This window comes from Thermobia domestica, chromosome 2 (assembly GCF_964235325.1).
Source record: "Thermobia domestica chromosome 2, izTheDome1.hap1.1, whole genome shotgun sequence".
In the NCBI taxonomy this organism is placed as follows: domain Eukaryota; kingdom Metazoa; phylum Arthropoda; class Insecta; order Zygentoma; family Lepismatidae; genus Thermobia; species Thermobia domestica.
This window is the reverse complement of record NC_137455.1, coordinates 365,019,226-365,307,583: the sequence shown is the minus strand read 5'-3', so window position 1 is coordinate 365,307,583 and position 288,358 is coordinate 365,019,226. Positions and strand designations below refer to the sequence as shown.

Sequence of the window (288,358 nt, the reverse complement as noted above, 5' to 3'; positions counted from 1 at the left end):
ATAATCTACTGTACGTCTTTTATTCTTCTTTGCACTTGTGCACATTTTAAGTTTGTAGTTCTTTTATAGTATCGTCTACCTCTTGTTAGTGAGCTACGAGTGTTTCCCACGAAGCAGAATTGTTTTGGCGAAATCTTAAGGGAATTCATGCCTCAAAACCTCCACTACCTTTCGACAAGCCATCAATTGCCCAACAACTGTGGTGGTTAGTTTTAACTTTGAGAATTAGCCGACATACCTAATGGTTTACAAAAACAGGTAGGGTAAACAAATAGGTATAATCATTTCCAGGATTTCTGTGCGTGATTTTTCTTATTCATACCTTCCTTCACCACCCCTTTATCAGAGTAGTGTTCTGGTCACTGACCTCCAAGAATAATCGTTGGAATCCATGATTTTTTTGTCTCCAGTCACAAATACAGAATATCTGCCTCTCATATGGGAATACGAAAGAGTTAAGAAAAATAATTAACGGTATTTTGGGTGGCCAAAATAAGCAGGTAAATTTATTATTATCATCATAAGATAAACATTGCTTGAATGCAGCCAACTTCCAAGGTAGGCAGGTGGCCAAGTTGACAGGTTTTCCACCAGTAAAGTGTTTGATTATTATAGGTCCTTTGCATTTCGCACTCAGTTGGTCAATATACTCGTTTCTATGGGTACAGGGAACAGGTTATGATTATGACAACGAATAAATAATTCCTTATGTACTAACAAGGCAGGTAACACAATAAGGAAGGCCGGTGCAGCTCTATAAATCGGTTTTTTACATTTTGGTTAGTATACAGATCTGCTTACGTAAATTGCTTATTTTTATAACCCTTTGAAATTCATTAGCCTCAAATTTTATTTCTTTATTTAGTCTCTACCGAAATTACTAACTATATTACCTTCCACTTGTGGACCTACGAGATAGAGAATGATCTTTTGATCGATATACAGAAGGTCATTAACAATAAAATTTTTAGTACTACTCTGTCGGTGCTCACTCAGGCTCCCACGCCTACAAAAGTGAAATATATTCAGAAGAATTCATATACACAAATTATCTACAATTTGTATCTATCAACCTCTGGTCCATCTACTAATATTAGCATACCCTTCTAGGGCTATTTACAATGGGTTCATACAATAAATATGCAGCAGACAATTTTATGAAGAAAAGAACTAACGTTGGAAATACGCTGACCTAAACTAATTTAAAGTTATGTTGATCAGTCAACTTTTTCTGTCATCGTTTAACCAATGGTTTTGGTATCGCGGTTAATTGCTAGGGGTATTTTTTAATTGATTCGGTTGATTTAATTCTTGGTAAAGCGGCTACATCTGCATTGACAACTGGCATTGACATCATCCGTTTGCTAGCCTACCGTTTCCCTTTCTTGCAACTGATAAAGTGACGCAAGAAAGGTAGACGAAAGTTTAGAGTCTCTTTACTAAGTAGGTAAAGTTATACTAATACGTGTTATGAAAAATGAAATGAAATCTTTAGGTTTTACATTCCACGGTTATTCCGGTTAGACTAAAGGAGACGGTGATGATGAGAGATGAGTCAAATGGTGGAATAAATAAAGTTGGAGGAAACGGGAGAACCCCGAGAAAACCCACGAGTACGGTGTTTGTCCACCACAAAGTCTACATGGCACGAGCTGGGATCGAATACGTTCAAAGAATGTGACAAATTGAAAATAGGCAGTATCCAACAATTCCAGAAATCTTGTGAAATCAAAATTAGAGACAAAACACAGTTGTTAGAACAACTTAAAAATAGTTGAAGCTTTGAATTTAATTGAGGCAATTAACGATCGATGTACTAAAGGTGATAAAAAGTGTGAATGTAATCCATTTGAAATTTTGAGTGTATTGTATGAAGAATTATCTGCACTGAAAAGTGAAGTGGATTATCTGAAAGCTGAAAACATTGAGTAACGAACTAAGGTAAAGCAAGTAACTGAACAGGTAAAGTTTGCAGTACAAGGTGCCAATCGACGAGTAAAGACACAGATAGGATATGGTGGTAGTACTGAAAATAAATTGAAAGGTTGAAAATGGTGAAGGAAACAATGAGCATATTATACTCAGCCAGTGAAAAATTGATACGAGCTACTATACGGTGAAGTAACAGAAGATGGAAATGAAGAAATAAAGTGTACAAGACAACAAAATACAATAACATACCTACTAAAACAATGCATTGTTAAAAAAATGTAAAGTCGGAGAGAAAAATATAGAACCGAAAGAAAAAAATGTACTAATTCTAGGAGACAACCACGCCGAAAAGAATACAGCTGCTCTGTTAAAAAACAAATGAAGCAAAATATATGAAGTGTATCACGAAACCGCGTGGTGTAATGAGTGAAATACTGAAAGACAGTGATACATTATGGAAGGACATGAGTTTGAAATATACACTAATCGTCATTAGTTGTGGAAACCAGAGACTAAAATACACTAGTTGTAGCCCGGGACACAAGCCCCGTTTGCTCCCACTTATTTACGTCACTGGTGGGAACAATATAGCAAGAAATGAATGTCATATAGCAATAGTGAATCTGTACAAGGGAATCATAATAAACACCAGTGAGTATGTAGCAGGCATTCAACATACACATGAGTTAGAAGGTAAAACTTGAGTTAACGTACATTTAATAACGAACAACAGCAAAATTACGAAAACGTGCAAAGGTTACTATACTGTAAAGCACGTTGATTTGAAATATATTGAAAAATTGAATTCCTCAAGACAGTGGCAACATCTAATGACTAATAGGAAACGTTTAATGTGTAGAAAAATTGCGAACCTCATTCTATCGCGATCTGTAGTCCTGATAAATCTCATACCATTACCATAGTGAAGTTTTTAGATTATTAGGAATTTCTAACGCTAACCGCAAAGATAGTGAAAAAACAAAAGGTATTAACGGATAGAAATGAACTTACTGAAAAGCAATTAAATATATAATGTAATGGTAATCAAAGCAGAAAATGGATTACATATAATTTTATTAACTCTGCCCATCAATCTAGTAAAACTAGCAGGATATCATTAACATTAAATACTCGTAATGATATATGTTTTCTGTATGCGCAAGGGTTAAATGATAAATAGTAGATTATATACGATTTTGGTTCCCGAAATTATCGAAATGTTTTCTGTATGTGAACTTTGAAGTTCAGAGTAAATATAAATCTGCCACAAATGTAAAGAAAGCAAAATATAGTTCTCGTATAATGAAAATTGTAACGAGACATCAAGAAAATGCAAAACTGCATGGTATATATACAGTAATTAACAAAGTAAGCAAACAATGCAATTACTAACCTCTCAAGAGTGTTGTTATTCTGTATCCCCTGATACTGTAAATACTTTCGTTATTACATCTATAGAGCAGATTTAAAAAATGGAATCACTAATGTTAAGATGTGCCAGTATATTAGTCAATATAGTCATTTTAGTATAATTTTCATTATTAATCTTGTTATTCCAAATGACGTCATAGAAGTAGTTAAAAAATTAAGATTTACAGTAAGGATATACGTGACATAATAAAAGGTATCACCAATCATATTATTAAACCTATTTCAGTATGCTGTAATGAAAGTTTTCATCAAGGATCTTTTCCTACTGAACTAAAAATAGTTAAAGTTTTTTGTGTACAAAAAAGAAGATAATATACAGTTATTATTCCTATTTATTTTCCTAAAATTATAGAAACCATTGGAAAAAATCAAGTATATAAATATCTGACTCAGCAAAATTTACTTTTGGAGGCTAAATATAGATTTAAACTGGAAAATTCTTTATCCATGCACTTGAGTCGCTAATAAATAAAGTACATGGTTTTGAAAAAATGGTTTCAGCTGCAGCAACTCTGTACGATTTAAATAAATCATTTGATTATGTTGATTAAGTTATCTTATACAATAAATTAATGTATGTTTGTAATAGTAACAACTTACGCTCTAGTAATAGTAACATTTTACGCTCTTTTAAATATGATTTTATGAAGATCAAATTATTGTTATAGAAACCAAACATCTTGGTAGTAAAATACGTGGTACCGCAAGGTTCTGTATTAGTTCCTCTACAATTATTAATAATGAAAAACAATTTGTCTCTTAATACCAATACTGTATCAATTCTATATGCAGATGACACTAAACTACTAAATAGAGATACAAGTTTTGAAGAAATGCATACATAAGCTGAAGGTGCAGTAATGGAGCCAGCAACATAGTAAAAAAGAAATGATTTTTATTAAAACAAGCCAAAACATTAAGTAGCTTTTAGTCAATCATTTTAATGATACAGAAATATATAAAAAAAAATATTGAGATTAAATTTGTTGTTATATATTTAGACAGCCAATTGACATGACAACAACATGTCAAATATATATGTACAAAACTCTCCCGAGTACCGGTACTCTGCCAATTAAAAAGTACAAATAACACATTTTCTCATTAATATATGAGAAATTCATATTTTACATTTTTTTCATAGTATAATTAGATATAAGATTTTGCTTTGGGATAATGGTGGTCACGTTCATGATATTCTAGTGCTGCAAAAAACTATTAGGATTATTGATGGAGCACTTGACCAAAAAAAAACAACTCTGTAGTGCATTGTTCACGAATTTTTAGATAAAAACAGTGGTGAATTTATATATTTACCAAGTGTTGCTTTACACAAAGCAAAATCTTCATTCATGTAATATTAGATGAAGATGTAATAAAATTTAAGTACCTATTAGTAGATTAACCAAAGTAAGAAACAGCTATTTGATTTTGAGATCGAAGTTGTCTAATAAGCTAACAACCTCTATACAGAACTTGCAATTAATACCGTTAAAAAAGGTTTCATACTTATTTAATTTCAAACTCATTTTATTCCTTTGAAGAGTTAATTGAATTACAAAAACTGTGTTCTAACTTTAACATGTTATTTTGCTGTAACTATTATTATTATTATTATTATTATTATTATTATTATTATTATTATTATTATTATTATTACTAAGTCTACTATATTTTGTTATTACTTAACCCATCACTCAATTGTGTATGATTGATTATTTATTCAACTAACTGCACATTGTCTACTGCTTGTAAAGTTTGACAACAGCAAAACTATTACCTATGCGGACATTATTTTTGTGTATGACTATTGTAAAAGGAGTGGAAACGCATCTCGTCGGAAATAGAGAAGACGATATCTCCAGAGCTGAACACCAGAGAGGAAAATACTTAAAAACGCGTTCCGTATATTACGTGAAAGAGGTTCATTTTCCAGTGTGATGGTGTCATCAGATGTGGTGTGATGCAATCAGCTGAAGTAGAAGAGAATATTGTCATGGCTGCAGAACGAAGCCCGACTACGAGCTCAAAACGGATTGCGTCACAACTTCATTGGTCCATAAGTTGCGTCTGGCGAACATTACGTCTCGTTAGTCTATATCCACTCCCCTCAAGGAATCCTAGATCTCCAACGGGCGATGAAGTACAAAGATTACAATTATTTCACTGGTTATCCCATAATAGAGAGAGGCTGCCGTACATTTTGTATTGATGAGTCTACTTTTAGTTGAGACGGTATCAATAATACTCATAACATTCGTCATTGGTCAACGAATCACCCGCATCCTACAGTCAAAATTTCCAACGTTTCTCAACGTGTGTGGTAGCTTCATAAATGGTATGTTGATAGACCCTGTCATTTTCACAGAGCGAATAACAGGCGCCCGTTATCAACATTGTTAGAAAATGATCTACATGTACAAATGGAAGATCTACTCTTGGCTACAAGAAGACATATGTACTTACAGTATGTTGACCCAGCAATCCATAACAGTAGGGTTGTCATAAATCATCTTAATCACGTTTGCCCCAACATGTGCATTGGGCGAGGGAGTCTTGTTCACTGGCCTGAACGTTCCCCTGACTTCACTACTTGGATTTTTTATATAGTAAACAAAATCGAAGTCTATAAAAGGAATGAACTTGTCCCCTGTGCCTGCTTGAAGGACAACCGCGGTGCATTGAGACGTTCCAACCAAAGTACCTTAAACAGAGTTGACAAATGCATTGAAGTTGGCGGTGGTATCTTCAAACATTTGCTGTGAGATGTGTGACACACCAAGGGAAAACATACATTTTCGAGATTATTTCTCGTCCTTTTGGAAACAAATTTTGTGAATTTCGTTGTTACTACTTACTGTTTAGGTAAAGCATGCACCTTTTTCATCCTTTTTTGTGTTATTCTTCTTCCACTAACTTCAACGAAATTCTTGACTGCCACTTTTTTCTGTTTTATGATTATTCCATAATTATTCCTTCCATGATTATTCCATAATTATTCCATGATTATTCCTTCCATAAAGCTGACTTTCTGTTTTCGAACTTATTATGATTATTCACTTTCACATTTGTTCCTCTTACTATCAATTGGATACAATAACTTCTAGTAACGATTTTTTATTACAAGTCACCAATGTTAATAATTTTGTTTCTCATCCATTATGAAAGCTAATGACTTGAAACTGTTTGCTTTACAACGGGTTACTTTATTCTATTTTTGTCTGCCATTAGATTCCCACACATTATACGAGAAAGGGAAAATTTTTCGATACAATTTTGAAAAATCTCCTATCATGTGCATTAGAACACCGTACTATACGTCATTTAATGGAGCACTCCCTCATCTTTCCAAGGAGCTATAGCACTTCCCAGAACAGCAATTACATACCAGGCGAAAAATACTTCTCTGTAAGAAGTGTCAGAAATGGCTAACAACCTGTGGCTAGCAACCTATGTTCATAAGAACCTATGTTCATAATAACTTTCTTTTTGCTTAGAAGCACTCATACTACCAGCACTCGAAGTATTTCCACTTCCTCTTGAATCACTCTATATATTATGTTGAATATGTTTTAGCTTAACAGTAATTCAAAACAAATTTCAAATTTCTTTAAAAAAATCTTTTCTTGTTTCACTTGTTACGTTGAGTTTCTTAAGATAAAGTAAATTGAATTTATAGACCTACTTCAATTTTGAACATCATGAATTTTAATAGCAAGAACTTATTACATTCAAATCTAACAATTTTTCTAAGGATACTAGTTTTCAGATTGTTTATCGTGAACTGACTGACTAATAATACTTCAATGTTTGGTCGGAGGACAAGGTACTACCAAAATGCTTGTTAGGAAGTGAATTAACAACAGACTCAACGGAGCTTAGCATAACAAGTCAAATTTCACGTCAGTTTTCACTAGGATCTATGTGTGATAAATAATACCGTCTTAGCCACAGATAGCAGGCACCTCAGAGTTTAGTTTAACTTAAAAAAAGAAGCATTTTTGTTGAAACGTAAATTTAACGCGGTTTGCTATAACGCTCAATATTTAATTTCAAAGTAATATTATCAGAATACCAAACTGTAAAACTAGGCTATTTTAAACACAAATTCTATAGAAAATTGTGCGTATACCAGGAGTTATTTTTGTTGTTTGACAATACTATTCCATAACCATAACAGTATATTTACCCGAATCCATGAATGATTCGTAGTAGCATAAAAATTTCGAATGTTGGGGCGAAACTGGACAAAACAGCGAAAGTAGCGTCCGCTAATAGTGAATACATTAGCGCCCGTTTGGGTCCTTGGAAAGACGCTAAACAACCCCAAAAGTACGATCCAAACATTACACCTATAAAGAAATTACAATTTAGCATAATGACGCTTACTATTCTGCAAGGTTGAAAAAGTAATGGACGTAAACTCTAAAACAAAATCTCTGCCTCGATTCACACAAACATATAAGTGATATAACTCTAATATAACGAAAGTATATAAAACACTATATCACACTTGTTAGAAATCAAATACTAATGACACCAATGCTAATGGATTAGACTTGTTGATAACGAAGATGAAGTAGAAGCAGTATGTAAGTAATTAACATGTAGCCTGTGTAATATAATTAGTAATATAGTAATGTAAGTAACATGCATAATCTTACATTCTAATGTGTATCGATATAGTACAGACTTAAATTGTAATATTGTCTATAGAAATCGAATTAAGATGGATAGAAATGAACTATTTCTGATTCCGAGAAGATGTCAGATCAGAAACATATAGTAGATATGGAACTACGATCAGTAGAAAATATACTAGTCTTAATCACTAAAATAGTTATTCAAGAAAATGAATCGAGTGAAACGGAACTACATGACAATAAACTTAAGTGACAATAAAACAAATGTCATAGTAATTGGTATAGGTAGATTATTTTTAGAACAGCTGTGTGCATTGGCACCAAGAATGTTATAAATAGAAGATCTGCCCATATGTATCTTCATCCTATTAAATCGGTGAAGCCAAAAAGCAACCGAGCATCGGCACGTCTGATTGGCAATTCTAGTTTCTGCCATCGCCTGATTGGTTACTTTCGTTTCCGCCATGATTGTTGGCTCAAAACATTACGATCCTATTGGGCAGAGTGGGCAGAGTAGAGGTGGCGAAACTGTGACTATGGCTTCAAGATTTTGTTGTAAGGGCAGATCCTCTATTTTATAAGATCCTTGATTCGCACGTGCAGCTCTGAATCCAGTTGCACAGTATGACGTTTTTACAACAGCGCGAAAACAATTGGCTAACAGCTCACACATATTGACCACAGCGCTATCACTGTGTGTGCAAATAATCACGTGACAGAATTTCCCCTCCCATGTCCGGCTCGCTGGCTAGCTTCCTGTCAGAAGTCATAGTTCTTCTGAAAGTAATCTACCTATAACCAACCAGCAGATAGTGAATAAAAAATATACCCAGCAATATCCTCGCATGTAACTACAAGAGAGCCAATAAACGAATCAGTATAATCACGCGGAACCATATCATGTCTTTGTACAGATACAAATAAATAAAGCACCACAACCTATTAGGATTAGTAGACAGTTTCTCTTGCAGACATTGAAGGCATGACTCAATTCAAACACTTTGTAAAAAATCTCATGAAAATTTCCTTTCACTCTGGAAAAGATGCAAACAACTTTTTACAACACAAAATTAACAAGCAACAAAATTGAAAATCATTTATCCCGAGTCATGCTTTTTATGACAATGGGAATATTAAGAGAATAAGTGTAGACATACCGACAGAAGAACTTATAAACAACATTGAATATAAACATGAAATAATCTCTGTAAAAAGAATAACAAAAATTTTACTAGAAATCCAAATTTTAAAAAAGTAATATTAACATCTGATTTCCAATTTTTTCCAATAGATATGGACTACATTTTGAAACATTCTGTGAAAATCTTATATACCAAAGTGTAAGACAATGTAAAGGTTGTTGGCGGTATGGGCATTTAAAATATCGATGTAAAGATCCAAATCCCAAATATATGAAATGCGAAGGTAACTATAAAGTAGAATCATATAAGGCGCAATTTAAGTGCTTACATTGTGATCAATGTCAAGTGTACGGAATAAATAAAGTAGAAGAGAGTAATAAATTATGGTTATGCAGCACATATCGTACAGTGAAGCCAGTCAATATAATACCGAAAATTACACTGGTAGAAACATCACATGAAAAGACAGAATTAACGCACATGACATATCCACAATCATTAATATTTCAACTTTGTGAAGACCAACAACAAATACCGTATGTCACTCAGGGGAGGGGGAAAATAAATAACCCCAAAACTCTCACAGACTTCCATCTACAGTTTGGTCCTTCATTAGTGCAGTCAAGGAATGCAACGGAAGTCATTAGATATCACCTTTGACAAAAACTCTGAGGTAACACAAAAATAACACAAAAACATATGAGTATACTCATACAAAGTTACATCAAAACTCGGTAAAATAGCAAAAAAAAAAAAAAAAAAAAAAAAAAAGGAAACTTCCAACATAACGAAGGATTCTCATTCTCACAAACAGTTTAATATAAACAGGATGAAATTGGTAACGTCAATTCAACACAAAAGAATGAAGTTAATTCTCATTTTCATCCTACTGGCAAACTTCAAAACAAAGACAGGAGTTAAACAAATATTACAATTAACATCAGGAACAAACACTCCACAGGAAACACTCAATAAATTAATTCGTCAAATAATCCTAATATTATAAAAAGAATGAATAAAAATGACAATAACTTATAAATCATTCTCTAATGAAATATGGAAGGTTTTGAGGGTAAATATTACGTATTAAAATCTCTATTGTTCTTCTTTATCCCGCATGTAAATTATTACAAGAGACCTGGTCAAAAATAATTTTTTATTCAAATTTATTCCAGAAATTTTACGTTCTTTTAAGGGGAAGGAAATAAAACTCACCAATTAGGAACAGGGTTTTTCAATCACAACCTATTAAGCGAGTTAAATTCCTTAACGATAAACTTTCTGTTACTACTCTCAACAGTCGGTGGTGGGATATTATTGTTTTAAATTCACACGCACCACTAGAAGGTAAAGATAACGATATAAAAGTCAAATTTTACGAAGAAGTGAGCGGCTATTTGACCAACTCCAACGATACTATATGAACAGCAAAGTATGACAACTTGTTACCTGGACAAGAGGATGTTTTGAAACCGATTACAGAGAACGAAAGTCTGCGTAAGGAAAGTAATGACAACGGTGTTAGACTCGTGAGCTTCGCAACATCCAAAAACCTAATCGTGAAGAGTACAAAATTCCCACATCGCGACGTTCATAAATACACTTGGACATCACCAGACGGAAAAACACATAATCAAATTGATCACGTTTTAGTAGATAGAAGAAGGCAATCTAGCATAATTGATGTCCGGTCGTTTAGAGGTTCTGATTGTGACACTAATTACTATCTGGTACCAGCGATCATACGAGAGAGATTATCGTTGAATAAAGGAAATATTCCATGTCTGAAAAAGGAGAGAATCAATTTAAGGAAATTAGAAGAGAGCCAGATAAGAGAGGAATACCAGATTGAGATTACGAATAGATTCTCGGCTTTAGAAGATTCGGAGTGCACTAGTGTTGAGAATACCTGAATTGAAATTATAGATAGCAATAAAATGTCAGCAACAGAAAATTTAGAACACGCGGAATTACGTAGGAACAAACCATGGTTCGACCAGGAATGCATTAAGCTAGCGGAGAAGAGAAAACAGGCAAAATAACGTTGGTTACAAAATCCGAATGAAATAACTACACAAAATTTCGTAGACATCAGGCGGGAAAGTTCCAAAAATTTTAGAAGAAAGAAACGTGATTTTCGGAAAGCTAAAATTAAGGAAATTGAAGACAATAGTAAAAGCAAAAACATTCGGGACACGTATAAGAGGATCAACCTCCTGCTTGTATATTAAAGAAATCTGACGGAACAATTCTTACTGATACAGATAGCATCTTAAAGAGACGGAAAGATTTCTTTGACAATTCGCTTAACATGCAGCCAAAACCTAATGTGCTTGCAGAAAGAGAAATACACACCGTAGAACTGTATATTCCAGAACCCAGCCGAATAGATGTAGAAAGCGCTATAAAGAAATTAAAGAAACACACATCTTCGGGTGTAGACGAAATTCTGGCTCAGTTAATTTTAGTTGCAGGTAAAATATTGTGGAACAAGATACACAAACTCATTCTGACCAGAAAGAATTGCCAGAAGAGTGGGAAGAATCGATCATCGTTCCAATTCACAAGAAATGTGAAGAAACTTATTGTAATAATTATCGAGGCATTTCTCTTCTGTCAACACCCTGAAGAATCATCATTCTAATTATTAATCGTCATTATAATTCTACTTTGTCTTGGAGTACGATATAAGGAAAATCAATGATAGGACCAGGACTTAGAGTTGAATGGTATTCACCAAGTTATGACCTATGTTGATGATGTAAATTTAAAAGGGATGATAGAAGAACAATAGAAAGAACGCAAAGGTCTATTCAACGCTTGCAGGGACATGGGTTTAGGAGTGAATGAAATGAAAACTAAATACGTCGAAGTTCGTTGGAATTGTAGTACGGGAAATTTTGGGAAAATATTAAATAATACTTTTGATAAAGTGAACACTTTCAACTTCCTAGGTTCAATATTAACCGACGAATACCATGTTCACGAAGAAATTAAATGTAGATTTAAAGCAGGGAATTCGTGTTATTATTCAGTTCAAAATCTCTTGTCATCATGAATTCTGTCGAGGAACATGAAACTTAAAATATATAAGACGATAATCATGCCTGTTATTATGTGTGATTGCAATACATGGTCGATTACTCTGAGGGAAGAACGTAGATTGAAAGTATTTGAGAACAAGTTCCTGAGGCGAATATTCGGACCCAAGATAAAAGGAAATGGGATATGGCTGAAACTTCATAACGAGAAACTACATCATTTATACGGTTTATCAAACATTGTTAGGAACATCAAGTCTAGGAGACTCAGGTGAGCAGGTCATGTAGCAAGAATGGAAAAGAGGACGCTTGAAAGTCCAATCGGAAAACGACCATTAGGTATACCTAGGCGCAGATCGGAGGACAATATTAAAATGGATCTCATAGAAATAAGAAATAGGAAATACAAAGTAGAAATTGTATCCAGTTGGCTAAGGATAGAAGTCATTTAGAGCTTTCGTGAACGAAGCATTGAACTTCCTGGTTCCATAGGCCTATAAGTTAGTTAGTTACATATTTGTTGGACATTTCACGGAACACAGTTATGGAGGCATAGATATAGCGATAAAGGAAAAGTTAAATTATAAAAAAAAAGTATTTGCAAAATCAAAATTTGTAAACAAGCTCTCAAAACAATCGCTAACTTAAGGATAGTAAATATGTATAATCCTCCCAATACATTCTGAGACACTACTACATTGATCAATATATTTGGCAAATTAGGAAACCTATCATAACCGGGAATTTTAAAACCTATTGAATGCTATTGGGTACAGAGAATAATAGAGAAAACTCGCAATTAATAAACGCGATAAGTGATTCCAATTATTTAATAGCAAGTATAGCAAAGGTAATTCTTCACCACCGGATAAAAGATTAGTATAAAGGTAACCAAGAAAGTCCTGTCGCTTGTTGTGGAGGACTGTGTTCCATTGGCGCTCACACCGTGAGTTGAACACAAATGGAAATAAGGCGAGGATCAGCTGTTGCTGCGGGTATATTGAACATATTACCTGGTTGTTGCAGTTCAGTTACGCCGTGAATGTGCGTAAGGAAAGAGTGAACATGCGACCCCCACGGAGCGTCATAAGGGCCTGTATGCTGTACGAATTCAAACTGGGGTCAAACGCCACTGCAGCGGGGCGGAAGATATGTCAGGCCTTTGGTGACGGTGTAACTGAAGTTTACACCATCACTAGTGCTACCCCTTTGACCACGCAGCAATTGGAGACATACAGTGGTCAGGCATGTGAGGAACTAGGACTACAATTCGGTGTGAGTGGAGAAACCGTTAGTCAGCACCTCCATCAACTTGCAAAGCACTACAAGTTGGATCAATGAGTCCCACATGATATGTCTTCGGGCCACAAGGCAACGCGAGCTGTATTTCCTTGCTGTCTCGTCTGATTAAGGACCATTTTTGGACATGGTGTTTACATTTGATGAGAAGTGGATCCTTTACGAAGCTCCACGGCGCCATCATCATTGGTTAGCATCCCATGAACAAGTTCCAGAACTGCCAAAACCAGCACTGCACCAGAGAAGGTCCTCTTATGTATTTGATGGACTGCTCGCGGCATCGTGCATCGAGAACTGCTACGAGCTGATCAGAGCATCAATGCAACTATGTACTGTCAGTAGTCGAGCAATGTTCAAGAGAACTTAAAACTCTGGATCCAGCACTTCTGAATCGCAAAGGACTTCTCCTGTTATAAGACAACGCTATGCCTCACAAGGCTAGGATGGCCCGGGACACTATCTACGCCTTGGATGAAACATTGCATCGTCCCCGGACATTGCATCGTCCGATTATCACCTGTTCCATTCCTTACATAATCACCTTAGACCACACCAGTTCAAATCCCTAGTACTGGTGCAAAACGCACTTGATACTTTCTTCGCAATATGCCCGCCAAGTTCTAAAGCGGTGGAATCCATGGACTTCCCGAAACTTGGCAGAAGGTCGTCGATGCTGATGAGGAGTATTTTTGATCTTTCAGGTAGGTCTTAGGTGACATATCGATGTTTGAAAGTGGTGAGTGAAAAACAGACAGACTTAGAAACAAGTAATCCATAACTCCTTTGGCACTAACCACTTTTCCATAATCATTATTTATAAGGAACTAAACAGCATATTGTAAATTCATTCTCAAAATACAACTCTTTCGGTAAAATTAATCTTCCAAAAATATAGGTAACGTGAAATTGGCATAATTAGCAATAAATTATAGCAAACAGCAAAATCAAAATTTAGCAATAAACATAATTTAACTGGAAACAGTTTTACGCAACTAGTACAAGAGTTAGCATATCGAACAGAGAGAAAAATAAATAGCTGTAACAAAACAATGGAAGCATGTTTAAATACCACCATGATGGACAATTATATGCCACCAGTGGGTAAATGAACAAAACAACCATTACTAACCTTAAGAAAACCATACAAAAACGAAAATTTCCTAAATTACGAAGTATGGTAATCCGAAGAAATATTCATTATGGAAACGGTATCTAGTAGTTTCCATTTGAAAAGAACTAAATAAAGAAGCATAGGTGTTCCAGAGAGTTCTATGCCAATAGCTTTAGCATAATGTTTCATAAAGATTTTTGAACAACTTTTACAGCATTCTAGCTTTAATTATGTTTGGTCCCAAGAAAAATTTATCAACCTTAGATTCATTAAGTACTTTAATACTAGCAATCTGGAATGGACTTTAAAAATAACAGTAGTTCTCAAAGTGGGGTCCGCGGACCCCTGAAGGTCCTTGGGTTCTAGTCAGGGGTCCGCGACGCCTAAAAGTTGAAATGTGTTGTAATAAAACGGAATTTACAGCTGTAATGCTAGAAGTATTTTTTTTCCAGTTTCTAAAAAGAAAGCAATTAGAAATAATAACTACGTTTGTAAATTTAAATGTTTTCCTACTTTATTAAATTTCTGTCCTGAAGCCTGTCAACCGTTATGTAGAAAGTGAAAGAAATTCCTTCTTTGTTAAAGCACTTTTTTCAAAAGTAGTTGTACATTAAAGGCACGACGTCTCGAAATTTCATGGATTTCATCTTCAAGTGGCGGAAATTTCCCACCACTACTAATTCCAGATTTTTTTAATAAGAAAGGAAGTAAATGTTCGTCATTCCTACACTTACAAACATCAAGCCTCTCCTAATTTTAAGATTTCCAAATAAAATCTTTGGACACCACTCCCAAAATGTGTTTCTAGATCCATCATTGCGAGCAACTCCTGACTCAAATTGGTCTGAGTGTGCGCTGTGAGTCTGAAGAGTCGTCTAAATAAGCATTTTCCTACTTATCTAAGCAAATCTTTTTTGCTCTTTTTAGTATTAAAACATTAAAGCGAAATCGTCTTAATGTGGAATCGGACCTTAACCTAAGATTCATGGTGACCAAAATTACTCCAGATTTCACCGCAACTATGGAAAAACACGAAGAATTTCATTCCTCACAATAGTCACCTCACATTTAGGAACGTTTAAGTGGATTTCCTTACCAAAAAAAAAAAAGACTGAGTTTCAGTCATGAAGTTACTATATTTTCAATTGAAATTTCGTTCACTAGGAAGCAATCATGTATCTTTAGAATAAATTACTTATTGCATTATATGCCTTGATCTTTTTCTTGTCAGTGATAATTCTAATTGGTATATTTTTTTGATACCATGTGAAATTTCAGATAGCATTGCAAAGAGGTCCGCAGATCACTTCCCAAATGAACAGGGGGGTCGGCGCTTTCGAAAAGTTTGAAAACCCCTAATATAGATTTTAAAAGTGCATACGATACTATATTATCAGATCGCCTCCTAATTCTAATGAACGAAATGTTTATACCTCAAGAAATCCTTACAGACATAATTTCTATAAACAGAATATTATACAAAATAAGAACTAAAATATGTGAAATGAGACAAACTTTTTGAGGCGTATCACGGGGTAGTCACATATATATGGATGATTTAATTAAAATTTTATCTAGTAAAATATCCACCCACATTTTTGGCGGCAATCTGATCCTATTTGCAAAAAATAAAATAAAAATAAACTCAGGTACACCTTACATATGGTAAACAACTGTAATAATCGTACTGGAGAGAAAATAAGTGTTAAAAATGTTTCTAGTAGACGGGCAGGGGTAAAAGTGAGGGGGAACGCTAAGGAACGCCATCCTCCCACCTCGAAAAAATATGTACGGAGTCACCCGAGTTCCTAAAAAATTACAATGGCCAAAGATAGGCAGGGGGAACGGAGTGACGTCATGCCGCTACCTACCGTCCTCCTACCTTTTCAGATCCACTTCTACCCCTGTAGACGGGCAAATCAAGAAATCAATCTTAACACTTTCGATCCTGGGATCATCTGAACTTGTTTATTCCCTTATCCTGGGTTTTTTAGGCCTTTTTAAAAAAGTATAGTAGAATGCTAAATAATAATAGATGTACTAAAATCATTGTAAACAATTTTGTGGATTTTAGATTTTATTACAAATATATAATTTGGTGATGTAAGAAGGGGTAGTTTGCTACACTGCTGTTTGAAATATATGCTTTTTGAACAATCGACCTTTTAGAATAGAAACATAATACTCCCGTCGCGTGTGAAGCGCGAGCAATGACAATGGTGTGCAATAAGGAGTGGGAAATCTGCGAGAACTAAAAATGAAATAGCTTTCAAAACAAAATACTCCACCATTTTATCGAACGTACTGCAGTCAAACTCAGCTAGTTGATCACAACAAACAACCTGCAAAAGTTCGTTTACTCTTCGCTGGATGTCAGGTTATTAGTATTTTTTCAAGGACTGAGTCTCTGTGAGTATTTAACACGGCCGACAACCGACCGCAACCCATAATAATTACGTAAAGATTATTGTGTAAAAAAAATGAGTTGGACTCGGGCTCCGGAGTTTCGGAATAAACAGACAACCCGAGTGTGACTCGGGCTTGGGGTCGAAAATGTTAAAATAAATCATATAAAGAGCCTAACCTAAAATTAGGTACCAGACGGGTTATGTCGGAAATTGATGGGAACAATTAAGGTGTCAATCGATTCAGTAAGACTTACCGAGTGTTTTAAAGTTGGTCTCATCATTTGCTGATGAGTAGTTGCCAAGATATTTAAATGTAAGGGTGGGTTTTATCGGAAATTCTCTGAGAGGGACAATTAAGAGTTCGATCGATTCAGTAGCGCCTAAGGCGTGGTTTGAAGTTGATCTCATCACTTGCAGATCAGTAGTGGCCGAGATATTCAAGGTCAAAATATAAGAGGAGGGAGCCATACACAAATTGTGAAAATCGGTTCTAAAGCGTATCGCATGCAGCAGAAGCCAGTACAACGTTGTGGAACAGTGAGAAACGGTCAGTCAGAGTTTAAATAAAAAGTCTAAATACCACTTTTTCTGTTTTTTAAACTGTAAGGGATTCCGTGATATGAACATCTTGTAATAATAATAATTATCTCCATTCTTCCCCTTCAAAGTAAAATTGCCATCAAATCCTTCCTAAGCTCTATCTTTTGTTACAAATTCTATGTACTGTCTAATTTCAAGTTTTTACTTTAAGCAGTTTGTAGTGTGCGAAATGCATTCCATATATTTCCTATCTGAATGTATTTTACTGTAATTCTTTGCCTTGTTATAAAAAAAAAATACTTCTAAGATCTTTCCTTTTGTCCATGAAGGCTAAGTTCTCCTTTATTGATATTAATTTTCGATCTTATATAGTTTTCATTGCTGAATGAAATTCTTTTGCTAGTAACTACACCTTTCGGTAGATGTGCTATTTTCAATTTAAAACCCTTTTCATAACAAGAGAGAGAATTACTGTAAAACAAGTTCAGAAAGAAAATATATGGGGTGCGTTTTGCACACTATAAACTGCTTAAAGTAAAAACTTGAAAGCAGATAGTAAATAGAATTTGAGACAAGGTAGTGCTTAGAAAGGATTTGATATTAATTTTACTTGGAAGGGAAAGAATAGGGATGACAATGACTATAACAAGATGTTCATATCACTTGCAGTTTAAAAAACAGAAAAATTGGTATTTAGAATTTTCAATTAAACTCTGACTGACCGTTTCTCACTGTTCCACAACGTTGTACTGGCTTCTGCTGCATGCGATACGCTTTAGAACCGATTTTCACAATTTGTGTATGGCTTCCTCCCCTTATATTTTGACCTTGAATATCTCGGCCACTACTGATCTGCAGGTGATGAGACCAACTTTAAAACACTCCTTAGGTCTTACTGAATCGATTGAGACCTTAATTGGATCCCTCAGAGAATTTCCGACATAGCCCGAATGCTAACAAAAATTGCATGAAATATTTAGGATTAAATTTATATTCAGTGCCCAATTGGAAGAATTATATAGTTCCCCTTATAAGATGGAAACAATATCCTTCAAAAAAGTTGAAACTTTATCCCCATCAATTAGAGCCAATTTTTGGCACCAGATTGATAAATTAGCACCAGACTTCACATACAGCGTTAACCATTTATCTTAATATGTTCTTATAACTTTTAAACTAATAGAAACCAAACTCTGAAAGTTCTTACAATGCAAGTATTGACAAAGGAACATTGTTTGGCACACCGTGTTTTACCACAAGGCTAATAGTGTTCCCAAATCAACATAAAGTTGTGATTTTTCAAATAGTATTACATCATGTTATTGAATGTTTCATATCAGTAATATATGAAACTTCATGAACTGGTCACTGACATAAATAACGGGTACTTAGGGTTGATGTGGAAAGTTGAAATTTGGTATGATTGTGGCTTTTCAGGACTAATCCACAGAAAAGTTTCCAAAAGTGAATATTTTTAATTTTTAAGGGGCCTAAAGGGGGGCTGAAAAATTCGCCATGTTATTTAAGTCGACCCTTTTCTCGATTTATAATCTCCTGTTTTAGGTACTTGAAATTGGAATAAAAACTTGAAATTTGATATACTTGTACGTTTTCGTTAGTGTTACATAAGTAGATCACCAAAAATAACAATTTCCAAATTCAGTGAGGTTTTATGAGCAATTGAAAAATCTTTCCCATGTTATTTATATGGGACATCATCTACACCCCAAAATTATTGGCTGGGAGACGAAAAAATTTTCCACGGTATTTAAATGGATCTTTTTTGGACCAATTATCTCATATTTTAGGTACTTTGAATTGAAATGAAAAGTTATACTTCGGTATGCTTGTATCTTTTGCTAGCGTTACCCAAGTAGATCACAAAAAAATAAAAATTTCACTATGGAGTGGTTTTATAGGGAACTAAAATATATTTTCCATGTTATTTATATGGGACATCACAAAATATTTAGGCACTTCCGGCAGGATTATAATGATGAAATTTGGCAAGATTGTAGCCTACAGAAAAATTGCCAAAAGTAAATACTTTGTAATTTTCTAGGATTCTAAAAGGGTATGAAGAAATTTCCATGTTATTTAAATAGGAGTTTTCTTAGGATACACAATATTATCTTTTAGGTAGTCGAAATAGGAAAATAAACTTGAAATACTGTAGAATCGTGGGTTTAAGAGGTGCAAGACCGTAGGCCGAGCAAACGCGGGGTCTGGGGACGAAGCCCCCAGCTAGCCAAAGGCTAGTTTACATATAAAAAAATAGGTACAATATCACACTTGTCATGCAGAGCGGAAACCTAAGGACACTACAGTAGTATTACAAACATCGGAAAATAACCAAATTTTGAAGGGTTTTTCTACGTAATAACGCAAGTAAGATGGACGGGGTAATGCACGTTCAAAGTATTTTAGTGTCGTATACTACGTCATAATGTGATATATTTCGCATAAGTAGAAAGAAAGTTACAAGGAATTGAAAATTTGACTATTTTTCGAAGAACTTTTTTTTTCAAAAGTGTTTAATTAAGTATCACATTGAATAAGATACATGGTTTTCAATAAATATAAAGATCATACAGACGTTTACAGCAATTTGATACCTCAAACCGTTCCAGAGATATGAAAAGAATATTAAATTTTTATATAGCCTTAGAATTGCATCTTAGAGGGATCTTTTAAAATGGTTTTTGATTTACTTTGCTCCTACATTACCACAATACTTTTGGGTATGTTTAATTACAAGATCTCGACATTACGTATTTTTAAGCAGTGTTGCCAACATTATCATTATTTATCATATCTCAGAAAGTTTTAAGGTATGAGATTCTTGTAAAAGGCATTATGATCATTGTCACCTTGTTTGCAGGTAGATGAGGTACTTTTCTAAGTTTATTTCCGAAAAAAAGACTGTTGAAAAATGTTAAATTTTTAATCCCTTGTATCTTTATTGATAATTATTCGAAATCTATGATATCATCACCAGAACCTTAGACGGTAAAGTACTTTGGATGTGCATTTTCCAGTCCGTCGCGCTTGCGTTCTGTTATACAGGAGACTCAAATTTGGATGTTTGTGACACTGTAGCATCCTTAGTTTGCAACAGTGAATATGCAATAGCCTGACATAGTGCCATTTGAAAAAATATAATTTTATATTGGGTTCGCAACACTGTTAACTTCGTGATGTTACAGAGTGTGTCAAGCAATGTCCTCTTGTCAATGCTTGCATAGTACAAAATTATAGCGTTGTTTGTCTATTAGTTTAAAAGCCTATCAAAATAAATGGTCCATCCTGTGGTGGAAGCCGCCACACATATTACTTCAGAAAATATAACATTGAAATATATAAAGTGTATATAAAGTATATTTTAAAGTAGAGTAATGCGGGGAGAAGTGAACATAGTAAGGATGAAAGTGAAAAAGAAAATCTTACACAGAAACGATAACACAGATGATTGACAATTATATATGAATAGGACAGACCTTCTGCATTCTGAAAATAAAAGTATGTTTCTTCTCGTGTCTCAAGTAACGTGTACAAAAAGAAATGAATCATACAAGGTAAATAATTCACTTCACCTCACACGTTGGGCTGAAGTGAATATACATATGGGCTGAAGTGAATATACATATGGGCTGAAGTGAATATACATATGGGCTGAAGTGGGGAGAAGAATCGTTCTTGACAAAATGTAAATAACAATATATAAACTGCTAAATAATGAGTATACAGCTAACGAATAACACTTATATGAGGTAAATGTATAGAAGCTATTGTTGCAGAAATGCTTAAGAACTAAATAGACATACCAACCCGAGATCGTGTCCAAAGTACCGTTTCGGGAGCATTGAGGTGTTTGATGTTACAAGAAAGAGTACAATATTTGAGTTCCCAATAGGTCTTGAACCAAGGTTTCTCCTATACGAAACTGTGATTTGGAGGACAGACAAGAAATAGTTAGATGTAAATATGCTCTTTGTTCCATATTGTATACATTGAATGATTGATGATATATGAAATAATTAACAGGACTAGTCACATCACCCCAAAATATGTTAGTCACTTCACCCCACCTCGTCGTCCTTTTTGAAAACAGGTTTTGTATCTTTATGTTCGCAATATTTTGAGGCATATCTATATACTGTATATGCGTATCTAATAATCGCCTCATGGTGCTGTGGAAGTATTGGGTACAACACGATTGCTTCAGGAAAGAATTGCCCTAGTTTCTTACTGTTCCATATTACAATAGCAAGAAAAAAGGCTGTAAATCTACCCACCTTCCCTGCTGTACATGCGCGCTGCATTCAATAGATCGCTTCTTTCCGCTGCGCACTACCTTCTTCGTCAGTCCCAGACTCAATACTGAAAACACAGGGGCTGTGCAAAGTCAGTGACGATCATGCTTTGTTGCCACATACCATTAACCTTAATTCTATTCACTTCACCCCTTTGATCACTTCCCCCCGAATTACTCTATATAAAAATTCGACAAGCGTTGTTATACATAAAGAACAAAAAAGAAATGAGGTCTTTCAGTTTAACGTCGCAAGATTATGCCCGTTAGCTTAAGAGAGACAAATTATTAAGGCAAGTGAGTGATGATGGAGGAGTTGGTAGAGAGAAATTGTGGAAGGAAACGGGAGTACTACGAGAAAACCCACGGACACGATGTTGACAAAAAAAAAAGTCAAATGAACAAGGTATGCATATGTGCCGATGCAGTTGATGTTTTAATCACCATCAATAATTCAAGTTGGAGTAAAAATTAATCTGGAATGTATTCAATATGAAAACTAGTCTGAACTAAGAAAAAGTTATGTAATAGTACTTTTGTTTTTTTATAATAAAGCCCACAGTCAGCAACATATATTTTAACGAATTAGTTGACATTGCATCATGACAGGCAGCAAATAAAGGCAATACCAACCAACTTTAAACTACCCATTCATAAACGTTTTTAGAATTGTCAACTCCAATGTAGAAAAAAAAATAATTAAACAATGGAAGGAAAGTAGGAGAAGAGGACCAGGAAGATTTTAATGGAACATGTCATAAATGACTGATAACAAAAGTACCTTTGAATAAGTTTCGGGAAGTAAAAGGACATCATATATTACAATAAATAAGACAGACAACATACAGAAATCACTCCAAATATATTATACAAAATACAAGGGAAGAAACACATTGATATGTTGTGTAGGGAGACGGGGGATCAATAAATCATATAATATTTTAATGTAAACTGATACCAAAAGCTAATGAAATGAAATCTTTAAGTTTTACGTCCCACGGTTATGCCGGTTAGGCTAAAGGAGACGGTGATGATGAGAGATGAGTGAAATGGTGGAATGAAGAAAGTGGGAGGAAACGGGAGAACCCCGAGAAAACCCACGAGCACGGTGTTTGTCCACCACAAAGTTCACTTGGCGGAGGCTGGGATCGAACCCGGGACCCCAAGCACCAGAGGTGAACGCTCTACCACTGAGCCACCGCGCCCCCCCACCAAAAGCTAGTGGAGAATTTTTAACAAAATTATTGGAAAACTGGGGACAGGACTCATTAAAAACAAAAAGTTCAAATTAAATTGTACCTTTAAGAAAATAATGTAACAATATAAAAAATCGTACTAAAAAATAAGTATAAAAATGGAAAAATATGAAAACGTGAATAATAGAAAAAGTGCAAGAAAAATTATAACAACAGTAAAAAATATATGTAAATAAAATAATTCAAGAAGAAAGAAAATAACAATAAAATAAATATCTTTTTTAGAAAAACTAATAAATAATTGCAGTGAAAAAGTTGCCACGAAAAACATTTTCGCGTCTATTTGAAAGTGTTTCTTTTCCTTATAGGAAGAGAACAACTGGAACAAACACATAGCTCTTGGGAACACGGTCCTGGTATAAAAACTGACAACATATAAGTACAAATATTATTCCATCTCTATCGTCAACACAGGCTGAGATTTCCCGCCATGGAAAGAGACAGAACTATAAAACTACGAAATTCAATAAGGCACTAAGTGAAAGTAGCCACGCATACGGCGAATTTTGATTATATCCAACGTATGCATAACATCCTTTTGCTGTATCTCAATTGACAGAGCATTACCCTAGTAGCAGAGACACATCGCAAACCGCTTGATGTAAGCTTCAATTGCAAGTCGGCCAAGCTTCCATATAACTTGATTAGAAAACGTGCAAGCATACCGCAAGCTTGCTTCCAGTAACAAAGTTACATAGGGGCAGCCTTGCATTCAGTGTTCCATTCAAGCTTGACGCAAGCGTTTTACAAGTCAAGTCAAGTCAATAGCCAATGAACGGCTAGTGATGCTATGACACTCTGCGAAGGGTCTAAAGCATCGCTTGCAGGTATAATAAAAGGAAGATTTTATGAAAGCATGCGTTTGAAGTGCAAGTGTAAAAAGCCAAGAGCCAAGCACGCACCAACTAGCCGAAAGCTTTCTTGCTACTAGGGTAGTCGAAAGAAAGATTTTTCAACAAAGTATACCGTGTGTATGTGTCTCCTTAAAATCTTTCCAGAATACAGATAAAAACAGGATGGTTCTATAACTTACAAATGATCAACAGATATAACCCCGATTAATTTTCTTTGTCGCAGCGTTATATCAAGGAAACGTTTTCATTGGGAGATGATGAGATTCTGTTTTACTGCCGCTGTAGTTGGGATTTGTGCACTGTTGTTGATACATTGGAATGGAGAACCATGACGATCTTTTCTGTCTGTTTTGTTTCGATTGGGATACAGCGTACTTTTCAGTACCGAAGATATTAAATATGAACATACAGCATTACATGGGATTTGAACCACCTTGAGCTCCCGTCGTTAATTGAATCCGAGTCTTCGGCACCGAAGGAGCGTTCGCCAACCATATAAACCAAATGAGCTCTCCCTGGATATGCTTCACTTAAGAAAGGCATATTACCAGCTTTCCTGGAGTTTTTGTGGAAACCGGATAAACCACGTGGAGGCATATTACATATAGTGACTAGCTGAACGTGCGCTCTCTACACAGAGCATCATTTACATATGACGATGAATCTCCTTGTTATTCCTTACATCTGTACATGTCCCTTTACAGACACAAGTGAAAGACGTCTTGATTTTTTTAAAAAAAAAATCAGCAAGGAGTATCACAAAGGGGAGATTTTTTCGATTATTTTTTCTCAATATATTTCACCGTTTGCAAAATTTAAGCCTATTTCCGGTTGGAGTTTCTAAGTCATGTATGACCAGTGTTTGCTTTCTTCTTGCATGAAGTATGTAATAAGCAAATACATTACATACATAATTAATTATAATGTCAGTTATATATGGTGTTCATTGGGCAAAACACTCCAAAAATAAAGATTCGTCTTAGACTGGAGAAATGGTTATCCTTCCTTTTTCAGTATTATTTGGCCAGGAAACAAACGCCTGAGACATATTCAACCCGCATATACAACAATGTAGTGTTGGAATGTATAATCCGTAGGATATGATGTCTTAGTTTTTTTTTAATTTCAGCACTTCTCGTAAAAATGTAATAAAGGAATAATGGCCATGTTTTTAAATATTCAATTAGAACTGAACAATCTATGCAAAATTTGCAATCGGTCAGTGAAAGCGTCATCTTTCTAGAGCTTGTAGTTTCCGAGATCTCATTATCGAAAGGATTGGCCACAAACATATAAACGTCCACAAACTTATAGTCTAAAAGAACTCCAAAGATGGCAGCAGAATTCATTTGCATGGATTTTGGAGAAGGTTTATTAAAATACAAAGGATTTGAACAATAGCTTTAAAACATAAACTTTATTTAAAAAATGTATTTAAATAATAATATATTTAAGGTACACATACTTTAAAATATTGTCTTTGTTAAACGTGAAATCACAAATAACCGTTAAATCAAACGTTTGAAATCCAAAGTTAGAGGTTGGAGTTCAGGCGGTTTTTTTTTCCTTTTTTTTTCACAGCTTTTGTAGCATTTTAATAGATAGATAAACAAATTTGATACTTTTGCTGCAAATTTCCACAAAGCCCGTAGCAATTTTTCATTCAAAATTTAAATTGAAAAATTGAATATTTTAAAATAAGAGCATGTGTGAAAGTTAACACACAAAGAAAGAAAAAAGATGCTACTACGAGGTGAAAATATTTATTCATTGCAAATACCAATGCAATCATGGAGACACTGTTGATAAATCATCTTACTTGTTATAATGCTACATAAGATCCATGTCTTCAATTTGTCGTAATTTCTGGCGTACAATCTTCAGCATACTTTGGGTTGGCCTGAAATCCAAGTCCCTAGATCTTGATGTAAGGGTACAACGGTATATTGTACTAGGGTTGTATTGTTGTATTATTATTTACCTGTACCGGTCTTAGAAAGGTGATCAGAGGTGCGACAACGGAGCATATTTGGTAAAGAAGAAGAAATATTGTATTGTAAAGATTATTAGTGCTCCTTAGTTACCAAAAAAAGAATTGAATATATAAATAAGTAAGATTGTTGAGTTATAGATTGCAGGGTTATCAGGAGAATTGATGTTTAAGAAGTTAATCGTTTGTAATAGGTATATTAACCGAAGGTATAAATAAATGATATTTACGTTTCAAAGTTCTGTTATAGATATTGTGGCTCAAGAAATATTTATTAAGAACCAGTGGTGTTACATAATTAAATGGTGCCTTCATACCGGGAGTTAGTGTATCGTTCTGAAGTACAGTAACAACGGACACAATTGAGCCCAATATTTATGTTACTATATTAAGAAGCGGTAAACGAATAAATCGAGGTATGTCGGAAACAGAAGGTATACAAGACCGACCTATGCAAAGTGGTAGTCATGCTCCTGATACCGTGACGGACCTTTTAAAACAGATATCATGCCAAATGAACCAACTTCAGCAAAATATGGTTACCCAACAACAATTTGAGAAATTCCAGAATGTAACCCATGAACAATTGGAGGAGTTCCAGCAAAATATGGTGACTCATCAGCAGTTTGAGAAGCAGTTTGAGGAGTTCCAGCAAAATATGGTTACCCAACAACAATTTGAGGAGTTCCAACAAAAAATGGTTACTCAACAACAATTTGAGGAATTCCAAAATGTAACCCATCAACAATTGGAGGACTCCCTAAAGCAATTACAACTTAAAATTGAGGAACGACTGGAAGATAAAAATGGATCAATTACATTGTAAAATAGAAGGTCAATTGGAGGAACAGTTTTCCACGAGATGTAAGCAGTATGACCAAAAGATGGAACGAATATCCCAAAATTACACTGAGATGCAGGATGTGGTCAAAGCCATGGAATCGGTAATTAACGAACACACCTTTCACATCCGAGAACTCCGGGAGGATATGAATTGTTGCCAAGAATGGTACCATACTACCAAGGAAGAGCACGACGGTGGACATAGACATCAGTCTCACAGTGGACATAGAAATCAGGCTATTTATAATGGATTAGAACCAGTAATCTCTCATGATGGTGGTTATAGAAATCAGTCTCCTTTTAAGGAACCAGAACCAGCAACACCTCATCGAGTTTTGGAGGACAGTGAGTCTTCGGGATACAGTGATGGAAGTACCGAAGTTGAAAGAAGAAAGAAATATTCATCCCGTAGGAATTCAAAAGGTTACGGTAAATATTCAAAATTTCATAATAATGACCAACCTTTGCGATTTAGCGAGGTAAAGTCATTGACCAAATTTAGCGGTGGACCTGATGATATTCCTGCACGGGTATTTATCGAGAAGTTCGAGGACGAATGCGACTTGATAGGAATCAAAGAATCAAAATTCTTGAAGATACTTCCACACGTCCTACAACCTCCATGTTTAACGTGGTTCAAAGCCATTCGAGAAAATCTCCATGCTTATTCAGATTTTAAAGCGGCCCTACTATCCAATTATGAAAACGACTTTATGCTTGCTAACAGGGATGCTTTATTACGTACCAAAGTTTTCGATCCCCGAAGCCACAAAAATGTTACGGAATTTGTAGTATCGACATACAACGAATTAAAAGCTCTAAATCCTAATCATCCGGAGTCACGTATAATTGCTTCAATTCGCATACTATTGCCGTTCAGATTGCAACAAATGTTAATGTCTGCACAATGTGTCAATTTCAGTCATATGGTCATGCTAGTGCAGAACTTCGAGAGTCAATATTTGATGCAGAAAAATAATAAAAATCCCAATAGAGGTCAGGGTAATGTTAGCCGCAATCCTATTAATTATGCTCATGTTCGTAATATAAGTGTACAGAATGGAAATAGCACTCGCACACAAGGAAATGGCAATCGTCGTTTTAATGAACGAGCGTGTAATCTAAATAATGGCAATCGTAGTTTTAATGAACGAGCGTGTAATCCAAATAATACCGGTAACTCAACTCAACCTAATGGAAGAAATAATAATAGGAATTTCAGAAATAATCACCGAAATTATAATCGAAGTAACAACAATTATCGTGATTATGCACAAAATCGATTCATAGGTGGTAGCAATTATAATAATAGAAATCCAAATTCTGTGTATGCATACAATCGATCCGATTCTACTCAAGAATGCGGAATACAATGTTCCTTAATTGCGCCCTTTGAACGAATAACTTGAACCAGTAAAAAGGCGTCCGACAGATGTGTTTTAGACCGACTTTGCTTATGTCTATGGTTAATGTGTTCTTTATTCAGTTTATTATTTTGGCAACCTACCGAAAACACTAAAAAGAAATGGATGGACTTAGTTAAAAATGTAGTCCCTCCTGAGATCATAAGTGAAATTAATATAAATAATGTATACTAGAGGGAACTCAATCTCAAAAGGAGATAAACGTCGTATTTCATAATTATATAACTTATTTTATTGTATTTTTCTTCATGTTATTTTATCTTCAACTATTTTTCTAGTGTAACAATTATTTTCTTCAATGTTAAAGAATGCTATATTGTTTTATTGTGTTCACAACACTATAATTACTCAAGCCCTTTATGCGATCTATATGTATATTTACGTAGAATGTTTATTCCGTGTTTACATCTGGATCAATTCTATTAGAGAACATATTTATATTTAATACAGTGCAATTATATTTAACTTCATGAATTAAACTATGCATATTATGGTAAAAATATCCTAGTGAATCTAAAAATAATTGTGGACCGTATTATTATAGTTATTTTCTGTTGATGCACCTTGTTATTTATATTATAATGTAAGGCCAAAGAATATGCTTAATTATGTGATTGATTTTATGATACTGATGTAAAATATAATTTTATGTATATACAAGGGCTGATCAAAATGTGTATACTTGTACGGTCCAGGATTCTTTTCATTTATTGTTAATGAATAAATGAAATCCATGTTCGTGACGCCAGATACAACGGTATATTGTACTAGGGTTGTATTGTTGTATTATTATTTACCTGTACCGGTCTTAGAAAGGTGATCAGAGGTGCGACAACGGAGCATATTTGGTAAAGAAGAAGAAATATTGTATTGTAAAGATTATTAGTGCTCCTTAGTTACCAAAAAAAGAATTGAATATATAAATAAGTAAGATTGTTGAGTTATAGATTGCAGGGTTATCAGGAGAATTGATGTTTAAGAAGTTAATCGTTTGTAATAGGTATAATAACCGAAGGTATAAATAAATGATATTTACGTTTCAAAGTTCTGTTATAGATATTGTGGCTCAAGAAATATTTATTAAGAACCAGTGGTGTTACAAGGGACGAGCTATGGCGGCGTTTTGGTTTCCCACATCCGCAGCCAACAAAGACCAGAAGGGTGCGCCTATAGAACATTTGGTGGATTGGCGTCCCGTGGTATGAATAGTACTAACACTCACCCAGCGAAGATACTAGAAATAACGCTTCCGACGAAGATAGGGTCATTTTTGACCCAACAATATTTTAATTGTTTTCTTTTAAGGAAAACATAGTATTATTACTACATTTCCAATTAATTTAAAGCTTGACATTAGTGATGACCATATTGGTCTTCAGTGGCGGATCTAAAAGGTAAAGCTTGAGGGGGAGCAGCCAAAACACACACTATGACAATTTACTATAAACTTTCAAAAAAATATATAAATAGTATTTTCAATTATTTGTATCACCAAAAAAACCTGGGGACCTAGGCTCCCCAGCCCAAGCTAGACCCGCCATTGTTGGTCTTGGTCTATTTATCGAAATATATAGGGCCTACTAGTCCCCCCAGTTTGATATTTACTCTGACGGGTAGTATTACCAGTTCGTGAAGGGAAATTTCCCGCCCGTGGACATGAAACTTTTCAATATGATTCAATGTTTCCCACAAATAAATAATACACACAACTCAGATGTGCACGCCTATAATATATAACAAAAGTTGAACCATGCATTTAAAATGGTACATATTTTCCAGAAAAATATCTCGTATCCTACATGTTTGGAACGATATGTCCCGCCACTGATATGAATTTCCCGTTTTGTGTGATTTGTTTTGCCACCTGGCAAGACTGCTGACATGTTGGAGCATTCTAAGGGAATGAGTAAAGAGTAGATATGTTCATGCAGAGTGAGAAAACTGACAATAAAGCGGATGATGTGATGTAGACAAGCCAAATAAATTATCCTTCACGTTAAACAGTGAAGACCGGGTCATTTAAGACCCAGACAAAAAATTGTTTATTTGTGGTTGACAAATAAACAATTATAGGGTAATAGAAATGCTAATTCATGGTACGTAGGTTAAAAGAAACTTTCCTAGACCGATGACCGAAAAAAGGAAGAAGAAATAGGAAAATCTTAAAATAGAATATTTATGCGTCAAAAATGGCCGGATCTCCGTTGGGCGAATGCTAACTGTGTCGTCAACCGGACTGTTGTCTTCCTGGCATTATGACTGGTTATGAAGTCTGGTCAAAATATATAGTTATAACCATGATGATATGTGTTAATGAATTGAATCAACTTCGGTAGACATCTCTTGGTATACATGTCTGTTGTAATTGCTACACCATTAACTGTGCTGATCAGGGGTAAAAGTGAGGGAGAACGCGGAGAACGCCTTCATTCCACCTCCAAAACATATGTACAGCGTCCCCCAGTTCCTAAGAAATTACAATGGGCAAAGCTAGGCATTGGGACGGCGTGTAGTCATGCTGCTACCTACCGTCCCCCTACCTTTTCAGTTCCACTTTTACCCCTGCTCCTGATGAATGTTCGTGTGATATTCTATAGTGAAATGAACACCCACAGAAGTACTTTCTTCTGAAATTTTTCTTGCTTTTGTAGCGTACAGTCAGGCACGCAGCCAAGGGGGAGATGCCCGGGGGTCCGGACTCCCCCTTCGAGACCAGAAATGAAAAAATTAAGGAAGGATTAAACAAAATTAAACGAGAAAAAGAAGGATAAACGTTAAAAATAAAAAACTACAGGAAGCCTTTGGTTACTCTTTCTTATGAGGAGATTTGTATTATTTGAAATACATGGTGGCGAGCTAAGCGAGATATCCTGAAAGAGTCAGGGAATTTGAAATTTCTAGAAAAGTTACGGAATTCTCAGAATTTCTGCTACTAGTCAGGAAGATTTTAAGCTTCCGAAAGCATAGTGCCGTTGTATAACAACGTGTACATTTTTTATCATAATTTTTCGTCATCGCATCCTTGCATTACCAAATATGTTATTTCAAGAAAAATTTTCTACTGCTCCTTTAATCTGTCATTTGGAACCGACAGTAGTTGGCAGAATAATAAAAACAAAAAATGTTATGTGGAATGTTCTGTTACCTTTTGATTCAACACAGAAAGGAACGCAGATATTGTAAAATAGATTACAAGACATTATTGTGTATGTAGTTTTTATAATAGTGAATATGTACTTTTTATAATAGTTGGGATCATAATGAAAGGAAAATTGTTATATTTGAATAAACTGAAGAAGAACGTAAATATTGTAAAATCTTCAATACATTTTTTATTATTATTATTTTACTCGACATTTCTTCATAGTTTTTTTTATTAAAATACTTGCCAACATATCCTCATTTTATTGTCCTAACATTCCAATATATGTTGATAGTAAAGTAGTTTAGAATGATCGAGCCCCTGGTGTGATGACCACAGTATTTCATGTCACGGACACCCCCTTCACAAAATCCTGACTACGTGCCTGGTACAGTAACTGGAGTCCTCATAATATTGAAAGTATAATATCTGACCTTTCCTAGCTTTTCATCTCCAGTAAATGAAAAATATTTTTCATCGTTCATGATGAGCATTGTGTCAGGATGCAAAATGTGACAACAAAGTTTTCTACACTTGCCGGCTATTGTAGCAAGTTGCTCCTCTGCTTACTTGAGTGCTTTCTGACTCTTGAAATATGCCCGACCCATTTTCTCCAGATTCCAAGCAATTGTTCTTCTGGAGATACAAAATTTTCCAGGGTTTTCTGCAAGGTTTTTTCAATTTTTTCTTGTCATCGTGTGTCAGCTTACCAAGGACCGCTACACCTTAGGAAGTCTTCAACCGGAAAGATCATTTTGATAGCGTTTTTTGATGATATATTGTGTAACCTGAAAAGTTCTCTTTATGAAGATATCTCACGACTTCCATCACAGGCAGGTGTCCAAAAAAGTGATGCATACGTCATTGTAATAGACTTCTCTCTCCTTTCTTCAGCTGAATACTGTTCACATCTGTTTGCATAATATGAATTTGATGCCCAAGACTGACTAGCACTGTTAAATGTGACTTTGGCACATCGATTACATGTTTGTGAGCTAACTTTCGCCTGTGCTCTTATATCTCGAATATGGAGACAATAACAGATTAAGAAGAGAAAATAAAAAATATATATATTAATATACTTGGGCTTACCAATTAACGGCGATACATCCAACCATCCCTTATATTCAGATGTCATCTGAAAATCACATTCAGCTGAAGGTATGACAAAGGATATTGTAGTCAGGGATATGGCAGCACAAGCATATATCATACCACTTGCAAACAATACAAGAATATTGAATTTTCCAAATCCTGTAAATTGAAATCCATTTGGAATTACATAAATTTAGAGTTACATAGAAAAGCCTTTTGTCCTACTCTTTGTAGAAGTTTTGTTGTTACCACTAATAAAAAACAAAGTTAAAAATAAAACATTATCATAAGTACACTTGCTAGACCCCCTACGTAGCTTAATGGTCAGTAAGATTGGAGAATGACCAATGTACAATTTACTGCAACCATCATCATAGGTATTCGGTCCTTATTGGCAGGTCACTTGACGCAGCTGAGAAAATTCTACGCTCCACGGTCTTCTGCTAACCTCTTTGCTTTCACGTATGATCTTTCTGTTTTTATATCATCCATTAATTGGAGACTCCTTCGCCCCCTCCCTCTTTTTCCTGCCGCCATACTCTCTAGCACGTCCCTCATGATACAGTTTCTTCTCAGGCAATGTCCCAACTAGCTTCTCTTTCTTTTCTCAATAATATCTAAAAGTGTTCTTTTCTCCCCCGCCATTTCTAAAATTCTCTCATTCGTCTTCCGCTAGGTCCAAATAATTCTTTCCATTCGTGCACACCCACATTTCGAAGATGTCCAGTCGTTTTTCGTCACTTTTCCGTAACGTCCATGTTTTCGCTTCATACAGTAAAACACTCATTTTATGAGTCTTTTTCTCAACTCTTTATTCAAGGTCCCACAAAACAAATTTATCTTCCTCCTAAAGGCTTCTTTCGCTATTCCTATTCTTGCTTTTATTTCACATTCACCTTCATGTCATTACTAAGAATACTCTCCAGATATCGAGAACTGTTCTCTTGTTCTATTTTCTCCCCTCCTACTTTTATATTTGACACAGAGTGCTTCGTTCCAATCAGAGTGCTGTTGTCTTTCTGACATTTATTTTCATTCCATATTCTTCACAGCCATTTCTCAAGTTTTCTAACATCCTATTGATTTTCTTTTCTGATTCTGCATCAAGCGCTATATCGTCTGTAAATCTTATAGGCTACATCTAATCATTCTACATCCTACCGAAATGCCATCTTCGTCATGTAGGACCTTCTTCACTATCTTTTCTAATAGATATTAAATAATGTTGGCAAGAGACAGCATCCTTGTCGAACTCCCCTTCCAATTGCACTTTCCTCTGTTAGTTCCTCCCATATCACAACACTTACTTGTTGGTTCATATAGACGTTTCTTATGAGTCTTCGATCTTTCCATTCCAACCCAATCTTCTTCAAAACTCCCAGCAACAATTCCGAATTCACGCGCCCAAAAGGCTTTTCTAGATCCATGAATACAACATACACTTGTTTCCCTCTTTGGATTCGATTTCTTAGTCATCAGTATCATGATAGTCTTCAGAAGGTCTTTCGGCCACTCTCTTGTTTCATATATTTCATTGCAGATTAGGAACAATTGTTTCTTTCCCTTGTCTCCCATATTTTTAATGAATTCGATTGGTTTATGATCTATCCCGGTTGCTTTTCCATTTCTAATCTTGGATATAGTCTTTTCAAACTCATCCCGAAGAATCCTAAACTCTTTATTATCCTCACCTACTTCATTTTCTACTTCAACATTTAGGCTACACAGTCTATACCTACTCTCATATGAGTCTTCAACAAAATCTTTCCACTTCTTATGACCTCACTTCTCTCGCTGACTACCTTCCCATTCTTATTTTCTACTACCATCCTAATAGCGCCTTGTTTCCTCTGAAATTCCATTGATTTCACCTCCTTATACATTTTCGCATATTTCCAACTCTTTCTAATTCTTCTGTGTCTTTACATTTTCTTTTATAAAACTCTTCCTTTACTCTGTCTGTTTCCCTTCCTAACTCACTGTTTAACTTTCTGTACATCTTTCTGCCCTCTTCTGTATCAAAATGTTTCCACGTCTTCCTTTTCCTCATTTTCTGCAACATCTTTTCCGTAACCCCTTAGTTTCTTAGCCGTTTTGTGTTCGCGGTAACCTACTACTTCTTCTGCAACCATTTACTGCAAAACAAACCTATTTTTGCAGAAGTGTGTAATGTATTTTAAATTTTTCTGATTTTTATTTGAACCATTGATAGTTTGTATAATAAAATTTGCTCATAGACTTCTGTCGTAGTCGTATTTTTGTACCATTATTATTATTATTATTATTATTATTATTATTATTATTATTATTATTATTATTATTATTATTATTATTATTATTATTTTGAATTTAGTATCTTAATTCTTACATGGCTTTTTTTACAAATTAAATAATACATTATAATTAACATAATAATCTTTCTGAATTGTGAACTAAGGAGTGTATCGAAAAGTAGTTAGCAACATTGCACATGTCAGGAAAGTCAGAAGAAAAGATAAAAAGTGAAGCAAACCCACATTTTTGTTAATAGAGGACCTGTATGTATCTACATGACAAAGAAAATACAACTTGCATGTTCCGTCGTACATATGAACGTAGTTTCTGTTTAATTCCAGCCATTAACCGTTGCACAGTTTCGACGGTGCATTTCCTCGATGCTGCAGCCCAGTTTCTCTTGAAGTCCGCCATGTTACGCACTGGTTTATCATTCTTTCGGAAGTTGCGTTTGACAATTGCCCAATATCTTTCGATTGGACGGAGTTGTGGACAGTTTGGTAGGTTCATGTGTTTTCCTACAAACTCGATGTTCTGTTCATTGAGCCACCGTACTGTCGTCTTAGCATACTGTGGTGTTGCTAAGTCGGGCCAAAACAAAGGGGGATTGCATGCCTTTTATACAATGGCAGCAGTCTTTTTTGTAGACATTCCTTTCAGTACACTTCTGCGTTTATGGTAGATTCTGCATAAAAATACCGGAGCGCAAACCACAGGAGCAGATTGCCTGCCATACCAGTACTTTTTTCCCAAATTTTTCCACGTCAACGTACCTCTGTGCAGCACATACATCCCCAGCATTGCGTGCAGTATAATATTAAGGAGTGTATCGAAAAGTAGTTAGCAATATTGGGGGTGTCGGTGTGCACTTGCGAGGCTGCATAGACGGCAAAACCTGGAAGCACCTGCTCAGTTGAAGTCTTGTAAACGGATAGCTGCGTGCTTGTTGCTGTGTTCCGAGTTGAATGGGAAATGTCGCCTGTGAAACGGAAAGTGAAGTGGGAAATCCTGCACAATTAGTGCACCGTCAAAGGCATAACATACAATCAGATAGGAAAAAAGTGTAAGGTTCATCATACAACTGTGAAATCGGTCATTGAGAACTTAGGTGAACATTACAGCTTTGAAGATATGCCGAGATCCGGGCGAAAAAAGGGTCCCAGAAACCCTAGACTCAACCGTGAAGTTGTGCGGTTGATACACCAAAATCCATCAATGTCTGTGCGGGATTTGGCTACCAAAGCGAGAACGTCCATAGGAATGATTCAGCGTATCAAGCCCAGACATAATTTGAAGACCTATAAGAAGCAAAAACGTGCGAAACAAACACCAAAGCAGAGACAAACGGCACAAACAAGAGCCCGCAAACTGTATGACAACATCGTAAAGTCACCAGAGCGATGTGTGTTGATGGACGATGAAACGTACGTAAAAGAGAAGTCAAAAACACTTCCGGGACCCCAATATTATACTGCACGCAATGCTGGGGATGTATGTGCTGCACAGAGGTACGTTGAAATGAAAAAAATTGGGGGAAAAAGTACTGGTATGGCAGGCAATCTGCTCCTGTGGTTTGCGCTCCGGTATTTTTAATACAGAATCCACCATAAACGCAGAAGTATACCGAAAGGAATGTCTACAAAAAAGACTGCTGCCATTGTATAAAAGGCATGCAACTCCCCGTTGTTTTGGCCCGACTTAGCAACATCACACTATGCTAAGACGACAGTACGATGGCTCAATGAACAGAACATTGAGTTTGTAGGGAAACACATGAATCCAACAAACTGCCCACAACTCCGTCCAATCGAAAGATATTGGGCAATTGTCAAACGCAACTTCCGAAAGAATGATAAACCAGTGCGCAACATGGCGGACTTCAAGAGAAACTGGGCTGCAGCATCGAGGAAATGCACCGTCGAGACTGTGCAACGGTTAATGGCTGGAATTAAACAGAAACTACGTTCATATGTAAGTTGTATTTTCTTTGTCATGTAGATACATAGAGGTTTTCTTATTAATAAAAATTTGGGTTTGCTTCACTTTATCTTTTCTTCTGACTTTCCTGACATATTCAATGTTGCTAACTACTTTTCGGTACACTCCTTATTGTCCCAGAAGTGTTTTTGAGTCCTCTTTTACGTACGTTTCATCGTCCATCAACACACATCGCTCTGGTGACTTTACGATGTTGTCATACAGCTTGCGGGCTCTTGTTTGTACCGCTTGTCTCTGCTTTGGTGTTTGTTTCGCACGTTTTTGCTTCTTATAGGTCTTCAAACCTCTGACGTATGTAAAAGAGGTTTGCGTATGTAATATATGAAAGACTGTTAGATGTAATACAACCTGCAACGTTATGATGTAATATCTAAGCGGGACAAAGAGCACTACGTACTAGGATATGGATAATGTATTCTTCCTACTGATTTCTCTAGTAAACACGAAATGAAATGAAATCTTTGAGTTTTACGTCCCACGCTTATGCCGGTTAGGCTAAAGGAGACGGTGATGATGAGTAATGAATGAAATGGTGGAATGAAGAAAGTGGGACCCCGAGAAAACCCACGCACACGGTGTTTGTCTACCACAAAGTTCACATGGCGGGAGCTGAGATCGAACCCGGGACCCCTAGCACCGGAGGTGAACGCTCTACCACTGAGCCACCACGGCCCCTCTAGTAAACACGAGTATAACGTATATTTGTACAATATACCGCCGTCCGGATAATGCATTTTTCTCAGTGTAGGAGGACCGTATGATTCGAACAATATCATAAATTCGGAAATTTTGGTCATCGTGCTAGTATAATTAAATTTTTTCTTATCACTAGCTTTCGCTCCCAAGCATTCGTACTGTACCGTAAGTTGAAATCGTTTTTATTTTTTTTTTTTAAATCTTTAATGTTATCTTTTTCTAAAGCTATTCCATGCAACAAACATGCTGTTGCACCAATATTAGTATTTAACTCTAAATGTGATTGATTGATTTTGAGTTTTACGTCCCGTTCAGCAGCGAGGCTATATGAGACGTGGACCTACTGATTAACGTGGAATCCGAACCACATGAGCTCCCGCCGGGAATCGAACCCGGGTCTCCTACGCCAAAGGCGCGTACGCTAACCGCTTAGCCACGGAGGAGCTCTCTAAATGTGATTTCAGTTCTCGGCCTAATGCTAATAAGCAATAACGCACTTCATGTTTAGCATAATCGTTGTCATTTATGAAATAATTCAATTAAAACAATACAGCTTAAGTTGCAATAAATCGTAAGATATTATTGTAGAAATATGCTTAAATCAAATAAATGATTACCGTTATTCTATGTTGAAATAATTAAATTCAGTAGTCAAGGGCGCCCATGTTGTGGTTTCCAAGGGGGGGGGCAAGTATAAGTGACGTTTCAAAAATAGTTTCAAATTTAGCTGTAACTAATGTAAAAATACTATTGGATTTTTGATATTCTGAAGTACAATTTCTTCTAGGGGGCAAGCGCCCCAACTTGCCCCTCCCCCCTGATGGGCGTCCTTGTCAGTAGTTGAATCAGAGAATTTCCTCCACTCTAACGACATCCATTTGTATCAGATGGGTGGCACAGAGTGACAGGTGTGCCAACTTGGAACCGAAACTCGAATCCTTACAATTCGAACGGAATAGAAAGATGTGCATATCAATGTCCCACGCAAGAGGACTTTCAGTCTTCTTTTGATGAGACGAATCACCTTCCAAGTACGTGCACATCTTTCTGTTCCGCTACAATTGTCACAATTCGATTCCACGTTTGCACTCCTATCACTCATACACGACGTGGAAATCGACAACATTCAAGAGGACTTTTTGTCTTCTTTTGATGTCAGGAATCACCTCTTGAAGTTTGTGCACATCTTTTAGGTTCACCCTGTATATTTCAAATAAATTCTTAATAATTGCAGTAAATTTTAATTATATTTTATAATGAAAGAGAGAACCGATTCTGACTACAACTTTATTAGTTGATTGTTTTCTTTGCAGAAGATGATTTCAGCTTAAATAATGAAGGTCTGCTTCATGGTAGTTTAATATACGATTAAATTTATATAATGGAAATTCTTAAGGCTGTGATAAGAGGGAATAGTGAATGAGAAGGTCATACACAAATCCTTCCTTCAACACAAGACTTGTCTTACGAATTACGATTGTACTTTGATATTATTTTGTGTATATGTAATGTCTGTCAGTGTAAATGTATACATTGGAATCTAGAACTTAACAAAGGTAAGAGAGGTTCAAGGTAGTTCTAAGATGTTTAAATCTTTACCACTCTAAGCTTCTTTGGGCGTTTATCTATTAGAGACATAACACTAGGCATTTGAGCTTCTCATTTAAAATAATTAGATACATGTTTCAGCGTTTTCTGATGTTGACTTAGAAGGGAAAAAAAAACGGATGTGGGAAGAAGAAAGAGGTTGGGGATTACAACTATTATAATACGGTTTCTGTATCTTGGAATGGCTTAAAATTCCAGACATGTTCTTAGTAAATGAAAGATTTAGCTCAGTGCTAACGAATGACACAGTTCTCAATATTACCTTAATAGTTTGCCTTCACCATAAAAGCTGGAGTGCTATTAAGAACACAGGATATAGAAAAGGACAAAGTGGCGTTATTCCTTTCAGGATTTCCACTTTTCGAGGTAAATTTTAGACGTTAAATAACTACTACTTCCTTACTATCTATCGTAGAATCATGGTTCATACCTAGTTTTTTGTTTCAGAATATAGCATCCTTCTCAACTGTTCCACTTGCTTGTCCATATTATACACTAGAAACGGGAAAATCGTAGAAAATGGAAGTTTTTTCGAAAAAAAAATTCAAAACTTTTACGCTCCTATGGCCTGGCCCAGGGTTCACGTAGGGATATGGATTTAAAAAAAAAATATGTATGTATATACACAATGCGCGCGCAAAATTTTAATATTGTATCATGAAAACAAAGGGCGGAAAAGGTTTTGAAAGTCTGCAGGTGATTCATTTCTATATATCCATATAGGGTATATATGAAAATAATCTAAAAATTTATTACGTCATTACTATTTGGCCTAGAGTAATGGTTCAAAAATCATTTTCTTCAGTATAATGCGCCATTTCCAACTGTACCACTCACATGTCCGTATCATGCACCTGAAGTCGGGAAAAAACCGGAAATGTTTCTGAAAAATCACCCACGAACATTTCGCCCCTCTGGCCCAAGCCTGGGTTTACGTAGGGATCTCAAAAACTTCGGAAATAGTCAAAGGTGCACACAATCGGTATGGAAAATTCCAATCTTATATCTTAAAAATTAAGGACGTGAAAAATTTTTGAAATTTGCCTTAAGAAAAAAGAAAATGTCAGGCACTTTCGCCCCCACTTGGCGCTGCCAAGTTATCATCCGGTTCCAAATTGCATCTGGGGTGTTCTTTGGTCAGTGCTTGACTTGACCAATTAAAAAAGCGGATTAAATGCCTGTTATAGGACCTAAATAAGGGTCAAAGATAACCCTACACCTAGTTCTTTAACATTACCGCGACGTTATTTTCACAGTGCTGAACCAGTTTTGCGTCAAGTCAAAAAATTCAGTTATCTTTTCACATGCAAGAGATGATACGAGTTCCAACCAACCATCCAAAACCTTTTCCAGCGGCTAAAGGGATAAGCCTGAACACATCCTGCATGCAAGTCTGACACTTGCAGATTGTTTATGATCTTAAACCAATTTATTGAATCTTCCTCCATACAGCCTGGCAGAAATAAAAGTTACAACCGGACGACCGTAACCCTGGAAATACTGTCCTCAACGTATTCTCAAAGTTGATCTTGAAGAACTTTGGATTACATGCTGAGTAAAAATTTTTAGCAAAGAAAATAGTCCTTTGTAGATTAGGCAGCAAAGTGAATGTCACAAGGTATACGTTTGTACCAGTCCAGAACTACCAATATCAACATGAACACTTACAAGTAAACCTTACGTTTGGGTGAATCGAGTTGCTGACTGAGACACATATGAGAAAGTAGTACTAAATGTGGTCAGTATTTCAGTGAAGTTTTAGGTGCGAAGCTCCAGGGGTTTAGGAGATACAGCTACCAGAACATCACATCGAAGTACAGAATAGTCTTCATACAGTTGGAGGTAAAAGCCCTGTAAGACATCTTGTAACGACAAAAGGTGAATAACAAATATATGGGTACATATTAGGACTAGGGGGAAGTCATATAGTACGGGTATACCTGACGGCGGCCATCTTGAAATCCGCCATTTTGAATTAAGATTAAGTTTTTAAAATAGGAATAGGGTCATGTGATACATGATTTAAGGCGCAAATTTTATCAGAAGAACAATGGTGACGTTTATTTTGATTTACGCGCAATGGGTAAAAAGCTACAGGGAAATTAAATATTGTTGCAGCATATGTATTAGTCCTTTACCCAACCTTGTAAATTTTGTGTTAATTGTAATAATTAAATAAAAAAGCAGGTGGATAAATATTAGGTCTATGGTAAGAGTTGTCTTTATGGCGGCCATGTTCAAATCCGCCATTTTGAATCAGACAAGTTTTAAACAGAACGCATAACATTGACACCTTATTAATAGCAAATTTTACCATAAATCCAACGGTATAACCATTTTTGCTTTATCATTGACCAGCATTTATTATCGCATAAACAAGCTACTAATTTAAGGAAAAATGGCCAAAGTGGAATTGAGTTATAATTGAACTTGGGTCTTTCTTCCAGAAAAGTCCTCAATTAGTACAATCAATATGTAGTTCAGAAAAGAGTACATGACTTGCACAAATGCTCTGCTCACAGTGAGCACATCTGACAAAGGCAATCGAGTTACACTTGACACATTTGTCGTTAACAATTCCGTCAAAGCAGTAGTCGTAAGGAGCGATCCAACGTCCAGGTTCTTCATTCAAATATCCAGCCTGATTGAAAGGTGGGGTAAAGTACTAATACATATGCTGCAACAATATTTAATTTCCCTGTAACTTTTTACCAATTGCGCGTAAGTCAAAATTAACGTCACCATTGTTCTTCTGATAAAATTTGCGCCTTAAATCATGTATCACATGACCCTATTCCTATTTTAAAAACTTAATCTTAATTCAAAATGGCGGATTTCAAGATGGCCGCCGTCAGGTATACCCTTACTATATGACTTCCCACTAGTCCTAATATGTACCCATATATTTGTTATTCACCTTTTGTCGTTACAAGAGGTCTTACAGAGCTTTTACCTCCAACTGTATGAAGACTATTCTGTACTTCGATGTGATGTTCTGGTAGCTGTATCTCCTAAACCCCTGGAGCTTCGCACCAACAACTTCACTGAAATACTGACCACATTTAGTACTACTTTCTCATATGTGTCTCAGTCAGCAACTCGATTCACCCAAACGTAAGGTTTACTTGTTAGTATTTGCTGAAACTGTCTCCAACATGTGTAAGATGTCCCGTCTACAAAGAATTCCTTGTAGCCTTCAAGAACAAGTCCAAGTTATCGACTCTGAACACAATTATCCATTCATTAAATATAGAAATATTGTCTGCCTTCAAAAAATTACCGCCTCTCAGTAACGTACAAAGCTCTTTCGAAAGGACAATATTATCATACACTACTTTGTTTTACTGGGTACCTAGCAATATTCGTCGTGTGTTACAGACCACTGTTTTTCGGAAAATTAGTTACAAACTCTATCCGCTTTCCTTCAGATTTTGTAATTTGACTGATAAACTTTTATGTTTAGATAACGATAAATCATTTCTTAAATGCTTCACATGTTTCCAACCTTTTCTTTATTGCAATCCCTGCTGTATGCTCTCTTTCCTTCTTCCGACGTTCTTACCTTCCCACGACACCTTTCTCCTTTTTCCTTCACACAGACCCAAAACTTGTGGGTTACATTCTTCCGTTCAATGTGGTAACTATAGCCTTCCTGCGTTAGAATTAGGTTAGGCTTTCCTCTTTTAGTGTTTACTTTCCTGATGCCCAGAGGAAATCGTCTGCATGAAGCAGGAGGAATCTTAACTACTGTTCAATTGCACAACATAATGCGCTTTTCTGCTATTGTTTGTCTGCCGAAGCGAAATCTGAAGTGTAGAAATCACCCTTCAAAAGGTTTCAACTCAGCAAAGCTCGAGATATCTGCAGGAACGAACGGGCTAATGACGTCATTTTTTGTAGAGCCGGTTCTACTTGGGGTGTCAGAAAGTTACAATATCATACTTCTTACTTATTAGCGCGAAGAAGACTGTACTCTCGGTACTAAAAAGTAGATAAGAACCTATCAATACTTGTCTTTGTTTTCATTTTAATTATTCATTTAAGGATTGAAAGTATACTGAAACTTTGGAAACGCCCAACTCCCCTATTAACCTTGCTAGCAATAATATTTATTTATTTGACATCAACACAACAGGCATAAGCCCAATTATAATGTTGGTACATTACATAGTACATTTAAAATAGTTTTCTTAAACATAGAGTTCATATTACATATGTCTACTTCTTTGTGTTCGATACATATTTTGTTATAAGTAGAGCACATTCTCCAGATTGGTGATTTCAATAATACGTTGGTCCTTCCCTTTTTGCAATAGAACAAGCCAGAGTTATCCGGACGAGTTTTAAGTGTCAGGACATGAAAATTTAGTGTTGATATGAGATCCGTACAATTAAACTCGTTTTGTACTATTTTACGGAGAAAAATCATATATATCACATTTCGTCTTTGTTGAAGTGTAAGAGTACAGAAGTTGTTTATTAATGTTAGATAATTTTCATAATATGGATAGATTCCAGTTCTCTCGTACGTCAAGTATTTGATAAATTTAGATTGGACCTTTTCCAGTTGATGTCAGTATTGCTGTTGTGATGGCCTCCAGATCACAGCAGCGTATTCCAGTTTTGATCGGACATATGAATAATACATTTTTCTTAATGTAGAAATATTGTTAAATTACTTTTCAGTTCTAATTATGAATCCTAACATCTTGAGAGATTCATTAACTATGTTCTCTATATGGTTATTAAATGTGTTTCATATCAAATGTAATTCTAAGATCTTTGACTGAATTTAATCTATTTAGTAACATTTGATTCATTAAGTAATTAAAATTCATTTGATTTTTGTTTCTGATAAAATAAAATGTTACATTTTTATGTTTACATTAAGTTTATTAATAGAACGTCAATTAGCAATATTTTCCAGGTTACGTTGTAAATTGAGACAGTCATGGATGGTCTTTATCCTACCGTATATTTTGAGGTCATCAGCAAAAAGCAATTTGTTACTTAATAATATATAATTAGGGAGATTGTTAATGAATAAAAGGAACAACAACGGACCTAGATTAGAGCCCTGGGGAATTCCTAATGTGCAATATAATCAGTTGATTTATACTCTTTGTAAAGAGCAGTCTGTTTTCGATTATTTACGTATGATGAAAAGAACTTGATCAAGGGAGAAAAGAAATTATATTCATCTAGCTTATGCAATAGTACTTTGTGATTGACTCTGTCAAACGCCTTTTCAAAATCTTTATATTATCAATCTGACATTCTACATCGAACAAATTTGCTATAAAGTTTGTGATAAGTGCAAAGCTTGTTGTTGTTGATTTGTGTGGAATAAAGCCATGTTGATATGATGAGATTACGGGTAGGATGTGCTCAATTATCCGTCGGTATAGGATTTGTTCAAATGTCTTTGTAAAAGTAGGTAAAATTGATATAGGCCGGTGGTTATTTATTTCATGTTTATGGTTTTTGGTATTAGGCAAACTATAGAATATTTCCACATATCTGGAAAAACGCATGTTTTTAAAGTGAGGTTGATTGCAATCCTTAGTGGATATGTAAATGCATCTATACACCCCTTTATAATATATGGAGGTATTCCATCAGGGACAACAGCAGTTCTGGCCTTTAATTTTTTGATTGCCATTTCTACTTCAGATTGAGTGATTTCCCCAGGGCTAAGTGACTTTAGTTTTTTTATTTACATAAATTAATAAATTGTTTGCAGGAATGTTAGTGACACCTATATCTGGCACATATACTGACGAGAAATACTATGCAAAAGCATTGGCTATTTTATCATTATGACAAAGTTCGCGTCCCTCATAATTTAATTTTCCCCCCAAGAAGATGCTTAGTCTTATTTTTTTAAAATAAAGTTTCCCAATTCATTAGTATTGTTATTAATGTTATTTTCAGAATCTTCTATGAACGCTCTGTATGCCAGCTTAATTTCTTTCTTTATTTCCCTACGCAATTCATTGAATTTATTGAGATAATTTACTTGTTTATTACATTTGTATTTTTTATGATACCTTGCTTTAGTTTTGATTTTTTTTATAATTTCATTTGTAAACCAGCACGGATAAGCTGTTCTTGAGTTGTTTTTAAGTGACACGCACTTGTCAAATACACTATAAATAACATAATAGAGATTATCAACTAGGTCATTGGTGTTTTCATAGTTCTTTAGACAGTTCCAGTCAATAGATGAGAACTCAAGATACATCCCTAAGAAATCAGCTTTCCTAAAACTATATCCTGATATATTAGTTTCGTTTTTAATCTTCGCGGTCCCCTGCTGTATCACGTTTACAGGGCCGTACCCGAAAGTAGTAGGACTGACTTTTTTTTTTTAATATTGAACATTTTGGTGCTCTTCAAAATAGGCCCCTTGGGCATTCACACACTTCTGGTAGCGAGCCTTCCAGGTTGCGAAGGCCTTCTGGAACTCGTCCCCCGGGATGCCGTTCAGCGCCCTCGTCGTCGCTGCTTGGACCGCTTCCACCGAGTCGAAACGATGCCCCTTGAGCTGCCACTTGATACGGGGCACCAGGAAGAAGTCCAGCGGTGCCACATCAGGGCTGTAGGGGAATGAGACAACGTGGAAACGCCAAATTTGGTCAGGAGATCCCTCACAATTCATGCGCCGTGGCACGGCACGTTGTCATGGTGAAGCTTTCATTTCCCCACCAGATCTGGTCGCACGCATGTGATCCGATTTCGCAGCCGTGTGAGCACTTCCACGTAAAATCTTACATTTACACTCTGTCCAGGAGGTACAAACTCCTTATGGACAATGCCACGACGGTCAAAACCTGCAATCAACATCGATTTTACTTTCGATATCGGCATTCTGGCCTTCTTTTTACGGGGTGATTGTGCGGCTCATGGTATCCTCCTTGTAGGCCTGCGTAAGCATGTCCTTGGTTTCGGTCGCTGATTTTCCCAGTTTCACGCAAAACTTGATAACGTACCACTGCTCCAAATTTCCTCCATCGCAACTGACGACGAGGCGTCACAACAGGAGGTCACTAACACAGTGGTTCACACTCAACTAACACATGCAGGTACTGCCGCCGATCGACACCTGTTCCCAAGGCTCCCCTCCATAACATATTCGGCCTTGCAGCCCCCCCCCCCCTACATTGCTCCGCGCGAGAGAGAAAAAATCAGTCCTACTACTTCTGGATACGACCCTGTATTGCTAAGGATGGATGGCGTACATCTTCCGGAATTAGTAGACAATATTCTCTACTGACTTCTATATTCATTGCATTAGTGAGAACCAAATCTAATATGAATATGTAACTCCACTAACTTCTCCAATTTCTATTTTACCCAAAACTTATTCGCAATACTATATAATAACTCTAATAATGTATCAAGAAAATTCTCAAATTCTCCAGAACGAAATGCAGATATTTAATTATAAATAATACCTTATAATCTTATAATTAAGTAAATGGAAACGGGACAAAATTAGTTTATTAATATTAGCATTTTAAAAACACAAGTGGAAAGAAAGAGCTTGGCTCTCCAGTAAATTTAAATATTATGTTATACACTCTAACTTTGCAAATAGCAAATTGTGCACCATAATTCCTCAGGTGTTTCTCATAGCACTTCAGATCAGTAAATGAGATGTAAACACAAATATCAGGAAAATTTATAGAAAAGTGAATGTTACTAGGAAATATGGTAGACATACCTATCTCTGATTGGTCTAACGCCTGTCCCGGAATTTAAAAGAAACTTCAGTGTCCTAGTTCCTTCTACGCGACATTTTTTTATTTGTTTTCTTAACAGTTTTCCACTAATTAATTACCAATGATTACATAAAATTAAAATGTAATGATTTTCTTTATTAGTCACACATTGAGATTTTTGTAATTACGGATTATTGAATTAATCAAAGAGCAACTTGATAGCAGAGCGATTTGACAAAAAAAACTCACTAATATCAATCACTCATTTTGTTTTCGATTCAGATAGATCCACTTAGTTCAAGTTTAGACTCGGGCTTGTGACTTTCGGGGAATAACCACGAGTAAAAGTAATTTCTAGCAAAACCCACGACTGGAAAACTCCACTTTGGGCGAAACCCACCAAACCCTGGTGATTTATCAGTCTTGTGATTTATAAAAGTTTGATTTCCAAAATCGAAAACGATAAAGGTTTGTTGAAATGAATCGTCATAAACGATGAAGCAACATTTCATTTATATGCTAAAGTCAACAGGCACAATTTCCAGATATGGAAATCGAAGAATCACCTCGATTTCATTGAAGTAGAATTGACAGCGTTAAAGGAAACATATTTTATGCCATTTTTAAAAGACGTGTGTTTGTATAATTACTTGTTTTTCAATGACATTATCACGGGAAAAGTGACACTTTGGAAAGTTGGCTAATGCGGAACTTTACAGAAAAGAAGGAACAGAGTTTTATTTTTAAACAAGACGGGCACCCTCCACATGAACATACGAATGTCCGGGAACACCTAAAACGACACCCGTCAGGAAGATGGGTTGGTCTGCGAAGGCTACCAAGTTCAGAGGCCCTTACAGAGTGTGACTTCTTCTTTGGGTTTTCGCCAAGGACAATGTTTGCATCCCTGCACTGCCATGTACACTGTTAGAATTGAAACTATATTGAAACTTTGTAAACGCCCAACCTCCCTTTCAACCTTACTAGCAACAATATGTGACTCCTCTAACTTCTCTAGTTCCTGTTTTATCCAAATTCTATATTTTTCGATTCCCGGTGGGACACTTGGTAGAAAAAGTGTAAAATGCATTTTCAGGCTAGCCATCCTGAATGAGGTTTCCCTCATTCACACCAGGGTGGTACCTAACTTATAGGTCCCAGGCCGCTTCCTTTCTTCCTCAATCCTTTATTCCTTCCCTTTCCCCGGATAGTGTGCTTGCCGAAGAACGTCACGCCTCGTATGTGACGGGATAAATGGCCATTGATGTCGTAAGCCCAGAAATCTAAATCCTAAATCCCAAATTATGTTTTCGAATTGAGAAGATGCCTTATCAAAATCATCGAGAACATTACAACAGACATGTTTGATAAGATTTAGCAGGAATGTGTTTGTCATTTGAAAGTTTGCCGTCTTACTCGTGGAGTCCGCATTGAGTGAATTTCAAGTCAGAATAAAACTCTAAACTTCCCTCTTTCCAATGAAAATTAAGATCATGTATTTCGGTTTAGTATTAATAGAAATCTTGTCTTTCGAAATCGTCCAGTAATTCGTAACCACTTGCTTTTTTATCCCTCTTTCTTTGTAATATCACATATTACTTAGCGTTTGTTACTAACTCACCTTGCATGGTGCTATCTCTTAAAGGACTTTCTACACTTCTTTCTCAACCCACAATGAAGAGAGAACCTACGATACTACTTGAATAATATTTGAGAAAGCCGCCAGCCTTCCAAGTCAAGTCCAACTAAGAATAATTGTCTTAGATTGTAGGAGTTGACATTGAACCCTCAGCGTTATAAACAGTGTTATTGATAAAGTTAATCTTACTTAAAATTATGTAATTATATTATTTTATAATATGGACTTTTGTTGTGTTTTCCAAGAGTTGTGACAATTAGATAACGACACTTAATCTTCCCTATATTTTGAAAGCAATTCAATGTTTGCTTCGGATTCACGATTAAAAACCTTGGATTTCGAAATTTCAAGTTAAAATTGCACTATTTTGTAATCACAGACGCAAGTTCTTTTTCCGTAGACAAAAGACGTTTAGCAGGAGTTATCAGGTACTGAGCATTAGGCTATTTCCAGTAACAGACAAAGCTCAGTAAATACGTTTGAAAACTATTTAGAACTTTCGTACTACGAACACTTTGAGAAGGTTGAATAATGTATGGAGAAAATATGTGAGAATACTAGTTAAAAAGTTATTAAAAGCGAATTGCATCATAATTAAGTTGTTTTGAAAACATAACCGTCAATACTCTTTTTAAATTGGTAAGAAAATAATATTTCCTTTATAGTTTTGTTAGTTTTAAAAAAAAAATCACAAAATCTGTTACGTTCTCACGTTCATGAAAGTAAAGGCATATCTACTACTACTATTGTAAGATTGCCCATCCTTCTCACGGTCAAATGGCACACTCCCTAAAAATTGTATCTACTTCCAGTGATTCTCAACTGGTATACCGTGGCATGCTAACATGCAGCAAGATTCAATGTGTGTGTGTCTGCTTCAGAACAACGTGACAATGAAGGTAGGAAAATAACTTTTAAAAAGTAATGTAATTAAATGTAATTTAAAGAAAAGGAACTACAAAGATATTCCAAAAGGCTAAAAATATTTAATTTCAAGAGATATTCAAAAAAAGATTCTAGGAACTAATGTGTATCTGTTTTAGTGTATCTAACACCTACGTTAGTGTTCCGGGGGTACACTCAACAAAGGAGACTATGCTGTGACCAATAAAAGTTCAAAAGCCACTAGTTTATTTAAATATGCACTAAGCTTCCCTGCGAGTTGAGATTGTCTCATCTTGAAAAGTGTACCTGCTTCTACTGGAAGAGCTCTGTCCACACTCAAGTGTATTATGGTTCCCTTCAAGACAAGGGAATTGAAGCTGTCTTGTCTCGAATAGGTAATGTAAAAGTGAACTCTTGTCTTGAAAAGTGTCCAGTTAGTCACCAACTTACGAGACTTCGGTTACAACTGCTCCGTTTTAAGTCAGCAGTTGGTAGCCTACTATATCAGACCCCTCTCTTCGCGAACAAATCAGTTTACAAATAAGTTTTTTTAAATATCTATCTATCTATCTATCTATCTATCTATCTATCTATCTATCTATCTATCTATCTATATCTATATCTATATCTATATATCTATATATATATATATATATATATATATATATATATATATATATATATAAGAGAGAGAGATGGAGGGGGGTTAAAAACAACACCGACAATGTTTCGGAGGTGATTCTTGACACCAAGATAAGACAAAAAGCATATAAAAACCCGGGTGCCCAAGTGCTTCTTTCGGAGTTATACTCTGCCTTAGATACGAAAAAAATGAACTTTAAAGGTCCATAGTTTCAAAACTATGGGACGTACCGTAGTCGGGTCGAGAATTCACTTGGGAACTTTTATGTGCACTATCCAAAAGTACATGTTTCAGAATTCTAAGGCGCTCACAAAACAATTTTTATAGACGGAGTTTGGTTACGGGTATGTAATTTGAAGTACTCACCTCCATAAAAATTGTTGCGGAAGTACCGCAAGATTTTGAAAAACTTGGATATTTGGATAGGGTACATTCTAGTTCCTACGTAAAATTTTGACCCGATTACGTTACGTCCCACAGTTTAGGAGCTATGGACCTTTAAAGTTTATTTTTCATGCTTTCGGCAGCTTAGAACTCCGAAAGGAAGCATTTGTGAACCCAGGTTAGTCTATAGCTTTTGTCTTATCTTGGTGTCAGGAACCACCTCGCAAACGTTGTCGGTGTTGTTTTGAAACACCCTATATCTATATCTATATCTATATCTATCTATCTATATATATATATATATATCTATCTATCTATCTATATATATATATATATATATATATATATATATATATATATATATATAAAGACTGTTCCATAATTCGTCTAATTTTCTACAGCACTGGAAGATGAAGTTTCCACAATATTAATGTAAAATTTGGCACTCTTATTGAAAAATATCTGAATTTTTCGTATTTCTAAAGGAAATAAGAGAAAAATCCTGTTAGGCCCCCTTTTGGGGGTGTAAACACAAAAGTTCATTTGCTTATGGGAGGTTCAATTTTAAATTTTAGAAGCAGTTTTCTCCAATAATTATTCGTAAAGATTTTGGGGCAAATGAGTTACATTTCTTACAAAATACATAACACTCATTCACAAAGCTAGTAAAGCCGTCTCAAACATTATTTTGGGAAGGCATCCCTTTTGGGGGGCAAAGGACGTAAAAACGTTGTGGGTGATGTGATACCAAAATCCCAAAATTTATTTTCGGAATGTCAATAAGCGTCAGATTAATCACGAATGTCACAGAATTAATGCTCCAATGCTTTTTAATGTAAGAGTGACTGATAATGGGGCTACAGCTCCCTTTCAAAATAAAAAAAAAATCCCCATAAATATCCTTGGTAGGAACATACGAGAAGAAGGTATCTTTTGCTAATTAATGTGAAATTTAGAGTCATTGTAGCAAAATAGTATGCATTTTTCAAATCTGGAATGTTATTTCGGTAACGCGCCGCCTTAGGGAGGTACAGTGGGTGAAGTATTAAATGATGGATCTTTATAAAAATTCAAAATTTTGTTCCGGAAATGTCAGTGAGCGTCAGATTTTTCACAAATGTCACAGAATTAATATTCTAATGCTCCTTGTATGTGCCACTGACTTATATGGGGCTATAGCCCCCTTTCAAACATAAAAAATATTACAATAAATGTCCTTGGTAGGGACATAGAGAAGAAGGTATTTTTTGACAATTAATGTGAAATTTGGCGTCGTCGTAGCAAAATGGTATGCATTTTTTACATCTGGAATATTATTTGGTAACCATCGCCTTAGGGGGGCACAGGGGGCGAAGCATCAGTTGATGGATCTTATAAAAATGCCTAATTCTGTTTCGGAAATGCCAGTGAGCATCAGATTATTCATAAATGTCACAAAATTAATACTCCAATGCTCTTTGCTTGGTCAGTGACTTATATGAGGCTACACTCCCTTCTAGAAAAGAAAGAAGAGCAAATCACTATAAATATCCTTATTAGGGACATACAAGAAAAAGGTATTTTATGTTAATTAATGTGAAATTTGGCGTAGTCATATCAAAAAGGTATGCGTTTATAAAATCTGGAATGTTATTTTGATAACGCACCACCTTAGGGGGCACAGGAAGCGAAACATAATTTGGTAGATCTTTATTAAAATTTCAAATTTTATTTTGGAAATTCCAGGGAGCGTTAGATTAATCACAAATAATACAAAATTAATATTCCGATGATTAATACAGACCCTGTCCATAAGACCCGTAGGAATTTTGAGGTGGACTACGTTTCTCTTCAGATCCAAGTAAGACACGTCTCAGTGATGGAAAAAATCTTGGGTGATCATCTGGCAACCCGGGCATAAGTTGGCAAATTGGAAATTCAATATGGCGGCCATGCGAAAATGCCATATTTACATAAAACACGAATATCTCATCATTAAATGAAGGTAGAAACTTCATTCTTGTACCGAATTCAAGATAATGAACACTGCAATCAAGAACATTCGTAACGTCGAAACATAGTGCCGCCATTTTTAAATATGGCGGCAGGTTTTTCGAAATTTCGATTTTTTCGTACACTATTATCATTTATTCGAAGATAACTACGAAACTATAAGAGATACCATAAACATACCTGAAAAAGCGGGATAGAGCATAATGAGAGCTTTCCAACGGTACCAATATCTTTTCTCTATCTTTAAATTTGACGGAGTTATTGATATTTTAGTAGCTCAAGGTGTTTGGCTTCAGATTAAATTTAGTAAGGTGAAGACAATCTCCTCATGATTTTCATCCTAAGTAATAATTAAAAATAGGCATCGCCTTATTTTTATGTAGACTGTGCCAGAAAAGTACGACTAAGATCTACTGTAACCTCCATATACATTGCGAGACACCATTTTGTGGTTCAGATTCAAAAATGTGAGAGAGCTCCCTCGTGGCTAAGAAGTTAGCGTACGCGCCTTTGGCGTGGGAGACCCGGGTTCGATTCCCGGCGGGAGCTCATGTGGTTCGGATTCCACGTTAATCAGTAGGTCCACGTCTCATATAGCCTCGCTGCTGAAAAGAGATGCTAAACTAAAATCACCTCACATCACCTCAAAAAGGTAAAAACATTCTTCGTTATTTTTTGACACGCCCTTTTAAAATTTATGGTTTCGTTAGAAGTAACACTGGTTTGGTAGTAATGAATGGGATTTACGTTAGTATATAACATTTTAAGGAGGTGTGTGTGTGCGCGCAGGGTACGAAATGTGCGGAGAAATGAGGGGGAAAAGTTACCTTTCAAATGGAAATAAAGGGAATTTAAGTAAATTTCACTTTTTCGTGACCTCAAGTGGGGGGAAATCCATTTCAAGCCTCCTGTGGTTTCGAATCTGTGTGTGGGGGGTAATATTATGAACTCTCACAAAATGATGCTGATAACATTATTCAATAAAGCTGGGTTATCAGTCAGCTATAATGAAGTTATGGAATCTCGTCATAATCTTGCACAATACACTATGATGGTATGCTTACAGAACCTTGCACTTCCAGGTCATTTTGTCAGTAGTAACTTTACTGTAGGTGCTATGGATAACTTTGACCACGAAGAGGCAAGCCTTTCCGGTCTACAAGGTACACATGATACTATTATGGTATTATTCCAGAAAACTCCAAGTGTAAATCCTAGTAAGCCATCACTATCTGAAGTAGCTCTTAACAAACTCAGAAAACGAACTGGTGTCCTTTTACCATGTCAACAAATTAGAGATTACCAGAAACCACCAACACCGCTGAACATTCCACTAACTAACTAACTAACTAACTCTATAGCCTATGGAACCCGGAGGTTCAATGCCGCGTTCACAAAAGCTCTCCACTGACTTCTATCCTTAGCTAACTGCATCCAGTTTCTACTCTGTATTCCAATCTCTGCGATATCCATCTTAATATTGTCCTCCCATCTGCGCCTAGGTCTTCCTAATGGTCGTTTTCCGATTGGTCTTCCAGTCAAGACTTTGAAAGCGTCTCTACTTTCTTCCATTCCAGCTACATGACCCGCCCACCTAAGCCTCCTAGACTTGACGACCTTAACAATGTTGGGTAAACCATATAAATTATGTAGTTCCTCGTTATGCTGAACATTCCACAGGATCTTAAAATCATTGAAGATGCTTACACTTTGCCGTGTGATGAGATCAAGAAAGAAGAGGTAGTGATAAGTATGTTGCAAGCTGTTGGAGAATTGACAAACAAAAAAACATTGACATAGTCTGGAATTCATGCTGTTATTTCAGAAGCTGATGTTCCACTACAACAAGTTGGTTTTCTCCCTATTTTGCCTTATCCAGTAACATCTTATGATACTGTATATTCATGTATGAAAAACTTTCAAAGCTTGCTTTCAGTTCTCGATCAACCAGCTCTGCCAATTTCATGTGATGAAGGCGTTTTTCATATTGCAGCAGAAATTCAGTTAGTTTCAAATGAATTTCCAAACCTAGTGCTGCTCTTGGGATCTTTCCATATGACCAAAATTTTACTTTCTTGTATTGGTAAGTACATAAGTGGGAGTGGATTAGAAAATGTTCTCATCAAAAATCACGTGTTTGGTCTTAAAGTTGCTGAAAGTGTCCTTCAAGGGAGTAATTATGTAAGGTCACTCAAAGGAATGTTAATGTTAGCAGAAGTTGTGGAGAGATTAAAGTGGAAAGCATTTTTGCATACTTCTGACGATGATTATCAGTTATCTACAAGAGTTGCAGAAGTTCTTACTGCTATGAATCACTCAACAACAGAAGATGCGCGAGCAAAGTTTAAAGAGCTTATTGCAGCATCACAGGAAGTTTTGGAAGCCTCAAATGTTTTCACTGAAGAGCAGATGAGGATGTCTGAGCAGTGTCAATTCCTTGAGGGGTTCTTACATCTAATAAGTCTTTTAAAGAACCTCATAAGAGGTGACAGAGAAGGTAATTGGAGTCTCTATCTTCAAACACTAAAAGATATCCTTCCAGTTTTTCAGGTATTTGACAGAATAAACTATTTGAGATGGGGTTCACTATTCTTTGAGCAAATGCTGAATCTTGAAACACGCTATCCTGAAATATATAACAAGTTCAAACAAGGACATTTTGTTGTACGAAGGACAAGTGGAAAATTTAACGCTGTGGGTATTGACATGGCTCTCGAACAGACAATAAATCGTTCTCAAAAATCATCTGGAGGGATTATTGGCCAAACAAAAAGGAAGGAATATATTGCAGAATGGGAGCTTGCTTACCATGAAGTACTGCTCATACGAAAAACATTTCAGTCTGTTTTTAATGTTATACCGTGTGATTAAGAGTTAAAAATGCATCATGAATTAACGGGAAGGCTCAGAAATAAAATGGAAGAAAGCATCCAAAACACGTTCCAGTACACTGAGAGCAGAAAAAATCCATATATTGTGAATGGCGAAGTGAAGCTTCACAACCTTCTAACCAATGAGTGTGTCCCGGAATCGAGTGCTAAGAAACTTTTACAATTTTTGATGACTGCCGAAGAAGCTTTTGCCACATTCCGACAGGAAAGGTTTATATCTCGCTCGAAATCACTGATGGCACCCATTCACAGACAAAATCTTCCCACATTTCGAAGTATAACACAACTAGCATGCAGATGAAAAAAAAACTGTGAGAATCGTTATTAAGGATCAATTACTGGTTCAAAGAAAAGTAGAAATTGCCAAGGAGAGAGGATTGTCGATGGCAGAAATTCCTAGTTATGATATTTCACCTTCCCCCTTACTAGATGAGAACGGCGCCACTACGAAACCCTCAAAGTCTCAGCTTATGAATATTTTGATAAAAAGATTAGATACCACGGCTATAAATTTCCAGAAAAATGATCCTCTCGAAACCTGTGTTGTAGTTGATGTAATGAACCAGTTTCGAAGACTGAAAGAAAAGGAAATGTCACATTTAAAGACTTGTTCACATCACTTGACACCATTGTAAATAATGCCTGCAAATTCAGCCGTGTCGACTATGTGTTTGATAGCTATCTTCCAACATCAATCAAAAGTGCTGAGAGGGAAAGATCTTCTATACAGCCACTACCATTGACATCAATAAGCACTACCACAACACTTCCTGTACAGATGGACAGATTTTGGGCATCATCTGAGAACAAAGTTTTGATTCAGGCTGCTCTGGCTGAATTTTTGAAGACAGTTACAATACATCGAGATTGGGAAACTATTTTCAGTGCCGTCTTGCTGGACGGTGGTCTTACTCCAGCTGTATCAATCAAAGATAAGAGATTCACGGAAATATCAGGAACTCTCAAAGTAGCTGTTGAGGAGGCTGACCTACGCATTATCCCTCACGTTTTCCATGCGGTTAAGCATGGGTGCAACGCGTTGTAGTGCTCTCAAATGACACAGATGTATTTGTTTTACTGATTCATTTTTACAAGATCCTACATGAAAATGGACTTTCAGAATTATGGATGCGAAAATCGAGATCCGATATTATACCAATTCACACACTTGTCAACGAAATAGGTGCAGCAACAGATGCCCTTCTTGCAGCACAATTTCTTACAGGTTCTGATGTTACCAGTTAGATAGGTAACAAAATATCCGCTCTTAAGGCAGAACCGGAAAAGTATCTGTGCAAATTTGGACGAAGTCTTCCTTCAAGTGCTGAGTGCTTGGAACTTGCTGAAAAATATTTGGTCAGGGTTGTAAAATCAGGCTCAAGATCTAAGACATTTGACACTCTCCAATTTGAAATTATGAATCAAAGTAGTCTTCATAGCTTACAGGAATAACTTTGCACCAGTTCGTCATTACAGAGTCACCTGAAAAGATCCTTTTACATGCTATATTCTTATTCTACGGTGTTAGGCGCAGAAGAACCATTAGATCCAACGGATTTTGGATGGACATACAATGCAGACGATTCATCGCTCACACCGGATACTAGCATTAATGAGCTACCAGAAGATGTTATTCGAACATGTACTTGCAAGAGCTGTTCTACAAGACGATGCAAATGCCTTAAAATTTGTTAGTTGTACGACCTTCTGAAAGTGCACAATGATTTGTAATAATCGGTAACGTTACGAACTGTAACTCAATCCATTTAGACAAAATATGCAACGAACTTATTAATAACATTTAATTAGTTGCCCTCAAGAAGACCGATCAAAATATTTCATCACAGGATTGTAAGAAAACCAAAACCAAATAATTTCATAAAGCTTTGTTATATTATAAATATGGTGCTTTTATTATTATTTATATTAGTGTACTAACTTTATATCACTTTTAATTATATTGTTTTTTTCTACTGAAATTGTTGAATTATTATTTTAGCAACCACGATTATTATTATTATTATTATTATTATTATTATTATTATTATTATTATTATTATTATTATTATTATTATTATTATTATTATTATTATTATTATTAACCATTTGCACTTTTACCTAGAAATCTCACTGTAAGATCTTAGAGTAATTTAACAGCATTAAAACTTGTGCAGAAAAATCATGGATAGTTTTGCTTTAGCGCTTAACCTTTCTTAACTTAATCTGAAGCCAAACTTCTTGTGCTACTAAAATTTCAATAACTCCGTCAAATTTAAAGATAGAGAAAAAATATACCGTTGAAAAGCTCTCATTATGCTCTATCCCGTTTATTTCAGGTATGTTTATGGTATCTCTTACAGTTTCGTAGTTATCTTCGAATAAATGATAATAGTGTACAAAAAATCGAAATTTCGAAAAACCTGCCACCATATTTAAAAATGGCGGCACTATGTTTCGACGTTACGAATGTTTCTTGATTACAGTGTTTATTATCTTGAATTCGGTACAAGAATGAAGTTTCTACCTTCATTTAATGATGAGATATCCGTGTTTTATGTAAATATGGCATTTTCGCATGGCCGCCATATTGAATTTCCAATTTGCCAACTTATGCCCGGGTTGCCAGATGATCACCCAAGATTTTTTTCCATCACTGAGACGTGTCTTACTTGGATCTGAAGAGAAACTTAGTCCACCTCAAAATTCCTACGGGTCTTATGGACAGGGACTGGACTAGATCTTTGCATGTGCCAGTGACTTATATTGGGCTACAGCCTCCCCTCGAAAATCACATAATTTACGATAAATATCCTTACCAGGGACGTGCGGGAAGAAGGTAAACATGCTTTACAATTAATTTGTAATTTGTCATTATTGTAGAAGAATGTTTTGATTTTTTAAAATCTCGAATTTGGTGTGAGTGAATATCGTCTGTCAGTGTACCAGATTGAGGATATAGCTTCGTTGTTTTGGCATCACTGGAATATAAGCAAAGAATTTTGCTTTTTAAAAACCAAATTGGACTCTTCTTATAACATAAAATCACACATACAAGTCACCAGCATATTTTCTGCACACTTAAGCAAACCAGCTCGAAATAGAGCACAAAATGATAATGTAAAATGCCCCAGGTACCACGAACGAAAAACTCTCAATTAAAAGTAATATTTTAAAAATTAAAAGTCTAATAGGTGACCTTTAAGTGTCAATATTGTTTTCTTTATTCATAAAAAGGCGTATCTTTTCCCTACTTCTTACACAATAACTGTATGATACCACCTTCCACGCAGTAGCTTACTCGTATACTGCACATGTAAGCACGTCAGGAAATCGTATATTATGGACACATGGTTGTAGTAAAAACAAATGTCTCGCGAGGAATAAGGATCAGGCTTAGTAAAACTATACCATAAATCCAAGGAAACATGTTATTGCTTTTTAAAAACAACACTTTTTTTCTCAGTTGTCATTAACTAAATTATTTAAAGGTTTCATTAATCTAAGTATAGGACAGAAAAAATGAACTTACTTTTATTCAGCATGCCCTCGTGAACGAGCAAGACTTGAATTTATGCGATTTACTAAAGCCCAACTGTGAACATCTTCTCCAACATATCTGGAGTGATCATGGCGAACAAAACCAGAAAAAAGACGCATGAAGAAGTTCTGGACTACTTGGAGGCCATTCGGCACTTCATCCCATAGAAATAAGTCATTCCCCAAAATTCTCTTTTAAAAGATTTATAGTCGTATTTGAGCAATGTAGTGGTGCTCCCTCTTGTATGAACCATAATTCTTCATTTTGACTTAAATTTAAGCGATCTTGCTCGACAAATATCTTCTCCATAAGTAGTTTTTGGTATGTCTTTGTTACATTGTCATGAAATAAGAAAGTCCTATCACCTCAGTAGCAGTTATGCCACACCAAAGAATGATTCCTCGTTTGTGCATTGACATTTCTGACATCACTGGTGACTAATATCTTGCATGTGATGAGGTTACTGAAGCATTTAAAAAGAATTTGGCTTCGTCAGAAAACATCACTTAAAACAAGAGCATAAGGTTTTCATTTAATTTCCCGATGAACTAGTTACAGAAATAAACTAGGTTACCATAATCACTTACGCAGAACTCAGGAACCATTCGGTCTTTCTATGTTTTTTATCTTCAAGTTTCTTAAAGTTCTTTGTAGCGTAGTGTCTAAATATTTAAGCCTAAACTTCGACGAACAAAGGATTTCCACGGTGAACTTGTAACAGATTACTACACCTATCTTTTTGTTTCCTCTGTAAATACGCTTGGGGATCTTTCTGCCCTTTTTGTAGATGCAAGATAGACACTGTGAAAACAATTACGCGAAACTATTTGTACAAACGGTGAATTTGCACATCGCGCACTATTAGTCCAAGTTCTTACACTATACGAGATCTTGTAACTTTTGCTGATTCTTCTGGTAAAATTTAATGCTAATAATATTAGCACGCTGATCCCCAGTTAAAGACTGCGTGATCAAAGAACACTACAGTATGAACGTACTCTAAGAAACGACAAGCGTTCCACAAACGATTAAGCCAGTTTACTGACCAGATTCACGTGCTTGTAATGTGCATTTCCGAAGAAGTCGATCGCGTGTTGTAACATGTCACTCTGTTAGTTACCAAAACAAAAGGTTGTAAGATATTATATAAATTCATTCTATTTCGAGTCTTCGATAAACTAGTTTCGTTTGTCAAATTTTGAATATAGCGCCTCTAGTGGCGATTGTTGTTACTTCACCCAGCACTTGAGTTATTCTCATCAGATGTTTGCTGGAAATGTACTCGGTCAAACCTTGTAATAGTAAGCTCTATTTGTCGAAAATTGGTAAATTATTCTATTAGAGTTGTGTGTATATTACAAGAGAATTCAATTTGACATTCTAAAGTGTGGACTGTTATTTACTTAATATTCTGGTGAGTTGTTTAATAATCTTAAATTTAAATCGAATTCCTATATGTTCTAATGGAGACTTAACTATTTGATTAAATGGGATATAGACAGTTTGTGTTAACCATACTTATAACTTCCTATATTCGATATATGTATATATATTTGAAAATTCGGTACAATTATCCAAATCATTTTAGGTTGTCGTGGAACACGATAGTTGAGATTTATTGGGACTAATATTAATTTCACTTGCATTTGATTTAATGTGTCCAATTAGTAGTAGCGAGTTTAATGACTTGTAAGGAAATTTGTAATGTCGATTGATTTTGTTATAAAGAAGAGCTTCCTAAATCATTGACTTCTTACTTAACGAAACAAATATTAAAATCCTTGACCTATTTATGTTTTTGCGATTGACCTAAGTTTTAGGAATTTTATATGGTATTTATATTTAAGCTGAACAAATGATGGTCCTTAGGATTTCTGGCAACTATTCTTAATTTGAAAATATATATATTGTTTCTCAAATGTGGCGGGTTTTCACAGGTGGGAGGCCCGTACCGAGTAACGACCTCCTATCTAAATAGGAACGTTACAGTGTTGAGTACAGACACAAACACCTATTGAACTGTCATCGTAGGTCGTACATCATTGGTGTATTGCGATAAGAAAAAGTCTGAAACAGTTGTCAGTGCAGATAGACAAGAAGTTGAGTCAACAATTATAAGGTGGTTTACGAAACAAAGGATTGTTGACATTGCTTGAAATCAATTTACACTGGAGCGCCAACGTATGGTTCGGACAATAAAGTTAAGTGTTCCAATCCTCCTTAAAAACACGTCTCTTAGCCTGCATTCCGAATGGGCCAAAAGGAGCATGAAAGAAAATATAAGAAGGTGGTGTGGATATTTATTGTGATTTTCAAACTGATTTTGAGATCGGACCGGGAAGGGGAAGTTGTAGCCCCACAATGACCACTGGCACATGGAAGTAGCTTCTGAGCGTTCGTTCTGTGATAATAGTGATTATTTTTACGCTCACGCCAATAACACAAATAACGAAAAGTTTGATCTTTTCTGGACGCTATTGTTGCCCAATAAAGATGAATGGCGTACCGTAATAAAATTCCAGATGCATGCACCATCATAGGTACAAGCGAAAGAGTGTTATTGTATTTCCGGCCCTTGAACCAAATTGGGTCGCTATTGACCCAAAAGGTTACCCTTGACCTAAAACTACCTCAAATAAATTTTGACCCCCCACCCCCTCCCCTTACCGAATTATCGTATCATAAATGCTCAAAATTGATTTTTTTTTTTAATTTTGGTGGGGGTGATCGAAAAATTGTGAAAGTTTCACAGATTGTAGATACTATTTAGATGTAAATGTGGATTTTTTTCAAAATCATCTATGCGTTTTTTTTTTTTTTTTTTTTTTTTTTTTTTTTTTTTTTTTTTTTTTTGCGTGCTGAAAATTTCAAAAAATTGTAGGAAAAAATTTTTGGAGGGGACACGTCGCTGATTTGTTGGTTAAAAATGTGTTATGCCCTTAGGTACAACATATATATTTTTTCGGGGCCTGAAAGTGAAGGCAACATTGTCAAAAATCAATAAAACTGAAAACAAAAGTGTTTTTACGGGCTCAAAAAACCTCGCGTCGGCTGAACGTATCTATCAGTGCTTGCTTCGCTGGCCGCACACAGTGGCGCTCTCTACCGGTAGCGCTCTCTACCTCGAGCTGAGTGTAACTTGGTTGTGCAAGAGTCGTTGAAGTGGAAGCACTGTTACGGAGATATATTTGGTGTTTCTATTCCGAAATGGACCCAATCGAAGCAGCCGAAGAACAACAGAAGCGGAAGGGACGCAAAAGAAAGGAAAATTGTCAACTTTGTCAAAGGATTGTTTGAAGGGGCCCTCACCTTCAGGGAATAAAATGGTGGGAAAATGTGCAAAAAACACGTTTGTTTTCAGTTTTATTTATTTTTGACAATGTTGTCATCACTTTCAGGCCCCGAAAAAAATATATGTTGTACCTAAGGGTATAACAAATTTTTAACCAAACAATCAGCGACGTGTCCCCCCCCCATTTTTCCTACAATTTTTTGAAATTTTCAGCACGCAAAAAAATAAAGAAAATTTCGATAATTTTGAAAAAAATACATATTTACATCTAAATAATATCTACAATCTGTGAAACTTTCAAAATTTTTCGATCACCCCCACCAAAATTTTAAAATATATTCAATTTTGAGCATATATGATACGATAATTCGGTAAGGGGAGGGGGTGGGTGGTCAAAATTTATTTGAGGTAGTTTTAGATCAAGGGTAACCTTTTGGGTCAATAGCGAACCAATTTGGATCAAGGGCCGATTTCACTATCTTATTAGGAAAGACACTTTACCGCGAAATTCTTACAAATAATTAGAGAAAACTGCTTTCAACATTTCACATTGACACTCCCATTAGGCAAAAGAAATTCTGAGTCCACGCCCCTAAAAGAAATCCATACATGGGTATTATCTTATTGCCACCAGAATGTTTTCTAAACAAACATTTTTCTCCTAAAATAATGCCAAATTTCACATTAATTATTAAAAAAATTGCTTCGGCCAGTAGATTTTTGCGTAAGAACAATCATATTGAATTTATAATACTTTTCATAGAGCTGTAGTCCTATATTAGTCACTGATACATAAAAGTAGTATGGACCGTTAATTCTGTGCATCTTGCAAATAATTTGACACTCATGAGCACTCCCAAACTAAAATTTGGAATTTCTATCAGTCCTCCCCCTATGACCCCCAAAGGTACCAAATTACTCTCCGTGGCCTGTGCCTCCTGTTACCAAAATAATATTCCAGATTTTTACTATCATACGCGAAATTTCACATTAATTGATACAATATAGCTTCTTCCGTATGTCCTGCTAACGATATTTATCGTGAATTTTTAATATGATTTCCGGAAGGAATAAGTCAATACCAGTGTAATATGTGATAAGTCAATACCAGTCATTGGCACACGCAAGGAGCATCGGAATATTAATTTTGTATTATTTGTGATCGATCTGACACACACTGAATTTTCCAAAATATAATTTGATTTTTTTATAAACATCTACCAACTTATGCTTCACCCTTGTGCCCCGTTAAGGCGGTACATTCCTAAAGTAATATTTCAGATTTGATAAACGCATAACTTTCTGCTAACCCGACGCCAAGATTCACATTAATTGAGAAAAAATTCATTCTTCTTGTATGTCAATACTAAGGATATTTATGGTGATTTTTTACTTTTAAAAGGAGGCTATAGCCCCATACAAGTCACTGGCACATGCAAAGATCATTAGAATATTAATTCTTGACATTTGTGAAAAATCTGACGCTCACTGACATTTCCGGAACAAAATTTTGAATTTTTATAAAGATCCATCATCTAATACTTCACTCTCTGTGCCCCCCAAAGTCCGTGCGTTACCAAAATAACATTCCAAACTTGAGAAACGCATATTATTTTGCTACAATGACGCCAAATTTCACATTAATTAGCAAAAAATACTTTCTTCTCCTATGTCTCTACCAATGATATTTATGGTGATTTTTTTTATTTTTAAAAGGGGGATGTAGCCCCATTATCAGTCACTCTTATATGTAAGAAACATTGTAGCATTAATTCTGTGACATTCGTGAATAATCTGGCGTTTACTGGAATTCCGAAAATAAATTTTGGGATTTTGGTACCACATCACCCACAACGTTTTAACGCCCTTTGCCCTCTCCCCCCAAAAGGGGGGCGTTAATAATGTTTGAGACGGCTTTACTAGCTTTGTGAATGAGTGTTTTAGCATTTTGTAACAAGCGCAACTCACTTATCCCAAAATCTTTACGAATAATTATTGCAGAAAACTGCTTCTAAAATTTAACATTGCATCTCCCATAAGGAAAATGAACTTTTGTGCTTACACCCCCAAAAGGGGGGCTAAACAGCAATTTTCTCTTATTTCCTTTAGAAATTCGAAAAATTCATATATTTCTCAATAAGAGTGCCAAATTTTCACATTAATAGTGTGGAAACTTCATCTTCTTCCAGTGCTGTAGAAAATTACACGAATTATGGAACAGTCTATATCTATCTATCTATCTATCTATATCTATCTATCTATATATATATTGATTGATAGATAGATAGATAGATAGATAGATAGATAGATAGATAGATAGATAGATAGATAGATAGATAGATAGATAGATAGAGAGAGAGAGAGATAGATAGATAGATAGATATGCCTATTATCTTTGTGATCGTAATGATAAGTTATTCCTAGCGGTAAACGGAATTGTCTTAATAAGGGATTTCAACTGACATATATTTGATGTTTTTGTTTCCATCTTTTTCGTATCCAGAATAACACTGTTTGATCTGGTATGGTCTTCAAAATGAATAAGCAACAACTAGTAACCATTCATGTCGTTTCTCTCTTTGTTGTTGGTAACTCATGTGACCTTTATGACTTTCCCGAAGTTGATAGTTTATAAGAAAGAATAAATAATATTAAATACAGTATAATAATAATAAACAATAAATAATAAATAACACAATAAATAACAATTTTAATCTTTCTTTGTTCTTGTGTAAGCGACAAACATCGCAGCATCGTAAGAGGGAAACGAAAGCTATTGAAACAATACTTTAAAAAATATTGCGCCGAAAATTCTTTAAAATATTATTAAGTTTACTTCAAATACTGCAAAAGACAGTGTTATGCATTCATTTTGGCATTTTAATACAAATACTATAGGGGATAAGAAATACGTAATAATACTATAGGGGATAAAGAGACAGAATAGGTATGAGGGGAAAGCGTATATAGGTATACAAACTTTTCCCTCATATCTATTCCGTCTATCGATACAAAACTTGGTACACACATTCCTTATCCCTATAGTATTATTAGAGACACATTTAGATTGTGTGCTTTTACCCGGGACCACTCCAGAAGGGCCAAAGTTGATGGGAGGGATTCCTTGAAGGAATTTTCCCGATATTCTCCTAACTTTCCCTGTTCAAGTACCTTATGGACACCTCTGAAAATCTTGTTTCATGCTGAAGAGAATGAACTATAAACCATGACTTTCCAATGAACAATGTTGATGAAATAGCTATTTCACTGCGAGTCTACGATTTTCTTTATACTGACAGGGTTAATGGGCCCCAGGGACTCACTTCATTGTCCATGGCACCTAATTTTTTGTGCATATCTTTGTTATGTTTAACGAATGGACTAGGTTTGATCCGGATGTCCGGATGGCACGTTCATGCCTGTTCCTTGTCAGAAGCTTCCCTGCAGCAACGTCGTCAGCTAACCTTTTTGTCAGCAATTAGTTTTTTTTTTTTTTTTTTTTTTTTTTTTGTCGTAATGTCACTCGCCAATTCTAGCTTCCTTCATCGCTTCCTCTTTTACCTGTCACCATACCTGTTAATCACGTTTCTCTTAGCCATTGTCCTAACCAGTTTCTCTTCCACTTTTTAAGTGAATCCAAAATTTTTCTTTTCTTCCCTACTATTCCGAACATGTCTTCATTCGTTTGCCGTTCAGCCAAGCAACTACACATTTCGAACGCCCCCAGTCCTTGTAAATCACATTTACGTAATGGCTATGTTTCTGTGTCATAGACTACAGTACTCCATACGAGACGTTTTATGACTTCTTTTTCTTTACTCTTGATTGTGGCCAGAGCCGTAGTTAGGGAAGAGAGCGGGGCGGTCACCCCAGGCGCTAATAGCAAAAGGGCGCCGAACGAGCAAGAAAAACGAAAACGTGTTGTAAATAAGTAAACGACGCGTCGCCACGAAATCGTATTGCCGTGATATTAAATCAATATCAATATGAATTAAATCAATATTAAATTAATTGACGGTTTGTAAAGAAATAGATTTGTTAAGATTTTTCTTGCTCACTCCATTCGCAACCCGAGTGTTCCAATAACAGTCACAACAAGTTTTTACTTATTACTTTAGAAAGGTATTGTACATTATTTCTTAATGATGATGAAATGAAATGAAATCCGTTCCACGGTTATGCCGGTTAGGCTAAAGGAGACGGTGATTATGAGTAATGAATGAAATGGTGGAATGAAGAAAGTGGGAGGAAACGGGAGAACCCCGAGGAAACCATTGGCGGGGGCTGGGATCGAACCCTGGACCCCAAGCACATCTTAATGATGATGTGATATACAATGTGCTGAGTAATGTCTTATAGACTACGCATGAGCGTTTTCAAAATCAAAGTCGGCGTTTTGATGCTGATGAGTTTGCTTAAATAATCACGCTCTTCTACCCAATCGAATTACTTTTGATGGTGAGAATGGAGTCTTTGAGAAATTTGCAAAGGAGGCTCTTTTTGAATTTTTGTTACATTTCGCAAAATATTTTTACCGTAAAAACAATCGAAATTAAAATGTTTCTTGTGTGGTCACATACAAAATATAATTTCTAAAGTGTACAATTATTACTGGAAATTAATACTGTCATTCAGCTTGAATATTTTAAGGGACATAATTCTACTGTATTAAAATTTCATTTGATATCGATAGTATGAAATACTGTAAATTGCTGTACTGTCTGTTCTCCAAGTGGACCTGTATACCAACCAAAGGTAGCTTTTTTCAAATTCAACAAAAAGTCCAAAATAAGCCTCTTGAAAACAGCTTTTATTTGTTCAAAAAGGATCGCTTTCGGCTGTTGCAATGATCTGTCCAAGTAGCTACATAAACATTCAGCGTAGAATAAAAACAAAGGCTAGTTCTCTTATTATATATATATATACTAGCTGAACCTGCCCTCTCTACACAGCGCATCATTCGCATATGAGCAAAAATATCCTTCTCATTCCTCACAACATGTGTACATGTCCCTTTACAGACACAAGTGAAAGATGTCTTGAAAAAAATTGCCAAGGCGTATCATAAAGGGGAGATTTTATCGATTATTTTTTTCTCAATATCTCGCACCGTTTGCAAGATTTGAGCCTAGTTCCGGTTGGAGTTTCTAATTCATGTATGACCAGTGTTTTCTTTCTTCTTCCATGCAGTATGTAATAAGCAAATGCATTACATACACAATTAATTATAATGTCAGTTATGCATGGTGTTCACTAACAAAAAAGATTCATCTTAGACTGGAGAAATGGTATCCTTCCTTTTCCATTATTATTTGGCCATGAAACAAACGCCTGAGACATATACAACCCCTATATACAACAGTAAGGTGTTGGAATGTATAATGCTTAGGATGTGATGCTTTAGTTTTTTTTTTTTTTAATTTCAACATTTCCAATGTACCCGTAAAAATGTAATAAAGAAATAGTGCCCATGTTTTTAAATATTCAATTAGAACTGGACAATCTACGTGAAATTTGCAATCGATCAGTGAAAACGTCATCTTTCTGGAGCCTGTTGTTTCCGAGATCTCATTGTCAAAAGGATTGGACACAAACATATAAACATAGTTTAAAAGAGCTCCAAAGATGGCAGTACAATTCATTTGCATTTATTTCGGAGAAGGCTTTTTAAAGGCAAAGGCCTTTGAACAATAATTTAAAAGGATAAACTTTGTGAAAATATTTAAGTAATTTATTTAAAGTACACTCTTTGAAAAATATTTGTCTTTGTTATAAACGTGAAATCACAAATAACTGTAAATCAAAGGTTTGAAAGCTAAAGTTGTAGGTTAGAGCTCGGTCGCTCTTAATTGGTACTGTAGCATTTTACGCATAAAAGCAGTGCAAACATGGTCAAGGTGATGTAAATAACAAGTTATGGTAAACTTAGGATAAGAGAGCTATATATATCTGACATTGAAAGTTTACTTAATTGCCAACACGTGCCACCAACATTTCTTAGATACTCCAGTTTGCTTACTAAACAAGAACCAAACAAAAGTGTTTGTATTGTGGAAATTTCTTCCAGCTATGAGTACCACACATATTCACTGCATTTGATATTGAGACATTTGCCTTACATACACATTTTCTTATGTGTTCCCGTTAAAATATTTCATAAAGGACAACATTATGAGTAAGGAGAGGGATGGGAATTTTTAAACGCACTACTTTCGCACGGGTATTAAGTATACAAAGAATCTCTCTGTTATATGCTCTTTCCTTACACATAACCCAAAGTAAGTTAGCAGAATGAATGAAAGTGAAAGTAGAGGGAAAGTTTTAGTATTGTTTTATTTTCATCGAATATGATATGCTAAATGATTAACGAAATCTGTGAAGAAGAAATGAAATATTAAATATTTAGTCTACGACTAGCTCTGTATGTTAAACAAGAAATGATTAAGAAATATAAGTGACTATGGAAGAATTGGTGGAATGATAGGGGAAAAAATAGAAGGAGAAGAAGCCGAAGAACCTGAAATGACCCCACGAACGCAGTATTATCCACCATAAAATCACAAGATCCGGGATCGAAGCAAGTATCCACACAACAGCTTTTTAAAAGGAGGTTTCACATTCTATGTGGTTAGAGTATGCTTCCTGGACAGGGTATATTCGGCTTCGATTCCCGACGGGAGATCATGTGGTTCGGATCCAACGGTAAGCTGTAGTTCCACGTCTCATATAGCCTTGGTGCTCAAAGGGACTATAAAGCCTGATCCAATCATCTACTTTTTTTTAAGGAGTTAGGTTTTCCAAAATTTCCTTATATCCAATTATTTACCACGCCTGTCCTCTCATTCGTCAAAGTCAAAAGCACTCAAGAAATACTCAGTGGTTGAACATGAATTTTGGACACGATGAGAAGGTTCGAATGTTCAAAATTGAGTTAATGGATGAGGTTGGTCCATCCACCGAAAGGGTAGAAATGGACGTTTTCCGGTTTAAAATTTGATCACTATAAAGCAAAAACGGTAACGGATAGCAATACGTGGTTTCCTGCAACCGATTAAGCATGTAAGAATACATTTCATCTCCATCCCGAACCTTCTACTGAAACCCGAAATGATAGACTACAACTTCCAGTTTCGACGTTACAACGACTCACCAAGGGTAGTCGTCAACCTGGTCCGTCTAAGTAAGATATACAAATATTGAGTGGTAGTATTAATCTGCATGTAAAAATTATCTTTAATAATTATATAGCATTATTCTCACCTTTTCTGTTAAAATGATAACGTCGATGAACGTTGCTAAAATGCTTTATTAGCTGATATACTTTATAATATATTTTCCTTCAAACTGTCAAGCACACAAACTTGCTGACTAGGTATCCATAATAATATATATATATATTTTTTTACATAGTAACCACTATCCCATAATAATCATTTACATATCTCAAAAACATTCTTCTTTTGTTATTATCAAATTAACATTCTATTAAGTATAGTGCACATGTATTAGCACTTTCTGCTCAAGGTACAGGTAATTATTAATCTATCCAAAGTATTTTGTTATATAAAATGTCGCCCGACAATTGGACTGAATATAAAAGTCATGAGTGAGCTTGGCTTTTATCTTCAAGAACCACTGGTCCGTTTACAATAGTGCTCTTACTTTATATATGTTCTTCATATTTTGATCACACCTCGTATATATCTTTATTACATTTCATATATATATAGATATATTTATAACAAATCGTACACTTCAATAATACTTATCTTTTAATTACATTCATTATATTATTATTATCAAAAACATCGTCCCCTAATAATATAATTAACGAGGGTGAAACACAAATTACTATGATTAATAGTTTTGATTATTATTAAAACAGTGAAGTTATAAATAAATGTTTAATCTTTCAGGGCACATTAAATAACAAATAAGTTAGATGTTGCATTCTAATGTATACATCGTGATACTAAAAGGTCATAATAAAGAAGAATCTTGTTTGGATAATATATAGGATAGCTCATAAAAACAGTCGTCGAATAATTAATTTTATAGAATAGATCTTCTTCTTAACATAATCTTTGACAGTTAAATTTTCAACACAAACTCAATCTAATATAAATAACCTTCGCTTTTAATCATTTATGAATCGAATTATAATTCTTTACATTAACAAGAGAGAATTAAAATCATTGGAAAATTAACTTTCAAGTCTATCTAAAACTATATCTAAGCACTTCAAGTATTCATAAGAGTCGTTTTCATTATCAACATTAACTCATAAGATTGAAAATAAAAGTTCACAAGAGTCTATAACTGATATATGTTTAACCTAATTTCATTAACAGTAATCAGGTTACGTTCGTACTTGCATATGAATTTAATAAAGTACATTGTACTGCACAATCATTATTATGTCCCGTATTATTATTCGGTACAGGAAGTACTGTGATACCTGGATCCGGATGCGAAGTGCCATCTCTTGTCCTACCGTTACGTCTATCCACGTAGTTCGCTGAATTCCTAGAATTTCGCCATACATTTCGTCTACTGTTAAACCTATTTTGATTATAGGGTCTAAGATATGGATTACTACGATTAATTGGGTTAGGCGGATTCCCTACATAACTTTGTCTATTTTGCTCATTTTGGTTGCTAGAGTGTACTCGGCTTAGGTTATGTTCCGTATTATTCACACTTCGGATATTTAAATTCCGAACAGGCACCAAATGATCTGAATTATTCCTATTTTTACCCATTCCTGCTTGTTGATTCATGGCATGGTATTGCGTTTCATAGCATTGGACAAGCATTAACAAATGGTTGAAACTCATACACTGTGTGGAAAATAAGATCTGTTGCAATTTAAATGGAAGCAAATTTCGAATCGATGCGATTATTCTCGATTCCGATTGCAATGGATTAACGACCTTTAATTCGTTGTATGTATTTACAACAAATTCTACGATAGATTTATGCACTCGAGGATTGAAGTGTTGATTTCTAATGGTGGCATCTCTATTCGCAAGCAAAAAGTCATTTTCATAATTTGCGATTAGTGCCGCTTTGAATTCATCATATGTATTGATGTGATCACGTACAGCTTTAAACCATAATGAACAAGGTGGGAGTAATACAGTGAAACCTGTCTATGTTGGCCACCATCGGTTCCATCGAAAAGTGGCCAACTTAGACAGGTGGCCAACTTACAGAAAATAAGTGTGATTTGTGTATTTTTAGAATAGGATTTCTAGTATTACTCGATTGTAAAATTTTAATAAGCAGTGGCACGATAGCTACTTATAAATAATGTATATAGAATAATCATAAAAATATACAGTACTAGAAAATATTACTACAGTATGCAGAGCGCAATTTCTCTGTAAATTTGGGGGGGGGGCATTCAGACGCAAAAGGTATATATATTGAAGATTTTAAGACGAATTGCACTCAAATTATACCAAAAATTGTATACTCATAAATAAAATAGGGGCCACATTAGCTTTGGGGGCCCGGGCCCCTCGGTCCTCCCAGGATCGGCGCTCTTGATAGTATGTTTAATACATATGCATACCTTTCTCTTCCTGAAAACTAGTCTGGTACATTGGATTATTCGGATTGAAAACACAATAACACAAACAACCATGAAATAGAAGCGTATGTACGCAGTTTATTGAAATTGATATTATAGCACACTGAGTTATTCAGATTGAAAACAAGAAAAGCTAAGTTATAAATTGAGAAATTCATATCCAATTTATATGACTTCTTTTCAGTTGTTAGTGAATGGTGGTTCATTCTAGACATATTTGCTTTATTCCCTTTGGCAGTCATGCACATTCTAATATTGTAGTTAACTACCTCTTGTTAATGAGCTAGAAGTGTTTCCCTCGGAGCAGATGTTTTGAGAAAATCTTGAGGGAATTCATATCTCAAAACCTCCGCTACCTTTTGACATGCAGTCAGGTGCCAATAAATGACAATTGAGATTTAACCTTGAGAATTTTCCGGAATTACTATAGCTTCCCACTGATTAAAGGAGCCGATATAGCTAATGTTTTTACCAAAACAGACAGGATAAACAAATACGTACATCCATTTCCTGAATTCCTGTACGTGCTTTTTCTTATTCACACCTTCCTTCACCACCCTTTTATGAGGGTAGTGTTCTGGCCATTGACGTACAAGAACAAATCGTGCGAATCTATGCTTCTTTATGTCCAGTCACAAATACAGAACATTTGCCTCTCATATGGGAATTGGAAAGCAGGGTTGCCAACAGGCAGTCACCGTTTAGTACTAGATCGAAGGTTTGAAAATCACTAAAAATCACTAAACGATAAACGATAACTACAACTGCAATTAGTACTCATTGTTTTCTTCTATATACCCTTTGAATGTATTGTCCCCCACCCGAGCTAAGATAAATAAAAACTGGAATTACATGTTATTCTTGTATACTAAAGCAAATCACGGGGGGATGAGGGGGACATATCCTTCCAATCTTGGAACTGAGGGGACTCTTTCCCCAATAATCCGATTTGAAATGCGTTTTTGGGGAGAAATGTGATTGTGTCCGATTGCCACAAAGGAAAGTGAGATGAAATTGATGCCCCCCAGAATAAACCTGAAATCTGCCCGCCTCCCAATGTTGAAGACAACTCTGCCCTCCTGATCGTCTACAGCATTGTTTTCCAACTTCATAAATATTTTGAACATCTCTTTAAAAAAATGGGAACGGTCTTACCTGCCCCCCTCCCCAATGTTGAAGACAAATTTGCTCTACTGCTCTTGTACAAAGAAGGCAAATAGAATCCCAATGGAGCCCACTCTCATTTGCTTTTGCCTCCGGACAAAATTTTCTGGAGGAACCCTTGTTAGTATTGTTCGTATTGTCTTGGTCTCTCAGCTAGGAACCTAATAGTTAGGTTAATAATACAGAAACAAAGTATAAATATGCAAAATCATATAACAGTTTATGGAAATTATCTCCTGTTTATTTCTGTATAATACCTTGGACAGTGGAGTTCAATCCTCGAACCCCTTTGCTTACGCCACTGCGCCACTGATTACACATATAAAACGAAATGGGGGGACAAGTTTAGTGTGATTGAATGTGTCATGTAACTGTGGTCACCTTAACAAGTGTGTCACAGGTGAAATTGTCTGTCTGCTGCTATTTATTTTCTGGTGTATACGTTATATTCATACTACTTATATTGTTAAAATTTATTGGGAAACAAGTAAAGACTGTGAATGTGTGCGTGACAAAACGTAAGTGTACCGGATAATTATTACTCCATTTGCTTCAGGAAACTGCTTACTCACTCTAGCAACTCCCAATCACACCCCATCCCTTTTCGGTTAACAAAAGAGACAGCGGGTCAAAGATAGTGTCTATTTTCCTACGGTCATTTACAATAGGAGTTTCATTTAGTCAAAGGGGAATAAAGGACTGAAAGTTTTTGTATTTGATTCGAACTGAAATATACTTCTTCCTATTATTTGAAGAACCCTTTCTTTGTCGTATCTCTGCATCAGAAATGAAATACCAAAAATCACTAGAATGTGCAGATTTTCTCAAAGTACGTACTAGATCACTAGTTCAACAGTAAAATCACTAAATCTAGTACGAAATCACTAAAAGTGGCATCCCTGTTGGAAAGAGTTAAGAAAAATAACAAAACTGTATTTTTCGTGGCCAAGATACGCAGGTAAATTTACCATTATCATCATAGGGTAAACACTGCTTCACTGTGGCCAACTTCCAAGATAGACAGGTGGCCAACTTACAGAGTAGTAAGTAACGAATGTCTTATGGGAAAATGCAGGTACAAGACTAACCAGGCCAAGATAAGCAGGTGGCCAACTTAGAGAGGTGGCCAAGTTCACAGGTTTCACTGTACATGAGGAATTAATTTCATATATTGTGATTTATCTATACACATAATATTGCATTCGTCCTGGAATTTCTCTAAGAAAGAAGTAGCATTCTCGTTACACTTACCACTGAATTTGCTCATAGCTCGAATTTCACTCATCTTAACACTTAATTTTACCTTCCTTTTATCATTCCGTGTACTTATTGGGTGATAGTTCTTATCCATAACATGATGTGTCGTTACACCATCTATGTTTCGCCCATCTGTACTCTTTGGATGTATTTCTTCCAATATAATATCATCATCAGACACCGGCGAAGGCGAGTTCATCTCTGGTGAGTGGGGAAACTCCAAGCGATCACTACACATGTTATTATGGTATGTGTTGTCCTTAACCTGTAGCATTCTAATTTCTTCCTGTAACGTAGCTATCGACTGCGTATTTGCTCGTATGTTGTTAGCATTATTGATGACCTGGATCTTTTGTTGTTGAACGGAAGATTCGGTTACTTCTAAATCCTTTTTTATATCACTGATTTCTTGGCTCAGTTGGTTGTGATTACCTTGGCATTCCTCCGATATCCCTTTTAACTTTTCCTCGAATTGCGAGGTAATATCGCTCATCGTCCGAATAATTAATTGTTTCGTTTCATCCGACTTCTGTTCCATCTTCTGTTCTATCGTCTGCTTTAATTCTTCGTATTGCTTGTTAGATTCAGCAGACTTCTGTTCTATTCGTCTACTTAATTCTTCGTATTGCTTGTTAGATTCATCAGACTTCTGTTCTATTCGTCTACTTAATTCTTCAGAGTTATGCTTCATCGTCTGCTTTAATTCGGTAGACATCTGACTCAATTGCTGCTGTAAAACTAGCAAGATTCGGTCTTCCGATGTCATTCTTGATGTTACACTAGGTTCACCGTTGTCACTATTAGTGGATTCATTCTCCATTATTTCAGTGTCCATTTTCCTTATGATTATTCTACCACTTCTCAATATGGTCAAATTTGTATTCATTAAATTAATTGTAAAAGTAAATTCACCCTTACTTTACTTCGGGGTATAGAATTTATGAAAAGTCCCGGGTGAGGTAAACCAAAATTTTTACAACGACTCACCAAGGGTAGTCGTCAACCTGGTCCGTCTAAGTAAGATATACAAATATTGAGTGGTAGTATTAATCTGCATGTAAAAATTATCTTTAATAATTATATAGCATTATTCTCACCTTTTCTGTTAAAATGATAACGTCGATGAACGTTGCTAAAATGCTTTATTAGCTGATATACTTTATAATATATTTTCCTTCAAACTGTCAAGCACACAAACTTGCTGACTAGGTATCCATAATAATATATATATATTTTTTTACATAGTAACCACTATCCCATAATAATCATTTACATATCTCAAAAACATTCTTCTTTTGTTATTATCAAATTAACATTCTATTAAGTATAGTGCACATGTATTAGCACTTTCTGCTCAAGGTACAGGTAATTATTAATCTATCCAAAGTATTTTGTTATAACGTTGGTATACATGGAGCAAAAACGAGGAAAGATAGCGAAAAGATTTTAAAAAAAATAGTTTTAGCTTTCTTTTAGAAAAAAGAAAGTACAATCTACACCCTTAACCATCTATTCAATCGGATAGACAAGAATCAACCACTTCCGGTTTCAATGTTAATCACTATAAAGTATAAACGTGCTTCATGTAATCAATTAAACGTCCTAAGAGTGCATTCTATATCAACTCTAATCTCTACTAAAACCTGATGTGGTTGGAATCTATTATACCACTTCCGGTTTCAACATCAAATGGGAAAATATCCGTCCATACCAACCAAACTTCATCAAGTTGTGTACGTGAGACGCTGTTGCATGTATAAAAAGAAGTAACTCACTTACCGAGTGTACCGCAGGTACGTGGTTTATTTATACCTTATTTTTCATGATAATCCTGTATTTTATTTTGTACAAATCAAGTCAACTCGAGAACGAATTCAGATAATTTCATCACAGTTAAAATATCCTCCTAAGTGAGACTGGAATTTGCAGCGGATTGCACATTGAATGTAGTAGGCTTCCTCAAATCACTTGCTTATGACCACTGATTGTGAAACACTGTTGAATGTTTAGATCTCAGCCAACTACCCCTAACAGCTATCGAAATCGAAAGAGGGGCACGAACAAGATGCTGCCAGAGATTCTCATCTTTGGGGATGAGTACTCTAGGACTGATCATTCGTGTTCCCTTAACCTCTTTGAAGATTACTTGGTTTAGGTTTACTAAAAATGGTCCAATGTGGGTTTTAGGTAAATATGGGGAGATGTCCTCTTTTGGGATGTAGGTCTACTGCATCACTTTCAAGTTTATATATATATATATATATATATATATATATATATATATATATATATATATATATATATATATATATATATATATATATATATATATATATATATATATATATATATAAACAAACCGACAAACTGTAAGAGGTGATTCCTTACATCAAAATAAGAGAAAAAAGTCCATATGGACCTGTGGGGAAAAGTGCATAGTTTCAGATCTAGGGCTGTCCACAATCGCGAAAAAGGTAAATTTCAAGAGGCCCTATTTCGAGTTCGACAGACTGTAGATGATGGTGCTTATCGGCGTAAAGGAAGTTACGCATACACAATCCAAAAATTCATATTTCATTAATGTTCAATTAGTGTACAAACTTTTCCCTGTAGGGTGAAATTCTCAGACATGCCATGAACCGAATTTTGAGATATGCTCTGATATTATGATTGGCCCATTGTAGGCAAATGATAACCCTTGATAGCGGTGAACACGAAATTATTTGGCGCAATGTTGGAAGTGTTAAAAATCGTCAGCAGCACGGTCTCTCGTACTTGGGAAAAGAATACTGGGATGTTTTCTTTCACGCTTATAAGTGAAGAAATCGTGAATTATACCATGTGGAAACACATCGTATCACACATTATCCAGAACACACACACACACACACACAAAAAAAAAAAAAAACATGGAGCGGCCGGTTCTTAACACTTCCAACTCCCCTCCGAAGCACTGGGTGTCCTTTGTTGTCAAAGCTTACCTAGTGCCTGCTTTAGACTCTCCTTGAAATCAGGGTATATCTGAAAATTCTATTGAGAGCATATCTGAAAACTACATCCTGTAGGGAATACCCTGTACACTTATTAAAAATTGACGTAATATGCACTTTTGGATTGTGTATACGTGGGTTCCTTTACACTGATAAGACCCACCATCCACAGTTTCTGGAATTTGGAAATAGGGCCTATTCGTTGATTACTATTGTCGTTTATGGTTCTCTGCAGACTAGACGGTGTGCGCCCGACAAAATTCTATAGTTTAATCTTGTATTATCAATACTTTGGAGAATGTGATTTAGATCTTTTTTTTAATTAAATGTGATATTGTATTGTTTGGTATATATATTTTCAAAACCAAGTTATAATTCGACACAAATGTGTAAATATGAACATCAAACATTTTCGAACAATAGAATTTCCAGCTATACTCAGAGGTATGGCAACTCTTTCAGTCTGCGAAATGGCATGTCTTAAGTGGATATTTTACCTTAAAAATTGTCCTTTTATTTTCTCTAACAACTCATCAAAGGTTGCTATGGACGTACGAAAAGAAAAATTAAAAATTTCGCTTCATCACTTATTAAGTCACTAAATAACCGCACAAATGCACCAACTACAGGTCTTTGAATATTCAATAAATGAAGCCATAATCTTCCTATGCGCCTTCGTCTTTTAGATTTTAAGTAGAACCAGTACCTATCTCGATTAACCATACAGTCTGTATCGTAAAAACGACAAATCTGTTTGGCCGTATGTATCACGGCACGACTTTTGTACAGACGGCGCGGCGCTGTTTACGGCACTGCATGTAATGTAAAAGAGGCGTCAGAGGAATGATCTACGACAAAAAATGTTTTTGTGAAAATTTAATAGTGTTACCAGTAGCTGTTTTGAAAATGAAGTAGTAGGACTTAATGCAACAAAATTATCACTTAGAATTTATGCTCAAATTAAACTTCAGTAGGACGCGACTTTGACCTGGGAGACCCGGGTTTGATTCCCGGTGGGAGCTCGGATTCCAAGTTAAGCTATAGGTAAGCTATAAGAGTAAAGACAAGAGTACATCGTATAAATAAAAAAAACTTTGATCACACGACAATTCGGTTAAAAGCTTTTGATCGTACAGGACCACTTGGTGTGTGAATTGAGATTCGTTGATCTGAGTTGTTGTTAATGGAAATTAGCCCCAAACAGTTCAGTGAAGTTGGCGTAACATCTAGACAGTTAAATCTCTAAAGTTACTTACGTATTCTCAGAATGGAAAACTGAAAGTAACGAGAAGTGTATTATTATTATTATTATTATTATTATTATTATTATTATTATTATTATTATTATTATTATTATTATTATTATTATTATTATTATTATTATTATTTACTAAGTGGCATGTCGCCTGTGTTATAAGGGCCGTGCAGTTAGTCCGATTAAGTGGTAGTGTACACATTACCAGAATCGCGAAAACTAATATTAAGTAAGAAATTTCAGACTATTTAACATCCTGCCGTGTGGGTTGACCTTAGCGATGATCTGTGTACAATTTTCTACAGGACAACCGTCGGACATCCACAAAGAAGAAAAGCAATGGATGGCTTATATGGTGTTTTCTTCTACAGCCTACAGAGATATGCATGATTTCTGCTAACCATTGCACCGTGATTCGTCTGTCTGCTATAATCGTATCATGCACAGCAACAATGTTTTCTGGGGTGCATGCTGTTGTTGGAGGACTAGCACCAGGGGCCTGTTGACAGCTTTCCCTGCCGCAACGGAAGTCGCGGCACCAGTTCTTTTCCACCTGGTAGGAAGGAGCCCCATCACCCAACACACTGATCATGTCCTCATGAATCTCCTTTGGGCTTAACCCCTTTTTCTGGAGGTACTTGATGACAGCTCGTTGTTCGGTTTTCTCCATTTTTCAAGCTAAGTGCCACCTCTCACACCTGAAACGACAAAAAAATATTAATATAGAGCTATGGTTCTGAAATTTAGCATATGGACATCTAAGACATTGGGCTACAATATCCCCCATCAGCCATCCCAGCTCAAATATTTTAAATATGCAGGGACAAAATTATTGAACCTCCCTCTTAATTACTGTTATTATAGAATATATAAATATAGAAATATAGATATAGAAAGAATATAATAAAGCTACTCTAATTAATAACTTTGCGGGATAAATTGCAGAGTTGAAGCATTTTCCAAATTTTTGGTTACCACTATATAAATCTGTATTTTCTGATTTTTCATATACGATATATACAAATAATGGAAAATGAAATTATACACTTCTATTACCAGAAAAGTGTTCTCTTTAGAAAAATAATTGTTACATAAATTCATATGAAGCGTATATGAAGAATCCAAGGATTATTTTAACTATATAACTTTTTTCTTTTCTTCCAGTCTTGAGGTCCCAAATCGCCCTCACCAATAGTCTAAAGTCAGAACAACGTCATAAGTCTTCTGAGGATATGCCTTCTCTCATGACAAGTTCTTCAGGTAGTTCATCACTGTACGTTTTGAACCGGAGACTGTGTCTGTAAGCTCGTGTCAAGTTGATATAGGTTTAGTTTCTGAGAATATTTTTCAATCATCTACAAGTGCAGGAATCACGTTTGAAAAGAGATATACTGTGTTCAAGGAACTCTTCATACCAGAAACTGCCTTTAATTTTCTCACATTCCACAAGAAAAACCTAAAATTTCAGCACAGCTGGCTTGGAAGGTGGAATTGTCATTCTTACTCAAAACTAAAGAATGGAGCATATTCCAAGTTTCGTGTTCTTTTTGCATCAGAAGGTGTTGTTAAAAGTGATTTGTCAGTGCGCAATACTTTATTGGTGGGCAAACCATTTAGGAAATGGAAGGATGCAGTCGAAAAGTTTAACGATCTTTCAGTTGCAAAATACGATAAGTCTGCAAAGGGGTGGATCCAGGGGGGGCGATCGAGGCGATCGCCCCCCCCAGGAAGAGTAAACTTTCTTATTTTATATATGTAAATGAAACCCATCCCAAAGTTTGGAGCCCTTAAAAGTAGCAGTATGACAATTCACCGTCCCCCCCCCACCTAGAAGTCGGTCCTGGATCCGCCCCTGAGTCTGCAGTAGCTTTTGCCGAAAACTTTATGAAGGTAGGCTAGCTGATGGTGTTGCTGAGGATGTTGTAACACCCTTTGATACTAAGGCAAAGAAAGAACGAGAAGAGAACAGGGCTGCTATTCTACCTATTATAGAATCGGTTATATTCTGTGGTGAGAATGAGCTGCCTCTCCGGGAAGATGAACTCTGGAGAAACCTGTGAAAAAAGAATGGGAAGTTCTGGCCTCTTTTAAGGTATAGAGCAAAATTTGATGAAAATCTCAAGAAACACCTAACTGAGGCATCCAAAAATGCCACTTACGCAAGTCCAGACATTCAAAATGAAATTATAGAAGTTTGTGGGCAGCTTATTCAGGAAAATATAGTAAAAAAGTCAACAAAGCAGAATTTTTTTTCATTATTGGAGACGAAACCGTTGATGCATCTGGACAGGAGCAATTTTCACTATGTGTCAGATATGTATCAGATGAAAACCGTTCTGTACTGAGAGAGGATTTTCTTACATTTTTTCCAGTAACAGATTTATCAGCACAAAATGTGGATGATAATATTCTGACAGTGAGCACCTGTCATTCTTTAGGTATTAATTTGGACAAATTAGTGGCTCAGAGGTATGATGGGACTTCCACAATGAGCGGATGCAAAAGTGATGTTCAGAAGAGAATATTGGAACTTTATCCAAGGGCAATGTATGTCCATTGTTCGAATCATCGCTTGAATTTAGTCCCCTGTCATAGTTACTCTCCGTCCCTTTAGTCTCAAGTACTCTCTTAATTTTAAACCAGACAATACAATTCTTTAGACATAATGCAGAAGCTGGGAATCTTTTAAAGGTTAATGCGTCGAATTTACTTCCACACTCAGAAAAGTCCAGGCAGATTGATATTTGTGAAACAAGATTTGCTGGACGACAGGACTGTGTCAATGCATTTGTGGAATTCCTTTCTGCTGTAATTCCAAGCTTCCAAAAGCTTTCAGAAATGAACAGGTCATTTTCAACTACTGCCCCAACACTTCTATCAGCAATGGTGAAAGGAAGTTTCATTCTGTCAATATTTTTGTGTGAATGCCTTTTAAGTTTTACTTTGCCTCTTTCGTTATTTCTCCAAAATCCACACAGTGAACTGGTTTCTGCATTGAAATTCAGTGACGACATTTTGGACACGATGAAACGTCTTCGGGCTGCTAATGAAGGTGAAAGTGAGTTCCATAAGATCTTTCAAAAAGCTGCAGACGCTGCTGAGACACTCTTTGAAACGGACATTGATGTTCCAACACAAGCGAAGAAACAGACAAACAGGGACAATCAACTTCAAGTCTCCCTTGAAGAGGTTTGCAGATCAGTATTCTTACCTTGTGCTGATGAACGCATTGTGCATCTGGAACGGAGGTTTAGCCAAAATAAGGAGTTTTTGTCAAGCATTGAGATGGTACTTCCAAAACATTGTAAACCAGAATGTGCAGAAACAATCACAAAACCGTACTATAAAGACAGGGTTTCCCAAATAGTCATTGAAGCAAAATATATGTTATGGTGCCAAAAATGGAATTCTATTGAGAAATCTGCTTTGCCGGATAGAATTATGACGACTTTGGATGCGTGTGAGAAGAACTTCTTAACATCTGCTATTTATTGTGTGTTCTGGGATCGTTACCAGTGTCAACACGTGAAGCAGAGAGATTGTTCTCAACTTCTCTTCACTTGGTTGTTCTCGACTTGACTGATTCTTCTCTCAACTTGAGAAAAGAATAAAGACTTACCTACGAATGGGGAAACAACGTCTAACTGGCTTCGCTCTGATGTGCCTTTCTCATTATTTCCTCTCCATTCCAGCCTTACGGAACGCATTAGCCGAACTACTTGCAATTTATGGCGGCGAATGAGCGGGATATCGTGGAAAAGTCAGAGAATTTGAAATTTCTAGAAAAGTTTCAGAATTTCTGCTATTATTCGGGGAAATTTCAAGCTTTCGAAAACAAATGCCGTTCTTTAATAGTGTGAACATTTTTTTATCATAACTTTTCGTCATCGCTTCTCTATAGAATCAAACATGTTGTTTCAAAAAGTTTTCTATTGCTCCTTTAACTTGGTATTTGGAACAGACAGTAGTTGACGAAATAATAAAAATAAAAAAGTTATATGGAAAGAAAGTTCTGTTAACATTTGACACAGATAAGTTCTGTTAACACAGAAAGGAACACAGACAGATATTGTAAAATACAAAACATTATGTACTTTTTATCATAGTGGATATGTACTTTTTATAATAGCTGAGGTCATAATGAAAGGAAAATTGTCATATTTGAATGAACAGAGGAAGGAATGTAGATATTGCAAAATCTTTTTCAATTCTTTTTATATTCTTTTAACAGTACAAAAAAGTATTAGAAAAGATTTCTTCATATTTTCTTATTAAAAATACTTATCAATATATCCTCATTTTATTGGCCTTACAAACCAATATATGTTGCCAGTAAAACAGTTCAGATTGATCGAGCCCCTGGTGTAATAACCATAGCATTTCATGTCACGACCATCCCCCCTCATTACGAAATCCTGGCAAAACGAACCGATATATGTTGCCAGTAAAATACTTTAAAGTAATCGAGTCCCTAATGTGATTGTTTATGTCACGGACCCCCCCCCCCATTACGAAATAGTGGTTACATGCCTGAATTAATTTTATGAGATTTAAGTTCCAGATTGACTATAGGGCTATGATTGAGTATGTCATATGCACAGTGGCGTATTTAGGGGGGGCTTCCGGGCTTAAGCCCCCCCCCCCCCGAAATCTTACTTACTATAGCAAATTATATGAAATATCTTGCAGAATTTTCACATTTTCAGGCAAAGCCCCCCCCCCCGAAAGTTAGCAAAGCCCCTCCCGAAAAAAAATCGTAAATACGCCACTGCATATGCACATACAAGAAAACTGAAAATGACCAAATCTATTTTAAAAAATAAGCATAGAAGTAACAAAGTAAACTAAATTGAACTGTAATTATATCCAAAAAAAAGAAAAATGAAATGAAATAAAATCTTTAAGTTTTACGTCCCACAATTATGCTGGCTAGGCTAAAGGAGACGGTGATGATGAGAAATGAAAGAAATGGTGGAATGAAGAAAGTGGGGGGAAACAGGAAAACCACCACAAAACCCATGCACACGATGTTTGTCTACCACAAAGTTCACTTGGAGCGAGTTGGGATTGAACGAAAGACCCCATGCACCAGAGGTGAACGTTCTACCACTGAGTCACCCTGGCCGCTAATGTGTCAAAGCGTATAGAAAAGCACTATAATAATAGAATAACTTTACATAAATCGTACATACTCATGTGCAAGGGTGCCGATCCTGGGGGGCCCGGACTCTCCTAAAGCTTATGAGGGCTCCTGCATTGTATTTATGAATATTCTGTATGTGGCATAATTTGAATTCAATTTGCCTTAAAATCCTCATATATGCCTTCTGCAATCAAATACACATCTGAATGTCTCCCCCGAAAGTTCCAGAGAAATCGGCGTCCTTGCTCATGTGAACAACTAATTAATCATCAAAAATATGAAATGCTCACAGTTTTGTCTTTATACATTCTAGAGTTAGGCTTATACACCAAGAACAAAATAGACACACAGCAACAATACACAGCTCAACTACACAGGGGTGCACCAACTATATTACAACTATATTATATAGTGTATATCATTGTATACAGTTATATATAGTAGTTATATATACTGTACTTAGAGATTAGGTGGTCCCTTATGTCTGTAACTCTCAACCTTGAACATATAATTAACAATTGACTGTCTTGTTACGCGTATTTTAGAAAAATATAACATAAGTAGCTGTAGGCAGGGCCGACTCTACCTCATGTGTAACACGTGCATTTGCACGGGGGGAGCAAGTTTCGTGGGGTGGCAAAATCTGTCATAACTACATTATTTAAAATAAATATTTCTTCTAGGAAATAGACTTCATGATTATGATAGTTAAATTTACTAAGCTGACCTTCTATTTGAATACTACAGTCATAAATCACGTTTAGGTAGCATTAGTTTAAGGTCACATGGACAGTGCTAAAGCAAGTTGTCAAACAAATCTCAGCATGAATTACTAGATTGTTGTCAAATAGAATAACTCAATTCTCGACCAGTGGCGAATACCTGTTCCATTAGGCAGTTATCAGAGTTTTTAAGTGAAACTTTTGAGATTTTTTAACATATGTAGAAGGAAAATCAAGAAATAAAGATTTTAAAAGAACTACTTACACTAGAATTGCAAACTGATATATTGAAATTGAAGCTCGATATTGAATTATATATATATATATATATATATATATATATATATATATATATATATATATATATATATATATATATAAACCGTCTTTCCACTTCAAGCGTGTTTGCTTTGTCCATCACATGCATAATAGATTATTATTTAAAGAAAAAAACGAGATTGTATTTGCAGTGTTTAGGTCTTTCTGAGTGCAAGTGCTGTTTCCTTCCCCTTCCTTGTTCATGATAGGGTAACATTCTTAAAATCGTGGCTTTTAAGATTTGCTCTTTCTTGCACGGGGCGACAATTTGCCTAGGACCGGCCCTGGCTGTAGGGGTTGTTAATATGTAGTTTTAGAGTGCCTCCCCGGCACATGTTTTCTGAAACACTGATTCCGATGTTGTACTGGCAGCTTAAAAGTCATTGCATAGGAATAACAACCAACAACCCAAGAGGGAAATTCCCCTTGACTAAAAAAATAAAATAAATAATAAAGAAGTTAGAAGTGCTTAGTGCATCCAAGCGCTACCACTCTGGGATCTGTTTACTTTCTGATGAGTTCGACCGAGGAAGAAATCCATTCTCTGCACGAGTTACCGTCAATTGCTGCAACTTCTACCACAAGAAAAACGCAAAAATTGTAGCAAAATAACAGAAAAGGAAAAAAAACGTTAAATGAATACAGTATTAACACAGGGAGACAGGACCATTTACATGCGCCTCATATGGAGGTTTGGGGGAGGGGAAAATCGAAAAGAAAAGGACGAATCAACGCAAAGAGCTTTGCGGTAACACCAAATGAACTTTCACCGTCTTTTACTCGTTGAAGCGTGACCCATTGGTGTCTGGGCGCCCTCCTCGCCCATTCAGAAGTAGTAACGCGACGATTGTAGTTCAGTGCTTAAAACAGTGGTCGGTTAATTCAATTGGACTCTTTAATTATTGATTCTCGTGTGCGAGAGGACAGTCAAATGCCACAGCCGCGACCGAGTGGCACCACAAAGAACTAATTGTTTTCAAACATATAGGAATGCACAAGGAACTCTATATCCATTAGTTAGCTCAGATACAGCTATTATGGTGAGTGAATCATAACGATAATGCATAATAATGCAATTATTACTGTATTGTGTTTTCTTAATCATTTGAAAGTCAATTTAGCATAGTTAGATAAGCTGGAAATTGAATTCCCTGATAATACTATTATTTCTTTGCCGACCCGTGTTTGCTTCCCTACGTATTAAATGGTTTCAATTGAGAATTTCACATTAATTTATCAATTAATGAATGAATAAGAACTTAATTGTATTTCATTTCCATCTCATTAATCTTAGCACAATCTTAGTTTTTTTTTAAAAAAAAAGAAGAAGAAGAAGAAGAAAGGAGTTTCTTTTCCACGTGGAGGCCAAACTATGCGGATCCAATCTTGAAACTTGAACTCCCTCGTCGATAGATGATTAACATATGCGTCTTCGGCGCGGGTGACAGGGATACAATTCCCGGAGAAACCTCATGATGTTGAAATCCTACGTTTACGCTGCAACAGCGTCATTTCAGATTTTGCTAGAGAGGAAAAAAAGATCCTTCCTTCATTTAAGAATTTCATTTGTAAGGATGCGCACGAGACAAGATTTGTGGCTGTCTCGTCCCGAAAATGTGCTGTAAAAGTGATGTCTCGACTCGAAAAATGTATATTTCTCTATTGGAAGAGTCGTGTCTCGACTCGAATTTTGTCCGAAAAATCCTGTCTCGACTCGTCTCGTGCGCATCCCTATTCATTTGGTGTAATAGTGAGGCCACAGTGCCTCAGTTGTAGTGTGCTTACCTCTGGCGCGTCGGGTCCCTAGTTCGATTCCCGACCAATAAAGTTTGTGGCGGACAACATCCTGTTCGTAGGTTTTCTCGGGGTTTCTCTCGTTTCCACCTACATTACCATTCTACCGATTCTTCCATCAACATTCACTTGCCTTAGTCATCCGTCTTCTTTAGCCTAAAGGCATAACATAGGACGTTAAACTGACAGATTTTACAATTTCATTGGTATATTAGTGTACAATTGATTAAAACATATGTATTTCTCATACTAAGGGAGGCAATTGCCTCCTGCCGTCCCCAAATGACGCCGCTGTTAAGCTATAGATCAACGTCAGGTATAAATCACACTTTGCAAGTAGGTGACCACAACCAACGTATTTAGATTTTTTCTGTTACCTTTTTGCAGTGGCGGATCCAGGGGGCGATCGGGGCGATGGCCCCTCCAGAAGAGGAAAGTTTTTTTTTTTATTTTATATATAAATTAAACCCATCCCAGAGTTTGGAGCTCTTAAATGTAGCTCTAAGTTGCAGTATTACAACCCCCTCCCCCCCGGAGAAGTCCGTCCTGGATCTGCCCCTGCCTTTTTGTAATGCTGAAAGATACGCTAAGTTTCAATCCATCGAAGCTATCTTAAAACTTGAAGCAGTATGCACAATTTCTGATATAAATAATGGGATAAAGAGTGTAGATAACATTGAAACGCGGAATCTATTATCGAAAATCCCATTTCTCGCTATTAGATTTGCCAGCCTCGAGACAAGCTATGACTAGAAGAGAAATAACCCTATGCTGTACGCGTCGATGGGTCACCGATGACCAACTAGCGACATCTCGTCAAATGTTGGCGGTCCCGCAGCGACGATCCGCGGTGGGCCCACTTCCGTTTTGAAAATTATACCGCGAGCGTTAGAAACGCGACGAAACACCAATGAACCATAAAATTACTCCAACCAAATATGTTAAATCGCCTATATACATGAGTTGTTTTGCATTAAGATGAGTCTAAAAAAAACACACAAAAAAAGTACCTACTACCAACCTTATGATTACCAGACGCCGGTTTTTTCAACTTCCCTACGCAGGCGATGAAAAAAAAACTCGCTTGTAGAGGAATAAATCGTTGAGGTCATTTTTTAATTTGGCCAATCAGAATCCTCCTTTAAATGTGTATATTCCACGATAACTGTTTGGAATCAGACAAAATGCATTCGCCCTGTTATTTTATAACATAATGACTCACGTCTATTTACTTTATTTCATAGTTCTCCCATATTCAGTTTCAAATGATCGGCGACTGTTGCCACTAAATTCATACAATTATAGGCACTCATCTCAAGAGTTTTCCCTTCATGCTGTAGAGGCAAGGGTTACTCTTGATCCCCGAATCTCACTTTAGGAACAATTCATAAGGAGAAATATATATGAAGAGTAACCCTTCTCCCTGTGAATCCGTATATGAATCCGCCCCTGTGAATCCATATATACAGGGGCGGATTCAGGATATGATCAAGGGAGGGGCTGAATCATATTTTGCCGTTTTATACAGTGTAAAGCAGAATTGAAGCCCATTTTATCCTGTGTATATTTCAGCGTCAAGGGGGGGAGCTATAGCCACTATAGCCCCCTTGGATCCGCCCTGTATATATATATATATATATATATATATATATATATATATATATATATATATATATATATATATATATATATATAATACCCACATGCACATGACTGGCGATTGTTCATGTTTTCCCTTCGCATTCTCTGCTACGAGTCGAAGGAGCGCGAACCAAAATGAAGCCCCCGCTCGTACGCGGTGGTCACATCAACACCCCGGCTATAGATATCTATTTCGACTCGACGAAATGCTACCGTTACTGTTACACTAGTGCTAATTCTTCGACGCGTCGCTATATCGACGATCGACATTTACTGGCAAGTGGGTCACTAGATGTTGACCAGGTTTACGGTTGGGAGGACGGATCAGTTTGTCCACCAACATAAGAGCTTCATGTTTGTTACTATATTAGTATACAAATAACGCCTCTGTCTAGGTTGTCATAGTGTGTTAATCCAGCTTTGAGTGAAATCATAATTACACAGTCCTTCTATAAAGTAGTGTTATTCTTAATACTAACTCGTAACCTATTGCTTGAACACAGATAGAGGCTGGATACCCTCAGTTCGGGAGGCCTAGGCCCCCCGGTGTTCGAATGACAAAATTAATTTAATTTATTATTTATAAATTTTTAAAAGTTTGTAGTAAACTGATAATATACCTATCATAGTCCTGGATCTGTCTGGTCCCCAAAGTTACCTTCTAGATCTACCACTGAAAGTACCTTCCTAATTTTAAATTTTCGACATATCATCTGCTAAGGAGGAATGAACTTGCCATCCTATCCCTAGTATACTGCTTTAATGGCTAAGCCTCATTGGGGGGGGGGCGTCCAGGGGGTGAAGAGTCGCTCGCCCCCTCCTCTAGTGACACAGGCAACAGCACTGCAAAAGCCCGGTGAGGGAGAAAATTAAAAATCTTTCACCGTTCTCCACCAAGAGTTCGTCTTGGATCTGCCCTTGCATAAGGTCAGTGACGTCACGTAAATGATTTATAACGCGTCTTCAATATAGATTAAATCTATTGTATTAAATAACCTCAAATTCAATAGGATTATAAATCTTGTAATTTTGAAAGCTGTGTGTGACAAATGTACCTTCGTATTTCAATTACTGCCTTTTCTTTGACCATGTTAGTCTCATTGTGTACGATCTTGAAGCAAATTAAGACTATTTACTAATAATTATAATTAATTGATTGTCTTTTGCAATGCAATGAATGTATACAGAGTATCTTAATTATGCAACACAATAAGTTTATGCACTTTTGTTGGTAACAAAAAAAATGTATATTTAAGTGAAAATTTGAAAAAAAAAAAATCTTTGTTTCCACGGTCACGTTCTGCATATAAACCGCATGAATGCACCAGAATTCTACTTTTCACAGACTATTGACAATAGAGTTACCCAGGAAGCACCAAATACACGTGTACTCTATACCAGTTCTCGTTCTTTTTTCTAGAAATAAAATTTATGGTGTTAAATATGCCGGTAATGCATTGTTCGCTAAAGGAGACTCACTGATTAATTCAACTGAGTCATTATGAAAAAATTGCTGGAATGAAAACAGAAACAGCAGAATCTCAAGTAAACCCACTGACACGGTACTGTCCACCACAAACTAACATGACTTTTTGGGCACAAACCACCAAATCTGTAATTCTTCCCAGAAACGTTAACATTTTTCCCTCAAGTAGCTCAAGTGGTAGAGCGTTTGCTTAGTATTCGGGAGGTCATGGGTTCGATTCCCGCTGCCGACCATCCTGACTGGGGTTTTCCAGGATTTTCTTTAGTCCTATCAGGCAAATGCCGGGATGGTATCTACTAAATAGGCCCTTTCCAAAATCTTCCCAAATTCTTTCCATTGTTGTGGCTGTTGTTCTTAGATATCCAGTATAGAATGGCCTCTGAGCTGTACATGGTGATTGTTAAATAAATAAATTTTGGGGGCTGAAATATACCTTCCCCCTCCCAAAAAAATTACCATCTCCAATTTTGCGGATGAAAAATTGTCCTAAATAATCCCACAGACACAATTTGCACCTAAAACCAGCCTGTGGACGCTCCTAGTTAGAGAGTATAACATTATAGAGTTATTAATGGCTGGTATTCAAAACTATATATATTATTCTTATTAAAACTATATCAAACTATATATTAAAACTATTATTATTTAATTATATATATTGTTACCTATAAAAACTATTCTTCTTTCAAGTACTGTACTATTATTTTCTAACTTTAGTGCTCTTCTTTGAAGTCGGTGCATATATTTTTAAGTTTTTATTTTACGCTTTTTAGTGTTTTAAAGCCGGTTATGTTTCCTTTTATTTTTTTTTTTAATCTCGGATTTTACATAGGTTATTATTCTCTTAAGTATGTTTAATTTTTCCTCTTTCAATATCCAAGATACTTCTCGCAGTGGGGGACGAATCACAGAAAACGTGGATGATATTCTGGCGAAAATTTGAGGAAGATCGGCATGTAAGCAGTCATGACATCATCAATGAAATAATCCCCATATAATGTGCTCACCGAGGAATGTCATCTCTCATACGTGAGGAGCTTAAGGCCCTCAATGCCGGTAATGCTCAGAAATATATATAAATAAATCAACAATTACGTAAACACCCATCACCAAATAGTGTTAAACATTTAAAGATAGCTAGCTAAAGATGCTCTTAATCCCTTGGTTATATGCAACCCATTTTACTTGTTTGAGTATCTGGTTGACTCATATTTTAGGATAACTTTTTCATCAATCATTGCAGGATCTATTTAATTTTTTTAAAAAAATAATTTATTTATTTATTCAAATATTTTATAGCTAGAACCCGTCCTCGGGAATAGTTTACATGCCAATCTGCAATGAAAACTGCATCGAAATAGAACGGTTCTCGGTATATGGCTATTTTAAATGATCACATGCTTTGTATGATCCAGATGTTGCTTCCGATTGATGACGAAACATCCAAGAAGACAATACACCATTCGCGCTGTTGAGTAGTTATTTCTAGAACATTGAATTGCAGTTTTACAGCTTAACTTCCCATGTTTATGCCACGTAAAGCACGGTGACGATAAGAATGAATGAGATGGCGGAGTAAAGAACGTGGGAGGAAACTGGACAACCCCGAGAAAACCCACGCACAAGGTGTTTGTCCACTACAAAGACCATTTGCCAGCAGCTGAGATCGAACCACGGATTTCACATGTCAGAGGTGAGGTATGAGACAAACCACAATACCTCTCTTTGCCCTCTCAGATACTCACACCTCAACATTATTGAACACTTGTGATTACTGTTATGCGCGTATTAGACTTCGGATCAGATATCACTCTTATGTTCGTGCACTGTATGAAGAATCATCATCACCATCATAGGTATTCTGCCATTATTGGCGAGCCACTTGTTGCAACTGAGAAGCTTCCATGCTCCAAGGTCTTCCGCTATTCTCTTTATCTTCACGTTGGAATTTTCTGTTTTTATATCGTCCATCAATTGAGGAGTTTGATGCAATAAGGGCGTAATTCTGAAACATGCAGTTGAAGAAAAACGATGTTGAAAATTTAAGCAGTGTTTTTTCCTTACATAAAACAATGTAATATACAGATTTTATTCCGATATTGAATTGAAATGTTACCAGGAGGCTAAACAAGCATGGCAAAAGCCACAAATGCGTTTCATGCAAAAAAGGCGTAAACTCGCTTACACCCTTATTACATCAAACTCCTCAATTGTAGCTTCTTTCACTCACTCTCTCTCTTTGCTGCCACCATACCCTCTAGCACGTCCCTCATGATACAGCTCCTTAGCTAATGTCCCAACCAGCTTTTCTTCTTCTTCTCAATTATATCTAAAATTGTTTTTCTCTTCCCACCATTTCTAACGCTCTCTTATTTATTTTCCGCTCAAGCCAACTAATTTTTTCCATTCTTCTCCACATCCACATTTCGAAAGCTTGCCGTAATTTTTTATAATTTTTGCGTAATGTTCATGTTTCTGACCCATACACACGAACACACTCCACACGAAGAATTTTACGATCCTTTTTCTCATTTCTTTATTTAAGGTCCAAAACATTATACTTTTCTACCTCCTAAAAGCTTCTTTTGCCATTCCTATTCTTGCTTTCACTTCTCGTTCACACTTCATGATTATTAATGCCTCCATTCAACGAACGGAGGCGCGGTGGCTCAGTAGTAGAGCGTTCACCTCCGGTGCTTGAGGTCCCTGGTTCGATCCCAGCTCGCGCCGTGTGGACTTTGTGGTGGACAAACACCGTGTGCGTGGGTTTTCTCGGAGTCCTCCCGTTTCCTCCCACTTTCTTCATTCCACCATTTCACTCATCTCTCATCAACACCGTCTCCTTTAGCATGGCCGTGGGACGTAAAGCTTAAAGATTTCATTTCAACTTCATTTTTCCATTCAACGAAGGACCACAGCTGTTCTACATGCTAACGATGGTCCCATGCCGTAATGAGCAGATAACTAGAATTTGAGTTGATTTAAGTTGGTTTTGAGTTTAACATCACGCTCAGAAGCGAGGCTATATGAGACGTGGACCTATTGGTTAACGTGGCATCCGAACCACAGGAGCTTCCGCTGGGAATCGAACCCAGGTGTTCCACGCCAAAGGGTTGTATGTTAACCGCTTAGCCACGATGGAGCTCACAACTAGAATTTTATTCAGGTGTTTCCATTATTTTGATAACCATCTGTAGGTATTTTAGTACTTTTATCCAGGTACTACCCAACATTAAATGTTACGTTGATTCATAATTAAGAACCATGAAAGTTAATAGTAATTAGATACTTAACAACAAAAAACCTTCTTATTTATATGACGATGCAAATTTTCATTTGATATATTTCTGTAAGCCTTGCAATCTGATAAGTTAAACGATTTTTAAAGAAACAGGATGTTGCTCCCGTCACTTATTACGAAAAACTTCCGCTTTCAGTTTCTGCGTTACTCAGCCGTTCACCTTTTCATTATTCTCATTACGCGCGTTTTTATTATTTCATTCTTTAAGAAAGAAGGCTTATTAAACAACGCATTCACATATAAACGCATTTCGCTTTCACAGACAGCTCCCACCAGAACAGTATTGCCAGAATTTCTAACTCAAAATCTCGTACTAAAATCTTATCTTAGAAAATGTTATTCTCGATTAAATTTTCGAATGAACATAATACAGTTGGACCTCAATAAATCGAGTTCGTTATTAATTCGATTTTTTTTTTTTTTTTAATTTCCTTAAACTCTCTGTAACTCTTAATGTTAAGATAACGTCCATAAGTCAAATGTTTAAAAATTACCATTTCAATAACTCAAACTTTAAGGATTTCATAATAATATTTAAAAACGTCGGTAACTCGAACTTTCGTATCTGCAAACCTCTAACAAGTCGAAGTTTATAGATCGAATTTCTCTTCATGTGACTTCAGTAACTCAAAGCCATAGCTCTATGCTTTTACGTCATTGTCATTGTTGCTAATTTGTACTGTAATTGTGTTTTACTCATGTCTAAACATAAAAATCCCCCTCAAAGACAATATATGTACAGTATTTTATTTTTATTAGTCGTCTTATTTAATATAAGAAACTTTCACAATTTAAAGTTCAACAGGTTGAACATATAAAACTTCGAGCTATAGAGGTTATATAGTCACATTTAATGAGGAACGCAGAGTCTCGGTACCTCGAATTACTGTTGTTTCTACCTCGATAACTCGAACGTTGATTACTCGAAAAACTCGATAACTCGAATTTTTTGTGGGGCCGAGGTAGCTCTGGTGCTTGAGGTCCCGGGTTCAATCCTAACCCCCGCCAAGTGAACTTTGTGATGGACAAACACCGTGTGCGTGGGGTTTTCTCGGGGTTCCCCGTTTCCTCCCACTTTCTTAATTCCACCATTTCATTCATTACTCATCATCACCGTCTCTTTTAGCCTAACCGGCATAACCGTCGGACGTAAAACTCAAAGATTTCATTTCATTTCGAATTTTTGTCTATTGCTTTCAGCTTCGAGTTATCTCACTATAATAATACTCGTTATCTTGTGTTTTTATTTGTTCGTTCTCTCCGAAATGAAAGTAAAAATTAAACCCAACAAGGAACGGACATTAACTTGTCATCCGGACATTCGAATCAAACCTAGTCCATTCGATAAACATAAGAAAGTTATGTTCATGACAAAAAATTAGGTGCCATAGACAACGGGGTAAGTCCGTGGGGCCCATTAACCCTGTTAATATAAAGAAAATCGTAGGCTCGCAGTGAAATAGTTATTGCATCAACATTGTTCATTGGAAAGTCATGGCTTATGGTTTATTCCCTTCAGCATGAAATAAGCTTTACAGAGGTGTTGTGTATTGGGGCTTATAATGTACTTGAACAGAGAAAATTTGGAGAATGTTAGGAAAATTACCTCCAGAAATCTCTCCCATCAACTTTGGACCCCTCTGGAATGGTCCCGAGTAAAAGTATACAATCCAAATTTATCTCGAAAAATATTATAGAGGATAAGAAATGTGTGTACCAAGTTTTGTATTCATAGACGAAATAATATGAGGGAAAAGCTTGCACACCAATACACGCATTCCCCTCATACATATTCTTTCTATCAATATATCTGTCATTTATATGGGACACCTTTTACACCCCAAAATTTGGGCAGTTCTTGTAGCGCTACAACAATTAAATTTAACATGATATCCGGACTAACCGACAGAAAAATTACCAAAAGTGAATATTTTTAACTTTTAGGGGGTCTAAAGGGCAGACGAAGAAATTCCCCATGTTATTTAAATGGGCCTTTTTTTGGACCAATAATCTCATATTTTAGATACTTGGAATTGTAATACAAACATGAAATTCGGTATGCTTGTACGTTTTCGTTATCGTTACCTAAGTAAGTCAGTAAAAAGAAAAATTTCCAACTTTAGAGTGTTTTTTTGTGGGGAACTGAAAAATCTTTCCTATGGTATTTACCTGTATATGGGACGTCTTCCACACCCCAAAATGTTTAGGCACTTCCGGCAGGATTAGAATGTTAAAATTTGGCATGATTGCGCATGAACTGACATAAATTAAAAGGGTACTTTTGGTTGACGTGAAAAGTTGAAATTTGGCATAATTGTAGCTCTCCTGGAACAACCTACAGGAAAATTGCCAAAAGTGAATATTTTTAGTTTTTAAGGGGGTCTAAAAAATAGGGAGATGAAGAAATCCCCATGTTATTTAAATGATTGTTTTCTTGGGGTGCGAAATCTTATCTTTTAGATAGTTGAAATACGAAAAGAAACTTGAAATTCGGTAGAATTGTAACTTTAAGACGTGCGAGGCCGTAAGACGTACGAGCAAAGCCGGGTGTGTGGGGACGAAACCCCCAGCTGGGCAAATTTAGGAAATATGAAGACCAATATCTAGCTAGCTAGCTAGCTATTATATATACACTTCCAGAAGAATAGGTTTAGCTCAAAATTCTGGTATGTTAACGTAAATTATAGTGTTGCTAGTAACACTGCACATAGCAGAACCATTAAATGACATGCGTGGGAACTGGCCATACTGAACTGATTCCCGACAATTCATGTGTAGCAAGTGTAAAAACATTACGCCCAAACTAAGCACATCATCTTTTGGATATAACCTTGTGCTTAAATATTGCATAATTATTTTCATCTATTTTTTTTTTTTAATTTCTTTTCTTTAAAGCAAGGACATGGCCTAATTTTTATTTTTATGCTTTTGTGTATATATGTGTAACGTGAACATACGATACACACGTGCAACATACTGGAGTAATGTTCGTAGCAAAATGGGAACATGAGAACTTCTATAAAAAGTAGAAATATTTTTTCGGACTATAAAAGCTTCTTCAGTTTCTTCATTTGGGTAAGAAAGGGGCACGGTGGCTCAGTGGTAGAGCGCTCAGCTCTGGTGCGTTTACTCCTTGGTTCGATCTCCCATCAAGTAAGTTTGTTGTCCACAACATTCCGTTTGTGGATTTTCACGGGGTTCTCCTTTTTCCTCGCACAATCTCATTCCACTAATTCTTCCGTCATCATTCACTGACCTTACTTATCGTTCTCCTTAGCCTAAAGTACGTAATCGTGGGACGTTAAACTGAAAGATCATACATTCCATTTCATTTTAGGTAATAAGAAGTCTCACAGTGATATATTTAAGCTAGAGATGGACAACGTCTTTTTTGTTGTTGTTGTTTTTTTTTTTTTAATAAAAACCTATATTTTGATTCTCTCCAAAACTGTCCGGTTTCTTATCGAAACCGGTTTTACGTGTGAAACCGAATCCGGTTTCTAACAGCAACTGAACCGGTTTTAATGCAAAACCGAACAAAGTTTTCTAAAACCGATTTGGCTCTTCTAGAAACCGAATACCAGAAAACCGTCTTTTTGGTGCCAATTACTAATATAAACTTAAAAATCGGGATTGGACGAGACTACAATACGAGTTCGTTAACAACCAATGTTAATCCAGCAATTTCTGTTTACAATAAGTACAGTTTGCCTTATGGGTGGCCTTGTCCTGTATCCAGCTCTCTTGTAGGCAAGCTAGTGTGGTGTGGCAGGGCGTATACGTTAATCTTGCATGCTGCGGTCGTGGCTCAGGATCCTTGCTTATAGCAGTCCCCGTCTTTCATAAGCTCAGTGTTATGTAAGGGTATATATATTGAAGAAGAAAGGGTATTACGAGTAAGCCGTACTTAAATTCTCAACTTTAGACCTGATAGAAAGTAAGATCTAACTAAATTTCAAGTTTTCTATTATCTGTACCGTCTACCTTCGAAACGACCATAGACAAAGTTATGTCAAACAAAAGAACATTCTGATTTGCTGATGAGTTATTGACGTCACCTATGTACCTTTCGCAAAAATAGTTCATCATTACAAGTACGATTTACTATAAAACGACTGTTAAAACTACTATTAAGACACTAGGAAACAATAACAAAATAGAGTTAAAAGCAGTAGTAGACGAATGATTTTTATTTCGCATTGTAGAGCTACGGGAAACTTTCAAATAATGGTGGTTTGATGTACATAGGTCTACATATATCTGACCTCGAAGCAGTTGAGGACTTCGGCCCCAGGCTCCCGCGGTTGCTCTGTCTACGGTCTAGCACCTCATATCCTTCTTATCCATTTATTGGAAACGGAACTGATAAATCTTATCACTTCTGGTTATAATATATGGCTCGGACTGTGACCTCATTTATTGAGGTAGATGCCTATTGAGCCTCAGAGCCGAGCTTGCCACTTGGATCATTTTTGTTACATTGTTGTAAATACTACTTCTTTCTCTCTCTCTCTCTCTCATGTTCGGTGTGCCCCAAGGTTTTGCCTTGTCACTATTATTTTTTTAATGTTACTTTAAACGAAATTTCACAATCAACGCAGCCAAAACTCAAGTCATAGTTTGCATACTTCAACGTAACTGTTCCATATTTCTTACTTCTATCCACAATAGTTCACGATACTCCAATGCATCGCAGCAAAAATCATATACAGGATGTTCCGGAAACAAACCGAGGAATTTCGTATAAATACTCAGGACCGCAATACAAGGACAAAGTTTATCTGCAACTTTGGCCTGAAACATCTAATTATCTAGATGAGATCAGTTTAAAGTATCCTCTCTACGACCAATCCCATTAGTTACCTTAAATTGCCTCCATCGCCGTAGTTAGATTTACTCGACCAAAGTCCTAAATATTTTTCTTGTATTTAGGTTGTGAGCATGTATGCGAAGTTGTCTTTTGTTTCATTCAGTGTAGCCACCTACGACCAATTCCATTAATTACTTTACCTTAAATTTGCTCAATCTCTGTGATCAGGCATTTCCAACGAAAGTTGCAGATAAATTTTTTTCTTGTATTGAGGTCCTGAACAAGTATCCGGTTTTTCGTTTTATTCTTGGAACACCCTGCATTTGGGAATATTATTATACCAACATTAACATAGAAATATTATTTACAAAGCTATCGTTTCATGTTTTTAGACGTTTAAGAGTAACAGTTTGAAATTAACATTTCTTTTTGTACTCAATACACACAGAGAATCTACAGTACTTGCTTAGCCTAGTACTAATATACAACTTCCCTGCATCCACTTGAAATCAAACCCACACTACGTAATTATATATCATATAGCATTATTACAGGATGCACTGCAATTAAATATCTTTTTCAACAGATATGAGATAGTGGGTTTCATACTTTATAAATGCGTTAAATAAAACATCCTTAAACACGTTGGCTACCAACGTCCCATATATGGGACACAGCGGTTTTTTCGAGAAACCGATTCATAGACATAAACAGCCACTATAGACCGGTCATAAGAAAATTATCTTACCCACAGACCATCTGCTAGAACGAGCCCGAGCGTCTCACATATGGGACGCTGGTCCTTGCTGAAAACCAATGCGTCCCAAATATATTTTTTTGTGTCGGTAGCGAACGTGTTAAACAACTTCATTAATTTTATTGTTTATTGCTTTCCACCAGATAAATTGATTGGATTCTGTTAACATTACTTTCAAATCTGTTAACATTACCTTTCATGGGTATAATTTCACGGAAGGGTGGTTGAAAGAACTTACTTTCACTTTAACAACTTAACTTCATCAAAAAGCGATGCATTTTTGCAAGAAATTGATTCTTTTCATTTTAGTCGGCACGTGTATTCCTTTATATGCTTCGTGAATGATAGAACTGTACTTCCTTTTCAATGGTACAGAACTTCCCTCTTACGTCATTGCGTGCAGTACAAGTTACATTATGGCATTGTGAACTGAGACGGCAATTAGCAACAAAACTATCTCTTTAAGTGTAGAAGGCATTATACGCCTTCATTTCACTAAGTGCCGATAGCGTGTGCATGTATATATATCCAGTGGCGTATTTAGGATTTTGTTTCGGGGCAGACTATGCACATTCTCCTGAGTGGGTGTATATATACTGGGTCTATGTAGGTATACACTTATTATATATACTATATATAAATTTATCTATTTCGGGGGGATTGAGCCCGATTGTCACCCCCTTAAATACGCCGCTATATATATATATATATATATATATATATATATATATATATATATATATATATATATATGCAGGCCGGTAGCCAGTCCAAAAATGTAGGGGGAGGGACCGGCTGAAGTTAGGGGGGCCTGATCCAACCATATTATACTGAATCACTATATTATGTTCAATTGCCAGACTACTGTGAAAATTTTAGGGGGAACCAGCAAAAATTTAGAGAGGCCCCGGCCCCCCTGAAACCCCTCTGGATACGGGCCTGTATAAGTGTACTTTGAATTTGATTCTGATATATTTTATATATACGTGCAAACAATCACGAATCCAAATTTTTGGGAAGGGCGTCCAATACTTCAACCACTACGTGTATATAGTATTGAACGTGTCTTATTCTGCATCTGTATGTTTAGTTAGGAAGATTGGGAGGGCGGACCGGATAGACCTTCTGTGGGTGCGCCCCTGCGAGCAAAAAATTTGGTTTCTTTATGTAGAATTACGTTATGGAAATTGATTGTAATATTGTTGCAATATAATAAAAAGATGACTAACTTTATTATTATTTTTCTATTTCCATTTCTGTCTTTAAACAAGTGTTGAAATGGACTTCCCCCCAAAAATTCTATTACTACTACTACTACTACTACTACTACTACTACTACTACTACTAATAATAATAATAATAATAATAATAATAATAATAATAATAATAATAATAATAATACAAACGAAAATTCTAGTTTTTGCTTCTAACAAATATACTAGCAAGTTCCTGTGGAACCATTTAACTTCTAAAATTACATATTTGGTGCGAGAGATCCGAGTTCGATCCTAGAGAGCATGCATGTGATTCCAATCCCAAGTTAAACTGTTGATTTACGTGTTCCATATAGCCTCGGTGTCTTCTGTTAAACCCAGAAAAAGGAAATCACAGACGAGGTTTTCATTTATTTTTTTAAAAAAAATAACATTTATTACATATGACTTGAAAATACAATTTTATATTGCATAAAGTTGAGAATTTCACACAAAGATTTCTTACCCGGCTCGGCTCTAAAACCGACCTTGCTCACTCAGTGCTAAAGCGGAAAGTTAAGATTCTTCCTCACACACACGCCCTCACTCTTTTTGAATGTTAGTTAACAACTTAAAGGCAATGTATAATATTACAACTGTAGTAAGTGTATCGCGTAGTATCTAGAAAACGATGTTGCGAGAAATAATCAAAAAGTAAGATTACAAATCCAGCAGCTAAACGTGTATATATTATTACATACAGCCAATACAGCCAACGGATAGTACATACATTAGGTTATTTTTCGGCATAGTCTTCATATCGGTTGCGCCACTTGTAGCATCGTGGGATGAGTTTGAAGATCGCCTTCTAGTGAAAGTCCTGCCCTTGCGTATTCAGCCAGGTTGTCACGAAGTGTTCCACTCTTCGTCTGAAGCGAAGTGACGTTCCTGGGTGCTCATTCAAGTGCGGGAACCGGTGAAAGTCGCTTGGAGCGAGGTGCGAGTTGTAGGGCGGGTGGTCAATGACGACGTTCCAGCCTGTGATCAAAACTGTTGATGCCGTGCTGGGTCCGCCAGCGCTTCTCGTCGGTAACACTTTCTCAACCAGCCGCAAACTTTTGACATCATTCTGCGACATGCTGACGAGACATTAGAGTCTCTCGGTAAAAGTCTACCAGTTGCCGGTGAATTTCAGCCGCGGTTACGTGTTTCGTCCACAGAAATCGAATAACTGAGCGGACTTCTTTGTGAGACCAGGTTTCCAAACGTGTCACTTTTGTGTTTACGTAGAACTAGCGCCATAGGTGGCGGGTGGCTGAAACTCTTCACAGTTGCCAGCTCCATGTATTAACATTACCGCACATTCCTCTATAACAGACGAAACTCCAAAAATATTGGCCTTGTAATCTTTCTTTCTGATCCACCCTTTATATGAATTAACAATTGTTTTCTGCATCCTTCGTATACTGAGAAAAAAATATAGGTGGTGTTCTTAAAAAGATAGGTTACAGGCGTAATTCCTGTAGTTTTTGGACTTAACGTACAACAGACTTATAACTGAAAACGCATGTTTTATAATACTTTCTGTATAAGTGCTTCATCTATACGTACTTTCCGTATGAAACAATATAGGCGGTCAGGATCTCACATACAAATGGACGTATATAACATATAGCTGCCGAAGGTAAAATAAGTATATGCACGTGATATACGGAAAACTGTTAGATGTCAGACATCCTCCAACGGCATGCTGTAACATCTAAGGGCACTGCCTATGTAGCATACGGATAACGTATGTTCCGTACTGATTTCTATAGTAAGAAAGAGGATACCGTATATTAGTACAATATACCGCTGTCCGGAGAGCGGATTTTTCTCTGTGTATACTGTATAGAGTTGCGTGTCCAACAATTATGGTGTCATAAACTGAATACTTACATTTCTGGTCTATAAGATAACGTTTGGAAACGGTTGAGTTTAATGAATATCATTTAGAAGATACTACCTGGCTCACTTTCTACATTCTACCATTTTGTACATACTGCGTGGCTCACTTTCTAGATTTTTAATATTTTTCATTATCTTTGATTTATTTACTAAATTTCAAAGAAGTGGGGCTAACCTTAGGGAAGAGTCTTAAGTTCCAAACTAGTATATGATATATCCAAAAGCATTCATATATATATATATATATATATATATATATATATATATATATATATATATATATATATATATATATATATATATATATATATATATATATTAGGAATGGCCAGAACCGCTTCCTAGTGGAACCGGTTTTCGGGTCTGAACGAATCCGGTTCCGGAACTCATTTGGCTAAACACTCACTGCTGGCCAATTTTTTTACTGGGGGCACAAGCGGGTCTAGGCGGGGAGGGCACAAGCGCATGGTCCTCTTTGCACTGTTTTGAAGGTGAACTTTGTGCCTCCTTTACGGGTCTTTGGGGGCTTTTGGATCCAGGTCTGGAACCGGTTCCTAAGATCCGGTTCCGCCGGAACCGGAACTTTGTGATCATCCATATATATATATATATATATATATATATATATATATATATATATATATATATATATTAATGCTTTTGTATATAATATACTAGTTTGGAATTTAATGATACAGGGTGGTAAGAAACTACTTGAACAAACTTCGGGAGCTGATTCGCGACACCGAAACCAGCAAAAAAGTTATCGGGAACTTTCGTCAGTGACGCATAGTTTCGGCGATATAAAATACGGAAAGCGTGGTTTCAAAAACAAGGAAACGTAGAGAATGCGGTTTAGAACATGACACTCGAAGCCATACTTGCTCGATTGAAAAATATATGTTTCAAACCTCCCCACGACGTGTGCAAGGTATTCCCCAAAGGAACTTAGGGATTCCCTATTACCTGACAAGTAATTAATATATATATACAGTGAAACCTGTCTAGGTTGGCCACCATCGGTTCCATTGAAAAGTGGCCAACTTAGGCTGGTGGCCAACTTACAGAAAATAAGTGTGATTGTAAAATTTTAATAAGCAATGACACAACAGCTACTTTTAAATAATGTATATAGAGTAATCATAACAATATACAATACTAGAAAAAAATTAGTACAATATGTTTAATAATGTACTAGTCTGGTACACTGAATTACCCCGTATTGAAAACACATTAACACAAGCAAACATGAAATAGAAACTGTACGCAGTTTATTGAAATCGATATTGTAGCACGCTGAGTTATTCAGATTGAAAATAAGTTAAGCAAAATTATAAATTAGACAATTTATATGCAGTTTATATGACTTTTTTTCGACAGTGACAAATATTTTCTGTAGATATCTTTCGAAAAAATAGCAAATCATTTATTACTCAAGTTTATTCATGGTGGTTGATTCTAAACGTATTTCTTTTATTCTTTTTGTTACATATGCACATTCTAATTTTGTAGTTAACTACTTCTTGTTAATGAGCTACAAGTGTTTCCGTCGAAGTAAAAGATGTTTTGAGAAGGATGCTAAGGAAATTCATATCTCAAAACCTCCGCTATCTTTCGACAAGCCGTCAGATGCCAATACTTCACAATTGACTTGGTTAGCTTTAACCTTGAGCATTTTCCAGGATTACTAAAGCTCCCACTGATGAAAGGAGCCGATGTAGCTAATGGTTTCAACCACCACCCGCTGGAGTCACACCTCTCTCGCTCGCTAGAGGATGGAGCGGGCGGTGGTTTCAACAAAACATATAGGGTAAAGAAATACGTACCCTTTCCTGAATTCCTGTACGTGCTTTTACTTATTCACATCTTTCTTCACCCCTTTATCAGGGTAGTGTTTTGGTCATTGATCTCTAAGAACAAACCGTGGAAATTCATGCTTCTTGTCTCCAGTAGCAAATACAGAACGCCTACATCTCATATGGAAATACGAAAGAATTAAGAAAAATAACAAAACGGTATTTTGCGTGGCCAAGATACGCAGGTAAACTTATTATCATCATCATAGGGTAAACGTTGCTTCAATGCGGTCAACTTCCAAGATAGATAGGTGGCCAACTTACAGAGTAATAAATAATGAATGTCTTATGGGGAGAATGCAGGTTCAAGACGAACCAGGCCAAGATATGCAGGTGGCCAACTTAGATAGGTGGCCAAGTTCACAAGTTTTGCTGTATATACAGTGAAACCTGTCTATGTTGGCCACCATCGGTTCCATTGGAAAGTGGCCAAATTAGACAGGTGGTCAACTTACAGAAATAAGCGTGATTGGTGTATTTTAGAATAGGATTTCTAGTATTACTTGATTGTAAAATTTTAATAAGCAATACCACGACAGCTACTTTTAAATAATGTGTATAGAGTAATCATAACAATACACAGTACTAGAAAAAAATACTACAGTATATTTAATATATGTACCTTTTTCTTCCTGAAAACTAGGATGGTACACTGAATTATTCGGATGGAAAACACAATCACACAAACAACCATAAAATCGAAACATATGTACGCAAATCGAAACTGGTATTGTAGCACACTGAGTTATTCACATTGAAAACAAGAAAAGCAAAGTTATAAATTCAATAATTAATATGCTGTTTATATGATTTTTTTCGGCAATGACAAATATTTTCTGTAGATATCTTTCGAAAAGTAGCAAATCAGTTATTAATAACAAATTTATTCATGGTGGTTCATGCTAGAAGTATTTCTTTTATTCTTTTTTGCACATATGCACATCCTAATTTTGTAGTAACTACCTCTTGTTAATGAGCAACAAGTGTTTCGCTTTGAGCGAAAGATGTTTTGAGAAAATCGTAAGGGAATTCATATCTGAAAGCCTCCGCTACCTTTCGACAAGCAGTCAGGTGCCAATAAATGATAATTGACATGGTTAGCTTTAACCTTGAAAATTTTCCGGAATTACAAAAACTCTCCACTTATGAAAGAAGCCGATATAGCTAATGGTTTTACCAAAACAGATAGAGTAAACAAATACGTATAACAATTTCCTGAATTCCTGTACGTGCTTTTTCTTATTCGCATCTTCCTTCACCACCCCTTTGTCAGGGTGGTGTTCTGGCGATTGACCTCCAAGAACAAATCGTGGGAATCTATGCTTTTCTGTCTCTAGTAACAAATACAGAACATTTGGCTCTCATATGTGAATACGAAAGAGTTAAGAAAAAATAACAAATCGCATTCGCGTGGCCAAGATACGCAGGTAAATTTATCATTATCAACATAGGATAAACACTGTTTCAATGCGGCCAACTTCCAAGATAGGTGGCCAACTTACAGAGTAATAAGTAACGAATGCCTTATGGGAAAATGCAGATTCAAGACGAACCAGGCCAAAATAAGCAGGTGGCTAACTTAGAGAGGTGGCCAAGTTGACAGGTTTTACTGTAATTAAAATTCTTTTCTCACTGCAGAAGCGGAGTTTCGGGGTGGCCAATGGGGCAATCCTCGCAGGCCCCACGCTTACAGGGTCCCCGCGTTCTGAGCATGTTTAGTTCAAGAAGTAGATACAAAAGATGAATTTTACAGTACTCTGGCCCCGTGGGGTCATTATTCGCTCTAGGCCCAGTGCGCACCTAACGCTGCCTCTGTCTCAGTATCAGCGAAAATTTCGTTTTTGTCTTATCAATTTAGTGGTTAGTGTGTAACCACACCTCAATTAAAATATCAATTACATTTTTTTTAATTATGTCTAACCTTCATAGGTTTATTTCGTACAATAGATTGTGATTAAACACCTTTAAAGTTATTTTTCTCTATCAATGTGGTTGTGTGTGTGTTTGTGAGTATCCTTCCTGGTTATAACCTCCACTCAAACTTTTCTTACGTAAAAATGTATTTTTTTTAATAAAAAATAGAAAGGTTGAAAACGGTAATTTATTTATTTATTTTTTTTAATCATGCAATGAAGGCCTCACAAGACTAAACAACATAATCGTTTTATGGACTCAGCTATCAGTCATTTCCAGTGGAAATAAATAATTAGTAACACTTTTTAATTGACCTCCATCTAAATACTTTTGTAATTACAAGCCTCGTTAAAATTTTCGAAATTTATCCAAATATTTAGTTATATATATATTAGTTATACATATATATAATAAATGTGCTTTTGTTTTCCTATTCGAGGCTGCAAGTGTAGAAGAATTATTTCCTTTGTTTACCCATGCACATTTCCTCTGTTCCTATTAACATTCTTAACTTCTGTGCATGTTCTAATAACGCAAACCATAATGAATAAAATGCATACTAACCAACTAACGTTAATCACATGAAATTGTCTTGTATAAATTAAGAATTGCTTGGCTTATGACTCCAATACCAGTTAATTTCTTAATGGTGTAAATTTACGTGGTATAAATTACATCCTTATTAAATAATATAAATATACTACAACTAAAGATGTGAATTAACTTTTAGTAACTTCTTTTGCTTCGTTAAATGATGTATACGTCCATTATTTTTATGTACAATTTGAGACTTCATTCCACGGCTTTTCTCGGCGTATTCCTGTTTCCTCCCACTTTTTCATTCCACCGATTTTCCCATCGTCATTCATTTGCCTTAATCATCATCTTACTTAGCCTAAAAGGCATAATCGTGGGACGTTAAACTAAAATATTTCACTTTCATTTTTATTTGAGAATTCTTGTAGCGTGCACATGCAGAAATAGCCAGTAGGAAGTCCTATATTAGGTAGAACAATTACGTCAGTCCATCTACCTGTTCCTGTGATCACACAATATACTCCAATAATAAATATGGTTTAAATGTTGGTATATCACAGTTACCATGAACCATTTGTGATGCTGGACTCTGATGACTTTTAGATGATTTTTCTTTAACCCTTAACTGTGCTGGTAAAAAAAAAAAAAAAAAAAAAAAAACGTTTGGCTGCTGGTGAGATATCTGAAAACCCTACATTAAAATTTAAAATGGAATCTTTGAGTTTTACGTCTCACGATTATGCCGGCAGGGCTAGAGGAGACGGTGATGATGAGAAATGAATGAAATGGTGGAATGAAGAAAGTGGGAGGAAACGAGAGAACCCCGAGGAAATCCACGCACACGGTGTTTGTCCACCACAAACACATTAAAATTATACTATAAATCTTGTAGTAATAGTTATCTTGCTCGCAATAGTTGCAAATATGATTTCACATTATCAGGACAAACTTACAAAGGACGTTCCTTATAAATACTTTCCTTGGAATTACATTGAATAACAAATGTATCTCCTTACAACGAGAAAATGTTCGTTACTGAAGAGAGGCCGTGGGGTATTTAAATAACCCACCAGCACAATTAAGGATTAAATCAAGGCATAAATTTTGTACATAAATTTATAAAACGAGACCAGAATTTTTTCCGGGATTCGAGACGTGACAGCACTAACAAACATTATCCGAATAAAAAATTAGCTAAGACGTAGATATTGAATCAGTCTTGGAGCTCCCGCGTGGTTAAAAGCGGTTAGCGTACACATCTTTGGCAGAGGAGACCCGAGTTTGATTCCCGGCGGGAGATCAGTTGTTTCGGAACCTACGTTAAGCTCTAGATCCACGCTTCATATAGCCTCACTGCTGAAAGGGGCGCTAAACTGACGTCAAACTTTAAAATATCTGATCAATCTTGTATATACTCAGTACAAAATTCAGTCATATTTAATAATTAATATCTATAAGAAGACAATAATATTAGCTATTTGTTACTTCTTAATTTCCTTTGTTAATTGGCTTATTAACTTCTACTGATCAATACACATTTAAAGAGGATGTATCACTAAAAGTAAGGTTTACATTTGGTCTATACATTTTTTGAATACTTTTGGTGTGTGTTTCATCAGGAAACCATTTTTGATTCTGGCCCTTTTTATGTGTTGAAAGAATTACACCACACGTTGAAAGTATACATTTCATGAAACGTCGCTGCTAAAAAAAAAAAAAAAAAAAAAAAAAAAAAAAAAAAAAAAGGACTGTTAAACTTTAGACAAGCAAACGCTTATGACTCTTTTAAAGTACAAACACAATATAAAAGCAAATATTTTAGGAATAATCAAAAACAAAATGGATCAAAAGATTCCGATCTTGGCCAAGAATTTCAGGAATGATCCAAAAAAGGTATCAAAAGTTTGTGATCTTGGCGAATAATTAGTTTTTCGATCAGGGGCCACGAAATTTTTGAACGGCCCCTAAATCCAGTATTCGTATTTTCTTCGGAATAAGCACATCATACTGAGTTAAGTATAGTTTGGGTTCGGATACACTTTATATAGTTCTTCAGATATAAGACGTACAAAAAAATTTTTTTGATTGAAATATATTGGATCTTTTGATCCAAAAATAAATAAATCATAAATAAAAGGATGAATGTTCGTCTTTTTGTTCCCAAAACGAATTTACAACACCCTGTGATTTGGCCTTGTCATGAATGAATGCTTTCTTTATTTCTTTTTCTTTTATTTGTTTCTTTCGCCAATGTTACGCCATCCAAGTGTTTTACACATAAACATCCTTAAAATTAACCTTTTCGTAAGTTTTCGGTTGGCAAGTTGTTGGGTGAATGAACTGGGTGTTGTGAAGTACAGAAACAGACATTTTGAGAAACTTCTCATCCTATGGTTCATTACATTCGACGGCAATGGCCTAATACTTTTTTCGAACAGTCTTGTTTCAAAACGTTTGACCATTATCAACGTTTAGAAAGCATTTAGGTGCTAAAGGAACATATACGAAGGTCATCAGATGACGACACTAAAACACTGACGATATTATACAGGGTGGACAAATAAATCTTATTTCTAACGATAGTAAAATAATAACTGTAATAACGTTCTGTTATATCTTTAATTCGTATTTTTTTCTCGTTCACCTCTGATGCATGGGGAACGTTCTGTTATATCTTTAATTCGTATTTTTTTTCTCGTTCACCTCTGATGCATGGGGTCCCTGGTTCGATCCCAGCTCGCGTCAAATGAACTTTGCTGTGGACAAACACCGTGTGCATGGGTTTCCTCGGGGTTCTCCCGTTTCCTTCCACTTTCATCATTCCACCATTTCATTGATTTCTTATCATCAGCGTCTCCTTTAGCCTAGCCGGCATAACCATGGCACGTAAAACTCAAAAATTTCATTTTTTTCAACGTAACGTATTTTTCTCTTTAATGGTTCTGTCAACGCTATAGGTCAGCGCTTGTCAAACTTTCTTTTTCAAGTACAGGTGATCACTAAGTCCCATTACCTCCTATAGCGTGTCCATATATGCATAAATGGTCGCTTTGTATTAATGTTGAATCATGGCAGAGGACAACTTTGAAGGATGACTATTCTGTACTATTTATTGCAGCGTGTTTGTGTGTGCAAAATCGTTTTCATAACAGAGTGTGATCCTTGTCCATGTACAATGTAAAATTCTCCTCAACATTGACGACAGTAAATGCACGTCGCAGCATCCTTAAGTTCGTAACTATATCGTAACGTGTGGCAGAAACCTTTTGTTTTATGAACCTTTATAATGCATTGTCATAGACTTCAGGATGTCCACTCCAAAGGTGCAGACAAATATGTATACAGAACCACGTCCAACCCATTTATCAGGAAATGCTTCATTGAGATATTCGATAACGGCAATAGTTTCATCCTGCTGGAACTATACACGATCGAGCAGTCCCCGATTTTGCAGATGTGGAATAAACCAATCACGTAATGTTGTGAGATTCGCAATGTGATGCCAAGCACCGTCAAAGAAATATGGAGCTACCAAGTAAGTTAGATATTATTTCCCAGATCATGACATGTGAAGGGTTGTGTTCAAGTTCTTCATAAAAATGTGGGTCTTTCTTTAGTGCAGAAATAAACTTTTCTGGCTTTTGCACTGCGAAATATTACACACTTGTCCGACAAAAGCACTTTCTCCCTTGAAGAAAGAGATGAAGGCCTATATCAGCACTGCAACAATAAGAAACAACAATCCATTAACATCTATGTAATACATAAGGAGTAGCGGGACTTTGTGATCACTCTGTAGAAGCCGCTTTCATTAGACAGAACGTTCTATGGACTACTTTTCTTCCCTTCGAAATTCCCTTGATGCCCTTCGAATGGGTCCATATTTAAATTATTTGAGCGTAGAAGAAAATGCATATTGCTTGTTTTTATTAATATAAAGGATATCAAGAATATATCATAGAGTAGATAGGATAATAAATTTCATAAAATGTCAGTCTTAGGAAGGAAAGTGGAAGACACCTTATTATGTAATTTCCAAACCTCGATCTATTTTTTGTTGTTTTTATTATTCTTGTTGTTGTTGTTGCTAATGTTCAATCTGAAAGAACCCCAAATGCAGAGCTCAAGGACCATTTGTGGTCCGTTAACCACAGTTTGAGAAACGATGTCATAGTTTATTTAAAGATGTCACACGCATGAATAAGGCTTTCAAAAGAAGAAACTGACGAAAGAGTAGATACGATGGACTATCCACACATATATATCTCATTTACTTATATGAGAAATCTGTTTGCTGCATTGTTCTCGATAGTTTGATGTCAGGTATGCAACTACCATAAAAACCAAGAATTAATCTTACGTTTACCGACAAGTCATGCAAGAAAATAATAATTTATCTATCTATCTACATATCATACAAATAATCCCGCTGTATTTAGAGATTTCATTCATAATGAGGCACACAACTTTGTAACTCGAACAGAAACCTAACCCAGGATCACCTGAATCAAAGGTATATGTCGTAACAATTTGCTTTACATGAATAAATATGTTTTAGACACCAACATTTAAATTCAGGCGTGTCCTCATTGTATTTCTAGTGGTTAGCTTACGTACCTTTATTACACGAGGTTTTGAGAGGTTCAGTTCCTAATAGAAGAGCATCTTACGCACTTCAGCGGTTTACTCGTCCTTTGTAACCTCGTTGTTGACAAAGAACATAAAAATACAAACCAATCAACCAATCAATCAGATGTATATACAATAGCCATGTAGGCTTATATATAGTTTATGCTGCACGCGGAAATAAATTACATTTTCCTAAAATATTTATTTATACTTTCTCGAAGGCGTAAAGTTTTCTTCTTCAGTTATTATTATATTTGATGAGTATACATTTGTATATTATTATTATTATTATTATTATTATTATTATTATTATTATTATTATTATTATTATTATTATTATTATTATTATTAATAATAATAATAATAATAATAATAATAATAATAATAATAATAATAATAATAATAATAATAATAATAATAATAATAAAAGACTATAAGTGACTTAAGATTCTCTGAATTCCAGAAAAACTTGCTGAAAATTTAATACAGATTATTACAAAAGTATTAAAACATATCGAAGCTACGTACGTCGAATTTCTATAGATTCTAATATGCCAAAACTCTCTTTAGAATATACTGTCCTCATAACCTGCCTGATAACTGAAAGTTTATAAAAGAAACACTATAATACGTAACTGAATTACGGTGTGTCTAAATTTAACCATTTAAATATTTGGATACGATACTATGTTCACAAATCAATGTGACTTTCTGTTCAGGAAATGAATGTGAACGGATTTTTTTTACTGTCAGAGTGAAAACATGTCCGAATAAATACTGAATTATGGTAGTCCCATATACTGTATATGCTTATTAGGTTCATTATTTTGGACTATTTTGTTTTTTTATCTAGAAACTCTGCAAAGGGTGAAATAGTATTGAGAAACTCATGTTTCATTGTTTCTCTCGTCGTCTTATGCACTGCAAAGAAAGTATTTTTAGACACAATAGGACACTGTACACAGTACCGACCCTCTTTGAACACCTCCAGATGACACATATTCACTCCTTGTAGATATTGTGTTGTCCAAGTATGTCCCAAATGTATGTACAAAATGTGAAAAATGTATGTCATCACTTTATTTGCGAACTGTTTGTCGAAAAGAAGTGTTTTAAATATTTCTTACTAGGTACTGTTTTCGGAGAATGAACGCTTTTGGACACACGAAGCATACTTTATCAATACACACTTGATATATTTCTCCCTGAACATCTGTTCTAAAGTGTTTAAATGCTTTTTTTTTTTTTTTTTTTTTTTTTTTAAACGGTGTACTGAAAACAGATATTAAATAAACCTAACTCGTCTTTCCTGATAATAGACAATTGGCAACTGCAATCAATTGCAAACGTCTTACCAGTCACCACAATACAATTAGATGTTCGATAATTTTGTATTCATAGTAAAAATATAAAATTACCAAATAACCAGTTTTTACTGGATGCAACGTTTCTGAGACCTATTTTCCTTCTCCCGTTTAATTATCACTTAAACTGAAAATCATTGATTGGAAGAACTTTTCTTTTTCTTGAGGTCCAAGGAACTTTGCACTGTTTAGCCATTATACAAACTTCATTTTAACCCCTTTACGTTTTTAGAGACTACATACGCACAAGAAGGACTCCTGAATGCATTATGAGAACAAAGAACAATCAGACATGAAGCCACAGAAGACTTGCCATCTAATGAATAAGTACTTCTAAAAAAAGAAAGAATCAAGCACATACAGGTACTATTACACAGGATAGTTATAGGCATATCGTCCGTTCATCGAAACTAGTTGAGGATGATAAACTGACCAGAGTAGGCTCTCCTCACTTCGAGATTCAATGATTATCTCGTTTATTCAACTTGGATAATTCGAACAGAAGTTTATTTCTCGTGAAGATAGCACGGTGGCTCACTGGTAGAATGCTTACCTTTGGTGCATGAGCAGGCCCGTAACCAGCCACAGAGGTTTGCGGGGGGGGGGGGGGGGGGCATGAATATGTTAGAGAGTCATTAGACATTCTCTTACCAATAGCAAAATTGTGTTTTTGTGTGTGTGTCTGTTAATTATAGCATTTTGTGTTAAGGTTTGGAGGGACCACGAAAAGTTTAGGGGGCCAGGCTCTTCCTAGCCCCCCCTCTGGTTGCGGGCCTGTGCATGAGGTCTCTGCATCGATCCCCGGTCAAGTAGGTTTGTGGTGTGTTAGTGGGTTTTCTCGGGGTACTCCCGTTTCCTCCCCCATTCTCATTCCGCCGATTTTTCCATCATCATTCACTTGCCTTAATCATCCGTTTTCTTTTATCTGATCGTGGGACATTAAACTGAAAGAGGTCATATTTTCCTTGAAAACAATGGAAAAAATCGTGGGTAAATAGAACTTTTGAAAGTCCTGTTTGAATAATTCGAAACAATTACAGTACAGAATTTTTAATTGGACATATCGCCAACAGAAGATTCTTGTGCGAACTGTTATCAGTAGGCCAGAGGTAGCCGTAGGGAAAAGTGACACAAAACATGATTCATCTGATAATGATGATGATGATGATGATGATGATGATAAAAAGTCTAGACAAGCGATTAAATAAAAAAAATGTGTGCACCGAATTCATTCAAAATTTCCTGCATGGTTGAAAATTTTTGAAGATTTACTGAATGCCAACCAAATGTTACTTAATTGACATAATTCACACAATAAATTAAATTGAAGATTTTATTGGTCACGTCAAACCAAACAAATCAAAGCAAACGAAGGTCACGAACTTTCATTGAGAACTAATAACTAAGGTTGTTACTCGTGTATGTGGTTTTATGTGTTATTCAGTGCATGTGGTTGCATGTGTTAATTCAGTGTATGGGTTTTATGTGTTAATCCAGTTTATGTGATTTTATGTGTTAATTCAGTGTATGTGATTTTATGTGTTAATTCAGTATATGTAGTTTATGTGTTAATTCAATGTGTTGTGTAGTTTCATGGGTATGTGTTAATTCAGAGTATGTGGTTTTATGTATTAATTCAGTATAATTATGTAGTTTTATGTGTTAACTTATGTGTTAATTTAGTGTACGTGGTTTTATGTGTTAATTTAGCGTATGTGGTTTATGTGCTAATTTAGTGCATGTGGTGTATGTGTTAAATTAGTGTATGTGGTTTTGTGTGTTAATTTAGTGTATACAGTTTTATGTCTTAAATTAGTGTATGTGGTTTTGTGTGTTAATTTAGTGTATGTGGTTTATGTGTTAATTTGGTGTATACAGTTTTGTGTTAATTTGGTGTATACAGTTTCATGTGTTAATTTGGTGTATACAGTTTCATGTGTTAATTTGGTGTATACAGTTTAATGTGTTAATTTGGTGTATACAGTTTCATATGTTAATTTGGTGTATACAGTTTTATGTGTTAATTTGGTGTATACAGTTTCATGTGTTAATTTGGTGTATACAGTTTCATGTGTTAATTTGGTGTATACAGTTTCATGTGTTAATTTGGTGTATACAGTTTCATGTGTTAATTTGGTGTATACAGTTTCATATGTTAATTTGGTGTATACAGTTTTATGTGTTAATTTGGTGTATACAGTATTATGTGTTAATTGAGTACATACAGTTTTATGTGTTAATTCAGTGTGCAACGTTAATTTTTTCTGCTACGATACATTTCCTGATTCTAAATATATATATTGAATATTTATACAGTTCACGAGATTATCATGAATCACATAACACAGTTATTCACTTTTGAATATATATATTAACTTTCAACATATATCGTGTTTGACACATTACAATATTATACATTCAGTCTATACAAGATGGCTCGTCATTCTATCTATCTTTCTACATTACCATAACACGACATCAAACAGATAAACAAGTTGTCATAACAACGAAATTAAGAAATATTTCAATATAATACAAATATTTAAATTATTTTTTTATATTTTTCTTCTTCTTCTTAATTGCTTGTGCCTTTAAAATAGCACTTTTGCCCGTAAATATAAACAATACTTAGTAAATACATACAAATATAGACACTATCGTTGTAAGTGTATGCGGTTTTATGTGTTAGCTATATTTAAATATGCTTTCCATGGTACATGTAGCTTAATTTACATGCGAGTAGATGTTTATTTTCAGTAGTGAATCGCACATGATTTAAAGGTAAAGTGTATTGCATATTAATTAGTTTTTCGGATAAGTAGCTGTGTTCGCTTAATTTTAGGTCTTTAAAAATTATTTTTGAATATTTCGAATTATTTTGAATAATTCAATATTTTCCGTATCCCCTTGCATTCCAAATCAAAAAGAGTCCTCTGTACTGCCAAATCTAATGACAAAGCCAGTGTATAATTAAACAGACGTCTTAACCTGTAATTTTCTGCTTGGTATAAATAGTCATATCTTCAGTTGTCGGATTAGGACTAGGATTAGATTTCTGGGTTTTCGGCATCTATGGCCATTTAGCCCGTCACGTTTTGAGGGATGACGTCCCTCGGCAAGCACGCAATCCGGGGAAAGGGAAGGAAGAAAGGATTCGGGAAGGAAGGAAGCGGCCTGAGGCCTGTAAGTTAGGTACCATCTCGGTATTTGCCTGCCGGTGTGAATGAAGAAAACCCAGAAAACCTCATTCAGAATGACTGGCCATATAAAGCTTTTCAACAGATTGTCCCCACTAGAAATCAACCCAGAACCACTCGTAATGAGCTACTTTAATTACATGTCTACTAGTATATAAGTTTTAGTACGAGTAGAGTGATATTTTGTCTCTGATTAATTGATAAACAGGGCCGTCGCGTGGGCGGGCAATTGCCCCGGGCGCCGCGATCAGAGAGGGAGTCGGGACGATAATTCAATAAAATTCAAGAAATTCAGATTATGTTGGTAAACAATTTTTTAAAAAAGTAATGTTAAATCAGATATTTTAATAATGATCAGACCACAGCTAAGTAACATTTATTTATTTATTTATTTATTTATTTATTTCATAAGGACAACCAAACAGGCTTAATGCCCAGTTATAGTGTCGTGTAGATAATCATCTATCATACACTATTATACAAACACAAATATACGTCGCTTAATTATGCAGAAGTTGTTGCCTGACAATTGTTTTGAACTTGTTTTCGGACATACTAAATACATCTACTACATGAAATCTAATTATTTCGTTATATGAAGCACACATTCTTCACAGAGGAGACTTACGTATTATGTTAGTTCTAGCTTTTTTACAATAGAATGCCCCAGTGTTTGCTGTTCTAGTCTTATTTGTTGGGTCACGTAGTAATATTTCTGAAACTAATTGTGGACAATTAATTTTACTGTTTAATAATTTACGTAAGAACAAAAAATCAAAAAAACATCTCCTTTTTTCTAGTGTTTGAAAACTAAAATTCGTTATTAACTCTTCATAGGGGACATACTTTGGGTAGAAACCAGTTTTGTTGTATGTAAGTATTTTTAAATATTTAAACTGTATATTTTCTATTGCATCAGAGGATTTAGTGACATTTGGTATCCAAACAACAACAGTATTCTAATTTTGACCGCATATACGAAAAATATAACCTTACAAATGTTAATTCTTTGTAGAAATCCTGCCCTAGCCTATAAATTAAACCTTGGTTTCTATATGCATTACTCGTTATTGGCAAACGTATTGAGCAAAGGTTAATTTGCCATCAAATATAACTCCCAGATCTAGGATAGTGTTTGGGGTAGATAAGAAAGTGCCACTTATTGTATAGATAAAATTAATTGGCTTTTCTTTCCTCGTGAAAGATACAGATTTACATCTGGATACATTAAGGACTAATTTGTTCTTACTAAACCATATTTGAACTCTTTGCAGTAGATCTTGCTGAACTTTTCCCCATAGTCATCAATTGAACTCACTTTGGAGTGTAATTTGAGACTCTCGGCAAAAAGAACTTGAGAAGTTTTCATACACAGAGGAATATCATTAATAACAAGAAGAAACAAAAGGGGACCTAGATGAAATCCTTGAGGCACTCCCGATAAAGTATTGAGCTTGAAGATTAGCGGTAATGTAAAATATCATCTAGGAGTATTCAACTGGAACTCTCTCCAGCCCTCTGTGAGAAGAGTTTTTTCTTTTTTTTTTTTTAATCTTGGAATTTAATATTTGTAACGTTATTTGTATATTCTATACCATTACTATGTTGATGTCAGTTCAAAATAAACAAGAATAGCTCTCGATTTCAAAAATTCAAAACGATGTTTTCATTAACTTTTATGTTTTAGCTACAAAAGCCATCCACTTTTTAAAAAAATGGTATAATACTAATTTCTTTTATCTTACATTATGATCTTAAATTCCATATTTAAATCTAGAAGTACAGAATAAGCTCTGGTTGTTTCCCGTAACACACTGGGGGGGGGGGGTGGAGGCACTGAGGAGGACTTACAACCCACGCGACGGCCCTGTTGATAAAATATTCTTTGGTTTATATAGACTGTTGTATCTAAGACAGAATTCCAGAAGGAAGTTCGAGTTGGCAAAACATATGCAAAAACTGCTCATAAAAATAATTTGTTCAAAATTTCCGTCGTTTGTTTAAAATTGAAAATATTGTAACATTAGCTGAAATACCCATTCTTCGTATGGATCTATGTAACAAACTGAACAACGAAAGGAAAAAAATATTGGTCATTTTCTACTACTTTCACACATCCCGGTAAACGCCCCCTGAGACCACCGAATTTAAAAAGAAAAACGTCTCTAGCCCCCAGCCGCTGGGGGTTGTACTTGGAAGTCAATGACTGTGCTAGTATCACCATTCATCACAGGAGCCGCAAAAACTATGGATTTAACACTAATGTCGGTCATTTTGGATTATTTTTACATGTCTTGGTATCTCCTGTCCCCGGTGATCTCCGGCCTGCAGCCGAATAGGGTAAATTTGGAAGTTAATGCGATCGGAGTTTCACCATTAATGTCAGCGATCGCGAAAACTATGAATTTGACACTAATATCGGTCATTTTCTACTACTCTTACATGTCCTGGTAAACGGCCCCCTCCCTGAGATCCCGTGGTTCGAAATTTGAAAAAAAAAAAAAGCTTCGTCTTGGTCTGGGGCATGAATCAAAGTACCCGTGACCAAAATTAGATAACTCTCGGTCCACTCGTCTGGTCCTCAGGCCGTACATAGACACACAGACATATTGAAATACAAAGAAACTCTCTATTTTATTTATATTAGATTAATGTATGTACCATCAGCAGGAAAAAAAGTATACATTTCGTTTATGAATACCTCTAAAACGAATTGACCAATTTTCATGGGTTTTCTTTTGGAGCAAAAGGAACTCAATTTGCTGTACAGAAATTAAAAATCATTGCAGTTAATTAATTCATTAAGTCACAAGCTATTGTAGAAAGAACATATATATCCATTTCTCTTTGTGACAGTACTTTCTTATTACATAACAAGACTAACATTATTTAACCACTAATTTTAAATTAAATCCTTATCATCGTGATTTCTAACTTGTAGAAAAGTAATGTCATCAAACCTACTCATTACTCCCCCCTCCCCCCAAAAAGAACTAACTTGTCAATTCAACTTGTAAACCAATTCACTTTCGCTGTCACGAAAAAAGCACGATTTTAATTTATTTTTTTTCAAATTGCGAGATACTTTGCAGTGAAACAAATTTCTTTTGGAAATGCAAGTGAAAGCCATTTCAGTTACAGTACAAGAAGAAAATGGACTTGGCTTTGTAGTGCACGTATCAAGATTCGAAGTGAGGGTTTTCTAAATGTTACGATAAGTGTGTGCAACGTACTGCATAGATCCATACACTTGAATTCATGTCAAGATTACACGGTTTGAACTGGAACGTAACACACTTTTGGCAGCTCTCCGTACTTGTCCACTGTTGGCCTCCGACGTTTTCTATTGAAAGCAAAATAGTGTTACTGTAGGCCATTTAATTGTGCTTCGTAAGGCAAAAAATTAAAAAAAAAAAGTTTGCTTAAACCAATCAGATAGTCTTTTTCTTGTAACCTTACTGTCTTCACTCACCTGCATTTTATTCCGCTAGAACTTACGTGATTTTCGGCTACTTTCCGTTTTTTCAAATTTCTTTTTTCTTCCTTGTCATTCAAGCCTGAAACAAAACGAATTGAACATCGTGTGTCGCTTTACTGAAGCCATACCTTTGTGTGACCTCAGTCTAATCCAAATTATTCACAAAATGTAAATTAATCTCAAAGTTTGCTTTCTTTTCTTTAAAAAAAAAATTGCCATGTAGGAAAGGGCATATTTCTTTAAAATAAAAAAATAACATAATTTCATTAAGTTGCGGCTAGCTGGATTTTCCAAACTCTACAAAACTTCTTGAAACCTAATCCATATAAATGGCATACCCAAAGCCAAGACCTTGTGAAGTATCCTTGTTGCAGTGAAAACAGGTGCGTTCACCTCATTTAATGGAAATCTTATGCTCGAATATGCAATGGAGTACACAAGGAAGATAAATTTAGTGAATATATATAGTACTATAGTACTATATTAGTACTATATATTATATATTACTACTATATTACTAGTATTCCGCATTTTGGCAGGCCCTTTGACTAATGAGTTTTCTTTTTTTAATTTTAGGTTTGGGCCTGGAAATGCTTCTTTCATGTTTCTCGATCTTCAGCTTTCTCTTTTTAACTTCCAATATTTTCTTCTATTTTTCAAATCATCAATCAGTTGTGTTCTTCTTCCTATTCCTCGTTTTCCTTCCATCTTTCCTTCTATGGAGGTATGAAGAAGACAATTTCTTTGCAAGATGTGTCCAATTCAATTGGCCTTCCTATGAAGGATGCTGGCTAGAAGTGCCCTATTCTCTCCTATCTGTTTTTAAATATCTTCACTTGTTGCTGTCTCTGTCCACTTTATCTTCTCCATCTTCCTCCAATACCACATTTTGAAACTCTCTAAATATTTCCTCTCTAACTTGCGTAATGTCCAAGTCTCAGAACCATACAGTCCAATGCTCCATGTATAGCATTTCATCAACTTCTTCCTGTTAAATATTAAGCCCACTATTTAAGAATGATATTTTCTTGTTGAATGTTTCTTTGGCTATAGGAATTCTTGACTTGATCTCTTTAGTGAAGTAAACGTCTCTCGTCGAAATACATCCAAATACTTGAAGTGTTCGACCCTACTCTAACTCGTAAGACTGCGTTTGCACGGGATATTCTCATGATTTCCGATTTTTCGATGTTGATTTCCATTCCATACATTTTCCCAGTATATATATATATATATATATATATATATATATATATATATATATATATATATATATATATATATATATATATATATATATATATATATATATATACTAAATTAATTTTTATATAATGGATCTACATTGAGTTTCACAGGTGGATCAAAGAAGAATTACATCTCTGTCATGAGTTTCAATTAAACTGAATAAAACTGCAAAACTCTATCGCGACTTTACAACATATGATATACAAAATGACAGAAGGATGTGTATAGTTCCCCTTGAAAAAATTCTGGATCCACAATATACACACATAAACATGTACCTAAGTATATTACTGTTGAAATATGGACTTTTTGTACTATGTAAATTTTCTTCTATTGGGTTGCATGTAAAAAGAAAAAACTTCAGAAGAGGATAACTAAATAGGAAGTAATTTCAGATGAGAAAACGAACTGATTAAGATATGATCCCAGAAGTAGTCGTATTCTGAACTGTGATAAAAAGTGTGGAAGAAGAAGAAAACGGATGGTTGGACTTTTTAAAGAATGAGAAAATGAAACGAAAGGTCAAATAAGAAATGTTAGGAAAAGTCCTAAAGAGAAGGATAATATGTAATGTTACATAAGAAAACAAAGATTAGGGCAGAATTTGAGAAGAAATTGTATTCTGAGCAATGTGATAAGAGATGTGGAAAAACAAAAAGGAGTTTGGACACGTTAAAGAATAAGACAATAAAACGAAAGGTTACCGAAGAAATGTTTAGAAAAGTCCTAAAGAGGATTATTTAATTTGGAGAAAATTTAATTTTAGCTAACTGATTAGAAGAGAATTTGAGAAAAGATTTTTTTTTTCTGAGTGACGATATAAAGATATGCAAGAAGAAAAATGGTTACTGGTCATGTAAAAGAATGATAAAATGAACGAAAGAACAAGTAGAGACGATATGTCCGGAAAAGGATAACACCGTTGGAAATAATTTTAGATATGAAACAAACTGTTTAGGACTGAATTTGACAACAAATTTTATTCTCAGCAATGTGATAAAAATATAGAAGAGAAAAGTGTAATCGCTCATGTAAAAGAATAAGAAAATAAATGAAAACCCAGGGAGAAAATGTTGGAAAGTGTCCAAAAGAAGATGACAACGTTGGAAATAATGCAATTTTAGATAAGGAAACAAAACTATTTAAGGCAGAATTTGAGAAGATATTGTATTCTGAATGATGCAATAAAACATGTAGCAGGAGACAAACAATTGGTTGAGTATTTGCAAGAAAGAAGCAAAAACAAACGAAAAATCAAGGAGAAAATGTTGGAGAAATCAAGTAAGTATATTGGAAGTAAACTTCGGATTTTAATTTGATTTTAATGTCCCTTTCAGCAGCGATGCTATGAGACGCTTGATCCAAACCACATAAGCTCCCACCGAGAATCGAACACGGGTGTCCTAATACAAAGGCGCGTACCGTTTAACTACGAAAGAGTTCAAAATAAAATTTAGAAAAAAAAATAAAAGAAATTGTTTGTGACATGAATTTAGAAGAAATTGTATTTTGAGCTATGCGATATAAGGTGTGAAAGAAGAAAAACGATAAGCAAGTATATACGAGAAGGAAGAAAATTACCGACAAGTCAAGAGGGAAATTTTGGAAAAAGTTCGGGAAAGGATAACAAATTGGAAATAATTTTAGATAAGAAAAGAAACTGAATACGAGACGACTTGAGAAGAAATTCTATTCTGAATGATGTGATAAAAGACATAGCAGAACAAAAAGAGTACTTGGTCGTGGAATTAAAAAAAAAATCCAAGGAATCAAACAGAGAATGTCTAGGAAAGGATATGTAAATTGGAAATACTTAATTTTGGATTTAAAAAAAAAAAACTTTTTAGAACAAGATATGAGAAGAAATTGTATTCTGAGTGACAAGGTGTGATGACAGAAGAGAAAGAATGAATGCTAAAATGATACGCAGTATTAAGGATGCTAACCTTTTGAGAATGTTAGTAATGAGTAGAAAAACTATCAATTTTCAGCAAGTTCTGATAGCAAAATAATCGTTATTGTGACGATTTTTCTTTAAATTGTTGATTCTTCTGAGAGGTTTCTGTTACGAAATTATTCCCATACTATCATCCTACTACTATAATACAGGGTTATCATAAATGATTCATTCATTTTGAAAAGGCTATATTTTCAAAAGTGTTACACGTACACACATTAAAGATATATGTGAAAAGAACCAGAAACTCAAAAAGTTCGTACTGTGTGGCAGCACGAGTCCGTTATCTTTCCGATTTGGTGTGGCAGTCTAGCAGTATGAGGTTAGTACGTGACGAAAACTTTCTTTTTGTGCTTGAATATGCTAGATGTTCGTCTGTTACAGCTGTGCAACGTGGTTTCAGAAGAGAGTATGGAGAAGAACCGCCATATAAACAAAGCATTTTGGGGTGGTATTAGCAATTCAAGGACACTGGTTGCTTGTGTAAAAGGAAAAGCACCTGGCCTCTCAGATCTCCTGATTTAATGCCCTGCCACCTCTTCCTGTTGGGGTACGTTAAGGACTATGTTTACGTACCCCCACTACCGCAATCCTTAGTCGAGCTCAAAGAACGCATCAGTGCTGCAGTGCAGACAATTGACAGGACTATGCTACAAAATGTATGGAATGAGCACGAGTATCATCTGAACGCATGTCGAGTCACCAAACGGGCACATACTGAACATTTGTAGAGGGAGTATAAACTTGGTAACTTTGTGATTCTTTCCATATATCTTTCATGTGTTTACGTGTAATAATTAACTAATTCTATGGCCTATAGAACCCGGAGGTTCATAAAAGCTCTCCATTGACTTCTATCCTTAGCCAACTGGATCCAGTTTCTACTTTGTATCCCTATTTCTGCGATATCCATCTTAATATTGTTCTCCCATCTGCGCCTGGGTCTTCCTAATGGTCGTTTTCCGGTTGGTCTTCCAGCTAAGACTTTGAAAGCGTTCCTACTTTCTTTCATTTCGGCTACATGACCTGCCCACCTGAGCCTCTAAGACTTGATGACCCTAAAAATATTTGGTAAACCGTATAAATTATGTAGTTCATCGTTATGAAATTTCCGCTATTCCTCATTCCCGTTCCTCTTGGGTCCGAATATTTCTCTCAGGAGTTCCTAATACTTTCAGTCTATGTTCTTCCCTCAGAGTAAGCGACCATGTTTCGCAGCCATACAGAACAACAGGTATGATTATCGTTTTATATATTTTAAGGTGCAAATTCCTCGTCAGAATTCGCGACGACAAGAGATTTTGAACTGAATTATAACACAAATTCCATCCTTTTAGTCGACATTTAATTTCTTCGGGAATATGGTTTTCGTCTGTTAATATTGATCCTAGATATTTGAAAGTATCCACTTTATCAAAAATATTATTTGATATTTTAACGCATCCATAATTTGCCGTATTCTGATCCCGACTAACTTCCATACATTTACTGTTTTTCTCCATTTATTCTAAACCCAGTCCCTGCAAGCGTTTAATAAGACTTCTGCATTTCTTTCTGTTGTTCTATCATCCCCTATTAAATTTACATCATCAGTACACGCCATAACCTGGTGAATACCATTCAACTCTAAGCCCTGGTTGCCAAGGACGCCGACACGCCGATTTCTCTGTAAATTGGGGAGGGGGAATTCAGATGCAGAAGGTATATATATATATATATATATATATATATATATATATATATATATATATATATATATATATATATATATATATATATATATATATATATATATATATGAGGATTTTAAGACAAATTGCATTCAAATTATGCCAAATATTGTATATTCATAGATACAATAGGGGTTCACATGAGCTTTGGGTGGCCCGGGCCCCCCTGGCCCCCCAGGATCGGCGCCCTTGCTGGTTGCTATATTTGATTTTTCTTATAGCGTATTCCAGGACAAAGTTGAATAACCCATCTCTTTGTGTCAGGCCATTCTCCACATGAAAGCTCGTGGACAAAGATTTTCCTACCCGGACATTAGTTTGGGATTCATTTAAACATATCTTAATTTTATCTTTGTAGCTTTCTTCGGTATTCAAAATTGTGTAAGAATGGTGTACTTGTAATACTTTTGGAAATATACCCTTTTTCAAAATTAGTGAATAATTTATGCTAAATAACCACAGATGTAAGCGTCAATACCTTTTAATTGATAGTATAACTCTACAGTGATAATACGTGTAAGCAATTATCCATCTTATAACTAATAAACAATAATATGAACTAACAATGATCACGGAATCAAACACTCTCATATTTTCAATGTTACTATCAGCTGATACAGATCTATTGCCAAGTTGACCATATTCTTTATGTTTACTTTCCAAGAGTTTTGTGAGAGTATCTGATGGATAAATCCATTTATTGTTTTAGAGAGATATTTCAGTTTATGTTACACTGAGGAAATAAACGTATGTGGCGTACGTAAAAACGTAGGTTACATGCGTAAATCCAGAAGTTTTTGAACTTAACGTATAACCCAATGTAACATCCTTCAGCAAACGTGTAAAACTGAAAAAGTTTGTGCTCCAGGTAAACGTACTTTAGGTACGAACGAAAGAACTGTAAATAGGCGCTCAGGATCTCACATTCAGATGGACGTATAAAACATATAGCTTACGTATGTAACATATACGTATATAGGTATGTAATATACGGAAATATGTTAGATGTCAGACATCTTGCAGCGGCACGATGTAACATCTAAGAGGGTAAACGGCAGTACCGGTACGTATTTAGCATATGGAAAACATATTTCCATAGTAAACATAAGGATGTCGTGTATTTGTACAGCGCTCTCTGTATAACGGATTTTTCTCAGTGTGCGCAGAGATTTCCATCGACGAGAAGAGAGAAAATGATTAAAACTTCCTAAAACTTTAATATTAAGGAAGGAAAATTGTTCTTATAACAATAAAAATAAAATATAGTTTTCAGGAAATATGAAGTAACTGCTATAACTAAGAATGACTGATTCTCAGAGAAAAAATAAAGAAATTATCATAAAAACAATAACTATTTTGATTAGTAACGATAATAATGACAATACGATAACAATAAAAGTGTAACACACGAGAGAACAAAATGTGAATGTATTATTAATTTCCTTTAATTAAGAAGGTAATAACATGAACGGTTGAATAACATGAAACAAAACACGTTGTATTTCTACCATTTCTATTACTATTTTCTTTTGAGAGAGCTCAAGATTAAAAGCATTATGAAGAAGCCATCATAAATTTCGCATTACGATCCAACAATTCAATGGATAAATCTTCCCATTGAATCCCCACTCCTAATTTATAATAGAGAAAGTAAAAGTTATTATTTGGATGAAAGACTATCTCTTATAACTTGGTGCCACCATTTGGAACTCTCCAGTCTCTGCTGTAAATTTGAAATTGAAGTAATATTTGTACCTCATTTCACGTTGAAACAGTGACTACAGCGAAGTGGATTATATTCGTTCTGTATATTAGTGAAATTTTGGTTTTACATAGTCGTGTTTTGTTTTTGACATCATTACAAACTTCTCAACGTGAGGACAAATGTGATGTGTTTGTAAAAGAAATTTTCTTGAACTTTTTTATCCCCCTGGATACTGTGAGGAAAGAGTGTGGCATTAGGATCACTAAGAAATTATTCTTGTTAAATCAAAATTTACGTAAGTACAATATTATATATGTTTAAAACGCTCTGATTTTGCACGCTCCTAAGCAATTTGCTGACCCTGCAATGAAATCATTCAAGAGCGCCGATTTCCGGTTCTATGTAAATTTGGGGTCCCACTCAGACGCAGAAGGTATATATATGAGGACGTTAAAACAAATTGAATTCAAATTACGCCAAATATTGTATATTCATAAATATACTAGGGAGGCCCACATAAGCTTTGCGGAGGTCCCCCCCCCCCGCCAGGATAGGCGCCCTTGACATCATTTATCGGCAAACCTTTCTCCAGAAAGAAGAAATTTTAAAAGCCACGATTTTAAGTTTGATATCACATCATGTGCAACGAAGGGGAGGAAAAGTGCCACTCACATTCAGAAAGACCTAAACACTACAAATACAATTTCATTGTATCTTTTTAAAATAATAAATTATTATGTTAGCGAAAGATAAAGCAAACACACTTCCTGGTAACGCTTTTGATAGAATTCAATATCGAGTTTCAATCTTAATACGTCAGTTTGCAGTTCCAGTGCAGCTAGCGCTTTTATCTTTATATCTTGATTTTCCTTCTACATCTGTTAAAAATAATAATTAAAAAACTTATTCTGACTGCAATGATAAGGAATTTGTTTGTGACAAAATTAAGACTAGTTTTCATATAAAAACTGTGATAATTAACTAAATGGAGCAAGTGTTCGCTACTGTTCGAAAATTGAGTTCTTGTATTTGACAACAATCAAGCAATTCAAGCTGGCATTTGCTTGGCCATTTGCTTTAGCACTGTCCATGTGACCTTAAACTAATGGTACCTAAACATCATTTATGAATAGAAGGTCAGCTAAGTATTTAATTACCATCACCATGAAGTCTGTTTCTAACAATAAATGTTTATTTTAACTAATATAATTATGACAGGTAGTCCCATCCCGTGCAAATACACGTGCTGTGCATATGGCTTTGATAGTAAGATTTTGATAAATACGTCATAAAGAACAACGAAATCTATTAACTTGACTACCTATCACCTGCCACTTATCTCATGTTAATGGAACCAGTTCTCTTCTGTTTTAAAAATGAAATTGAATGATATTTATAGCTTAACGTCCCTTGATTATGCCTTCTAGGTTAAAGAGGCCGGATGATTAGTGAAAATGTATTTATTTATCTATGAAATAATTGGTGGAATGGGAATGTGGCAAAAAATGCGAGGACTCGTAGAAAACCCCATTGACATGATGGAATCTATCACATACAACCTGCGATCGAATCTAACAGCAGAAATAAGTACCTTATCAATGTGATACAATTCAATATAACTTTTTCTTTTATTACATTTAACTCTCTGTGTTGGTTGTTTGTCTTGTGTTAATTGGTGGATTGGATTTCAGTTGAACATCATTTTCAGCACCTAGGTTGTTTGAGACGTAGCTCCACTGCTTACCGTGGGATCTAAGTTACATGATTTCCATTTAGAATCGATATTAGGTCTTGGCCACGTTGAATCAACTTTATTCATGTTCTGTTATTGTCAAATCTTATTTCCAGAGCTCATTAATGGTTGTGATTTGCTTGCGTGTCTTCGGCGTTTGAGAGTGGGATTCAATTCCCGGTGGGAGTTGCGCAACACGTGCATTTCCTCGGGGCAGCAAAATCTGTCGTAACTATATTATTTAAAATAAATATTTCTTGTTGGAAACAGATTTCATGACGATGATAGTTAAATATACTAAGTTGACCTTCTATTTGAATACTATATTCATAAATCATATTTAGGTCGCATGGGCAGTGCTAAAGAAAATGGTGAAACAAATCCCAGCATCAATTGCTTAGTTGTCAAATACAAGAACTCAATTCTTACACAGTAGCGAACACGTTTTCCACTTAGTTAGTTATCACAATTTTGATACAGTAACTCGTCTTGTCTTTGTCACAAACAAGTTCCTTATCATTGAAGATCGAAACAAGTTTTCTTTTTTCAAAATTTTTAACAGATGTAAGAGAAAAATCAAGATATAAAGATAAGAAAGCTACTTGCACTGGAATTTCAAACTGATATATTGAGTTGGAAGCTCGATATTGTATTCTATAAAAAGGATTAACATATTCCTTTGCAGGTTTATTTGCTTTATTTTTCACTAACATAATAAATTATTATTTAAAGAAAAAACAGGCACAACGAGATTATATTTATAGTGTGTGGATCTTTCTGAGTGCGAGTACCTTTTCCCTCTTAATCGTTGCTCCTCATGGAGTAGCATACTTAAAATCATGACTTTCAAGATTTGTTCTTTGTGAAGAAATGAGGACGGCAAATGATACCATTCCGCGAGGCGGCAAATTGCCTAGGGCCGGCCCTGGGCGGGATCTTATATGGATTGAATCCTAAATTGGGCATTCACCTTTTTATGGAGCCTTAATGATGTAAAGGGTGTTAACTCCTAATAAACCATCTTCATTGTATATATGTTGTTAGAACCTAAAACACTAACTGAACATTCACTTCCATACATAATACTTGCGTTGTTTTTTTTTTTTTTTTTTTTTTTTTTTTACGTTCTAACACACAATTTAAAATTGTTGTATTTTAGACAGCCGACATAGTCTAGTCAGAGAAGATAGTCTATTAAAATTAGGTTCTCCAAAATACAGGAGGCAATGGTATTCTATTTGTTGCTTTTTAAATCTATTGTACGCAAATTTATGAACACATAGCCGCCATTAAACTTTTGTTTCTTTATATTTGATGGTTTTTCAGATATTTGGCAGTCCTGTCCAGAAGTATGTATTGAGTTATGGATACTCTTTTTTTTCTTATCCACGACCTTGGATAAGTAGCTTGCAAACAACTAGCTAGTTTTTGCAAAGTCGGCTAGTTATTTTTCACTATAGATAACTTTGTGCCATTTTTCTGAGGTCTGTCTTATCAAATAAATTACTATACAGTATGTATTCATTAGTTTTCATGTATAGTAAAGACTCTATACCTTCATAAAGTACGTACTTTTTCTTTGTTTAAGGGTAATTGGGCAGTTTATTCTTTATATTCTGAAGCAACCAAAACAGTACAGTATTGTATTTTGTGAGAAAACACTCGTACTTATTCCCTTCTAATCCCATTCCCGATAACCTGACATTTTCACAAACTCTTACACCCTTCCGTTCCACGTGAGGCCAGGTTTTCGACACTCTACTGTATTTGAGTACTTTCAAAGGACTTCATTTCAAAAAAGTGTTTACATTAGTATCCTATACACTAAAATTTTATTTTAAAAAATATATCCTTTCATTGACACTTTTTAACCTATTTTTTTGATATCTTTATTTTTTACCAGTTTCTTTGAAAACAGCAAAATTGACTAATAATTTTCCCATGCCGTCAATTTCATGCATTACATTTTATATAAGCTTTCATAACTTAAGATATTCTTATAGCATAATAGCGAAAATTGTCGTTTTTAATTTTAATTTTAACTAAATATTTTCCTTTATATAATCCGTTAAACTTTTCACTAATTTTACTAACTAAAGTTCCATTGTGCCATTTTTCAATGAAAACTTACGTTGCCCCGAGAAATCTTATGGGAGCAATCCAGGCGCACATCCAGAGATGTTTGCTGGGATGGCCGATTCCGGATCCGGAATCCGAAAAGTAAAATCGAAAACTTTCCGAAATCCGAAAGTAAAATCAGAAAATTTCCGGAATTCTGATAAATTTCCGAATTTAGAAAAATCCTGTTTTCTCAATAATTTCGGAATTTATAATACCGAAAGTTGGCAACCCTGGATAACACCGCCCGTCGAATCCGGTCTTAAAATGGAATCTGGAAATAAGGTTCACCCTCCCCCCCCCGTCGAACCTCAGATTCATATGCGTCTCATTATTGCAAATTAAAATTTTGGTCACCTTGAGGCTATTCATCTTCTAGGAAGTGAACCTCCACCCCACCCCAATCGATCCTTCTGGATCCGCTAGTGGAACCTCGTATTTCCTTTTTTCTTTACGATCTTTGTGACAAACCACATGCAAAATTGTAAAGTTTATGATCATTTCAACAGAATTCATTGTTCAGGTTACCTACAAGAGATGATGGGATGAGACGAGACGGTGCTCTTCCATTATAAAGAGTTACAGTTGCCGAAAAGAGACATAACTTTTTATGACATCATTTCGAGACGAGACAGTCGCAATTCTTGTCTCCTTAGCAAGTCTAATTGCTACGAACAAAATATACTTTATTGCTGCGAACAAAACAAAGAAAAGACAATACGGCCGTGTCTATTCAATCTTACGGCTTTTTTATAGACATTAATTGTTCCAAGTACTGTGTGAAACCATTCAAATAAAATATTTTAGTTTACATGATATAATCGAACCAAATGACTTATTGTTTATACTAGACTCGTAATCTGTCGTGAAGTCGAAACGGAACATTATGTAAACACGCCAACACTTACGTATAATTATTTTCCCATCTGTTACGTTTTTTTTTCTTTCTTTCTTTCTTTCGTAGTCGTGACCTTCTCGCATGAGTTAACAGGTGCTTCCATATCTTTAGTCATTATCAGAATTTTCATACATAATTATTTCCCCATCAAATTCCTGTTCTTGCATGTGTTCTAATTTCAAAAGCGAACAGCACATTTCTTTGACACTAATGGCTGATTTTTGTTATTAAAACGAGAGTTCGATTTCTTAGTACCAAATGTTTTATTTATATTTAGCGACTACTGTAAACAAGTGAAAATTAAATAAATTAATTGACTTGCCTTGTCTGAATGTACAGTATACTCCAATAATAAATATAGTTTGAATTATGTTATATTACAGTCTTCGTGGACTTCTCGTGACGAGAAAGGATTCTGATAAACTACCTTAAATTAAGGGGCGGGAGGAAAATCACGGCATAAAATGTTGTAATTACATAAATTTGCAAAACGAGACGAGACACAAGTAAAACTTCCCAAGAATCAAGAAGTGACTAATATAAAAATAATGAGACGAGTCGAAAAAAAAAAACTTATTTCTTATATCGTGCGCAACACTACCGAGGAGTGAGAATTATTACCTAACGAGGCCAAATCCGAATCACATTAGATTGCTCCGGGAATCGAATCCGGTTCTCCCGCGTCGAAGACACGTTCGCTTACCAGATAGCCACAAATGAGTTCGTTGTATAACGGACTTTTAAAAACTCAAAATAATGTCATTTCTATCTTTTACTTTTCACTGTAATGTCCTAGTTGGCTTTGTTCAGTGGTTTAAAACCTCGTGTACCTGGCACCCCTTCTTTGTGAACAATGTATACTTCACGCTCTCCCCTATCCGCTCAATGCCGCTCGTTGATCAGACCTCTTTTGCGGTTTCAAATGCAGTATTGAATTTTCAAATCTTCAATAATAATAATAATAATAATAATAATAATAATAATAATAATAATAATAATAATAATAATAATAATAATAATAATAATAATAATAAACTCACCAATTTATCTTTACTCAGGAAAACTTATGCATACCATTGTGTTGCAGTATCATTTCTTTACTATCTTTGTACTTAAGAGTCTTCATCCCGGCGAAATTAAAATGCCGCTAATTTTACAGTAATTATGTGATATCTTCAAATAGATAAAATATAATCGAAATGTGGAACAAGAGCGCCCTAGACAATATTATTTTACATGAGAAACCATTATCACGACTCACTTATCTGCTTTCAATTTCGAGCCATTTTGAAAATCGGCATTTATTTTCGCGTTTCTAAACAGCTGAAAACGGAAAGCCACTAGGTGACTTGTGATAGCGGTATCTCACGCAAAATAATATTGTCTAGGGCGCTCTTGTTCTATATTTCAATTATCTTTTATCTATTTGAAGATATCACATAATTACTGTAAAATTAGCGGTATTTTAATTTCGCCGGGATGAAGACTCTTAATGGAACCACAGTTTGTACTGATAGTTATTTTGAAAATTGGAATGGAATAATTCAGTTTAACGTTCCACGCTTATGCCCTTTAAGATAAGGGAGACAATGATTAAAGCAAGTGAATGATGATGAAAGAATTAGTGGAATTAAAAAGTTGGAGGAAACTGGAATATTCCGAGAAAACCCACGGACTCCATGTTGTCCACCACAAACTTACTTGACGGAGGATCCAATCATGGACCCCACTTACCAGAGGTAAGCGCTCTACCACTGGGCCATCGTGTCCCCATTCTTTTATTCGAACAGTATTTAACACAGGGATGCAAATAAGCAACATAATTTTACTAGCCCAAGAAAAAAGCTACTAGCCCACATCTTACAATAGAAATCATTCACCTATCTTCGGTATGATATTAAGGGGCCAGACTACTAAATATTTTTCAAAAGCTATCAATTTTTCTTTCGCTAGTTTTTCGTAAGTGAAAATAAATAATAAAATGTAACTTGAGTCATTAATAAATAATGTTAGTCTACTCCCGACCCGACAATACGAATCGGAAGAATTTTCAGTGTTGCCATCCATAGAAATTACAGTGTGATCAGAATTTGAATTACCTAAAAATCTAGGTTAAGGCAACAACTAGAAAAATGAACACAGCGGTAATTGATGATTTATCATGCTGTCTGTATTAGCTTACATGCGTTATTACAAAATAAATAAGTTAATACAAAATAAATATAAACATTATTTAAAAAGTAGTTAACAAGGAACACAGGCTCCGGGATGCCCATAAAGATTAAGAGAAAGTTGGAAAGAGGGGACCCAAGAATCAGAAGAACAACTTTTTCTAAGGGGCCCAAATAAGCTTATTAATGTTTGCCCCTCCCCTCAGAAAAAATCTAAGTTACGGCGCTGGTCATCGGTTGCAGGGATTGTCCCGATTTACACTACATTTCATATTTTACATAACTTCTAATTGTCAAAGAAGAAAAGACGACAGAATTTTTTTCACATTCTTTAAATTGCATCAACACGTGTAGAAATAGACAGTTCTATGTTTATGTTCCATAACTACTAGTTTATTTTCTTATGTTCATATGAGGAATTTGTGGCAAATTGAGGCCACATGATCATGAGGCTGCTGATCATGAGGCGCAATCTACTAGGGGTTCGAATTCCTGTGAAGAGCAAAGTCGGAATTTTAATTGTCCTCAGTATTTCTGTGTTCGTGTTCCTATAGTGTTTGGAATACGTCGAAAGCACATGAGGTGCCAGTGGCAAATAATATTCCGGTTGGGGCGATTTCTTTAAAAAAAAAAAAAAAAAAAAATGTGAAAACAGGAAACTCTCAGTGCAACTACTTGGGTTCAAATCCCGTCGTGGTAATTATTCACTGCGCATTTGTTCATTGCGCAAAAGTGATATGAAGTAAAGCCGTGCAATTTGGTGTAACTTTAGACGAAGGACATAAGTTTTGTTTCGCCATAGAAGCATGTCACTTGCACTAAAGATTGAAGAGATATAGGGTAACGGTCAAATTTCTATTTTTTCCTTATGGGATTGCAATGGTAAATTCTGAAAGAGCTTGAAAAAACGTAAATCGAAGTGATAACAAAGAAAAAGCTGTATGGTATGATTCTATGTCGCAAGGCGACCAAATATGTGTCAATCAAGTGTCATGGTCAGAGGTCACTGTCAGATCAAGATCACAGGTCACCTTGAGAACCCATTTGACATGATAAGGTACGGACATTGCGTTGTTTTCAGTGTATTCAAATGGGTTCTCAAGGTGACCTGTGACCTTGATCTGACTGTGATCTCTGACTTTGACACTTGATTGACGCATATTTGGTGGCCTTGCGACATAGAATCATACCATACAGCTTTTTCTTTGTTTTCAGATTCTTTCAGAATTTACCATTGCAGTCCCATACGGAAAAATCGAAATTTGACCTTAAACCCTATATCTCTTCAACCTCTAGTACAAGTGACATGCTTCTATGGCGAGACAAAACTTGTCCTTTGTCTAAAGTTACACCAAATTGCACGGCTTTACCTCATACCACTTTTGCACAGTGAACAAATGAAACTGACACACGAATTAATCACCCCTCTCTCTCTCTTTCTATATATATATATATATATATATATATATATATATATATATATATAGGGTGGCCCATTTTAATCTTTTCACGGAAATATCTCAAAAACGGTTGAACATAAATGAGCCAAACAAAAACTCAAATAGGAAATACCAAGGTTCGGGCCTGGGATGTTTTCTTCATTTCACTTTTACAATGCAATGAAGGGGAGGGGGAGGAGGGAGATAAATGTCAAAAAAATAAAAATAAAAGTGACTATCTTGGTGACGTCATCACGCTTAAACCATCCGAGCGATTTTTATCAAATTTTCAACATAGATGAGGTTCAGATATGAGGTGGTTTCTATCATATCACTTTAACTATAGAACTGAAGGGTCTGGGGAGGGGAGGGGATACATCTATAAAAATTAATGAAACTTAATAACTCTTGAGTTACCAGACCTATCTTGATCAAACTTTAATCATATATAAGGTTTGGGCCTTTAAATTTTGTTCTGATAGGCATATTTTTATTTTCACACACACTGTTAAGAACAACAAAAAATAGATCTAAACATTTTCAACAGGTGCGGAGTTGTTTAAAAATCAATTGAAATGAAAGAGTACGATATGAAACTAATGAGAACTGCATATTGAAATACCAGGGAAAAAAAATGCAGCAAAACTTGCTTATTGAAATACAATTAAAATTGAAAACTAATGCGATACCTGAGCATGGTGTGATTTCGCTAGTATGCCAATGTAGTAGTTCAATCTTCCTGACGCAGATTATTATCAAATCATTTTCAACTGATTAGCTATTTCTTATCTTATAGTACTTTTAATCGTTTTTGGTGATACTACCAGAAATTATAAGAGGGTCGCTGGCAAGAAGATGTGATAAAATGGAATCGTGATAAAAATTAGGTTGAGAACCACTGCTCTATACATAACGAAGTTAAGAAATGTTTTCTGCGTGCGAATATGGAAGAAAGTGGCGGTAGATTCGATGGAAATCAGTCAAAATGTGTATCGATTTTTGACGATTTTTTAAAAAATATTTTTTTAGTTTCTTTCCTTTCTTCGTCGTCGCTTCTTTTCCTCTGGATTCACTTTGAGACGTTTTAGAAATCATTCTATAAAACAATATAGTATTAAACAAAAAGAACACAGTGAAGTTATCCAATAACCTGAAGCACACTCATGTAAAAGGCGTGAATCAAGTTTTATAACTTCGACCACTGAACTTTAAAATCGTTATATTTTCTTTTCTGTTAACAGTTTACAGAACAACCGTGTGGTGACTGCCATCTACTGTCCTAGAAAATATTTTTCAAGGGGATCACCTACTCATAAATGAGGGCGCAATTAAAGATTTGCACAAGGCAAATTGGGAACCTGTTTTCGAGCGGATATCTATTCCTTCTTATCTCCTGTTACGGGATGCACAGTATGTCCTTATTTTGCTTTTGTGGCAGAAGATATTACGTAGTTGGTCGTAATTTTCAATAATTTTTCTCTTTTATTCTTCCTGTTCCTCAGCTGAAGGACAATTGTGAAAGTGATTTTGATTAAGTGTAGCCAGGGAGTAGCCTGGAATCCCGGATTAAGGCAAATTAAGCGTAGCGTTGCCAGCTTGAAAATCAGCCAGTTTAAGGTCCCACTATTATGACTCTTTTTAAGGCTAAGGGAGACAGATGATTAAGGCAAGTGAATGATGATGGAAGATTTGGTGGAATGAGACAGTGGGAGAAAACTGGAGTGCCCCGAGAAAACTCACGGACGCGATGTTGTTCATCACAAACTTTCTTGTCCGGATATCAAACCAGGGACCCCACGTACAACCCTGAGAACAATCCATTATCCGGACAGCGATATATCGTACAAGTATACGGAAACCTTATGTTTAATACCGAAATCTGTGCGGGGCATACGTTGTCCATATGCTACATACGCACGTCCTTTTTTTCCGCTTATATGTTACATCATGCCACTGCAGGATGTCTGGCATCTAACAGTCTTCCGTATATTATATGCGCATACGTATGCTAGATACGTCAATTCTATGTTATATACGTGCATATGCAGTGGGGAAGGGTGATAGTTTCAAGAGGGTAGGCCCAATGTTCTACTACTTCTACTACTACTGCTGCTACTACTGCTTCTACTACTACTACTACTACTAATAATAATAATAATAATAATAATAATAATAATAATAATAATAATAATAATAATAATAATAATAATAATAATAATAAAAAAAATGAAATAGATTAGACATAAATATTTTACTACAGAAACACAAGAAGACAAATTCACATAAATTTAACGTAATTGTAGTCCGTCGATAGCACTTATTCGATCCGGATCTCAACTTTCATAATGAAATTCACGTATGTGACTCATAGCTGATCTTAATTCGCAGTAATGCAGTTTAATTGTTTTAATTGGGCGTGATCGGGTGGGAAATGTGGATTATCACATTATTTGCGCTTTGCAAGAAACATATGGGGCCTTATTCAGAGTCGTTCTGACGCGCGCGATTAGTGTCATACTAAAGAGCTCCGCTAACATGTTTCCTGCAGTAGTCAGGCCTTTAGTATGACGCAAATCATACCTCAAAACTACTCTGCATAAGGCCCATGTTATTTAGTCAATGACTGAAACAAACCCTGCTTGTAAAATTTCGTGGTTAATTATATTCTTCAAAACACATGACAAGTATTTTGTGTGTCACTTAATTCCCCTTCAAAATCAGAATCATACTTAAATATTTTTTTCATACGTTACTCTTTATGTCAACAACCCCAAATATTTTTTTGTACCAATGCATGCAGAACTCTCTTGCCCTCTGTTCTATTTTCAACACAGGCGTTAGTCTTCGTTCCTTAACAACACATGAATTTTCATAAGATCATTGATATAGAAGATTCTTTAATATGAATTGTATTATGTTCATATTCTCCACTTACTGACATTTTCTCTCATTTACTTTTGCGAATGTAAGAAAAAAAAAGTCACTCGCATTATCCCGAAAATGCACACTCTCTACTCAATTCTAATGAACTCGAGTCTGATTTCGTACAGGCATGCGCCAACGTAACGGAATAAACAGGCATTAGTTTGCCATAAAGGCGGATTTTCATGCCCGCGTTAGAACGGAAGCATCACATGTAACGTATTCATCGTAAATTATTTTCGTTTTCATACATCCGTGCGTGTATTGCGCCAAATTACTACTCGCTAGCTAATGCACATGCGTAAAATAGAAAGTTTGCGACTTTAGTTTGTGATAATGGATTCCCGAAGGAGAGCTATCGTTTTAGCTGGAATATATTATATTTCAAAACGCCGCCGTCAGAAGTATGTTAGGAAAATGTGGTGGGTTCATCCCATTTTCCAGCTTCGACGAGAATACGGAATATACAGGAACCTTTTCTTTGAATTAAAATCCGATTCGGATAAATTTTATAAAACAAATAAAAATATTTATAAATCATACTAAAGCATGTTTCAAATTACATTGCTTTTATTTTATATAGGGATTGATAATTTGTACATACCAGTTATTGTATGAACTATCTATTGTTCCCGGTAATACAACTAATTAATTACACAAATATAAAAGTACTAACCATCGATACCAATATTTTCAGCAATTTGATGGCATGTTTTTGTCCTTAATACTGAATCCTTGTATTTCGGATACTTAAGGTTGTCCAAATTTTGTTTTCTCTTACTTGTTCTACGAGCAGTTCTTCAAACGTTGTTCTTACCTCCGCCATGTTAGTCAGTGAATACAATAGTGTACGCGCGCTACTTCCGTCAGAATTGAACAAATTTCTACTCTGACGCGAGTGTAGCGCGCCATTTCCGATGCGTGATTTCATTGGCTGTTTAGCACAATCGCTCGCAACTCACGGAGGTAAAGGACACATGAAAATCCGCCTTAACAGGCGTAGCACCTTTAGAATAGCTTGTTCCAGCTTTTGCGTTTCGTTAGAGTCCGCAAAATTAAGCAAAGTTCGTACGGAATGGGGCCCTACATTCTCTTGCTCTTTATTTGTTTGACATATCAAATCGAAATCGAAGGTCTCGAGAGAAACGCTTTATGTAGAAACGAAAGTCGATAAGCGCTGAGGCCGGTCTCTTTCGCAGGTTATTACCAACACGTTCTCTCGCGGGATTTTCTGAGTAGCTTGGCGGTAGTTCTACTGCTGCCTGAGACACTGCTCGGTGAGCCTCCTAGCAGTGGTGCTAACCACGATTTCATTATCAAACAATATTTTTTTCAACTTAAAAAACTATCATACATTCTGTATAAAGGAAATTGATTAATTATAAATTATAATTTCTGAAAGTAAATGGGTAGGCTGGGCCTCAGAGCCTCTTACGACCCTTCGCCACTGTGCATATGAGATCCTGACAGGTTACACACAGTTTTTTCTTTCGTATGGAAAGTAAGTTTTTTTTCGGAACACTTATACGGAGAGTAGACCTACTATAAAACATACGTTTTTAGTTATACATTTATTGTAGGATATTACCTATACGCACACGTTAAGTCCAAAACTACAGGATTTACGATGTAACCCACCTTTTTGCGTACGCCATGCACAGGTAAGCGCTGTACAACTGAGCCTTGTCCCCTCCCCCACCCAATGTTTGAAATGAATGCAAGACCGGAGACAGTGATATTTATGGAAGGGGCTATTCACATAGGCAGTCTCCACCGACATTTTAACGCCAACAAAATTCGCTTCAAGGTTTCTTGAATAAGTTCTTGCACACATACCCGTCTGCAATTCTATCAACTGCCAACAGTGACCAAAAGTCACGTTTACCATTGCTTAGAAGAAAATGCTATGATCGATAGTGAGTGAATACGTGCTAAGAACAAAGGAAATAAATTGTGCCGGATCTGACAATTATCATACATAACAGGATAAAGTTGGATATTTATAGATATTAGATCTTAGTAAATTGATAATGGAGCTATACAGAAAAAATCCTATAATTTAAATGAACTAACTTCTCAGGAAGTAACAACTGTTCCGTAATTTTAATCAAAAGACATATAATATCTGCATATGAAGATAAATGGTTCTACTATACAAAATTTTACGTAGTAAAATAATAAATTATAAGAGACTGATGTATTAAAAATTCCGTTTAAAAAGTGTTTGTCATAATGGTTTATTCATTGATTTTATATACCGTATCTGAAAAAAATAATATATATTACCATAGCTTCCATGTGTGGCCTCGAAGCACGTGGTTCCCATTTCGAATATCAGTGCGGGCTTGTTTATGATTCTTACAATTCAACATTATGAGACAGTTGGAGGGTTGCCTGAATTAAAAGGCTTTTAACTTCAGTATTAAAAGCAGACACAACTATAATACTGATTAATAGTATATACCGGGTGTTTCAAAACAACACAGACAACGTTTGGGAGGTGGTTCCTGACACCAAGATAAGACGAAAAGTATAGACCAACCTGAGTGCACAAATGTTTCCTTTCGGAGTTATAGGCTGCAGAAAACGAAAAAATGAACTTTAAAGGTTCGTGGCTCCAATACTATGGGACCAACCGTGGTCGAGTCAAGACTTTCTTTAGGACCTACTATGTGCCCTATCCAAACATCAATGTTTTAGAATCCTGCGGTACTTACGCAACAATTTTTATGGAGGTAGTTGGTGAGTACTTCAAATTATATATAGCCTTGTGCAGAATATTGGAACTCTGCTATTATAGACCTACCCTGGCAAAAATGACCTGGAAACCCTGACTGGCTCACAGTATGATTTATAACTCTGGAGAAAGTAAAATTACAGATTTGCCACCTAGGTCGTGTTCGCTGCGGAGGGTAGCGCATCGGAAACGCATCCTCGAATAGCCATTGCACATGAGACATGAGAAATTTCTTGTGTCGACTCATGTTTGAAAATCTGAAATTTCATCCTGTTTTTACGTCTGGCTTGCAACAGTAAGCGAAATATCCTAGTTACGCCAATAGTGTGGGGTCAATGGTGTAAGGTCATAATAATCTTCAAAATAACGAAAAGCTATCAAGGTTGGTGAAACTTTAAATCAACAAAAACTAGTTGAGAAATTGTTGCATTCAAGGTGTTGCTAGAGAAAATGTGTAGTCTGTAAAAAATAATTTAATTAAAAACCATAATATAGTTCTATAGTAAACTTATTACGCTTGATTTCGTTTCAGATACACTGAATAAGGGTCAGTGTATGTGTTGTGCATGATTGCGTTTCCGAGAAGCTCCGTTGCAAGAATGTTAATTTGTGCAAATACTAAAATAATGTTCCCTTCCTGTGTAATTAATCGCACGCTATCGGTAGAAAGGAATAATTTTCATTATACTTGAACGAAAAGATGAAAGTAATAAGAATTAGATGTTCCAATAGTATTAATTTTCATTTAAGCTTAGAAATGCAATGTTTGAAATTGATAGGTTACTACTAAATATACCAACTAATTAACTCAATGACCTATAGAACACGTAAGTTCAATACCGCATTAACAAAAGATCTCCACTCGATCCCTCCAACTTTAAAAATGGTAATTAAACGGTATAAATTGTGCAGTTCCTCGTTGTAAATTGTGAAGTTTACACCATTTCCATTCCGCTCCTCTTGCGTCCGAGTGTTCGCCTCAGAATTTTATTTTCAGATACTTTTAGTGTATACGATCTTCCCTCAGAGTTAGTGTCCATGTTTCGCAACAATAAACTTACAGCACAAAGGCATGTTTTATATTATAAGCGTTTAATAAGTTACGCACAGATGGTTATAATATTGTTATTAGTTGTATTATAATAATGAAATTTTAAGTAAACATACTTCGATCTTTTGGATACAAGACCATCACTCAATGTAGCTTCCATCTGCTGTGACGCATCTCGTCCAACGTTATTTCCATATCTTGAATGCACTTTGATAAAATTCGGCTGGCTGTTTTTTTACACTATTTTTTCATACACTATTTTTATCACTGTCGAATACTTTCCTTCGCAGATGAACCTTCAGACAACCAAATAGGAAGGAATCGAAAGGAGAAAAGTTCGAACTATAACAAGGATCAGGGACGACTTCCAATCCATTTCCATGATTTTCTACTGTGTCATCATGGCTGTATGAGGCTTGCCATTGTCATGATGAACTTTCATGACCTGACCTTGCAGCTTCGGTCTATTGGCCTGGAGAACAAGTCATACCTTATTCAGTGATAACAATAACGCTCCTTGTTAATCGTGAAGCCATGTTCCAATAATTCTATGAAAATAACACTGCATTAATCTCAGAAAGAAGAGACCATAATTTTCTGGTTTGATCTGGAAAGTCTAGGTTTTTCTAAGCCGATGCAACCAACGTTTTATACTGGTGCGGTCAAATGGCTTATTCATCATCGGTTTTGAACGGAAATTCTATTACCAACCGTTCTCGGATTCTGATGTCTACTTCAGTGTCGATTGTGCTTTACCTGTGAACAATAGAAAACAACAATTATTACCATATTAAAGGCAAAACATCAAAGTATATTCACCTAAAATTTCATCACCATATTGCTACTAATAAAAATATTATACCCATCTATGCAAAACTTATTGAACACACTTTGTATTTTAAGTTTCATATTCTTCAGTAGAATTCGCGATGAGAAAAAAGTGTGGATAAAGAATAACGAGAATCCTCTACCTTAAGGCGATATTTAATTTCTTAGTGGATATAGTTTTCACCTGTTAACCTTGACCCGAAATACTTTAAAGTATCCAGTTTGTCGAGAATATTTGAACTGTATTCATTAAAATTAAATACCAACATGTTAAAATAAATTTTAAAAGATACAGCTCAAACTTGTTTTTTATCAAGAAGTATTTTATGCATACTACAAAGAAAAATTTACATTGTTACCAGAACGATTTATGCATTGTTTTTAATATTTCTGTATCACCTCCAATAATATATATATGCATAGGGGATATGTGATGAATGTTAGATTTTGTTTTAAGTTTAGAGTCCGTTTCAGCAGTAATGCTATATGAGACGTAGAACTAGAGGTTAACATAGGATCCGAACCACATAAACTCCTACCGGGAATCGAACCTTGGTCTCACACGCCAAAGGCACGTACACTAACCACTTAGCCACGAGGGAGCTTTGTGATGTATGTTTAATGATGCTACTGGCAACTATGAATCCCCGTGATGCAATGTTTCTGCTGCTAGTCATTTTGGTATCTGTTAGAGTGAGTAGTTTGATATCATAGAAAAAGCCAGAGTAAAAGAATATTTTTAAAACATTATTTTTATAGGTCACTAACATAAAATAGTGTACAATTAAAAAAATACAAATTTGTTATTAAAAATTCCAGAATGTATTGTAATTCTATCATAAATTTTAAAAGAACTTCAAATTTCATAATTTAACGTAAGACATCAAGTTACAAATTGAGTGGTAGAATATTTTTATACGAAGAAATTTTGTATTTTGTAATACATTTTTTTTACTGTACTTTATCTCAGATTATCAATCATCAGCTAGAGAAGGCAAACATAGCTAATCTCACCAAAATCAAAGTTAACGTTAACTGAACTAATCGGAGCAAAAATAAGCCCGACTTATTTAAGCTTTGTAAATTAAGTATAAGTATATTCCAAATAAACACAATAAGCAGTTGTGGTAAAGTAAAACAACGAAAAATGGCAGATAAAATGGTAAAACAATTTTTAAAATGACACTTTATATTGCAGAGATGAATACAGTAGAGTTCCGTAAACGGGGCCTAATGTGGAACGGAATGTGGCCGAGTTTATGAAAATGTCTGGTTATCGGGAATGGGGTTCAAAGGAATAAGTATGAGTATTTCCTCAGAAAATACAGTACTGTGCCAGTGCTGTGTCACTAAAAGTAACACTACTCCATTTCTCCCAGCAAAAACTATAAATTACACTGTACTCGTTACTCAAAATGTGTCGTTATTATGTTCAACTCAATGGGATTTATCTTTTAGAAATCTCTAATATGCCTGATTTATCTATCGATTTGAGAGCGTTACAACGGCGTAAGCCTCACATCATCTACCACCATGTACCGGTGGGTACATGTAAAATATTTGGAGATTTGGGATCGCACAGCATCTACCACCATGTGCCCGTTGTGTGCCGTCAGTCGTAGTTCAAAATACTTAATAAATGAAAGCAACAAAATGGGGATGAAACTGATGCACAACACGGTACTTAACTGTAAAATTATGGTTGAATTTAAATGAAATTCAAATGTTTCTATTTTGAAAAATGACTAATTGTGGGAAAGGTAAGGGAAAGAGAAAGGTTTTAACTAAGATAAAGGAATGAGCACTAGCCTGGCGTCGTCCTGGTCATCTGCAACGATGAATGTCTTTCTCTGGAGGAGCCTGGATAAACTGAAGTCAGTCAACATCTGGATCTCTATCCTGTTGATCTGCAAGGGGCGTCGAGTTATCTCTTGACAATGCGTCTTTACGATGATGTTTTCCTACACCTTCATTCCACTAGTTTCAACTTAAGCTCGATGTATCTGCGGTGATAAACCAACAGAATGGTATTCTTGAGTTATGAAGCTGGTTATTTTCCAATGGTCCGATCCGCTACTCTCGTCGATCCTGCACCTATCCTAACCGTATGTCGAATAACCTTTGTCCATGTATCCTCTGTGGTTTTGTCTGACTGTAAAGTGATAACTCTGGCGTTCAATGAACGGGGAAGTATCAGGCTGTGCTTAAGGTATGCGAAAAATGGAGAAGGAAACTACTCCTGTTTAATAACAATTTCAAAAGTGACAATTAACAAATACATGCTTATTCAAACTGTCTGGCAATGTACAACATTAATAAAAGTTTTGTTCCGATAGATTTTAAAGAGTTCATAGATCTGTCGCTGATAAATGTAATTTAATAAAAATAATTGAATTTAGCGAATTAAGAGTTTACACAATTATCACATGGTCACTTCACATCTAATACACAGCTACTTCACAGTACTGCATTTGTATGTATTGGTTACTTAAGAATACAATAGAAAATAAACTGCCCAATTACCCTTAAACAAAGGAAAGGTACGTACTTTATGAAGGCATAGAACCTTTACTATACATGAAAAGGGAAATGAATGAATATACACTGTACAGTAATTTACCTGCGGCAGAATGCGGCAAGGGGGAACACACACACGCTGGCAATGACCTTGAACGGATTAGGGATGGTCAAAACCGGTTTTTATAACCGGACATTTCGGTTTTCTTCAAAACCGGTTCGGTTTCTCACCGAAACCGGTTTCGTTTTTCTTCAAAACCAGTTCAGTTTTCACCTAAAACTGGTTTCGGTGAAAACTTTTGGAAAACACAGAAAACTATTTCTGTGGAATCGGATTCGGTTTCCGGAGAACAACGAAACACTATATTGGTCAGAAATAGAACAAATTTTGAAACAAAAACGGAACCGGTTTTGAAGAAAACCGAAACCGGTGAAAAACCTAACCGGTAAATCGAAACGGGTTTTGGAGTAAACCAGTTTCGGTGGAAAACCGAACCGGTTTTTGGAGAAAACCGAAAATCGAAAAACCGGGTTTTGTGCCCACCACTAGAACGGATCTGTATGCGCTTCTTTTCGCTTGTCAAAGTGTGGCAGAGTTATCCGCACTGCCAGGTTATCGAGTACAGAGTTTTAGGGACTCTAGAGTATATTCATTGTATTTTTATGTCAATAATTTACCAAAACTGACATTAAATGCGTTAAATCATATTCATTTAGGATTGTAAATATCACTAATTAATAAGTGCGACTTTGAAATTATCAATATCAAGGCACACTAAAGCAACGAAAGAGAAAGAAAATTTCAAATAAAGTATCATAAACACTAAATTGCACAGAAGAAATAGTAATGAATACTGTAGCCAAAAGCTATGTTTAAAAAACAACTCAGGTAATAATTAGTAGTCATAAAGCATATGATAAAGCAGTCATACAACATAAAGTTTACTTCTAATTGCAAGATAACAAAGTATTGTCTTTAGGTTTCCACACACAAGTTGTGTCACCAGTCTGTTAAGGTCTGAAAACGAAATTTAAGGTCTTCATCATTTTAAAAAATATTTTAACACTACTCTGAACAACAATCCCTCGTAAACGTTGGGCTTCAAATCGGCGTCATTGTCTTCACCATTTTTAAAAACATTTTTAACACTACTCTGAACAACAATCAATCTTAAACGTTGGACTCCAAATCGGCGTCATTGTCTTCACTATTTTTAAAAACATTTTTAACACTACTCTGAACAACAATCAATCGTAAACGTTGGACTCCAAATCGGCGTCATCGTCTTCACTATTTTTAAAAACATTTTTAACACTACTCTGAACAACAATCAATCGTAAACGTTGGACTCCAAATCGGCGTCATCGTCTTCACTATTTTTAAAAACATTTTTAACACTACTCTGAACAACAATCAATCTTAAACGTTGGACTCCAAATCGGCGTCATTGTCTTCACTATTTTTAAAAACATTTTTAACACTACTCTGAACAACAATCAATCGTAAACGTTGGACTCCAAATCGGCGTCATCGTCTTCACTATTTTTAAAAACATTTTTAACACTACTCTGAACAACAATCAATCTTAAACGTTGGACTCCAAATCGGCGTCATCGTCTTCACTATTTTTAAAAACATTTTTAACACTACTCTGAACAACAATCAATCGTAAACGTTGGACTCCAAATCGGCGTCATCGTCTTCACTATTTTTAAAAACATTTTTAACACTACTCTGAACAACAATCAATCGTAAACGTTGGACTCCAAATCGGCGTCATCGTCTTCACTATTTTTAAAAACATTTTTAACTCTACTCTGAACAACAATCCCTCGTAAACGTCATTTAAATTTACAGAATGGATGCAGAGTTGCCATTTGCCAATTCTCAAATCGTTATTGATTTATTTTAGTGTGAATGACTGGTTAAAACCTCAGTATGTATATTTTCAAGTTATTATTTAATGCACATCTACATTTTATTTGCACGTTCAAAAACTGCAAAAAAAAAAAAAAAAAAAAAAAAGTGTATCGTACCTTTTAAAATTATCATATATTCACCTATTATTTCAAGGGTAATAACATGAAGGCTTAAATTATCTTATATCACAATAAATTATCGTATGGTTGGCAATCCTGTAAGATTTGTAGCAGAATCATGTTTGAACACGTCAGAAACTTGTAACTAATAGCGACATTAACTGTAATTTCCATGTATTTATTTGGTTTAACAATTATATCATATGCCATCTATAGTTAGGAGCATCAAATTCCCATAACTCAAAGATGAGCTGCATTCCACGATAATTTCAAGCAACGTGACTTGTGTTTCCGGTTTATGGTGAACAAAATTTAAGAACCAACCCAAAATGTCCAAAATGGCCAATGATCTCAATAAATGGCATTTATTCACGATTTCTTGTTCTTTAAAAAAAAAAAAACTTGCGAAATATGGCATTTATGTTGTTTTTTTTTCACAACTGTCAGTCAAGAGCGCCGATTTCTCCGTAAATTTGGGGAGACCCATTCAGATGCAAAACGCATATATGAGGATTTTAAGACAAATTGCATTGAAATTATGCCAAATATATATTCTTAAATACAATAAGGGGGGCACACATCAGCTTTGGGGCCTCGGTCCCCCTCAGCCCCCCGGGATCGGCGCCCTTGCTGTCAGTTCTAATTCAAAGGTGTCTGAAAACAAAATCAATAAGATATTCGATGACCTGACGAAAAGGTCCAGAAAATATGGGATGAGAGGTAACGTTAGAAATACCAAAGGAACCGTTATTGGAACGAAGGTGAAATAGGTGGTTACCTTCGTTTGAGTGGCATTGTTACTGAAAAGATGAAATGTGAACGTAAAACGAAAGCAAGAAAAAAGGAGGGACGGAAGAAGTATTTAAAAAAAAAAAATTATAGAAGCCTACTGCAGATATGGCATATTTAATATCAGGAAATAAATTTACTGAAGATTTTCATTTTCCTTTTTTTTCTTTTCTTTTTTCTTTTTTGTCTTTAGAGAACGGGAAATAGAGTTAAATCTGGGGGACTTGCCTCCGGAGGTGCGCCGCCCATCCCCTTGCCCCCTATGACGTCATCACTGAAATTATCTTTGTTACAATAAAATGTTTGTTTTATAATTAACACTAGTAAATGGGTATCGTGTAATATTGTGTATATTAATAGGTGTGTCACGGTAAGAGTAAGGTTGCAAAGCATCAACAAGCAAAAGATCTAGCATCAACATTAACGAATTAAAACCATGTCTACGAAAAAATAAATGTCAACTGAAAGCAGAAAATTTATGCTATTATTATTCAGTTCAAATTCTTTTATTTCCACGAATTCTGTCAAAGAATTTCAGGTCTAAAATATATAAAACGATCATTATGTTTGTTGTACTGTATCGTTGCGAAACATGATCTCTTACTTTGGGAAAGCAAGAACTTAGACTGAAAGTATTTGAAAATAAAATATAAGGGGAATATTCGGACCCAAGAGGGACGGAAATGGAGAATGTTGGAAACTTCTTAACGAGGAACTACATAATTTATGCTGTTTCCAAACATTCTAAGAGAATCAGGTAAGCAGGTCATTTAAGCAGAATGGAGAAAAGTAGGAACACTTTTGAAATTTTGATTGGAAACCAAGTCAGAAAAAGACCATGAGGAAGACCTAACCGCAGATGATAGGAAACCATTGAGATGGAGTGGAACTTCCCAAAGTAGAACTACAAAATAGAAACTGGATACAGTTGAGTAAGGACAGAAGTCAATGGAGAGATTTTAAGAATGCAGCATCGAGTTCCATTGGCCACAAAGTTAGTATATAAATACACTTTTAATGAGTTTGTAGTAGGTAAATACTTTAAATGTCCTTTTTTCCTTTAAAATTTTAATGGCCCTTTCCCCCTTTTGTAGTCATTTTTGTTATAATGATTTTGCATTGGGTACCTACCTAATTAGAGCATGATTCCTATCTTAACAGATTCACTGCACCAGTTGCCACGTGGGGGAGGCGGACCAACGAGTCCGGACCACTTACCAAAAAACTTCGAATATTGTCATGCATTTGGCCACTTTCCTATACTTGTTTATCAGAGGAGTGGTTGACGTAGGTTAAAGATTTCGTTTTACACTTCATTGGTTTTCTTTCTTTTCTTACAAAATCAATCTATGATAGTTCTACCATTTTTTAAAAAGAATTTTAGGTTATCGTCTTTTCGTGTGTTGAATAACACCAATTCAGTACTAGGGCTACGCAATGCAGTGACGTATTTAAGGGGGGTTTAAGCTTCCCCCCGGAAATTTTATTTACTTGATTAAAGTAAATGAAATATCCTGCTGAATTTTCATATTTCCAGGAATAAAGTTAACGAAGCCTTTCCCCCCCCCCCCCCGAAATAAAATCGTAAATACACCACTGACGCAACATCTTCTAGAATTGAACTCTCCTAACAAAAATTGCTAGATGTGTGCCTGCACTTCACAATAGAACTTAAGGAAACAAAAACTGGGGATCAAAGTACATAGCGACTACGAATACAGTTCACTTAGTGAATATAGTTCACAAAACATAATCTATTTCATACATGCAATGACCTTGGTCTATCAAATGAATTTGAAACGTGCGTATTAAAACATGCAAACAAGAGTACGACAGTTATATCAATTTAAACACAAAATAATGTTTATAAATTTAGTCGACTTGGTATGTAAATAGTGGAGTCATCCCCCCAACATATGGACAATTTTGCATTAATGAATGCATTGTCATCTTCTGAATACTTCAATTAACTCTTATGATAAACAATATTTATTTATGACAATGTAAGTTTATACTAAATTTTATCTCTTCAGGCAGTGACGACGAGAGCTGTAGGGGCAAGTGGAGAAGAGAAACATTTTTGGGGGGAAGGCTTCTTTTATACCGAAAGTAATAAATTTATTTCCCCGACCTATATTACAAACCCAATCTATCAATCAATTTCAGGAGCTACAGCATTTCTGGATAGCACATCATCCCACTGCTAGCACCATCATAGTATAATATTGTAGTTATGTATTTCCTATAGTTAAGAAAATTATATATTGTGCATAAATTCCTATATAATATTATTAGTAAAATCTACACTATTATTTACACTTAACAGAAACAATTCCGTGCAAACAGGATACTTAAAATTCCAGTCGATAGTTCTTATAAAGATAGGGATGATATCGAGACGAGACAATACTTTGTAGATGTCGTCTCGATCGAGAAATGCCGATCTCAGTCGTGGTCTTGCCTTGAGTCGAAAATCATCGTATGTCTTGGTCTTATCTTGTCTCGACCTCGTTCTCGAGAGCCAAATCTTGATCTTGACTCAACAGCCTAGAAATAAATTGTGTGAAATAAAAAAAATGTATAGATAATATCGTATTACAATATAACACCTACTCCATTTTTCAGTTATTGACTATAAAATTGTTGTAGGGCAAATAGTTCTTCGTAGCTGAGTTGCCTACAGTAACACTTTCTATGCATGTATTCACGAATTTAATTTCCATTGAGTGTATTAAGCTTTAGATAAAACTCCAATAATGATTCATATACCAACCTTTATGTAAAACAATAGATTTTGTAAAATTTATCCTCAATATCGATAAGAGACATTAAACTCTAATAAATCAACTTCAGTACTGTTCATTACTTTTTGGTTTGTCTATAGGTTAACGCACACGTGTTTGGTGCAGGGCTCCCGGGTTCAATTCCCGAGGGAGATAATTCAATTTAAACATTTGAACGCATTAGAGTTGTTGGTATTTCATCTTAAGCTGTAGGTCTACATCTCAAAATAGCCTAGATGTTGAAGAGGGACGCGCTCTCCCCCCCCCCCTTTCTTTGTATTGATGTTTATGCATTACAGAGTACAATTGATCAGACGAAATATTTTCTGAGTCTTTTCCTTAACTTTTTATTCAAAAACATTTCCCTCTTGGCTAACCCGTTAGCATACGCGCCTTTGGCGTGAGAGACCCGAGTTCGATTCTCGACAGAAGCTCATGTGGTTTGAATCCTACGTTGAGCTGCAGGTCCATGTCTCATATAGCCTCGCTGCTGAATGGCACGCTAATCAAAAAATCAAATCTTTATTCAAAAACGCACAAATTTGCTTGATAGTGCTGTTAGTTTGGGATAAGGGGATAGATATATATCTATGTCCATTCCCATTTTTAACAAAAAGTGAAAGGATAAATTTCTTAAAAGGAAACGAAAGATTCGATTTGGATAATGCATCGTGACCTTTTGTTTTACACTTAAGAATTACTATTGGTTGGGATTGAAATCAATGAAAATTAAGATGCCTCTCTTCTATAATTCATAGCACTACAAACTTAAAATATTTGTATTCAGTTCAATATTGGTAGTTCAACGACTCGTTCTCATATCCTTTCAGAACAAGCGTGATTTTTCTATAAATGATTGGGGATAAATTGCTTTCTTGGGCTTTCGAAGGGGATTCAGTTTCTCGAAATACTCGTACATATTGAACCATTTTAGTTTTCTTTACTCATGCATTATGGTATTTAATAAATTTATATTAAATACTATCAGTGGCGTATTTACGATTTTGTTTCGGGGGGGCTTTGCTAACTTTCGGGGTAGACTTTGCCTGAAAATGTGAAAATTCTGCAAGATATTTTATATACTTTACTGAAGTAAGTAAGATTTCGGGGGGTCTTAAGCCCGGAAGCCCCCCGCCCTAAATACACCACTGAATACTATAGTATCGATGACAACGAAAGCTTTACTTGTCCGGAGAGGGCAAGTGGAGGGAAAAGATATTTTTGGGGTCCAACTATTTTTTTTGTGTGTAAAGAAACGGATACTTTTGTATTACTTGAACTATATAACAAAAGATCATGTCTGGAGGGCAGGTGGAGGGTAGGATTAGCCTCCGGAGGAGCCTCTTGCCGCCTTTGACGTCATCACCAAATAGTCTTTGTTACAATAAAATGTACCGTAAAACGGGGCTACTTTGTCATTTAGGGTTACTTTGACATAGAGCGGGGCTACTTTGACATTTAGGGTTACTTTGACATAGAGTGGGGCTACTTTGACATTTAGGGTTACTTTGACATAAATCGGGGCTACTTTGACATTTAGGGTTACTTTGACATAGAGCAGGGCTACTTTGACATTTAGGGTTACTTTTACATAGAGCGGGGCTACTTTGACAGATGAGCAATTCGTGCTTCCTGTGAGAATTGTTGCATTATACGGTATATTTTATAATTAGTATTAGTAAATGGGTATCGTGTGATATTGTATGTATTAGTAGAGTGTCGCGGTAAGGGAAAGATTGGAAAAGCACTGATCTTGCATCAACATTAACGGATTAAAACCATGTCCATGAAATATTAAATGTCTATTGAAAGCAGGAAATTTATGTTATTGTTCAACCCAAACTCTTTTGTTTCCACGAATTCTGTCAAAGAATTTGAAGCCTAAAATGTATAAAACGATCATTATGATTGTTATACTGTATGGTTGCGAAACATGATCTCTTACTTTGAGACAAGAACGCAGCCTGAAAGTATTTGAAAATAAATTCTAAGGTAAGTATTTGGACCCAAGAGGGACTTGAAATGGGGACTATCGGAAATTTCTTAACGAAGAACTACATAATTTCTATTGTTTCCAAACATTCTAAGAGAATCGGTTGCACAGGTCATTTAACCAGAATGGAGAAAATTTGAAATACTTTTGAAATTTTGATTGGAAACAGAATCACAAAAACAGCATAAAAAAGATCTAAGCGCAGATGGTAGGAAAATATCATGGTGGATCTCGCAGAAATAGAAATACAAAGTAGATGGATCCAGTTGGCTAAGGACAGAAGTCACTGGAGAGCTTTTGTGAATCCAGCATCGAGTTCCATAGATCATACAGTTACTTAGTATATAAATACACTTTATAGTATAAAAAAATAACTCCTTTACATTATTTCCTTCTTTAACTACTGAGCAGTATCACTAATACTACTCTGGCTCAAAAAACCTTTTAATTCCTCTCTATCTCCCAGTCTTCTTCAAACTGAACTGTTAAATCAATATACTACACAAATGAAAAACAGAATAAAGGATTAAGTCTAATTATTCCTTCTTCACTGACTCCTCTCAAAAAAACTTAATTGTCTAGGGTATGATTAATATTATTCTTATTACATCCGGGCACAGGGAAATTTTTGTTTTAAAGAACGAAACATTACTTAGGCTTTTATAATATTTTATTCGTAGACTAGATATGAGTAAAAAAAAAAAAAAAAAAAAAAAAAAAAAAGTAAAAAAAAAAAGTAAAAATTTCTCTATGAGAAGAAGCAAAAGAGTTCTCTTTCAGGACTCTGAAAACTTTACCCGTGAGGGATCGAACTCTGAACCCATCACTCCCTACTTAGATACGAATACATGCTAGTTTATACTCTAATTTATAAGGGTCCTGTGGCATAAGTTTATCTGCCCTCTCCAGCGGAACAGTTCCACTTTGCCTTCTCTTTAAAAGCAATTTCTTGAATCAAAGAAAATGCTTGGCCTATCTACACAGGACTCCAGAAAAAACAGAAAACCTGCGAAAAGGAAACCCTGGCTAAATAACAATACAAGGTAAGAGGTTAAGTTAAGGTAATAAACAAGTCTCTTTCATGAGACTATAAACTGGCCCTTAATATGGACCTTGCCCTAGCCAAGTCTCTCTCTTTGAGACAATAAAATGGCCACCAAAAATTAGGCCTTGCCCTATATAAGGTCTCGCTCTAAAAGAGACCAGAAACTTATCTCTTTTTCAAGAGATAATCACTAACACAGGATTAGGATCAGGGAATCAAAAAAGAAAACAATAAACTTTAACTCGAGAAACAGTTCTCAATCCAGAGGGGCCTCGAACCCAAAACCATTGGAGTTCGAAATTAGCATTTCTTAACGGCCTATCAAAAAGATTAAAACATATCTCACAATACAAAATCTATTAAATACGTATCCCCACGTCCTCGCCGTGATTAAAATTAACCTATCAAACAAAAAAAAAAATCCCCAAAAAACTATTCTTTAGTTATTTACAAAAAATCCTATTCCCTATCCTTGGTCATTCCGAGCGACTATCCTGACCTGCCAGCCTTAAATAGCATAGCTTAAAAAAAATCGGTTGATTCAACAGACATTAGGACCGTCGGTCGAACGTAACCATGTGGTCCAGAGTGTCAGAAGAACGCCTACCAAGCGAAACAGCTCGGTATATATACGATCCGGCTCACACGTGGCAGCATCCAAGAACGGAAAGATCTCCAGCTAAAATAAAGTTCGTTACCAATTTGAAAAAACCGACGCTACCAACCTCCCCCCTTGAAGTTCTAACAGTTAACAAGCACGTATCCGATTCTTAAACTATGGAAACCAATGTAACGGTGTTTCTATCTAAGAAGTAAATCTTTAAAGGCAATCTCTCTAAGGTTAAAAAAAATATATATGATAAATACGATACAAATTATATACAAATAAGTTATACAAATTATATAAACATTATAAACTATATAAATATATAAGCACTTAAATATTATCCAGGCCTGGAATTTAATGAACTTAAAAACTATTAGATTATATATATCTATATTTAAACCAGATATTTTTACACAGTTAATTTATTACAAGTAAGTGGATCGAAAATATCCACTTACAACTTTTAACGAATTTGTAGCTGCTACACCCTTTAAATGTCTTTTTTTATTATTATTTAAAAAAGTCCATGACCATTCTCCCCTCTCTTTTGTGGTCGGTATTTTTTTTTGTTTTTTTAATCACACTGATCTTGGGTTCCCAGTTTATACATGATTGTTATGATCATGATAGACTCACTTCACAATAGAACGCACAATAAACTAACATAAATAAGACTTTTCCTAAAATAAATAGTGTGGAAAGAAATTGTCAGATTAATGACTTTGACAACAGAAGCCATAGTTAATTTAATAATTATTACATGAAAATAACCTTCCTTGATATTCAAATAAACTTGAAACTTACGTATTAAAAGATGTAAAAATACTACATCAATTATAACCGCTTAAATACAAAATAATGTTTGTAAATTTTATTGACTTCCACTTGTTACTAAAAGATGCAGTCATCCCAAAAATAATACACACTTTTTTATTAATGCATTCATTTCCATCTACTGAATACTTTAGTTAATTCTTAGGATAAATAATATTTATTTTATGACAATGTGAGTTTATATTTTCTCGTCAATTCTTTCTCCAGGAAGTACGGACTTTCTTGAGGACAACAGTTTTTGTTATATCGAAAATAGTAAATTTATATTACTTGACATAGTTACATTTCTAGATAGCAGGTGATCCTACTGAGAGGGCCGTCACTGTGCACTACTATAGTTATAGCAGTAGTATAGTGCATATTTCCTATAATTAATAAAATTACGCACTGTGCATAAATTCGTATATAGTATTATTAGTAACATCTATATTATTTATATAATACTTAAGAGGCCTTATCCCAGAGAAATTAGATAATTGAAATGTGGAAAAAGAGCTCCCTAGACAATATCATTTTACATGAGATACCGTTATCACAAGTCACATAGTAGCTTTCCGTTTGCAGCCATTTAAAAACGCGAAAATAAATGCCGATTTTCAAAATGGCTCGAAATCGAAAGCAGATAACTGAGTCATGATAACGGTATCTCATGTGAAATGATATTGTCTAGGGAGCTCTTGTTTCACATTTTGATTATTTTTTTTTATCTATTTGAAGATATCATATAATTACTGTAAAATTAGCGGTATTTTAATTTTGCCGGGATGAGGCCTCTTAACGGCAACAATTCTGTCTAAACATGAGACCTATTCCAGTCGATAGGTCTTATCAAGCTATGGAAGGTATCGAGACGAAACGAGACAATACAGTTTCGATCTCGTCTCGATCAAAAAATACCAAACTCACTCTTTGGCTCGTCCTGAGTCGGAAATCATCGTATCGATCTTGGTTTTATCTCGATCAACATTTGTCACAATCTCGATTTCAAGGGTCAAATCTTGGTCTTTAGTCGATAGTCTAGAGGGGGGGGGGGTACAATGACTCGGTGGTGGAGCGATTGCCTCTGATGGGTGGGGTGTCCCTGGATCGACTCCCGACCAAGTAAGTTTGTGGTGGACAACATCGTGTTCGTGGATTTTCCCTGGGTTCTTTTGTTTCCTTCCACATTCTCATTGTACTAATTCTTTCATCATCATCATTCACTTGCCTTACTTATCGTCTCCTTTAGCCTAAGCAGCGTAATCTGCGGCGTTAAACTACACGGCTTCATTTCATTTTTTTATAGTCTCGAAATAATTTGTGTGAAATTAAAACCGTATAAGTAATAGCCTATCGTATTACAGTATAACAGCTACTCTATTTTTTTAGTGCATTGTTAGTTATAGAATTATTGTAGGTCGAATGCTTTTTCGTAGCTAAATTGGAAATGGTCATGCTTTCTGTGCATGTGTTCACAGGTTCAATCTCCATTCAATGTATCAAGTATTGGATAAAACTCCAATAATGATTCAAATCCCACTTTTAAAGCAAGATATTTTCTTTAATTTACTTTCAATATCGAAAAGAGACATTAAACTCGAATAAATCTATTCCAGTATTGTATATTACAGGGTGCGGCACGTAAAACCGGCCCGTAAAGTGAACACATAAAATGAAATGTAATGTATTGAATATGATTAACTGCAACACATAAATGAAATGTAATGTATTGAATATGACTACTCACCTTCACAGCAGCCTTCACAGCAGGTGCTGAAAGTGTCCTCCGCCCACTTCAACACACATGTGAGCACGATTGAGGAGATTCATATATACCCTTGTCAGTTCTTGTGTTGTAATGCTATTGGTGACATCCTGGATCCTGGTCTTGAGTTCTTCAATTGTGTGTGGATTTGTTTCGTATACTCTTCTCTTTAACAGTCCCCATAAGTAAAAATCACACGTGTACAAGTCTGGTGACCGAGGTGGCCACAAGCCTTTGCTGATTGTCCTCTCTGGTGTAAACATCTCATGCACAAGGGACAATGATGCAGCTGATGTGTGGCATGTTGCACCGTCCTGCTGAAAGTAACATAACTGACGCTCCTCTTCGGTCAAGTGTGTATGAAACTCCTCCAGGATTCCCATATACACGTCACTGTTCACTGTCGTCTCAAAGAATATGGGCCCAATAACGCGTGTGGCGAAAATGGCACACCAAACACCAATCTTCTCATCATGCAAGGGTACCTGGTGGATTGCGTGTGGATTTTCTGTCGACCAATACCGGTTGTTTTCGGAATTTACGTACCCAGACAGGTGGAACCACGCCTCGTCACTCATGATGAGCATTAGTGGATCCAAGAAACCACTGGCAACATTGCTCAACAGCCATGAACAGAAATGCACCCTCTTCTGCAGGTCAGGCTCCTTCAGTTCTTGCACAACACTTATCCGGTACGGTTTTAACTTCAGTCCCCTTAAAACACGTCTGCAACTTCTCTCACTCGCATGAACCTGTTGACTCAATCTCCTGGTTGACTTTGGAGGACTTCTTGTCATTATCTCCTCCACCTGCATCTTTAATTCAGGTGTGCAGACAGATGGTCGTCTGTTCCTGGGAGCATTTTAAATCGATCCTGTACGCCGCCATTTTTCAATCAATTCCTGAATGGTGCTTTTTGCTGACACAGAACGTCCTGGAAATTTCTCCCGAAACAAATTCTTTGTTTTCACAAAAGATCCAGTGAGAATAAGCCCTTCAACAATGGCAACACGCTCGGGTATCGAATACGGCATTATCACACACTAACACTCACCCGGCTTAACACAACGAGGCCTTTTTCTCAACTGGTTTCGACAAGTTTCACTGGCTGCGGCTGCACGTGACTGCTGCAGGTCACGTAAGTCGACCCGACCTCGACACGCCATCTCTTGGTAGGAAGGTAGATTATTTAAGTGTTGCCAAAAACACAATATACCAGAATATTACGACGGGCTGGTTTTACGTGCCGCATCCTGTACTTTCCATAGCTCATGTGGTTCAGATTTCAAGTTAAACAGCAGGTTCGCATCTCATATAGCCTTGCTGCTAAAAGGGACGTTAAAATCAGCTCATTTATAGTCTATTGCTTAGCACACGCGCCTTTGGTACACTGGATCCCGGATTCGATTCCCGGTGAGAGAGGATTGAAAAAATTGAAAGCTTTACGTGGTTAGGATTCCATCTTAAACTTAGTACATATCCTGCAGCCTAGACTTAACACTGCACCATTGGCAACAGCAGTCGTATGCCAACAGCCTGTATATTAGTTGAGCGATATTTCGGTATCAAACCAGAAACGTTTGGAAATGCTAACATTGCACCCTTGGCAGCCAACAGCCTATGCCTATTATACCCTATGAGTGGAAAGATATTTAAGTGTCAGGCCAGAAAATATTTGGAAATACTGTTGTAGCAATGTAGCGATTCTATTCTTATTTGAAGATATTTTTATATGTAACAAACATGAAGTGGTCGTTACAATACTGTATTATAGAATTTATAATACAATTTCGTATTACGTGGAATTTGTATATAGACTACCCTGTATATATCTAATAACGCCAGATTAAAGCAATATACAGCAATTTAATGAATAGATATTACAATAGTGTAAAAATTCTCCGTGTTATTGTTTCGAAATTAAAGTAACTTCAAATTAAAACGGTGAGAATTATTTGAATTAGGCAAATGATTATGACTCTTTTCTTTCTTTGTTTGTTGTTGGGAGGTGAACACGACTACCATCCATTCAAAGGTACACCCTTTATATCAGGAAGCAGTTTAAGTTGTAGAAGTTTCGGGAAACTATGGTTCACAGACTAGTCTGTGCTATGGTTGGTTCTTGGCAGTTTTTTATTTTTTTTTTATATTTTTTTTTTTTTTTTTTGATTGCACCTTGTATTTCTCATCGCACAAGTTTCATTTATAGCGAGGAAATATACATCAGTGCTTTAATATGTCATTTATGACATGTACATTCATTATTGTAATCATTGATATTATTATTATTGTAATGTATCACGAAATTGTGTCCTAAACTGTGTTCCATTTAAAAAATACTTTAAGAGCAGAATTATTTACTACATTTAACGTCGTTCCTATTTTGGTGTTTTTTCCCGGAAACCAGAGTTACAAGAAAAAATATGAGAAATGGTGACTCCCCGCCATCTAAAATTGAATGATGGTATCAAAATCAGAAAAGCTTTTGCCATTAATGTGCTGTTTTATGATTTGAATAGCGGCGTATACGGTTTTGACGGCATAGGGTACCACTAACCTCGTATTATACTAGACTCTCGCTAATTCGACCATTTCTTGCAAAAATGTAAACTTGTATCATTAAAAGAAAGGGAGTATGTTTAGTAGAAGGGGTCCAGAAGCACGTAAAAAACACAACATTTACAGGAGAAATGAATGATGCAAGTACTTAGACGTAACATAACGTAACCAAATCTAACCTAACCTAACATAAACTAACCTAAGCTAACCTGAACTAACCTAAACTAACCTAATATTAGTAGAAATAAGCGAAATTCTATCATTGTTTTGGAAAATTATGCGGGACTTCTACACTAATATAACATAAACTAAACTAGACTAACCTAACCTAACCTAACCTAAACTAAACTAAAATAACCTACCCTAAACTAACCGAATGTGAACAAAAATTACCAAAATTGTAACATTTTTAGAGAAAAGAGCTGGTCCCCTTCTGCTAAACATAGGCAAAATAAAGTAATAAACAGTACGCTTTTCATTTTAAAGTAGTTATACCTATTATATTAACTTTTTTAGTGTTGTAGGGCTATGGGCGGTATCCTTAGTAGCCCACAAAATGCCCCACTGAATATTAGTTCTATTACAGGTAAATACTTACCTTATTGTGACCTGTTACCTGTGACCTGTTACCCTTATTAATCAAATCACACATACTCCAAAATTAGTCTATTTCAGTGTAGAGATTAAAGCCTACACAGAATCGATTTCGCATCATATATAGCCTAGCCAGTAGCTATTTACGATTTTGTTTCAGGGAGGGCTTTGCTAACTTTATTCCTCGAAATATTAAAATTCTGTAAGATATTTCATTTACTTGAAAATAGTAAATAAAATTTCGAGAGGGACTTAAACCCGGAAGCCTCACTTAAATACGCCACTGTATATAGCTTTCATGGCCTCTTAATTCATATGTTATCAATTCTATATGTTATATACTGTGTAAAATTTATTGTGTACCAACCTGAATATTTAAAATTGTTCTCGAGGAACTAAATGTATTTAATGTCGTAAATTTCTTGATATGGTTTTAAGAAATCCTACTTAAAATCGATTTTGCATTCCTAAGATTATATTTGCATTCGGAATAAATATAGAAAGTATTTGGAAATATGTTTTCTCTTCGAAAATATGATCACCATAGTTGTTCTGCCATTATTGGAAGCAATGATGGCGCCAGGTGGAGGAAGTGGAGGGGCAGAAGTAGGCCTATTTCGAGGGAAAGTTATTTGTTATATATATATCCCGAAAGGGATAGTTTTATACTATTTGAATTAGTTTAAAATACAAAATATCTGGAGGAAGTAATAACTACCGAGGGAGAGGGGCGTTTGTCCAACTTGACCCTCTCTGGTATCGTCACTGACTAGCATGTCACTTTCCGCATTCTAAAGTTTCCTTCACTACAGTAGCATTATTTCAGAGTTTCTGAGGAGAAGGGGTCAAGCTTATTCACTGACATTAGAGTTTACTGTTAGTATCTTAGTACACAATTTATTGAAAAGCATGAGTTTCTTAAACTCAGGAGGGGGCACGCTTAAAATATATAAAACTCTCAAACTCAGGAAAAGACAGGTTTAAAATATATATAAAACTATAATTATGTTTGGTGTATTGTATGGTCGCTCTTACTTTGATATAAGAATGGAGATTGAAAATATTTCAAAATAAAATCTAAGGCGAATATTTGAACCCAAGAGGAACGGAAATGTGGAATGGGGAAACTTCTTAACGACGAACTGCATAATTTATACCGTTTTCTAACATTGTCTAAGAGAATCAAATGCACAGGTCATTTACCCAGAGTCAACAAAAGTAAAAACACTTTTTTTTTAATTTTGACTGGAAACCCAACCAGAAAAAGACGACGAGGAAGAGCTAAGAGCAACCATCACCAGAAACTATGGTCTATGGCCAATGAAACGCTTCGAGAGTCACGAATCACACTTGCTCTTGAAGCATTTGTGGAAAAGCAGCAAATGGCACCTGTAGTTACAGAAATGGGGAAAGAAGAGTATTTGAAATTGTATTCGAATCCTGAAATTTTACAAAAGTTGTCAAATTTCAGTCAAAAAACGAGAGACTAGATTTTTTTTCCTACGTGATTTATTCACCAAGGAAGGCGTTTCCAATGCTTTAACAACTTTCATGCACAGTGATGTATTTACGATTTTATTTCGGGAGGGGCTTTGCTAACTTTCGGGTTAGGGCTTTGCCTGAAAATGTGAAAATTCTGCAAGATATTTCATATACTTTACTATAGTAAGTAAGATTTCGGAAGGGGGGGGGCTTAAGCCCGGAAGACCCCCTAAATACGCCACTGTTCATGCATAAAATTTGTGTTGTTTCTCACAGCAATTGCGCAGTAGAAAGGAGCTTCTCTGTTAACAAAGAGTGCTTCACGGAAAAGGGGAAGAGCTTGGTTGCTCAAAGAAATCTGTTAGGTGCTATACATGCTGCTCAAGGGATATCCTATGTTAATATCACAAAGAACATGATTCATTCTGTTAGAAATCCATCAAGCAGGAGAAATGAGTATTTGAAAGACTGTACTGGACAAGAAGACAGAAAATATCGAGAAAAGTAAAGACTTATAAAGAAAAAATAAAAATGTTAGAAATAAAATGGAAAAGGCTGGTGCTGAAACTCAAGCTGAAGCATTAAAAAAAATAAATAAATAGCCTAAATAAAAGCTACGTTGAACTCGTAAAGTGTATGAATCAAGATTATTACGTTGTGTCCTGCAGTTTCTTGTTATTTGGCTTACGCAGTATGTGAGTGTCTTTATTTACAAAGGAAGAACGTTATAAGGTACTTGCAGCAAATAAGGCCCGGAGGGAAATAAGGTCGAGTGCAAAATTTCGTATGTTAGAAGCGCTGTAGAAGAAATCTGGCAATGTTGCAAGTAGCGATTACTCACACAATGCCTCCTTGCGAGAGCTCGTCTTCCTGTCCCTGGTTAGAACGCTGGCAGTATTGAATCATCGAAAAGTCAGTTTCTTGTGTTGATATAATTTACGGAGACAAGCTAAATATTCATCTTTTGTGTGTAGAATAAAGCTAACGCGAAATATCTTGTATATTTGTAATGATCATAGTTCAGGGGCGGGGCGATATTGTATATTTGTGATGATCATAGTGATCGGGGCGATCGCCTGCCCCCCAGAAGAAGAAACTTTCTTATTTTAAATATATATAAATAAAACCCATCCCAAAGTTTGGAGCCCTTAAAAGCAGCAGTATGACAACCCACCGCCCCCCCCCAGAAGTCGGTCCTGGATCCGCCCCTGGTCTGAAATATGTTTGTAAATAATGATATATACTGTAAAATGATGAGTACATGGTCGGTAAATAAGGCCCACCAAAAATCTACTGGCCCTCATTACCTTACAAAACATGTATACGTTGTTAAATACTTAGAAACAGGCAACTTGAATGTGTATGTTAACTTGTTGTTCTTTCTTGGCCAATGCCAGCCTCTGTAGTAGGGCGGACTATCATGTTCGGGCCTTTGTTGACTATGTTGGTTCGCAGGTTCGAGTTCTACATTGATGTCTTTCATAACGTATATCTCTAATTATAATGCATCAGAATAGCTCATACCACTGTTTTTGAGTATATTCGAAGCACATTTTTGAGTGATTCTAAGTGTACATTCATTATGCCCCAAAGAATGGATCGGTGACATGCGAAGCTGTAAACGGTGCGGTGTATGGGTATATGACGAATGCATTGTCTTGGTCGATGCCGATGATGAGGAATTCATTTGCTACAAGTGTTATCAAGTGTAAACGTTGTTGAAAGTTAGTGTGAAATATGTTTTCAAAGGTGACGACTTGTTTATTATCGTCGACAGCGTCACAAAGTGTCGTATTTGAAAAAAATCGAAAATTGAGATATTTTAGCATGTAGTTGCATACACTGACTTCTACAATTTCCCAAAGCGACACATCTGTAATGTGCGTTGTTTTGACGGTGGTGATGACGTCACTGTGTCGTATCTTGAGATGAAGCATATAAACCATTTTCACAAACAGTCGTATCTTGAGTTACGACAGTTTGTGAGCAACAGATCTTTCGCAACTGGACCGATACGCCTATATTCAAAGCAATTTGTTTATATGCACAAAGTGGCCCAAAAGTAGGTATACAGTCCCGTACTGATAAACTCATTGCTTTTTATATCATTTCTTATTGTTATCCATCAGGTAGACTTAGTTTCTTTATCATTTGTTCCTAATGTATTTTTACTTATATCTTAAGCTCGGAACAGCCGAAGCAAATAAACTTATAAGCTAGAATGTTATACTTGATCAATGCGAGGCTGTATACATATATATTTACACGGCATGGGTATCCTCAGGTTGCGGATCGACATAACATGACATTTTTGAGTTTTACGTCCCACAGTTATGCCGGTTAGGCTAAAGGAGACAGTGATTATGAGAAATGAATGAAATGAAGAAAGTGGGAGGAAACGGGAGAACTCCAAGGAAACCCACGCACACGCTATTTGTCCACCAGAAAGTTCACTTGGCGGGAGCAGGGTTGGAACCCGCGACCCCATGAACCATAGATGAACGCTCTCCCACTGAGCCACCGCGGACCCAGGTTTCGGATCGAGGAGAAGGCCTTTAGATATAGAGGTTAGCTGCGAAAATACTGAATAAGCAGTCGCAGCCAGACAAGGAGTGGCCTTCCAGCTTGGGGGTTTGGGTGAGCCTAACAAACTCATCCTGTAATAGAAAAAAGACACTTTTTCAGAAACAATTGCAGAAGCCTCGGACCTAGACTGATAACTTGGCACGACATCAGCAAAAGAAAATGGATATGAGATTTGGAATATGGAATATTAGAATTTTTTATAGGGAGGCGCGTTAAAATCCGTAGTGAATGAGTTGGAGAAATACAGGATGGACCTAGTAGGAGTTCAGGTTGGTTGCTATGATGGGGTATGCGGTGCAAACACGTTATAACATCAGAAAAAATTCTCTCCGATTCTTTGAATCTAGGCAAGGAGAAAATGAGGGAGATTCAGTCCACAGTGCTATAAGTACATCTATTAAGCACTGTGGCAGTAATTTTGTACCCTCGCAACTTGAACCGATTGTTAAACTGGCAAGGAAAAAGAACCCATATACCGTTCATTGTATTGACGGAAGCGATGTATGAGATTAGATCTCTGCCCAATGTCTTTGTATTTTGTCAGTTAGCCGTGACGAAAATGGAGATCCAATCAATCGGACGGAAATGCGCGAAGTGAAAGTGAACAAAGACTATCCAAACTGCATTCAGTTTAAGAGAAGTCATTTTGAGGACACTTACACAACTATTTCCCTGAAAAGAACGCAAATTGAATCCACCAGATAGAAGTTCCTACTTTGCATTCTTGTCAAAAATTATCGCTCCAGAGAAGTACGAGGACTAGTTTTGATTGATTGATTTTTAATGTCCCTTTCAGCAGCGAAGCTATATGAGACGTGGACCTACTGATTAACGTGGAATCCGAACCACATGAGCTTCCGCCGGGAATCGAACCCCGGTCTACCACGCCTACGAGGACTCGTTATTGTGTCCGGGCCCAACCCCAATCATTCGAAACCCTGAACGTATTCAATTTTACAGATACTTAGCACATTAGCCATCCTTCTCAAGTGCAATATCAAAGCATGCAATTTGCAGATTACTTTGCAAGATTTTATATTCTGGCAACGACAACTTAATAGCATTATTTTATGTTATGGTTAGTATGCTCTTAATATTGTGTTTCTTGTGTGTTCTCAGGAATTTCGTTTTACCCTCAAGAATCTCAGGAAGCATTTGTTAAATTATTTTGTGTAATAAACACGAAGTTTTTCAATAAAAGTGCAATATATTCCGATTGTTCATCTATTAATGTAGTTCTCAGTATAAAAAATATGCGTCATATCTTTCATACAAGAGAGGATTACCATCGTATCCTTTTCCCGCCAAATTTTCCACAAGTTTTTACATGCAAATTCCATAAAATTTTTCCACTGATTTCTTATGCTTTAAGTTATAACTTGGTAAATTTTCTCTTCTTTCGGTAAAATAGATTTTGAGTTATGGCTGTTCAAAGTTGTGTGAAATCCTAAAAATCACTCTCCTGAAAAGTTTAGAAAACTGAGATACGACAGTTTGTGATGCTGTCGACTATATGTCCAAGCTTATTCTTTATAAAATTTAGTTAGTTGAGACGACATAACTAACGACTGCATAACACATGGAAGATTCTTATTATTTCATATCCATATTGTTACTAATCGACCTTTTATTATTAGTATATAAAGTGCTGTAAAAATATTAGGTGTTAATTGAGTTCCAGTGGTCTCTCAGGTCGTAAAATTTTACTTTTCAAATAGTGGGCCTTATTTATCTACCGTGCGGATAACAAGGCCATTTTGTATGTTTCTCTTTCAATACGTTTTTCATACAGTTAGCTCAATGTTTAAGTTAAAGTAAGTATACCATAAGATAGATAAAACATTGGCAAATAAAATGCATATAAATTTATATCTATTACATTATAAGTATTTACGTAATGAAGCAATTTTTCTTAGGTGGGCCTTATTTGCCACAAGTACCTTACCAGAAATTGTACTTTTAAAAAAAACACACACACACAAATCTGAACACTTTGTTTTCGTTACTTATACTAACAGCTCAGGCTTATATTTCTAACCAGTAGTAAAAAAGAATTTACTTTAACTTTATGTAACTACTTTTGGTAAATTTTAAAGTAATTACATAAAGAAAAAATGAAATGAATTCTTTGACTTTTACGTCCCACGGTTATGCCGGTTAGGCTAAAGGAGATGGTGATGATGAGTAATGAATGAAATGGTGGAATGAAGAATGTGGGAGGAAACGGGAGAACCCCGAGAAAACCCACGCACACGGTGTTTGTCCACCACAAAGTTCACTTGGCGGGGGCTGGGATCGAACCCGGGACACCATGCATCAGAGGTGAACGCTCTACCACTGAGCCACCGTGGCCCTAATTACATAAAGAAAATTAATGTTAAATCAATACCAAGCATAGAATATGTTATACTTAATTAGCTCCAATCTTAATACATAATTATTATAACAGAATTATTATACAAGTACGAAGTATTAAAGTAACCTGCGTAGCTAGGATTGCTTCTTTCAATTCAAGGACTTCCGAATATTACCTTCGGACCAGGCCTAGATTGGTTGACTGCTTGATCTAAAAAAAAAAAAGTATATATATATATATATATATATATATATACAGTGGCGGATCCAGAATATGATCAAGGGAGAGGCTAAACCATAGTTTGCCGCTTTATCCAGTGTAAAACAGGATTGAAGTCCATTTTATCAAGTGTATACTTGCGGGTCAAGGTGGGGCTATAACCCCCTTGGATATATATTTGGGTTAAATTCCAAAGTTGGGCGTCCGTTTCCACCGAAATTTTTAAAATTTACAGGAAATATATGGATAATTTGATCGTTTGTGTGCTTGATAATATATAAGTCTCTCGAAAAATATGTATATTTGTTATATATAAGCGGTTATAAACATGGTACTATATGGCGAGCGGAGGGAACTACTTGGCGCAAGGTAACCGAACAGTTGCATTGTGGGAAAGAGACGAGCATTTATATTACCAACATGGCGAATGTACAAAGGCAATGAACTAGCAGTTTTAACATTTGTGAAGGAATACATTGATAACGAGCAAAATCTTTTAAAAGTTTGTAAAGAGCACGGATTAATGAACCTAATAACAAATTGCAGAAAGTGTGGAAAGGAGATAACAGTGAAGAAAACTTGACGAAAGTGGACGCCCACCTTCGGAATATATGCCTATATATATATATATATATATATATATATATATATATATATATATATATATATATATATATATATATATATATAGGCTAATATATTCGCCTGCTTATTTCAAGAACGACATAACTCAAAAGTCGCCCTTATTGACTTACGGGCAGAAAATGAAAGCTAATCTTGATGTCTATCTCTGGTAAAAATTTCATAGATCTGATTCCAAATCTGGGCACTAGAGAGCACTTTGTGTCGTTCTTGTGTCCATTTGTTTCCATTGCATTTATATATATATATATATATATATATATATATATATATATATATATAGATAGATATAGATAGATAGATAGATAGATAGATAGATAGATATAGATAGATAGATAGATAGATAGATATAAAAGATACAGTGGGGTACTTAGGATTTTATTTCGGAGAGGGCTATGCATAATACGTGAATAAGCACATATTTTTTTTTCTTTTGGGTTCCGACAATTTTTAATAAATTTATAGATACAACAAATTTATTTCGCGGGACTTGAGCCCGTTACCCCTCCCCCTCTCAAATAGGCCACTAATAAGATATATTCTTCTACTTTCAGTAAACTGATAATAATCCGTTGTATGAGTAAATTTGTAAAAATTAAATAACTAGCCATTCCCATCCAAGAAAAATATGCAGTAAGATATAATGATAAATTAACCCGTGTCTAGAATTTAAGTTAATAACTTTTATAACTTCTTCAAGTAGTGAAAAGAAAATATTCACAAGTTAATGTTATCAAGAGATATGAATGACACGTTAGTTAATGGTGAGAACTCTGCTTGCTTTTGACAGTTGCTGCACATTTTTCTCAACTGGCCTTTTGGCAGACAAATATGTTTCGAACACAATAACTACGATTGCAAAAGACTATAGTTAATTGAATATTTATTACATGCAATAAACATTCTTTGACATCCCAAATAAACGTGAAACGAGGGAAACGCATAAAACAAAAACTGCATCAATTACAATAGTTTAAATACAAAATAATATTTGTAACTTTCGTCAACTTTCATTTGTTATATAAATAGTGCAGTCACCTTAAAAACAATAGTCAATTTTGTATTAATAAGTCCATTGCCATCTACTAAACACTTCAGTTAACACTTACGATAAACAATGTTTATTTTATGAGAGTATAAGTTTATATTTTCCCGTCAGCTCTTTTTCCTCAAGCACTGACGAGGGAAACTGTAATTCCCTGGGGCAAACCGAGGGGTAGATACATCCTCGGGGAAACCTTTTATATACCGAAAATAGTAGATTTATATTACTGTATCTACATTAGGGATGCGCACGAGACAAGATTTGAGGCTGTCTCGTCTCGACAATATGATGTAAAAGTGATGTCTCGACTCGAGAAACGTATATTTTTCTATTGGAAGAGCTGTGTCTCGACTCGAATTTTCTCAAGAAAATTCTGTCTCGACTCGACTCGTGCGCATCCCTAATCTACATTACAATACAAGATTTCTGGGGGAGGGCAGACGATCCCACCGTGAGTCTCGTCACTGTATAGTATATTACCTATAGTTAATAAAATCATGTATTGTGCATAAATTTGTTTAGAACATTACTAGTAACATCTACAATATTTTTTGCAGTTAACGGAAACCATCCTGTTCAAACATACGACCTATTCCAGTTAATAGGTCTTATCAAGCGAGGTATAGAGACAACACGAGATGAGACGAGACAATACAGTTTCAATCTCGTCTCGGTCGACAAATACTGGTCTTAGTCTTGGACTCGTCTTGAGTCGAAAATCATTGTCTCGGTCTTACCTCGATCAACATACATTTGTCTCGATCTCGATTTCGAGGGCTAAATCTTCATCTCTACTTGATAGTCTCGAAATAAATTATGTGAAATTACAAGCATATGAGTAACAACTGTATTACAGTATAACGTTTACTCTATGTTTAGTGCGTTCTTGACTATAGAATTATCGTAGGCCGAGTACTTCTTCGTACCTGAGTTGCTTACGGTCACGCTTTCTGTGCATCTGTTCACAAGTTCAATTTCCATTGGGTGTATCAAGCCCTAGATCAAACTCCAATAGGATGATTGACATCCCACTTTTAAAGCAATAGATTTTGTATAATTTATCCACGATATCGAGTAGATGCATTGAACCCTAAAGCGATCAACTCCAGAACTGTAGAAATATATTACTTTATGGTCTATTGGTTAGCGCACGCGTCTGTGATGCACGGGTCTGAGGTTCGATTCTCGGTGGGGGATCATTAAAATTTGAACGCATTATAGTTGTTGGTATTCCATCTTAAGCTGTAGGTCTCGTTTCATAATAGCCTCGGTGTTGACGAAGGACGCTAAACTTCAACAAACAATGCATTCTTTTCCATAGGAATGCGCAAGAGACGAGTGAGACAGGATTTTCCTGACAAAATTCGAGTCGAGGCATGGCTTTTCCAATAGAGAAATATACATTTTTCGAGTCGAGACATCACTTTTATAGCACATTTTCGAGACGAAACAGCCACAAATCTTGACTCGTGCGCATCCCTACTTTTCCACATCTGCGTTACAACGACTTATCAAAATGATAGTCGTAAACCTGGTTCGTTTGCTAAAATAAAAATTTTAAGTGGTAGTATTTCTTCCTCATGTAAAAATTAGCTTCGATATGTAAATACCATTAATCTCACCTTTTTAATAAATATGACAACGTCTATAAATGGTGTTAAACTGAGTTTATTATTTTGATATAACTTAAATATCCTTTTCTTTAAACTGTTAAATACACAAACTCACTGACTAGGTAACCATAAAACATGTCCATATCAACAACTATCCCATAATAATCACTTACATATATTAAAAACATTCTTCTTTTGTTAATATGAAATTAGCATTCTACTAAGTATAGTGCACATGTATGAGTACTTTCTGCCCAAGGTACAGGTAAATATTACTCAAGCCAAAGTATTTTGTTGTATAAAATGTCGCTCGACAAAGGGACTGAATATAAAAGTCATGAGTAAGCTTGGCTTTTATCTTCAAGAACCACTGGTCCGTTCACATTAGTGTTCTCACATTACATATGTCCATCATATTTTGATCGCACCTTGTATATCTATTCATTACATTTTACATATACATTAAACAAATCTTACATTTCATCAATATTTATCTTTAATTACATTAATTATATTTATTGCATTATTATTCACTATATTATCAATATATCTTCTTATTAAAAATATCGTCGCTCATTTAATTAGTCGTCGACGGGTGCGATTTCAAAAATCGTAAAGGACAAACGAGGGTTACAAATAGTTCGAGCGCATTATATAATAAATAAGTTAGATGTTGCATTTAAAGGTATACATCGTAGCACTAAGTTGTTATAATAAAGAAGAATCTCATTCAAGGTAGTCGTTGAATAATTGATTTTATAGAATGGATCTTATTCTTAACATAATCTTTGACAATTAAATTTTCAACACAAATCAATCTAATATAAATAATCTTTGCTCTTAATCAATTATAAATCGAATTATAATTCTTACATATATTAAAAACATTTGAGAATTATCATTGATTAATGAGAATTAAATTGAATAAAAATAAAATAAATGTTCATGAAAATTTAGAGCTGATATGGGTTTAACCAAATTTCATTAACGGTAATCAGGTTACATTAGTACTTGCATACGATTCTAATAAAGTACATTGTACTGCACAATCATGATTAGGTTCTACATTGTGTTGTACATGTCTTTCATCGTGATTCTGATTTTGATATGAAGTCCCATCTCTTGATCTCCAATTACGTCTATTCATGTAATTTGTCGTATTTCTGGAATTTCGCCAAATGTTTCGTCTATTTTGCAACCTATTTTGACTATATGGTCTAACATACGAATGGCTACTATTAATTAGGTTAGGCGGATTCTCTTCATAACCTTGCCTATTGTGCGCATTTTGATTGCTAGAATATACTCGGCTTAGGTTAGGTCCGGTATTATTCACACTCCGAATATTTAAATTCCGAACAGGCACCAAATGATCTGAATTATTCTTATTTTTACCTATTCCTGATTGTGGGTTCATGGCATGGTATTGAGTTTCGTAACATTGGACAAGCATCAATAAATGGCTGAAACTCATACACTGTGTGGAAAATAAGATCTGTTGCAGTTTAAATGGAAGTAAATTTCGAATCGATGCTATTATTCTCGATTCCGATTGCAAAGGATTAACGACCTTTAATTCGTTGTAGACATTTACAACAAACTCTACAAGAGATTTGTGCAATCGAGGATTGAAGTGTTGATTTCTAAGGGTGGCATCTCTATTTGCCAGCAAAAAGTCATTTTCATAATTTGCGATCAATGCCGCTTTGAATTCCTCATATGTACTAATATGATCACGTATTGCCTTAAACCATAAGGAACAAGGTGGGAGTAATACATGGGGTATTAATTTCATATATTGTGATCGATCGATAGACATTATATTGCATTCGTCTTGGAATTTCTCTAAGAAAGAAGTAGCATTCTCATTACACTTACCACTGAATTTGCTCATAGCTCGAATTTCACTCATCTTAACACTTAATTTTACCTTCCCTTTCTCATTCCTTGTTCTTGTTGAGTGATAGTTCCTATCCTTGACGTGCTGTGTCGTGACACCATCTAAGTTTCGCTCATCAGTACTCTTCGGATAACTTTCTTCTAGGATAATATCCTCATCAGATCCGGGCGAAGGCGAGATCATCTCTGGTGAGTGGGGCAACTCAAAGCGATCACTACCCAAGTTATTACGGAAAATGTTGTCTTTAGCCTGTAACGTTCTAATCTCTTCCTGAATAGTAGCTAATAACTGTGTATTTACACGTATGTTATTAGAATTGTTGCTAACCTGGATCTTTTGCTGTTTAATGGAAGATTCTATTACTTCTAAATCTTTTTTTACAGCACAGATTTCTTGATTTTGGTGATTGTGCTTTTCCTGACAATCATCGGATATTCTTTTTAACTTTTCCTCGAACTGTGAAGATAGGTCGTTCACCACCTGGACAATTGTTTGTTTCGTTTCATCTGATTTCTGTTCTATCCGTTCTATCCGTCTACTTAATTCTTCATATTGCTTGTTAGCTTCGTCAAACTTCAGTTCTATCTTCTGTTCCATGGTCTTGTTAGATTCGTTGAACTTATGTTCCATGATCTGGTTAGCTTCGTCAAACTTCTGTTCCATTCGTCTACTTAATTCTTCATTTTGTTTGTTAGCTTCGTCAAACTTCTGTTCCATTCGTCTACTTAATTCTTCATTTCGCTTGTTAGCTTCGTCAGACTTTTGATCTATGGTCTGCTTTAATTCTTCGTATCGCTTGTTAGCTTCGTCAGACTTCTGCTCTATGGTCTGCTTTATCTCGGTAGACATTTGCATCATTTGTCGCTGTAAAGCTAACAAGATATCTTCCGATGTCAATCCTGGTGTTACACTAGTCTCTTCGCTGTCACTAGTATTTGATTCCTGCAGCATTGTTTCGTTGTCCATTTTTCTTATGATTACTTTACCACTTCGTAATACGGTTAAGTTCGTATTCATTAAATGTAGTATAAAAGTAAATTCAATCTTACTCTTCTTCGGGAACTGAATTTACAAAGTCCCGGGTGAGGTAAACCAAATTTTTACAACGACTTATCAAAATGATAGTCGTAAACCTGGTTCGTTTGCTAAAATAAAAATTTTAAGTGGTAGTATTTCTTCCTCATGTAAAAATTAGCTTCGATATGTAAATACCATTAATCTCACCTTTTTAATAAATATGACAACGTCTATAAATGGTGTTAAACTGAGTTTATTATTTTGATATAACTTAAATATCCTTTTCTTTAAACTGTTAAATACACAAACTCACTGACTAGGTAACCATAAAACATGTCCATATCAACAACTATCCCATAATAATCACTTACATATATTAAAAACATTCTTCTTTTGTTAATATGAAATTAGCATTCTACTAAGTATAGTGCACATGTATGAGTACTTTCTGCCCAAGGTACAGGTAAATATTACTCAAGCCAAAGTATTTTGTTGTAGCGTTTCACAAACTTCCAGCTTTTTTCCATTAAAAAAATGTGGTATTGATGTTTATGCATTACAGAGTACAATATATCAAACAAAATATTTTCTAGTCTTTTACTTAATTCTTTACTCCAAGGGATTTCTTTCCTGACTAACCGGTTAGCATACGTGCCTTTGGCGTGGGAGACCCGAGTTCGATTCCCGACGACAAGCTCATGTGGTTCGGACCCCACGTTAAGCTGCTGGTCCAGGTCTCATATAGCCTCTCTGCTGAAAGGCACGCTAAGCTAAAAATCAAATCTTTATTTATTCAAAAACCTACAAAATTGCTTGATAGTGCTGTTAGTCAGGGGAAGGGGATAGTTATATCTATATCCGTTCGTATCTTGAACAAAAAGTGAAAGGATAACAGGAAACGAAATGTCCGATTTCCAAGAAACATTTTGTCTTTTTGATTTACTCTTAACAACTATTTCTCGGCAGGGGCAGACCCAGGACCGACTTCTGGGGAGGGGGGGCGGTGGGTTGTCATACTGCTACTTAGAGCTACTTTTGAGAGCTTCAAACTCTGGGATGGGTTATATATATATATATATATATATATATATATATATATATATATATATATATATATATATATATATACACGAAACTATATACGTATATACGTATACATATATACGAAAGTATATATGTATATACGAAAGTTTCCTCTTCTGGAGCGGGCGATCGCCCCCCCCCCCTTCCCCGTGGATCCGCCACTGTTGCTCGGGATTGAAATCGGTGAAGACTAAGCTGTCTCTCTTGTACATACAAATCATAGCACTACAAATTTAAAATATTTGTATTCAGTTCAATATTGGTAGTTCAAGGGCTCATTCTCATCTACAGTATTTTCGGGACAAGAATAATTTTTCTATGTAGATGAGGAAAATTCCTTTCTCTAAACTTTCGAAGGGGATTCATTTCCTCAAAATACTCGTACATATCAAATCAATTTGGACTTGCTTACTCATATATTATACATTTAATATATTTGTATATTAAATACTATAGTATCAGTGACAGCGAAAGCTTTACTTTTGGGGAGACAAGCGAAGGTGGAAAGACATTTTGGGAGTGTAAAGAAAATGATAGCTTTCTATTATTCCAATTACAATGCAAAAAGATCATGACGGGGGGGGGGGCAATGTGGGAGGGAAATATTAGCCTCCAGATTGGCATCCACCTTCCCCTTACCCCCTCTGACGTCACTGAGATCATCATTGTTACAATGGAATGTTTGTTTTATAAATTAGTAAATGGGTATAGTGTAATATTGTGTATATTAATAGGATGCCGCGGTAAGGAAAAGGTTGGAAAGCATTCATCTAGCATCAGTATTAACAGATTAAAACCATTGAGAGTATAAAAATTCACTTTTAACGAGTTTGTAGTTTCTGAACCTTTTTAAATGTCCATTGTTTTTTCCTTTTGAAATATCAATGACGTTTTCCCTCTTTTGTGGTCAATTTTATCATAATGATTTTGTATTGGGTACCTAATTTGTCCACGATTCCTATCTTAATAGACACTGCACAGTACAGTATTACTTACAGAGAAACTGAGGTTCTACTATGTTAAGTTACGTGTAGATACACTGTACGTACCAGCATTTTGTTTACTAGATAATTAAGAACTTAAACTTTTCCCGACACTTGCCGATTTAATGGTAGAAAACATAATTAGTCTAATATCTATATTAAATGGCCTTAACTTTCCTTGACATGTCAAATAAACTCAAAACATATATATTTAAAAACTGTAAACAAGAGTACATCCGTTATAAAAGCTTAAGTTGAAAATAATATTTGTAAATTTCGCCTGTCTTCATTTGTTATAAGAATAGTGCATTTTCCAAAGAATAATGAGCAATTTTGTATTAACAAATTTATTGCCATCTACTAAACACTTTAGTTAACTCTTACGATAAACCTTTATTTATGACAATGTACGATTATGTTTTCTCGTAAACTCTTTCTTCTCAACCAATGACGACGCGAGCTGTAATTTCGTTAGGGGTAAGTGGTGAACAGAAACATTTGGGGGGAAAAGACTTTTTTTAATGTTGAAAATATTAATTTACATTACTTGTACAGTCTGCAGCAAACGCGGGCCGGGCTTGGGCTGGCCGACTCTGCTATTTCTTTGGGCCGGGCCGGGCTTGGGCTGGCCGACACTGATTTCTCTTCAGATCGGGCCGGGCTGGGGCCGATTAATTGCAATTCTTTAATAATTATTGACTTTCGTTAAACGATAATTGGAATAAAGCCAAACGTTGAAGAAGTGTGTAAGTGAAAAATGTTACAAAGAATGCAATAGCTATTTACAGTTTGTGTTGCTTAGCGGCTCCACTTTCACTATAGAGGATTGCAGGCATTATGCGGTAAATTGAGCTCTGACCTTGGCCTTCACTGAACTCAAAATATAACAAGAAGGGGTGGGAATGTTTTGCCTGTCGCTAACCAATATTGCCATCTTCACTTTATGCTAAAAATCAATTAAGTTAGATTTTTGTTACAGGGAATGGAGTTTTTGCTCTCTCGATGACAGGCAAAGTTCTAGGAGGCAATGGTACCATTTGGGATGCAAGCATCAGGTTGTGAACCAGAGTTTAGAAAATGATTCTGAGGGTTAGGTCAAATTTAGTACAAAATTTTGAGAAAGATTGGGGCTCGAGTTAATTTTTTTTTAATTTATCGGGCCGGGGTCGGGCCAAAAACTTTTAAAATTTATCGGGCCCTAGCTGGGCTCGGGCCGAAAATCTCCAAAACTTTTCGGGCACAAGCTGGGCCAGGCCTAGGTACGTTTGGGCTGGATTGGGCTCGAGCCGAAAAATTCGGTCCGTGCAGGTCTCTAGCTGCAACATGAGCATGTAAGTTTATTGTGAAACTACACCTATCAGCGGAGGGAATCAATATAACGTCTAAGTGGCACAAATCACGCCAGGATAAACCTGGGCGTCCACCCATGCACACTTATTTTGGAGCAAAAGACTTCGTCGTTTCACAATTAACTTACATTCTCATGTTGCAGCAGGTTTTTTGCTGCGGACTGTACATTACAATAGCTACAGTTCTAGTGGGCACAGGACCTCACCGGGAGGGTCGTTAATATATGAGAAGGGACCCATAAGAAACTGGACTTGTTCCCCCCCAAAAGAAATAAAGTTTTTTACAAAATTCTTTCACTTTCTATTCTCCATTAACTGTGATTCATTTCTCCAATCTTCTTTCTCACTGTTTGAAGAACCTCTTTAACTCTTTAACTTTTATATCGTCCAGTGCACTCTGTGAAGTTCTTTTTACAGCTTCTAGATCATCAAAACACTTTCCTTTTAGATTGTGTTTAATTCTTGGAAGTTGTCGTCACGTTGGTCAGAAAGTTTGGATCACTTTCAATCTGATTTTTCAAGTCCTGACTCAAATTCAGACGAATGTTTTTGATTCTATGCGTGCAACTGAGAAACAAACTTAGTGGCAACACGTCTCATTCAGGGGCGTCATTTAGGGAGGGCAGGAGGGAGCAATTCCCCCCAAGAGTTTGAAGAATACATGTATATACTTTAATCAATTGTCTACTAATATATAGTATAAAACGTGAAAGTCTTATGTCAGTGGTCCTCTTGACCCCAAGCGAAGCCTGAAATGACGTTCCTGGTCTCATTTGCAAAATCTCACGTTGGCATGAGTTCAAACTCACTCCTGTTTGGTTTGAAATATCATTGATCATGAAACTACAATCCTCGTTGATTTTTTCGATATTTGTGATGTTTCGAAATGATGAAGAGCATCCAGAACAAGCATGATCTTCAATACTCATCGAACTCAAAAAATTGTATGAAGTTCATAGTATCCTTCTTGAAAGCCTGTTGAAGTGTTTGCTAAGTTTTCGTTTCCGATTTTCCAAATAGAAAGCAAAATTTTAAACACAATCTTTATTCCTTTGAATCCGCCAAAACGATTTCGCAGGCGGCAAACGAGAACAATTGAGCAAAACAGTAATATGATCAAATGTTAACCTCGTACGCAGATGCCATTTGCCCAACTGATCTGAGAATGTCTCTACTAGACCCACCTAGTGGGAGAACTCTCTACTACGCCCAGGAACGGCGGCGCTCTTTTAATCCGGTTTTTCTTTGGGGGGGATCCCCCTCATATAGTATAGTAGTGTATTTCCTATAGTTAATAAAGTTCTGCATTCTGCATAAATTCGTAAATTCGTAACACTAACGGAAACAATTCTGTCCAAACATAAGATCTATTAAAGTTGATAGGTCTTTTAAGCTAGGAATGGTATCAAGACTAGACAATACAGATTGGTTTGGGTTTTTGTACTGTAGATTTTACGTTATACATCCGGACGTCGTATCTATTCGCAAATAGTAATTTGCTATTCCAAATTTAAAAAGTTCACATACCTCTGTTTTGAAGGTAACTGAACATAACCTAGCCTAATGTAACAAAAGGTAATGTACTCTAACCAAATGTAGCCAGATGTAGTACATTTTGTTGTCTTGTTTTCGATTTTCGTGTGGTCCGGTGATACAGCATTAGTGCGTAAACTGAAATAAATAATACGAAAATTAGAGACGATACTTTGCTCTCCATATTTATATGTATTGATACACTGCTAAGAAGTAACGGGACGTGGTGGGTTAGTGGTAGAGTGTTCACCTCTGGTGCATGGTGCATGGTTCCCAGCTCGCGCGAAGTGAGCTTTGTGGTGGGTGCGTGGGTTTTCTTGGAGTTCTCCCACTTTCTTCATTCCACTATTTCACTCATCTGTCATCATCACCGTCTCCTTTAGCCTACCCGGCATAACCGAGGAACGTAAAACTAAAGATTTCATTTCATTTTTTTCATTCATTTCTCATCATCACAGTCTCCTTTAGAATAGCCAGCATAACATGAAACTTAAAGATTTCATTTTACTACTAAGAAGTAGAGAGTGAGCTCGTGTCTGCGCACATGTCTTTGTTATCACAACAGTTAATTTTAAATGACATGAGCAGCTACTTAAGAGATAGGTTAAAACTCGTTGTTCATGTAATAAATTGTCATGTTTTACAAGAAATATTATTTGCACACGTGCATTAAGGTATGTGTTTATATTCGCGATTGCGCTTGTGTGTCGCTCTTTTCTTCTCTGTTTCCTTCCTTGGACAAAACAATTAAAGAAGTTCCTGCCGCTGTTACTGATACCACACAAAGTAAACTAAAGAGGTAATTTTCATCACTTCCTATAAATCTACCACTGTTTTCTCTTGCAAATCTTACACGTGTATCCGCTAATGAATGGTGTGCCAATAACTTACAGCCACAACAAGAAGGAAGAAAGAAAGAAAGAAAGAAAAAAAGAAAGATTTCCTATCATTATCCAAGCACAGAAGGATATATATTCTGTGTGTAACCACCATCTCAGAAACGGTTTCTTTGGCATTGAAAACTGCACAGATTCCGTTTCCAATTGGCAATATTGCTAGACAAAATTAGAAAATACTTGAAATCATGTTAAGGAAATACCTTCGATTCGTGTAAGGTAACGATGTTAATACTAGAGTTTGAGAAGGATTTCTTGTGGCCAGTTTCTTGTAACTTCTTCCTCATGAAATCACTCAAGCATTTCAAACCATATATTTGACTGTAATGCAATACAAAATGCAGTTTGATTATCACTTTCCATTGCAAATTGTAGATAATAATAGGAAACAACCAAATGTAATAACATTATTTTGTATCTAACGTGGATTCTTATCCCAAGTTAAGACTCTCTCTCTCTCTCTCTCTCTCTCTATATATATATATATATATATATATATATACAGGGTGTTTCAAAACAAAACCGACAACGTTTGGGAGGTGATTTCTGACGCCAAGAAAGGACAAAAAGTATAGACCAACCTGGGTGCATAAATGCTTCCTTTCGGCTGCAGCCGAAAACATGAAAAATGAACTTTAAAGATCCATAGCTCCAAAACTATCGAGCCTACTGTAGTCGGGGAAAAACTACTTAGGAACTAGTATGTGCAATATCCAAATATCTGTTTCAGAATCCTGCGGTACTTTCGCAATAATTTTCATAGAGGTAGTTGGTGAATATTTCAAATTATATGCTCGTAGCCATACTCCCTCTACACAGATTGTTGCGTGAGTACCTTATAATTCTGGAACATGTATTTTTGGATAGGGTACATATTAGTTCCTAAGTAAAGTCTTGACCCGACTACGGTAGGTTCCATAGTTTTGGAGCTATGCTAATTTAACCCTTTTAGGATTTTTGGTAACTTTTGTTAAGATCGAGTAGTATCGTCTTTGACCGCTTATTTAGGTTCTTATAATGGGTATTTAAGCCGGTTACCTTTTATTGACCAAGTCAAGGATGAACCAAAGAATATCCCAAAAGGAAGTCTAAAGGGGGGATGAAAAAATTAACCATGTTATTTAAATGAGCCTTTTTCGGACCTATAATCTCATGTTTTAGATACTTGAAATTGGTATAAAAATTTGAAATTCGGTATATTTGTTCGTTTTCGTTAGCGTTGTTAACCAAATTACCAAATATAAAAATTTCCAACTTTACTGGGGTTTTATGGGGAATTGAAAAACCTTCCCCATGTTATTTATATGGGACAGGTTTAGGCACTTCCAGCAGGATTAGAATTATGAAATTTGACATGATTGTAGCTTTTCTGGACTAACCCACAGGACAACTGCCAAAAATGAGTATTTTTAGTTTTTAATGGGTCTAAAGGGGGATGAAGAATTTCCATGTTATTGAAATGGGAGTTTTCTTGGGATACAAAATCTTATCTTTCAGATAGTTGAAATACGAAGAGAAACTTTAAATTTGGTAGAATTGTGGGTTTAAGAGGCACGAGGCTGTAGGTTGTAGGCCGAGTAAACGCGGGGGTATGGGGACCGAGCTCCCAGCTAGCCAAAGGCAAGTCAAAATATAAAGGTTGGGATATTGTTTTATTGTCTAAAAGTATTTTATGATATTTCCTTGATTATACTCCTTAGTAAATAACTGCATTAATAATATAAATGTCAGTAGGTACGCATAGAAAGAACTAACCCACTGTGACAAGAAACAGAGACAAATCGCGTCCAATGCGCCAGAAGGAATTGAGAAAATTGTAGTGAGAGAGTAAAATGAGAAGGATAAGAATACGAATATCCCAGTTAAACGAAGCTTTTGTAGTGGTGTTTACTGATCAAAACAATACCGGTACTCGAGATAGAGCTCACGTAATCTTCCCATTATTCTTTCGCTCTCTCTTGTAATCTTCATTGGGACTATATGGTTAGGCGTTTGTGTCTTCGGCGCGGGATACTCGGATTTGATTTCCTTCGGGAGCTCATGTTAGGGCCGTTACTTGTGTGGGGGTTGCAGGGAGACAACTTCCCCCCAGGAAAGTTCCCCGCCGTTCGAGGGGGGGCCTACTTTAAGACAAAAATTTTCTTACTCCATATACGATACGAACATGAAAGTATAAATGAAGCATCAAACAGGTTCACTATACAACGATACTTGTATTTTAGCATCTTTATTATATCTTTATTTGTATTTATGGGCAAAATGTACTTTTAAAATATGCACAAGCTGTTCAAGAAAGGAAGAAGATGAGTATGAAAAGAGAAATAGATGTAATTTCTTTTCTGGTGGTGGTTTCGATTATAATTTGTTATGATAGTGATTTGACGATGTGAGTTTAGTTGTCATAGTAACGAAAAATAAATAATATATAACAAAGGATCCATCTCCTGAAAACTACATGCATAATTTTCAAGGTGTGTACAAGTTTAATTTGTTACATACTATAATAAAAAGGTGATATCATAATACAGTGTTTATACCAAGGACGTTATAAATAGAAGATCTGCCCATATATATCTTCATCCTATTAAATCGGTGAAGCCAAAAAGCAACCGAGCATCGGCACATTTGATTGGCTACTCTTGTTTCTGCCATCGCCTGATTGGCTAGTTTCGTTTCCGCCGTGATTGTTGGCTCAAAACATTGCGATCCTATTGGGCGGAGTGGGCAGAGTAGGGGCGGCGAAATTGTGACGTATGGCTTCAAGATTTTGTTGTAAGGGCAGATCCTCTATTTTATAAGATCCTTGGTTTATACGAATTTTGATAAATCAGTAACCTTATTTATATAAATATATGAACTGTGGATCTTACGTTATAAATAGGCGTCACCCGCTCCAGGGTTTGGTCTTATAGATTTGGTGGTTTCCGCCAAGGATTATATATGGACCTTATAAATTTGATGGTTTACGGCGTCAGGATTTTAGGAGATTTGTGTGAAGTTAAGTAAACAATCTCCTAGATAATTAACTCCAGGATTGCAGATTGATTTTGAGGCTACGTACTGATTTTGCTAAAAACATCCAAACGGTATATACTTTATTAAGGAGTGGAAGAAAAATTTTCAAAAATATCAAAATGAGTCTTCCTGGTATTGAAAATGCAACTGAATCACATGGTAATAGGGAGATGAACTCCCTTGACCTAGCTGATCTAATTAAACAGCAGATTGGACAACTGAGGCAAGATTTTGGTGAGCGAATGAATCAACAAATGGAACAAATGAATCAACAAATGGAATAAATGAAACAACTCGACAGCAAAATCGACATTAACAGTCAACATTTATCAGAACAGATTAATCAGACAAATCAAGGAATTGAACAAAGTGACCTTAAAATGGAACAGATTGTACGTAGATTCACTGAAGTGAAAAATTCCGTTGAAATAGTGGAAACTATAGTTAATGATCACACTACCAAAGAAGTGAACCTGAACCTTCCACAGAAACTATAGAGAATATAGATCCTAAATTTGAATCAACGAAGAAATATGACATCATTGATTTAAATGTGTGGATGAAATTTGCTGAGTGTTCGCAAAAACATGCTGCAATATTGGTTGGATTAGATTATCCCGACTTCTCTCTTTATTCAAATGTTTTTGATTGTCTTACTGATGCTGCGTGTAAGGAAGATTTTAGTATTCATCAATATGCGACAAGTTATGGTCATCTTCGTCTAGTGAATGCTATTGCTTGCTTGTATTTACAGTGTATTCAACATGATATTAATTCTGGAGATGAACTAATTGTAATAGAATCGTTCAATGATATGTACACGACATTGGTTCATGTAGCAGGAAGAAAGTTGATTCCAGTATTCGTGAAATCCAGAAAGAGAACGTGTGTTCCCAATGCTTGTAGTGATTGGTCGATTGAGTTGGGGTTGTTGAAATGTTCACTCAACGAAAAGACCAAAATGATAATAGTGAACAATCCGATGGTGCTTTCACAGAACGTGATGCAATGTGTTGACTTCAATCATCTAGGTATGACATTGCAAAATTTTGAAAATCCATCAATGGTGCAATACAGTACTAACCTGAACCAAACTAACCTTAATCGAAACCAAGTTCGAAGTATCCATGTGAGATTAAAGTGTGATTCCAATGTAAAAAGAAATGTTAAATTCACGTGTACCGGTAATGTAACACAATCTAATCTTAGTAGCAACAGTAATAGTAATCGTACTACACTTAAGAAGCATGTACTCAGATATAATTTTCCTCGAATTGAATTTCGTAAAAATTCCATAGATGGCAAAAATTCTCAAATAGGAAACAAAGAACTATAGAAGTAAGAAACGCGCAAGACTGTATACCGGTTTATGACTTTCAATGCAACCTAAACGAATTCGTTGGTCATGTAACTTAAAAAAATGTTGTGGCATCCAGGAAAGAATACATTTAGTTGATTTTTTGTTATACTTCACTGTAAATACCTTATGATTTCGTTTGTTATTTGCACTTTATTTGATTTCTATGAAGATCATTCATTGGTAGATTATGTTCTTTATAAGAACTTCTTTCGTTCAAACCGTAACACTTTCTTTTTTTTTTCTTATGAACTTAAATATGGTGTTCTTCAAAGTATACTAAAAAGTAAATGGATGCAATTAGTTAAAATATTAGTTCCTTCTGAGATTGTGACCAAAGTTAACATGAATGACATTTAATCTTTGAATTTATTTTTAATATAATAATTCTTTAGTTGTGTTAGTTTTTGTTGTGATGTTGAGTATCTTTTTTTTTTCTAAATATTGTCGATATTTCAATTTTAATTTGTATTTTGTTTGAATAAATCATATATTTGATCCTTTCTTGTTCAAAAAAAGAGCAATTATTTAAATGTCATAATGATATCCTTTTCATAATCTTCTTAGTTTTGCCAGATAAAATAACATAATTTTGTTAACTTTCAACTTAAAACATGTATCAATGGCCTCAAACGGACCTAAAATTAAACAACTTTTATGCCATTATTTGAATATACCTCAAGTTGTCGACGTTGAAATGTATAAATATTTGAAAAGAAATTAATTAAGAGAATTAAGTTAAAATATGAAAATAATATTGATATAAAAGTAAATATAATATATGATTATATTAATTTTTTATATATACATACGAGGGTCATTCAGAAACTTAAGTAATTAGTATGTAATAGTTAACGGTCCAGGATTTCTCTTTTTTTTTCCTTCAAAAAAGGTCCTATTGTCCAGGCGCCACATACAACGATACTTGTATTTTAAGATCTTTATTATATCTTTATTTGTATTTATGGGCAAAATTTACTTTTAAAATATGCACAAGCTGTTCAAAAAAGAAAGAAGAAGAATATGGAAAAAGAGAAATAGAAGTAATTTCTTTTCTGTTGTTATGCGATGATATTCAGTTATGATAGTGATTTGACGATGTGAATTTAGTTGTCATAGTAACGAAAAATAAATAATACATAACAAAGAATCCATCTCGTGAAAACTACATGCATAATTTTCAAGGTGTGTACAAGTTTAATTTGTTACGTACTATAATAAAAAGGTGATATCATAATACAGTATTTATACGAATTTTGATAAATCAGTAACCTTATTTATATAAATATATGAACTGTGGACCTTACTTTATAAATAGGCGTCATCCGCTCCAGGATTACGTCTTAACTACAATACATAAACAAATAGCGCACAAAAGGTAAATAAAACAAAAATGAGTCGTAGACCCATTTCAGTAAAAAAAAAAAAAAAAAAAAAATGTTTACTATTAGGGGCCCTAGAAATAACATTTATTCGTATGGCTTTGAGATTTCTCACTATTGTCCTCTTAATTAATTTGTCATGTATGAAACGGGGCCCAGGGGCGTAACTAATGACCCCGCAAATCTTGCCGTGCAGGAGGGCCCTCAGACACTGGGGGGCCCATAAAGCATAAGAGAAAATGGAAAGACGGGGTCCAAGAATTAGAAAACAACTTTTTCTAGGGGGACCAAATACGCATATTAATGGTTGCCCCCGTCAGAAAAATCTAAGTTACGGCACTGGCTCGTGTGGTTCGGATTCAGCGTTAAGTTGTAGTTCCACGTCTTATGTATAGCGTCAATGCAGAAATAGACTGTAAACACGGATCTTACCTTTATTATTTTATTATTATTATTATTATTATTATTATTATTATTATTATTATTATTATTATTATTATTATTATTATTATTATTATTATTATTATTATTATTATTAAGTATTCTGCCTTTTGGCAGGTCCTGGGAGTAATGAATTTTTTAAAAATTGTTTGAGGTTTGGGCCTGGAAATGTTTCTTCCACGTTTCCCGATCTTCAGTTTCCTCTTTTAACTCCCAATATTTTCTTTGATTTTTCAAGTCATCGATCAGTTGTCTTCTTCTTCCTATTCCTCGTTTTCCTTCCACGTTTCATTCTATGGCGGTATGAATAAGGCAATTGTTTTCGCAAGGTGTGTCCAAACCAATTGGAATTTCTACGAAGGATACTGGCTAAAAGAATCCTCTTTTCTCCTATCCGTTTTAAAACATCATCGTTTGTTCCTCTCTCTATCCATTTTATCTTCTCCATCTTCCTCCAACACCACATTTCGAAACTCTCTAAATATTTCTTCTCTAACTTCCGTAATGTCCAAACTCTGAACCATATAATCTAATACTCCATATCAAGCATCTGACTAGCTTTTTCCTTAGTCCAATATTAAGCCTACCAGTTAGGCGTGATCTTTCCTTGTTGAATGCTTCTTTAGTTATGGCAATTTTTGACCTGATTTCCTACCTATCTAATCGCTTGTGATTGCAAAACAGTGAGAAAAAAACTAGAGATGCGCACGAGACAAGATTTGTGGCTGTCTCGTCTCGAAAATGTGCTGTAAAAGTGATGTCTCGACTCGAAAAATGTATATTTCTCTATTGGAAGAGGCGTGTCTCAACTCGAATTTTGTCAGGAAAATCCTGTCTCGACTCGTTTCGTGCGCATCCCTAGAAAAAAACAGATTTTCTTGCATGTTTCTCGCATTATTGGGAAATATTTGAACATCGGCTGAAAATAAGATAGAAAAGAAAGTGATATGATCACTTTTTCATTAGAGTCATTACCCGATTAAATAAAGGAAAGTAAACAAATATTAATAAAACAAAAGTATTGTTCGTGTTGAAGTACAAAGCATACTCTAATGACTAAGGTTAAACATAGCTCCCTCTTGGTTAAGTGGTTAGAGTACGCGTTGAATTACAAAGCATACTCTAATGACTAAGGTTAAGGAAAGATCCCTCTTTTTTAAGTGGTTAGAGTACGCACCTTGGGCGTGGGAGACTTGAGTTCAATTCCCGGTAGGAGGTCTTGTGGTTTGGATTCTATGTTAATCAGTAGGTCTACGTTTCATATAGCCTCGCTGCTGAAACAAATGCTAAACTTAAAATCAAATCGAATCAACAAAGATTAATCAGATTATATACGACGTATACCCTCGACTACACCCATATATATATATATATATATATATATATATATATATATATATATATATATATATATATATATATATATATATATATATATATAGGGTGTCTCAAAAGTCTCCTGACAAGGTAACTTTGCGTCCAATGTTAAATGAAAATGCAACGATGCCATTTACCTGGATCCAAAACATAAGTTAATGAGGTTACTGTCTGTTATGCTAATGTGTCGATGGCCAGCTCCCATTTCAAACATGCCGCCATTCACCATACCCTACATAATTTGTCCGCCAGTCCACTCGTCCTTGCCTCCCTTAGCCCCAGATAAATGGCAACGTTGCATTTTCATTTAACGTTGGGCGCATAAGGAGTGTACAACCCAAAAGGCTCGTCCGATTTTAAAAATTCCTTCACTTTAGATTGAAACATTATATTTGGAGACTGTTTCCCCTCTTAGATTTTATTGTAACTCTGATAATAACAGAGTTACCCTATGTTACGGGACTTTTCCGACATCCTATATATACGAGAGAGGGCTATATTGTACAGGGTGTTTCAAAACAACATCGACAACGTTTAGGAGGTGATTCGTGATACCAAAGCAAAAAATATAGACCAACTTGGGTGCACAAATGCTTCATTTCGGAGTTATAAGCTGCCGAAAACATGAAAAAATGAACTTTAAAGCTCCATGGCTCCAAAACTATGGGACCTACCATAATCGGGTCAAGACTTTACTTAGAAACTAATGTGTGCGCTTTCCAAATATCCATGTTTCAGGATCCTAAGGTACTCACACAACAGTATTTATAGAGGAAGTTTGGCTGCGGGTACATAATTTGAAGTACTCACAACTACCTCTATAAAAATTGTTGCGGAAGTACTGCAGGATTCTGAAGCATGTATTTTTGCATAGAGTACATATTAGTTCCTTAGTAAAGTCTTGACCCGGTTACGGTAGGCTCGATAGTTTTGGAGCTATGGACCTATAAAGTTCAATTTTTCATGTTTTCGGCAGCCTATAACTCCGAAAGGAAGCATTTGTGCACCCAGGTTAGTCTACACTTTTCGTTTTTTCTTGGTGTCAAGAATCACCTCCCAAACATTGTCGGTGTTATTTTGAAACACCCAGTAGAAATATGCGTAATTTCTGTTGTTTTGGATTAGAACATCAGCGTAATTTTAGATTTTGTTTTTTGGGAGGGTAATCTTAGATATCAGTAGATTTTTAGGTTTTTCAATAGTATATTATTGTCCTATGGATTAAAATGTACAAGTGACCAAATCAGGGGGCAATTGCCCCCAACGCCTCAAGCCCCAAATGACGCTCATGGATTAGAACGAAGATTAGAAGGCTAGTCGTCAAAGTAGCATAGGAAAATAGTACATTTTATGTCGATTTTCACTTTATTTGTGGTACATCGTTCAGTGGCGGATCTAGCCCGGGGCCAGGGGGTGTAGCCTTCTCCCCTCCAATGTTTTGAGTGGCAAAAGTAATTTAAGCTATTATTTATATACTTTTAAACATTTATAGTGAATCGTGATATACGAATCACAATCTGCTTTCTGGCTCCCCGGGTTTTACCCAGGCCCGTAGCCAGCCCAGAAATTTAGGGGGGGGGGCGGTAGAAGTTAGGGGGGGCGACCAAATCATATTATACTTCATCATCATATTATAGTTCATTTGCAAGCCCACCTTGAAACTTTTAGGGGGCCAGCCAAATTTTAAGGGGGGCCCGGCCCCCCTATCCCCCCGTGGATGCGGGCCTGGTTTTACCTTCTTGATCCGCCTCTAACACTTCCTTCCCTTTTTGTTATGAAAACTGCTCCTAAATATCTATCCTAACCGAGGTCATAGCGAAAATCTTGATGAAGATATTGTTCAGTATCAGCTTCATATTAATAGAGAGCAGGACTATCGCACAGCAGCAATTTTTAGATTTACAAAAATATCGTTATTTCTGGCATATCCTCAGTAATTCCATCTGAGGATATACTGCTCGCTACTTCATTTTGCTCAGAACAATATAATCTATGATTGGTATATGTTTCATTTTTGAACATTTTTTTCGCTACACGCTAATAAAATTGTAGAGTTAATTCATTATTTCAGTTCATGAGGACGAACATTGTAGTCGTTTAATGATTCACAGAGATCAAAGATATTTTCCAGTTTTCAGACTTCTCTGATTGACAAGTAGATAAGATTTGTCAGCTATGGTAAAATGGTCCGGTCCACTGTTGCCACACTTGGTACAATTGTAGCAAATTCAGCCCTTTTTATCATTCATCGGCCTGTTGGTACCACGCTGGCATTTGCAACCCTTTTTGTGAAAAAGTTCTACCCAATTCAGTACCATTTAACAAATACTTATCACATTTTCTGCAGTGTCAGTAAGATTTTGTTACATCTCACGTTACTTATAATATGTGTTGGACTCTTAAAAAATGCTGTTGAACTTGCATTCTGTAGCGTTGCACCGCGTAACACTAGGAACTTTGTGTGGGAAATTCGTAATTCGAACTATACTGGGATACAAATGCCGCTAGATGGGCGCATCCGCACCGCTCATAAAGGAGACGAGAAGGAAACAGTGTGGATATATATATATATATATATATATATATATATATATATATATATATATATATATATATATATATATATATATATATATATATAACCATACGAGCACGTTGAATCAAGTGTTGCATATTCTGAAGAAGACCAGCGTGTACTCAAGTAAGTCTATAATTTATGTGTCGTTGCAAAGATTATGCAATAAAAGATTGATTATAGCATGAAAACTACATTGACATAATTGCTGGCTTAGCGGGCTGTTTCCTAGTGACGCCATAATCGACACGTTGATTTGTACTCTTGGAAGAGGCGGGGAGGGGGGGGGTTGTTCTAGAACATTACCTCTTTCAGTTTCATGTTATAGAGCCGTGTATTACCCTCGTATAAAATTCAGCCCTTTTTGTTTCAATTTGGTACTATATTTCAGCCCATTTCAGAGCTAGGGCTGTGGTAACACTGGTCCGGTCTGCAAACATTCAATGATTAAATTCCTTGAGCGAAACCTTCATAAATCAGTAATCACTAAACCTAAGTTCAATTACTTTTAACTGTTAATACAATAATAATAATAATAATAATAATAATAATAATAATAATAATAATAATAATAATAATAATAATAATAATAATAATAATAATAATAATAATAATAATAACCAAAAGTAAAAATCATGGGTAATCACAAAACTGCGTAGCTCTTTTAAGCAGGATATTAACCATTCCTTAAAAGTAAAGAAAAAAGGGGCCACAGTGGCTCAGTGGAAGAGCGCTCATCTCTGGGGACCCTGGTTCAATCCCCGGCTAAGTAACTTAATCGTGTCCGTGCTTTTCCCCCGGGGTACTACCCTTTCCTCCCACCTTTTCATTCCACCAATTCTTCCACCATCATTCATTAGCCTTAATCATCCGTCTCCCTTAGCCTTAAGGGCATAATCGTAGGACGTTAAACTGAAAGATTAGTTTAAAATTAAGAATACTGACTTAATTGGTACCAGATCAAAAACTTGTCAATGAAAAATATGAAATATCTTTCATATTTTAGTGAGAATTTTGTTCCGTTCTATATTCTAATCTCCGTTTTCTTTCATGTCACTAATAATATTTTATTAATATTGTCGATTTGCATTTTGAAATATTGCTGCTCTGCGTTAAAAAAAAATATTCCATAATATTCATTCTAACACTAAAAGTGTTAGTATTTGCAAGAGTAAAATTGATTCAGATTTAGAATAGACAATTTTGAGACAAGTGAGAATGCAGTCGTAAACTTGCAATGGAAGTACGTAGATGTACTTAACGTTTGTCTACAAAATTAGCAGAACTGTGACATGAATTTACTGTGTTTATAATCTGGATGAGAGAAAGTAGTTATAAAGGTACCCAAGAAAGATCTGGCGCTTTTTGGTGAGGCCTGTGTTCAATTAGCCCTCACACCGTGAGTTGAATGCAAATGGAGATAAGGTGGTCAGTGGTCTCTGTGGGTATATCGAACATACTACCTGATTGTGGCAGTTCAGTTACACCATGAACTTGCGTAAGGACAGAGTGAACATGGGACCTCCACAGAGCGTCATAAGGGTGTATATGCTGTACGAGTTCAAACTGGGGTCAAACGCCGGTGCAGCGGGCTGGAAGATATGAAAGGCCTATGGTGAAGGTGTCGTGTCGTGAGGGTCAGTACGGCGCTGATTTGATAAGTTTAAGGACAATGATGAACTACTCGAAGACGCACCACGTGCCGGAAGACCAACACATGTACAAAATTAAGATCTTCAGGCAGCAATTGAGGTGAACATTGGCCAGGCCTATGAGGAACTGGGACAACAATTCATTGTGAGTGGAAAAACCATTCGGCAGTACCTCCATCATCTTGGGAAGCACTACAAGTTGGATCGATGGGTCCCACATGATTTGACTCCGGGCCAGAAGGCAACGCGAGCAGTCACCTGTGTTTCTTAGCGGTCCCGGTCCATCAAAGAGATCGAGCGGCCGCAGCACATCTTGCTAACGTGCGATAAAACGTGGAGGTAGACCACTAGCTCTGAATCGTGTCGCGTCTGAAGAAGGACCCATCTCTGGACAGGGAGTTGACATGTGATGAGAAGTGGTCCTGTACAAAGCTCCACGGCATCGTCATCATTGGTTAGCATCCCATGAACCGGTTAGAAAACAGCCGAAGCCACCGCTGCACCACAAGAAGGTCTTCCTGTGTGTTTGATGGACTGCTCATGGCATCGTGCATCGAGAACTGCTACCAGCTAGTCAGAGCATCAGTGCAACTGTGTACTGTCAGCAGTTAAGCCGTGTTCAAGAAAAACTCAAAATTCTGGAGCCAGCACTTCTGAATCGCAAAAGGGTCCTCTTGTTACAGGACAACGCTAAGCTCCATGTGGCTAGGATGACCCGGAACAACATTCTATGCATTGAATGGTGAAACTGTTACATCCGCCATACTGCCTGGACATTGCACCGTCCAATTATCACTTGTTCCATTCCTTGGATAATCAACTTAGAGGATGCCAGTTCAAATCCGTAGTAGAGATGCAAAATGCAAAATGCTCTTCGCTTTACGGCCCACCAAGTTTTACAGGGATGGAATGCATGGCCTTCCAGAACGTTGGCAGAACGTCGTCGATGCTGATGGGGACTAATTTTTATCTTCCAGATACATCTTAGGTGACATGTCGATGTTCGAAGGTCATTCAATATACCGTATCTTAAAAATATTGCGGGAAAACCTGCAATATTTTTAAGATACGGTATATTGAATGAGCTCTGGGAACCACCATAGAGTTACCAGCATTTCAGTTTTCATCTTTAGAATGTATTATTATTATCCGTTATTATAAATTATAAGGGTAAAGAAGAAAGTTATGTCGCTTTTTCACCCACCACCATCGTTAAGTGTGGGTGCTTGTAAAATGACGACTACCTATTATTTTTGTTACTATTTTAGTAATTAGCAACTGCATCATATTAAGAAGCAATTTAATGTATTAATTACAGGTATTCATAATAATTATAAAGAAATAGAAATCTACATCCGGTTTAGTGATTTATCCTGTCCAGATGATTCTTTCAAAGAACCAATCACCGTTTAATCGCAAACTGGAATTTCTTTCGTGACTCGTTAGTCTTATGAAATCTTTGAAATGAGTTGATTTGATTTTGAGTTTAACGTTCCGTTCAGCAGCGAGACTATATGAGACGTGGACCTACTGATTAACGTGGAATCCGAACCACATGAGCTCCCGCCGGGATTCGAACCCGGGTCTCCCAATCTTTGAAATGAAATTTTTCAGTTTAACGTCCCACAATTATGACCTTTAGGCTAAGGGAGACGGATGATTAAGACGAGTGAATGATAACGGAAACATTGGTGGAAGAGTAATGTTGGAGGAAACGTCAGTACCCCGAGGAAACCCATGGACACGATATTGTCCACCCCACGGATCGGGGATCGAACCCCATGCACTCGAGGTAAGCACTATAGCACTAAGGCACCATGCCCCTCTCATTAGTCTGATCATTACGTCAATCAAAGCTAGTCGCTACACGTACTAAAATGGATTTTTTTGTCACAAACTGGACTAATTGCAAACCGCACAGAATCCCCAAATGTCCTTGGATAAATAAATAGTGTATTTCCTTGGTTATGTGAAAACAAAGTAAAAGTTTGAGTGAAACTGTTAAGTGTTCACTCAACCTCTTGTTAGGGGAAAAAACAAAGAAAAAGAATAAAAAGGAAAAAACGAATAAAAGGTGCAGCTGAAGGTGGTGATACGACGGACCAAATGACCAGTGATACAGAAAAATTATTCTTTTTCTTAACTCAGTACTACCGGGGAGAAAGCAACAGCATTTGTCTAATTTGAAGATACACTTAGAGTGGACGAACGTTGAGTAAGGTATTGGTAGACTAACTGCTTTCCCACACTTAACAATGATACATTTAAAAAAAAAATGGAATTTCTTTAGAATGTCCATGTTACTGTAGTTCCTTCCTGCTATTTTCTAAGATTGGTATAATTAAAAAAAAATAACAGTATACATGGTTCAATGGTTGATTAGGTAGTTAATTTTCCTTGTCAACACACAGACTATACACAACATGGAGTCCTCCATGATGATGTACTGAACAATATGGGGTTCGACTCTCGATGGAAAAGTATTATAATTTGAACGTATTATGGTAGTTCAGATTCACCCTAACTAAGGGTGACCAATTCCGGAACTTTTACGTTCCGAAATCTGGAAAGTAAAATCGGAAAACTCCGGAATTCGGAAAAATCCGGAATTTAGAAAAATCTGATTTCGGAAATGTTCCAGATTTTTTTCCGAATTCCGGAATTTTTCTCAATTTCGAAAATTTTCCGAAAGCCTGAAAGTGAAATTTCCGTTTCAGATTTCGGAAAAGGTTGGCATCCCTAAACTTAATCCAGGTATTCTCAATCAATTTTGTTTCATAACTCCTCTTTTATCACATCCTTTTTGACAGCGACTCTTTCATAAGTAATTTCCGTTTGTAAGAAACATTTTAATACAACTCGAGTATAGCGTAGGTCTTGTGCGATATGCTGATTGACATAAGTTTTAGATTTATTCATTTAGAGTAATAATATTTGTTTTTGCGTTATGTTAAATATATTTTGAAAAAGTTATAGACGGAATTTCATAATCCTACCATTATTTCATTTTTAGTTATAATTAATAACAATTATTAATTTCCAGATATGAATAGCTGTCTTAAAGGACACAGCAAACCTTAATCATGCAAACCCAACTGACGTTTGAACCAGGGGTGGATACAGGACGGACTTCTCGGTGGAGGGGGTTGTAATACTGCTACTTAGAGCTATTTTTAAGACCTCCAAACTCTGGGATGGGTTTATATATAAAATAAGAAACTTTCCTCTTCTGGGGAGGGCGATTGTCTCCCTGGATCCACCCCCGGCCTGGACAAAATATTTGACCCGCGTGATCATAGATGCCTTCCATATACGAAAGATTCGGGTGAGATATCCGATTTCCAGGGCCTTCCAAAGGGCAATATTGCGGTACACACTGCACCACAACATGTTTTAAGTCAGGGAACTCTGGTTGAATATAGCCATAAAAGTCAATATTCTTTAATATTTTTATGTATAAAAGGAACTGACGTTTTCCAGTAAAACAGACAATGAATTGGAAGACGGAATTCCAACATCTTCTTTCGGAATCTGAAAATAAAGGGAGGATTAAGTTGATTTTGAGTTTAACGTCCCTTTCAGCAGCTAGGCTATATGAGATCGGACCTACTGAGTAACGTGGAATCCAAACCATATGTGCTCCCGCCGGGAATCGTACCCGGGTCTTCCACACCAAGGGCGCGTATGATAACCGCTTAGCCACGAATGAGCTCAAATAAAGGAGGGGATATGTATACCACAAAACAAAATAGGCAGAAGATTATTATTATTATCGCATTTATTTTTATACTCATATTTCCATTTAGAAAGAATATGCTGACTCTTATTTCAATATAAAGAATATGTCAACTCCTATTTCAATACGAAGAATATGTTAATTCCTATTTCAAATAAAAATATATTAACTCCTTTCTCAATGTAAAAAGGTATTAATTCTTATTTTACCGAGCACTACAGTGAAACAGCAACTCTGGTACAATTGAGCAGCTTGGGCGAACATAATGGTGAACTGCAGTTCCGGTGAAATTGAGTAATAGGTGCAATGAATTGTGAACTAACCATAGAAGAATATGTAGGTAGTTTTATTTCAGAAATACACCTGCAGATTGCAAGGCAAGCTTGTTTCGCATGTGTCGTTGCACGGGAATGGTCAATCTTCATTTCCAGTTTACTCGAAAGGTAGAAAAATGTGGCATAACATTATGTTCGTCCGAGCCGTTCAATTATAGAGTTCGTAAAAATGATTTGATTGAAACTGAATTCGTTTCCTCTTATCTAATGATTGTTCTCATCGTGTTCTTTTATTGTTACAGGTGCAAAAGATGATGGAGCGGTTGTTGGTAGTCATTTGTTTCGTTCTGTCCGTACTATCAGCCGCCTTAGCAGTAGCGTATGATGATAACTTAATAAGACTTCTTCAATTAATGAGCTCGTGTCAAGCTAACCTCGTCACAAGGTCACACGAAAAACAAGTTTATTGTGCAAAATATTCTCCGCAAAGTGGTAAGTTGTTATAATTATATACTAAGTTATACAGGGTGGCCCAAAAGTAGGTATACACCCCTGCATTGATCAAGTGTAACATTCTAGTTTATGGATGTATTTACTTCGGCTCTTCCGACCTTAAGATATAAGTAAAAAACACATTAAGAACAAATAATAAAGAAACTAGGTTTAGCTGATGAATTACAATAAGAAGTGACATAAAATGCAATGAGCTGATCAGTGCGGTGCTGCATACCTACGTTTGGGCCACCCTGTATTATGATAGTACAGGATGGTCTTGAATGTGGTGTACTAAGCTAGTAATTTCAATCACACAATCCTATAAGATGTGTCGCGATATTTTAAAATTTAATGAATCAATTAATTAGAATCAATTTTGAGAGAGATTGTTCTTGTCATTGCCCCTCAACGGCAGCAAAGATGTCCAGTATTAAATTCACTACTATTTTAAGTACATTTATAATCTTACACTTTTACATATCAGTGACTTACGCAAGGGTGCTTTCGAAGTTTTAATCCCCTTGACCAAGATATTATGGAAAAATAAAACATTTTCATTTACATATTAACAGACGAAAACCACATTCACGGAGAAATTAAAGGTCGACTAGAAAAGTAGGGAATTCGTGTTATTCACTTCAAAATCTTTTGTCGTCGCAAATTCTGTCGAGGAATTTGAAGCTTAAAATATATGCTTGTTGTTCTATACGGTTTGCGAAACATGGTAGCTTAATCTGAGGGAGAAAGGTAAACTGAAAGTATTTGAGAACAAGACGATAAGACGAATATTCAAACCCTAGAGAAATAGTTATAGTAAATGGCGGAAACTTCATAACGAAGAATTGCATAGTTTATACCGTTTACCAAATATTGTTATGATCTTCATGTCTAGGAGGCTCAAATGGGCAGGTTATGTATCCAGAAAGGAAGAAAGTAGGAACGTTTTCAAAGTTTTAACTGGAAGTCCAATCGGAAAACGACCATTAGGAAGACCTAGCGGCGGATGGGAGGATAATATTAAGATGGATCCTGCAGTAATAGGAATACAAAGTAGAAACTGGATCCAATTGACTAAGGATTGAAGTCAGTGGAGAGCATTTGTAAGCGCGGTATTGAACCTTCGGGTTTCATAGGCCATAGAGTTAGTTAGATAGTTATTAAGATATACAGTATACAACAAAAATGATGCATGTCCTGAAAGAAAATACGATTGAGACCTTCAATTCTCTTTTCATGAAACTGTGGACCGTGCTGATTTTTAAAATAATTTGTATTATTTTAATTTTTAAAAAAAAATCAAAAATAAAAGAGATTCTCGTAGGCGTGTATGAAATGGATCGGCTGTCAAAAATTCTTGAGATCAGCTGATTGGAATCTACTCTAAAACACACCAAAGGCAATGCAGATACACGAAGTGAAATTACACATATTCACAAAGCTAAATATGAAACTTAGATTTAAAACAGTGACAAAAAGAACTTCTATATTATGCGTAGTGCATAATTGTTAAATAATAAAAATACTAATTCAAACAAAAAAGGAAATAAAGCATTAAAATATAGATAAGTCGTATTTTACACAATGCACATGAAAATTTACAGCAATACAAAGTAAGAGTAAAGTTAATAAAGTAAAAATATTTATTATAAATACTTGATACAAAAAAAATATTTTATGTTGAAAAAACAAAGGATTCTCATAAGATTTTAACTTATGAGAATCCTTCTCTGTTTTTTCAACATGATATTCATTAATATAATGTAGTAAGCAAGACGTCTGTTCTTCGCAAGAGGAGGGGGCCGCGGTGGCTCAGTGGTAGAGTGTTCATCCCTGTTGCGTGGGGTCCCTGGTTCGATCCTCGCTCAAGCCAAGTGAACTTTGTGGTGGACAAAAACTGTGTACGTAGGTTTTCTCGGGGTTCTCTCGTTTCCTCCCACTTTCTTCATTCCACCATTTCATTCATTTCTCATCATCACCGTCTCCTTTAGTCTATCCGGCATAATCGTGGGACGTAAAACTCAAAGATTTCATTTCGTTTCATTTCGCACGAGGAGATAGGTTTATGAAAAGTAAAGGGTGTCCTATAATGAACACAACTTTTGAAATGCCCATCATCGCTGTTCTAGTAAGTTGCCAGCACTGAACGTTAAATTTTTTCTATCTGTTGCTTTTGTGGTTAGTAGTCACGGATCATCAAACAGCGTATAATCGCCACCTGTCTTCTGTACGGGTGACGCTTCACGACGGACAACTACGTATGTTGCCCACTATAGCAACACGCTGCTCTGACCATATCCTTCATGAGTTAAAGTAATGTTATACCAAGCAAATCTATGTCTGTTGCATAATATATTGGCCCAAACAGGTATTCCCTGATTGGGATTGGTTCAAGACTATTTCCACCTTTTTACTGTAACTTCATTCATATGTTATTTAGAGTTTTCAAATTTTACGTAAAATTTAAAGAACAAACATAACAATTACACAACTGAAGACATACACTGAGTACAATTACACAGTACAATACACTTACGTATATGCCAAATGACCATTTCTTGAAATAATGCTGCTTATTGTGCGATAAAAACTAACTAACCCTATGGCCTATGGAACCCGGAGGTTCAATGCCGCGTTCACAAAAGCTCTCCACTGACTTCTATCCTTAGCTAACTGCATCCAGTTTCTACTTTGTATTCCAATCTCTGCGAGATCCATCTTAATATTGTCCTCCTATCTGCGCCTAGGTCTTCCTAATGGTCGTTTTCCGATTGGTCTTCCTGTCAAGACTTTGAAAGCGTTTCTACTTTCTTCCATTCTAGCTACATGACCCGCCCACCTAAGTCTCCTAGACTTCACGACCCTAACAATGTTGGGTAAACCATATAAATTATGTAGTTCCTCGTTATGAAGTTTCCGCCATTCCCCATTCCCGTTCCTCTTGGGTCCGAATATTCGTCTCAGGATCTTGTTCTCAAATACTTTCAGTCTATGTTCTTCCCTCAGAGTAAGCGACCATGTTTCGCAGCCATACAAAACAACAGGCATGATTACCGTTTTGTATATTTTAAGCTTCAAATTTCTCGACAAAATTCGCGACGACAAGAGATTTTGAACCGAATAGTAACACGAATTCCCTGCTTTTAGTCGACATTTAATTTCTCCGTGACTATGATTTTCCTCTGTTAATATTGATCCTAGGTATTTGAAACTATCCACTTTTTCAAAAGTATTATTTAATATTTTAACGCATCCATAGTTTGCTGTATTCCGGTCCCGACGCACTTCCATGTATTTAGTTTTCTCTGCATTTACTTCTAAACCCATGTCCCTGCAAGCGTTTAATAAGATCTCTGCATTTCTTTCTATTCTTCTCCTATCATCATTTATTAAATTTACGTCATCAGCATATGCCATAACCTGGTGAATACCGTTCAATTCTAGGCCCTGGTTGCAATCTTTGATTTTCCTTATAGCGTATTCCAAGGAATTGGTGTAATTGATGTTTTGATAGTCTGGTATAAGGTTAACATTTACCGTATTTTAGCAGGAAATTCTGAAGAAGATAGATATATTTGTGATATTTTTTTCATATTTATCTGGAAAATCTGGAAGGAAATGAAAATTACATGAAATCTTTCAGTTTAACGTCCCATTATTACGTCCTTTAGGCTAAGGGAGATAATGAAGGATCTAGAATTTAGATTTCTGAACTTTCAGTATCTAAGGCCATTTCAGGGGCGGATCCAGGACCGACTTCTCGGGGGCGGTGGGTTGTCATACTGCTACTTTTAAGGGCCCCAAACTTTGGGATGGGTTTTATATATATATATATATATATATATATATATATATATATATATATATATATATATATATATATATATATAAAGTTTTCTCTTCAGGGGGGCGATTGCCCCGTTTGTTCCTCCTGGATTCATCCCTGGACCATTTAGCCCGTCACGTTTTGAGGGATGACGTCCCTCGACAAGCACACAAACCGGGGAGAGGAAAGGAAGGAAGCGACCTGGGACCTATAAGTTAGGTACCACCCCGGTATTTGCCTGGTGTGAATGAGGAAAACCCAGCAATACCTGATTCAGGGTGGCTGGCCTGAAGAAGCGTTTTACACTTTTTCGACCGAGTGCCCCCACCGGGAATCGAACCCGGGACCGCTCGCACCGAAGGCGAGAGCATTAGTGGCAGGAGATGATGAATAAGGCAAGTGAATGATGATGTAAGAATTGGTTGAATGATAATCATTAATATCTTTGTTTGTCATTTGGCGTAAAGTTGCATGATATCTAGCAATTTATTTTAATATATAAATAAATAAATAAAATACTGCTAAAATGCTGCGTGCATGTTTTCTCTATGACTCCTAAATGCTAAAATGTATGAAGCTAGCAACTGAACGATAATTAATTATAGCCTCTGTCAATACCTTCCTACTGTCGTTGTTCTGCTGGAATTTGGATTTCAAATAGTCGACAGTTGTTCCAGAGTTTAGCTTTTTTCAGGATCAAATTATCTCAACATTTATTTATTTATTTATTAAACAAATTCTCAGATACAGCATAACTTTGCCACTTCACAAAGGGACATGCTAACAAAAGAAAGAAAAAAAAACAAGACAACAATAACAACAACATAGGAAAAAAGAGTGTAAAAGTAAAACTATTCCGTCAAAACTCTTTTAATTGCTCTTTCAAACACTGGGTAACTCGAAAAAATGTCCACATCAGTTGTTACTTGATTATAACAGTTTGGTATTCTATAAAAAAGAGACCTCTGTATAATAGCCAACCTAAAACGGGCAAGATGGAATAGGTGGGTATTGCGAGTGATGCGGAAAGAGACAACATACACGCTTTGTGAGACTTTCTTTTCTTATGAAACTTCACATATTTACACACTTGTTTCGACTTACGTATTCCGCATATACAAAATATAAATGCTGATGTCGACAGAAAACGAGATAAGGAGAACATTAAATTTCGTGCTGGAATATCAAAATGTATTGAAAGTGTGTAGTTAGAGGGGCTAAAATTTTCTAGATGGCCCAAAGGTAATGCTTGTTCCCCATCAGGAAAAGTTCCAAGTTACTCACTAAACTCAGTCAGAGAGCAAAGATTATTCCTATTCAGTGTCTCTTCCAAACATGTTTTATTGGCCGGAACTCTGAGAGTGCCTCTCCCCCCGGACGTCTATACTATAATAATAATAATAAAGTAGTACCAGCAGTGTCCCCCGGAATACTACGTGTGACCCCCGGAACACTTTTTCTGAAAGAACGACTGTTCCTATTACTTGGGTATCAATGGCATAATAAAAGTTAGGTTTCTTAAATAACGTAGAAATGATATTAATTTATGTTTTGAAGATAAACGAGACATGCCGAATTTTGAACACTTTCTTGGGGATAAATGTAAATCGGAATATCTGGGAGTCCTACATATGCGGATACCTTAATTTGAAAATGAAACTTTTGCTTATTTCGTCTGTGCACAATTCCTGTAAGCGTTATTATTATTATTATTATTATTATTATTATTATTATTATTATTATTATTATTATTATTATTATTATTATTATTATTATTATTATTATTATTATTATTAAATTTACTTAAAATAGAAATATCTAATTCCTATTTATATTTTCTTTCAGATTTATTGCAACCAATATTTGCAGAAATCGGAGTTTCCTATTCAGAAATAGTAAGTGCTATAAAAAATGGCATTGCATTAGCTCAAGAACAACAACGGAAGAATGATGAATTAGTGGAACTTGGTATCAATCTTGTACCTCCTCAACCAGCGCCAGTCTCCACCAACGCTTATTATACTTTTAATTCATTTGGATTCGGCTCCACAAGCAACGTAACCGATCCTAGGATGTTTATTAATTCTGCCAGAGAGCTTGTCAAGATCATAAATGCTAAGTAAGTTTCAGTAGTAGAAAAGTAGATGGGTGATGGATATGTTAATTCTGATATTCTTAATATATATTTAAAAAAAAAAGATTTTACTTCTATAAGAAATAAAGAGCAAAGATATGATAAAATTTTATATCAGCTTCAAAATTTCCTCTCAATCCATGGATACGTTATACTCTGACAGACAGCGATAATAAAAAAAATCACTCAAAGTTACGATGTAGAAACGCTGAAGTTTGTGTATGCTTTTAGCAATTGCATAAACTTACCATATCTGAAATTCGTCTGTTTTCGTCAGTATGAATCTTGGGAGAATCATAAACTTTCGTCGTTGACAGGTAACAGTATGAGACTCGTGTTTGTAATGCCATCTTTTCTGACGAGCATATATTTTAATCACACCCCACCCTAGCCATAGGAGCAAAATCCACGGTTCTGATTGGTTGAAGTTATCCTTTCTCGTCACGTAGAATACATATAGCACAAATCAAACGCTATACCAGGCTGTCGGTCCTCGTTGCCGAGAATGCTAGCATACATTCCATACAGCAGAAATGCCCCAAATAGGGTCAGTCCCATCATGGTAATCCTATCTGTACATCGCCAACTGTGCCTGATTCATGCCCAGGTCGTAGTTTTGGGCCTACGTTAACATTACGTCCCGTCTTTCTTAAAACCTCAGGGTTGCGTATGAAAGCAATACAAAGAACCTGAAAGTCAAAATCCTGACGAAGTTGAAGAAAGGAGGTCCAAAACCGAATTATCTTACGGGCTATTCGTATGGTAAGTCCAATAACGAACAAAGAGTGCTTATGTTAGAAATCGGAATACGAAAAGTGACTCCGCTTCATGACAACAATACTGCCATTTTCAAATATCTACAGGATCACTTGAAGCAAAAATCATTAGAAGGTACCGGTATGACAAACAGAAAGTTCTTCGACGGACTACGTCAATTATTACGTTCATATCGTATACATAACATCAAAACAGAGCAAGTAGCACATCCACAAGAATAATTCTAAATTCCAGAAATTACGTATTAACGGCAACGTAAGATTGCGCCTTTACCATTTTCTCAAAACATAATCATACAAGGCTGCCATCATTTAATGTGGCCTACTTTAGCAGCACAAAGTATCTCGTTCACACTTGACTAAGCCAGCAATCATTACATTCTGGATTTCCCGAAAGTTACATGTATCAACGAATCTCTGTTGATAGTTGAAGCGGTCAGTATTATATGCCCTATCATGCCGTATATGAAGTTTTAACCTCGCTTATATTTTTTTTAGGTTTAACCAAAAATTTTAACTTCTGATAATCACATATATATTTGGCATGTTTAAACAACAATTTTCTGGGCCAGTGGTTCTCATACCTTTTTTGACAGACGACACATTTTACTTAAACGTTCAGGACAATGGGACACACTTAGTTGATACTTTTAACATAAATAATAATAATAATAATAATATCTATTATAAAAGTGAAACCAATTGTCTTTTTATAATGACTCGATTTAGCACTGAGCAGTGTTGCTACCGCTGGAAGTGTTGACTGGTACAGTCTGTCTCGATTTTAACTAATTACACAGTCACACAGTCACACACACACACACACACACACACACACACACACACACAAGAATAAAAGTTCTGTGCATGGAACCCCAGAGTATGGATTCGATGTATTTTGGTACACAGAATCCAAATTTCGAAATCCCAAGACGATCGACAGTGTCAATTTTTTTGTGGGGAAAAATTTTAATGAATTTTTGGTGAGAATTTTGGTACGTAAAATAGCACATACGATTTTCCCCCACAAAGCAAAATTGATACGATCAATTGTCCTGGTGTTTCAAAATTTGGATCTGTGTATCAAAATACATCGAATCCATACCCAGGGGTTCCATGTACAGAACATTTGTTTCTTGTATGGTTGTGTTAAATGTATATTTCCTATCTAAAATCGGTAGTTTTTCGCCTATAAAAAAATGACACAATCGATCGTCCTGGGGTTTCAAAATTTGGATCTGTGTATCAAAATACATCGAATCCATACCCAGGGGTTCCATGCACAGAACATTTGTTTTTTGTATGGTTGCGTTAAATGTATATTTCCTATCTAAAATCGGTAAAGTTTTTCGCCTATAGAAAAACAATTGACTCGATCGATCGTCCTGGGATTTCAAAATTTGGATCTGTGTATCAAAATACATCGAATCCATACTCTGGGGTTTCATGCACAGAACATTTGTTTGTTGTATGGTTGTGTTAAATGTATATTTCCTATCTAGAATCGGTAAAGTTTATCGCTTATAAAAAATGACACACTCAATCGTTCTGAGATTTCAAAATTTGGATCTGTGTATCAAAAACCATCGAATCCATACCTAGGGGTTCCATGCACAGAACATTTGTTTTTTGTATGGTTGCGTTAAATGTATATTTCCTATCTAAAATCGGTAAAGTTTTTCGCCTATAGAAAAACAATTGACACGATCGATCGTCCTGGGATTTCAAAATTTGGATCTGTGTATCAAAATACATCGAATCCATACTCTGGGGTTTCATGCACAGAACATTTGTTTCTTGTATGGTTGTGTTAAATGTATATTTCCTATCTAAAATCGGTAAAGTTTATCGCTTATTAAAAAAAATGACACAATCAATCGTTCTGAGATTTCAAAATTTGGATCTGTGTATCAAGAAACATCGAATCCATACCCAGGGGTTCCATGCACAGAACATTTGTTTTTTGTATGGTTGCGTTAAATGTATATTTCCTATCTAAAATCGGTAAAGTTTTTCCCCTATAGAAAAACAATTGACAGATCGATCGTCCTGGGGTTTCAAAATTTGGATTCTGCGTAACAAAATACATCGAATCCATACCCAGGGGTTCCATGCACAGAACATTTGTTTCTTGTATGGTTGTGTTAAATGTATATTTCCTATCTAGAATCGGTAAAGTTTATCGCTTATAAAAAAAATGACACAATCAATCGTTCTGAGATTTCAAAATTTGGATCTGTGTATCAAAAAACATCGAATCCATACCCAGGGGTTCCATGCACAGAACATTTGTTTTTTGTATGGTTGCGTTAAATGTATATTTCCTATCTAAAATCGGTAAAGTTTTTCCCCTATAGAAAAACAATTGACACGATCGATCGTCCTGGGGTTTCAAAATTTGGATTCTGCGTAACAAAATACATCGAATCCATACAGTGGGGTTCTGTGCACAGAGCTTTAATATGTGTGTGTGTGTGTGTATGTATGTGTGCGGCTATGTTATTATTAAATTCTTCATGATTTTTAAATTCTAAAATTTCGCAACACATCTTAGAGGACTGCGTGACATACCAATATGTCGCGACACATCGGTTGAGAACCACTGCTCTAGCGCTCTAGGCTTTATATATATATCCTCTCATGCGTAAAATATGTGAGGTTTCAACACCATCAATATTTCACCAAAAAACTCTGTTAATTCAAAAAACACTTAAATCTTTTTTTAAAAAACTTTTAAACCAGGGATGGAAAATGAACCAGTTCTTGTGAAAACGCTCCGGACAGGTTCCTGTCTTTAGCATGGGTTCTTGGTGCCTGAACCGGTTCAAAAGCGGGTCAGAACTGGCACTTTTTTCATCCCTGTTTTAAATTTAAAAATTTTGCATTACAACCTGAAAACATCTAACCTCAGCACATATTTCCATGTATGTGATACCAGATATGGTTAGCCCATTAAACTCACCGTTACCCGTCAGGATATTGGCGGGTCGACTCCATTAACGAACTCGGTTGAGATTATCGCTTTATCCAGTTATTGCGATAAACGGAATTCAAAAATTGGCTTTCGTTCAAGAACTATCGTGCAGAGTTAACAGACAGGCGGACGGACATTCTAAGATTAGTGTCTACAATCTTATAAGATCTGCTAGCCTAATCCTAATAAAAGAATTTCACATGGAATCATCTCTATCAATGGAAGAGTCTCCATCTCAAGATGAAAATACCATCTACCATTCACCAAGGACCATAGTTACCGCTGATCAGGAGGAAGGCCGCTATAAATATATATATATATATATATATATATATATATATATATATATATATATATATATATATATATATATATATACAATACCAAAGAGAATATCACTGATCGGGAACGTTGAATAAGAGAAGCAGAACCTGAAGGAGAGAGAAGGAAAATTATCACAAGATCAAAAGAAATATAATGACCATGTGACTAGTATCTACAGTTAAAATAGTCGAGTTGCTACAACCTCGGAAGGTCTGTAACACAAAGGGAAAAGGAGAAAGTATCTCTTCACGGCTGAGTGTATAACACGTGCGTTTTCACCGCCAGTGGTCCCAAGCTCGATTTCCGGTGGAGGTACTTGTTTCGGATACAAACCCAAGCGACAACTTGGGGCCGCGGTGGCTCAGTGGTAAAGCGTTTACCTCTGGTGCATGTTGTTCTTGGTTCGGTTCCAGCTCGCGCCAAGTGAGCTTTTTGATACTATGTACGTAGGTTTTTCCGGGTTCTCCCCTTTCCTCCCACTTTCTTCTTTTCCACCATTCCTCATCATCACCGTCTCCCTTAGCCTAACCGGCATAATGTGGGACGTAAAACTCAAATATTTCATTTTCCATTTCCATCCCTGGGTAAAAGCATAATGCAATTTGACATCCTCATTTCCAATGGCGTGGATGAAAGATGGTTTTGCTTACTATTGTTTGCAGCCTTGACACTTTTACTTCGCCAGTAAAGCGCATCTGCCAAACGTTTATACTGTTTCATTTCCGTAGGTTCGTAATTGTGCAAACTGCGCCAGTTGTTGTTACTTAAATAAATGTACGTAAAACTACTTAGGTATTATTACTTAATAGGAGAGTGACTATTTAACACAGGCTACCAAACTTTCAATATCAATATGAATGCAAGACTATCAATTATCCCAAATTGACTTGTGCTTTTAAGAAGTCACTAATTATTTTTCTTTTTTCTTTTCTAAAAGGGCATACCAGCATCCACAAGTCGCTCAACTATACTTACGAACAATCAAATACAGTGTGGAAGATATCAGTACTTGTATACAACGACCACTGTGCACTGGCTACAGCAAATACAGGTCCTTTGACGGCTCCTGTAACAATCTCAAAAACCCTCTCTGGGGTATGCTGGGTACCCCGTTCGAGAGACTGCTTCCAGCTAGGTACAGTGACGGTAAGTCTTTATTCTTTTTATTTTGTAGTATTATTTTAGAATTTATAGAGATAGTTCAGAAAATAAAGCTGTTTGTACAGGGTCACCTGAGGGCACTTTTTTGCCCCGGGTTCCTAGAACTACACCATCTAATTTTGGGGAGAGATACCTTGCCCCACTCCCTAAATTTTGAAAGGAGTACAGAGGACTACCCTTATTAAATTATGACAATTCCCACCTAGAGTTAAAGTTAGATATTTAGTGGATGCGCCAAGAATGCGGTCTTTTTGCATCCATGCAATGACATAGCTTAAACACGAAAACAAAACTAAGACAAAATCAACAATAATACAAAACTAGAAATAAATTAATTAAAATACATTCAATAAACATCCACTCACAAGCTAAAATTCAATCGCATGCAAAACATGAAGCTCTTGTGAAAACAGCAGCAGTCCAGAGATAAAACGAAGTGTCATCGCCAAGAAGTAAGATTACTATGTACCCCTAGCCACGGCATCTGGACAGAGACCATGGTCCTTGAGCCAGGATCTCAGGGGAACAAAAGTGTTCTCAGGTAACACTAATACTACCCTGTACATGATTCAAGAAAAGCCTTCCTAGCTGGTCTTGTCGGTAGCTCTTTTGAATTTTGTGTACATGGGATCCGGGGTTCGATTCCTGTAGGAGCGAATTAAAACTTGAACTCATTAAAGTGGTTCGGATTTAGGGTTGTGATATTTTTCAGAGTCAGAAAAGGAAGAAAATTTTACGATTTCTAGCGAGAAAAAGAAAGATCTGTGATACTCAGAATTTATGCATAACAAAGACCATTGTTTCACATAGTAACTTTAGCTATTTGTATGATATATCGAAGCTCGGACAGTTTCATTAAAAACAATTTCAAGATAAATTACGTAAAAGGTATAATTCTCGATGGGAGCTCATGTGGTTCGGATATCAAATTAGGCTGTAGGTTCTCGTCTAATACAGCCTCGGTGCTGAAAGCGGTGCTAAAATCAAATCCAACCAACTCAGTATATTACACAAATCTTTGTTACCTTTCAATTGCATTTTAATGAAGACTGCATTTCTTAACAGTCCCACTCCCTTTTTAATACGTTCAAATTATCCTCGCAGAGCTTATCAAAATCCACAATTGCTTGGAGCTCTGCTTATGCTTTCATTAGTTCACAATAGCTATCCTTTACCATTTTTCCCCTGGAGCTCTGCTTATGCTTTCATTAGTTCACAATAGCTATCCTTTACCATTTTTCCCCTGGAGCTCTGCTTATGCTTTCATTAGTTCACAATAGCTATCCTTTACCATTTTTCCCCTGGAGCTCTGCTTATGCTTTCATTAGTTCACAATAGCTATCCTTTACCATTTTTCCCCTGGAGCTCTGCTTATGCTTTCATTAGTTCACAATAGCTATCCTTTACCATTTTTCCCCTGGAGCTCTGCTTATGCTTTCATTAGTTCACAATAGCTATCCTTTACCATTTTTCCCCTGGAGCTCTGCTTATGCTTTCATTAGTTCACAATAGCTATCCTTTACCATTTTTCCCCTGGAGCTCTGCTTATGCTTTCATTAGTTCACAATAGCTATCCTTTACCATTTTTCCCCTACAAGCTGTAATCGATGGAATCTTAAACCCAATATTACTAAAACATAGAATTCAACCACCTAATTATATGGAGTCCCATACAACATATACCAATGGTATTTATCATTTTAAGTCCGTGAAGTTATGTTATGTCTATAGAGCAGAGTAATAAGGATTGAAATTTTATTAAAACCTTAACTGCAAACTGTGACTTCAAATTATTAAAGAGAAGTAACCAATATACTAAATCTATGGAGTCTTTAGATTTTAGTTCTTATTATCTATAATCCGATGATCTTATTAGAATTTATACATCCTTCAGCCAAGCCTGACGTAGGGTGTTACAACTTTAGTAAGCTGCTGACAAATCAATTTTATCGTAGGCTTCGAAAAATCAGAACGTCACACTTTACGACTAACAACATACTGCATTAAATTTGGTAGCCAAACTTATTAATTGTATGTGCGTATAGATTTATTATACAACATTTCGAAACATTGTTAGTTCAGTATGTTGACGAAAAATGGTCGGAGAAACCCTCACTCTGTCGTCCGCTGTGTTACGGAAACTAAAACTCTCACCAGAATTTATGACTTCACACATTATAGTCTCTCCTGTCACACACCTTTCAGGTTTATTATACACATGGCTTTCATTATTCAATTTAACCGTCTTTCCCACATTCCTCAACAGGAGGTAACTAACTACATCTATCTTGCTCGAATAATGCAGTTAGAATGATTTGTGAGAGCCTCATACTTATGATTCAATTATTCAAATCAAGAAAGAGTTTTAAAAATAAAATGAAAAAATAAAAATCTCTAACATATTAATATAAACTAACAAAGAAGAAGAAATATATATTTAAGGCATATGGAATCACGTAATTGTTTCATATAATTCATTATTCTAGATTTTTTTCTGTTTGCTACGCAATTTTATTTTTCATTAAACTGGAGAAAGGAAGACAGTATTCGGCTTAGGACATTTGAGACGTGAAAAATAGCAATAATAATAATATTAAGTGAATATTCTTGAACTCCGGGTCACATCAAAGTCGAAACTACTAGTATTAAATTCAGCCGTGTTAGCATTTCAGATCCTCTGGGTCAATAAATATGTGAAATTATAGAATTAAAGTGTAAATTGTTTCATTACTGGTTATAATATCTTATAATCGAGTTACTGAAAGGAGGCCTCTGACAGATAGCTGCACATGTTGTAAACAAAACGAGAGGGAGGATTGTTCGCCAATCACAGCAGTATTCTCTCACGCTGTTGCTAGGCAACGAAGGTCATTGACCGCGCTATTGCCGATAGTTGAGACGACTTGTTAAACGTCTTAAGTTTGTCGCCAGAGCTGCTGTCTCTGTTGTAGAGCCTCTGGCAACAGCGCTTCTAATACTCTACATGCTCTACCCAACTGTCAGAAGCCACCTTTCCTTGCAGACACAATAGGTTGCTGCTCTTTCTGTCCAACGTCAAGTTCCTACTAAACCAATAGAGCAAGGTTAGGGTCAGCAGTTTCTTCCCTCTCAATTCAAAATGGTATATAAAGAACTGAGAATTTGTGAACTCAAGTGAAACGACTGGTTGAGAATTTAAAATCAGAATACACATACTAAGTTGAGATAAAGTTGTAATAGCAGTTTCATAACACATATACAAAATTCATTTCTATATGTCAAATATATAGGTTGGACTAAAAATAGTGGCAACATTTCTATCGGGTCTCAGCACTATACGCGTAGTGATAAAGAAATGTGAAGGATGAAGTGTGGCGAGTGGCAACGACTTTGTTTTATTCAGCCAAAAGGAGCATTGCTGTGAAGAAAAGGAAGGAAATGCAAGAGCCATAACAATATGTTTCAGAAAAACGAACTACCTGCGTGGATCAAAATTGAAGTAGCGCGTGAGCGTAGTGCAAAAACAATGTTTTTAGGGACTTCCTGACACCCTTTTCGGCCTAAATGAAGGGACCAGTTCACGGAAAGCAGTATGATGCAAGCGAAACCATCATGCGTGCCACATTGCGATCCCTGCAAGACACCGACAAAGATTGACGTACTGATGATGTACGACGTCTTCCACATGTATGACAGAAGGTGTTAGAGATGGGAAGCGATTATGTTGCAGGATTATACGGGGAATGATCAAAAAGTAAGGTTGCAAAGCCAACAGTAAAACACGTGTATATTATTTCATACAACCTATACAGCCAACAGATAGTACATGCATTTGGTTATATTTCGACCTTGTCTCCATATTGATTGGGGCACTTGTCGCATCGTGGGATAAGTTTGAAGATTCTCTCCCGGTAAAAAGCCTGTCCTTGCGTGTTCCGCCACCTTGTCACGGAGTGTTTCATCTCCTCGTCTAAAGGGAAGCAATAGGCTCTAGGTGTTCCTTTTAGTGTGGGAACAGGTAAAAGCCGCATGGAGCAATATCCGAGCTGTAGGGAGGGTTGTCAATGATGTCCTAGCTGTGTACAAATCTGTTGATACCGTGCTGAGTCGACCACTGCGCTCCTCGTTGGCAACGTTTTCTCTACCAGCCACAAATTTTCAACAGCATTTTACGAGATGTTGACGAGACATTACTGTCTCTCCGCGAAACTCTACTAGCTTCCGGTGAATTTCAGCCGCGATTACATGTTTCGTCCACAGAAATCGAGTAACTGAGCGGACTTCTTCGTGAGACCAGTTTCCAAACGAGTTGCCATTGTTTTACATACAACTATGCTGTATGTGGCGGGTGGCTGAAATTCTGGACAGTTGCCAACTCCATGTATTAAAATTGCCGCACACTTTTCCTTCCTCTATAACAGATGAAACTCCAGAAATATCGGCCTTGTAACATTAGTTTCTGTTCTTCTCTCGTAACAGGTGTTCTTCTAGGTATAAAGCCAGGTAGAAATTACAACAATGCTCCCATTACTTTTATCCAGCTTAGGTGTTCTTCTGTGTATAAAGCCAGGTACGAATTACAACAATGCTCCTATTACTTTTATCCAGCTTAGGTGTTCTTCTGTGTATAAAGCCAGGTACGAATTACAACAATGCTCCCATTACTTTTAATCCAGCTTAGGTGTTCTTCTGTGTATAAAGCCAGGTACGAATTACAACAATGCTCCTATTACTTTTTATCCAGCTTAGGTGTTCTTCTGTTTATAAAGCCAGGTACGAATTACAACAATGCTCCCATTACTTTTTATCCAGCTTAGATGTTCTTTTGTGTATAAAGCCAGGTACGAATTACAACAATGCTCCCATTACTTTTTATCCAGCTTAGGTGTTCTTCTGTGTATAAAGCCAGGTACGAATTACAACAATGCTCCCATTACTTTTTATCCAGCTTAGGTGTTCTTCTGTGTATAAAGCCAGGTACGAATTACAACAATGCTCTCATTACTTTTTATCCAATTTAGGTGTTCTTCTGTGTATAAAGCCAGGTACGAATTACAACAATGCTCCCATTATTTTTTATCCAGCTTAGGTGTTCTTCTGTGTATAAAGCCAGGTACGAATTACAACAATGCTCCCATTACTTTTATCCAGCTTAGGTGTTCTTCTGTGTATAAAGCCAGGTACGAATTGCAACAATACTCTCATTACTTTTTTCCAGCTGTTGTAATATTTATCCTGTACAACGTATTCTATAATCTTACAATACAAAAAGGCAGATAACTCAGAGAATTAACCATATATTGTTTGTTATTTCCAGGTGTGTATGAGCCTCCGATTTCCATTTCGGGGAAACCGCTTCCTAATGCAAGGCTCCTTCGAGTCACACTCTTTCCTGAAATCGATCGACCTGATCCTTATTGGACGCTGGCTGTTATGCAGTGGGGGCAATTCATAGTCCATGATATTTCCCTTACGATGAGTCAACAAAACCGTGAGTACTTACGATAAGAGCAAAGTGAAGTTCTGTTTCAATGTGTAATAGATAGGCCTACGTCTTGAAAAATATTTTTATTATTTGTTTTTAAAATCTGTAACTATGTATACCAATAAATAATTTACATTCTTCTTATCCAGTAATTAAAATCCATAACAGTTTTGACACATGATATGAGATATTTTCTCTTTTATGTAATAAATATATTTTACTAACTTTTCGAAAGACTTCTATTTTCAGTTTCGAATTTAAAAAGAACAAAAGTGAATTCCAATTAAACATAATTATATTTAATGTTTCGTGTAAGTTACAAATGTTTTCCTTTTACATGATACTTTTGTGAAAAATTAACATTTATGAAACAAAGTAAATATTCATTGAAATGACTCAAATCATGTCACATTTTTTGTAATCTAATTGTAATACTTTAGTACAAGAAATTGCGTCATTAGATTTTCTCAAATTCTTTCACAGGGTATTAGAGAAAAAGAACTATCCACAAATAAAATTTTTATATATATTTCCCTCTTCTGTGAAAGTGAGGGCACACGAACTCACGGTCAGCCGTACAAAGTGGTCACAATTTTCGGTTCTGTATGTTGAGAGAATAACACGACATTCTTAAGGTGAAACAATAAATACGCTTTGGAGCAATGGATTTTAATCCTCCAATAATACCACAAATGCATCAACAACCCCCAAACAGTTCAATGTGCATTCTGCACGCAGAACAGTACTAACACAGTATACGTCCAATACCATAATCAGGCGGTTGTTCCATTTGTAGTATTGTTGGAACGATGAAAATTCGTTGGCTCCAAACTCTATGGCGCCATCTATTTGTTGACCTTGAGAATGTCAAATTATTCTCTTGGCACGAAGACCTGAAATTCTGACACTCTGTACAGCTGCTCTTGAAGTTCGATGCTTTTGCCTGTAAAGAAGGTTTTATTTTTGCATAGGCCTTTTTCTTAACACTCTGTACTTTTGGAAACATTTAGGTGTAGAATAATTTTAGTTTTACGAAAACATAATGCGTCAGCTGGACCAAAATAGAATTTTGTGTTGTTTTTCTATTGTGGTTACTTCTTTCCATACAGCTCAAGGTCCAATAAGATGCTGTGCTCAAGATCTGCAGGTGCAACCTCCTGAATTACTCCACCCAGAATGTTTTCCAATTAAAATATCATCAAATGACCCATTCTACTCTAAGTTCGGACGTAGATGTATGAACTTTGTTCGAGCCCAAGGGGTCACAAATCGAGACTGCAAATTCGGTCCTGCTGAACAAGTAAGTAGCTGTGAAACATCGTCATCGTTAAAAAAATATTATTTTAGTTTAACGTACCACTGTTATGTCCGTTAGGCTAAAGGAAACAATTGATTAGTCACAGTAATACCCGTTAGGCTAAAAGAAAAGATTGATTAATCCCAGCTATGCCCTTTAGGCTAAAGCAAACGAGTGATTAATCACAGTAATGCCATTAGGCTAAAAGAAACGAATGATTAGTCATAGTTATGCCCGTTAGACTAAAGAAAATGAATGATTAGTCACAATTATGCCCGTTAGACTAAAGAAAATGAATGATTAGTCACAGTTATGCCCGTTAAGGCAAAAGAAACGAATGATTAGTCAAACCCTGACCGTTAGTCAAAAGGAAACGAATGACTAGTCACAGTTATGCCTATTAGGCTACGGGAAATGAATGACTAATCACAGTTATGCCCGTTAGGCTAAAAGAAACGAATAATTATGACATGATTAATAGAATGAAAGTGACAAAGGAAATGGAAGAACCTCGAGAAAACCCATGGAGACGATGTTGTCCATTGCAAACTTACATATCTGGGACATGAACCAGGACATAAAGTTTCTACCACCAAGTTGTCATTTCCCATCAAGGCGGTCAAGGTAAAAAAGTTAATTAAACAAGTAAGCAGAGGAAAACCAGTAAATTAATTGTCAGTAGACAAATTATTAAGATAGAAAAATGTAATAGGAGTTTATGTCTGGTGTGAGGAATCTCTAGTTTGATCTAGAAATATGTGATGCATCAGTTAGTATAAGAAGTTACTCATATAACTTCTCATCCAAAACAAGCAATTAGAAAGGCCTGCATTATATCAAACCATGTTCTTCATATATATATATATTCAGTATATTCAGGTGCTGCTCGTGCAAGGGATGCTTACAATTTAAAACTTTAGTTCTTTTAAAGTAGAAAAGTACAGACTTGTTTTTATTTTTATTTTTTTTAAATAGTTACTCACTATGCAAAGCTTCATATTCACATCAATAGGAGTCAGTGATGGAACATAATCATACATTTGTGGTCTATCACACAGAAATATTAAGAGCCATGACACAACACACCCGATTACCCGCCATGACTCGGTGACCCGGAGATAACGAAAGTTCGCCTTACACACTGAGAAGTAAAACCTCTGGTGCTAGTCTGTTCAATCGCATAAAACAACTATAAAGTTGTACAGTATAATCTATATATTATAAGTAAAATAATAGGTTTATATGTTTGTCTCCAATTCTTTCGACAATGAGATCTCGAAAACCACAAGTGTTAGAAACGTATGTTTTAGCTGATCGATTCCAAATTTTGTGTAGATTATTCAGTTTTAATTGAATATCTAGAAAACCGAGGCCGTTATTTATTTATCACACTTTTAAGGGTACACTGAAAGCATTCAAATAAAAAAATGTATAAAGCTTCATATCTAATGAGTTATTCATTCCAACACAAGATGGTTGTATTCAGGTGTTGTATATGTCTCAGGCGTTTGTTTCATGGCCAAATGATAGTGAAAAACGAAGGATAATCGTTTCTCCAGGCTAAGATAAATCTTTATTGATTAGAGAGTTTTGCCCAATGAACACCATACATCACTGACATTATAATTAAATGTGTATGCAATGTATTTGCTTATTACATACTCCATTCAAGGAGAAAGAAAATACAAATCATACATGAATTAGAAACTCCAACCGGAAGTAGGCTCAAATCTTGCAAACGGTGCAAGATATTAAAAAATATCCCCTTTATGGTACCCCTTGCCGATTTTTATCAAGACGTCTTTCACTTGTGTTTATTAAGATACATGTACAGATGTTCTGGGGAATGACAATGAGATTATTCATGCCCATAGAAGATATATATGAATGATGTGCTGTGTAGAGGGCGCAGGTTCAGCTAGTCTCTACATTAAAATGCCAGATTTATATGTTGGTGGTCAAGAAAAGTTTATATGTTTATAGCCAATCCTTTCGGCAATGAGACCTCGAAAACCACAAGTGCTAGAAACGTGCCGTTTCCGATCGATTTCAAATTTTGTGTAGATTAGCCAGTTCTCATTCAAAGTTTCAAAGAAAAGTCTTTATTTTCCTATTCCACTTTGTAGACGTCGTTTTGACCTATTAGTTTAATATTGCCAGTAGAACGTTAAGGTTAATATCCTTGTGAAAGGCAACCAGTAGAGTAGCTATGTATAGCGGGTTGATGGACGTTTCAGGCGCTTTGGTTTAATCTGAATGACAAAATCTATTGCAAGCTGGCAACTTCGAAGGCTTGTGAACCCACAATGAGGCCTCTTTGGATATGGAATTATACGAAAAAATATTTGCATTTGGTATCATCTATCTCTTATCCAATTTGCCACAAGCTTACCCCAACATTCTATATATTAAATACTACATTTATATGTTTGTCTACAGCAATTCACGCCCTTTAAGAGTCTTCTTGTTTTTTACTTGTGTCCGTAAGGGACTTCCGCACATATAGTGGGAAGTGGGAAGGAACCTCACATTCACATTAAAATTGTGCGCTGTGTATATAGCTCAGGTTCAGCTAATTTTGTTATTAAAATGTTCATAAATTCTATAAGATTAAACTTTTTTTTTTCAAATTTCGAATGCAATGAATTATTTTCAATTTTATCATTCACAGATGGATGGAGCCACTCACTTTATTGATGGTTCGATGGTTTATGGTAACAACGAAAGCGAAGCAAGTACTCTTCGTGAGTTTAATAAAGGTCGATTGCTAGTAACGTTTCTAGGCAAGAAGCAAAGGCCTTTCCCACCCTTATCCACTACCCCCAACGACACCTGTGCTATTCAGAGTGCTAACGACTTGTGCTTCAGAGCAGGTAAGTGCAATGAATGTACCTACGGTAAACTTTCAGCGCTTCAGTGCATTTGCTAGCGTGTAAGTCCTAAAATGAAATATGTCTTATATGCTGATCAGTGGTGTACGCAAGGGATGGTTTCCGGGTTTTATCACCTCCCTCCCCGATTGAGCAACATATAATGTAAACATGGTGGTGTATGGACTTTTGGGTTTCGGGTAAAAGAACGATGAATTTCGAAAAAGTATTTATTAAAACTTAACAATCTTAGGAGTAAATTTGGATAAGGGCGTAAGTAGCAATTCTTCAATTTTTCAGGAGAGCAGAAAAACAAACGCTTTTATCCAATTAACCAACGTATTCTCACACTATTTTTGGAGACAGGCGTTCGCTACGGAACAGAGATATTACCTTAACACCATCTAGACACATACTCAATCTTGCAGAAAATATGTATATCTCATTTAACCGGAAACAGGTCGATACGCCCTTATCCAAATTACCCCTTCTACTACACAAAAGTAGCTAGGTACCCCAATGGGGTTTAGGAATACCTAGTTTCTGCATTTTTAAATATTTTAAAATATATGAATCTAAAATGTTGTAAAGAATGTTACTAATATCTGTACCGAAAACCGCAACATGATACGCCTCACGATTACCGAAATATGGGAAAATAAAGAGTGACGCCATAGAGGTGTTGCATACTAGATGGTAACATCGAAAAATTAATGTAACAACAATCTCAAATCAAAAGTAGTTTCAATCCAAAACATACACATATATGGGGTTTGGGGATACCATGAGGTTCGTAAAACTCCCGTTTTTACACATTTCCAAAATATATCTTTAAAAAATTTTAAAGAACGTTACAGGTATTTACCAAAAACTGCAAGGTGGTACACATAGCGTTTACCGAAATATTGGAAAACAAAGCGGCGTCATACGTATGTGAGGTTTTGCGACTAGATGGTACTATTTTCAAATATTAATCACTTAACAACTCTAATAATCTAAAACAAACGTTAATACGGTGTTAATATGGTTATACAAACGCATGAAATATTATGAAGTAGGAAACTTGAATTAGTCTTCTTTTTGATGAAACTACGTACACCACTAATTCCGATACAGGGATTTTGATTATTTCAATCTCGATAACTACTTAAAATTCTGTGTCGTTTAATGTCTGGAACAGGGAGTGGGCCAATCACAGAGGACTTGCTGGCGTCAACGGCCGTACAGGACAATGTAAAACATTTTCAAAAGAATTGAATATCCATATCCAATTTATAAAATCGTTCGTCATACCCTACTATCACAGGAACATAAAAATTGTTATAACCGTAATCTGAATATTTACTTATTGAAGAAAAGCACAAAAAATTATTTAATCATCATTTAAGTGCAACACTTGACCAGACCGCCAATGTTCGATGGTACACTCTGCAAAAGGATGTGCCAACACGGAGGATATTTTTAAGACAGACATCAGTTATCCAAGAAGAACTTTCAGCTGAGTTTAAGAGATTACGTAAGAAATTCATTTTCAATAACGAGTCAGGTGGGCCGAATTAAGAGACTCAGTGGGCTATGGGTGGCCCGAGGGCCGGCTGTTGCACATGGATGCTTTAATACACTCAAAACTGTTCAAGCTACCTATAGTTCAATCACTCAGTAATTGTTGTTTGGATACAATCGCTTTATTTACCATTTTATAGTGTGTATGATTTGCTCTGGACGCTATATAGACATTTGGAGATGCATGTGAGATTTTACATTTACTAGTTGTGTTGCTATCTCTTCACACGTTTCTTGCTGAAACATCACTTTATACCTTTAAAAAACTTCATAATCATCGCCATTATCATAGTTATTCTGTCATTATTGGCAGGTCAATCCTGCAGCTGATTCTGAGAAGCTTCTTCCAATCTCTTCATCTTCACGTACGAATTTTCTGTTTTGATATTGTCCGTCAATTGTACTCTCCTTCACCGTCTTCTTCTCTTTCCAGTCACTCTACACTCTAGTTCCTTCTTAGCCAATGTCCCAACCAGTTTTCCTTTCTCTTCTTAATAATATTTTAAATTGTTCTTTTCTTTCGCACATTTCTAACATCCTCTCGTTCGTTTTCCGTTCAACCCAACTAATTCACTCCATTCTTCTCCACACACACATTTCGAGTTTCCAGTCTTTTTTTTTTTTTTTTTTAATCACTTTTGTTCATCTCTCTGCCCCATACATTACAATATTCCATACGAAGCATTTTATGAGTATTTCTCTTGTTCAACGTCTCACAAAATAGTCTTTTCTTCTTCCTAAAGGCTTCTTTCACCGTTCCTATCCTTTCTTTTATTTCACGTTCCAATTTATAATATACAGTGAACTTTTTCACTCAAAATTCAATACACAGAATGGAATACGTCTTATACGCCGGTACATGTTATATATGTGCAAGTAATATAGATTTAAATACACACATTGTGCCTACTGTTCACTTTCAGTTACAATCCAAACTAAATGAGGCGAGTAATTAGAAAATGTTTTCTACATTCGATGAAAGTAGAAAATTGATTCGTATCATTAAACATCACATATTTTTAGAAGTTTCGTTTATCAAACTTTCCTTTCCTTATATATTTTTGTTGTCTGTCCAAACGTCTGGGACACAAGAATATCAAGAACTATTTGATTGGTCTTCATCAATTTTGGTCAGGATATAGGTCAAAAGTTCAGAATCGAGCTCGTTTGAATCAAGTGATACTCAACATAGAAAGTAGTAGAGATGAATCATTTCTGATTTATACGTAGATCATTTTTAGGACAAAAACGGTAACAGATAGAATGAAGTGGTTTTCTGTGAATGAGCGTCCCAGGAATTCATTTCTTCTCCATTCGTCTGTAGTAAAACCGGAAGTTATAGAAATCCAATGCAACTTCCGGTTTCAATATTGACCTACACAGAGCAAAAACGATAAGACAAAGCTAGAAGTTTTTAAATTAATTTGGCGTTCTAAGAAGACCTATTGTATTCATATCTGAAGTACCAGAAATCAGCTACTTCCGATTTTAACTATTGTCAATTTTCAGAATTAAAACAAGTTTTAGATTTTCGAAAACTACTCATGAGGATTAACTGTCGCCCATGTCATTTTGTTCAGCATAATCAGATTTATCGATTGGTACACGTCTTATCTTTGGACAATTTATTTTCATTAATCACTACGCTGATATTCTCTATTGTAGAATCTTACGTCTGTCACTCCCATTTTATGACTTCTGTTTACCGAAGAACAACTATAAACGGATTTTTTACAGCCACAGAACTAAAATTGTCATATCTGATACTGTTAATTAAATGATTTTATGCTAGGTAGAAACATCTACGTAATAACAACTGTAGCTTTTAATCGCTCCAAAATTAACCATTTATCTTAATTTGTCTGAAGTTCCTATATGTAATGTTTAAAAATAAACCAATCGCTGAGGAAAGCAAACCAATTTATTAGTATCAAACTTGGTAATGTCTGATGAAGCCAAATGGTTAGTTGGCGAAACTGTCCCAGTGCAATAGCTTATAATGATAAATTGGTTTGCTTTGCTCAGTGGGTAGTTTATTTTTAATTATAGTGTCAATGGATGAAGCTAATGTAACGGCGGATGTTAGAAATTGTAAGTAACTTAATTCCGAAATTCATCCGTTCCATCTTGTGACGATTTTATGAAAGAAGTACGAAGTTGAGGAATATGACACGTCTAATGTTTCTTAGCAGTATTATTTTAGTACTATTTTTTACTAAGCCTGCCGTACGTCCCGTAAAAAAAAAAGAAGAAAAAAAGACAATCCCGATTTTGGACCCGAGTGTCCTGCGTGCTCGTAAATTTAGTAGGGACACTGAAATACCCCATATTTTAATCCTGTCACTTTTCTGCTATTGTGCTGCTAAAATGTATTGAGCCGTGGCAAAAATGCGAACTAAAGCTCACACCCTCACACACCCATGCGTTGAGCCAATAAGGGTTTAGCTGTTGCTAAGCGAAAGAAAGCAAGTGGATAGTAGCGTTCCTTCAGTCGATAGTAACGTTTGCAACGGAAGACTATGGATCAAGTCAATGTGGCATATCTTTATCAATATCAGCTTATCAAAAAGTGAAAAATCAAAAATTCTGACATTGGCTGGGAACCCTGTTCCTAATGAATTAACAATAAGCTGTAACATATAGCAGCTTCGAACAAATTATCACATCACTTTCCGATTTCATAGAGAGCAAGCCAATAGACTCACAGCGCAGAGCTGCAGTAGTCCGTCCGCAGTCAAGGAGATCTGCAATCTTTCATAAAGTGCATGAGCTGAGCAGGCCGATGGCCAGCCCAAAAATGTAGGAGAGCCGATCTAACCATATTACAGTTCATTTGCAAGCCCTACAATTCATTGCAGAGAACGAGGAAAGAAAAGTAGCTGCACCTGAGAGAACTTTCACCTATTATACTGTTGATCATAAACACAGCTACAGTTCAAAATGAAATGAAATGAAATTTTTGAGTTTTACTTCCCACGTTTATGCCGGTTAGGCTAAAGGAGAAGGTGATTATGAGAAATGAATGAAGTGGTGGAATGAAGAAAATGGGAGGAAACGGGAGAACCCCGAGAAAACCCACGCACACGGTGTTTGTCCACCACAAAGTTCAGTTGACGGGGGCTGGGATCAAACCCGGAATCCCAAGCACCAGAGATGAACGCTCTACCACTGAGCCACCGCGGCCCCCCCAGCTACAGTTCATTGGATTGTGTTGGAAAGAGTTTGAGGAGGGGGGGGGAGCATCAAAGTTGTCCCGTATCTTTCATAGAAAAATATGGTAGGATTATTTTTAACTTTCCCTAATTTTATTTTAAGTTACACTCCGCCAAAATTTCAGATTACCACCTGTTTCATCCGCTTCATGATTTTTGTTTCTTCTTACGGTAAAAGAAATAAGGTATCTTCCTTCCCAATCCCAAAATGTTGAACAAAGTGTATTTTCCCTTTAAGTGAAAGAACATTGAAGATAACTTCAGTGTTCGTAGGTTTCGTTAAGAAAATTTCCCTCAACAGACACAAAATTTTCCTTTTTCATATCAACTTTTACCTACTTTGTAAATGAAATAAAATCTTTCTCTTTTCCGTCGCACGGTTATGCCGTGTAGGCTAAAGAAGACGGTGATAATGAGAAATGGGTGAAATGCTAGAATGAAGAAAATGGGAGGAAATAGGAGTACTCCAAGAAAACCCGCGAGCACGGTGTTTGTCCACCACAAAGTCCACACAGGCTGGGACCCCAGGGACCCCAAGCACCGGAGGTTAACGCACTACCACTTTTTTAAGAACTTCCTGACTATTTTTTTTCTATTTTAACCACTTCTCGCGACCACTAGACTCGACTATAACGCGATAATATATATTATTATTAAATAAATAATAGCAACAGCAACTTTTATATGGCTACTAAAATCTTACGCTTCTTTTTATTCTGAAAGATGACTACACATCACAAAATATTTGTCAAATATCCTTCTTAGTGACCTCAACTATATCTTCATAACAACCAACTATCTATATCCATGACAACCTAATCAACAAAAACTTTTCTTTTTCAATATATATTTCTGCTCACTTATTGCGCCTCTGATCATGTTCGTAGGACAGTACAGATTGATAATATTACATCATTATGATATTGCACCTCTGATCATTGATAACATCATTATCGTTATACGACAAGGACACACAACATCGAGGACAGTTAAAATGCCACCCTTGCTACTACAGGGGGATACCCACCGGCTACCACTGAGCCACTGCGCCCCCCTTCCTAGTTTGTTGAGTGTCCAATTCCTATGGCAGAAATTATGTGATACAATTAATTTAAATATTAAAGGAAGTGTCAACCACATTTGTTTTATTAATTTGCTTTTTGCGTCTATTTCATTTACTTTCTCTTCATTTTTTTTACAATGAAATACACACACACTAATACACCCAGCCAAAAATAAGTATAAATTATGCTACTTTCAACAGACATACAGACACACACACACACACTATTGCTATTTTATTGATTCATTTCTGAAGAATAAATAAAAATTTAAATATTTATATTGGTCAACTAATCTGCTCAAGAATTTCCCTGGATTTTCACGTTTTATTTTAAAAATTCCATTTTCCCTCTTTGCTAAATTTACCTACCACATTTCCCTACATTTGAGGAATTTCCCTCAAACTACGAACAGTGGATAACTTAACTTACTCAAGCTACATTTGGTAGAGTTTCAGAAAGCTAAGGGGAAAAGTTACACAATAAAATCAAGCTTGTAATTGTTTACTGACGTATTTTCCTGTGTAAAAATAATGTTTAATAAATTTGCCTAAGCGTGGAAATGTGTATCTCTCTTTACCTGACACACCTTATATCCATTAAGAAATATTACAGTATTTCCTTATTAACGAAACCATCGAAAATAAATAGAAAATTAAACAATAATACAATACTGGCGTTTAAAGCAGACAACAAATAAATTTCCTTTTCATTGTTGTCAGTATTTTGTTTGCTAATTCATTTCATATTGTTATGGTTATGATAACCGTATACTGCAGGCACTCGTTCATTTCTCTCTCCTACTCTGCACGCACGAATTGTAATTAACGTACAGCAGAACGCATAACAATTGTAATTAGTTAAGCATCGTGGCTTTTCTCATTCAAAATTATACCACTTATCACTCTGTACCCACTCCATATAATTCTCACGATATTTATCTTTTATTTACATTGGTGTTTTGTTTTAGCTCTTGGCTAAAATGTCTGTACTATGTTTTCCTTAACTGAATAAATTAATTAACCGTTTACTTTCGCTTTTGTCCAAAACATAAGTTCCTTATCTTTCTTAACTTAATAGATTAATAGATACTTGATTTTTTTGTCCGGAACGTACGTTCTCTATCTTTCTTACTTCAGTAGATTAACCGCAAGGTGACCAGACGTCCCGTTTTAGCCGGGACAGTCCCTTATTTTCAACCGTTGTCCCGTTTTTTTATTCTCAAACGGAACGCCTAAATGTCCCGTTTTTAAGCAAACATGACCCAGGTGTCCCGTAATTATTATTCAAAATATAAATTGTCAATGCTAATTCTACACTCTTCCGTACCAACACTCATTGGGAAGGTTCAGCCGTGCCTAGAACTTCTGAATATTCAAGTGAGAATTGAGTGTTTTGTGGTTCAAGTGGGAATTGAGTGGGAATTCTGAGTGTTGAAGTAGTTAAAAGTATTTTTGGGTAGTACTTAAGTTATAAACGCTGTGTTATCATTCTTACTTGTGTATTTTGTAAATTGAAAATACTGCTGAGTCCCAAAATGCAATGTGGAAGTCCCCCCCTTCCCGTCGCCGATTCGTATGCGTCCCGTTTTTGAAAGTAAAAGTTCTGGTCACCTTGATTAACCGTATGCTTTTGCTTTTGTCTAAAGCAGGGATGCAAATAACCACTCGTACACTCGCCCGGGGCGAATGGTTCATCGGGGCGGGCGACTATTTAATATCATACCGAAGATAAGTACAAAATTTCTATTGTAGGATATGGGCTAGAAGCTTTTTTCTTGGGCTAGTAAAATTTTGTTGCTTATCCCTGCATCCCTGGTCTAAAAGATATTTTTCCTATTCTTCTTTATTTGAACTGTGTAACGTGGGTTCCTGTCACCACGGCATGGCGCGTCCTCAGGTTGCGGATCGAGGAGAAGGCCTCTAGATATAGAGGTTAGCTGCGAATATACTGAATAAGCAGTCGCGGACAGACGACTAGGAGTGGTCCTCCAGCATGAGGTTTGAGTAGGGCTAACAACCTCATCCTGTAAAAAAAAAAAGCACTTGTTCAGAAATATTCACAAAAGCCTCGGACAAGGACTGATAACCTGACACGACCTCAGCAAAAGAAAATGGACATGAGATTTGGAACATGGAATATTAGGAGTCTTTATAGGGCAGGCGCGTTAAAATCCGTAACGAGGGAGTTAGAGAAATACAGGATGGACGTAGTAGGAGTTCAGGAAGTTAGGTGGGAAGGAAATGGATCTGAGAATTCCGGAAATTTTACGTTCTTTTACGGGGAAGGAAATAAAAATCACCAGTTAGGAACAGGGTTTTTCGTTCATAAACGTATATTACCAGCAATTAAACGGGTTGAATTTGTTACTGACAGACTTTCTTTTATTACTCTTAAGGGACGGTGGTGTGATATTATTGTTTTAAATGTACATGCCCCAACGGAAGATAAGGATGACGATATAAAAGACAGTTTTTACGAAGAAGTGGAACGAATATTTGACCAACTCCCGCGATACCATATGAAAATTCTATTAGGGGATTTCAATGCGAAGGTAGGACGAGAGGATATTTTCAAACCGATTATAGGGAACGAAAGTCTGCATAAGGAAAGTAATGACAACGGTGTTAGACTCGTGAACTTTGCAACATCCAAAAACCTAATCGTGAAGAGTACAAAATTCCCACATCGCGACGTTCATAAATACACTTCGACATCACCAGACGGGAAAACACATAATCAAATTGATCACGTTTTGGTAGATAGAAGAAGGCAATCTAGCATAATTGATGTCCGGTCGTTTAGAGGGGCTGACTGTGACACTGACCACTACCTGGTAGCAGCGATAATACGAGAGAGGTTATCGTTGAATAAAGTTAATATTCATTGTCCGAAAACGGAGAGATTCAATTTAAAGAAATTAGAAGAGAGCCAGGTAAGAGAGGAATACCAGATTGAAGTTTCGAATAGATTTTCGGCTTTAGAAGATTCGGAGTGTACTAGTGTTGAGGATACCTGGATTGAAATTAGAGATAGCATTAAAATTTCAGCAAAAGAAAAATTGGGACACGCGGAAATACGTAGGAACAAACCATGGTTCGACCAGGAATGCATAAAACTAGCAGAGAAGAGAAAACAGGCAAAATTACGCTGGCTACAAAATCCGAATGAAATGACTACACAAAATTTCGCAGATATCAGGCGGGAAACTTCCAAAACTTTTAGAATAAAGAAACGCGATTTTCTGAAAGCTAAAATTAAGGAACTTGAAGATAATAGTAAAAATAAAAACATCCGGGACATGTATAAGGGAATCAACGAATTTAAGAAAGGCTATCAACCTCGTGCTTATATATTAAAGAAATCTGACGGTACAGTTCTCACTGACACGGATAGCATCTTAAATAGATGGAAAGATTTCTTTGACGATTTGCTTAACAAGCAACCAAAAACTAGTGTTCGTGGAGAAAAGGAGATACACACCGCAGAACCGTATATTCCAGAACCCAACCGAATAGAAGTAGAAACCGCTATAAAGAAATTAAAGAAACACAAATCTCCGGGTGTAGATGAAATTCCGGCTGAGTTGATTTTAGCTGGAGGCCAAAAATTGTGGAACAAGATACACAAACTCATTCTCCTTATCTGGAACAAGGAAGAATTGCCACAAGAGTGGAAAGAATCAATCATTGTTCCAATCCACAAGAAAGGCGACAAAACTGACTGTAATAATTATCGAGGCATTTCTCTTCTGTCAACATCCTATAAAATCCTTTCAAATATTCTGTTAGCAAGACTGACCCCATACGCAGATGAAATTATTGGAGATTATCAGTGCGGATTTAGACGAAATCGATCAACTATCGACCAAATATTTACCATTCGCCAAATACTCGAAAAAAAGTGGGTATACAATACCCCGGTACATCAACTATTTATTGATTTTAGAAAGGCGTACGACTCGGTTAGGAGAGAAACATTATACAACGTTCTTGCAGAACTTGGAATACCGAGAAAGCTAATTAGATTAATTAAGATATGTTTAAATGAATCCCAAAGTAAAGTCCGGGTAGGAAAATTTTTGTCCACGAGCTTTCACGTCGAAAATGGCCTGAAACAAGGAGATGCGTTGTCGCCATTATTATTTAACTTCGTTTTGGAATACGCTATAAGGAAAATCAAAGATAGCAACCAGGGCTTACAGTTGAACGGTATTCACCAGGTTATGGCATATGCTGATGATGTAAATTTAATAGGGGATGATAGGAGAACAATAGAAAGAAATGCAGAGATCTTCTTAAATGCATTTAGAAGTAAATGGGTTTAGAAGTAAATGCAGAGAAAACTAAATACATGGAAGTGCGTCGGGACCGGAATACAGCAAATTATGGATGCGTTAAAATATTAAATAATACTTTTGATAAAGTGGATAGTTTCAAATATCTAGGATCAATATTAACAGAGGAAAATCATATTCACGGAGAAATTAAATGTCGACTAAAAGCAGGGAATTCGTGTTACTATTCGGTTCAAAATCTCTTGTCGTCGCGAATTCTGTCGAGGAATTCGAAGCTTAAAATATACAAAACGATGATCATGCCTGTATGGCTGCGTAACGTGGTCACTTACTCTGAGGGAAGAACATAGACTGAAAGTATTTGAGAACAAGATCCTGAGACGAATATTCGGACCCAAGAGGAACGGGAATGGGGAATGGCGGAAACTTCATAACGAGGAACTACATAATTTATACGGTTTACCCACCATTGTTAGGGTCGTCAAGTCTAGGAGGCTTAGATGGGCGGGTCATGTAGCTAGAATGGAAGAAAGTAGAAGCGCTTTCAAAGTCTTGACAGGAAGACCAATCGGAAAACAACCATTAGGAAGACCTAGGCGCAGATGGGAGGACAATGTTAAGATGGATCTCGCAGAGATTGGACTACAAAGTAGAAACTGGATCCAATTGGCTAAGGAGAGCTTTTGTGAACGCGGCATTGAACCTCCGGGTTCCATAGGCCATAGAGTTAGTTAGTTAGTTCTTTATTTGAACAAACTAACAGTTTGGATTCGTTTTTGTGGCAATATGTAGGCCTATATGAAGGGATTTTTTTTTTTTAGTGATTGTTTCAAACAAATGTGAAAGTAAACTCTTAATCTATTCAGGTAAGAAAGGTAGTAAACAAATGTTTTAGACAAAGGCGACAGGAAACTCTTAAACTATTCAGGTAAGTAGAAATGGCACATGTACAGTCAGAAACAGTATTACGTATAGATTGGAGCTATCATTTTTTATACCTTCAGCCTCTACTTCACGTGAAGGAGTTTGGTTTCTATGACGTGAAACTTTCACTATTAATGTTAAAACTGGAGGTTGTAGTAATTTTTACCACGTCCAGTATCAGTAGAAAGATTAGAGTGGATAGACAAATATATTCTTGGGGCACTTAATTTATTCAAGAAAACTACTCCTCGCTATTTCTTATCGCCTTTACTATATAACAATCAACGTTAAAACCGGAAATGGTTCATTTCTGTCACTTCCGGTTTAAATAGAAAATTAAGAGAGATGGTACTTATTCTTACAATCCTAAATCGATTACAATAAAACGCTTCCCTGTGTATTATCAATATTACTCTATAGCGCTCAATGTTAACAGCAGAAATGGTTTATTTCTGCAACTTCTGGTATTTAAAACAAAATATTTTTATGCTGAATTGGCAACACTGCTTCACCTATGGCGACACTGTTTGTGGTTTTGGATAGGGCATTTTGTTCTCATTATATTGTGCAACTTTCATTTTGATTGCTTTAACGGTTTTCAAGATATTTACTTTAAACGCACATAATTCCATGATATATTTTTTTGGATATTTAAATTTTGATGCTCCCGTAGCTCCTACCCTTCTGGTCCATAGCACCTTAAATTTTGCTAATGTTCATTTCTCATGATGCTTAATCAGATGTGCTATGTGGCAGTCAGATTTTATCGACAACTTGTGGGAACCTCACGTGTAAGTCCAACAATCACCCTGCTATAGTTAACACGTTCGCTGCGGCAGTATAAAATCGAGTTTGGATCTCAGTGCTATACGAGTCAGCGTGTGTCTCGTTGAAGGTTTGTCCGTCGGTGGTAGTAATGTTAAAAATCTGTACAAACGAAAATGCCAGAAACGCACAGAGGTAATACAATGCATACAACGGTACCGCACAAAAATGAAATATTGCACGAGCCACCGATGACTCGTAACGCAGCGAACGTGTTAAGAGTGGTGTTTTGTTGAATGATTTTTTGGCTATGGCAATTCTTGACCAGATCTCTTTGGTGCAGTAAGCGTCTCTCGTCAAAATACTTCCCAGATACTTGAAATGATCGACCTTTTCAAGTTCTCTTTGTTCTACTCTGACCCGTAAGGGCGCGTTTCCACGGGATATTCTCATGACTTTCGACTTTACGAGGTTGATTTCCATTCCATACAGCTTCGCATTGTTAATTAATTTGTTAATCATCTGTAATCCTTCTTCGGTTTTAGCTATAATAACCGTATCATCTGCATATCTAATCTTGTTAGTGATCTGACCTCTTGTTAGTGATCCAATTCCCATTAATGCTTCATTAAACATTCACTGTATATGTTGAATAATTGAGGCATATTCTACATCCTTGTCTGACTCTCTCCCTATCTTCACACTATTAGTTTCTCCTTCATTCAAGCATAACTACACTCGTTGTCGTAGGCTATGCAGTGTTTCTTTCAAAAACAATGTTCCGTGGGGGGCATACTTAGTATTCCGGAGGGGCACTGCTGATACTATTCTATTTATTATTATATTATAGACAAATTATTTTGGTCTCCTCCGGATACACTCTCAGAGCTCCGGGAGGGCAGTGCCAGGCCTGTATCCAGGGGGTCTAGGGGTCCGCCCCCCTAAATTTTTGCTGCCCCCCTAAAAGTTTTACAGTACCCTTGCAAAAGAACTATAATATGGTGATGAACTATCATATGGTTGGATCGGGCCCCCTAACTTCAATCGCCCCCCCTAAGTTTTTGGGCTACGGGCCTGAGCAATGCCCCCAAAAACAGGCTTGGAAGAAACACTGGTCGTATGTACAGGTTTCGAGTGAGTCCTCGTCTCTCCAGTTGACTCTGATTCCTTCAAGTATTTTCAGATATGTAGGTGTTATTGTATATATATAAATCAACGTTAAAATCGGAAATTATAGTAGACTTCTATCCCCTCCAGTTTTAGTATACAGCTAAGGAAGGAGATTAAATTTATTCCTTGGGACCCTTAACGGATTACGGGAAACCGATTCTCGTTATCCATTCGTATATGAGGAACGTTGAAACCGGAAATACTTGATATATACCACTTCCGGTGGATGGGTCACCTCTATTGATGATGATCCGTTTAAGTAGCTCTTGAGATTTTTCGTCTCTCGGACAGACGATCACACGAATGCAATAAGTATATAAAAGAGCTCTGATAAACCAAACTAATTAAAAAAATAAAACCTCACGCTTGTTCTAAAAGCAAACGGAAGCGATTGTCGATAAGTGTTTCTTTCATAAACAATGTTCCGGGGGGTGGCACACTTAGTATTCCAGAGGGGCACTGCTGACGCTATTCTATTTATTATTACATTATAGACGTATAATTTTTGTCTCTTCCGGGGGACACTCTCATAGCTCCGGGGGCAGTGCCCCCCCGAAAAAACAAGTGTGGAAGAAACACTGCTGCCGATACCTCTCAGTTGACATAATTCTGCGTACGCCACTACGTTACTACAACTTTTCTACTTTCTCTGGTGTTACTCTAAATTGTTACACACATTAGCACATTATTAGAGTTAAAAATAAAAATGTAGTATGTTAATAACAGAGGATTAAGATTTTTCGTGTACAAGTTTGTGATATTTTTAAGTAAAAGGAAGAGTTTATGTCATATCATGTTGTACTATGTAAACATAAGACAAAATAATGATCCAATATATGATGCATATGTAATGTATCATATAATCCCATAAGAAAAAGACTTTTAAAACCACTAGAGATCACACGGAAAGACAATTCTCATAATTTTTCGCAATTCTGTTTCAAGTCAGTGTCATCTCAGATAGGGAAAGTGTTTTTAACAAAAATATCACAGTTGAAACGCGATTGTAACATTCACATACTTTCATATGTTCTGGATGGAACTCTTCACTTTAAACTTTCAGATTGTGCGGGAAGTATTCTAAAAGATTTTAATTTTACTATGAGAGATGCATACGTCATGTGAATAGTAACTTACCTTGCCTTTTCTTATTGTTATATATGTGAAAGAAAGTTCAATCCAAACTTTTCATTAAGTTGAATTGTCGTGAACAATCTGGAAGGAAGTGCACATATATATTCACACACTTAGTGTGTAAATTATTTCAATATAGATCTTTATATTCCCTCTTATGAGAACATTTCCGCAATATATATAATTCAGTAACAAAAGATGAAGTCTCACATAATTTGTTACTATACGATCTCTTAATAAGATATACAGTAAGTGATTTTCGTTTCACACTGTGAAGTTGCGATATATTTACAAACTATGGATTTCGATTCTTCCGGTTTTAAAAGACGACGTTGGAGCCATACTCATAATCAGTGCCGTATTTAGGGGAGCTATCGGGCTCAACCCCCCCCCCCCCGAAATAAATTTGTTAGTTTTTCGTATTACACATACAACAATAATCCCTCTTACGAATTCTAAGAATTTCATTGACTTTCCATTTTCTTATGCCCTTTGTTCAGAAATAATACCGTATTTGTCAAATGAGGTTTCGCTTAATACCGTTTCTAAGAACTTTTTTCTTTCTTTCGTTCATTCTACTTTTCTGTTTCTTTTCCTTAGTTGTTGCCTTCTTTCGCTTCTTCTGTCATACTTTCGACCGTTGCTAGTTGTGATTCAAGTCAGCCGTCGTCAGTAACACCAAAAGAAAGAGGAGCTGATAAGTGAAACTGGTGTTCCACACCAACTTGCACGGATATCAACATAATGGGACTAAAGAAATAATTACATCGTTTAGTTATAAGGAAAGGTAAATGTTTGAATTAAAGAAAATCAAAAGGGGGCAATAAGTAGGTAAACCAACAGGATATTTCCTTATTCTTCTATGAATAGAATAAAATGTTAGATTCGTTGCTGAACTTTTGTGTGTATCATATCACATAAGGTTCACCAGTTTCCAATTCTTGCCATTAAAATTTCAGTGTATGCATAAATTAAGATATATTTAATTTTCAAACTCAGGTGGGCAATTGCCCCCTGCTTCCCCGTGTTCCGTTTGGGAATTATACATTGTATAAGGAATCGTTTGCATACGTATTGCACATTCATAAAATATGCATTTGAATTGCGTTTGTATGACTTCCTTTACGCTAATGTGGATTGTCCCTCCACGATTTCACGAATTCGACATAGCACGTGTTGAAGTATACTCTTTGCAACGATTTTGGATAACCCTAGCTCTGAAAATACGTACTTTTCACCAAAGTTCAAAGTTTATATGGACGTTTTCTCTTATATTGATGTAATGACTCATTTCATAAAGTTAGGGTGCGCGGTGGCTCAGTAGTAGAGAGCGTTCACTTCTGTGCTTGGAGTCCCTGGTTCGATCCCAGCTCGCGCCGCGTGGACTTTGTGGTGGACAAGCACCGTGCTCGTGGGTTTTCTCGGGGTTCTGTCCTCCAGTTTCCTCCCACTCTCTTCATTTCACTCATCTCTCATCATCACCGTCTCCTTTAGCCTAACCGGCATAAGCGTGGGACGTAAAACTTAAAGATTTCATTTCATAAAGTTATATATACGCCAATATGTAAGTTTCCCTTTGAAAAATGGATATCACTGCCAATTTTTGCTTTTAGTAAACATTTATAGACACCAATATCAGTTTTCAGTTTCATAAACACCACTGTCAGATTTTTCTGTTTCCTTAATTAAGATTTTGAACTTTTCGAATTCTGGAAAGAAGCTGTCAATTACTTCGTTAAAAAAAAAATCTTTGCTGAAAAAGTCAAAAAGTGATCTGTTGTTTTATCTCACAATACAACATTATTATATGAATACCATCGACTCTAAGGGAATACTTAACAACATTGTGTTCGAGAGCATCAGAGTTTCCAACCTCACATTAGTAATTGGACACATTGTAACTGGACTTGGTTATTTTATGTTCTGAACGCGCCATGTGCTTTATCTTTGGACAATGATTAGTTAAAAAGAAATTAAAATTTTAGAATTAATTAATTTTTAAACCTACCCTGTAAAAAATTTCATAGGTAAATTTACAAAAAAACTTTGGCAATCTGTTTGCCACTCCTCTATGTAAATCAATTTACGCCTATAAAGTAAAATTACTAATATGAAATTATGTAAAATTACATTTTTATCAATAAAAATATTATACTTTCTTATAAATTTGCTGTAAATTTGTAAAAACATCCAGCAAATTTTGTAATTTAATCTAAGGAAATATATATTAACTTACAAAATGAAGGGTAAATGATTTTACATTGATGTTTGGCAATTTAATTACATTTTTTTTAGTGTATACCTACAATTAACGTGTTGTGATTTGTCGTCGTGCTAGATTTTAATGAAGACCTTAATGAGATCATATTTCAAAATCAGTTTTACTTCCGCAAGTGGCATGGTACTCATCCAACATCAAGTTTTAAATTTACAAAGAAATTCGTTTGTCTGTATTTACGATAACTATGCGCGACGCTTAATAATTTGGGTGTTCTTTTTCGATAAACACTATCAAGGGAAGTTCGCGAGAAAGACTCGTCTGCAGAGAAACTAAGCATGTCATTTCAAAGACCAGAATTCATGCAGATTACAACAAGTTAATAAAATTCCTGTACGGTTGAGAACTGTTTGAGGGATTCAACTAAGAAATAATGAGTATATGCACGTTTGAACGTGTTAAGTTCAACATTATTAGCAACGAATTTTGACATACGAATTGAAATCTATCGGAGGTAACAGAAAACACTATTTTGCAATAACTAACGGGTTTGTTAGTTAAAATTAGTCATTATACTGTTTAAGTGAAGAAATTTATCACTGTTGTTCTTCTGTTCTATGAAGAAATGTCGCAGGCGAAAGACTTCCTTGCACCTTGAACATTTTATATGTGCAGTTGCGTTGTATCCATCAAGGTAACAGTTCGCATAACCAAAACGAAAAGCAAATTCGACAGATGATCCAAAAGGTATATAATTTGTTCGGTAACCTGCCTTGTGATCGCAAACTGAAACAATCCAATGTATCGCGGTGATCCGAACTGATTCATTAACATGGACACGAACTTTATTTGGTACCTCATAAGAGGTCCGGATGAAGAAGTTTCATACTATGTGCAAATGTCCAGTGGCGGATGTAGCCCGGGGCCGGGGGAGCCTACCCCCCCCCAGTATTTTGAGTGACAATAATAATTAAAGCTGAAGCTATTATTTACATATTTTTGTAAGTTCATAGTAAACTCATAATATACCCCTATACCTATCATAGTCTGGGGTCTGGTTGGCCCCTCCAATTTTTAACTTCTAGATCCGCCACTGCAAATCTCCTGCCATAATCTTTGATTGGTCGGAATCCAAACACACCAAATGGTTGTACAAATCGTGGACAAACTTTTTGGTATATTCTGAACCATTACGTCTTTGCCATCCCAGTGAACAAGCAGTAGCAAGTTCAAACCATCAAAACTGAATAACAGGGACGGATCCAGGACGAACTTCTCGGGGGGGGGGGGGGGTTGTAATACTTATACTTAGAGCTACTTTTAAGAGCTCCAAACTCTGGGATGGGTTTTATTTATATATAAAATTTAAAAGAAGTTTCCTCTTCTGGGGGAGCAATTGACCCGATCGCCACACTCTGGATCCGCCACTGCTGCATAATAACGGTAAGTCGATAGAAGGCGCATCGTGCATTTAATGTTGAATCTCTCGAAAAGTACTCAACAGTACATGAACTTTATTAGCTTGTTGTAATGAGCATAAATTGGTCTCTCAAATAGCATGCTTAGTTCCTCTGCAGGCGAGTGCTTTCTCCCGAACTTCCCTTGTAAGAATATTGTAGATTTTATGGGAATACGCAATCAGGTCGAATATGTAATCAGTTCGAATATATATGTTTTCAGTTGTTTACTTATTTCTCTCCACAGGTGACATTCGGATCAACCAAAATCCACAATTAACAGTTCTTCACGTCACTCTCCTCAGAGAACATAATCGCATTGCAGAAGCTTTGGCTTATTTAAACCCCCAATGGAGTGACGAAAGAATATACCAGGAAACCAGGCGAATAGTTATTGCTGAGATACAACATATTACTTACAAGGAATGGTTGCCTGTTTTACTGGGTAAGGCGTAACTTAGAATTGTCAGTTGAGAATGTGTAAAATTTTCTTTGTCAACTGCGTCGATAGAAAACGTGGAGGATGTATTTTCGAAGTATAGTATGTAATCCGAAACTATACATTTTACTCCGTTTAGTACAATAACCATATTTATGATTTTAACAAACCAAAGTCCCATCGTTGTAAAAATCAAAGCACTATCCTGTGTCCAGGCAAACCAATTCCCTTTGTGTCTTACTAGGGAAGTACTAGAAGTGATACGCGGGGATCTGCATGTGTTATATATCGCTGGAAAGGTCACATCAAGTACACCTCACATGTGAAATATCTCGCTTGAATGGCGCCTGGAGGTACGTTGCGATTATTTGCAGATATCAAGATCCGAACAATAACATTGAAAAGTGCGCATTGGAGTCTGAATTTCAGACTCTGAAACATCATTAAGCTTCCATAACTGTCTTTCCAGTTTCACATTATGCCCGTGTACACTTGTAAGCCATATGTATGACAAATATCCATTCTTATGTGTAGGGATGGTACCGACATCGAGACTAGTCTCAATCTTGTCTCTGTCTCGTCTCTAATTCGATATCGAGATGTGCTTTTCCAAATCGAAACGAGATCGAGACGGAGTCCAGGCTCGTTTCAATTCACATTCTGTACTGTTTAACTTTTTTCCGCTATATTGTACCGTCATCTTGCATTTTGCACTTTTAACATTGGATTCGTACTCAGCGATTACGAAAACCTCTACCTATCTGTTTTCAGTTCCGCGGTTTTTTTGCATTTTGTCCATCATGTTTTATCAGCCATTTTGAATTTTACACTTTTGGTATCCGATTCATACATAGCAACATTGAATGTCTCTATGTACCCAATTTCAGATCAATGTCTTGTTGTTTTGTAATTTGTGTCCGCCATTTTGATTTGTAAACATTTGATGTCAGATTCGTATTTAGCTATCTTTTAAACCTATAAATACAACGTCTCAAAACAATTACATAATAACGTCGTATTTTCTGATATTTCCGAGCGTGCCTTATTCTGATCTTCAAATTTCGTCACGCCCCCTACAGGCCCCATTCAAGCGAGATATTTCACATGTAAGGTGTACTTGGTGTGACCTTTCCAACGATATATAACACATGCAGATCCCCGCGTACAACTTCTAGTACTTCCCTAGTTAGTAACACATATGCCGAATTTCATGTGTACATGTCCCGGATCTCAATCCTTGTTACTAAAAAAGGAACGTTAATTTTAAATCAAATTAAATAATTGTAATAATCCAGCCCGGATTGTTATTTAGCACATCTGGAAAATTCTGTCTAACGTTATTTTAATAATTTCCTTTTCGATGTACTCAAAAGTGTTCTTCAGGTCACATCAAGTACACCTTACATGTGAAATATCTCACTTGAATGGGGCCTTTGGTTCCAATGATGTATCCAACACAAATGTTTTTCCTGTGCAATACTTATAGGGGTGGGCCTGGGTTTGAAGTAAGCTTGTAATACGAAAAACATTAGAACACGTGAGAAAGAACCTTTTCGGAGCCAGGTCATTTTTGGCGTTTTCCTACATTTTCAGTTAGTGACTTATTGCTCAAACACTATTTAGCCGATTGCATGGTTAAGGTCTTCTTGTTTAGAAGAAGGATGTGTGTATTTTTTGGTGTAAGTTACATTGCAGTGCTGCCAATAGGAAGGAAATTATTAAGGCAAATGTAAGGGTGAAAATTCACAAAAAAAAAAAAAAAAATCCCTAACCGAATTTCAAGATTTTTTTGTAGCTGGCACCAATGTTGCCACATTGGTTCAGTCATTTAAAAAGTTCTTTGATATGTTGGCAAAGTACAGTGAAAACCTGAAGTCTCTGGCTGCCATACAAAGAGAGAAAGAAAAATCAAGGGTTAGAACCTAAAAACGAATTTTAACCCATTGTAACCCCCAATTACCCCATTGTAACGATCTGTACCCGCTTTTGTTCAGTAAGGACCAATGCTCGACTGGCGTAAGTTGTGCTCGGACATGTAGATACGGATTTATGAACAAAATATTCGAAAATTTCTAATTTTTTTGCCGAAATTTAGGAAAATATTAATTTTCCTAGTTGGCTACACTGCACGCGAGAAGATCCAATTGATGTCAACAATTAAGTATCTATCCGAGGTATCTATCTGACAAGTCTTAAGGAAATCTTTCTACAGCGAAGTAAGTTACAAGAAAAAAGAAAAAGAAAATTCAATATTCGAAAATTCTCGAATTTTTACTTTGGGCTGAAATTTGACAAGGAAATTCGACACTCAGAAGAAAAAGGAACTAATATGATAAACTATGATCCAACCCTATTTGGTCAAAAAAAATTATCCCGATATCTTAATTAGTGTCCACATAGAAATGGATTAAAAAAGTGACACCCGTGTGTGCCACTTTGCCCATCTGGGTCCGAAAGAGATAGGGGTGGTCAGGTATTTGCCGTAACAGTTCGTAATATGAAAAACATTAGAACATCTGAGAAAGGCAAAACAATACATTTATTATATCTATACAACCCATAATTGCAAAAAGTAGTTTTTTTTTTTTTCGGAAAAGTAATTTGACTGATTTTTAAGGTAAAGGAATGGAAATGGCTATATTGCCAACAGAATATCTAATTAATACAGGGTGCCGAAAAGAAACCCTTCATACTAGAATCTTTCAGTATACAAAGTTAAGGTATTTGAGCATTCATAATTATTAAATTATATACTCAGGGCTCCCCACAAGCAACTATTTGCCACTTTTTGCAACCTTTTTTCATGGATGCAACTATTTAGCAACTATTTTCATTATTTTGCAACTACAGTAGAGCGTCGATTATCCGAAGTAATTGGGGGACATGGTTGTTCGGAAAACTGGTTTGTTCGGATAATCGAACTGTACTGTACTGTACTGTACTTCTACAGCCAGTGCTAAACCGACAGAAGTGTGCTGATTGTTGAAACACAGCGACTGGCGGCTTGGCCGGTCAGGAGCGCCTTATGAAGGCCCCATAGAAGCAATGTTCCGCCAGCGGTGGCTCAGTGCGGCGACTACTGTGGGAAACTTGATTTGGGAGTGAAGGGGATGATGGACGGTAGGGTGGGAGAGTAACAGGTGCGAGCGAGTACACAGTTCAGTTAAGCAGTCGTTCGGTTGACCGACGTTCGGATAATCGACGCTATACTGTATTTGCATCTATTTGCAACTTTTCCAGTGTTGTAGCCTATAAATTAAAAAAAAAAAAGCCTAGTAAAACTGTTTGAAGAGCATGTTGAGGATACACGTTGTTTATGAACAGACCTGCGTTTGAATTTCTGTTCATTGTGTACATTCCCTCCTTACGGGTGTTCTGGAAGGGAGTAAATCCGCTCTGGGGAAGAGCCTGCTTCTAACTTGTTGAATCTACGAATTTACTTTTTCTAAGTGAATTACTTTATTTATTGGTCTTTTTATATGTTAAAATTAACCAAGGTTTACAGCAGGTTATGGTACGCCACTTGTACTCTCTTTTTCATTGGACACGCAAAAGGTGAGTACATCCAAATGTACATGTATGAAGTGCTGGATTTATACAATTTGTTACCCAATAATCTTCTTATGTTGGGAAGTGATGGACCAAATATCAACAAGAAAGTGTTCAGAAACACATCTGAGTTTGTGTAAAATATTTCTGATACTGGTTGTTGCAATATTCATATCATTCATAATGGGTTCAGAAAAGGCTTTCAGATATCTGTAATCTTGTCATCATGATTTACAATTTTTTTCTATGGATGTCCATCGCGGTGGGATGATTTTGAAAGAATTCAGGAAAAGACAGGAACACCAAGGCATCGTCTCATCAAGATGCTCCATCACGCTGGTTGACAGTGTTGCCCGCTGTTGCCAGTTTATTCCGAAAAAACAAAGCAGCGTGATGTACGCTTCAAACTTCGTATCGATTTCCAAGGTGCTGAAGAAAGGGAACCATTGTGAAAGCAAACGTGGGCTTTGTATGCGAAAGTGCAGCTTTGTTCACACCATTCTTAACTATGTTCCGAAAAGAAGAACCTCTTGTACACATGCTGTACAACGAGCTTAACACCGTTCTTCTGAAGATAGTTGGTAGGGTTTTCATGCGAGAATCTCAAGAACGCTTCGACACATTAAAGGACGAAGTCTTTAGTCCTGAAAATCTTTTGCCATGGAAGAAAGTGAAGTTTGGTGAGAAACTTTCCTCAGTGGTTAGCACGCTTCCTAGTAAATAGTCAGCAGAGTTTGTTTCAAGTATGCAGAAGCATTACAAGGCAGTTGGGAAACATGTGATCGAAAAATGCAAAATCTTCGAAAAGAACATCATGAAATGGTGTCGTTGTGTGCACCCTATAGATTATCGGAAAGTGACCAGTGACAGTGACATTACAGATATTTCTCGTTCATCTATCCCATGTAAAGTTCCAGTTGATGTTCTTTTGGATGAGTGGAAGCTGTTCAAATTAGAAACAGTATAGTATAAAGAGAATGAGAGAGTCGACCATTTCTGGAATAAGATTTTCTCAGTGTAAAACGCTAGTGGCTCACCAAAGTATTGTACTGTCATGAACATAGGGAAGTCCATCTTGACACTGTCCCATGAAAATTCTGACGTTGAACGTAGGTATTCTTCCTCAAGGAGAGTCATGTCTGAAGAACCAAGAAGCATGTCAGAGAGAATGTTAAATGCAAGACTTGTGTACGACGGAATGAAGAAATATAGAAGCAACCTAGCAGCTTTTTCTATAAGTCAAGAACTCATCAGAATGACTCAGATGGCTCATCGCAGTTACCTAAATTACCAAGAAAGAATGAGGAAACAAAAGGAAAAAGAGAAACTAAAGGAAAAGCTGGAGTAGGAGCAACTCGAAACAGAAAAATCAAGGAAGCAGCTCGTGATGATGATATTGCACCAATCCTAGATGAATTATCAATCACAAGTGAAAGTTCAAGTGATTCCGAAGAATATCAGTCTACTGACAGTGATAGTGAAACAGAATTCGACAACGACGTGCCGGATAGTTATGTGCAAGTACCAACACAATGGGTAGAATTCGGTAGTGCGAGGCCACCGTTTGTTTGCAACGATCGAGGAAATTTATCTAGAAGAGGTGCAATATCATCATCACGAACTCGTTTTCTATCAGAGGAATTAGCAGCAGAACTTGTAGAGGCAGCCATTTTTCTTGACAAATGACTAACAAGTTGCCCACTGAAAATATGCTCAATAGATAGCAGGAAAACCCAGAGCAAAATATGATCAATGCATGACAAGAAGTTTCCCCAAAATGCAACGCTCATACGCGGCATAAACACCTAGAAAAAGATAAGATCCTTTCGCGACGCCAAAAAGCGGTTGCCCCAACAAAGGTTAGATTATCCGTGACGCTACGCAAAGCAACTACTGAAAATTGGCAAACTGACATGTGTGTGATGATGATGGTTCATGTGGGTTGTATTGGAGTAGGTTATATTAAAATAATATATAGTTAAAATTTAGTACTATTATTTGTTTCAAAGACTTAATAAAGCAATATTATTATATAAATATTCTTTCTTAAATTAAGCTTTAAAAGTTCCCCAACAGGCTATTGGCCACCGGTGACAAATTACTCGCTTAAGAGGTTAATTACATATAAAATACATATATGATAATTACATATGAATCACATTGATTAATTAGCAAACTCCAACCGCCCCCCTCTAAGCTATTAACAGAGTGTGGGGATTATTATTTTCAGAAATACTAAGTGCGAGAAACCGCTCCATTCCCCTGGATTTCGCACTCTCAATCAATAGGCCAAAATTTTAGATTCATAGACAAGGAAAATAAAGAAAACATTTTAAGGGACAACATTATTCTCAGTAAGGAATATTTGACAATTGCGACCTGCGGCAATTGCTGTCATTTCCTTTCGAGGACATTAAAAAATATGAGTTGTAACAATTGAGAATTGTTAATCATGTTTGTATCAAATTTAAGATTAATGTTTTATATTGAGGCTAAAAACTAACCGAAGACTATTGAGTGAATACACTACTCACATAAAAGTATATGACAAGCTGACACATAGCTAAGAGAATTACAGCAGCCCAATATTTGTTGTATGGACAAACATTCAATGCGGACTTTGAAGCAGCCACCATATGAACATTAAGAAGCGTACCAACTAATGTTACTGAACGGTTTCTTTTTGGATCAAAAGATGCAATATATTTCAATCAAAAATTTTATTGTAGACTAACCCAAACTATCGCTTGTCTCAGCATGATCTGCTTATTCCGTAGAAAATATGGAAACTTGATTTAGAGCCGCTCAAAAATTTTGTGACCCCTGATCCAAAAACTAACTATTGGTCAAGATCGCAATCTTTTGATCCATTTTTGGGTTTCTAAAATTTTTGTTTCATATAAAGAAGTACTTCCGGAGAAATGTGCAGAACTTAGACCTCATCTGTGGATATATTGATGAAATACAGCTGACAATCCAAATTTGTGCAGCTCTATTTTCTGTAAACCACAAGACGTGAATGAAGGCTGGTTATTACTTATCAGTGGCGTGTGGTGCTGTTGCCGATCGGGAAACAAGTCATGAATACACTCCGCAGCAAATAAGAATCGGTCCTCTTTTCTTTGGCAAATCCTTCGATATATAGTAATTCTAATCTAACTTTAGCTACCAATCAGTGTGAAAAAATATAAAAAGAAAACTTACTGTGTATAACGAAAAACAAATGAAGTGCAAAAAGTGGTCAGAAGAAACTGTATCTTGCGAGGCGGATGGTATGGTGAAAGGAAAAACAGGAAGAAGCAAAAAACATTGATGATTTTAAAATTAGAAAAAAAAATGTTAGATCAAACGAAGAAGTTAGTTGAGGACCATGGTTTACTAAAGCTTCCGTGTTTGCACTACATGACCTCTCAGTAATACCAGAATCCTATGGTGATGATGATGATAATGAAAATGGTAGCTGATTGATTGGATTTTAAAGAGCTTTTCAACATTGAGACTATACAATATAGGACCTACTATTTAAAGTAGATTCCTAAGATAGTACGCTCACGGAAAATTGAACCCGGACCCACGCAAACAGAGAACATGTGCGATAGCTACTCGGGTACGAATAAGCACACAATAGTAACTATAACATAAATAACATAATATCTAATGCTACCGAAATTAATCAACTGTTTTTTCAATTAGTTGATTAATTTCGGTAGCATCAGGTATTATGTTTGAAATTAATCAACTGGCTTTTCAATTCAAGCTCCTTCGTGGCTGAGCGGTTAGCGTGCACGCCCTATGGCGTGGGAGACACGGGTTCGATTCCCGGCGGGAGCTCATGTGGTTCGGATTCCACGTTACTCAGTATGTCCACGTCCCATATTGCCTCGCTGATGAACGGAATGTTAAACTCAAAATCAACTCAACTCAACTGGTTTTTCAATTACTTCCAAAATCATAAAAATACTTCGTATATCATTTTAGGTCTTTTATTGGCCGTATTTGAAAGATTTAATATATTACATTTTATTCTATTTATGTATTTATTTATTTATTTATTTTCTTTTAGCCTTTCATTTTCAGCAGCTTATTTTTCCATTTTTTACATCTTTGCTTACGCTCTTTATTAGTGTTTCTCAAAGTGAGGGTCGCGACCCATTGGTGTGTCTCGGGCTGTTTTTTTTTTGGTGGGTCGCGAGAAGTTTTTCCTGAGAAAATGAAAATTGGAAGCGTTTGTTACTGAGGTAAAGAGTAGGTTAAGTGGTTACTCAGAGCCTGGCCCTGTTGTGCAGTTAGTAGAGATGCTGGGTTAGGGTGGAGAATGTGTGAGTGAAAATCTGTTACGGGGTAGGGATATTGCGTTGGGAGTAGTGACAACTTTGTGTTACCTTTCTATGGGAACACTTTAACTCTCTTTACGTATGCGTACAGTTTCATGTGATATAGTTATTGAGAAAGAATGTCTATGTGTATTTGAATAAATGTTGGTGGGCCATAATGTACTTTTATTATTTAAGGTGGGTCGCAGTAACAACAAGTTTGAGAATCACTGCTCTCTATAGTTTCTGTTTAACATTACTTATCCTTGTTCTTAAAGGTGATGATTACATGGAACAACACAATGTGTATCCACAACATTCAGGCCACAGTTATGACTATGATGAACACGTTAATCCAACGAATATCCTTGAATTTGCTGCAGCCGCTGGAAGAACTCTTCACTCAATGATTCAGGGATATTTGGGGTAAGTTATATGCAATAAAGGGCACGTTAACATCCAGATCTCAGACAAAGCTCACGACTTGACTTATAGAGCGCAAAATTGCCATTATTCTTGTTAACACTTGTGAAATTCAAGCTGTCTACTTACTTCTCATTGTCTTGGTGACATATTGTTCATGCCTGTTAGGTTCAATACCTTACCATATGGTAGATGTCTGTACCGGCAAGCTCCGAACCCACGGGCCTAAACCCGACCCGGCCCGCCGGCCGGGCTCGGGCCTACAAAGCATCTATTACTTCGGGGCCGGTCCAGACTCGGGTCGTGAATTTTTAAATATACAACCATATTTCTCGGACTTAACTTTGTAAATACTGTACAACGATTTATATTGCATCGTTCTTTCTGGAGAACTTTAAACCTCTAATTGTTGTAAATAAAAATACAATTTTGCGTTAATTATTAATTTTCTGTAGTTCGGGCTCATTTGATTATCACACGAGCTCGGGCCTAAATGCTAAAACATATTTCGGACTCGGGTCGGACCTCACATTGTAAATTCACGAGCCGGGTGGGCTCGGGCTAAAAATTCTGGCCCGTGCAAACCTCTACCAAATGGGCTGCATAATAGATATTTAACCCTGCACCACTCGCGCAATGTTTGGTATCAACAACCCTCGCGTGGGGTCACAGTGACCCCACCCGGACGCACAGAACCTGTTGCACTGACCGAAGGAGATGCAGTAAACAACTAACTAATTGTTGGCCTTGAAGTAGACAATACAACAGACAGCTAGTAGGGTGGCCGGGTCAGAATTGCCAACTGTCTAGGAGAGCCAAACAAAAATATCCCTCTGGAGTCATATTTACCCCGCGCGAGGGTTGCAGGGTTAAGTTCACTTGTATCTCAGAGCAGATGGATTTCCCTTCATTTGAGGAAATCAGGATTTTGCAGCTTTTTTTCTCATAATTTTATGTTATTGAAATGCGATCGTCCATAGCTTTTGAAGTTCCCCAATGGATCTTCAAATACACGCGCTTGTTTGGTCTGCTTTACTCTGGAACTTACGCCTTTTTCACTCCTTCCGTCCGAGGATATTAGACTTCCTAAATAGGGGAGCATCCTAACGTCTTCAATTTTCTCTCCATCTAGCCATACGTTTGCTCCTTCCTGTCCTGCTCTTGTGCACTTTATCACTTTGGTTTTCTTCTTATTTATTTTCATTTTGTATGTTTTTTCAAGTTGGTCGTTCAACAACTAACAAAATATAATCATGATTTCCTTATGATAAAGTTTTACCTCATTTGATTTATTTAGACTTTTACTTCGATTTATTATTTATGTTATTTATAATACCTCTCTGTTGCAGCTTATTTGATAAATTTCGACATCACAGAAACGCTGTTAGGTTGAGTGATTTCTTCAATAGACCAACAGTGCTGGGAAATCAAAATGGTATGGATGGGCTTCTACGAGGTTTAGCCACTCAGAGCAGTCAAGAAAATGATAAGTTCTTTACTAAAGAGGTAAGTGGTATTATTAACAGCGCACAATTTAGATCCTAAGATTTATTTCCATTGTACCAAACATCGAATGACCTGAAAGCTTTTAAACATTAATTGTTTAGTTATGTCCTACTCAACATTGTAACTACTGAATAAAAACGCATTTACGTATGCGAAGGAATCTAACATATTAACTGCTTAACAACAACATTGCTGCATCTAAGAGGAATGATACTGGTCGTGTTACATCCCCAAATAGTTTACCAATTCATCATCTAGTATCGTAGTAATTGCTTAATGGAAACTCTACATGTGTTAGTATCGTAATATGTTTACATTACTACTTACTTATTCTTTGTTCACTATCGTAATATCGCTTAATGGGAACTCCACGTGTGATAGAATCAGAATATTTTTGAATTACTAATTACTTATTCTTTATTTACTGTCGTAATATCGCTTAATGGGAACTCTACATGTGTTAGAAACGGTTTAATTTACTAGTTACTTATTCTTTATCTGCTGTCGTACTCCACATGTGCTAGAATCAGAATCGGCTTGAATTACTAGTTACTTATTCTTTATTTACTGTCGTAGCATCGCTCAATTGGAACTTTATATGTGCTAGAATCAGAAATGGTTTAAATTACTAGTTACTTATTCTTTATTTACTGTCGTAGCATGGCTCAATTGGAACTTTATATGTGCTAGAATCAGAAACGGTTTAAATTACTAGTTACTTATTCTTTATTTACTGTTGTATCATCGCTGGGTTGGAACTTTATATGTGCTAGAATCAGAAACGGTTTAAATTACTAGTTACTTATTCTTTATTTACTGTCGTAGATCGCTTGACATGTGCTAGATCTATTGTCGTAGATCGCTGCAACCTTACATGTGCTAGAATCAGAAACGGTTTAAATTATTAGTTACTTATTTTTTATGTACTGTCGTAGTATCACTTAATAGGAACTTTACATGTGCTGGAACCTTAATCGTTTATAGTTACTCTACCTATATTTTAACAATTGCTTCATGGAAACTGCATGTGCTAGAATTATAATCAATTTATATCATTAGTTACTTATATATATATATATATATATATATATATATATATATATATATATATATATATATATATATATATATATATATATATATATATATATTACTAATTGCTTAAAGGAAACTCTGTTTCCGCTAGGATCATAATCGATTTACATTGCTATTTACTTAGTTTCCATCGACTGTCATAATAATTGCTAAATGGAGACAATACATCCAGTAATAATCGGCTTACTTACTTATTACTTATTCTTACATTTTTATTGGACACAGCAAAGAAACATAGTTGAAACAATGTTGTACGATGAAAACAATTAGCCCTGATGTTGGAGAAAAGTAAAAGTTTGCTCGCTCATGTGTTTGTGCTTAGAGTACGAGAAAACCAGCGGCGGCCGCTAAAGAGGAGCCAATGTGCCGTGGCACTACCACAAATAATACAAAAAATAGTACTGTATAAATAATATTTGCATCTTACTAAATACCAAACTTTTTTAATTTTATGCACAATACTTTACTTGCAACGTCAACATTGCTCACGAGAAGCTGGTTTGAGTCGCGCTCATGGATTGAATGCGCTCAGAATTACTCGCACGCTAGCAGTACATAGGCCTATCTACTCTGTTCGTGCCAAGTTCTCCCGTGCTCTCCCGACTGTTCTAAAAATGGTTTGTGCGCATGCTCGTTTGTTGGAGAGCAGGAAGAAAGTACGGAGCAGCGTTGCCAGAGTGTACGATAATTATCAAAACATACGATAATTTTGTACTCCGGTTGATAAAAAATAATAATTATAAAACGTACGATAATTTTAGGATTGGGTATAATATAGTGGGGTGGGGGGACACTGAACAATTTCGTGGTAATTTACCTTGCAAACAAACGGTTCGCAACGAATGGAAGAAACTTTACATGGAATCGAAACCCCAATACTTTGTTCAACACTCGGTGCAAGCACTGCGTGATATCTGGTATAGAATGGATGCTACGTGCGTGGAAATGAACACGTGTGTTCTGTTCAGAGTCACCCACGATCGAGAGGTGAAACTGAACAAGGGAGGGGTGACACTGAAAATTAAAAAAAGCACTAAAACTATGCAGAAATACTAAACGTGTATATATTTAGGGAAGAATAATCTGCATGTATGATCTGTCCAGTAAAAACAAAGGAAGAGATTTACTAAAATAAAAACAAAATCAATAATATATCTACTGTGTATTAAAACTCCTTGGGGAACGTAGACCCTGTAGAACTAGACATGTGCTCACGCACTGGTTCAGCATCGTCCACATATAAAAAGTACATTGTCAGCAGTGCTCACACAGACTGTGGTACCAACGGCTGCATCTTGAACATTGGATCCAGTTACCTATTGCAGATAACCCAGGACAGAGAAATGAAAGCTTGCAGCATTACATCACGTAATTAACGGAACATTTTCTCCTTTCTCGGCGCATGTCACGAACACTGCGAACAACCTTTGTCTGCCACAACACGCTTTGGTTTATTATTGAAAGAAAGGTCAGTCTCTTCCACGTTGTAGATGTGTTCCGGAGAGTTGACCAAGCCAGTGCCTTCTACGGTTTGATGCAGGAGATCAAAATATTATGTGACAACTTCCTTGCTGAAACCTTTTGCACTTGTAAGAGATAGCTGTTTCAGAGTTCGTAATAATAATTCAGGGTTTCGTTTGAGAAACAATCCCGCCGATCGCGTCTCCCTGTCGAAAAGATATTTCAGTCTTTCTTTTCAGCGTAGTCAAATGCGGCTTTTCTTACATTTTGCGGTGTTATAGGGAAAGCTTTCCGTGCCACCTTGAGAAACAAGTTTGCCATTTCGTCTCCCTCTTCTGTCCCAAACACGAGCTGACCTCTTTGTGACCTCCTAATGACAGATTTCAACCGCAAGTGTAACGTGCCCTTGGGTATCTCGTATTTCTCGGCAGCCTGGCAGAGGGACATTTTTTTTTTAAATTTTCTCGAAGGCTTACGCCATTCTTTGCTCATTCCATCTTTCGTATTTTGAGCCATTCTTTACTCTCTTGTAGTTTCTAGGCAGCTGTAATGAAACATGAAACCCTGATGAGGCACTGTATACAAATTGTACAGTAAAAACATCATAACAGCAATACAAAGCTGTGTTCAGTGTCACCCCATCAAATCTGTTCAGAGTAGCCCCACAACGCAGGTTGTCGGTTAAGTGTTCGTAATTTTTCACAGATGGCAGCACCAGTCATCATGTAGCAGTCAGGCATGACTAAATTCCCGCCAAACTCCCATGCATCAACAACGTGGTTCTATGCTGTCTCTCATAGAAATTACACGCTATATACACAAGGTCTCAAACTACAGTATGGCTATTTTATTACTTGATCCTTACATTTGTATTTGTCTCTTTCGCTTTCCTCTCCAAATCGAACGTGAGTTCCTCACGTCGCACGAATAGTTAGCTCAGCACAGAAACATCTTCCAATTCCACCACTTTCTACCAAACTCAACGTAGCGGTTTTAGGAAACAAATGACAAACGTTAATATGTTCAGAGTCGCCCGCCGTTCAGAGTCCCCCCACCCCACTCTATACATTTTCCACTCGTATTTTCTTTTTGCATAAGAAGGAACAACGGTTTGGGCGGAGTTAAACAGAGAAAAAAAACTCGACAGTAAAACGAAAGAGCAAGCAAAATGACACTTTTTGAATCCATATCCGTTTCAGCGAATAAATTTCGGGTCAGGAAGATGACCATAAAATCTCAATAAAACTAGGTTATATTTTTGGTGGACGAGGTTAACAAATGTCTCTACCTCTACACAAAAAATAGAGAGTTGGCTTTGTGGCCAATCCAACAGAATAATGGTACATCAAATTTTGAGAATTGACGATCCCAAGTGCTTTTTCAGTTTTTCCCTCCCTTATAAAAACTTTACAAATCATGTAGAGGGTGAATAAACAAGGATGCTACACACAAAGTATATATATATATATATATATATATATATATATATATATATATATATACGAGAAATACGATAATTTGTTCCGATATTCGATAATTTGTAAGTATTGAGACGATAAATTTGTTTCCGTAGTCTGGCAACGCTGGTACGGAGAAATAACTAGCGTTTTGTGCCACGATCGAAGGTGGCTCGAAGCGGGAGATTTGTTTCGTCTTATGTTTTGATGCTCTAGGAAAGGGGGCTTTGATTTGGAGTTTAGTCGCCTGGAATTCTAACACGAAACTCCTGAATAGAATTTTTACATTAGTTACAGCAAAATTTGAGACTATATTTGAAACTTTGCTTATACTTGCTCCCATTGGAAACCACAACATGGGCGCCGTTGACTGTAGGCACAAACAACTACATTCTAAATAACTCTCTCTCTCTCTCTCTCTCTCTCTCTCTATATATATATATATATATATATATATATATATGTGTGTGTGTGTGTGTGTGTGTGTGTGTGTGGAACTGTAATAAAATAATGTTATTTGTGCCTTTACATTTACTTTTTTTTATGGATATGCGCTTATTTATTGTGTACGTTTTGGCACTACCATATCATACACTCACGAGCCGCCACTGGAGAAAACTATACTAATTCCCAGTTGCCTGCATACAAAATGGAGTCGATTCGTGAAGAGCAATATACTGCTTTCAGGTTTTACGTTCGTTTGCAGAAATTCTGCTGCATGGAAGCATACAGATTGTTGCAGCATGCATCTCGTGATGATGTTCTGTCACAATCCACAGCACTTCGATGAGTTCAAGAAATTTAACGAGGATCGTGTTTCAACAACAAAGCACGGTTGTAAAGATGCTCCAGTAACAACAGTAAACGAAACCATGTTTGAAGACGACGAATAACAACTGACAAATTTGCAGACATGTTACACATTTTCCATACTGCATTTTCGATTCTGCATGATCACTTGAATATGATTCGCGTTTATACGAAATGGGTCCCAAGATGGTGCGAGTGGGAGTATGTAGGGAACTTCAACTTCTGGTAATGTAGCATGGGGATGGATATTTCATTTCCATCATTACAAGGGACGTGACTTGGCATCATCATTACGACCTGGGAAGCAAAGAGAAAGAAGATCACCTGATTCTCCGAAGCCAAAGAAGGCGATGGTTGTTCGGTCGCCAAAAAATTTCTTCAAATGCCACGGAATGGTTTAACATGAGTCACTCCACATACGATGGTCACTGAAGAGTATTATAAGTCTATTTTGAACGTTCTTGCTAAACAGATCCAAGGAAAACGACCGGAACTGTGTCCTTTTCATTGACCCCTTTACCACGACAATACACGCTCTCACGCTGTTTTGAAGAAGACTAAGACTGTTTTGAAGATGAACACAGGATCGTTTCCAGCACATGTTCAATTTCTGGCAGACATATTGGACAAACTGCATTGAACTCAACAACTGCATTGAAATATAAAAAAAAACATACCAATTTGGACCGATCCCAGAGTGTTCCATGAGAGAAAAATCAATATTTCTTTGAATAGACCTCGTACTATTATAGTAACTGCTTAATTAGAACTCTACATGTAACAGATTCTTAAGCAGTTTACAGTACTATTGCTATTAATTATTCAATTTTATTCTGGAATGCGATATAAGAAAATTTAAAGATAGACACAACTGCAGCAAAAGAAAATTTTAAAACAAACTATACTACAATTGATAGTACTAGTCCTTTCTGACAGCTCATTGCGCGCACGTGGTGCTCAATGCTGTGTTGCTAGCTTTTGCGTCGGGTATAGAAACACGAAATTATTCACTGCAAGTAAATCTCAGTTTTATAAAATTAAATAGCAGAAAAGAGAACTAAAAAGAATGCTGTCAATAATCAACAGGTGCACTACTCAAGTTGACATCCGACTGAAACAATGTGCATTTGTTTATATTCAAATTGACAACGTGCGGAAAGGGTGAAATGTTTACCATTGCAGAGCGAGAGAAATGAGCCAATATGCTGTTGCCATAGGAACAGTTCTTCTTGCCTGATTGTTATGACCATGTGCAGGAAGGGAAAAACATAGAAAAGCAACTATCAGAAAGGACAGGTTGAATCAAATGGACTTTAGTGTGTTTTGTGTTATTTATAATCTTGACTAGATGAAAATTGTAAATATAAATATATTTATTTTAAAATGCAATACAAAATATATTTCATTTATTACGTTTATATCTTTAAAAAATGTAACAAATGTTTGCTTTAAATTTCAGATAACCGATTTCCTATTCAGAGCTACCAATCCAAGCGGTAGCGATCTAATTGCGATTGATATACAACGAGGGCGAGATCTTGGTGTCCCGAGTTATAACAGTATCAGACAGTTATGTGGCCTCCCAACAGCAACACAATTCAAACACTTCGAAGATGCTATTCCGGGAAAAGTAAGTAAATCGAGACGTTTAAACATTGAAAATATACATTGTAAAATCACAATTTGAAAGTTTGTGTGCTGTACATGTTATAAATAATGCATTTATCTACACGACATGCAAAAAATGATTCAATTCTATTTGAGAAATTGAAAGTTACACCGAAAGAGATTAAATGACCGGGTTTTAATGACTTTGTTGTACAAAGTAAATGAACTATTAAGTTCCCTTCTAGCTCAAATAATATTGTTCCTTACTATCTTGTTTCTCGACCAATACTGAGAAGCTCGTGGCGCTTACACGCTTTTGGCGTGAGAGACCAAGATGAATTCCCAGTTGGAGCTCATGGGGTTTGGATCACATGTTAAACTGTGGGTCCATGTCTCATGTAGCTTTGCTGCTGAAAGGGACGCTAAACTCAAATCAAATCAAAATCAAAATTGACTAATATATGTTTATGTTAAAATAATGGTGTTCCTTAAGTTCTGTATTGTCTCCACTAATAATGTTCCCTAATACCTCCTCTTTGTTGAATAATAGCGATCCTTAAGTTCTCTACTATTTCGAATATTAGTGTTACTGAAAATGCCTCCTATCTCTATTAATAATGTTCCTTAAGTTCTCTTCTATGATAACCTGTAATATCCTTTAAGCCCTCGTCTATCTCGAAAAATTATATTTCATAGATCTCTTCCTATTTCTGATAATAATGTCTCGTTCTGTCCTGAACAGTGTTGCAAGATTTTGTTAAAAGTAGCAGATTGGGTGATTTTTTTAAGTGTTCTCGCTACCAAAATTCCAAATTGGGCTACACGTTACCCTTTGGGCTACTTTTAATTCCCTGCAGGCTATAACTCTTAAGAATGCGCTACTTGTTTTATTGTTATATACGAATCACAAATTATTAGTTTGGATAATACAATAAAAGTTTTGTTTGTTGAGTATCCTATTCATAATGAATAATAGTTTCACTAAAACTAACATGTTTGATACTAGTTCAATTCTTATTTTAGTATTCTTTAATCTTCAGATCTGAAACATTAGACTTTTGTTAATTTGTGCTTTTGCAGTATCACTAACCCTGTTGCTATCTCAGTTAATGCCTGTTCCTAATAGTTATGCGGAGCAGTGTAAACATTTAATTTAATTGTCTTACCGTGTTGTCCATATTAACATAGCGCGTAAGTGGAGTTATAACAAATCTTTGAAAAATCATGCCTTCCAGATAAAAAGAAATAGCAAACGACTTAAAGAAGTGAGGAATTACAGTAAATAAACCTACTGTAAATGTTGTAAAGTGTATTTCAGAGTTCAGAAAACTGACTTAAGCAAACATGACTCATTGAAAATCAAAAAAGTCGCCCATTTTATACTATCACTGTCTGACCAGTTCATTGCGCACTGCAGTTCTTCTGCACCTGACGTAGTTTGAAGTTTGCTCTAACCACCGCCAACAGTCCGAAACTGCGGTCGCCGCATAATCATTGCCAGCCCAGACATCTGACACTGACATTTTTATGTCTGGGCTACAAATAGTTCAAATCCACTACTTTTGGAGCATAGCCTCGCTACTACAGTACTTTTTTTTAATTTTCAGATCTGGCAATACTAGTCCTGAATAGTATTTCCTATGTTAAAGATTTACAATTTGTATTACAGAATTGCGTATTCTTATTCTTAACAAAATTTGGAAATATATTCTCGACATCAAAATAAGACGGAACAAAGGTAGCAAATAGATAACAAATATATTTATTTTTTTCTTCAGTTAGTTCGCTTGTTGGAAAAACTCTACCATCATCCAGATGATGTTGATTTTTTGGTTGGTGGAATTCTAGAATACCACGTTCATGACTCACTGTTGGGACCTACTTTTCTTTGTATTATTGGCGAGCAGTTTGTCAGACTGAGGAGGGGAGACAGATACTTTTACGAGCATGGTGGACAACCGCATTCATTTACACATGGTAAGTGATACAATATGACTATCACTCTTAACTGATAAGTCCAGTATTCTCTGGAATAGATGAATTCTTTTTAAAACTTCGTTTATTTGTCTTCTATTATGTGTATATTGAGAAAGTTTTGTTATTGTAGGGAGGAAGAGATAAGTAAGAATGGTAAATGAAAAACATAATCCTGGTAGAGTCACCAAATCTATAAACTAATAAATATTATAGTATTAAGATACAATAGAGTAAGCAGTCTCCTACGGTAGAGATGTGAAATATTTCGATTTATCGAACAAGTAACACTTGGAAATGCCTGGACTTAGGCATCGAGAAAATATATCGATATGTGAAAGTAGCAAAACCAAATTTAATATAGCTGTTTTTAATGGTTTCATATATATCTTTTCTGACATCCAATTCATATTACATTGTTGTCTTGCTAAATATCATACTTATTTAGGTTACAACTCTCAAAGCTAAAAACTAACTCAACTTCCTAACGTCACAGTAAACCAACAGGGCGCTTGTACTTCTGTCATATGTGGTCAGCACATGTGAGCAAATCAACAATCATCGACAGAAAATTATTTCGGATTTTTACATCAGAGTTTGATGGCTTATAATTTAATTACCTCCTAAGTACTTCATACGGCCTTATCGAACCCAATAATTTTGTGCTCCTGCGAAGAATCTAACTGAGACCACACTTACCGTAGGCATTTGCAATACCATTTCACATAAGAGCACGATCAATATTTTATATATCATGAAGTAACATGAAATGATATATCACTTTAGTTTACCTCCTCACGAAGTCTAAACAAAACGGATACTGATTTTATATAATTGATTCTGAAAGAATTACAGGATCGTGGCAAATTGGAAGAACTCAAGGTAACGTCGGATACAATATTGTATCCGATAAACCAAACAACTCTGGCAGCTTTTTCACGACATATATGATGACTCTATTTGCTGAATGAGCTAAGCGGTTAGCGTACGCGCCTTTGGCGTGGAAGACCCAGGTTCGATTCCCCGCAGAAGCTCATGTGGTTCGGATCAGTAGGTCCTGTCTCATATAGCCTCGCTGCTGAACGGGATGTTAAATTCAAAATCAACTCAACTCAACTCTATTTGTTGAATCACTTTGTCACTTTTATTATTAAATATCTACAGTGTTAAATATAGTTCTTAAATCTGAGAAACCGCTTTATATTTGTGCACAGAGCAGTGCCGTTCCTTGTGGGGGGTGAGTGGAGTGACAGCCCCCGGGCGCCGAAGTAAGGAGCCGCAAAATTCGGGAAGAATCAGAAAAGAAAAGAATGAAAGAAAAAGAGTGAGGAAAAATTACTTAGAATATTTTATATCAACAGCAGTACCGGTATTTTTCAATCTAATATTTAATTTGACCAGGATCAGATTTATACTTTATGCGTCCCTATAATGTTACTCAAGTTTGGAAAATGCATGTGCACATATACAAAATGGAGGGAAAAGTAATAAAAAGCGCTCAAATAAAGGAAAAGTAGGGTTTATTTTGGAAACTTTTCGTCAAGGGCGCCGATCCTGGGGGACCGAGGGGGCCCAGACCCCCCAAAGCTCATGTGGGCCTCCCTTATTTTATTTAAGAATATACAATACTAGGCATAATTTGAATGCAATTTGTCTTTAAATCCTCATATATGCCTTCTGCATCTGAATAGGCCCCCCCAAATTTACAGAGAAATCGGCGCCCTTGCGCTTCGTGCCAACCATGGTGACGCTTCGCGGCTTGTCTGTTGATCTCCCTCATATGTACGGAGATGCCGTCGTATACTCTCGCCCCGGGCGCTGATTTTCCACGGCACAGCACCGACACGACTCGGGCACAGAGATAATATTTTCTAGAAACGAGATTTCCATTCATAGCTAAAATAATATGTTTTCTCTTTCAGCTTTATGCAACTTCTTCCACTTTCCTTCATTTCGCATGAATAAGAATTTCAAATTGTCGTTCCTAAGAAAAGAAATGTTCTCGATGCACAGATAAGAAACGCGACACTTCTAGTTTCTCAGATTTTAAGAAAGCATTTTTAGCAGTATGCATTTACTCAAAGAAGATTTATTTTGCCTTGTTGATGGTGATAATTAAGATATCATAAAATTCAAAACTCAAGTTTTCGATAGTGATACCACAACAACACAATAACCTGCATATTAACGTTGAACAATGCTCAACATCAATATTATCTAGATACAAATAATTTCAGTTTATGTTGTTGGTTTCAGAAATAAAGGTAATTGTGGAACATATCTTTAATTTAAGGCGGATCACCAGCCGGAAGTCAGAACATATTTTAGCTTATTTCCTTAACTACTGCGCAATGAAACGTTATATATTATAAATATTGTATATTATACAATATGTTATGTTTCAGCTACAACACAGGACACTGATTTATTTGGTTGTGTCTTCCGATATCGAAAAATGTAACAAATAAAAGAAAATATTAGATTCGTTTTACAATAAGCACACAAGATGGCACTTGCTGTTAGATCTTACAAAAAGTGCTCATTTTTATGAAATGTTTATTTGTATATGTAAAGTGTGTTAAAGTAAAATCTTATTATGAAATAGATATATTGTTTGACCGTTTCTAGTGTTATATTTCACATTTTATTTAAATATTAATTTACATTTAAGGAAATACATTTTGAGTAGAAAATTGAGCAGAACGCCATAATGCGTTGTTGCCAAATTTGTACGTTTAATTCCTGGATTGTAGCGTTGCAATTTGAGAAGCGAAACTTAGCAGTGAATTATGGTAAGGGTCTAAAATTAATTTATCCAGTAAGTATCTAAGCAGAATTCCATGATAACTTCCTTTATTATTTGGCATAAGTAAACACTGGACACTATCTGGCAACGCCACATTATACAAACAGCATTTGGCATAGCACCGAGAACACTTGGTGATCCACCTTAATAACATGTATTCGCATCGGACCTATAAAATCAGTTATAATTGTAAAAGCCTGATTAAAAGCCAAAAGTTTTTGAATCTATTTCCTAAGTAAATATTGACTATAACTAAGTTTTTCCCTTACCTTATAACATAATTTGCAACTTCGTAGTAATTCCATATTCTGAAAAGAAAGTTACTATATAACTTCTAATCGATTAATAAACTTGATAAGTTCCCTTTCTCCTTATTTAGATATAATACCATATAAAAGTTCCACAAATGAGATCTAATAATATATTCTTTTAAATAGAGAAGTACAGTTTGCTATTGGCATATTTTGAAGAGGTCCTGAGCTGGGCAAAACCACAGAAACTTCTATGAACAAAGAATAACACGATTTTCAGAGGACTTTGGGAACGATGCATTCCGTTGCAGTCGAATTACTTCAATGGTTTGCAAGTTCCTGACTATCATACTTTAAAAAAATCCATATATTTGTCTGGCTCATTAATATCTTTATATTCATAAAGCAGATTAAACTTTAAAAAATCAGAATTAATTAGGGATGCGCAGGAGACGAGTCGAGACAGGATTTTCCTGACAAAATTCGAGTCGAGACAAGGCTCTTCCAATAGAAAGATATACATTTTTCGGGCCGAGACATCACTTTTACATCACGTGTTCGAGACGAGACAGCCACAAATCTTGACTCGTGCACATCCCTAGAATTAATACATCTTGTAAAACAGGATGCAAAATTTCAAAGTCAGACGCACTCGCCAATCTAAAAATATTGGTCGCCAGGTACCTCTCACGTACAAATTATGAGAGTCCCCCTTCCTCCATAGTCTTTGATTTGACAAAGAAAGACTATATCAGGGCATGAAATTTCAAGACCAGACAATTAGATTCTCGATAATCAATTTTGAATTGGACAATTCATATACATGTTGAGTTATGCGAATTACAACGTTGCGAAAACTTCACCTTCCATGTCCATTGTGAAGACTTCACATTGCGTGTTTTCTCTCACTCAGTGACAATTATTTTCGTGCAAACCAGAAACTGTGCAGCCGTGTGAGTTTAGGCAGAAACCATTTCTACTGAACACGGGTCGCCAGCTCTAAATTTTAAGTCGTCAATGGCGACCTGGCGACCGGAAATTTTGTGCCCTGCTGTAAAAGATTTAAAACATAATATTTGATGTATATATTGTAGATGCATGGCATGTGTTTTATTTATTTTATTTTATTTTATTTTACAGAACAATTAGATGAAATCCGTAAAACAAGTTTATCACGGCTATTCTGTGACAACGGAGATAACGTCAAAGTAATTCAACCCAAGAGTTTTCTTAAAATCACGGAATTGTAAGTGTGATAGACCCTAAGCTATATATTATTATAGTTGTATATTATTGTAGTTATTTTTTTGTGTAAACATCCATCCTTTTTGCGCATTTGTAAGATTGATGTCATTTTGCATGTAGTTTAATTTGCAGTAATTATTATTATGTGTGTTATACATTATAAAATAGGATTTTATTTACTTGCAAGGCCATTTTTTTTAGCTTGCCATTTGCGTCCAGTTAATCTATCTATTTATTTGAATATTTTACGGTACTTATATTTATATCCGCCATCTCCTAGCTTCGGTTGTGATAGAATATAGGTATGGTTGAATCGGCTTTCGTTGTGGCATAGCTGGGAAAACGAGAGAGAGAAAAAAGTACAGAGAGATAACAGAAAAGTGAGTAGCATATTTGCGTTTACAGGAAATCACGTCCACAACGAAAACCCACGATTTCATACCATGAATAGAATTTACAATATCATATACTCTTCATTTACTTCAATTTAATTTAAAAACGCTTTTAAGTTCTTCATGTTAGGGAGGTATTGAAATTCGTTCGTACAATGTACGAGGGTGACATCTCAATTTGAGAGATGCTCGCATTGTCGTGCAATGAGGTATAAAGCCATCGACTGTTCGATCATATGCTAGTTCTCATTGAGCTCAGACTAGTTAAATCAGTCTTCACGTAGTAGCAACAGAAATAATATTGTGTCGAGTGCTGTTTGCGTTCTATGAATATCAAATATCTTAAGAAGTGTTCTCAGTATTTGCGTGTTCTTGTCTCAGAAAATAATTCCAAACCTTGAGCAATAACTTTGCTTCCTGAATTATTTTAGTATTTTTAGAAGTTTCCGGCCGAGCACCAGGCCGTAGCCAGCCCAAAAATGTAGGGGGGGGGTGGAAGTTAGGGGGTTCCGATCCAACCATATTATAGTTCATCATCATATTATAGTTCATTTGCAAGCCTACCGTGAAAATTGTAGGGGGATCAGGAAAAATTTAGGGAGGGCCCGGCTCCCTAGACCCCCCTTGGATACGTTCCTGCCGAGCGCTGAAATATCTTACCAGTAAGGAGCCACATATGACTTATAGTGCCATCTATGGAAGAAATAAAGCATCAGTTTAAGCTGTTGAGTTGCGTCAGTACGTTGGAGACAGTCATCTGAATTAATCGTTGTTCATTGAACTCGCATACTACATGACAATGCTCCAGTCCACACAGCCGTTGTTGCCAAGGTTGGAGTAAAGCTCTGTGGTTTCAAGGAGTTTTAGTATCCACTATACAGCTCAGATTTAACCTTGACAGCAAGAGTTGTTTAAACTGTCATGCAAATTCCGAGCTCAACCCAAATCAACTGTTCGAAATTATTTTCTCCAACGAATTGACGCAGCTACACAATTGAAACTGATACATTATTTCTTCCATAGATGGCACTGTATGCTATGAACGACTTATTACCAGTGGCCCGATATATCAATATCAGAGCGGAAAGTTTCGGAAGAACCCTTGTAGCAATATGCAACTTTCCAGAACTAAACAAGTTAGTTCTGTTTGACGTTGTGAAACTACAATAGCGTTCCGAACTATGGGGGATACAACATTAAAGCCAAATATATCTTGGATTTAAATGTCGGTCCTCCATAATTTGAAAACATATCGTGAATATCAAAGCTAATATCAAAATTTGGCATCTTCAATACCAACAATTTCAAATTTTATAAATATTGAATAAGCTACAAACTAAAAGCTGGACTCAGTTTAACAGATTCCGTTTTCCGAATATTTATAATTTACATGTTTGATAAAATAAAATAAAATATAAGTCTACTGTCTTATCCGTGCCAAAGTGGCCGGTTGAAAACCGTTATTTCAGGTCCAAGGGTTGGAATTTCCTACGAACGATTGTTGGGATAACATATTTTGACCGTATTCTCCGCATATGCGGAATATGAAAAATAAAGGCAGAGTATGGGTTTTTCTTTTTGTATTTTATTATAGTTCTAGAACTTCAAAAAAACACTACAGATGCCCGACATTACTTATTCGTTATTAATTGTAGGGTTTCATCCTGTCTACATTTGATTTTACAATATCGATGAAGTAGTCGGTAGGTTTACACATATGCTATTCATGGACTCATGTCTACTGCTACATTGCCAACACTTGTTATATTCTATTTCTTATCTCACATTATTTCCTCTTTTTCCCTTCTTATCTCTGGTCATAGAGGTACATTCTGTTTTCGTTTCTCATATCATTTCCTCTTTTTCCCTTCTTATCTCTGGTCATAGAGGTACATTCCGTTTTCGTTTCTCATATCATTTCCTCTTTTTTCCTTATCTTCGATCATAAAACTACCTTCCATTTTCCTTTCTCATATCCTCCCCCCGATCGTAAAAGTAACTATATTCTTCCCCTATCTCATGTCCTCTTCTCTTTTGCTCCAGTTATTATCTCCGATCCTAAAAGTATATTCTAATCTCGTAGCTCACGTTCTCTTCTCTTTTCCTGTAGTTGTTATCTCCTACATAAAAGAATATCATATTCCCCTATCTCATATCTTCTCCTCTTTCACTCCAGGTGTTATCTCCAATCGTAAAAGTATATTCCATTCAAATATCTAATGTCCTTTTCTCTTTTGCTCTACCTTTTATCTCCGATCGTAAAAGTATACGTATATTCCACTCCCGTATCTCATATCTTCCCCACTTTTACTCCACCTGCTATCTCCGATCGTAAAAGCGTACTCCTACATCAGCGTAGCTTGTTGGAAATGACTTAAGTTGAAGTTATAGATTTTCGCTGTCAATGCATAAGGGAATCAAGTTCACGTTTGGTCAATTTGGACATAATTCGTCTTTGTGTCTGAAGATTCAATTTTTGTGTCTGAAGCTCCTTTCAGTTCTTAAAAGATTCGTGTTCAGATATTGGAAATAACTCAAATAACTTCAGTATCACTTTTAGGTGACACGGTGGCTCAGCGGTAGAACGATTGCCTCTGGTGTGTGGGGTTTCTGGTTCGATTCCCGGTCAATTAAGTTTGTGGTGGACAACATCGTGTCTGTGGGTTTGCTCTGGTTATTCTCGTTTCCTCCCACATTCTTATAGCATCAATTCTTCCATTATTCTCTTGCTTTAATCATCCGTCTTCATTAGCTTAAAAGGTCATAATCGTGAGTTGTTAAACTGGAAACATTCACATCATTTCATCTAAAAGTGTCAGTTTCACCTTGATAGGTGCCGTGGTTCTTGTACAGCAGAGAAAAATGTTCTGAGTTTTGTCGAAAACTACGCATGATTTTTTTTAATGCTGACTTATAGCACTGTATGCAGCTCAATGATAGGCCAATCCATCGATTAATACCTCTCGTCTTTGGACCTTTGTCTGCCAAACCCCAGAGACGTACGCAACGGATGGGTCCTGGGGGGTCCCGACCACTCCCAGAAATTCCGGCTTTTTTGTAAATTTAATCTAACTTTAGGGGTGATTTCTACAATTTTTAATATAATTTATCCTTATAGTGAATTTGGATCTTCCCCAAAAACACTGGACCCCTCCGAAATAAATTTGCAAGTACGTGCCTGTTAAAGGTTAATAATATCGAGTTAATAAAAAATTTGTGTTCTTAAAGGTTAATTAACACATAGTGTACCGTTCCCATGCCGTGCCCCGACAGGCCCTATTGAAGAGAAACCAGCTGTCGGCCGTGATCCTTCGGCTTTCTTCGGAGCACACGAAATGACACGAAGTTGACCAGAACCAAGAGAAAGGTGTAGAAACGGCGCGACATGGTATATGTGAAAGTTGCGGCCATGGCACAACGGAGCATAGCATGGGCACGGCACACCATGTGTAAATTAATCTTAATAGTGTTTGTAGTGTAAATAATTGAACGTAGAATTTTTATCTAAAGAGTTCCAATTTTTTTAAAGCTGTATTTTCTATTTCAGAAATCGCCTTGTACCCTGTGAAAATTTACCAGCTGTGGATCTAAGTTTATGGAAAGAGCATACGTGGTCATCATATTACACGAACAAATAGTTTCGTCAACTAGCGAAAAAGAAGAAAAGAAAAGAAACAAAAAGCATGAAGATATTTATATTTTCATTTCGTTTTCTCTTTAATTTTCATGTTTGTGTATCATAACAGCATCACATTTCATAAAAACGAATTCCATAAAATTGTTCCTTTTTTGTATCTTGGCATTATTACGTTAATAATAAAATAAAGTAACATTTTTTCTAAGAATTTTTCTCAGTATGTTTTGTTTCCTGAGATCCTTTACGTGATCATTCCAATCGTAAATTTTAACCAAGCTTCAAGTGTTAATGTCCATAAATACTAAAAAAAAAAAAAAAAAAAAAAAAAAAAAAAAAATTGTTGGAAATTCGTACACTGAACATTCATAAAGCAAAAACTAATATGAAATTACGAGGGCCGTTCGAAAAGTAACCTCCGATTGGTTAAAAAGGAAACATCAAAATAAACAAGAAGAATTTATTATATACATCTGAAAACTATTTCTTTGCTCTATTTTTCAACACAATTTTCATAAACATTCATGCATTTATCATATCTCTTTACTAGCTTAGAAATCTCATCAACATAAAAATATCCCGCCTGTGCCTTGAGCCAGCCTGTGACTGCATCTTTCAGCTCCTCATCATCATCAAAGCGCTGAGATCCAACCCACTTCTTCATATGCATGAAGAGATTGTGAAACATCGATTTTCATTAACTCTTCCATCAATTTTCTGAACGAGTTCACCAGTGACCACTGATGGCCTGTCACTCTTCTCTTTGTCACAAATGTTTGTTCTTCCATTTTTAAATGAACGAACCCATTCACGAACAACTCCTTCACTTATTACACTTAGTCCATACGCGGCACAAAGTTCCCGATGAATAGCTGCTGCCGAATACTGTCTTGCCGTAAGAAAATGTACAACAGTTCGCACCTTGCACTTGGCGGGGTTTTCAATTGCAGCACACATTTTGATACGCTACAAAAGTGGAACTAGTGATCAGGCAACCTTCACTCTACCACGGCTAAATGCAAACTGATCTACCGCGCACGTCTATGAAAAGATGGTACCGCTGCTCCCACTACTTCACGCACATTGACCTATCGGAGTTTACTTTCAGAACGCGATTCCTATTATAGGTAACTAGCTGAAATATTTACCACGGTGTTGTTTGCCACAACTCGAATTTGGTGTTGTTAGCTACGGTTGTTATTGCTGATTTATCTTATTTCGTAATCGTGAAGATTGACACCGAGTCGACTCATAAGCTAAGGGTTGCCAGATGATTATAACAATCAAATCCATTATATTTATGAACGGAATACATACAGAGGCACCAAACACGTTATCAGATTACTGTCCTATCGGTGTGTTTGTAGCGAACGTTGAATCTAGGCATATCACAAAGGGAAGTAGGGCAACTGTCGGTGGCCAAAACCATCGGAAAATTTGTGATAAATATGATCTTTTCTTTTAATTTTTCAGAACTTTCGTAGAGATAAAATTAAATAAAATTTGATTTCAATGGGACTATAAGGCTTTAACGATATTTCGAACAAACTTTTGCTAACATGAATAAAGTTTAGTCCATTGATAATACACTGAGAAAAAGATGTAGGTGGCGTACTTAAAAACATAGGTTACATGCGTAATTCCTGTAGATTTGGAATTAACGTACAGCAGACGTATAACTGAAAACGCATGTTTTATAATACTTTCTGTATAAGTGTTCCATCTATACGTACTTTCCCTATGAAACAATGTAGGCGGTCAGGATCTCACATACAAATGGACGTATATAACATATAGCTGACGAAGGTAGCATAAGTATGTGCATGTGATATACAGAAAACTGTTAGATGTCAGATATCCTGCAACGGCATGATGTAACATCTAAGGGCAGTGCCTATGTAGCATACGGATAACGTATGCTCCGTACTGATTTCTACAGTAAGCAAGAGGATGCCGTATATTTGTACAATATACCGCTGTCCGGAAAACGGATTTTTTCTCTGTGTACAAAACCTTTGGTACGCTTGTATTGTTACTTGGCTATTTTCAAGCCCACAGCAGAAATTAAAATGCAGGGTTGGGCGAATCTCTTAATGGCGTTTCTGAAACAAAAATGAGTATGCACAAACAGAAGCACTGAAGCCTACCTAGGTATAACATAGCGTTGCCATTCGTCCCGGAAAATCAGGGACCGTCACGGAATCGTGATCTATGTCCCGGCGTCCCGAAAATATTTCTCCGGACGCTTAAATGTCCCGGATTTCAGCGAAGAAGAACAGTATAGAATAAGTACCTTATTTTGATTTTTTAAAAATTTATGTTGTTTTATGTGTAATACATTCAGGGGTAGTTCAAGTATTACGTAACCAGCCTAAGAGGGAATTGGATTCAAGCTTTTTCTTATTTTTGCTGGCAGTGGAGGAAAGGTTATGATGACGTAAGCATAAATGCATGTCATTGAGTTGTTAATTTGTTAAAAATAGCATAAATAAAGTAAAAATTCAGCGGAAAAAGTTCTTTGAAAACGCCGCGCGAACATATTGCCAATGAATGAACCATTCTAAAAAAAGGTGGAGGGATAGTACACGAACAGACAAAATGTGTGAAACGAAACATCATACTTTGAATGAGCTAAAGCAGACTCTGAAAGCCCCGAAACATAACAGATCTTGAGGATTTTTTTTTTTTTTTTTTTGACTTACCAGAGGGGGTTACGTTTGCTTAACCAAAGAGAAGAAGGTACACCAAAATGACTAAAAATGTCATTACGTAATACTTGAATAACTGTATGTAATGGAAGGAAGTAAATTAGTACAGTAGGTATACACCTCTGTATTGATCAAGTATAACATTCTAGTTTATGGGTTTATTTGTTTCGGCTCTTCCGAGCTTATGATGCAGTTAAAAATAACATTAAGAATAAATAATAAAGAAACATGGATAACAATAAGAAATGGTATTGAATACAATGAGCTGATCAGTACGGTATTTTATGCCTACTTTTGGGCCACCCTATATAATAAAACTTCTTTTCATTTTAAGCATTTCAAAGATTCTAGTAATTTAGTTGCGTGCCAGATTTTCATTTTTGAAATATGGCAACCCTACCTACTATAACGAAAAAAATAAACAGAAAAAAATGAAAGCTTTACAAACTATAGAAAGTTAATGCGGTTTGTCCTGTGATTGGATAGTGGAAATAAACAGGGTGATTAATTACTTTTCCAAGTTGAATCAGTAGTTTTCTTGAATGTTCGGAGAGACTATATAAATGTAAGGAGTTCAACTCTGCAGTGAATTATTAACTCCTTCGATACTGAAATGAATAACTTTAAAGCTCTTACGGTTACCATAGATAAGATTCTAAGAGGTATATTATCTAAGTATTTAAGATTAAAGAAAGGAAAGCTTGAAAACAGGAAAGTTTAAAATAAATTCTAACATTGAGATTGAGGCAGTTAAAGAAATCAAGATGGAAACCAAAAGGAAGGTTGCTTTCAACTAACTTGATTATGATACCAACGAAACACTTTCCAGAACAAATGGAAGGGGGAAAAATATTTTTTGACATAAGCGTAAAAACAAATCGTTTCTCCAATGGATTCCCGGTGCGAAAAAATTAGAAATATTTGAGCAATTGCTGCTGATTTGTATTTTATAACTTCCTACTCCTGCGACAGCCTGCATTAAGTATGTGAAACCTGATTCTTTACTCGCATAGCATAATGACAAAATAGAAGATATATAACAGGAATGAATACTAATAATTACAATAAAAGAGAAATTAGAATTACGTCAATTTATGAAGCTATTGGGAGATTAGAAATGATTTGTGTTCGTTTCTTGAAAGCTTAATGTTCTTTTTTAGCATCGAGACTATATGAGACCTCTGTTGTGCCGAACACGAGAACACATCAATTTTTAACAGGGAACCAAAAATAGAGGTTCCTGGCAATCCTTGGTCGCGGGCTTGCCAGTCATACAATAATTTATATTGATATCGATAATTTAAGCCCAAATGCTATATACCAGATTTTCTCAACCTGGGGATCGCGAAGATAAGCGGAAGAGGTAAATATAATTAGAATCTAATACGGGAAAATATTTTTAAATATTATTTTGAATTTTGTTCTGGTAGGCATATTTTTATAGATACTGTCAAGAACAACAACAAAAAAAGTCTACTAAATATTTTCAGCAGGTGCAGAATTGTTTAAAATGAAAGAGGTACGATACGAAACTAATGAGAACTGTATATTAAAATGCCAGAAATATACAAATGCAACAAAACCTGCCTATCGAATTACAATCAAAATTGAATTCTACCGTAAAAAAAAAAATGAAATCTTTAAGTTTTACGTCCCAGGTTATGCCGATTAGGCTAAAGGAGACGATGATGATGAGAGATGAGTGAAACGGTGGAATGAAGAAAGTGGGAGGAAACGGGAGAACACCGAGAAAACCCACGAGTACGGTGTTTGTCCACCACAAAGTCCACACAGCGCGAGCTGGGATCGAACCAGGGACCCCAAGCACCGGAGGTGAACGCTCTACCACTGAGCCACCGCGTATGTGTGTTATTAATACGTGGGAGAATATATCATTAAAGAGAAAATAACCATATTGTTGATTCAATGAGCAAAAATTCATTAGCAATGTTGTTCATAATCCTATAATAAACGTATGGAAGACACGCACAGCTACATTTTATGTGAACAAAAATCACATTGCAATGCACGTTCATCTCCTAAAACACTCCCACAAGACTCATGTATCCAGACTTGACATAAAACCCACTGTACCAAATCTATTAAATTTTGTTTGTTCATTGATTTCAAAAGCCGCATTTGAAGTACTGCGTATATATAGCTCGGAGCATCGTCATTTGAAGGTATCTACTTTTCTAATACACTTTTTGGTGTTAAGATTTCCTGAAACACATGCAGACTTAGCTGACGGTTAAGAAAGAGTAAGTCTCTCCACACATTTGGATACTCTTGATCGCCTTTGGCGTTGCTCTTCAAGTTGCTTTTTGAAAGAACTTCTGTTCTTTGTGGTTGCCTGTTGGTAGTCCTACTTTCTCCTGCTATTGGACTCAGGGGCGTCATTTACGGGGGGCAGGAAGGGGCAATTGCCCCCCTAAGTTTGAGATTTATGTAGACTTTATCAATAAAATAATAGTAAATCAGTGAAAAACGCGAAATTTTATTATAGCAAGGGTTTTGCCCCCCCCCCAAGCAAAATTTGAAATTACGCTACTGATTGGACTGCGCAGCGTCACTTTATTTTCTATGTACTCTTTTAAAGCACGATTCATAGACTCCGGAGACCATTTTCCATATTATCGTGTACCCACCTTGTGTGAACTGTCATTTTAAAAAATGATTCCTTACATACCTCACAAATTTTGCATAAAAAAAGAATAACTTGAGTTTGTCATTATATTGTTATTTTGTTTGTTATTACTTACTGAAACATAAACTAATTCTCTTACCTTAAGGGGGCGCGGTGGCTCAGTGGTAGAGTGTTCACCTTCGGTCCCTTGTTCGATCCCAGCTCGCGCCGAACTGTAACGAGATAGAAACCAGAAAAAAACTTTGTGGTGGACAAACCAGTCAAGGACTTTGTGGTGGACAAACACCGTGCTCGTGGGTTTTCTCGGGGTTTTCCGTTTCCTCCCACTTTCTTCATTCCACCATTTCATTCATTTCTCATCATCACCGTCTCCTTTAGCGTAACCAGCATAACCGTGGGACATAAAACTAAAGATTTTATTTCGTTTTTCTCTTGCCTTAATCCCTATTCTACTGTGAAATACCCCGAAAATTAGTAAGGAATACTCCAATTTTATTGTGCTGCAACTACACGCACATATAACTTACTGGACGTCGTCACTTTATTGTGGAATTACGGAAGTATGCTGAAGTATTTAATTTAAGTACCAGATGACACGCTAGTACTACGGTTCTTTTTAAATTAAGGGTGGTGCGATTTAGAACCCTGTGCGATATCGGGAACTCTCCCCTAACTCAAAGTGGCGGCCTCTCGAAAATTAAAATATTCAATAACTTCTTAAAAAATGTCCAATTTTTAAAACCAAAATTAGAAATCACTTTGTTTTTTGTCATATGACCCAAAACTAAGGGAGTTGTGAAGTTTTAAATTCTTCAAACGACCTCCATTTTGAAACAGTAAGGTGAATCGGATTCGATATTTATAATATGAATGAACTGACCAAATTTGGTTTTAATCCATTCGCTTTTAGGGAAGTTACTGTATCCACTATATACAAGAAACGGATTCTACTATTATAGAAATAGATGGATATCGTGAAATTTCCGCAATAGGTACCGGTATATTAGATATCTCATACAAGCTTGTTACTAACCAGAAATTATAAGGGGTAGCTGGAAAGAGGATGTAATAAAATGAGGGTCGTGACAGAAATTAGGTTGAGGGCCACTGCTATATACGATAATGCCTTGCGATAATAGGTGAATATTCGATAATTTTAGAACGTACACTTTTTTGGGGCAGTTTTTGAATGTCCAAACAAATTGTGATTTTCTTTTAATTAAATAATTATAAAACACACACTAAACCTTTTTAGAACTCATTACCTTTAAAATAAATCAATAACGATTTGAGAATTGGCCAATGGCAGCACAGTGTCCACTCTTTTAAATTCAATTACGTTTACGAGGAGGTGGGAATATTGTTGTTCATAGTAGTGTTGGTACGGATTTAAAACAAAAAAAGAAAGAAAATGGAAGGACAGTAACGCCGATTTGGAGTTCGCAACTGAAGACTACTAGATAAGTTTATTATGTGTTATTATTATCATTAGCAGAATTATAGTTGTTTCTACAGTTACCACTTGCATAGCAAATATAGGATTTTTTTGTAAAATACGATAATTTTAAAGACGAAAATCGATAACTTTGAACTCTGGGATTGGCAGCTCTGCTTTGCGTTATCGACGGTACTTAGCAGCTATCTCCTATCCAAAAAAAAAAAAAAAAAAAAAAAAAAAAAAACTACAGGAGAAGAAAACAGTTTGAAAAAGTTGCAGATATTTTAAAATCAGCAACTTTTCTGATGGAAAAGTCAATTTGTTATTCTAATTAACTTCTCCATCAGAAAAGTCCCAGACTTTCAACTAAACTTCAACTTTTTCAAACTTTTTGTTCTTCTGTAAAGTTGTATTCTGTTTTTGAGAAAAGAGGTAGCTGCAAAGTACCGAGGTAGCTGCAATGAAAATACCGTGACGAACAACACCAAAATTGAGATATGGCAAACAACACCGTTGCAAACTACGCGCAACCAGTTGAAATGAGCTGGAAAACTACTGTCTATGGAAAATATTTCAAGGTATATTTGGTTACGTCGTCATACTCTCATTCAGGAGTATTTTCACCTGGAAAAAATCAATTTAAATTCAAAATTACCTGAAATTTCATTTCCAGAAGAGTCAGTTTCAAAGCTTTATGGTATGATGCCCCTTGGCTAACACTAGGAATATCCCCAGAACCCCCGTTATATGCACTGTGAATTAGAGCACCCCATTGTTTTTCAAACCCTGGCGCTCATGCGCATTACAACGTCAATAAACTACGTGGCAGTCGAATTGGCGTTTGATTCTGATAGATGAGATAGTAACGCGTCATTGCCAAATCTGCGGTGAAAAATTTCCTTGCAATGTAGACTTACACACGAAAAGGGACGAGACGAGAAAACATTTGTCGCCTCGTCTCGTAAGTTTTTGTTGTTTCTCTAACAATTATTTCTAGCCTCCTCTCGGTTGTCGAAAAGCTTTCCTCGTCTCGTCTCATTTTGAAAATTTTTGTACAAATTCATTTAAAAGTTTACCTAGAATCTTCCACATTATGCGAGGTCTATAAAGGGTATGACATACGAGGGGCGTCTAATAAGTTATCTACCTAGACAGGAAGAAATCGAGATAGGCTCACATGTTCATCCCTGTTTTTCCACGTAATCCCCATGGAGGCATTTATAATAATAATCAATGATAGATGCAATAGAGGGGCGTTCAATAAGTTAACTACCTAGACAGGAATGAATGCAGGTAGTCTCACCTGGTCATCACTGTTTTTCCATGTAATCCCCATGGACGCCTTTATAATAATAATTAATGGTGGGTGCAATAGAGAGACGTCCAATAAGTTAACTACCTAAACAGGAATGAATGCAGGTAGTCTCACCTGGTCATCACTGTTTTACCACGTAATCCCCATGGACGCCTTTATAATAATAATTAATGATGGGTGCAATAGAGGGACGTCCAATAAGTTATCTACCTAGACAGGAAGGCATGTAGATAGACTCACCTGGTATAACTGTTTTTCCATGTAATCCCCATAGAGGCCTTTATAATAATAATCAATGATAGATGCAATAGAGGGGCGTTCAATAAGTTAACTACCTAGACAGGAATGAATGCAGGTAGTCTCACCTGGTCATAACTGTTTTTCCATGTAATCCCCATGGACGCCTTTATAATAATAATCAATGATGGGTGCAATAGAGGGGCGTTCAATAAGTTAACTACCTAGACAGGAATAAATGCCGGTAGTCTCACCTGGTCATCACTGTTTTTCCATGTAATCCCCATGGACGCCTTTATAATAATAATCAATGATGGGCGCAATAGAGGGGCGTCCAATAAGTTATCAACTTAGACAGGACGGAATGCAGATAGGCTCAGCTGGTCATCACTGTTTTTCCATGTAATCCCCATGGACGCCTTTATAATAATAATCAATGATAGATGCAATAGAGGGGCGTTCAATAAGTTAACTACCTAGACAGGAATGAATGCAGGTAGTCTCACCTGGTCATCACTGTTTTTCCATATAATCCCCATGGACGCCTTTATAATAATAATTAATGATGGGTGCAATAGAGGGACGTCCAATAAGTTAACTACCTAGACAGGAATGAATGCAGGTAGTCTCACCTGGTCACCACTGTTTTTCCATGTAATCCCCATGGACGCCTTTATAATAATAATCAATGATGGGTGCAATAGAGGGGCCTCCAATAAGTTATCAACTTAGACAGGACGGAATGCAGATAGGCTCAGCTGGTCATAACTGTTTTTCCATGTAATCCCCATGGACGCCTTTATAATAATAATCAATGATAGATGCAATAGAGGGGCGTTCAATAAGTTAACTACCTAGACAGGAATGAATGCAGATAGGCTCACCTGGTCATCACTGTTTTTCCATGTAATCCCCATGGACGCCTTTATAATAATAATCAATGATGGGCGCAATAGAGGGGCGTCCAATAAGTTATCAACTTAGACAGGACGGAATGCAGATAGGCTCAGCTGGTCATAACTGTTTTTCCATGTAATCGCCATGGAGTCCTTTATAATAATAATCAATGATGGGTGCAATAGAGGGGAGTCCAATAAGTTATCTACCTAGACAGGAAGGAATGCAGATAGGCTCAGCTGCTCATAACTGTTTTTCCATGTAATCGCCATGGACGCCTTTATAATAATAATCAATGATGGGTGCAATAGAGAGTAGTCCAATAAGTTAACTACCTAGACAGGAAGGAATGCAGATAGGCTTAGCTGGTCATAACTGTTTTTATATGTAATCGCCATGGAGTCCTTTATAATAATAATCAATGATGTATGCAATAGAGGGGCGTCCAATAAGTTATCTACCTAGACAGGAAGTAATGCAGATAGGCTCAGCTGGTCATAACTGTTTTTCCATGTAATTCCCATGGAGGCCTTTATAATAATAATCAATGATAGATGCAATAGAGGGAAGTCCAATAAGTTATCTACCTAGACAGGAAGGAATGCAGATAGGCTTAGCTGGTCATAACTGTTTTTATATGTAATCGCCATAATAATAATCAATGATGGATGCAATAGAGGGGCGTCCAATAAGTTATCTACCTAGACAGGAAGGAATGCAGATAGGCTCAGCTGGTTATCATTGTTTTTCGATGTAATCCCTATGGAGGCCTTTATAATAAAAATTAATGATGGGTGCAATAGAGGGGCGTCCAATAAGTTATCAACTTAGACAGGACGGAATGCAGATAGGCTCAGCTGGTCATCACTGTTTTTCTATGTAATCCCCATGGACGCCTTTATTATAATAATCAATGATGGGCGCAATAGAGGGGCGTCCAATAAGTTATCAACTTAGACAGGACGGAATGCAGATAGGCTCAGCTGGTCATAACTGTTTTTCCATGTAATCCCCATGGAGGCCTTTATAATAATAATCAATGATAAATGCAATAGAGGGGCGTTCAATAAGTTAACTACCTAGACAGGAATGAATACAGGTAGTCTCACCTGGTCATCACTGTTTTTCCATGTAATCCCCATGGATGCCTTTATAATAATAATCAATGATGGGCGCAATAGAGGGACGTCCAATAAGTTATCTACCTAGATAGGAAGGAATATAGATAGTCTCACCTGGTCATCACTGTTTTTCGATGTAATTCCCATAGAGTCCTTTATAATAATAATCAACGATGGATGCAATAGAAGGGCGTTTAATAAGTTATCTACCTAGACAGGAAGGAATACAGATAGGCTCACCTGGTCATCACTGTTTATCCATAAAATCCCCATGGAGGCCTTTATAATAATAATCAATGATGGGTCCAATAGAGGGGCGTCCAATAAGTAATCTACCTAGGCAGGAAGGAATGCAGATGGCTCAGCTGATCATCACTGTTTTTCGATGTATTCCCCACGGAGGCCTTTATAATAATAATCAATGATGGGTGCAATAGAGGAGCGTCCAATAAGTTATCCACCTAATCAGATAAGTTAGCCACGAAGCTTTGCAATCCTTGTAAACATTGCAGACTGCAGTGCAGAAATGTTGCCAACTAATTAAGCAAAAGATGTTATATGTAATTTTGTGCTAAGAAATGGAAAACAAACTGAAGGGGGAAAACAATGAGATTAAAAATGAAATGGCATGGGCTCTTGATAAGAGAATCAAGAACCATTTTCTCTCGTTTGTAGTGGCGTATGCACTGCTCTCTTGAATCTTTGAACTAGTACTAGTACGTAAACACAGACAGGAAGAAAGAAGAAGGGCAGAACGTTGCATTTCTCCTGCCAGTGTACAACTAAAACTTACTATCCCCACTCTTAACGTTCCCTCTAGCTGAGAATCTACCTAAAATGTTTTGATTCAGAGCTACTATTATATGATGACTTAGTGGCCCTACTAGCAGATCTATGGTTGGATGAATGGATTAAAGTTTATCGTCCCCTTCAACAATAAGGTTCTATGAGATTTGGACCTGCAACCGAACAAGTGATCCGAACTACATGAATTTCCTCCGGAAATCGAAGGCGGGTCTCCCGCCTGATGACGAGTACGCGGATCATATAGCTACAAAGGAGTTGATTATCAGATCTAGAAACATGTGCAGTTGTACTCACGACTTCTATTCAAAATTGAGCTCTTGGGGGGCCACGCTGGCTCAGTGGTAGAGTGTTTATCTCTGGCACATGGGGTTCCTGGTTCGATTCCAGCTCGCGCTAAGTGAACCTTGTGGTTGACAAACACCGTGTGCGTGTCTTTCCTCTGGGTTCTTCACTTTCCTCCCACTTTCTTCAATTAACCATTTCATTCATGTTTTTATCATTACCGTCACCTTCAGCCTAGCCTGCATAATCGTGGGACGTAAAACTCAAAAGATTTCATTTCATTTCATTTCAAAATTGAACTCCTTTTACGTTTCCATTACAAGCGAGCGAGTGTTTAGAACAAGCAATTGTTCATTCTGTAAGAATTTGAAAACTATAGAACAGAAACTATTTATTGAATAGAAATTTTATTATTTTATTTCCTTTGTTATATGTAATAAAATACCTATAAAATATATTTTGAATCCTCGTGACTGATTCTTTAATTTGATATCTGACAGGAAAGTTAGGCCATAAACAAATATCAGTGATCAGAGTATGAAGACTCTATCCACATCTTATTCACCAAATTCCAAGAAACCTTTTAGATTCTACATAGGAATAAAGACACATTATTTAACATGCATATAGTATCTCCTCTTAATTTCACTGCAGCCAGAAAAATTAGACTCAAAAGTTATGAACATTCCGATCCAATGTTATAAAGTTTTTAAATGTTGAAGATTCCTTTGTACATTATTTCATTTCTGGCACCGAATATTTGGTTTTTGCATCTTTTAAATGGTAATTTATTCTGATCGCATTTTAAAAAAGCAATATACAAACTATAACTGAAAAAATTAACCTCATATTACTTCGTAATGAATCACTAGAACAGGTTTTATCCTCTTTAACTTCTCTCTATCCCCCTCTCTCTCTCTTTTTTTTAAATTGACTATTTCCTCATCTCTAATGAAAGTCAAACAAATATCTGAAATATTATAAGGAACTTATTATCTTCAACAAGAACAGCTAGTACACTTGATTTCTCTTTTTCATCATCTTAGCCCATTTTCATGAAATGACAAGAGTTAGACAACCATTCTTTGTAAAAAACTGAAAAATAACAATGAGTTAGCAAGAGACTAATAACAGTTTATTCTTCCATGAGCAAATAATACACAACAAATGCAATGTATTATGGTAATTAATGTATTGTTAAGGAACAGTAAGAACATTTAGGATCCGGCTCAAAGTATGTATCTATATAGGATCGAAATCTTGAACCAAAATCGAATTTATAAGAAAAAATTGTTAGAACAAATGACAAAACACGCGAATTGCGCGTCACAATTTAAAGATGTCGCCCAAGGAAGCCAACAGGTTACCTGCTGCTCCGAGTTATTCTGTTAAACATAAACAAGCCAAACACGTAATTGCAGAAGAAAAGCAAATCTTTATCAAACGATATCAACGTTGTTTACTTCACTTCAAGAAAATTAAGACCTATAATAGCTAATTTTCATGTTCTCATGAAATATTTATTTACTTTCTTTGTAGTACTGAAATTAGTATTTGTATATTCGCATGCTATACAATGTTACAAAGCACATCAATAAATTGAACTTAAGGGGGAAAAGGACCATCTGTTTTTCATGGATTATGCGTAATGATTTAGGTAATAGATAAAAAAGAAATAATCTCCCATAATGATAAATATGGTTGCTATTACATACCAGCGCCATCTCTTTATCGTTCAGTTGATAATCTGACATAACTCATTGTAATTTCATCTATAATGACAGTTTGGAGGAAAATAACAATGTTCAGTTGCTCTTAAAGAAGGGTGGATTATATAGTATTGGGTATTTTGCCCTGTATCACGGCAATGGTGTGAGAGTGGGACCAGTAATGCACATCGCAGTAGCAGAAATACATACACGTGCTGCAGCAGAAATATTGCGCGAAACAGACGAAACAATTTCCTTTTCACCAATCAGCAAATAGTCGTGCGCGCAGTAACACAATATCAAGTTACGCGGTTTGTTTTTGAAGGGTGCAAAAGACTGTGAAAACCGCTTTAGACAGGAAGGAATGCAGATAGACTCACCTGGTCATCACTGTTTTTCCATGCAATCCTCATGGAGACTTTTATAATAATAACCAATGATGGGTGCAATAAAGGGGCGTCCAATAAGTTATCTACCTAGACAGGAAGGAATGCAGATAGGCTCACCTGTTCATCACTGTTTTTCGATGTAGTCTCCATGGAGGTCTTTGTAATAATAATCAATGATGGGTGCAATAAAGGAGCGTCCAATAAGTTATCTACCTAGACAGGAAGGAATACAGATAGGCTCACCTAGTCATCACTGTTTTTCGATGTAGTCTCCATGGAGGTCTTTGTAATAATAATCAATGATGGGTGCAATAAAGGAGCGTCCAATAAGTTATCTACCTAGACAGGAAGGAATGCAGATAGGTTCACCTGGTCATCACTGTTTTTCGATGTAGTCTCCATGGAGACCTTTGTAACAATAATCAATTATGGGTGCAATAGAGGGGCGTCAAATTAGTTATCTACCTAGACAGGAAGGAATGCAGATCACTGTTTTTCGATGTAGTCTCCATGGAGGCCTTTGTAATAATAATCAATGATGGGTGCAATAGAGGGGCGTCCAATAAGTTATCTATCTAGACAGGAAGGAATACAGATAGGCTCACCTGGTTATCACTGTTTTTCCATGTAATCCCGATGGAGGCCTTTTTAATAATAATCAACGATGGGTGCAATAGAGGGGCGTCCAATAAGTTATCTACCTAGACAGGAAGGTATACAGATAGGCTCACCTAGTCATCACTGTTTTTCGATGTAGTCTCCATGGAGGTCTTTGTAATAATAACCAATGATGGGTGCAATAAAGGGGCGTCCAATAAGTTATCTACCTAGACAGGAAGGAATGCAGATAGGCTCACCTGTTCATCACTGTTTTTCGATGTAGTCTCCATGGAGGTCTTTGTAATAATAATCAATGATGGGTGCAATAAAGGAGCGTCCAATAAGTTATCTACCTAGACAGGAAGGAATACAGATAGGCTCACCTAGTCATCACTGTTTTTCGATGTAGTCTCCATGGAGGTCTTTGTAATAATAATCAATGATGGGTGCAATAAAGGAGCGTCCAATAAGTTATCTACCTAGACAGGAAGGAATGCAGATAGGTTCACCTGGTCATCACTGTTTTTCGATGTAGTCTCCATGGAGACCTTTGTAACAATAATCAATTATGGGTGCAATAGAGGGGCGTCCAATTAGTTATCTACCTAGACAGGAAGGAATGCAGATCACTGTTTTTCGATGTAGTCTCCATGGAGGCCTTTGTAATAATAATCAATTATGGGTGCAATAGAGGGGCGTCCAATAAGTTATCTATCTAGACAGGAAGGAATACAGATAGGCTCACCTGGTTATCACTGTTTTTCCATGTAATCCCGATGGAGGCCTTTTTAATAATAATCAACGATGGGTGCAATAGAGGGGCGTCCAATAAGTTATCTACCTAGACAGGAAGGAATACAGATAGGCTCACCTAGTCATCACTGTTTTTCGATGTAGTCTCCATGGAGGTCTTTGTAATAATAACCAATGATGGGTGCAATAAAGGGGCGTCCAATAAGTTATCTACCTAGACAGGAAGGAATGCAGATAGGCTCACCTGTTCATCACTGTTTTTCGATGTAGTCTCCATGGAGGTCTTTGTAATAATAATCAATGATGGGTGCAATAAAGGAGCGTCCAATAAGTTATCTACCTAGACAGGAAGGAATACAGATAGGCTCACCTAGTCATCACTGTTTTTCGATGTAGTCTCCATGGAGGTCTTTGTAATAATAATCAATGATGGGTGCAATAAAGGAGCGTCCAATAAGTTATCTACCTAGACAGGAAGGAATGCAGATAGGTTCACCTGGTCATCACTGTTTTTCGATGTAGTCTCCATGGAGACCTTTGTAACAATAATCAATTATGGGTGCAATAGAGGGGCGTCCAATTAGTTATCTACCTAGACAGGAAGGAATGCAGATCACTGTTTTTCGATGTAGTCTCCATGGAGGCCTTTGTAATAATAATCAATTATGGGTGCAATAGAGGGGCGTCCAATAAGTTATCTATCTAGACAGGAAGGAATACAGATAGGCTCACCTGGTTATCACTGTTTTTCCATGTAATCCCGATGGAGGCCTTTTTAATAATAATCAACGATGTGTGCAATAGAGGGGCGTCCAATAAGTTATCTACCTAGACAGGAAGGAATACAGATAGGCTCACCTAGTCATCACTGTTTTTCGATGTAGTCTCCATGGAGGCCTTTGTAATAATAATGAATTATGGGTGCAATAGAGGGCGTCCAATAAGTTATCTACCTAGACAGGAAGGAATGCAGATCACTGTTTTTCGATGTAGTCTCCATGGAGGCCTTTGTAATAATAATCAATTATGGGTGCAATAGAGGGGCGTCCAATAAGTTATCTATCTAGACAGGAAGGAATACAGATAGGCTCACCTGGTTATCACTGTTTCTCCATGTAATCCCGATGGAGGCCTTTGTAATAATAATGAATTATGGGTGCAATAGAGGGGCGTCCAATAAGTTATCTACCTAGAGAGGAAGGAATACAGATAGGCTCACCTGGTTATCACTGTTTTTCCATGTAATCCCGATGGAGGCCTTTTTAATAATAATCAACGATGGGTGCAATAGATGGGCGTCCAATAAGTTATCTATCTAGACAGGAAGGAATACAGATAGGCTCACCTGGTTATCACTGTTTCTCCATGTAATCCCGATGGAGGCCTTTGTAATAATAATGAATTGTGGGTGCAATAGAGGGGCGTCCAATAAGTTATCTACCTAGAGAGGAAGGAATACAGATAGGCTCACCTAGTCATCACTGTTTTTCGATGTAGTCTCCATGGAGGCCTTTGTAATAATAATGAATTATGGGTGCAATAGAGGGGCGTCCAATAAGTTATCTACCTAGACAGGAAGGAATACAGATAGGCTCACCTGGTTATCACTGTTTTTCGATGTAGTCTCCATGGAGGCCTTTGTAATAATAATGAATTATGGGTGCAATAGAGGGGCGTCCAATAAGTTATCTACCTAGACAGGAAGGAATACAGATAGGCTCACCTAGTCATCACTGTTTTTCGATGTAGTCTCCATGGAGGCCTTTGTAATAATAATGAATTATGGGTGCAATAGAGGGGCGTCCAATAAGTTATCTACCTAGACAGGAAGGAATACAGATAGGCTCACCTGGTTATCACTGTTTTTCGATGTAGTCTCCATGGAGGCCTTTGTAATAATAATGAATTATGGGTGCAATAGAGGGGCGTCCAATAAGTTATCTACCTAGACAGGAAGGAATGCAGATAGGTTCACCTGGTCATCACTGTTTTTCGATGTAGTCTCCATGGAGACCTTTGTAACAATAATCAACGATGGGTGCAATAGAGGGGCGTCCAATAAGTTATCTACCTAGACAGGAAGGAATACAGATAGGCTCACCTAGTCATCACTGTTTTTCGATGTAGTCTCCATGGAGGCCTTTGTAATAATAATGAATTATGGGTGCAATAGAGGGGCGTCCAATAAGTTATCTACCTAGACAGGAAGGAATACAGATAGGCTCACCTGGTTATCACTGTTTTTCCATGTAATCCCGATGGAGGCCTTTTTAATAATAATCAACGATGGTTGCAATAGAGGGGCGTCCAATAAGTTATCTACCTAGACAGGAAGGAATACAGATAGGCTCACCTAGTCATCACTGTTTTTCGATGTAGTCTCCATGGAGGCCTTTGTAATAATAATGAATTATGGGTGCAATAGAGGAGCGTCCAATAAGTTATCTACCTAGACAGGAAGGAATGCAGATAGGTTCACCTGGTCATCACTGTTTTTCGATGTAGTCTCCATGGAGACCTTTGTAACAATAATCAATTATGGGTGCAATAGAGGGGCGTCCAATTAGTTATCTACCTAGACAGGAAGGAATGCAGATCACTGTTTTTCGATGTAGTCTCCATGGAGGCCTTTGTAATAATAATCAATTATGGGTGCAATAGAGGGGCGTCCAATAAGTTATCTATCTAGACAGGAAGGAATACAGATAGGCTCACCTGGTTATCACTGTTTCTCCATGTAATCCCGATGGAGGCCTTTGTAATAATAATGAATTATGGGTGCAATAGAGGGGCGTCCAATAAGTTATCTACCTAGAGAGGAAGGAATACAGATAGGCTCACCTGGTTATCACTGTTTTTCCATGTAATCCCGATGGAGGCCTTTTTAATAATAATCAACGATGGGTGCAATAGATGGGCGTCCAATAAGTTATCTATCTAGACAGGAAGGAATACAGATAGGCTCACCTAGTCATCACTGTTTTTCGATGTAGTCTCCATGGAGGCCTTTGTAATAATAATGAATTATGGGTGCAATAGAGGAGCGTCCAATAAGTTATCTACCTAGACAGGAATGAATGCAGATAGGCTCACCTGGTCATCACTATTTTTCCATGTAATCCCCATGGAGATCTATAAAACTTTGTCAACTTGTGGGCAGCGATGAAATCCCAGAGAAAAAATAGTCCATGGCTTGCAAACCACTGGTAAACCTGAACCTGTTGGATCTGGATGGACTTCACTCTACTCTTATGGATCCTAATGGTGGATCTAGGTTTCGTCCCCTGTCACCAGTTGAGCCAACAATTTGTTCTGGTCCTTCTGAAGGAAGTCCAACACGTCTTGCGACAGCTGCATCCGGTAAACATTCGCTACGCGGCGTAACACAAACATTGCTCACAGCCACTGCGTTGCTCCATCTGACTTCAAATCGCGCAGCGGGGTTCCCCACAGTAACCTTGGCGTTCGTGTCGCCTTATTATGCTCCGCCTTTCCGTTCCTGTATAGGTAGATGGCTTATTGCACATCCCTCGTAACAACGTTTACACCTTTATTATTCAAGTATATTGTGTAATGAGTTGCATATTTTTAAATGTTGATAAATCCTTTTCATGGTGTTTGTACAATTATTTTGTCAACTTATAGTGTTTATACTGTGAATCATGTAATACTACGAACTGTGAATCGTGTAATAGCGTTTGAGATCTAAGAGGTGGGTGAACTAGCGTTCGCCGCAGGACTCAAGAAATTTCTCGTCCCATCTCGATTCTCGAGACAAGATGAGGAATTTCTTGTCTCCAAGCAACACTATTCCAGCGAGAGAATATTGATACATGTTGATAAAAATTCTCCTCTCACTAAGAACATATATCACGTCGCCCGAATCAGACTTCCAGATCACAACAATGAAATTACTTGCTCAACATAAGACTAAGACTGAAAGTCAAAGGTCACGTCGGTTGCCACAACTGCAAGATTGGCCTATATATACGTTCAAAAATAACTAACTTACCACATTTTCACAGTAGGTGGCAGTCTTGTCCAAACTGTATGAACTCATTAGCATACAATGCAAAGTATGCTATTTCTTCTTAAGAAGAAATATATTTTATTTAGAAAATTTTAGTGTTTTAGAGATTGCAAGTTTGTAAGTAGGGAGGCTATTGAAAAATTAACTTCTCTACAAAATTCTCAAAAGTCCCACTTTACAAAGAAATGTCTTAATTGATTTTAACTTTCCGTAGTATGCCCTATCGAAGTTTAGTGTTTATCTGGTCTTGGGCTCTCTCGTACAATCGTGTGTTGTTAGGTTTTGTATTTAGGAATACTTTTCGACTGATAATATATAAAACTAACCAAAAAAATTCTGCTGCTTTTCCACTCACCACCTTCGAACATCGATATGTCACGTAAGGCGTACCTGGAAGCAGCATCGACGACCTTCGGCCAACGTTCTAGAAGGTCATGGATTCCATCGCGGTAAAACTTGCTGGGCTGTAAAGCGACGGAAGTATCAAGTGCATTTTGCACTTCTATTAGGGATTTGAACTGGCATCCTCTAAGGTGATTGTCTAAAAAATGGAACAAGTGATAATCGGACGGTGCAATGTCTGGGGAGTATGGCGGATGCAATAGTGTTTCCCATCGAACGCGTAGAATGGTGTTCTTGGTCATTCTAGCCACGTGACTCTTAGCGTTGTCCTGTAACAGGAGGACCCGCTTGCGATTCAGAAGTGCTGGCTCCAGAGTTTTGAGTTTTTTATTGAACACAACTGAATTGCTGACAATACACAGTTGTATTGATGCTCTGATCAGCTGGTAGCAGTTCCCGATGAACAATGTCACGAGCAGTCCACCAAAAACACAGAAGGGAGTTCTTCTGATGCAGTGCTGGTTTCTGCTGTTTCGGAACCGGTTCATGGAATGCTAACCAATGATTACTGCGCCGTGGCGCTTCGTACTGGACTTATTTCTCATCACATGTCAAAATCCTATCTAGAAATGGCTCCTTCCTCAGACGAGACAGCAAAGAAACAAAGGTGTCTGCTAGCGTTGCCTTCTTGGCCGGAGTCAAATCGTGGGACCCATCAACTCAACTTGTAGTGCTTCCCAAGTTGATGGAGGTGCTGCCGAATGATTTCTCCACACTGAGTTGCAGTCTCAGTTCCTTACATGTCTGGCCACTATTTGCCTCAATTGCTGCCTGAAGATCATTTTGTACATTTGTTGGTCTTCCGGGACGTGGTTCCTCTTCGAGTGTTTCGTCACCATCCTTAAACATGTTAAACTACCGCCTCACTGTCCGCATAATCACGACACTCACCAATGGCCTTACATATCTTCCACCCCGCTGCAGCCGCGTTTGACCCCAGTTTGAACTCGTACAGCATATAAGCCGTTATGACGCTCCGTGGAGGTCCCATGTTCACTCTATCCTTACGCACGTTCACGGTGTAACTGAACTTGCACAACCAGATAGTATGTTGGATATACCCACACTAACAACACACCTTCGCCTTACCTCCATTCACATTCAGCTCACTGTGTGAAGGCCAATTGAATAGAGGCCTGTATAGAAAGCTACACAACTTTCTTGGTTGCATTTATGTTATCATATGGAAGCTACAATAAATTAAGATGTGCTGCCTTTCAGGGAATATCTCAGACAGGTGAAGCAATAGATCGGTTTCAAATTTTGTAGTTTTGGGGACACTAACTGTGTATTACGTATCTGATCTATTTGAGCAGACGGCAAGATGGTGAAGCAATTTTGTTGTTTACAAGTGACGCCAGATAGCTACATGGCATTGTTATCAGAGGTACCGTATTGCTTTTGTCTAAAACTAGTTGGATTTGTGTTTTTATTTTTTTTAATGCAAATACCTGGACCTAATTAAATTGGTGTGAAAGCAGTCGTGTACATATACTCATTTTGCATTAAATATATAAAACTATTTAACATGGGACCAAATATTAAACCATTCAGATCACTCAAACTTAATTGTCCTACAGTGAAAACGAACTTTAAGCATTAAATTATTTTTTAGAAGCATGAATTTAGTGTAGGGCTTTCCTTCTCAGCAGAATTTTAGTACTTTGTACAGCTTCTTAAGAACGGATACCGATGGGACAGTAAATAAGAGTAATTCGTTACATAAATTTAGATTATTTGCACCCCTTGTGATAGTTGTATGCGGTGTACAGATACATTAGTTATGAATTTAAGCATAGGCTAATATGAAATTACTGTACTCAGTGTAGGAAATATTGGGGAAATGAGGGGGAAATCCCCATCTGAAAAGGAACAAAAATATTGCTGAGGTTATGTTTATACAAGTATGCACTGCAAAATGCTTGTAAGATTTTTTCAAGTACAAGTCATACCTCTATAAAAAAAAATCTCTTAATTCCCCTACTGACTGTATATTAAATGTAAAAGTAATCCAATAAGAACATGCAATGTTATTACTAAATACTGGAAACACAGACAGAACTAACCAATAATGGCTGTTTATGCAAATTGTCTAGGAAAATTCTTCAATAGGTATCTGCCGTCCAGTCCTACGGACACTAGTTCAGTATTCTTTGTAACGGCTGCATCAACTTATAGGGTCAACAGAAGGTGTATGTTCAAAATCCAGAAAATATTTTCGAGCTAAATAAGTAAGAACTCAGAATAATTCCTGACCGTTACGAAGAGGTTAATACGTTGGGGATAAGACAAGACTAAGAAGTTAATACATTAAGGATAAGAGAAGACTAAAAGGTTAGTACGTTGAGGACAATATAAGACTAAGAGATTAATATGTTGGGATAAGAGAAGACTAAGAGGTTAGTACGTTAGGAATAAGAAATGAAATGAAATGAAATCTTTGTTTTACGTCCCACGATTATGCCGGATAGGCTAAAGGAGACGGTGATTATGAGAAATGAATGAAATGGTGGAATGAAGAAAGTGGGAGGAAACGGGAGAACCCCGAGAGAACCCACGCACACGGCGTTTGTTCACCACAAATTTCACTTGGCGGGAGCAATGTTTGAACCCGGGACCCCATGCACCAGAGGTGAACGCTCTACCACTGAGCCACCGCGACCCCTGTTAGGAATAAGAGAAGGCTAAGAGGTTAATATGTTGAGATAATAGAATACTAAGAGTTTAATACGTTGGGGATAAGAGAAGACTGAGAGTTTAATATATTGGGGATAAGAAGACAGAAGTTAATACATTGGGGATAAGAAAAGACTAAGAGATTAATACATTCGAGATAAGAGAAGACAAAGATGTTAATACGTTCAGGATAAGAGAAGATAAAGATGTTAATACGTTGGGAATAAGAGAAGAATTAAGATGCTAATACTTTGGGGATAAGAGAAAACTAAAAGCTTAATACGTTGGGATAAGAGAAGACAAAAATGTTAATATGTTGGGATAAGATAAGACTAAAATGTTAATACGTTGGGGATAAGAGAAGACTAAGAGGTTAATACGTTGGGAGCAAGAGAATACAAATATATTAATATGTTGGGGATAAGAGAAGATTAGAAGTTAATACGTTGGAGATAAGAGAAGACAAACATGTTAATATGTTGGGATATGAGAAGTCTAAACGGTTAATACGTTGAAGATAAGAGAAGACTAAAATGTTAATACGATGGTGATAAAAAAAAGACTAAGAAGTTAATACGTTGAGGATAAGAGAAGACATAGGCCGTGTCGAAAAGTTCAAAGTGCACACTTCGAGAAAGCACACTCGGAAATACTTGTCCATGGGCTTTCAAGTTGAGAATAAACAGAAATAAGGAGATGCTTTGTATCCATTATTACTCAATTTTATTCTGAAATACGTTATAAGGAAAATTAAAGATAGCAACCAGGGCGTAGAGTTGAGGAGCATCAAGCAGGTTTAGTATTTTGCTGGAGATGTCAATCTGCTAGGAGGTGATATGAGGACAATAGAAATAAACGCAAGGTTTTATTAAATATCTGTAAGGACATGGGTCTAGTAGTAAATGCAGAAAACTAAATGCGAGACCTTTGAAGCTGATGATATGTTGCTCTTGAATTATTTGTGGCTTTTAACATCAGCTCATTTAAATATTAACGACCCCGGAGGGAGCTCATGTGGTTTGGATTCCACGTTAATCATTAGGTCCACGTCTCATATAGCTTCGCTGCTGAACGGGACGTTAAACTCAAAATCAATTCAACTCAAATACTAACGGCGAAAGCTATCGTCTTGAAAACTAACTTATTTCACTATTTTTAGATTCTTTTCTATTTTTTCTTTTTCTTTCTTCCTTTTTTCCATTTGCGTACACCAATTTTTGTGTGCAAACAGCTTTTTCTTAGTTGTTCTGTCTGGTTTAGCGTTAAATTCTATAGACAACGTACGTGGTACGTCTTTTCCATGGAGAATTATTGCTCCCATGAGCGTGAATGGGACGATTAAAAAAACAGAAAGTAATACGCAATGATACCTTTGTATATCACTTAATTGAATTCTCTGTGGAATTACACTGTTCAACAAATTTTGATCGAAAGTATGTAAATTCTTTGAAACTTCGATTTTTACATTCATTTAAGCATAATATGAAAGGAAATGATAATAGAAGAATTTTCTTAGCTCAGGTTCTGAAAAAAAAACGCCCTTGTACAACAGTAGCTGTATATATACAAATGTATTAAGATTTATAGAACATTTAAGCAAAATCCTTGTAAAAACCTACATTTCACTTTTTTTTATCTATTTCACTGTGATGTGATAAGCTGAGGAGTTAAGAAGTACCCTAACCTATAGCTTTCTATACCCTTGTACTTCCTTTTTCAAAATTGCGCAAATTCACAGCGATACAGAAAATAAAGTAACGTGGTCAAGTTAAACATTAACAATTCCGTAATAAAAATCGGTATTAACATCAAAACATGAAAAATATGTACAAATACCTTTTTGTGCAAGAACTACACTGCAATGTAGACAAAAGTTTCAAGTGATCCCTTGTACAGGATTATGTTTATTTTATTTTGAGCGTCTTCGCTTGGCTTGCCTTTTGTAGGTTACATCTGGAGCATCCCTTGCAATAGTCCAACAGTAGTCGGCCAATATGTTAGAACTCCACTTTCCCTCATATCTCTTCTCCATGGCTGCAATATCTTGATGGAAACGCTCACCATGTTCGTCACTTACTGCTCCACAATATTCGGGAAAGAAGTCAAGATGTGAATGAAGAAAGTGGAGTTTCAGAGACATATTGCTTTGCTACCAGTTGTTTGTAATTTGTTGCTCGGTGTCTTCCCAAGAACTGTGAACAAACACTCTTCAAGCTTTCCCACGCAGCTTTCTCCTCACCTTGGAGAATTTCGTCGAACTTGTGATCTTTGAATAGTTGCCTAATCTGTGGCCCTATGAAAACACCCTCTTTAACTTTGGGATCACTTAATCGAGGGAATTGTCCTCTTAGGTACTTATAGGCCTCATCCTCTTGGTTCATGCTCTTAACAAAACTTTTCATAAGACCTAATTTAATATGTAGAGGGGGAAGCAAAATTCGGTTACGATCTACCAGTGGTTCATGCTGCACATTTTTCACTCCCGGCTGAAGAGTTTCTCTGGTACTCCAATCACTTTTGCGGTAATGAGATCCACGATCTCTACTGTCCCATTCACATATAAAGCAACAATACTTTGTATACCCTAACTGCATACCTAGCAACAGTGTTATTACTTTAAGGTCACCACAAATGAGCCACTGAAAATTTAATATTTAATGGCTTGAAGTAAAAGTTTCAAGTTTTTATAAGATTCCTTCATATGAACTGCGTAACCTACAGGAATCGAAGGAAGTTCATTTCCAATATGTAAAAGCACTGCCTTTAAACTCACTTGGACGAATCTATAAAGAACCTCCACTCCGTAGGTTCGTAATTAATTTTAAGTGCCCTCATGAGACCATTTACATCTGTACATGCCACAAGTGTGTCTTCCATAGTAAAAAATGAAGTGAACATCTCCCTATTCCGATACACTGAAATATTTACTTTTTCCTGCAATAAATTCCATTGCTTTAAGCGTGACGCTAAAATTTCGGCTTTGCTTTTAGAGAGAGTCTCTGATTAGATCACTTAGTTCCTCTTGAGTAAGTCTATGTGGTTCACATGGAGGTTCTACAACAAACGTAGGGTCCTTCGAAGTACTTGATTCAGGAGCTTCAACTTCTTGATCATCATCAGAAAAAAGATCGTATTCTTTAGGTGGGTCAGGAACAGGTAGTCCTTCTCCATGTGGAACAGGGCGCATTGCAGAAGGAATGTTAGGATAGATCAAGGCCCGCTTCTTCTTCGTGGAAATTCCCTTCTTGACGGAAGAAACCATACAAAAATAACAGTCTCTGATGTGGTCCCTTGGCTCCCTCCAAATCATGGGCACTGCAAAAGGCATTGAGCGTCCCTTCCCATTAATCCAATTTCTTAGATTTCTGGCACAAGTGTTACACACAATGTGGGGTGCCCAAGATTTATCTTGGTCTCCAATTTTACAACCAAAGTAATATTGATAGGCTTTTCTTATTAGTGGTGTTATAGCTGCTTTTGTGAGGAAAATGTCACTTCTCCACACACGTAGCAGAAGCTATCCGCACTGTTTACACAATTTCGCGGCATTTTTGTTTATTGAAATCCTCAAAATGTCACTTGAAATAGTTCCGACAACTATTTAAAAATATACATTCGAAATACCAGTATTTTTGCGTACTTGTAGTTGTATTTTTGTGTCCCGCACTACACAAACGTCACACCCAAAACGCTGATAATTGCACTAAACCTGTCTTTTCTAACAATAGTAGAACACTACTGGGATAAGGAACACAATGAAACCAAGCATTCATATAGTTTCTCCAGTGTTGCCGGATCAGTGTAACATTTTACCCCAAACGAAGCGAATATATTTATTTTTTAAGCGTTATTATTAGACATGCCTGTAAAACGAAAAGTAGAGCTAATATTCGAAAATAACTTTCAAATTCGTGATCAGCACCATAAAATCAATAAGAATTAGCTGATTTTATTTAATTTACATTTTCGTTGTTGAACAGTGTTATAAGCTAAGATTTTATAATGTGTGGGGACACTTTGCTTTCTGAGAGTATGCATTTATCACTTACAACAAACTTAAAAGTTCGTTACTGAATTCTGTGTGTGTGTTATTTGCGTATTTTTCAATGTTGAGCCCTCCATTCGATAGAGCATCAAAAACTATCTCAAGAAGTGATGAAATCTGTCGTGATATACTGGCCCGAAAAGTTTCGATTTCAGGGGAGTTAAAGATCCATATCTCGGGAACCGTAAGTCATAGAGAAATCGTATTAGTGTTTGTCAGTATCTAAGATGATGAACATTTTGGTATCAAATAGTAACTGGCGACCACTGGCCAACTGGCCACCGTTCTCCAGATATTGGCCAAAAAAGTTCGAATTTCGGGAGATTTAAGGAGTCATATCTCGGCAAACCTAAGTCATAGAGAAATCGTATTTTGCAAACTTTTCAATTTTGAGCATGTGTCTTCGTAAAATAACATATTGTAGAATATTTTAACAGAACTCTTCAACAAAACATGTGGAAAAATTTACTACTCAAGGAAATTATAAATGGATAGATATATTACAAGAATTGTTTAATGAGTATAATAATAAAGAACATAGAACAATTGGTATAAAATCTGTAGAAATTTATAAGAAAAAAATATTTTTAAGTTCGTTCTGGCATTCTCAATTAATTTTTAAGTTCGTTCTGGCCTCTTGGGGCATTCTCAATTAATTTATTTTTCCATCATCCTTTGTTTACCTATCAAGTCCTGAGATCGAATTAATGAGAAAGAAATAAAAAAAAAAAATACAGGATTTTCCAAACCTCTTAGAATCACAATAATTAACGCAAAAACAAATCTCTGTTAATAACAGTTTCTTATCCATGCACATTTTCCCAGTCTTTTTCATATGTTTATTTACAAGTAGTATTTTGTAACTGCTTGGAGTACATGTTTCACTGATAGGGGTATGTATGTGTTTTTAGAAGACACTAAATGATAGTTAACCGCTCTTTATTTTTACATGAGCCTATACAGTATAAATACGAGGGCCATTCGGAAAGTATCATAACCTACAATTGGTTAAAAAAGAAACACCAAAGTAAATAAGAAGAATTTGTTATATACAGCTGAAAGCTACTTCTTTGCTCTAATTTTCAATATAGTTTCCATAAACATTCAACTCTGCACTAGCTTAGAAATTCCTCGCATCAGCATAAAAATCTACAGCCTGTGTCTTGAGCAAGCCTGTGACCTCATCTTTCAGCTCCTCATAATCATCAAAATGCTAAGATCCAAGTCACTTCTTCATATGCATGAAGAGATGATAATTCAATTTTTCACGAAATTTTCCATCAATTTTTTGAACGAGTTAATCTGTAATCACTGATGACCTGCCACTCCTCTCTTCGTCATGAATGTTTGCTCGTCTACTTTTAAATGAACGAACCCATTCACAAGCAACTCCTGCACTCATCACACTTGGTTCATACATGGCACGAAGTTCTCGATGAATAGCTGCTGTCATAAGAAAACGTATAACAACTCGTACTTCGCACTTGGCGGAGTTTTCTATTGCAGCACACATTTTGAGACGCTAGTGATCAGACAACATTCCCTCTACCACGACTGGATGCAGACAGATCTGCCGCGCATGTCTGTGCAAAGATGGTGGCGCTGCTCCAACTATTTCACGCTCAGTGATCAATCAGAGATTAATTTCCGAACGCGCCTCGTATATAAATAATCTGCTCCAGCAAAACCGTTAATTGTTATGGGCAATAAACATCATACTTTTAGTTCGTTTTGTCAATCTTACCGGAAACGACACATCAGAGATTTACTTTTAAGCACGTTTTTTTTTTTTTTTTCAGTTTGATATGATCTGTTGACAGTCTTATCTTTTAACAATATTTTACTTAAACTGAAATTAAAGTTTAAGGAGTTAATCATAATTTTTGGTTATATCTCATTAACCATACCATTACTGTCATAATGAAGAACTTTATGAGTATACACTTCGGTATAAGTCTCTTCTTCATAGGTTGTGCCGTTCTTGTTCAGAATCAATTTTTAGATTAAAAAAAAAACTGAAATTGCTCAAAAACTACGCATTTCATTTTGTTAAGATCAATGATATCGATATATATATTTTTTCGACTTTTTTTCGTTACACATTAATAATATTATAGAATTTATTTATTTTACACTGAGAAAAGTCCATTATCCGGAAAGTGGTATATTGTACAAATATACGGAATCTTCTTGCTTACTACACAAATCAGTATGAAGCATACGTTATCCGTATGCTACATAGGCTGCCCTTAGGTGTTACATCATGCCGTTGCAGGATGTCTGATAACTAACAGTTTTCCGTATATCACACACATATACTTATGTTTCCTTCGTCAGCTATATGTTATATACGTCCATTTGTATATGAGATCCTGACCGCCTATGTTGTTTCATACGGAAAGTACTTATAAATGGAACACTTATACAGAAAGTATTATAAAACATGCGTTTTCAGCTATACGTTTGCTGTACGTTAGGTCCAAAAACTACAGGATTTACGAATGTAACCTACGATTTTACTTACGCCACGTACTATTTTTTCTCAGTGTAGTTTAGCCCGTCAACGCCCAGCGTCACCTGCAGGTGACACTATTTTAAAGGCATCTTCTTGTTCACCAACCGTCCACCAATGGGTCCTAGTGAACGATAGTAGCACCAGCTACTTACTTATGTATGTTGCATCACCACACAAAATAAGTTCTGAAGTCGACGTATTGTACAAGGAAGAAGACGCCTTTAAATTAGTGTAACCTGTAGGTGACATTGGGCTTTGACGGGTTAAAGCAATACAAAGGAAAACTGCAATGAAAGGAAATATGAAACACATTCACATTATAAATTGCGGAAAGAAGGGCAAAACATTGATCGATTTAACTTCAAGAAGTACTAAGTAGCTTATGTTGGTCTTAAATAGATCGAAAATGATTTAAATAATTGTATTATCGACTCTTGAAACAGCTCTGTCTCCATCTCTCTCTAAAAGTCGAGTAACATGGTAGCAACTGTTAATGAAAATTCTTGTTTATGTTTATTTAAAAAGAAATTTATTATGCTTTTTTCTTATTTAAATAGGAAAATACAAAACACATCAAACAGTTAACAAGTGTACATAGATTTATAAATTTCAATTCATTTCTTAATATAGTTTTTATGCAATTAATTTGTATATGTTTTATATTAACTTCATTATTTCTTGTTTCTAGTGGAAATATTAGTAAATATTTAACCATTTTTTTTTTCATTTCTTTTATCGCAATGTCAAATACATTTTGAAGTACTATATGAATTTA

General features: G+C 36.1%; 1 protein-coding gene across 2 annotated transcripts; it reads left to right on the top strand.

Moving 5' to 3' along the window:
- Nucleotides 1-85,318: 85,318 nt before the first annotated feature.
- LOC145679891 (immunomodulatory peroxidase-like) lies at nt 85,319-259,199 on the top strand. Of its 2 annotated transcripts, none has more exons than XM_081750407.1 (14): nt 85,319-85,511; nt 193,233-193,422; nt 199,094-199,367; nt 204,394-204,602; nt 209,914-210,087; nt 211,191-211,381; nt 214,050-214,251; nt 232,297-232,494; nt 240,629-240,776; nt 242,123-242,279; nt 248,562-248,732; nt 250,489-250,687; nt 254,882-254,987; nt 258,926-259,199. In XM_081750407.1, exons 1-14 carry the CDS (start codon nt 85,509-85,511, stop codon nt 259,014-259,016), a joined length of 2,313 nt encoding a protein of 770 aa, XP_081606533.1. In that variant the 5' UTR covers nt 85,319-85,508; the 3' UTR covers nt 259,017-259,199. The 2 variants fall into 2 exon arrangements, with proteins under 2 accessions (XP_081606533.1, XP_081606534.1); XM_081750408.1 differs by lacking the exon at nt 85,319-85,511 and adding an exon at nt 125,099-125,310.
- The last annotated feature ends 29,159 nt before the right edge of the window (nt 259,200-288,358 follow it).

Coding starts and splice junctions, on each gene's coding strand:
- LOC145679891 (XM_081750407.1), top strand. Junction 211,382..214,049: donor AATTCGGTCCTGCTGAACAA/GTAAGTAGCTGT, acceptor TATCATTCACAG/ATGGATGGAGCCACTCACTT. Junction 214,252..232,296: donor CGACTTGTGCTTCAGAGCAG/GTAAGTGCAATG, acceptor TTCTCTCCACAG/GTGACATTCGGATCAACCAA.